General features: G+C 43.2%; 10 protein-coding genes and 1 long non-coding RNA gene across 16 annotated transcripts; 4 read left to right on the forward strand and 7 right to left on the reverse strand.

Moving 5' to 3' along the window:
- The first annotated feature begins 40,006 nt into the window (after positions 1-40,006).
- On the forward strand, positions 40,007-51,254 carry pepd (peptidase D). Its single transcript, XM_029721092.1, has 15 exons — positions 40,007-40,100; positions 42,684-42,867; positions 43,104-43,231; positions 43,384-43,447; positions 43,613-43,660; positions 43,782-43,843; positions 43,954-43,998; positions 45,076-45,151; positions 46,281-46,327; positions 47,896-47,964; positions 48,117-48,194; positions 49,464-49,612; positions 49,868-50,052; positions 50,199-50,390; positions 50,648-51,254. The coding sequence occupies exons 1-15, from the start codon at positions 40,060-40,062 to the stop codon at positions 50,762-50,764; spliced, it is 1,485 nt and encodes a 494-aa protein (XP_029576952.1). The 5' UTR covers positions 40,007-40,059; the 3' UTR covers positions 50,765-51,254.
- A 3,423-nt stretch (positions 51,255-54,677) lies between these two features.
- On the reverse strand, positions 54,678-97,450 carry LOC115167052 (thrombospondin type-1 domain-containing protein 4-like). Of its 2 annotated transcripts, XM_029721093.1 has the most exons (12): positions 70,973-71,213; positions 61,557-61,764; positions 59,059-59,234; positions 58,838-58,928; positions 58,478-58,675; positions 58,177-58,306; positions 57,703-57,907; positions 57,120-57,293; positions 56,537-56,710; positions 55,910-56,089; positions 55,602-55,746; positions 54,678-55,345 (listed from the first exon to the last, which is right to left on the reverse strand). In XM_029721093.1, exons 1-12 carry the CDS (start codon positions 71,051-71,053, stop codon positions 55,203-55,205), a joined length of 1,905 nt encoding a protein of 634 aa, XP_029576953.1. In that variant the 5' UTR covers positions 71,054-71,213; the 3' UTR covers positions 54,678-55,202. The 2 variants fall into 2 exon arrangements, with proteins under 2 accessions (XP_029576953.1, XP_029576954.1); XM_029721094.1 differs by lacking the exons at positions 54,678-55,345; positions 55,602-55,746; positions 55,910-56,089; positions 70,973-71,213 and adding exons at positions 95,824-95,960; positions 96,955-97,057; positions 97,342-97,450 and having other exon boundaries at positions 56,457-56,710.
- Positions 56,607-59,286, forward strand: LOC115167053 (uncharacterized). Its single transcript, XR_003870431.1, has 2 exons — positions 56,607-56,730; positions 59,071-59,286. It is a non-coding gene; the product is annotated as an uncharacterized LOC115167053 (long non-coding RNA).
- Positions 97,038-102,128, reverse strand: LOC115167554 (thrombospondin type-1 domain-containing protein 4-like). The gene is made up of 7 exons (XM_029722114.1): positions 101,835-102,128; positions 100,775-100,831; positions 100,488-100,557; positions 98,793-99,169; positions 97,930-98,218; positions 97,383-97,485; positions 97,038-97,057 (listed from the first exon to the last, which is right to left on the reverse strand). Exons 2-7 carry the CDS (start codon positions 100,801-100,803, stop codon positions 97,038-97,040), a joined length of 888 nt encoding a protein of 295 aa, XP_029577974.1. The 5' UTR covers positions 100,804-100,831; positions 101,835-102,128.
- Positions 102,129-111,925: 9,797 nt separating this feature from the next.
- On the reverse strand, positions 111,926-168,880 carry LOC115167054 (leucine-rich repeat-containing protein 49-like). Its single transcript, XM_029721095.1, is given in 20 exon segments — positions 111,926-113,348; positions 113,793-113,955; positions 120,789-120,898; positions 121,048-121,233; positions 121,435-121,669; positions 128,079-128,174; positions 128,291-128,469; positions 128,676-128,753; positions 131,538-131,621; positions 135,501-135,648; positions 139,385-139,446; positions 159,876-160,019; positions 163,455-163,521; positions 164,733-164,756; positions 164,758-164,934; positions 165,731-165,839; positions 166,011-166,241; positions 166,328-166,403; positions 166,573-166,641; positions 166,924-168,880. Coding segments are annotated over 20 exon segments (2,526 nt in total). The 5' UTR covers positions 166,990-168,880; the 3' UTR covers positions 111,926-113,126.
- Positions 168,881-170,241: 1,361 nt separating this feature from the next.
- On the forward strand, positions 170,242-175,856 carry larp6a (La ribonucleoprotein 6, translational regulator a). The gene is made up of 3 exons (XM_029721096.1): positions 170,242-170,779; positions 172,813-173,011; positions 173,631-175,856. Exons 1-3 carry the CDS (start codon positions 170,532-170,534, stop codon positions 174,747-174,749), a joined length of 1,566 nt encoding a protein of 521 aa, XP_029576956.1. The 5' UTR covers positions 170,242-170,531; the 3' UTR covers positions 174,750-175,856.
- A 1,914-nt stretch (positions 175,857-177,770) lies between these two features.
- Positions 177,771-185,260, reverse strand: LOC115167058 (TM2 domain-containing protein 3). 2 transcript variants are annotated; one of them, XM_029721104.1, is made up of 6 exons: positions 185,112-185,260; positions 184,655-184,750; positions 184,377-184,537; positions 184,062-184,236; positions 182,408-182,483; positions 177,771-178,894 (listed from the first exon to the last, which is right to left on the reverse strand). In XM_029721104.1, the coding sequence occupies exons 1-6, from the start codon at positions 185,215-185,217 to the stop codon at positions 178,870-178,872; spliced, it is 639 nt and encodes a 212-aa protein (XP_029576964.1). In that variant the 5' UTR covers positions 185,218-185,260; the 3' UTR covers positions 177,771-178,869. The 2 variants fall into 2 exon arrangements, with proteins under 2 accessions (XP_029576964.1, XP_029576963.1); XM_029721103.1 differs by lacking the exon at positions 177,771-178,894 and adding an exon at positions 178,921-180,539.
- Positions 185,261-185,421: 161 nt separating this feature from the next.
- Positions 185,422-202,783, reverse strand: LOC115167056 (threonine--tRNA ligase, cytoplasmic). The gene is made up of 19 exons (XM_029721097.1): positions 202,422-202,783; positions 199,163-199,252; positions 198,798-198,985; positions 198,427-198,550; positions 198,205-198,329; positions 197,936-198,053; positions 197,719-197,783; positions 196,338-196,416; positions 196,086-196,232; positions 193,290-193,388; positions 192,898-193,064; positions 192,198-192,360; positions 190,242-190,379; positions 190,039-190,116; positions 189,820-189,920; positions 189,296-189,400; positions 189,039-189,111; positions 186,508-186,622; positions 185,422-186,271 (listed from the first exon to the last, which is right to left on the reverse strand). Exons 1-19 carry the CDS (start codon positions 202,761-202,763, stop codon positions 186,123-186,125), a joined length of 2,466 nt encoding a protein of 821 aa, XP_029576957.1. The 5' UTR covers positions 202,764-202,783; the 3' UTR covers positions 185,422-186,122.
- A 225-nt stretch (positions 202,784-203,008) lies between these two features.
- Positions 203,009-216,451, forward strand: LOC115167057 (serine/threonine-protein kinase ULK3). 4 transcript variants are annotated; one of them, XM_029721100.1, is made up of 18 exons: positions 203,011-203,140; positions 203,300-203,390; positions 203,634-203,790; positions 203,992-204,132; positions 204,312-204,432; positions 204,721-204,816; positions 205,162-205,305; positions 205,486-205,568; positions 205,953-206,108; positions 206,192-206,297; positions 206,491-206,531; positions 206,688-206,790; positions 207,184-207,248; positions 207,501-207,579; positions 208,624-208,664; positions 213,979-214,026; positions 214,119-214,182; positions 215,191-216,451. In XM_029721100.1, the coding sequence occupies exons 3-18, from the start codon at positions 203,692-203,694 to the stop codon at positions 215,205-215,207; spliced, it is 1,404 nt and encodes a 467-aa protein (XP_029576960.1). In that variant the 5' UTR covers positions 203,011-203,140; positions 203,300-203,390; positions 203,634-203,691; the 3' UTR covers positions 215,208-216,451. The 4 variants fall into 4 exon arrangements, with proteins under 4 accessions (XP_029576962.1, XP_029576961.1, XP_029576960.1 ...); XM_029721101.1 differs by having other exon boundaries at positions 203,010-203,370; XM_029721099.1 differs by having other exon boundaries at positions 203,011-203,390.
- A 3,025-nt stretch (positions 216,452-219,476) lies between these two features.
- Positions 219,477-223,738, reverse strand: LOC115167059 (growth arrest-specific protein 1). Its single transcript, XM_029721105.1, has one exon. It carries the CDS (start codon positions 222,566-222,568, stop codon positions 221,819-221,821), a length of 750 nt encoding a protein of 249 aa, XP_029576965.1. The 5' UTR covers positions 222,569-223,738; the 3' UTR covers positions 219,477-221,818.
- A 733-nt stretch (positions 223,739-224,471) lies between these two features.
- Positions 224,472-232,932, reverse strand: LOC115167060 (complexin-3). Its single transcript, XM_029721106.1, has 3 exons — positions 232,339-232,932; positions 226,753-226,840; positions 224,472-226,489 (listed from the first exon to the last, which is right to left on the reverse strand). Exons 1-3 carry the CDS (start codon positions 232,494-232,496, stop codon positions 226,265-226,267), a joined length of 471 nt encoding a protein of 156 aa, XP_029576966.1. The 5' UTR covers positions 232,497-232,932; the 3' UTR covers positions 224,472-226,264.
- Between the last annotated feature and the right edge of the window lie 15,316 nt (positions 232,933-248,248).

Genomic DNA, 248,248 nt, shown 5'->3' on the forward strand with positions numbered 1-248,248 from the left:
CCCGGAGAGAGTGTATTCTCAGTTTCTCAGAGAAATGCAGGGCAGTCAAGGAGCAGAAGTGAAATGTGCCTTTGGAAGCTTTAGAGTAATTGATTCATCCAGATTGATGGTCACATACTGTAATGGAAATACAATAATTGCTAGCAGTGAATTAAAATATGAAAGGGGTTTATTCTAGGAAATGCAATATTAATGCACTTGCTGGCTTTTGGCAAAATAAATTAAGAATGTGATGTTAAATAGATATTGAGTTGGGTTGTCATCTTGGCTCCAAAATAACAAATACAAATTGAGCCTGACGACTCCTCTTGATCAATGGAAAACAATTTGATGTTGAAATCTCTAGTTCCACAGAAGGTGGTTCCTCTCCCTGTTCGGGCGGTGCTCGGCGGTCGGCGTCGCCGGCCTACTAGCCATCACCGATCCTTTTTTCCTTTTCCGTTTGTTTTGTCAGTGGTTCTTTCACACCTGGTTTAATTTGCCTTAATTTCTGTGTGTATAAGTACCCCTGTTGCCTGCCTAGGTTTGTGCGGGATTATTCATGTGATGTTGCTCGTTAAGGTTGTGCCTTATTTGTTTTCACGTATTATACCAAGTGTGTATAAGTTTAGGAGCGTTGTTTTTTTCCCTCCTTCCGTGAGTACTGGTTTCCCTGTTGTCAAGGGCGTTTATTTTGGTATTGTACCTGACCTGTATGTTTGTGGACTTGCCTATTAAATAACGCATCTCGGACATCTCTGCTCTCCTGCGCTTCACTCCTTCACCTACCTCTAAACACAAGCTCGTCACACTCGGTAGTATTTCCCACAATGGATGAAATACTTGAAGAATATTTAATTAATTATCTCAATTCTATCAGAATACAATATCCATAGTATATTCTAAAAATAATAACAAGGGGAAAAGATTCCATATTTAGACAGTTAAAGTTAAATGTTCTTCCGGTCTCCACGTCCTAATACGTGCTGGATATACCCCAAAAGTATTCCCCTGCACTGCAGGAAATGTTTCCACTGCCCCATCACGTATAGGGTTGTCCTTGACAGACAAGGCCAATCGTTGCTCCAGGTTTGCCCGACCTTGAGCAGCCTGAGGCGTTGAATCTGCTTTGTGGTCCCATTTTCTGCAATATAGCCGTTGATGTATATTCACCGACATTGGTCTTCATAAGTGCCAGTATCACGAAGGACTTATAAAGACAAATACCTCTGCTTTTCTGCCGGCCGATGTTCTCTCCTTTATTGCTGCATACCCTCTGAGAGAGGTACAGGACTCTGGAGGCAACAATGAAGTTAAAACAAATGGATCCTGAATGCAGAAATTAATTTAAAAATCCAATAGTGTTATGGTTTCAATAAAGTTTAATTGAACATTAAGTTTCACAGAGAACAAACGCTATTGGGCATTCTGGGTAAACATCTAAATATAACTAACCGGAAGCAGTTAATCAGCTCCCTTGCCCCTATACTGTAATATTAATTATACTGTTATAGTCTTGGAATGCGATGTGAATTATTGTATATTACTCTTCATGAATGTTAAAACAATGTGTAACAGAACAATATGATTATTTTAAAGAAGGAAAGGCACAGGTCTTCTTTTACTATTCACATGAGATTCAGCATTTGGACATTCAGTGTGTCTACCATGCAGGTCATGCAGGTGAAACCAAGATACCACTGTTGAAATTGATTTTAACTGAGCTAATTGAACAGTGTAACAAAATACACTGATGTCCCATCTATTGGCCAACAGGGAGGATGTTTTACTCTGGAGCCCCTATATTCTGTCTCCAGCTGAGGGATGAAGATGTGCGCCTGTCCCAAGGCCTCCCCAGTCTTATCAATCTGACTAGAGGAGGGCTGTGCAGACGTTTGTTCCTTGGTCCTGCTTGATGAGAAGGCGGTGTGCAGAAAGATGTTAAAGGCTCTGGGCTGGGGAATACTGACACTGTATTAACTTGATGTAGTGTATTATAACAGGATCCAGATGTGACGTCGTCCCACTTCCACTTGGAGCTCTTGCACTAAGTCAATATGGATGGAGCTAGGAGCATTCAGTGACATGTTTGGCTGCAGTGTCCTTCACTGTTGTTTTCCCATTCCACTGCTCGCTCTGATGATGTAATTTGTCATCATAGAAGAAGCTACTACAGCTCAATGATAAGAGCACTGCCGCATGTCAACATTTTTTTTTATAATGTTATAGTTTTCTTTGTATGATCTTCCCTGTTTTTTATCCTTTTGGACATCTGAAGGCAGCCAAACTTTTTTGTGTATAACTAAGCAATAAACTTCCTTCCTTCACTGGCATAACTGTTTAATGAGGCAAATTATTTCCTGGATGAAAATGTCAAAGTGTGAGTAGGGTGGAAGAAAACACATTTACATGTACTAGTATGCTGCTCTGCTCTGCCTGCTCTGCTCTGCCTGCTCTGCTCTGCCTGCTCTGCTCTGCCTGCTCTGCTCTGCCTGCTCTGCCAAGGTGACTGGCTTCAGTTGGACTTGACAGGGTCAGCCTTCCTGAGCACTGTCTTCCTCCTGGGACGTCATTAAATTTCTGTTTCCAGCACCTGAGCCTCTTTGACGCCTCTGGTCACGTCCCTCCCTGACTCCCTGCTCTATGATGTGATGTCCTCGTTCCGTGGCCCCGGCTCAAATTGAAATCAAGAGTTTCTCCAGAGGCTGGTCCTTCAGTGTTGTGGAGTCTAGGGGGGGTGCTTGCTGGCTGTGTCAGACGGCCAAATAAAACAGGCCTTTTCCAGATCATTGCAACGCTTGCCCTAGATTATTATAGTACCATATCACAGATAGGTTGTGTTCAGTAGGCACGAAATGGAAGAAAACAGAGTGGATCAGGGAGGTACTATCTGAAAATGTCCTGTAAGAAACATATTGTAATGACCTGGCTAGATCGTAAAGGAACAATTGTCCAAACAGAGGTTTGAGTTTGCGAATTCATGGTTTATTAACCCAACTCCACACAGGCTACTGTTTGGCCGTAACCCATGCCAAATAAATGAAGGATACCCCTATAAAACCGTGACATTCTCTTTTGAAGACCAGATGCAAGAGCGAGAACAATGGCTAAACATGGCATTCCTGTGGTTGGCAGATAGCAGGTTGACTGGCATGTCGGACCCCGCAAACTCTGGTTACTGGTACAAGTACAACACAACCAACAAACAGCATAACACACAGCTGTCTGTGCAGGTCGCTACAATGTGTTTTAGTTTTCCAAAGCATAACCCTGAGTACGTGGACTGCAGATTTGTTATCTTGTTCTGTGCATGTCCATGGCTAGTGTTTCTTTCTGCTACCCGGCTGAAGCATTTAGTGAAACGTCTTTCTATTGAACTGAAACACTAACCTTCTAGCTGTGTTACACTGCAGACTATATCAGAGGGGACAACACAACATTTCCAACTTTCAAATGAAACAAAACAATTGAGCTGATATTGAATTTACTACTAGTCTACTGAGACTACAAATACACATCGGTAATTTGTGTTTGTCTTCGTTGCTCATGATGTCTTGAGGGCTTGAGTTAGAATGGCATACATAGTCTTGACAGTCTCTACGGTGTAGGCCTGTAGCATTTTGTCTAGTCCCTGGCAAATAGAGTATATGGAGTCACATTTATTTCTCCCATTTGGAAGGTAAAACGCCTGAGAACTATCTATACCAGTTGTACAGCAGTACACATTGCACTGTCATGTGTCAGTGTGCAGCGGGTAGGACGGAGTCAGGCGCAGGACACAGGACTGAGTAAAAACGTACTTTACTCGCAAAAATCACAAACTAATTCCAAACAAGGAATAATAATCCAGGTCAACACAAAAGAGCGACCACATAACAAAGAACAAACACGCACAAAACCATGTGGGAACCAGAGGGTTAAATAGGGAATAAATTATAACATAATGGAAACCAGGTGTGTACAATCAAGACAAAACACAGAAAAAGAAACGTAGATTGGTGGTGGCTAGAAAGCTGGTGACGTCGACCGCCGAACGCTGCCCGAACAAGGAGAGGCACCAACTTAGGCGGAAGTCGTGACAGCCACATCATACCAAGTGTTATCTTGACCCACAGTTCCTATTATAACTATTATAAAAAATCAACAGCAGAAAAACATTAGCAGGAAGGAAACGAGTGAGACAGAATGAGAGATGTAGAGGAAAATAAGGTGACTGATTTTGGCTAAGACGCTTAATCCATGAGTTTGAATAAGTGGCTCTTAACTGTTCAAATCGCCTGCAATTGTGAATAATCCCCCTTGTCCCTGAAGCATAATTTTCCTTTCTGTCAGACAGTGAGTTTTTTGGGACTTGAGTAGATGATAACACTTATCTTATCACATGGACTTAATAGCATGTCATTTGCAGGCTATTGCACCTCATTTTCCAATCCAGAATGAAACACTCCCACAACCGCCCTCACCTCCCACAGTGTAGGATGGATGAATTACAACAGTGAATAGAAAATATGCACGATTAGCCTTTAGCCACAACAATTACTTTAAAGAGAACAAGTAGTTCTCTACAATTTTTCACAAACAGACAAAATAAAGTGTTGTCGTTTCTCTTCAGATAATGAAGCATGTGAGACACAGACAGAAAGAATATGAAATGGAGAGGTGAGAATACACGTTGTCTATATATGTACTGTGAAATACAATACTTTAAACACATCTTAGTGTGACAGTACACTGTTAAGAAAATCTATTGTTTGGCCAGAGGGTTAGGCCTTTGCACTGTACTGCACTGTCTGCCCTTAAAGGTGATGGTAAACCAGTATGTTCCTGATCTATCAAGGGGTGTTCATCTGGCTGAATTACATTCACAGCACTGCTGATAAGACATCCTACTTCCCTCCCTACTGCCCATCACAACACCAGTTCACTGAAATCTATTTGGCCCCTAAAAACAAACTGAGATAAGCTGTGGTGCTTTGTGTTCCATCTTGATGGGATTCTTCAGACTCTGGACGCTGTCAACGGAAAAGAGATAGAAATGCCAGGTCTGTGTCCGAAATGGCACCCTATTCCCTATATAGTGCTATGGACCCTTGTCAAAAGTAGTACACTATATAAGGAACAATGTACCATTTTGGACGCAACCCTGGACTGAGTTTGAGCTGCTGCAAAACACAAATGGGAGTTTATAGTACGTAGTTGTATAGGTATCCTGTCTGACTGCACTGCTGACCAGACCACTCAGTCTCATCTCACTGCTGTGAGACTGACCTGCTTTTCTTTCTGACATTATTCTTGGAGATTCCAGTCAGTCTGGGGAAAGGAAAGCTTGGGCTGTGTGTGTGGGTGTGTGTGCTGGAGAATGTAAAAATATGATTGTTCCTGTGACCAAATCCCTTTCCTATCACTATGCCCATCTACCTGTCCACTGTTTGGTCTGGCTGGGGACAGCGACAGCTTCTCCTGAGTACTTTAGCTTGAGGGTCTGTGATGTTTATATGAGACACTGGCTCTGCTGACCGTACTCCTAGCATCCTAGTCCTATCATCAGTCTCACTCTCAGCCTCCATGACATCATCATATTAGCTTTAGATGTGGGATGCTTCTCTAATGTCTGTGCACTAATCAGTACGGAGAGAGGATCTGACAGAACAGGTGCAGGTAGTGGAGAAGGAGGAGGTATTGTGTCTGAACACATCAAGGCAAGGCTGCTTTGGCTGCAGGGCTGGCAGAGAGGTCACGCAAGGCTCTATCACTGAGGAATGCTCAGTGACAGAGGGAAGGGCCAGTAACCCAACACTCACAGTATCCGCACACCATCACCCACTCTCACATACCTCCTCCCCCACCCCACATGGCCTCCACCTACTACACAAAAACCTCTGGAGTTGTTGCAGAGTCCACTGCTGCATTCACAGGCTACTGTGACAGAAGTAGCCTCTAGAATCCTCCACAAGGATAATGATTGCAATATTTCTGCATCATCGACAAACAAAGAGCACTCTCTGCAATTTTGAAAACCTTTTTATAGAGGCCTAGATACTGTAATTAATGAATTAACAAGTTAATAAAGTATTCATTGTAAGTAATGAATTAATATGTTTTAACATAGTTTTTGCATGGTGGGGAGTGGCGGGAGGTGTATTATCCATTGGGATTCAATCTGTCAGGATTAGTGAGCAATTTTATTAATTGAGTTTTGTTGCTGTGAGCCAGAGGCTCTTAACAGCCAACAATGCTGCAAATTATTTTGAAAGTAATTATTTATTTTAGTACTGTTATGAAGGATGGGTTTGAATAATTATTACCCCTAAATTGGATTTTCCCCCCCGTGCAGACAGTGCTGGTGTCCTAGCCTGAAGTTTGAGTTTGATTAGTGACATGTTATCCATCTTCAAATCAAACCCGCCTTGCAGTATCTATGCAGTGGCATTGTAATGGCTGGAATGGAATTGATGGAACGGTATAAAAACATCAAACATATGGAAACCACATGTTTGACTCTGTTCCGTTTATTATATCCATTACAATGAGTTTGTACTCCTATAGCTCCTCCCACCAGCCTCCTCTGGTGTATTTATCTCTCCACAGAACAGTGATTTAGGAAGAGGTGAATGGCGTGTAGGGGACACAGTAATAGAGCACAGCTCCTCTGTGGAAACATGTGGCAGTAGGGTGATGATGCGTGTCAGGGTCTGGCTCAGTGAGGGATGTCGTGAGGTTGGTGATCACGGTCAGGAAGCAGCCCGGGGGCTTAGGAAGAGATGCATGATGGGAGGTGAAGGGCAGAAGAGCTGGAGCTGAAAGACAATGAAGATAGGATTAGAGTTGAGCACTCATTGCAGTACAAACTACGGGGGAAGATTCTGTTGCTTTTTCTCTGCTAGCTAAGCATTTTAGTAATTCTTTTTTTTTACAAAGGATTAGTTAGTGATGTCTGAAACTTTAATTGTAAGGTTGATTAACTTTTAAGATTACTTTATCTACTTTTTACATTTAATTAATTGTATCATTCACTTTTCCTCAGGTACTCACAGTGCTAGCAGATAAGATGCAAATAAGATGACTTGATTTACTCAATGTTGGGACTTAGTGTCCATCAGAATCTTTTCAAACTGGAAAAAGTTTCAGTTATATGTTTTGTATCATAGAACTATACTAACCTAAATACTGGTATACAGACAAATATCTGGGTTTTAAGCTTAGAGTTGAAAAACTAATATTTCAGGATTAAAATAGTTATATTGATTCTCTCTGAGGGGAAACAACCCTGCTATTCTGGTCTTTTATTACTAAAAGCTACACTTAATAGATTTTGGTCTTGCTTTGACTGAGAAGCTAAACTGCGGCATAAGTACCCCTGTGCTTATTCATACCAGTGATAAATACTTCTAGAATGAAAGAAAAAGGGGAGAAAGAGGCAGAGCTTTTTTTTAAAGTAGAATAGGTCTCTTTCTCATACTACTGCTGTTAGACCACTTCTGTCTCAAAGATAGGACAGGTGTCAGATCTCCAGTTAGGGAGGCAGCCATGAGCCTGGAGGTAGAGAGAGAGAGAGGCTAACCCACCATAGAGCTATCCTCTCTCCTTTCTCCATGCCTAAAGGTAGAGAGGCTAACCCACCATAGAACTATCCTCTCTCCTCTTCCCCTCGGCTGGACAGCTCAGGTGGCCTTGGAGGGATTTTTGCTCTTATTAAATAAAGGCCTTGTGAAAGTTGTCCACTGCTGTTTAGATCACCAGGGAGATGGAAGGACAAAGCGTGTGTACGTTAATGAATAACTCACATTGGTCTCTCCTTCCCAGGCAATAGCTTTCGGAAATGCACAATACAAATAAATATCCATTTGACATTGCATGCTAGTTCATTATTAAGGAGGAAAACAAGATGTTTGGACACAAGACTCTGTAAGAGTACTTTTGAAATAGTCACACAACCTTGGAAAGCCATTGAAATGGATTGGAAAGTTATTTTCAGGACATCATCCTCATGTCCTTCACTCTCAATGGATCATTATGCTCTACCATGTCTTTCTACTAAGCACTCGTATGTGACTCATCTCGTCAATCTTTTAAGGTGCTCCAAATTGCATTTTAACAAGGTCAAGAGAAAATATATAAATAACAGGATTTTGATAATCATTTTTAATCCCGCTCTGTTGTAACACAAATAAATATTGTATTTGTTAATTTAGATTTGATCAATCTCATTGGCTGGAGAATAAATTGTTTTGATCCCTAAACTCCCCACAGAAGGATTAACACTCCTTCTGCGTTGTGCAAATATCAGATCAGAACCAAGTTGGAATGAGGCTGTGTGATTGGACAAGGAAGTGTAGGATCTTTACCCCAGTATGCTTTAGGTCAAGTTCAGGGAAGTGTGACCAGAGGATTGGTTCCTCAGGGAGCAATTACTGTAGGCCTCACTAAAGAAAGTTGGGATGGGAGATAGTCTGGAAGGTGTCAAACAATGCCGTAACCCCTTGTCAGCTGTAAGCCTATTGTCCCTACTCCAGATAGGAGAGTAAATCCATTTGAATTCAACCACTTTTTGACAGCACCCCGTTCAATTTGAACAAGTGCTCAGAAAGAGACGTTTTTTTACCTGAATGCCAAAACATTCAAGAGATAAAGGTGCTCAATTTTGACCTATTTTGCATACCACCATACCATGAGACATCCATGTCTTCAATAATGGAAATATATAATTTAAAGCTTACAAACAGGGTTGTCAAACTATTTAATAATTTCTTAAAATGTTTTTTAGTAATACTCAAATGTCAATGATCTAAAAACGCATACTCAGATCTTTTGCATATTCCCTTATGTTATAGCATAGACCCTGTTCTTCTGAGGTTTATGTGTTTTGCCCGCCATCGTTTGAGACACAACATGCTCTTGAACATTACAACAAAATAAAAAACACCTGGTCACATAATCGGGGTGACAGGTAGCGTAGTGGTTAGAACGTTGGGCCAGTAACCGGAAAGGTTGCTAGATCGAATCCCTGAGCTGACAAGGTAAAAATCTGTTGTTCTGCACCTGAACAAGGCAGTTAACCCACTGTTCTTAGACCATCATTGTAAATAAGAATTTATTTGACTTGCCTAGTTAAAAAAATAAAAACAAATCTGTCCATGCGAACTACAAGGTTTAGATAGCTAGTTAAATTACACATGTAGGATCTTAATTTGAGCCAGTTTGCTACAGCAGGAAAATAATCCTGGTGTAGCAGGAAATGTGGATAATAATTCATTTACATTTTTGTAGGCATTGATACATTCAAGTCAGGAAATTTAAACTTCAGAAGCCTTTTTAAACACTACAAGTTTTACATTTCCTGCATCCTGCAACAGGGTGAACAAATTAATATCCTACCTGTACTTACCTTGCTAAAAAACGTTAGCTGACATAGGATAGTTGATCTACAGGAAATGTATGACAGGTTAAACTAACTAAGGTATTTCAGTGACAGAGGAAAACTGCACATGTACTACAAATTTCAAAATGGAAAATTGTGCATTCTACTATTACCTTCCCATCCATAGCCAAGTTGTTTTATTCATCGCGCAGAATAAAAACCTTTCTACTGAAGGTGTAACACCTGCTCCTTCCCTCCAGATTATGACATCGGCAGAATAGTAACCACCGTTCCTGGAGTCATCATTACGCACACCTGGCACTCATCATTACGCGCACCTGTGAATAATTATGATTCACACCTGGACTCCATTACCTTCATAATTTCCACCCCTTTATATGTCACTCTCCCATGTTCACTCACCAGTTTGTATTGTTCTTGTGTATCGGCATACTGCCTTATGTTCGTGTCGTGTTCTTGGTTTTGTTGTTTTATTCAAATGTTTCACCTGCTTCCGACTCACTGCTCCATCATTACAGAATACCAACTCAAAATATGGAAGCAGCAGGACAACTGATGATCTCCCAGATGATCAATGAACAAGGTGACCTTTGTCAACACCATGATCAGCTGGCTCAACTGGGGACGGCCATGGAAGAAATTCTCCGCAGTCTACAACATCTCAACAGCGGAGGATATTCTAGAGCCAGTCTACCCAACGAGTCAGCACACCAGCCCATTCAGCAACCCACTCAGGTCAGCGATGCCCATCTATCCCTCCTGGAGAAATATGACGGGACACCATCCAAATGCCGTGACTTCCTCCTTCAGTGCTCCCTCTATTTCGCACATCAGATGGGAGCTCTCAACACCGAGAGGTCTAAGGTTGCCACGGTTATTTCTCTGTTGACTGGGTGGGCATTGGAATGGGCTACGGCCATCTGGGAGAGAGGTTAGGAGGAGCTCGAGTCTTGTGTGGGGTTCCTGGCTCTGTTAAAATGTATTTTCGATCAAAGGTTTTTGGGGTTTGCCAACTTTTACAGCTGCTTCATCAGGAACTTCAGTGCTTTCGCCGCCGCCCCTCTCACCTCCCTCCTCACGGGTGGGCCTCGTAGGTTGGTTTGGTCTCCAGCAGCCAATGAGGCCTTTTGTCTCCTCAAGGGGCGTTTCATCTCTGCCCCCTTGCTAAAACACAGATTCTATGATACCTTTTGTGGTTGAGGTAGACGCATTGGCGGTGGGTGTGGGGGCAGTTTTGTCACAAAGGCAGGGGGACCCACTAAAATTGTATCCTTGTGCTTTCTTCTCGAATAAACTGTCCCCTGCAGAGAGGAATTAGGACATCGGGGAGCTCTTGGCGGTGAAGTTGGCATTAAAGGATTGGAGACACTGGCTGGAGGGTGCCAAGGAACCATTTGTCATCCTCATCGACCATCAGAACCTTGAGTACATACAGACAGCGAGGAGACTGAATCCGCTCCAAGCCAGGTGGGCTCTTCTTCACCAGGTTCGACTTCACACTGACCTTTCGCCCAGGTTCTAAGAACATGAAGGCCGATGCCCTGTCCCGTATCTATGATTCGGGAAAGGTTCCTATCCAGAGGGCACCCATAATCCCATCCTCCCGAGTTGTGGGTCCAGTGGTTTGGGATGTAGATGCGGACATCCTCCATGCTCTAGAGAGGGAGCCTGCACCCTGGAATTGACCTCCAATGCACATCTACGTTCCCACAGGGATAAGGGATTGGCTGCTGACCTGGGCACACACAGGTGTTGTCACTGGACATCCAGGTATTTCTCACACCATCCATTCCCTCACTGAGAAATACTGGTGACATACCCACCTTGATGCGGAATGTCAACTCCTGTTCTGTGTCTCCTAAAACCAAGTCCCCCCTGAATGCTCCAGCAGGGAAGCTTCTGCCACTTCCCGTGCCTCAGCAACCTTGGTCCCATCTATTCATTGACTTTGTTACTGATCTTCCCCCTTCTGATGGTTTCACCACCATTCTGGTGGTAGTGGATATATTTTCCAAGACATGTCGATTCTTCCCACTGCTCTCCAGGTCACTGAGGCACTCTTCCAGCAGGTCTTCCAGCATTATGGCCTTCCGGAGGGCATTGTCTCAGACCGTGGCCCCCAATTCACATCCCGAGTATGGAGGGCCGCCTTGGAGAAGCTCGGCGTCACGGTTAGCCTCCCATCTGGTTATCGGCCTCAGTCTATGAACAGGTGGAGAGGATGAATCAGGAGCTAGGGAGGTTCCTGAGGAGTCACTGTCAGGACCGGCAGGGTGAGTGGACATGTTTCCTTCCTTGGGCAGAGTACACCCAGAACTCTCTACCTCACTCCTCCACTGGGTTGATCCCTTTCCAGGGAGTTTTGGGTTTCCAGCCGGCCCTGGCCCCGTAGACCCTGGGCCAGACTGCGGATCCTGTGGTAGATGAGTGGTTCCATCAGAAGGAACAGGCAGACCGTCACTGCAGTGAGACCTCTGTGTTCCATCCTGGGGATCGTGTCTGGCTCTACCGGGAACATCCCACTCCATCTGCCCTGCAAGAAACTGAGCCCCCAGTTTGTGGGGCCGTTCAAGGTTCTCCGGAGGGTCAATGAGGTGACATACAGTAGTAACTGGGTAATTGTATCCTGTATCTCACCCTCTTTTCATGTCTCCCTTCTCAGGTTGGTGGTTCCTGGTCCCCTAGCTGATGCTGTCCCCCACCCCCCGGACATCAAGTGAGGCCCAGCGTATGCTGTCAGATCCTTATTGGACTCTCGACGTTGTGGGGGTCAGCTCCAGTATCTGGACTGGGAGGGGTATGGGAGGCGTCTGCTCCTCCCCTCCGGCGTACAACGTCGCCAGAGTACTAACCAGTCATCATTATGCACACCTGGCACTCATCATTACACACACCTGTGAATCATTATGACTCACACCTGGACTCCATTACCTTCATCATTTCCTCCCCTTTATGTCACTCTCCCATGTGCACTTACCAGTTGGTATTGTTCTTGTGTCTTGGCGTACGTGTTCGTGTCGTGTTCTTGGTTTTGTTGTTTTATTAAAATGTTCACCTGCACCTGCTTCCGACTCACCACCCCATCATTACAGAAGGTTTGTACACGTGATTCCATGGAAGCCTCTTGATAAGGATGCTTGTCTTAAACAAATATCACAATATTGTGGAATCTTGCTAAGAGTTTTTCTTGTATTAAGTATAATTATATTTAAAAATGTTTTCTTCCTTCACGTTGTCTCTTTGACAGCACTGAAGAACACTGTAAACATGTAACAAGGTGAGCTTGTTCTCCCAGGAACAAAAGACACATAGTGACAGGAATTCTGTCAGATTAATCAAGGAATACAGCAGTTGTTATGGTTATCAATAGTGGCTGGGAGACAGTGCAGGTGACAGGGGAACTGAGAGTTTCAGGGTGTAAGTCTCAGATCCATCCCAGAATTCACTGCTGTAGCTCAGCAAACTTACTGGGAAACATTCAGTCAGCCGTGGTTCTTACATCAGGCAAGTAAATTCACTCTCTTGCATTAATTAGACAGACTACTGTGTGTATAGTGGCCCACCTAGCAGCAGTCATGAATATTAACTTGAATGGTCTGAAAAGCAATTTCTGTAATCTAACCTTCAAGACTCTCCATGAGCTCTATAGCTATGAGATGCCAATTTTCCTAATGAATGTTGATCATGCACTACAGATTATTTGGTGAATTTTATTGAAATGTAGCATTCTATATCTTCTGTGGTCACTGGTCGGTATGCCCATCTTCCTTCATGGTGTTTGGCATTTGTGTCATGCACATTGTTCTCTACCCAGCCAGGCGCCTCCATCACACTAATTAGAAGCAGCTCGAGGATTTAATGAAGAGGCGCTCGCTTGATGGCAGCAGCGCTTGAGACATTGCCAGTGGCTCCGACTTCAAAGCGCAGGGAGACATGGCTCCAACAGCAAAGGCCGGGAAAAGCTACAAGAAAACAAGTCGTGGCTTTTCTTTTGATTTGTGGCCTGCCACGGCACTTATTGATACAGATGTAGGACCTTAATTTGACCTAGGTGTATATATATATATAATCCTGCAGCAACAGGATTTTAACGTTTAGTCTATAATGTAGCTTAATTGGTGGTTAGGCTATTAGCTAGCCAAAAGTTAGCTACATGAAAAGTGCAATACTGTTATTTTTAACCGTGTGTTAGTAATGGGTATTCAGTGAATTTATTTAAATCACGAAGCAACTAAAGTGATCAAATTAAGATCCTTCATCTGTAGGTCTGCAGGAAAGTAAAATCATGCCAGCCAGCAAGGGCATTTAAAAGGCTGATCAGTGTGGCATTGCGTTGCGCCCTTGGGCGGTGGGTGTCATCAGAAATGGAGCCTCTGTAATGATGAGTGGGTGGTGAGATAAGATGGGCCACATGATTTTCCAGTCAGAAGCCATACTACTCCCCTCACCCCTTCCTCCTCCGTTCTCTCGCTTTGAGTCTGCACCTCAGCCTTCCAGAAACAGGCTTGTTTGTAATCAGTGTGTTTCAGTGTTTTAGAAGTGTTTTAAGTAATGTATTAGATTGCTGTAAACCTGAAAACATGTCTTTACAGGATAAGTTATGCACTCCATATGCACCCATGCATAGAAGTCCCATTTTACTTTTTTGTAGGTTACAATGTTCTTCAGACATGCAGGTATGGACCATCGCTAGAGTTGTTGGTTCTTAGAAGTACTTGTCTTGTGGGGTCACATAGATAGCGAGCTAAAATCAGTGTGCCAGGCTTTGCCCAGAGGTTATAGGATCCTTTGAGATAGCAAGCTATAGTGTGGGGCAGTGGAGGAAGCTTAGCTGTTAGCAGCACACTGATCACGTTACACCTATACACTGAATGCCTGTCATGCGGGGTCACATACAGTAGATAGCGATGTGCTGGGCTTTACTAAGAAGTTATCCTTTGAGAACTTGTTGTACGGGGCCATACACTGTATTAGATAGTGAGCTGAACGCAGTGTGTTGGGCTTTGATGATTAATGGGAAAGTCTGAGGGTTTCTGTTCTGTTCTGTGCTAGGCTGTAGTACTGAAGGGGTCCCGCCCCCACACTCATTCCACATTAACTACATCTATATTCCTCTGGCTTTACCCCTGAGATAAGATTCTCCCTCTCTTCTGTTCACTTTGAGTTGCCCTCAAATTGTATTTAGCTGATTTATAATTAGTTGTATTACATAAGTTGTATAATAAGACCTATCCATGCTTGGGCTTTACTTTTATGTAATACTGCAGAATGGAAATGGTTATGTAGAAATATTGAGCTCATAAAACAGATTTTTTTTAAAAACAAGATTCGGAAGACAATACTTTTTTTTAACTGCATTTTTTAAAAGTATATATATATATGTATATATATATATTTATTTTTCTCTCTCTGTAAATAATCTATGACACTGATTATAAGCCTTGTTTCTTAATCTGTAATTGAAAAGCAGAAAGAAATGACAGAATTTTGTATTCTCCTCTGAAGTATAGATCAAGGAGTCCTGGAGATGCACTTTCACGTTTCAAGTGATTATTTTTCTCATACCCTTATAACTGGTGACTAAAATGACAATTTTGTGTTTTCCACAAACTTTGAAGTATTTAGTTGTGTGAAATAGATTATACATTCTGAAAATCCTAATCGGCCTCGCAATATCTCCTAATAGGATTAGTTGAGGGATGTGTGGGATTCTCTCTCTCTGTGTTCTGTCCTCTTGCCTCATCATACATTTTCCGTCGGTTTTGTTATATCTAAAAGAAGTAGTGTAATTATTGTATTGTTACAATTCTGACCTTTTCTAAGTGAGTCAAATAACAAAACCTTCATCCATCCTGACATTCAGAAGCACCCCACTGATCCTGTATAGAAAAAGTAGATTAAAAAGAATATATATATATATTCACCTTTATTTAACCAGGTAGGCAAGTTGAGAACAAGTTCTCATTTACAATTGCGACCTGGCCAAGATAAAGCAAAGCAGTTCGACAACATACAACAACACAGAGTTACACATGGAGTAAAACAAATATACAGTCAATAATACAGTAGAAAAATAAGTAATGTACAATGTGAGCAAATGAGGTGAGATAAGGGAGGTAAATACAATATAGCAAGTAAAACACTGGAATGGTAGATTTGTAGTAGAAGAAAGTGCAAAGTAGAAATAGAGATAATGGGGTGCGAAGGAGCAAAATAAAATAAATAAATACAGTAGGGGAAGAGGTAGTTGTTTGGGCTAAATTATAGATGGGCTATGTACAGGTGCAGTGATCTGTGAGCTGCTCTGACAGCTGGTGCTTAAAGCTAGTGAGGGAGATAAGTGTTTCCAGTTTCAGAGATTTTTGTAGTTCGTTCCAGTCATTGGCAGCGGAGAACTGGAAGGAGAGACGGCCAAAGGAGGAATTGGCTTTGGGGGTGACCAGAGAGATATACCTGCTGGAGCGTGTGCTACAGGTGGGTGCTGCTATGGTGACCAGTGAGCGGAGATAAGGGGGGACTTTACCTAGCAGGGTCTTGTAGATGACCTGGAGCCAGTGGGTTTGGCGACGATTATGAAGCGAAGGCCAGCCAACGAGAGCGTACAGGTCGCAGTGGTGGGTAGTATATGGGGCTTTGGTGACAAAACGGATGGCACTGTGATAGATGAGATGATGACATGGTACTACCCAGTGGGCAAAGCTGATGTCATAACAACCAGTTTAATACCGTTGTAATCTGATTGTAATTACATAATTTCACCCGTCTTGTCCACTGGGTAGCTACATGTGTTCCATGTGGCTTTTCCTAGTGATGTCACATTGATGTAATTACAATTCTGACTGTAGAAATAAGAGGCCCATAGAAAAGCGACAGTCTCAAACATCAGAGCCTGTGAATGGGTTATGAACGGGTTGTTAGTATCATAGGAGCAGCTATCGATCAGGGAATAAGGCTCACCTGGTAATGATGCCCTCCAAGATGAAATAAAAGGCACAGTTAGTTCTGAGGCTTTAATATAGTACATTCTAAGAAATGCACAGACCTAAGAATGAACTGATCATTATTTTAATGTCATAGTGTTATTGGAGCACATTGTAGTCACATTGTAGATACATTGTAGGTATTTACTTCCACATAGCACAGCAGTAACTCCACAACCTGGTCACACAGCATTTACAGCCAACATCTATTGATGGGCCTTTCTCTGCATTAAAGGCCCTATTAAAACCAAACTTGTTTTTATGGCTGATACGTAGGGTTCTTTATTCACATTAATCTGCCTGTCTAACCTCGTTCTCTACATGTTCACCTTATGGTTATTTATGACCCAGCACCACTCTCTGTGTGACATCACTACACACAGTGTTCCATTCGGTAACTATACCATTATGACAGGACTAGAGGACTGGGAAGCCTGTGTACTGGAGGATTGTTGATTAACACTGAAAGTAATTCATACTGCATCATATTTGCTATGTTCTGCATTGCATTTATCACCATTATTGTATAATACTACAGTTCACCTATCCTCAACCGGTCAGTGGGTATCATTGCTTTATTTGACTTGAATACATATAATACCATTTATTAGTGTCCAAAGAAACTTAAATTAAACTGCAACGAGCAGTCTTCTTTAGTATTTTTCCCATGTTCCCCTTTAAGTTAAATGTTTGGCTATGTACTGTATATATTTTCCTATTGAACTAATTTACCATCCTTGAAGTAAGTTATGTTAACAGCAAATAGCCAATCTATTCTTAGCCTTCTTGAGTAATTGTTCCAATTTCTCTGGCTGTAAACAATACCTCTAATACTGATAGCTCAACTTTTCAACCAATTGCTCTCAATCGTTAGAGTAAAAGGAGAGGGTGACCAGCTCCCTTTCTTTTAATCTTCTATTCTTTACTGGGTTTAATTGTGGTTTGTGTGAACATGAGGATGTCTGGTAAAAGGGCCCTTTAGAGTGAATATTTGTGTGTAATTAGAGTTGGGAGCAGGCCTGTGAAATACAGATGAAGGTGCTGGATGGCCTCCGGTTCACTAATTGGAATGATCTCCCTGTGTATTTGCAATGCTCATAAAAAAAATGTGGGTGGGATAGAGAGGGGAGGGGGGGAGGAATGAGAAAATTATGGAGGGAGAGAGAGGGAGAGAACAGGGAGAGGGAGAGAACAGAGAGAAAGAGAGGCAACTATTCTAGAATCCGCATAAATATGCACATTTTCCCACCAGTGGTGTGTTTCCACCAAACGGACTTGTTGCGGACGTGTTACAGATAAAAATCAGTGCGTGATGATTCAGTGCACATTTTTTGGGGGGATTTAAAACAATCAATACTGAAACTTTCAGACTTTTGTGAGCTAATTAAACATGTTCAATAGCTTTCATTAGCTTATTTTCTCACTTCCATGAGTTGAAGACAAGGGTTTAGCTATCTTGGAATTAAGAACATTTCCAAGAAGAAATCCAAGAACTTTCTTTTCAATAACTATTTTCTTAGGCAGAAACATAGGAAGAAACTTAAAGCTGCAATATGTAACTTTTTGGGCAACCTGACAAAATTCACATAGAAATGTAGTTATAGATCTGTCATTCTCATTGAACGCAAGTCTAAGAAGCCGTATAGCTGTTCTATGTGCGTAAATTCTATGCTTCCAGAATTTAAGTTGAGTTTTTGTGTCTTTTGCTTTCGGTTTTGTACACCAGCTTCAAACAACTGAAAATACAATATTTCTGGTTATGTAAAATATGTTTCACAACGGTTTAGATGAAACAATGATTCTCTACGCTATATTTCCTTGTTTTGTCACATAATTGGAAATTCTGCGAACTATTAGAATTTTAGCAACCAGGACATGGCGGAATGTATTGAAGAATAGCAACTTCTCGTAAGTTTCTTCTTAAGTATAAAGTTAAGTAAAAAAATGGCACCTAAAATGAATTTCTTCTCAAGAAGGTTTTGTGAGTCTGGGCCCTGGAGTCCAGTCTGTCTGTGTGGCTGGCCCCCTTTGGGTTGGTCCATGGGGTAGGCAGTAGACCAGACCAGTCTGCTGGAGATGCACAGAGAAAGCCAAACTAGTCAACTAGAGTAATCTGTTGGATGCTTCTGCTTCCAGACAAAGACAATGTTCCCCCTGCAGCCAAATACCAAGTGATAGAAGATGAGAGGATCCTGAGTTGGTAGTGCTGTAGCTACTTAGACTAATGACGAAATGTGTGATTTCTATAACTGTCACAAAACATAGGAAATAGCAGCAATCCTCTGTAATCGATTTAGATAAAATGTCTCCATGCCAATAGAATTGTGGCTGCCACAGTGGCAATGAAAGGTAATAATGTATTGTCTTTATCTGCCTGAAGTATTAAATCTGAAGGTCGGTTGAAGGTGTGGTTGTTAATAATGATAGATCTGTCTGAACACTCAGAATCCCTCCGTCACAAGCGACCTCTACTGAGAAGCAGTTGCATAATAATTGAAATGATTTAGCAGCTAAACTGAGTGGATTTAGCGCAATCCATTTTTTTAAAAACTGACAAGAAATAAATCCAGATGAAATATGAGTGCTTGTCCCATAAACCAAATCCCCTCCGTAATAAACAGCTGTCCCGGGTTATGGATGTGACTGTTGCTTAACCTGATGTTGCAAAGAGGGCTTTGATCAGGATTTCTGCTCTGCCCAGATTGCACTGACTATCTTGATCTTTTTCCAAACCATCTGCCATATTTGCATCACTTTGGCCGGTTTTTCTTTTTTTAAGTACATGTGTGAGTCCAAACAGGGTATTAGAAAATGGACAAACATTTGGTCCCCTCATGTTTCCTTTAGTTACTTTTCAGAGCATAAATTATGTCCATTCTGGTCACCAGATGAGTGGATTAATTGACTTAGCCTGTATTATATTCCTGGTACTTGTGATGCATACTAATGACTGTATGTAATTCAGAGTGTAATGGATGAAGGTTAAGGTCTTTCTGTAGCAATCCAATGAGTCAAGCTGTCACTAAAGACTTCAGAACAGCTTTGGAATGGATAGTATTTACATTCTAGAATCGGAAGCGTTCTTATACATGCGGAAGAGATGAATCCAACTTGACCAAAACAATGGAAATGCCATGGAAACGCCACACATGTCTCCCCTCATGGGGTATGGATCAAGAATCTCCTCATTGCTGCCCGTCAAATGTAGTTTACATTTGTCAATGTAAATTGTACGGTGGCAGTTTTTATGAATTGTTCAGCAGTCTAATGGCTTGGGGGTAGAAGCTGTTGAGGAGCCTTTTGGTCCTAGACTTGGCGCTCCGGTACTCCTTGCCGTGCGGTAGCAGAGAAAACAGTCTATAACTTGGGTGACTGGAGTCTCTGACAATTCTATGGGCTTTCCTCTGACACCACCTATTATATAGGTCCTGGATGGCAGGAAGCTTGGCCCCAGTGACGTACTGGGCCGTTCGCACTACCCTCTGCAGCACCATACGGTCAGATGTCGAGCAGTTGCCATACCAGGCGGTGATGCAACCGGTCAGGATGCTCTCGATGGTGCAGCTGTAGAACCTTTTGAGGATCTGGGGTCCCATGCCAAATCTTTTCAGTCTCCTGAGGGGGAAAAGATTTTGTCGTGTACTCTTCACGACTGTCTTGGTATGTTTGTACCATGATAGTTCGTTGCTGATGTGGACACCAAGGAACTTAACTCTCGACCCGCTCTACTACAGCCCCGTCGATGTTAAAGGGTGCCTGTTAGGCCCACCTTTTCATGTAGTCCATGATCGGCTCCTTTGTCTTGCTCGCATTGGGCCTTCCCTGTGGCTCAGTTGATAGAGCATGGTGTTTGCAACGCCAGCATGTTGTGTGCAACGCCAGGGTTGTGGATTCGATTCCCACGGGGGGCCAGTACAAAAAAAATGCATGAAATGAAACGTATGCATTCACTACTGTAAGTGGCTCTGGATAAGAGTGTCTGCTAAATGACTAAAATGTAAATTGAGGGAGAGGTTGTTGTCCTGGCACCATACTGCCAGTTCTCTGACCTCCTCCCTATAGGCCATCTCATCGTTGTCAGTGATCAGGCCTACCACTGTTGTGTCGTCAGCAAACTTATTGTTGGTGTTGGAGTCGTGTTTGGCCACGCAGTTGTGGGTGAACAGGGAATAAGTACACACCCCTGAGGAACCCCAGTGTTAAGGATTAGCTTGGCAGATTTATTGTTGCCTGCTCTTACCACCTGGTGGTGGCCCATCAGGAAGTCCAGGATCCAGTTGCAGCGGGAGGTGTTTAGTCCCAGAGTCCTTAGCTTAGTGATGAGCTTCGTGGGCATAATGGTGTTGAACACTGAGCTGTAGTCGATGAACAGCATTCTCACATAGGTGTTCTTTTTGTCCAGGTGAGAATGGTGGTGTGGAGTGCGATTGCGTCATCTGTGGATCTGTTGGGGTGGTATGAGAATTGAACTGGGTCTAGGGTGTCTGGGAGGATGCTGTTGATGTGAGCCATTACCAGCCTTTTAAAGCACTTCATGGCTACTGACGTGAGTGCCACGGGACGGTAATCATTTAGGCAGATAACCTTCGCTTCCTTGGGCACAGGGACTATGGTGGTCTGCTTGAAACATGTAGGTACTACAGACTCGGTCAGGGAGAGGTGGAAAATGTCAGTGAAGACACTTGACAGTTGGTCCGCGCATGCTTTGAGTACATGTCCTGGTAATCCGTCTGATCCAGCGGCTTTGTGAATGTTGACCTGTTTAAAGGTTTTGTTCACATCGGTTACCGAGAGCATTATCACAGTCATCCAGAACAGCTGGTGCTCTCGTGCATGTTTCAGTGTTGCTTTCCTCGAAGCGAGCATAAAAGGCATTTAGCTTGTCTGGTTGGCTCGCATCACTGGGCAGCATGTATCTGGGTTTCCCTTTGTAGTTCGTAATAGTTTTCAAGCCCTGCCACATCCGACGAGCATCAGAGCCGGTGTAGTAGCATTCAATCTTAATCCTGTATTGACGCTTTGCTTGTTTGATGGTTCATCTGAGGGCATAGCGGGATTTCTTATGAGCATCCGGATTAGTCTCCTGCTCCTTAAATCTGGCAGCTCTAGCCTTTAGCTCAATGCGGATGTTGCCTGTAATCCATGGCTTCTGATTGGGATATGTACATACAGTCACTGTGGGGACGACGTCGTCGATGCACTTATTGATGAAGCCAATGATGGAGGTGGTGTATTCCTTAATGCCATTGGATGAATCCCAGAATATATTCCAGTCTGTGCTAGCAAAACAGTATTGTAGTGTAGCATCCGCGTCATCTGACCAGTTCCGTATTGAGCGAGTCACTGGTACTTCTTGCTTTATACTTTTTGCTTGTAAGCAGGAATCAGTAGGATATAATTGTGGTCAGATTTGCCAAATGGAGGGTGGGGGAGAGCTTTGTATGCATCTCTGTGTGTGGAGTAAAGGTGGTCCAGGATTTATTCCCCCTGGTTGCACATGTGACAGGCTGGTAAAAATGTGCCTACACTGGCTCACTGGCCTACACACAATGTCCCATAAAATCAAAGTGTTTAGACATTTTTACAAATTAACAAAATTGAAAAGCTAAAATGTCTTTAGTTAATCAATATTTAACACCTTTGTTATGGGAACGCCTAAAAAGTTCAGGAGTAAAAATGTGCTTAACAAATCACATAATAAGTTGCATGACCTCCTCTCTGTACCCTCCACATACAGTTGAAGTCGGAAGTTTATATACACCTTAGCCAAATACATTTAAACTCAGTTTTTCACAATTCCTGACATTTAACCCTCGTAAAAATTCCCAGTCTTAGGTCAGATAAGATCACCACTATATTTTAAGAATGTGAAATGTCTGAATAATTGTAGAGAGAATAATTGATTTCAGCTTTTATTTCTTTCATCACATTCCCAGTGGGTCAGAAGTTTACATACACTCAATTAGTATGTGGTAGCATTGCCTTTAAATTGTTTAACTTGGGTCAAACATTTCAGGTAGCCTTCCACAAGCTTCCCACAATATGTTGGGTGAATTTTGGCCCATTCCTCCAGACAGAGCTGGTACAACTGAGTCAGGTTTGTAGGCCTCCTTGCTCGCACAAGCTTTTTTAAGTTCTGCCCACAAATTTTGTATAGGATTGAGGTCAGGGCTTTGTGATGGCCACTCCAATGCCTTGACTTTGTTGTCTTTAAGCCATTTTGCCACAACTTTGGAAGTATGCTTGAAGTCATTGTCCTTTTGGAAGACCCATTTGCGACCAAGCTTTAACTTCCTGACTGATGTCTTGAGATGTTGCTTCAATATATCCACATAATTTTCCTCCCTCATGACGCTATCTATTTTGTGAAGTGCACCAGTCCCTCCTGCAGCAAAGCACCTCCACAACATGATGCTGCCACCCCCATGCTTCACGGTTGGGATGGTGTTCTTCGGCTTGCAAGCCTCCCCCTTTTTCCTCCAAACATAACGATGGTCATTATGGCCAAACAGTTCAATTTTTGTTTCAGCAGACCAGAGGACATTTCTCCAAAAAGTACGATCTTTGTCCCCATTTGCAGTTGCAAACCGTATTCTGGCTTTTTTATGGCGGTTTTGGAGTAGTGGCTTCTTCCTTGCTGAGTGGCCTTTCAGGTTATGTTGATATAGAACTCGTTTTACTGTGGATATAGACACTTTGTACCTCCTTCCTCCAGCATCTTCACAAGGTCCTTTGTTGCTGTTCTGGGATTAATTTGCACTTTTCGCACCAATGTACGTTCATCACTAGGAGACAGAATGCGTCTCCTTCCTGAGCGGTATGACGGCTGTGTGGTCCCATGGTGTTTATACTTTCGTACTATTGTTTGTACAGATGAACGTGGTACCTTCAGGCATTTGGAAATTGCTCCCAAGGATGAACCAGACTTGTGGAGGTCTACAATTGTTTTTTCTGAGGTCTTGGCTGATTTTCTTTTGATTTTCCCATGATGTCAAGCAAAGAGGCACTGAGTTTGAAGGTAGGCCTTGAAATACATCCACAGGTACACCTCCAATTGACTCAAATGATGTCAATTAGCCTATCAGAAGCTTCTAAAGCCATGACATCATTTTCTGGAATTTTCCAAGCTGTTTAAAGGCACAGTCAACTTAGTGTATGTAAACTTCTGACCCACTGGAATTGTGACACAGTGAATTATAAGTGAAATAATCTGTCTGTAAACAATTGTTGGAAAAATTACTTGTTTCATGCACAAAGTAGATGTCCTAACCGACTTGCTAAAACTAGAGTTTGTTAACAGGAAATTTGTGGAGTGGTTGAAAAACGAGTTTTAATGACTCCAACCTAAGTGTATGTAAACTTCCGACTTCAACTGTACCATTAACTGTTAGGTCCCTCAGTCAAGCAGTGCATTTCAAACACAGATTCAACCACAAAGACCAGGGAGGTAATTCCAATGCATTGCAATGAAGGGCACCTATTGGTAGATGGGTATAAAAAAAAGAGCGTTGTGAAGTTATTAATTACACATTGGATGGTGTATCAATACACCCAGTCACTACAAAGAAAGGTGTCCTTCCTAACTCAGTTGCTGGAGATGAAGGAAACTACTCAGGGATTTCACCATGAGGCCAATGGTGACTTTAAAACAGTTACAGAGTTTAATGGCTATGATAGGAGAAACTGAGAATGGATCAACAACACTGTCGTTACTCCACAGTAATAAGCTAATAGGCAGAGTGAAAAGAAGGAAGCCTGTACAGAATATAAAATATTCCAAAACATGAATCCTTTTTGCAATAAGGCACTAGTGAAACTGCAAAAAATGTGGCAAAGAAATGATCTTTATGTCCTGAATACAAAGCGATATGTTTGGGCCAAATCCAACACAACACATCACTGAGTACCACTGAATCAACCTTACCCATGTTCTAAAAAGTTACAGACAACTCTACCTCCCCACCAGCTATAATAACCTTATAAGGCCCGTAACTGGAACTCCTTTCTCCCAGCAGGGGGGTTTTGATGCCAGCAGCCCCACATAGGCTACCTGTCATCGCACCATCTGGCTCAAAGGATCTTCCCTCAGAGACAAGGCCATTCCTCAAACTATTTAATAAAATGGCATATAGTATTCCGTTCCTGTGGTCCATTCATTGAATTGAGGATATTAGATACTTAATTTAAATTGCGTCCCATAAGGTTACTGAACCTGCTCTAGCAAGGTCAAATGTTATTATATATATATATATATATATATATATATATAATTATATTTGCGTCAAAGATATAGTTTGTTACATTCAGCAGGAAAGAATAACACATCATGAATAATACTGAAAGCCTCTGACTGAAATATTGAGAGATAAATTTGAATAGGACTATGTTGATATATTAAATCAAATCAAAGTTTATTTGTCACGTGCGCCGAATACAACAGGTGTTCACACCTTACAGTGAAATGCTTACTTACAGGCTCTAACCAATAGTGCAAAAAAAAATCCCTATAAATCCCTGTTGTCTATGTTGACTATACCCATCAATGAAAAGGTGTTATAATACTCTTAGCCATAAAACTGCGTCAGGATCTCCTCCTATAATTTTGTGCAGATTTTCTTAATTTCATGCTCGAAAGAAGCAAGCTGTCCTTTTACATGCCAATGGCTCCTTTATATTCCGCTATTTTGATTTTCCGGGCTTTTGTGTTTTGGAGTGTCGGTATCCCTGGTAATATTGTGCTGTCCCAATGCATATAATATGTTAATTTATGCATAGAGATCCTTTTAAATTAGTATTCCTAATTCTGTGCATTTGTAGGCCAATTTGGAACCTGTAGAATCACTGAATTACACATCGTTCTGTCTGCTTCTATTTCATTATGTGATGTCATGTAAATGCCTCATAATGTATGCATCATAATGCTTTTGGTAAAAACCATAGAAATCCTATTAAATGACAAAATCTTAAGTCTATGCTAAAAACATTGATGACCAAACTGCATGGCACTGGAGGGGAAAGGTCTCCACTCACATATGAACAACTACATACAGTTGAAGTCGAAAGTTTACATACACTCACATGGAACCCAAACCGGCTGTGCACGTGCACCATCGTGAGCCATCGTGCATAAATATATTTTGTCCCCCCACACCAAACGCGATCACGACACGCAGGTTAAAAAACAAACTCTGAACCAATTACATTAATTTGGGGACAGGTCGAAAAGCATTAAACATGTATGGCAATTTAGCTAGCTAGCTTGCACTTGCTAGCTAATTTGTCCTAGTTAGCTAGCTTGCTCTTGCTAGCTAATTTGTCCTGGAATATAAACGTTGAGTTGTTATTTTACCTGAAATGCCCAAGGTCCTCTACTCCGACAATTAATCCACACATAAAACGGTCAACCGAATCGTTTCTAGTCATCGCTCTTCCTTCCAGGCTTTTTCTTCTCTTGACTTTGTACTGCAATTGGCAACTTTCATAAATTAGGTGCATTACCGCCACTGACCTCGTTCATCTTCAGTCACCCACGTGGGTATAACCAATGAGAAGATGGCACGTGGGTACCTGCTTCTACAAACCAATGAGGAGATGGGAGAGGCAGGACTTGCAGCGCGATCTGTGTCAGAAATAGAAACAATTTATATTTTAGCCCTTGGCAACGCAGACTCTTGTTGGCGTGCAAGCGGTGTGGGTGCAATAATTGAATAACATGGATTTCAAAATTTATTTTGCAATGCTCGCACACGCGACGTGAGCTGTGTGGTCAGCCTATTAGGTTGGAGTCATTAAAACTCGTTTTTCAACCACTCCACAAATTTCTTGTTAACAAACTATAGTTTTGGCAAGTCGGTTAGGACATCTACTTTGTGCATAAAACAAGTAATTTTTCCAACAATTGTTTACAGACAGATTATTTCACTTATAATTCACTGTATCACAATTCCAGTGGGTCAGAAGTTTACATAAAGTAAGTTGTGTCACGTCCTGACCAGTAAAGGGGTTATTTGTTATTATAGTTTGGTCAGGACGTGGCAGGGAGTATTTGATTTATGTGGTTCAGGGTGTGTTAGAGTATGTGTTTATGTAGAGGGGTGTTTTATTTATTAGTCTGAGTTTTTTTGGTTAAGTTCTATGTTGTATATTTCTATGTCTGTTCTAGGGTGTTTAGATCTATGTTTAGGTATTGAGATTGGGGCCTTCAATTGGAGGCAGCTGTTTATCGTTGCCTCTGATTGAAGGTCCTATAATTAGGAGTGTGTTTGTAATGGGAATTACATTTACATTTAAGTCATTTAGCAGATGCTCTTATCCAGAGCGACTTACAAATTGGTGCATTCACCTTATGATATCCAGTGGAACAACCACTTTACAACAGTGCATCTAAATCTTTTAGGGGGGGGGTTAGAAGGATTACTTTATCCTATCCTAGGTATTCCTTAAAGAGGTGAGGTTTCAGGTGTAATTGTGGGAGGTTGTTCTTTGCACTGCCGTGTTTAGCCTGCAAGACTTCGTTCGTTCGTTCGTTCGTTTATTGTTTTGTTTATTTAAGTGTTCACAATAAAAGTAAAGATGAGCACTCAACCCGCTGCGCCTTGGTCCAATTACTACGACGACCGTGACAAGTTGACTGTGCAAAGTGGTGATCCTAACTGACCTAAGACAGAGAATTTTTACTATGATTAAATGTCAGGAATTGTGAAACTGAGTTTAAATGTATTTGGCTAAGGTGTATGTAAACTTCCGACTTCAACTGTATCTCATGGCTCGCTGCCCTGTTTTCCCCAACTTTTAAACTAACCCTCAAATCCTTTCAAATAAAGCAAGGTTCATAATGACTCAAATATGCACTAGGTCTAAAACATACACAACAAATGTGAGCTGGTAGATTAGTCAACCCAGACTGGAGAGGATGAAATTTGATTTCAACAATTGAATTTCCAAGAGAATGCAAGTGCAATGATCCCACAGGAAATATGGATTTAGCTGGCTGCTACACACTATAGTGGCCTGGCTCTCTGGGTGGATCCGTAAAAACACCTAGGGGTGTTCAAGTACTATGATCAGTGATTGAACCAGGTAAGATTCCAGGTAATTTTCAAGACATATTTCCCAGAAACCTTCCAGGTAATTTACGAGGAATTTTTCTAATTGCCACAAATTAACTGCCAGATATCATACATTTAGTTCAAATAAACACATTTCTGAAGTGGGAATTGCATTGAATCAAATTATTAATTTACAATGATTTGCTGCCCGTAAGGGCAGGGTGCTGCAAGTAACTATTTGCTGTAGTGGAATTATGAAAAGTCAATCCAAGCATCCTGGCATTCTCCTGCTAATGGCTTGGAGTGAAGATTGTCACTCTGAAATGGTACTGAAATGGCACTGTCAGTAGTCACTTAAAAAAGGAAATCACTGCTGCCAAAACTATTGATCATGTTCAAGCAGCGGTCGTTATAAAGTGTTTATAACATTCTCACATTTATACACCTCATCCATCAGATGTTGAGTAGGGAGATGTTGATGTTTTACAAAAGGAACTGCACTGAATGGTAATTATTGATCCAGAATGAGCACAGGCAACACAGGCAAATGATGACCCAGGTTAAACAAAGTCAGTCGACGATCCTAGGGCTGGTTTCACGGACACAGATTAAGCCTAGTCCTGGACTGAGAATCTACAATGAACATGCCTTTTAGTCAAAGGCTAAATACGTATCGAAGAAACTGGCCCTCAGTGCGCTACATTATGTACTGTAGCCTACAGTAGCATTGCAGCTGTAGAGACCGCCGAGCAGGACAGTACTGGTCTGGGCATTAATCAGCAGCAGTCTGTCTGATGGCAGATAGTTACCAAGGCAGCCACTGTGCCCAAACCCAGACTCTCCTCAGGAAGATGCAAGGTTATTTACGCTAGCTCCGAAGGTCCCCCTGCCTTCCACAAACCATGTTTATCTTGTTCAAGTCTCCAGAGCTAGCCCCCAGAGTGGGCATCCTGGCTCGCCTCGGCCTCTCACAGGGATATTAACAAGATGGAAACAAGCAGAACCGGCACTGGGCGGAAAATCCATCTCCTGGCCTACCATCTGTGGAAGAGGGAGGAATTGGCACATGGTGTTTGTGCCAACAATAGAGTGCCCTGGGGGCACCCCAGAGGACGGATGGATCGACATGGTTTAACTCAACGATGAAAGTGTTGTTTAAAGCAACGACAGCATTAAAGAAGAAGTTCACTTTATTTGAACCATATCTGTATTTTGGATGTAAATGGCATGTTATAGAAGAGTCCAGACACTTTTTTTGTGATTTTACTTGGTTTTGAGAAACTTACCCCAACCACCGACACACTTTCTCATGATCCTTCTCCAGTGCCAGGGCTTAGATAAAACATGAACAAAAGCTATATAAAACACCAAAATACATCCTGTTAGAAATTGCAACGCTCTCAGTATAGTGATGCGGGTCTTTAGATGTTGTTAACATGAAATTGTGTCATTCTGAACTTTATCTGCAATGTTATATTCCATTTTGTGCGACTCGGGCCATACTTTTCCGTTTCTATGTACACATTGAAATATCACAGCTGGATAGGGGAAACCGCTCGAGTCGCACAAAATGGAATATAACATTGTTTTATCTAAGCCCTGGCACTGCAAAAGGAGTATGGGGAAGTGTATTGTTGGTTGAGGTAAGTAAAAAAAAAAAGTGTCTGTACTCTTCTATAACATTTACATCCAAAATACAGATTTGGTTCAAATAAAGTGAACTTCTTCTTTGAGTTAAGTTACTTTTGTGAAGTTCAAGACTTTATTTTCCACCTCAGCCTTTTCCTTTGTGTGCATGTGTGTGTGAACGTGCGTGTCTCTGTGAACATGCATGTACTGTATGTGTACATTTTGTGCCATGTACAATGTGACAGGTGTGCATTATGGTGAATATGACCACAGGATGGCTGACCCATGTATGTTTCAGTGGAACTATTCAAACAGCAGCAATAGGATAGATTCAGAGTGATATTAGCCTCTGCCTTCACCAGAACAGCAATAGCTTTATTCATTACAAGAATGCAGTGGGAGGTCTAATGTAATAATTATTAGCCTCCTCGTCTGCATTAGGCATAACTAATCAGGGAAACATCGCCTCAAATAGATCTCGTGCTGAGTTACTTCAGTCAGAGCTTTCCTTTCAGTGTAAGGAACTCTGAGTTTGCTAGTAAATGTCTTGACAAGTTTGCAAGCAGGTCGGGACTGCATTTTGTTAATATGTTCAAACCAAGAGGAGTGGCTCGGATCAGTGTTTTGGATCAGCCCTTTGATGTAGATGATAGGGTTTGTAGAGAACTTTAGTCTTATGATAAAACATGAACATGGGCAATCACTCAAACAACACTAATGACTGTTGTACCCACCCTATTAGCTATGATTGTGTTTGTTTCTTTCACAAACATACTTGTTGGTTCTCATCAATTATGAATCATCTGTGTGATTCTCTGTTGCCACTGTGAGGGAAGACAACTATGGAGTTTCTCCCCATCGCTTTGAATACCGTTCATTCTGATGTTAATATAGAGCGGATAGAGATGCAGAGCTGTTTGATCTGTCTCCTGGTATGATGATTAGAGGAACGCATGAGGACTTCATAAAACAGCAGGTCTGGAAGAGGACAGAAGTGATTGAACTGCTGTTTGGAAAACCATTTTGAGCTGACCAGCATTTGTCTGATCTCTGATGATTTATTTTTGTTTGAAATGTTCGGACGCCGGCCAACTTTAGTTTGTGGTAAAAGCATTCTTGACACATTTTATTCTGATAAAAACACTGTTGGTTGACGCTAGTGAGGTTTGACGCCAAATAAGAACCAGGCTATCTCACTGAAGGAGGCAGGTGTAGGCCTGATATTACAGTACGGTCAGAATGTTTTAAAGTATAGTAAATATAAAACGATAACATTTGTGTTCCATTTTGGGGTACAAATCATTCTTCTCAAACCACCCACTTATTTCTATCCTTTCTTCCACTGCATCTCCTTGAAAGCTTCTGGTGCTGTGATCATCTGGAGACGCCACCCACTCAGCAGCATCTATTTCCTGTTTCTCTCTCACTGGCAGCTTTTTCTGTTTTAATTAAACCTTCATCTGGGTGGCTGAAGAGTGTAAAAAATCTGAGTTATGATAGCAGCGCCACTCGCCACCCCACTATCTGCCTAATTGACTGCACCGCGTCTCCACGAATGACGCCTCCCCTGGTTTGCTTTGGGAGGAGAGACTGTGCTTTCTGCCTTTCTTATCTCTCTTTTTTTCCCTTTCTCTCGCTTTCTCCTCTCCCTCTCTCCTACTGTAGCTGGAGGCTGCTGAATTTCTGTAGAACTCTCCATGTTACTCTTATATGTCTAACAAACTAACACTGCTCTCTGCTGATATTTTTATCAAGCTGGAGAGCGAGGAAATCCAACAGCTCAGGTTTACAGTAGGATGTACTGTACTGCCTAAATAATGGAAACACTGACAAAAGTGTGCAAATAGGGCGTTGGGCCACCACGAGCCTCTGAATAGCTTGGCATAGATTCTATAAGTGTCTGGAACTCTATTGGAAAGAAATTCCATAATTTGTTTTTTTGTTGATGGTGTTGGAAAACGCTGTCTCAGGCGCCGCTCTATTGGGTTGAGATCTGGTGACTGAGACATCCCCTATGCTCCTTTGAGACCCCTCTTTTCAAAGTCACTGAGATCTAACCATGGTAGCCAAAATACTGGGCATACTTATACATGACCCTAAGTATGATGGGATGTTCATGCTTAATTAAATACAACTCAAGAACCTGCTTTCAATATACTTTATATCCCTAATTTGCTGAAGTGTTTCATTTATTTTGGCAGTTACATTATCTGTAGTTGTTGGCTCAGGTTTAGTTACTGCCGAGACAGCAGATTACCTGCTGTGAAAACGTTTACTCTTCTGTTTACATCAACTTGAATTTCAGCAAGTTGATTGGTGAATAATCACTCTTTCAGTCTCACAAGATAAAAACATAAATATAGATGGAGATTTTCAAGGTGGGAGATTTATGTTTTTATCTCCTTTCTGAGAAAATCTTCTTCTGTTCTGTATGTAAAAGGGTAAAGAGGATAATGTCCTACCAATAGGTTAATTGCTAAATCTGTAGTTTTGTGTGATCCTCACATCAGTGCTTTTCTGTTGCAGCCTGTTCCAGTACTATTGCTACTCCAGTGGGGGAATGCGTCACACCTCCTACACCTGTATCTGTGGAACGTAAGGCACTTCCCCCCTCACTTCACAGAATTGAATTTATGGTGAACATAATCTATAATTCATGAAATTCATCTTCTTTTACCACTTCAATGGGCCATTGGCAATGGTAATAGCTATGACCACGATTCCGTTTTGAAGTCGCCTCAGCTATCTTTACAAAGCGACATCCCAGCTAGTGTGTTTTATGTCTTTCTCCATTTTGTTTACTACAAGTTACAGCATTGCTTTCTTCTAGAACATCCTTCAAGCCACTGTAATGGTCCCAAGCCCTCAGGTTTTCAGTTCAAAGCTCTACAGTTCAACTGTATCATCAGAACATGCAGCTGGCAGTAGAGATAACATTTAGGATTCAGGGGAACTGGCACTGTATGCAGGGACCGGGGTGTCTTGACATTTTGGAGCCCAAGCTTTACTGTACTGTTTGTGCCACTGGCAGATCCAGTTCCTCTCTGCTGGTCCAGGACTGCTACTGCTGGTGGTGAATAACATCAGTATATTTTGGATGAAATGTTTTTAAGTAAATATGATGATTACAGTTTGGCCTGTGAACTATTGTTATAATGAGCTTCTCTTTTTCTTAATTTAAGAAAAAGGTATGAGGGTGATTTTGCAATTTTGCACAAATGTGGTTCTTTTTTTGTATTTGACTCGCATGCCCACTATCTTGATGATGATAAATGTTTTTACATATTCAACAGAGGACACAACTCAGTTCTGTACTATGGTCATCTAGGAGCTCCCAATGACAAGTCTATAGTGGATGATACATGGTGAATCAGCAATCACTGTATATACTGTACCTCAGTTGCTTCCAACCAGGGGTACTAGAACCACTGGGGGTACTTGGCCTTTCCACAGGGGGTACTTGAGAAGACTCATGAGACCATAGGCCTAATGGTAAAATGCACATGAGGGGGTACATCAAGGGTACTCCTGGCAGAGCAAAATGAAGTTGGTGGTACAGTAACAGAAAAAGGTTGAGAACCACTGCTGTACCTTACTGTTACGTTTTGCTCCTATTTTCTCCTTCTTTGTTTTATACCACAAGGCAATCAAAATATTCTGGGGTTTTCATGTAGTTTAGCTACATTTGGTATCAAGAAATACTCTTAGAGATCCATTGTTTCTCAGTTTTAGATGTACAGTACTGTATCCAAAGAGAGTTACACCTCCCCCTGCTGTCCATAGTATAGTGGTGTCTTACTGTAGTTTTTTCCCCCTGTTATTTTAGGAAACATGATGGATGCAGTGCTGTCCCTGATGTGATCTGACCATGGATTCAGTCATCATATAGCCTAGCCCTAGAGTGTGATTGTCACGCCCTGACCTTAGAGAGATGTTTTATTTCCTCTAGTTTGGTTAGGTCAGGGTGTGATGTGGGGTGGGCAATCTAGTTTTTGTATTTCTTTGTGTTTGGCCGAGTATGGTTCCTAATCAGAGGCAGGTGTCTATTGTTGTCTCTGATTGGGAATCATACTTAGGCAGCCCTTTTTCCCTCCTTCAGTTGTGGGATCTTGTTTTTGCACAGCTCAGTGAAAGCCTGCAGAACGTAACGTTCGGTTTCCTTTGTTTGTTATTTTGTTTAGTGTTCTGAGTTAAATAAAAAGTAAACATGAGCACTTACCGCACTGCACCTTGGTCACCTCTCTACGACGTTCGTTACAGTGATTGAAGCTGTAAGATGTTTTATTATATATTTAATATGAGCTATTATTACATAAACAGTACAGGTTTTATGTGGCAAAGTGGCAGCTTTAATACCAGTTGAATGATAGGGCAACATTTCGATTTTTGCCAAAATAGATATACCCAAACATAATTATTTTACATGAGATGGCCGTAAAAAAAAACTGTTTTAGAAAGGTCTGGAACTCACCTTTATGGTAAAATAGTTATAAATGGCTGAGGTGTACTCACTTTTGAGAACATAAGCTCAAGTACAAATATTATGAAAATGTGATTTTATACTGAACAAAAATATAAACGCAACATGTAAAATGTTGGTCCAATGTTTCATGAGCTGAAATAAAAGATCTCAGAAATGTTCAAAATGCACAAAAACCTTATTTCTCTCAAATATTGTGCACAAATGTGTTAACATCCCTGTTAGTGAGCATTTCTCCTTTGCCAAGATATTCCATCCACCTGACAGGTGTGGCGTATGCATTGGGAGAATAAAAGGCCACTCTAAAATGTGTAGTTCTGTCACACAACATACAGGAATGCCTACCAGAGCTGTTGCCAGAGAATTGAATGTTAATTCCTCTATCATAAGCTACCTCCAACGTAGTTTTAGAGAATTTGGCAGTACGTCCAACCTGCCTCACAACCGCAGGCCACGTGTAACCACACCAGCCCAGGACCTCCGCATCTGGCTTCTTCACCTGCGGGATCGTCTGAGACCAATCACCCAGACAGCTGATGAAACTGTGGGTTTGCACATCTGAAGGATTTCTGCACACATTGTCAGAAACCATCTGAGGGAAGCTCATCTGCGTGCTAGCCGTCCTCACCAGGGTCTTGACCTGACTGCAGTTCGGCGTCATAACCTAGTTCAGTGGTTAAATGCTCACCTTCGATGGTCACTGGCACGATGGAGAAGTGTGCTCTTCATGGATGAATCTCCGTTTCAACTACTGGCAGATGGCAGACAGCGTGTATGGCGTTGTGAGGGTGAGCAGTTTGCTGATGTCAACATTGTGAACAGAGTGTCCCATCGTGGTGGTGGGGTTATGGCAGGCATAAGCTACGGACATCAAACACAATTGCATTTTATCATTGGCAATTTGAATGCACAGAAATACCATGAGGAGATCCTGAGGCCCAATGTCACGCCATCACCTCATGTTTCAGCATGATAATGCACAGCCCCATCTGTACACAATTCCTGGAAGCTGAAAATGTCCCAGTTCTTCCATAGCCTGCATACCCACCAGACATGTCACCCATTTAGCATGTTTGGGATGCTCTGGATCAACATGTTCCAGTTCCCGACAATATCCAGCAACTTCGCACAACCACTGAAGAGGAGTGGGACAACATTCCACAGGCCACAATCAACAGCCTGATCAACTCTAAGCGAAGGAGATGTGTCGCGCTGCATGAGGCAAATGGTGGTCACACCAGATACTGACTGGTTTTCTTAACCACGACCCTACCTTTTTTTAAGGTATCTGTAACCAACAGATACATATCTGTATTCCCAGTCATTTCCTTATATGAACAGTAGCTCTGTAAAATCTTTGAAATTGTTGGATGTTGCATTTATTTTTGTCAGTGTATATGGTTATTTTTTTCCTATTCAACAAAAGTGGGGCAATAGGACTTGAAATGACTGAAATGCTTTCTAAATATATAATTTTTCATCTCAACATGAAAAAATACGAAATCATTTAATATAATTTAAAGAAGATTGCTTTCACTTGATCACAGAATTTAATATAATTAAAGAAGATCACTTTGTCTTGGTCACACTTTGTGCTGAAAGCTGAAGTTGTAATGAGTATGCACACATTTGAATGGTGTCTCTGTGCCGCTCAGTGGACATTTAGGAGAAAATTCTCTGTCGACAGTTACAGTGAGGGAAAAAAGTATTTGATCCCCTGCTGTACGTTTGCCCACTGACAAAGAAATGATCAGTCTATAATTTTAATGGTAGCTTTATTTGAACAGTGAGAGACAGAATAACAACAAAGAAATCCAGAAAAACGCATGTCAAAAATGTTATAAATTGATTTGCATTTTAATGAGGGAAATAAGTATTTGACCCCCTCTCAATCAGAAAGATTTCTGGCTCCCAGGTGTCTTTTATAGAGGTAACAAGCTGAGATTAGGAGCACACTCTTAAAGGGAGTGCTCCTAATCTCAGTCCTGTCCACAGAAGCAATCAATCAATCAGATTCCAAACTCTCCACCATGGCCAAGACCAAAGAGCTCTCCAAGGATGTCAGGGACAAGATTGTAGACCTACACAAGGCTGGAATGGGCTACAAGACCATCGCCAAGCAGCTTGGTGAGAAGGTGACAACAGTTGGTGCGATTATTCGCAAATGGAAGAAACACAAAAGAACTGTCAATCTCCCTCGGCCTGGGGCTCCATGCAAGATCTCACCTCGTGAAGTTGCAATGATCATGAGAACGGTGAGGAATTAGCCCAGAACTACACGGGAAGATCTTGTCAATGATCTCAAGGCAGCTGGGACCATAGTCACCAAGAAAACAACTGGTAACACACTACGCCGTGAAGGACTGAAATCCTGCAGCTCCCACAAGGTCCCCTTGCTCAAGAAAGCACATATACATGCCCATCTGAAGTTTGCCAATGAACATCTGAATGATTCAGAGGACAACTGGGTGAAAGTGTTGTGGTCAGATGAGACCAAATGGAGCTCTTTGGCATCAACTCAACTCGCCCTGTTTGGAGGAGGAGGAATGCTGCCTATGACCCCAAGAACACCATACCCACCGTCAAACATGGAGGTGGAAACATTATGCTTTGGGGGTGTTTTTCTGCTAAGGGGACAGGACAACTTCACCGCATCAAAGGGACGATGGACGGGGCCATGTATCGTCAAATCTTGGGTGAGAATGGGTCGTGGATGGGTATTCCAGCATGACAATGACCCAAAACACACGGCCAAGGCAACAAAGGAGTGGCTCAAGAAGGAGCACATTAAGGTCCTGGAGTGGCCTAGCCAGTCTCCAGACCTTAATCCCATAGAAAATCTGTGGAGGGAGCTGAAGGTTCGATTTGCCAAACGTCAGCCTCGAAACCTTAATGACTTGGAGAAGATCTGCAAAGAGGAGTGGGACAAAATCCCTCCTGAGATGTGTGCAAACCTGGTGACCAACTACAAGAAACGTCTGACCTCTGTGATTGCCAACAAGGGTTTTGCCACCAAGTACTAAGTCATGTTTTGCAGAGGGGTCAAATACTTATTTCCCTCATTAAAATGCAAATCAATTTATAACATTTTTGACATGCGTTTTTCTGGATTTCTTTGTTGTTATTCTGTCTCTCACTGTTCAAATAAACCTACCATTAAAATTATAGACTGATCATTTCTTTGTCAGTGGGCAAACGTACAAAATCAGCAGGGGATCAAATACTTTTTCCCCTCACTGTATATGAAATAGTGCCATCATTTCCTATGACCGAAATGACTTACTATAAGATTTCACATTTCTTATAGCTGTAAAATAAATAGGATCATACTTAGTGACAGTACCATATTGGCACTATTTCATATAACTGTTGACAGACAATTTTATCCTAAATTCAAACACCATTCAAATGTGTGCATACTCATGACAATTTCAGCTTTAAGCACAAAGTGATTTCGTCCTTCTGTGACCAAGAGAAAGGGATCTTGTTTAAATTATATTAAAATATTTCATATTTTTTCATGTTGATTGCTCTAAATTGCTGAGAAAGTCACAGAAAGATGAAACCACAATGGCTGGACTCGCAAGACTGTCACCGTTCATTTGTCATCTCTCAAGCTGGGCTCACTCACTCAGAAGAACAGATAATCGATTCTTTGTCTGGATAGGCCAGAAAATGTGACAGGTCACTCCATATGCAAATGTATGTCTGAAACCTGACACTTCAAGTCAGCTCTGCTTGGAGAGTGGAATCGGAGAGCAGACAGATGGGGATTTTTGGCATTATTTGTCAGTCGTAACTGGTCCAGAACCGCTGAAAGACTAAACATCTAAGAGGGTATTAAAAAGATGATGGTGTTTGAAAGGGGAACTCTTGGACAGCCTCTTTAACATACCCACTGGATTCTTCTTGAACGTTTGTCTTAGAGGTTGAAAGTTGAGCAGGTTTTAAATATTGATACACAAAAGATGGATCCTTTAGTCTTGTAGCCCTGAGTGGCTCTCCCATGGGATTATTCATAAACATAGCACAGCTTGACTGTATTTGAACCCGATGCAGGCTGCTGTGTGCATAGGGATACTGATGGAGATTTAAAGTGGCTGTTTGGAGCGCCCATGGTGACACAACATGAGCACCTTTGAAAGGCAAACCGCCTCCGCTCAAAACTTTTATTCATTCTGATGTGCATGCTGGGAACAATTTATTGTCTGTTTGACATGGGTGGAGAAAGCACTCTGAGGCTTTGCTGAAGTCATCATGGACCATCATGGCTCTCATTAAACACATGCATACTTACAAATATGTCTAAATCAAGTGTCAGCTCCCTTCATCCATATATGCTTGTGAGCAAATCAAATGGGCTATGCCTTTAATAGTGAATACTAGATCCAGTCCACAAAACAAGTCTTGTGTTTCAGAGGTCAAGTGGACAGAGATGCACTGTCTGGCTGACCGGGTTCTGCAGGAGCTAGTGAAGATTGGGATCCTGCATGGGAGTGTGGAGGACATGCTGAAGGTCCACATGGGCTCTGTCTTCATGCCCCATGGCCTGGGACACCTACTGGGCATCGACGTGCACGACGTGGGTGGATACCCAGATGTCAGTACTTCCTGAACAATCCAGGGTGAGACACTGGCTGCGGTCCAAACACTTAAAAGACACACCCTCGTCCACTTACCCTTGCCTTATGCCCTTGGGGGAATCCCTGTCGCCATCTTGGAGGGTGGTCCAAATGATTAGCCAAGCAAGGGAAGTTTGCAATGTAAACCCCTCAGCCCTCGTTTTAAGATAGGCTTTTCACTCCGGGGCCTGAAACTCCCCATAATTCAAGTCCGTGAAAACTTAAAACCAATATCAATGGAGAAGTCAATGTACAACTGTAAGTAAAAACGAATGCAAATAAGTTAGAAATTGTGCTACTAATGCACGACGGCACAAACACGTCTCGTAAAAAGTAAATATGTTTTGTTTGGTTATCATTTGGAAATTGTAGAAATAAAACATTTTCCTTCTTCAGAAGATCCAGCCAGGCAGGCTAACGCTAGTTAGCTAATTAATTGGCTAGCTATCATACAGTAGGCGTATATTAAAAATGATATATTTAATATAAGTAGACATGCACTCATAATTGACTGTAGCGCATATGAGGCACCCACAACCTACCGGTGGCTGAAAACACAATCCTCACAGGATGACCGAGTGATGAATTTCCGGCCAAGGGTGGTCCATTTAAAATTCATTCCTTCCTCCCTCGCCCCTTGCCTTGCAAGTGTAAACTCGTCAGACGTCATGATACACCATCAGAAGTGTCCACTCAATTTGAGGGCTGAGAGGATAGGGTGTGTTTTTTAAGTGTTTGGACCGCAAGCACTGATTAATTAGAGTCTCAATTAAAGGCGCAGTCTGTCATTTCTCTGTACTCTGTAACATCCAGGCAGAGTACAAGCACAAGCAACTCATTGATATGTTAATTATATTTCTAAGTTATAGCAGTAGTTCTAATGGTGTATGTCTGTTGTTGTCTAATGGTGTATTTCAGTTGTTGTCTAATGGTGTATGTCTGGTGTTGGTCAGGATGTGGAGCGGGGTCCTTGTCAGGGAAATAACCTATGCATTTACACTGGCTAGGAAGTACATGCTGTATCGAGTACAGTACTGATCTGTATCTTCTGATATTGATTTAGCGGTGGAAAGTACAACTTTACTGCCTGTACTTATCTACCTAGTACACATTAACATGGGTTATTGCATTATAATTACACTGTAATAAGGTCCCAAATGGGTTACATTCATCTGTGCAGTTGAGACACATTCCCCCCACTGCCCTCCTAATCCAAGTGGGGCATATCAGTAATAGTCAATATTGTTAGGGCTGGGATGCATTTTCAATTTATGACAGACAGGTAGCCCAATTCAGATATTTTTGCCACTAATGGGTATTTTGACCAATCAGATCAGATCTTTTGACAAGAGATCAGAATTGGGCTGCCTGTGTAAATGCAGCCTGAGTCACACAGTATCTGCAAATGCTTTCTTGAACCTTGAACTAAGTGTTGAAATAATTGCTGCTTCAGATAAAAGAAAGGCCATAATAAGTTACATAACTTGTGTGGGATGGGCACTAGAACAGACTTCTGTAGAAGTTCTCTGTGAGAAAATATATCAAGAATATTCACTGAAGAGTGACAATGAAATTGAGAATGAAATAACATCTCAAAAGTTGGTTCATAATAAAAACTAAAAGCTGAACAGTATATATATCCAACACAAAAATATATTGTGTGATGTTTACTGATAAAAAAAAAGTGGATTTGAAACTGAAACAACTCCGTGGGGGGTTTCTGAAAGACAGTTATAAAGACCTTGCAAATGGCAATGCAATACAACCCTAACATATATTTAAAGTTAGTGGATCAAATAAATGGCCTTACTGTTTCAAGCATCATTCAGGTTCGCCGATTGATATCACATAATGCCGACATACATTTTGAAACATTTTGTTCAGCACTCACTCCTTCAGCCAAAATCAGCTGATCGGCTTCACAAGCGAAGACACGTGTCACATGACACTTCCAGTCTTGAGCAACATGGCTGCACGACAGCAGTGAGTATATATTCTGTTCTGTATTATTCATATAGTTTATCTTTGTGTTAAGCGTATTTGGCCACTGATTCTGAATTGAAAAAAATATAATGCATAAATTGTTAGCTCGCTAGCTATCTGCATAAACCTGATCAACTAAGCTAACTCTTGTTAACGGGGCTAACTGTCAAACATAAGAAAAGAGCGGCGTACTTTTTGCAGGCTGGCAGTCAGGCATCAATCAGCAACTTTGCCAGGTAACTAACTCACTATGCATGTCTAACTTGAAATGTTTTCGCAGAATAGGGAAAAAAATAGGTGGTTACAGCTCCAGTTTGTGGATAATATTAGCTAGTCTCTCTACAGAGGGGTTGTTTCTGAAATAATTGCCAGGGACCTCACGATACGGTATTATCACGATACTTACAGTAGCTAGGTGCCTATACGATATGTACTGCGATTCTATATGTATCACGATTCTATATTTATCACAGTTCGATGTTAAATAAATATTGCTCACTATATGTCTGCGGCAGAGGGACAGGAGAGAGGCATAATAATAAAACTCATTTTGATTAGTCAAGTGCTGAGAACATGTTGGCTCACCATTTAAAAGTAAGATTGAAGACAAACTAACATTATAGAAAAAATACCGACGTTTTTGCGTAGATACAGCCAACTAGCACTAGCTAACATTAACTACCTTGCAAAAAGAGAGAATCGATACTTGCAGTCATAGAATTGATATATTGTCAAAAATAGTATTGCAATACTCTACTGCAGTTGTCACCAACCTTTTCTGAGTCAAGATCACTTTTGCAGTCAAAAAACAAGCTGAGGTCTACCACTCAGATTGTTTTAAAAACATGTAAGCCTATTCAACATTAATAAAAACAGTTCTGTAGGAATTAAGTTTGTGCAGTAGGCCAAAAATATTATTACAGCATATTGGCTGTATGTGCTTGGCCTGCCAATATTGTTCTTCTAAGACCATATTATATTTAAAAACTCAAGCTTTGATAACAAAATAGATCAGTTGTACCACTTGCGAGGCACAGCTGAGCTTAAATAAGGTAATTCACTTTTTATTTTACTGGACTGATGGTACCTGCATCTGATGGTCAGTCTCAGCGAAGGGAGGGAGAGAGCAGCAGAGGGTCCACCTCTCACTGTCCCTGCTCTCTCCATTCGTCTGGTGAAACTGGCCAGAGAGAGGACACCGTCCTACCACTGATGGTGAAACTCGAGTCACACCACATTACTTTTGCCTCATTCTCAAATTCATGTTCCTATGACTAGAGAAAGTGAAATATTCCTCAAAATTAAAATAGACATTACGAGCTGCTAGTAATAAAAATGCAGGCCTATCGATACACTTGGCTACTAATTAATTGCAGCTGCGGAGCGAGAAGAAGTAGGGAGAAGCGTGTTTTGTAAAAGTGTTGACAGTGCTGAATAAAAAATGAAAAACAAACCCACTCATAAAACAACAGGGTTTTGCTGTATTCTTTGACAGTTTATCTCTGGTCATGGTTTTAAAAGTTATGAAATCTCACGTAGGCTAGTATCAAACTTTGCTGTGGGGTCGTGGAAGCCTTACTAGGCATGGTAATCAAATGTTTAGCTACCTAATTGGCCAGCGCACTTGATTTAACGACAGCTCTTATTGTCCGCCGGGTAGGTGGAGTTTGAATGGTTCAAAACACTTTGCCTACCTGGCATGCAGGGCTTCTGATTCAAGTGCACCTTCCGTCAAAAGCGCAAAGTCAAATAAATAAAGGAATGCAAGCCTTTATCGTTGGCTTTTCTATAGAAATGTTTGGTTATCAACTAGGAATGCCTAGAAGATCGACTGGTTGGTGACCACTGCTCTACTGTATCGATTTCCCCCATCCCTATGATATGTCAATGCTCCAATTGTTATTAATTGATATTGAGGTGATATGATGCATTATACTCTATCCACCTATCATAGCTCGTGTTACTTGTTTAAATGTACTACATCTCTAAAACAGGAAGTGCACATTGAAACCCACTCACATGATCACAGAAGTGTTTAGACATCTTATTGTTGAGTTGACAAAATCTGAGGCAGGTTGGTGATCAACAACTCTACGTTTAGTGACCTTTGATCATGTAAATATGTCTTTGTTGTTACTAAATCACACTAGGAAGGGAGCACTCTCCAGAGATGAAGTGTTACCTTTACCATACACTGCGGATCATTGAAACCAGATCCATTTAGGGAAATACTGTTCTACAGTTCCATCCATCTGAGTTTGTGCAAAATCATCTTTTTTGTTGAGTGTAAAACTCTTGAGTCCTAAAAATGGTCAATGTTTGTCCTCACCACTTCTGCTAGTTTCACTAAAAATGTAACTTTCATAACTGTGTGCAGTATAATGATAAACAACGATTTGTTTTTTACATTTAATATTTACTAAAGGGTTTGTAAGTATTTTTATCGACTATTGTTTTAGAAAGAATCAGCCGAACTAAAAAAAAATCTAAGGCAGGCAATTGGGTTAGCTAACTGAAAATGGAAAACTACTAGACAGTAATGTACAACATATTAACCCATTTCCCAATGCTGTCTTTCTGTAGACCTGTGTATTGGCTGGGTAAAGACACCCTGAGAGTGTCAGCAGCCCTGTTTGCTGAGAACCGGCGGCGGCTGTGCCAAGGCCTGAAGGCCAAGGATGGGGTGGCCCCCAAGTCTGTGGTCGTACTGCAGGGAGGGGAGCAGAAGCAGCGATACTGCACCGATACAGACATGCTCTTCAGACAGGTACATGTTTAATAACAGTCAATTACAGATATGCAATTTAGAAGACTCGTTTATCCTAAAGCGACGTACAGTAGTATGTGCATACATTTTCATATTGATGACCCCAGCGGGAATTGAATCCACAATCCTAGCGTTGCTTTACCAACTGAGCCACATAGGATCACACATTGATGAGATGGATGGAGGTGTGACTGAGCGGACCCTGGCTAACTCTTTTGACTCATGTGGTTCTGTAGGAGTCCTTCTTCCATTGGGCTTTTGGAGTGACTGAAGCCGACTGCTACGGAGCCATTGACGTGGACACTGGAAAATCCATCCTCTTTGTCCCCAAGCTGCCTGAGAGCTATGCAACCTGGATGGGAGAGTGAGTCAGTGACTGTAACTCAAACTATATGTGAATGTGATCAGCCTCAGGAGACAGCCTACCACTTTCAGCATCATGGACTCATAAAGACACTCTAAGAATACTCCTTAGGCCTGCTCATTAAAACCGATTGTGTCATTGTCTGTTGACAGGATCCATCCGCGGGAATACTTCAAGGAGAAATACGCCGTCGATGAGGTGCAATACACCTGTGATGTAAGTTAGTGTGTCACGTTTGCATGCACATACTGTACACCTTACCCATCTTTGTAGTGTTGTAGCTTAGCTTGTGATCTTGTAGCTTCACTCGTTTCCCTCTATTTGAAAGTGTCAGTTCTCTGATCCCTCAACAATTCTGCCTTTCTGTCTGAACTCTTACAGATTGCTGATGTCTTCTCCAAGATGAAGCTTGGAGCTCTTCTCACTTTGGTATGTCCTTAATATATCACGTTGATGCTATGATAGTGGTTTACAGTAGCAATTCATTAGATAAAGTCTAATTTTAAGAGACATGAAAGTGGGCCTGGTAATTGTATTATGTTTCTTCCAGCGTGGACAGAACACAGACAGTGGGAGTATCTGCCGCGAAGCCTCCTTTGAAGGAATCAGTCAGTAAGTTTAATTGGCATCAATTGATATCCATTTGAATCAAACTGGTATTTCTAATTTATTTGGTTAAATGTTTTGCCTTGATAAATATGAACTTGTGTCTTTTATTTCAGATTCCAAGTGAACAACACTCTTCTGCATCCAGTCATTGTGGAATGGTAAGTACTGTATGATACTATATCCAGCTCGTAACCATTGGATACTGCTTCTTTTCTGTTATGTAGAACTATTTTTGTAAAACCTTATTAGTCTGTGTCTGTTTCACACTGAGTCATCTGAGGTGTTGACTGCATCTCTAATGTGTAGAGAATTTTTTTACATTTTTTTTGATTTCACCTTTATTTAACCAGGTAGGCCAGTTGAGAACAAGTTCTCATTTACAACTGCGACCTAGCAGAATCATTAAGACATAAATGGTGGTAGAAACCATGACCAAGAATAGAATCAGAAAAACACCTCACTAACAATATGGTAAGAAGCTGATTTTCCTGAAAGATAAAGAGGAGTGTAAGGCTCCTCCGGCAGTGAGGAATGGATGAGTATAATACAGGTATTATTTCTGCATTCATTATGAGCTACCAAATATAAAGCACATGCATGCATGCATACACACATACACACAGGTCTTCCCTGTGGCTCAGTTGGTAGAGCATGGTGTTTGCAACGCCAGCATGGTGTGTGCAACGCCAGGGTTGTGGGTTCGATTCCCACGGGGGGCCAGTACAAAAAAATGCATGAAATGAAATGTATGCATTCACTACTGTAAGTCGCTCTGGATAAGAGCGTCTGCTAAATGACTAAAATGTAAAATGTACACACAGAGCTTTAGCTTTCATCATTCTTTTGTTTCTGGCTGGGTGCTATTAGCCAGTGTTTGTGCATGATAGAATTAAGCAAAAAGGCCAGAGGGGGTGCGGTATATGACCAATATACCACAACTAAGAGCTGTTCTTATGCACAACGCAATGTGCAGTGCCTGAATACAGCCCTTAGCCGTGGTATATTGAACATATACCACAAACCCTGAGGTGCCTTATTGCTATTATAAGCTGGTTACCAACATTATTGCAGTAAAAAGTAATGTTTTGTCATACCTGTGGTATATGGTCTGATATACCATGGCTTTCAGCCAATCAGCATTCAGGGCTTAAACCACCCAGTTTATAATATAGAAATATACACCTGGCATATTGATCTAAGAGGCCCTTGACTCCTTGTTCCTTCTCTTCTTGCAGCCGGCTGACTAAGACTGACATGGAGCTGGAGGTTCTGCGATACACTAACCGGATTTCCAGTGAAGCCCATAAAGAGGTAAAATCCTGCAGGACAGACAGACAGACATACCTGCCACAGGGGGAGAAGGAGCTCCAGTTTCTGGCTCATCTCATTTGATTTTTGGATTTTAGGGGACCAAAAGTATTGGGACAAATTCACTTATGTGTATTAAAGTAGTCAAGTTGAGTATTTGGTCCCATATTCCTAGCACGCAATGATTACATCAAGCTTGTGACTCTTCAAACGTGTTGGATGCACTTGCTGTTTGTTTTGGTTGAGTTTCAGGTTATTTTGTGCCCATAAGTTCATGGTAAATAATGTATTGTGTCATTTTGGAGTCACTTATTGTAAATAAGAATAGAAATGTTTCTAAACACTTCTACATTAATGTGGATGCTACCATGATTATGAGTAGTCCTGAATGAATCGTAAATAAAGATGAGTGAGAAAGTTGGACGCACAAATATCATACCTCCCAAAAAATGCTAACCTCTGCTGTTATTGTAATGTTTAGAGGTTAGCATGTCTTGGGGGTATGACATGTGTGTATCTAACTTTCTTCCACATCATTATTCACAATTAATTCAGGACTATCCGTAGTCATGGTAGCATCCACATGAATGTAGAAGTGTTTAGAAACATATTCTGTTCTTATTTACAATAAAAGTGACTCCAAAATGACACTACTTTATTTACCATTCCTTTATATTGGGCACCACATAATCTCAAACACAACCAAAACAAACAGCAAATGCATCAACAAGCTTCATGTAATAAATGCATGCTATGAATATGGGATCAAATACTGAACTTTTGACTTCTTTAATACACATGTACAGTTAATAAGTTAATTTGTCCCCTAAAATGGGGGGACTATGTACAAAAAGTGGTGTAATTTCTAAACGGTTCACCTGATATGGATGGAAATGCCCTCAAATTAAACCTGGGAGTCTGCAATTTAACCAAAGTGCTGGAGTACAGAGTCAAAACAACTAAAAATGTGTTAATGTCCCAATACTTTTGGAGCTCACCATGTTGTTATATCATGAGTAATATATGAATATAATCAAAGATAAAGAATACATCTCAGAGGCATCATTGCCCACTTGCAACCTTGTATATCACAGGTACGGCCAACCTGAAGTGCTGTTGTCTTTCTCCTCAGATCATGAAGCATGTGAGACCTGGACAAAAAGAATATGAAATGGAGAGGTGAGGGGTGCTTTTTATCATGAAGGGTATGCCAGCTATATTGAACTGTTTGTACCGTATAAAGGTATATTGTATGACGAAAAGGCTATGTGGTGTACTATGTCCCGTCTGACCATAAAGGTGATGGTAAAACAGTATGTTCCTTATCTATCAAGGTGTGTCACTCTGAATAAGCTACATTCACAGCACGTCTGATCTGATCACTACTGAAGTCATAAGTATTTGGACAAATTCACTTATACTGTTTTCAAGTAGTCAAAAATGTAGTATTTGGTCTCATATTCCTTGCATGCAATGACTACATCAAGCTTGTGACTAAAATCATGTTGGATGCATTTATTATAAGTAAGAATAGAAGATGTTTCTAAACACTTCTATATTCATGTGTTACGCTACCATGATAATCGACCATCATGAATTAATCGTGAAAAATGAAAAGGTTAGAGGCACAAAGATCATACTCCCCCCCCCAAAAATACTATCCTCCCCTGTTATTGGTAAGGGTGAAAGGTTAGCATGTTTTTTTTGTAGCCTCTGAACGGCATCTCACTGATTTATTCATGATTCATTCATGATTTATTTATGATTCATTCATGATTTATTTATGATTCATTCATGATTTATTCATGATTCATTCATGATTTTTCTTAATCATGGCATTATCATGATTTATTTAGAAGTGTTCAGAAATGTCTTATCTACTGACTGTGAATGATGACTAATCATTTTATTTCTGTTACTATTGGGCAAAACATAATCCAAAACAAACTACAAATGCATCCAATGAATTTGTGGAGTCACCAGTTTGATGTAGTCATTGCGTGCAAGGAATATGGGACCAAATACTACACTTCTGACTACTTTGATACACTATAAGCGCATTTGTCCAAATACTAATGACTTCTTCACATGGGGGGACAAGTCATTAAGTGCTTTCATTTCTAAATGGTTAAACGGATACATTTTGCATGAAAATACCCTCAAATAAAAGGTGACGTTCTTTACTGTCACCTCATGTGAAACATTTGATCTCAAACCTAAAATGCTGGAGTATAGAGCCAAATGGAAAAAATGGCTTGACTGTCCAAATGCATATGAGGGGAGTGTATTTTACAATGTAGCAACGGCCACCCACTGAGCTGATTCAATTTCCTGTTTCTAGCTGGCAGCTTTTTGTGTTTTTAATTAAACCTTCATCTGGGTGGCTGAAGAATGTAAATAATCTGAGCTACTATAGCAGCGCCCCTCACCAGCCCACTATCTGACTAATTGACTGCAGAAAGAACGTGCAGCAGAGAATATGTAATCACTGACTCAAGTCTCCAGTGAATAGACCAATAACCAAGTGAAGATGAGTCCAAATGCTTTTATCATACTATCCTCCAGTTAAGTATCAGGCGATGGAGATCTTCAAGGTGGGAGGTTTAGATGACTCCCTTCTTGTATTCTAGGCTAATTAATATCAAAAAGGAGGTTAACCATTGATTAAACTTCCTCCTATATTGTCATTGTTAGAGCTGTGGAGCTTCTTGTGTATGGTTGCTCATGTCAGTGCTTTTCTGTTGCAGCCTGTTCCAGCACTACTGCTACTCTCATGGGGGAATGCGTCACACCTCCTACACCTGTATCTGTGGAACGTAAGGCACTTCCCTTTGCTACACAGAAATGGGTTCATTTAATGGAGAACATATCTGAAATACGTGACGATCATCTCAGTGGTACGTTTTGATATCTGACGTGTGTTCAGTGCCTCTATAATGACCTACTCGTATGCTTAAATCTTCAACAGTGGAAACAACGGCTCAGTCCTGCACTACGGCCATGCAGGAGCTCCCAATGACAAGACCATCGATGACGGAGACATGTGGTAATTCGGCGATCATTTCACATGATGTGAAGTTATTCCACTCCTCAATTGTCCTTTTTGGGTTGTTTGCTTGGTTTTTATTAAATGCTGTGTTCATTTTGTCTTGGATTTGTATATCAAAAACACTTGCAGTGATCTGTTGTTTTGTTTAATGGAATACTGTACATCTCAGAGAGCTACACCTCCCCTGCTGTCATTAGTATAGTAGGGTGATGTTTTGTTTAATGGAATACTGGACATCTCAGAGAGCTACACCTCCCCTGCTGTCATTAGTATAGTAGGGTGATGTTTTGTTTAATGGAATACTGGACATCTCAGAGAGCTACACCTCCCCTGCTGTCATTAGTATAGTAGGGTGATGTTTTGTTTAATGGAATACTGGACATCTCAGAGAGCTACACCTCCCCTGCTGTCATTAGTATAGTAGGGTGTTGTTTTGTTTAATGGAATACTGGACATCTCAGAGAGCTACACCTCCCCTGCTGTCATTAGTATAGTAGGGTGATGTTTTGTTTAATGGAATACTGGACATCTCAGAGAGCTACATCTCCACTGCTGTCATTAGTATAGTAGGGTGATGTTTTGTTTAATGGAATACTGGACATCTCAGAGAGCTACACCTCCCCTGCTGTCATTAGTATAGTAGGGTGATGTTTTGTTTAATGGAATACTGGACATCTCAGAGAGCTACACCTCCCCTGCTGTCATTAGTATAGTAGGGTGATGTTTTGTTTAATGGAATACTGGACATCTCAGAGAGCTACATCTCCACTGCTGTCATTAGTATAGTAGGGTGATGTTTTGTTTAATGGAATACTGGACATCTCAGAGAGCTACACCTCCCCTGCTGTCATTAGTATAGTAGGGTGTTGTTTTGTTTAATGGAATACTGGACATCTCAGAGAGCTACACCTCCCCTGCTGTCATTAGTATAGTAGGGTGTTGTTTTGTTCTCCCTGTCAGCTGGATCCACTGAGTGGCTCTCCCATGGGTTTGCTCATAGCCAGAGCACAGCTTGGACTGGGTTTGAACCTGAGTCAGGCTGCTGTGTATAGGGATACCGATGGAGATTTAAAGTGGCTGTGTGGAGCGCCCATGATGACACAACATGAGCACCTTTGAAAGGCAAAACCTGTATTCATTCTGATGTACATGCTGTGAACAATTTCTCTGATTTATGTTTGGAAATAATGATGCCGGAATGGCTGTAGAGCCCTTTGGGTGAGCAGTAACACTGATCTAACTGTGACGTGTGGTTTTTCCTTGCAGTCTGTTTGACATGGGTGGAGAATACTACTGCTACTCCTCTGACATCACCTGCTCCTTCCCAGCCAATGGAAAGTTCACTCCAGACCAGAAGGCCATCTATGAGGCTGTGCTCAAGTCATCACGGGCTGTCATGGCTGCCATTAAACCAGGTATGATCCTACTGTACACAGGCAGGATTGAGGAAGCATTCACTAAACATACAGTACATACTTAGCTTGGGCACAAGGAAGGATTATATATTCATTTGTTCTATGGTTTGACTAATAGTGAGTTGTTGAAGTCTGAAGACTACCACAGAACATGCCATATCCTCACCACCAGTCATTATCACCTGCATATTAGGCTGCTTTGAAACTTTTAACCTCCGATTTAAAAACCTGACTGAAGGTGGTCTTGTGTTTCAGAGGTCAAGTGGACAGAGATGCACCGTCTGGCTGACCAGGTTCACCTAGAGGAGCTGGTGAAGATTGGGATCCTGCATGGGAGTGTGGAGGACATGCTGAAGGTCCACATGGGCTCTGTCTTCATGCCCCACGGCCTGGGACACCTGCTGGGCATCGACGTGCACGACGTGGGCGGATATCCAGAGGTCAGTACCAGAGAGATGGATACAGTATTCTATTCATCAATGATCAGTGCTACATAAAGTTCTAAATACACTTCCAAAAAGACATGTCTCTTTTCTTCTAGACAAAGCTAACGTCCGTGTCATTCCGCTTGTTCTTGGTTACACAGGGTATTGAGCGGGTCAACGAGCCCGGTCTGAAGAGCTTGAGGATGGGCCGTCTGGTGCAGGAACGCATGGTCCTGACTGTGGAGCCTGGTATCTACTTCATCAACCACCTGCTGGACCAGGCCTTGGCCAACCCAGCCCAGAGCTGCTTCATCAACAATGAAGTGCTGACCCGCTTCCGTGGATTTGGAGGGGTACGTTTACCTATCCACAGACAGTTTATACTCATTAGTTTATGTGCTGGTGTTACTGTCAACGTTAACCACCCAAAGCTTGCACATAGAAACTCCTTTGTCTCAATCTACTCCATGGCAGCAAATAATATACACATTATGCTGTTCTGTTAAGTCTTCTGCTATAACTGCTCCCCTTGACAATTATCTACTGTTTATTATTAACCTTGGCTCTGACCCTCAAATGTGTCTCACTGGATGTTTCCCCCTCTGTCCAGGTGCGTATTGAGGATGACATTGCAGTGACTGCCAGCGGAATGGAGCTGCTCACCTGTGTCCCTCGTACAGTGGAGGAGATTGAGGACTTCATGGCCGACCGTGGAAAATCCTTCTAAATAACGTCGCTCATATCCAAGCTGATCTAACCAAATTGTATTTTCACTCCTAAATCTGGAGAGAATATCTGTTTTCTGATGTAAGGGATGCAGTTTCTCCAATGATATCTTGCCAGTCTACATTATGCCATATATAATCAATAATGGATGCATTAGATGCAGAACTTTTCAATCTTGAAAGGTGTCTGTTTAATCTCAGTGAATGCAGTATCAGTAGCATAACACACTAGTACACAAATGCAGGTTAAACTACCTATACTATTTGAAGCTGTTAGTGATAAAGATGATTATTGTGAAAATTAAGAGAAATGCAGAGAATTAAACTGCTGTGGCCATCTTGACATGTAAAAACAGTGTTGATGGTTGACAATATTTCAGTGCCTGGTTAATTGCTTTATGACTGCGTAATAGATACTTTATTTTCTTGAACGTTTATACAATTCTCATAAAATACAGTGCAATTGAAGTAAATAAACCCCTCCAATTTGCAGTTTTGCGTCCTGTGACATTTGTAGATGCCAGGGAACATAAAGTGTCGTGGAACAGAGGGTTGGTTTACTACAACTTTGTAGTAATACTGCCAGTCTTCACTAGATGGGGTCCTTAAGTCATTCTGAAGTTCATGTAGCTCCGGTAAGAGTTGCCTTGCATCGATGCCCTTATTTGTTACAGGTTTGATTCAGATAAATGGAATGACTACAAATATGCACTAAATAAGTATAAACAGACATTTATTTACCTATTCTCTCCAAAACTGCCAATCAAACCTTGCCCATTTCAATTATGAAGTAGTGTACAGTACATTGCAGATGTTTGCATTTGAATTCCAAATACTAAAGTATAGCATTTGTCATACACCATGTCTGATTTAAAAAAAGAAAGATGGTGTTAATCATCAACTTAAATACTTGGCAGTTGGCAAATTCAGTTAATTCCCTTTAACTCAAAGTTGCATTGAATACACTGTATTATCATGTCTTTACCTATAGAGAGTCCATCCCATATGTAGCATCTCATTACACATACAATACATACAGGATGAGAACACATCAACCATGATAAATACGTCCTCAACCTTTTCTTACAGTGAATGTTAATAGAATGGATGCAATCAAAAAGGAACTCATTGCTCTTGAGGTACAATACAGGATAAAGGACAAAATAGTGTGGCATAATACTTTACTGGCATGGTCAATTTATCACCTTTGTTTAGATGTTTACCAGGCCTACGTGAGTAAAAGTTTCAATTTACTCAAATGTACTTAAAAAATATATATATATATTTGTGAAAATGTTGGTACATTACTGCAGTTATAAAGTGTCATGAATATCCCAGTATCCTTTTAGTGAATTAATGTTTCAATCTCCACATGAACATAAAAATGTACAATGGTGTAATCTTTTTAACTCACGCAAATATAGTAGTTATTTTACCTTCTCTTTAAGAAGTATAGTGTTCTAGAACTTCTAACCATCTGCTTTAACCATCCAGTGGGCTCTGGAATGCCTACATCCCTTTCCTAGGCAGCGATTGGTGGAGAGGTAACAGACGTTTTAACCCTGCAGCCAAAAGGGACCACTGGTGCCGATAAACTAGCGCCCTCCCTGGGGACCCAACAAATAAATAAAGAGGGCTTTCTGCTCTGTTCAGTCACTGGGAGGACCTGCTAAATTGCCTTCAGTTCAGCAACTTCTTCACTCACTCAATCATACATATATATATATATATATATATATTGTACCAGTCAAAAGTTTGAACACACCTACTCATTCTAGGGTTTTTTATCATTTTTTTGTACTATTTTCTACATTTGTAGAATAATAGTGAAGACATAACTATGAAATGACACATAGAATCATGCAGTAAGCAAAAAAGTGTTTAACAAATCATAATATATTTCAGATTCTACAAAGTAGCCACCCTTTGCCTTGACAGATTTGCACACTCTTGGCATCCTCTCAACCAGCTTCATGAGGTAGTCACCTGCACTGCATTTCAATTAACAGGTGTGCCTTGTTAAAAATTAATTTGTGGAATTTCTTTCCTTAATGCATTTGAGCCAATCAGTTGTCTTGTGACAAGGTAGGGGGTATACAGAAGATAGCCCTATTTGGCAAAAGACCAAGTCCATAGTATGGCAAGAACAGCTCAAATAAGCAAAGAGAAATGACAGTCCATCATTACTTTAAGACACAAAGGTCTGTCAATCTGGAAAATGTCAAGAACTTTGAAAGTTTCTTCAACTGCAGTGGCAAAAACCATCAAGCGCTATGATGAAACTGGCTCTCATGAGGACCGCCACAGGAAAGGAAGACCCAGAGTTACCTCTGCTGCAGAGGATAAGTTCATTAGAGTTACCAGCCTCAGAAATTGCAGTCCAAATAAATGCTTCACAGAGTTCAAGTAAAAGACACATTTCAACATCAACTGTTCAGAGGAGACCGTGTGAATCAGGCCTTCGTGGTTGAATTGCTGCAAAGAAACCACACCAATAAGAAGAGACTTGCTTGGGCCAAGAAACACAAGCAATAGACATTAGACCGGTGGAAATCTGTGCTTTGGTCTGATGAGTACTTGTGAAAAGCAGAGTAGGTGATCGGATGATTGCCGCATATGTATTTCCCACCGTGAAGCATGGAGGAGCAGGTGTGATGCTGTGGGGGTGCTTTGCTGGTGACACTGTCTGTGATTTATTTAGAATTCAAGGCACACTTAACCAGCATTGGTTAACACAGCATTCTGCAGCAATACGCCATCCCATCGGGTTTGCGCTTAGTAGAACTATCTTTTTTTTTTTACAACAGGACAATGACCCAACACACCTCCAGGCTGTGTAAGGGCTATTTGACCAAGAAGGAGAGTGATGGGGGGGCTGCATCAGATGACTTAGCCACAATCAACCAAATTGAGATGGTTTGGGATGAGTTGGACCGCAGAGTGAAGGAAAAGCAGCCAACAAGTGCTCAGCATATGTGGGAACTCCTTCAAGACTGTTGGAAAAGCATTCCAGGTGAAGCTAGTTGAGAGAATGCCAAGAGTGTGCAAAGCTGTCATCAAGGCAAAGGGTGGCTACTTTGAAGAATATAAAACATATTTTGATTTGTTTAACCCTTTTTTGGTAACATGATTCCTTGTGTTATTTCTTAGTTTTGATGTCTTCACTATTATTCTATAATGTAGAAAATAGTAAAAATAAAGAAAAACCCTTTAATGAGTAGGTGTGTCCAAACTTTTGACTGGTTCTGTATATACACAGTACATACACACAGCAGTGATGCAAAATATATGATACACTACAACGACACATGAACATTTTAGAGCTTAATTTGTTAGAGGGTAGCTGTGTAAAACTGGTGAGCTGTCACTTGGGGCTCTATTCAATCCGTATCACAGAAGTTCACCGTTACAGCGTGATTGAAATTTAAAGGCAATGTTCCGTATTAGCGGAGACCGTATAACGGTAAACACTGCATATGTTGGCTCAATCAGAAATGACCTTAACATGTATATTGCGCCATCTGTAACGCTTCACCGGTACAGATTAAATAGAGCCATAGATCTGGACTGAGCAATTACTGTTTGCCACTTGAAATTGAAATCTTTGGTCAACTAAACTGCTGTGTAGGAGAGTATTGAATAGAGCCCTCATGATGCGTAATTGGGGATGATTTAAGAGCAAGCTTGGGCAACTTCATACTACAAGTAGTTAATTAGATCATAAATATTGTGGATTTTAAAGCTTATTAAAATGTGTACAGTCTAAACATTATGCAAAACAAACAATCTTGCTTTCCTTTCATACTGTATCTTCCTCTCCTTTAATGTAATCCAAGAGAGCCATGGTAGTCAAGAGTCTCATCACAGATGCGGTAGCAGTCCTTAGTTGTAAGAAAGATAACTCCACACACAATATTACCTCTGCACATTGTTTATTCTGTCAACGTTTCAGCCAAAGACCTTTTTCAAGACCTTAACCCATTCAGGTGAATGGCAGCGGCAAACTGCTTCCCACGAAACACAACAAAAACCCAGACAGGAACTTTTATTGGAGGGGATTCTGGTTACAGACCAAAAATTGGTTCCATATTCTTCGGTTTGGTGTCCTGTCTATCATCTTGCCTCACCAGAGCTCCTCCACTCATAGCCCTGTTAAACGTGTCCTTCACAACCATCCTCCAAGAACCATTCCGTTTCCCGTATTGCCCATTGGCAATCTCTTCACAAGCCAAAAACAAGTTAGGCTTTCACTTCCTTTCTTTGCGGTTTTTCAGTCTGTATTTTCAGCACTCATATTATAGTGTCCAGTCAGTGTCCACCCAGAGTCAGGTTCTAGGCTGTCCTCTCCACTGTGAGTCAGTGTGTTTTGCCCAGGGACTGAGGGCCTGCTCTGGGCACTGTGTCAGGCCCCCTAGAGGTCTGAGGCCTGGGGAGAGGGGGCTAGCTGAGTGCCCTGTGTTGTGACTGTCTGTGGGCCACTCGTGTGCAGGAGGCACAGCAGGTTGTCTTGTAGTAGTCGTACACACAGAGACGTGCCTGGACCACCACATTGCAGTTGAAATACTTGTCTCGACAGTTCTCGTCTGAAAAACAATCATAATCATAATATCAGTGATTTTAAGTTTTAGAAATCTTTAAGTATTTTCACAAGTTTTCTGTATGGAATAAGATTTTTATAAATGTTGAACCATTTTAGATTAAAATCCCCTCTAACCCTCATTAAAACTGTCTGACAGTAGTTAGGACCAGATCAGCCATCATTAACCAATCCAACTGTATGACATTCCAGAGTTGGTGCCTTGGCCACAGATCCATGTTTACTATTCAGTAGTAACTGACCTATGTGTGGGATGCAGGGCTCTGGGTTGCACTCCTCTCTCTCCACTGGTTTCAGCTCCTCCTTACAGCCCTCACTGGAAAGCATGTCATCAGACAGACAGCGCACCTCCCTCACACGGAAGCCCCCCTCACACGTCTTAGAACACTGCAGGGACAGGGACAGAGAATACAGTTCAAACCTCATTCTCCCTTTCTTCAATTACGCTTTCAAGAGTGTATTTCACAACTCCACATAAAAGCGTGTGTGTCTGTGTTTTTTCATGTGTGAGTGTGCGCATGTGTGGGCATGTGTGTGTACAGTTACTCACAGCGCTCCAGTCTGTGTGGTACCACATGGCCCCGCAGGGCTTGAGGTGGCAGCTCTGCTGATTAAGAGGCTTGTCTAGAGAAGAACATTCGTAGGGCGGCATTACATTGAACCCCTCGTCAGACTTCATCAGACACACCACTGCCCTCTGCTGGCTGCCCGAGCCACACTCCGTTGAGCACTGGGGGAAGGAGAAAAGACCATAGGTAATACTACACATGGGCATGACATGAGACATCGGAACTGTTTCAACATGTTGTTGTTTTTTTAAGAAAAAGAAAAAGGCATCACTGGCTCAGTTGATTGGCCGACCTGCGTTATAGAAGGTACACCTTACTTAGAGGGCCAGTTTCCTGGACAGAGATTAAGCCTTGTCCTGAACTAAATATCTATTTCAAATGGAAATAATTGACAATGGATTTGTAACATCTGAGACTTCCTCTTTCTGTCCTGGGGTAAGAAAAGTTTTTTGGGGGTGGGGATAGGTAATACAACACTGACATGAGACATCAGCAAAAATGTAAGTAATGGGCAGGAGACGTGTAAAATCAGCAGCAAATCCTCATCCTAATCTTTCCCCAGATGTGTCCCTACAAGCCCAGTTTGACCCGGCGTTGTCCTGTCTTACCTGACTCCAGGGGGCTGTAAACCACTCGATGCGACTCTCACAGGGGCCGTGATTACAGACCTGAGAGTCAGTGGGGCGCTCATGGCCACACCCCTCCAGAGGCAAGCTGCTGATGTGATTGGTCAGGCACAGAACGCCGCGGATCCGGATGCCCATCCCACACTCAGCAGAACACTGCAGAGAGCAAAGACATGGTAAGTGACAATACAAACAGTTGACCTATGCCGTGATTCAATCCGATCAGAGGTAGATCCGTGTATAGCGCACTTTCAAAGGTCATTTCAAAGATAATTCAAAGGTAATTTCCAATTGAGCTGGCATATGCAGCGTTTACTGTGAATGTGGAACATTGCCTTTAAAAGGTGCAAAGCTAACAAAGCGCTATATGATTGGATCCCGGCCCTAGTATCACCCTCGTTTTTAACAGTAGTATCAAGTCAATTTGTCTTCAATTATAATCTTGCATCTACAATACTGTAGTAGATGCAATCCAATCAAGTACAACAATTACTACAGTATTAGGTTAGAAAAGTGTTAGACAGTGATGGTGAGAGTCCATGTCCTCAGTCCTACACATACATACCTTATTCCCCCACTCAGTGAAGAACCAACTTTTAGCACAGGGCCCCATGTCACAGTTCTCATTGTCACTGGGTCGCAGCTTCATGTTGCACTCCTCGTCCGACACAAAGTCTCCCACGTTGCTGACACAGTGCACGTCCCTGGTCCTCTGGCCCACGCCACAGGGAACAGAGCACTGGGGAAACACAGGAGGGACAGTAAAATACTATAGGGGTAGTTTTCAGTTCATCTCACACTGTAAACATGTGTCAGTTCTCTCTGAATGTAACCTGTTGTCTGTGAAAACAACTGGGAAAATGCTCCATAGAATACTTTCTTGGGTTTCATTTATGATAAGGAATGTTAGAAACTTTAGAGGAATGATAACATTTATCTAATTGGGGTTCATGTACGTTCTGATACATTATTTTAATACAGTATGGAGTATGTTAAATCTTGTCTGAGTACTTTTGATTGAGCCTGCCTCAGATGGGTGGGGTAGGTTTACACTTTTAAGACTATTCTAATAGTTCCATGTGCCGAGCAAGCTAAAGTATTTGAAACAAATACTATTTGAAGCATATTGATTGACAGCTGTCACTCACGGCGCTCCACTCGGTTCGTATCTGCCACTCGCTGCAGATTTTCAGCTGGCAGGTGCTGGTGGTCTCAGGCTGCTCCAGGTGGCGGCAGCGGCTGGTGTGGACGTTGAGGGTCCGGTTGGCATACACCTGCCTGCACAAGACCTGGCGGTGCTGCATACCCAGGCCACATGTCTTACTGCACTCCGACCACTCACCAATGTCCCAGCTGCACAGTAGGACACACAAGGCCCCATGTTCAGAGGGACACAATAGCTATGTGGTCCCAACATAGCTAATAAAACGTGGTCAATTTTATAATTATGAACTAATTATTAAACTATACATTTGACAGGTCACAAACTTTTCATAAAAATGATAGGAAATCTAGGTCCTATGACTTCTGCTAAAGCTCTGTGTATGTATTGAACCAGTGTGTGTAGTGTCTAAGAGCCCTGTATGTAATGTAAGTGTGGTTGAGACAGGGGGGTCTCTCACAAGGCAGGGCAGGACTGAAGGTTGCAGGGCTCCTCCTGTGAACTGGGCCTGGTGCTGCTGTCACACTGGTTCTCTGGTACATGCTCATGGCTCAGTCTGTGGACACAGTGGAAGATGGTGTACCTGCTACCTGAAAACCAATACACAGGAGGGCGTTAGATGTTCATGCCTCAATACTGCATCTTCACTACTCACTGTGGGAATCTGTTAAACCTAGTTGATCAACTAGTATTAATTAGAGCATCAGAGGTTGAGACCTCTTGGGGCTTCAGTTCAGACAAAGATGCATGCCATGTCTTACCTCTGCCACAGGAGGCGCTACACTCTGTTGCCCCAGACAGTTTCCAGTTATATTCTCTCTGACGTTTGGGTGGCTGGACCGCTGGCACCTGGTTGTTGGGTACCTGGGGAGGGTATTTGCCCTCTCCTGCTAGATCGTAGCCCTCCTGGTTGGGGTTGCCCCGGTGGTCATTCCCACTTTGCCCATGCAGAGTATTCCCTGGGAGATCGAACATGGTATTTCAGCCAACAAAACCAGGGGAAAACTCAGACATTGAGATGCAGCGCCATCAGTGGTTTGACCCCCTCCCTTTGTGGACTAATAGTTCATTTAGGCCATACAGTCCCAGTCAGATGCATCAGTAACTATGGGGAGCCTCACCTCCAGGTCTGTGGTCGGGGTGCTGTGGAGGGTTGTCAGAGGGAAGGATGAATTCATAGCTCACTCCTGGGTTGGGCTGCTGGTAGATCACCTGAGGACAGAGCAAAAATTCTTCAGTAAACAAGTTAATTACAACGTAATGTGCCAGTGTAAACTGCCAGAGAAATATGTGCCAATATGAGCTACATTTTACTGTACATACAAGTTGACTGATTACATACATAAACATCCAGGATCTCATTGGTTGGCCCTTCAGCCAGGAAGGACTCCCCGGCGGTGCTGGTGACCTCATTGGGTCGTCGGTAGGTGAACATGGTGCCCACCCCCTCATACTTCCCTGGCCGGTCAATGGCCCAGTTCCCATTGATGATGGAGCGACCTGAGCGGCTTTTCAGAGCTGCAGACAGACCATGAGTTGACTGTTAATAAAACACACATTGAAGGAAAACTATCTTTTGTTATTTGTTTCATTAGTCCATTGTTGACGTAGTCCCAAAATGTTTTGCTTGTCAGCACTCTCAAGTTTTCAAGATATGTAACTTTTCTGTAATGTTTTTCAGATGGCCTGTTGCCCTAACCATGGAATTCTCCAATGTGGCTGTAGAGTTGAGAGATTCAGCTACACAATTAACATAAAGCTTTGCCAGCTCTTTACTAACAGGTTTGCTCATTTACAAAAGACATGGCTTTTTTTTCTGAGGATTTCTGTATTTTGAAAGGAGTGAGCTATTTTCATATTAAATGCTGAACTTCCTGCTTTACAGGAAGTTTGGGGGCACTCAATATGGCCGCCGGTCCCCATCACAGAACAACAACTTGAATGGGAATGTCCATTCTATTAGTTATATTTCTATGAGACAGACAGCAACCCTTCCTGTCACCATCAGCTCTACTGTGCTTAGACAGACAGAAAATAATGCTGACAACCACTCTGCCATAATTGTTGTTTAATCTGAAGTGGTTTTAACATAATGAGCAAAACCGTTAAAAGTGAGCTGTGTAATCATCGCTAACTGAATACATTTTGTCACATGTATCTTCAAAGCCATGTCTTTTGTAAATGAGCAAACCTGTTAGTAAAGAGCTGGCCAAGCTTTATGTTCATTGTGTAGCTGAATCTCTCAACTCTACAGCCACATTGGAGAATTCCATGGTTAGGGCAACAGGCTGTCCGAAAAACATTAGACAAGTAACATTAAGACTATTAAATATAAGAGTGTTTGGACAACTAAAAGCACATATTAGGCATGCAGAAATAAACTACAACAGAAGTCTGTTGAGGAGAGTGGGGCAAACATCAGGGGATAATGGTAACGATAAGTAGGTCCATGGAAGAATCCTCGGTCCTGTTTATCCCCAGGATGTTGCATCACAGCACGCTTTTACCCACTGATATATGAACTCTTCCAACAACAACGCCAAACGACGCAGGAACAGCAGTCACTGAAAGGAGCCATTGTTCACGCATACTCTACATTTCCTTCTTAGGTGCTACTCACTGAGTAAGTATTGTGTAGGGGTTGAGTGGGGACTCGTATTAAAAAAGCAATGCATAACTTGGCACCCCCAGTTAGTAGTTTTGACTTAGAAAGGTAGTTTCAAAGCAAGTTCCATTGCTGGGCTCAGTCAGTAGTGGTGGTTTTCTAGGCAGCAGTGAAATTCCTCACCTTAATTAAAAAGGATGGGAAGGCTGGAGGAAAAGGTCCTCTAATGAAAGCTTGTTTATATGCTTTCCCCTGAGGGGAGCAGCCAGGCCAGGGGAAGTGGGGGCCAGGCACTCCCTCTCTCTCCCTTTCTCTCTCGCTCTCTCTCTCTCTTTCTCACCTTTCTTTCGCTCTCGCTCTCTCTCTCTCTTTCTCCCAGACCCACTGCTATGCTATGGCATGGCTCTCATTAAACCAATGTCTCCAACAATAAAACACTGACATTCCAGAAGTCATTCCTGAAAATAGACCCACTTCTGTGTCACACTGTTATGCTCCTATAAAGACAAGATCTTATTTATTCAATGAATTACAGCGAAGGGCTTTTTAAAAAATACAAGATTGTAACCAGAAGTGCACTGTGTGGTTACTTACTACTGACAACATAGAAATGCTCACATCTAAAATTCCGGAAAAATCCCTCCTGCTCTGTATTTGAGCTGCCTTTTAATTAAATGAATCAAATCAATTTAACAAGCAGCTATTCCCTGATACCAGGCTCACAGCACGGATGTAGCAAGACATGACCTAAATTATATTTTAAAAAATAGCCACTGCTGTCAGATGTTTTATAACCTGAAGTTTATCTTTAAATTGTGACTTTTTATTAGTACCGTTAATGTAATATGAAACATAATCTAACATGCGGTCGAAGGGGAAACCTAAAATTGTTATTGCATGTGTCATAGCTCATGGGCCTGATTCAGGCAGAGATGTATGGAGCCTTAAGGGTCAGTGGATAAAGAGCTGGTAACTCTAGTTAAACAGAGGTGGTTTGGAACCATGCATGTGTGTTTAGTAACCATGCCTCAGACATGAAGACTTGGCTCCCAAGCTACCCACTGGGCACACACTGGTTGAATCAACGTTGTTTCATCATTTCAATTAAATTACATTGAACCAACGTGGAATAGACGTTGAATCTGTGCCCAGTGGGTAATGTCTAGGCTTTAGCTGGAGCGGGCTAACACAGTCTGACCCGGGTTAAAACACTGGTTAGTCACAGTCCTACTCACCCAGGTAATTCCTGCTCTTCACCGTCTCGGTGACGTTGATCTTGGTGGCTCCCTCTGGGATCTCCACTATCTTGTGGTAGCCCACCTTGTTCAGGCTGTGCTGCTGGAAGAGCCCTGACACCAGCTTACAGGCCGTGTTGTCCCCGCCACACACCCCACACTTGTCCATCACCTTGCCTGAGCCCAGGTACTCATCGCAGCCCAGACTCTGTCAGAGAGGGAGGAGGTCAAAGGAGGGGACAGAGGACATGTATAGCACCTCACTAATCAATACCGGTACATTACAAACAGTACAGTACACTTTTTGTTGTAAGCAGAGGAACTGTAGGATTTTTGAGGTGAAGCAATTTTCAACTGTTGAGCTACTGAGGCATCTGTTTTAACAGGCAACTGTTTTACCACTGAAGTGCATGGAAAAGTAAATAACATGAGCAACCTCATTAATCAAGTAAAGAGGGGAGAAGGAGAGATAATAAACCAAAGCCTATCCCAGCATATTCATAAACAAACCCATGTTATTTCACCTCTCTAACTCCCTGACCTGCTGCACATAATTAACTACCATAACACAACAACCAATTAGCCTGAGCCGGCTTCATTCCAACAACAGGCATATTCTTGGCACGATGCTGGAGTAGTAACGGCTCCCAAAGTTTCAGAGCAAATCCTCAGAGGTGTTAGCGTTCTCTGTCACATTAGCATTCTTAAATTACAGGAAGCCTGGATAAGGTTAGTATAGAACACTCAAATCAGAAGTCAATAAATCCAGCCAATTCAGACGTAAAAGTAGCTCGCTGTGTCAACAGGTGCTGCAGGCAGGGGCCTGGTTGGGACGGATCCCAGCAGGCCACCGTACTTCTATAATTCCAGACCCCTGGGCAGTGGAGAGTAGACACTGGTGTGCCAGGATCAGGATATGCCCTCAGTCCGTCACCACTCGAACCTCGAACCAAAGGAACGACCGAGGGAGGAGTCAGCAGGGGACAAAAAAGCTGTTTAGTTTTAATGACACAAAGCTCCTCTGTGATTTGACTGCTGCTAACGTTAGTCTTTAGTCAGTCAGTATCTTTCAGGGAATGTTACGTTCAGCAGTCCAGTCAATAATCCCCCCCGTTCCTAGACAAAACCCAGTCACAAACAATTTCCTCACAATCCCAAACCAGGACTAATGGGGATCTTGTCTTGCTAAACCGGCATATTTTCTCAGACCAACTGTATATATTACGTCCCAACAAAAAATATTACACAACATTTTGTGTGGGGTCCTTAAGCACAGGACATAACTAGGCTTACATAGAATAATCACACAAACAAATGAAGAGCAGACTACAGTGGTAATTAAAAAGGGTTTTGCTGTAAATTCATGCTCTCTCAGCAGACTTAGTTCTTCCTGGAGCTGCAGTAAGACAGGCAGCTGCATCCTGGATGCAGGCTGGGATATGGGGATGGAAGATGGAGATGGTAGCCAGGCCAGGGCTAGGGGTGGACTGAGGGGATTGGGGTAGGCTCAGGAGACAGAAGCCTGGCTCTCGCCCACCCATAGCAGCGAGGTCTGCATCGGGCCAACACTCCACCCAGGCCAAAATAAATACACACCACCTCCTTCTACTGGCTCCCGAGTGGTGCAGTGGTCTAAGACACTGCATCTCAGTGCAAGAGGCATTACTGCAGTACCTGGTTTGAATCCAGGCTGCATCACATCCGGCCGTGATTGGGAGTCCCATAGGGCGACGCACAATTGGCCCAGCGTCGTCTGGGTAGGCCATCGTTGTAAATAAGAATTTGTTCTTAACTGACTTGCCTAATTAAATAAAGGTTAAATAAAAAATTCTACACAGGAAATAAGCGATGAGAGAGGGAATAGCAAACTAATAGCCCTGAGAAATTACCAAAGAGGGCAAATGTTATATTGGCCAATGTGGAATTATGGATAAAAACGGATCTACAGTAGCCTATAGGCACTCAAATGTAAGATTGGTACATGATGAAAACCAGATTGTTCCACATGAGTTTACACATTATTCTATTTTCATACATCACATGTACAGTATGCAAGGCTATCACAAACAATTGGGATACCAAGTGAGTAGTATCTGTCTTCTCAAGTTTCACCATAAAACACGCTAACTTTAAGCAACAACATTATCACAGAAATCATTTCAATGTTTAGCCTTAATCCCAGGAGAAAGAAAACTGTTCCTTCCTTCCCCTCATAAACTACAGCTTGACAAGCTCGGCGAGTAATGGTTATCTGTGGCCGTTTGCCTGGGAAAAGCTCTGAATCACTATGTGTTAACGTGTGAATGGAGAGTCACATCATTTATTACCAGTAATCTGAGTAATCTGTCAATGTATGAAATATCATGTGACTAAGTGGCGTCAGTTGTGTTTTTAGAAAAATTGTGCAATAAGGTTTTCCAAGCCTTTTAATATGGTAAAATGGCTTAGGGCATGGGACCTATACACGAAGCATTGAAGGAATGTGTGTGGGTATTATTTGATATCACTGTGCAGTACATCTTTCAAATCATAAACTGTCAAAACAGACTTTGGAGAACAGATGATAGCCCATACAAAACAGTGAAGCCAGCAGTCATTTGTTTCCCAAACCTGAAAACAGTCATCCAGGCTGTCCTTGATATATGAAATATAAATGGTCCTGCATCACGAATCCATCAAAATGAGGTGTCTCACTGAACCAAGTTCGGAGTGATCCTAGTTTTTGCCTTTCAAGGGGATCCACAGTATTTAAGTGCTCAATTTATTAAGAGACCACATCATTGCTTTTTTCTAATCTGCTCTCTGTGGGTGGTTTATAATTCTGCTTGGCGCTGGACGACATCCCCTTTCAGGAGAACTATAATGGGTCTTTAAATGTCACTAAAATCCACCTCATCTGGAAATGGTTAGACGTGTCAGGATGGTAGTCAACTACCAGTCAAAGTGAGGAACGTCGGATGAAAACATTAGCCTTCCAATAAACCCCAGCAGTACTTTTCCAGATACAATAGATGTAAGGTCTTGTGCTTTTAGGAATTGGCTTGTCATGATAGGGATAATAATCCCTTGTTGAGTTTAATTTAATTTATGAAATTCTACACAACTGAACCAGCAGACTATTGGTCTCTTTCCATCATACCAGTAACCACTTTATAACAAATGTTTGAGTTTGCATTTACAAGGTTATTAGATACCCTTAAACTACAATCTCACTATGATGGTAAAGCTATCCCAATTCCAAGCCTGTCCTCAGCTGTGCACAGAGGCGCCTCTTCTCAGAAATCAAGGTTTGGGAGCTTTAAAATAAGTGCCTAATGCACTTTAATTGCGTGGGTAAAGAAGGAATGAAAAAACAACATTTATTTCATTACAAACATGCACAAACTGTCAATAAACAGTTGCAAAGACACTCCATGTCACTTGATCCTTTTCCCACAGGCTTGGCGCAGGTTACACTTGCCTTGCAATAATGTTTCTTTTAACTGTGTGGGGGACCTTGGTTTGTGGTTTCCCACAAGGAATGAATATGAATATAAAAATGAGTGGTCACAGTGACTTTATGCTGGAGTCAACAGGAATGTTGGAAACATCTTACAGTCCTTAAGTCGACAAGCCCCCATCTTTCTTTGACTGTAAAGACTTCAGGCTAGAATCTATTAGATCTGCGCTAGCCGACACCTGCATAGAGATTGTTTTGGCGGTATTGGAGGTGGAACTACGTTAGAGTTGACAGATCCACAAGCGGCTCCTTGCATTAGCTTATCGTGGCAACGAAATCACCTGATTTTATAATCCGACAAATCCCATGCAGCCGTGTTACAAGTTCAAACACTCAAATGCGTGATGTTCTATTGTCTACACCTCGATTAGACTGATGGACTATAAAACCCCCCCATCCAAATTAATATGAAAACATGCATTAGAAGCCTACACTTTCTATCGCCGTTTTGAACTTCTAACGCAGTGGGGATAATAAGGAAGTGAGTGGTTTGTGACACAAGAGCAGCCACTGACCTATTTGTCAGCTCACGCCACAGTTACACCTCCAACACCGCCAAAACATCTGCTATGCGTATGTCTGCCAATGCTGGTTAACACTAGTTCTGACTGAATCGTGGCCTTCAACCACCCCAAATGAAGTTATAGATGTGGTTGAAAACGTAATCAGTGGACTGACTGCTAGGGTTTCTCACAGGCGTGGGACTAGGACTCTGGGTTTAAATGGAGAGTGTTTGTGAGTGGATGTTTAGACAGAGAAATCCACTAATAACAACGAGATTTAAGCTAACGTGATTGACATTAACATGTGCAGACAGCTGTACTGTATAGGCCTATCAGGGAGCACTATGGTGCACAAATACATCCAGATTCGTGCAGCTGTTTCAGGAGCCCCATCTACACAAATGATCCATTATCAACCACACACTCTGCATATCAGGGACTCCAGACACTTTTAATCAGTCATTGCTGTAACTGATCCGAGACCATAACTCTTCTGATCTCTGCCATGTCCATGGCTTGAGGTCAGAACATACTTGGGTCTTGTCAGAGCTTAGACTAGGGGTACCCATGATATTATACTCTGGGTGCCATGTCAGACCCACCAGCCTGGAAACCACCAGGGATAACTGACTGAAGCTTAACTTCAGAAGGGTCAGGAAGGTAGATTGCTCAATGAGTCCCTGAGAAAGCACTAAGACTGCTCACTGAATACATTAATATATTAACACACTTGGACCCTTAACACTACTACACGGCACATAAACTTTGAGTGCACAAACTTAGATATGTTTCAAGGTTGAAATCTTGCATATTATTTATTTAACATAACATCTAATATTTTAACACCTAACATAAATGAATGCTGCATTAATGGAATACATATTAATAACAATAACAGGCTCTAGAATTAAGTGTCAGCTAAATGGTTTGGCCTCACTTCACCAATGCCATTTGATTCAACTTAAATTCTTATGAGAATATCTTCAGATTAAAGGAATTCTCCCTTTATTTTCAAATGATAACACTCCACTTTAACATAAAAGAAACACACACCCTGTCGACCAAATTTACGACCAAAGAGTAACAGAGGTTGTTTTGTGAACATTATGAGAACATTTTCAACTCTTCACTTGCTGCAGAGAGTTCTGCTGGAGTGTTGCCATTGCTGTTATCAAGACTTGGCTTGCAATGATACATACGCCAGCTCATCTGGAAATGTAATATTTACATTACTGGGCTTCCAAGCTGAGAATTCTGGGGCAATGTCATACCAGATAATAATTCATAGCGGAGGTGACCTTACAGCAAGATGGCCAATGAATGGAAATTACATTATGCTGAAATCTATAGAAAAGTCAATGACTGACCACAACTTCAACATGAAAAAAAGATGAGTGGGGATCATTGAGTTGGGATCATTATTTAAAATGTGACTCATTGCTCTAGAAGAAATTGTAGTCATAAATAGTAAACTGGGTCATATTGTATATTAGAAGTGCTGGCAATTAGAAATATGTGGGTTCTAAACGTTTAAAATCAAACAGAACGCAAGATATTATGTCTACATAATCTTACATCAAATCTTACAACTCCCCAATGCACAAAATAATACTTACATTCAATAAACATAGTTAACTTCTACTGACTGGGTTGGAAGGACGAAGGTATAGATCGATAGAAATGCCAAAATAACATCCCCTCTGAGACTGATTATGGTTTTCTATCTACCTACCCACTCACTGAGGATGCCTTCACTGTCTGCCTGGTTTGAAATCACAGAGCACTTTGGCACTGTGGTCAAGGAAATTGACTGTGATGTCTCCCATATTAGACATGCGATAGTGGTACAGTATCATAAGGGCTTGGTGTAGACTTGGTGTAGAAGTTAGACATGCCATAGTGGTATCATCTGGGGTTGGTGTACGTATGGTACGCCAGCCAGCTACCGCTGAGTCTCCCAGGCAGGCAGCCCTGGGAGTTGGTGTCAGGATGTCAGGAAGCGGTGTGGCTTGGCTTTGGAGCGGGCAGCAAACCTCAGCTATGCGTCAGTCATTCCATTCATTTAATTTAATCTCCGTCCATGTACGCTTTCCTTCCTGTCTGTTTAAACACTACAGCACAATTAGGTGGAGGTGCTCTCTGCCTGCAGGCAGGTAGGCAGGCAGGACGGACGGACGGAATGTAACTGGCCAGTGTTTTGAGCTCATCAGACAGTAATGAACATAGTAGAGGACGGACGGACGGACGGAGGGACACAGAATCCAGTATATTCTCACACAGAATCCAGTATAGGTCGCTAACAACACACACTGCATTCAACACAATATAGGTATAAAGTAAATGTGATTATTTAGGAAATAACAAAATGCTCAATTCCATCAGCTTTTAAATTGTTACCAAGGCTAGGACTAATGCAAACCCTGAATATTGGACCTGCTGAGTTGAAACACTGGCCAGCTTTTAGAAAAGGACCATACTGGCATCCTGTACATCATTAGAAAATACAGAGCAACATGTCCCATATAATAGTGTCTGTTTGTGTTTTACCACTGATTCCTATTTCATTTCTCTCCGAATCCAGTATAACGTCATAGTATGGCATGACAACCCACCCCCTCCGTTCGTTCGGTCGGTCGGTCCATGTGAAGTGCATGTAGCCGACCGTTTGCAGTGGCGTAGGCCACAAGCATCTGTCTACCACATGGTGAGATGTGTTCCTTTCTACCTTCCCTTTAGAGGCTCCTTTATCAGAACAGTGTTTAATGAGGGTGAGGTCGCTAACAACACACGCTGACTTCAACACAGTCAGCCCTGGAAACACATCTGCAGCTGTGGTGGAGGTAGGCTACTGTAGTGCTGGGGACTGCTCAGTGATCACAAGGTGAAAGGTGATTTTCACTTGCATACAGTATAATGAAGTCACTTTGTAAACTACATCCATCAGACATTCAAGGGCAGCTCCCAATGAATAGTGCTAGATCTGTTATGGTACTGTACAACTTCCAATACCAATTGACCTGTTATGGTACTGTACAACTTCCAATACCAATTGGCATTTCCATATCAGATTACAGCATTAAAAGGAGATTAGGAAATATAGCCATTCTGGCTGCTATGACAGAAGAGAGGGAAAATTGGCAGCCTTCAACAAAGAACTAGAAAATCTATTCATGTCCTATAACCTTTCCATGCGTGTGCACTTTTTAAAACATTTTGCTTCACAAAATTAAATAGACAAATGGACCATCACAATCTGTCTGTAAATGGAGGAATGGAAGACATACTTTCAAGAATCACAGACTTTTCCTCTGATTTCATCTCTGGAACTTGTATCATGGATGTGTTGGGAAGTCAACCAAGCCAAGGCAATAATCTGAGTTTGTAACCACTAAAAGAAGCACAAACTCTTGGTTTTCTTGGACCAGACAGTGATAACTCATGGGTTCTTTCCCACTACATGGCGTTTCCCAACATAAATCATGTGTCAAACCCCAAGTGTGTATCCAAAACAACCAGGAATAATGACTGAACTGTGGGGATAACTCTTCCCACTGAGAGGAGTAGGGCTATTGGGCTCCTCCATCCATTTTAAAGACACCCTCTACTATAGCACTTCACGTCAGCACAGGATACAAAACAGGATAAAGTGGTAATAACATGGTAATAGTATGGCAACAAGCTAAAGTAACTCCAATACTTTTTGTTGCCCCGGATAGGAGTGGGGTCCTCAACAATGAAGAGTAGAGTGATATATACTGGTCATGACTGGGGGATGTTTTCTCAACAGTGAAGAGTAGAGTGATATATACTGGTCATGACTGGGGGATGTTTTCTCAACAGTGAAGAGTAGAGTGATATATACTGGTCATGACTGGGGGATGTTTTCTCAACAGTGAAGAGTAGAGTGATATATACTGGTCATGACTGGGGGATGTTTTCTCAACAGTGAAGAGTAGAGTGATATATACTGGTCATGACTGGGGGATGTTTTCTCAACAGTGAAGAGTAGAGTGATATATACTGGTCATGACTGGGGGATGTTTTCTCAACAGTGAAGAGTAGAGTGATATATACTGGTCATGACTGGGGGATGTTTTCTCAACAGTGAAGAGTAGAGTGATATATACTGGTCATGACTGGGGGATGTTTTCTCAACAGTGAAGAGTAGAGTGATATATACTGGTCATGACTGGGGGATGTTTTCTCAACAGTGAAGAGTAGAGTGATATATACTGGTCATGACTGGGGGATGTTTTCTCACGTACCCCACAAACTTGTCAAACCTCTCTCCCAGCCTCAGGCCTCAGGTCAAGGGCACAGCAGCCTCATAAATGCCCACTGCTTGTAAACGTCTCTGAAATAGCACAAACCGTGTTGATTCTACAGTCTTTAAAACACTGAGGGTTTCCTCTGTCATCAGTATCTGTTTGTAGAGGATCTTATGTTTGGAACATAATGAATGGATATTTAAAAAAGTGCCTAAATACAGGGTAAGAGACAACTTAAGGACACACCTACATGTTTACATGTGGAAATGAAAGGTGCCCTATAGTGAGAGTATTATGGAGGGAACAGGTAATCCTATACAATCATTCTCTAAGACACCAATCTCAACTCCTGCCAAATGACCAACTGCAGCTTCGCCTGATGTCACACATTTTTACAGAGATGTTTAGCAGAAGACAAAGCAAACCGGTTGCATGGACTCACAATTACTTCCATCAAGGCATATGACCTTGATGAACAGATCAAACCAGGATACTGTACACACAGCACTAGAAAGAGATATTCTATTTCTATGACTGTACATCACCTGTCTGCAGCAGTATCACAGTGATGTCACAGCCATGTAGTCAATCATCTACACACACATGGAGCTGTGCCAATCTATGCCCTATTACAAGCCAGACATCCCCCTTTAGAGTTTCCACAGTTATACTAAGTGCAACTTTGAAGGAAACTGTCCTAAATAGCTATATAACAGCCTGCTTTATATGTGCTACAGAGTCAACAGCACAGACTGCCAAAGCTGCTTAACAGTGAAAACAGTCCCACAGTAAATACCTAATCTGATCCCTACTTCCTCCTCATGATCTATAGTCTGCAGTCATAGCCAAGACATGAACTAACTTAGAACTTAACCTATCTATTAGAATCCGACTATCAACTTACAGTTCAGCAGCTCGAGAATGACTTAAGAAGAGCACCGGGCTAAACAGGCTAATTCCATTCATAATACAGGTTTATACAGGTCATAGTTTTAGAGGGAGTCCCTCTTATGTCTGTTTGGGACGTGTAAAGGTGCTGGGACTGGGAGCGATGAGTAGCCAGTCCCAGACGGTCAGTCTCAGCCCAACCTGTGGAAAAGCAGAGAGAGGGTCCATAGTAAGACCATGGTATGGTTTAAGTCTTACCTGTGACCACGGGTTCCCCTGCGCAGTCACAAACATGTGGAGGAGGCAGACAAGCAGCAGAAGAGCCAGACCTGATAGCATTCTCTCATGTGGCCAAGAACTATTGACCAGCAGCCCTCAGTCATGCATTAAGACAGATCCAGTAGAAAAAGGTAGCTGCTCCTGGCTGTTTCGCCTTGCCCCTGTAGTGCAGTGAACGCCAAAACCACTACTCTGCTGATCTTTATGCACAGCCTTGTAAACTGAGCTGGAGGAGGCGCAGCTGGGGAGGCTGGGGCATTTAAGAGGAAATGTTAGGGGCGGAAGGGGGGAGGGAGGGAGAGAGAGAGAGAGAGAGAGAGAGAGAGAGAGAGAAAGGTATATCTGGGAAGAAAGAAGATTAGTGGAGAGATGTTTAAATGAAAAAGGAAATATTTGGGAAGGGAAGAGGAAGAGTATTTATTGTTTATGAATGGTGGAACATGAAGCCTCCTACTGTGTAGTCAACAATGGACAGGTGTTGGTGAGACAACTCAACTGGATACCTTTGCTGAGCATTATTTAGTAGGACTTGATGGAATACCATTGCAATGTAATCTAGACCACTGACAATGGAATACAGCAGACAGCCAAAGAAAAGTAACATAACAGCCCAAAACACTTTGTGGTCAAGTGGACATTCTAACACTGAAATAGACAGACTACGGACTGCATTTCATATTCTTAAACATGGAGAAACCACAAACTCTGCAACAATACGATCCCTTTGCACTCTCTCTTATACAAGCATACTCAAGCACTTAATTGCGAGCCACGTCGCAAGGAAGGCTGGAAGTAAAGAAGCCGGAGCCAAAAAGACTGAACTCATCATATGGTTTTCCTATTGCTGCACCATTGTTTCCACAACATTAAACACTAATTCATCAGGACACACTGTAGTTAGGGGTTTAGGAGTGCGCTCTTCATCAGACTATGACAGTTGGTTTTCACATAAGATTATATGACCATAGTGGGTGCATCAGGGCATTGTGGCTGTATTTGATTCGTAGACCAAGAGCATTTTTGCAGCCATGTTCACTTAACCATGAGATAATGCAATATTTTCCGATTTTAAAGCGGTACAGGGAGACCACAACAGGCACATGCAGCAAACGACTGTATCCACTACAATTCTGTATTTCAGCTGGGCTTTGAGGAGAGAGAGAGAGCGAGAGAGAAAGAGATTTCCAGCAGGCTGTTAGTGAACACACCCTCTTCTTTGGGCCACAGGTGCTTACACACCATTAAGAGAAAATATGCTTTTTTTAGCACAGAAAATGGCTTGTCCCTGTTAAGCAAAGCCAGCAGTGAGTCACTGCATAATATGAATGAGAGTACTGAGAACACTGAACAGGATAACAAGTCATATCAGCACTTATTGAATGCATCTAATTCCATTACATCTCCAATTGTATTTAAATCTTTCACAGCGACAAGCAAAGGCATTATGGACAGACAAAAAGACAAAGTTTAGATAGTGGAGTCTCAAAATATGGACTTGGCTTCTGCTGGCACTCTTGTCTTTCCCCACTCGCTCGCACTCTCTCTCTCTCCCAGAGGCAGACTGACTGACAGCCAGTGACTGAGCAGTGAGCAGCCTCTGCATCAACACAACAGCTGCACACATGTTTACAGGGAACGTAGTATATGGGGAAGAGAGCTTTTCAACAGCATATCTATCTATATAATCTCAGACACATCAGCTACTAATGCTCTCCTGATATACTGTATACTAATCTGGACTGATATTGAACAGTACGCTTAACACCCTGAGGCCGGCTGCTGGATCAGACAGACTGAAACGTAAAGCATGTCCTGGTTCTGGATGGAGTCGTGTTTCCTTCAACATATGGGTCAGGTCAGCAGCCTTGGCTCCCAATGTCTGATTCCTGAAGTCTCCTACCCACACACATCCACACACACCAGAGACATGCATTAGCCTACAGCATCAGGTGGTCTTACCATTACTGTAAGTCTTTTGACATTCAGAGCCCGGACTTGAATTCGATCGAACATTTCTGGAGAGACCTGAAAATAGTTGTGCAGCGACGCTCCCCATCCAAGCTGGCAGAGCTTGAGAGGATCTGCAAAGAAGAATGGGAGAAACTTCCCAAATACATGTGTGCCAAGCTTGTAGAATCATACCCAACAAGACTCGAGGCTGTAATCGCTGCCAAAGGTGCTTCAACAAAGTACTGAGTGAAGGGCCTGAATACTTATGTAAATGTGATATTTAATTTTGTATTTTTTATACATTTGCAAAAAGCTGTTTTTGCTTTGTCATTATGGGGTATTGTGTGTAGATTGATGAAAAGAAAAATGATTTAATCCATTTTAGAATACGGCTGTAACGTAACAACGTGGAAAAAGGGAAGGGGTCTGAATACTTTCTGAAGGTACTGTATAAGGAATAGGGTGCCATGTGGGATGTAGCTGAGAGATAGACAGGATATAAGCTCTGTGGGAAAACTGATCCTGTTTGTATGCTGGTGTTTTTTTCCTGCTTGACACACCTGCTAATAGCCTGATGGTAATGAAGTCGTTAGGAGACACAGATAAGGTGATCATTTATGACCAGGTTGACCTCTGGGGGCAGCCCACCTGCAGCACTGATGACACATTCACTTAGACACGACAAGTATGTACCAATGCACTTACCCCCTTTTTCACACACATATGCAGCACACACAAACACGTGCACGCTCACACATGCACTTTCACACTTGTGTGCGCTCACACTCACACAAACACACAATGATTCTCCCTCTGAATTGACCATAATTCCTGCCATTCAGCGAACCTTGACCACTCATTGAATGGCCTTCAGATGAAACAAACAAACTATTGAAGCTTCAAATCCATTCAAATAGCTCCTCAATTGACATTGACAACCACCCAGATAACAGCCAATCCAATCACTGTCAACAGCAGTCAGTCAGTGTGTGCGCCTGCTGACTGAATGTAAAGAATAACACTGTATGACCCTATAGGGTCCCCTCATAAATCTGTTCACCTCTCAGGTACAGCTGCACTATGGCCCATAACCACATACTACCAAAACTATAATATTACTTAGGCTATGGTATAGTGAACAACAATCACCACAGGATACCAAAAACCAATCACTAGAGGAGTTCACCATCCTTGGTCAGTCTCCCAGAAAAATAAAAAAGAGTGTTAGATTTTTTTCTATTGACTCATAAGAAAGACTGATGAGAGAGTAGTAGTATATAACCTGCCCTGTACTGTACTGTTAAAGATACTGTTCCAGTCGAAAGTGACAGTTTAGCACTCGTTTCAACCTGCGAGAGGAAGCAACAGCAGTCAGAGAGTCTTTAACACTACCGTGGCAGTAATCTGTTCTGCTCCACTACCTGTCCCCAGAGTTGTGTACTATAGTTCAGGTCTATCTTGCACTCATGTACGGCTTGTTCAAGCTCAGTGGAGCTGATAGCTCCCATAGTACAAAGGAGACATATATTTCAGCTGAATACCAGGGGCAGGAAATGAGCATGGAGGTCCGGGGGCTGTGAAGGCCGTAGAGACCAGGGGATGTTTCACACAGTGGAGAAGCCTGGACAGGCAGCCTGCGTCTCTTTTAGAAAGTCAAGCCAGACCATCAACAGCTGTCACAGACAGTAAGCAGTCAGCAAATGGATGAGTCCAAATTGTTCGGCCCGTTGTTGGAGATACATGTAAATTACCGTATTATTTATTTCAAAATTGAATTGGGATGGAAATATTAAATGCACATAACTTTGTACAGTGTACTGTATTTAGAGTAAATAGTCTCTCACTTTATCTACCAGACAACGCATCAAACAGGGAAAATATCTCAGACTTCAGAGACACAGAGCAAAAATGTATTTATTGTATTCAGAGGAAATGAGTCTTCCTAAATGTAAAAGCCAGGAGGTGGAGACCGGAACTAACAGAGTGTTGGAAATGCATCAAGTTTGAGTCTTATTGAAAGCAGACACTTTCTGTTCACAGCGTGAAGGATTTAACGTGCCCCTACTCAGAGGGTCAAAGACTCCCCTGTCTCCAGACACATCCTTTATGAGCTCTGTGCTCAACCCCTGAGAATTGGTCAGCAGAAGTCTGACCCACAGATCCAGCCGGCACATTACAGGCCAGTCACCCAGAACGAAACAGGTGGAGCAGGGCTGAACGCGACCAGGGAGGCTGAGAGGACACACTAACTTCTGAGAATCCTAACTTCTGCTTAAATCAAATGTTCACTTAGTCTCCCATTGACATCAATGCATGACTGAAGTGTGATTTAAGTGGAAGTTAGGTTTCGCCCCTTCAACTATCATCTCCTCCTCATCCGGCTGGCCTAAACCATGTACAGTAACATCTCTACTTTAACAAGCATGGCATTCTACAGTGAAAAAACAATCTACATGCTGTATTGCACTGATTCACACATGTTGTCTGTCCTATTGGGAATTATTTACAGCATGTATACTAACTCACCCAATCACTGACTGCTGTTGTTTTGGTAATCAGTGACTGTATTGGAGGGGGGAGTGATTTCACCACTTTTCTGAGTATATAACCAGCTTCTCAGGCTCCCTCTCAATGCACATCATTCTATAACTAGAGGACTCCTGATCTCTCCAGGATAAGTATCATTTTTGTCTTTAACTGCTGTTGTCTAGTACTGTCTTTTTGCTAGCTAGGGCAGAGAGAGAATACAGTAGACGGCACACGTCAAACGTGTGATTTATGACCCTATGTCATGGGTCACGTGTGTATGCCCATATATGGGCATCCTGTCAGGACATCCTGGCGGGAAGTCATCACGTGCTCTAGGGAGTGCCCATATATGGGCATCCTGTCGTTCCTGTTCTCATGCGTTAGAGTGAGTGTTAATTTATGCATATATTTCATCTGTTCCTTTGAAGCTGTCATGATGATTGATGTGTAGGGACCTCATTGAACTGGGGGATGTGTTTGAACATTTCAAAGAGTATGGCCCCCACCCTGTTTTAGTGACCTTAGGGCTGTTGTCTATGAAACAGGAATGTCCGGGGGTATTGGGGGGCAGACACATTATAAATAAGCCCCAGAACACCACAAGAGCCCACGATAAGCCACTAAAGAAATTAAAAATAAACCCAGAACATTAAACGGGAAATTAAACATGTCTCCTAAGGCCAATTCTGGGTGTACTTTGTGCCTCGTGTCAAGAACCCAATGACAAAAGCATGGAGGACATTTTGTGTGAGGCCCCTGAATGTTTTAAAGAAGTTTTGGATATGAGTGATGGACATATGGCTTACATATTCCAACCTGAGGATTCAACTGTGAAGATTTTCACAGACAGCGGCCCCAGCCCCCTTTATCAAGCAAAATCCTGGAGTTTTTCTTCTGCGCTGCGTATGAGAGAATGGCTTAAGATACAGCTAGCGCAATGTCAGATCGAACAAGCCCTGAGTGGTACATCCCTGCCCGTTGGAAGAGGAGGTGTGCGGGCGCGATGATTTGAAAGCCATAAGAATCTTTTCAATGGCATATACCCCCGACTCCAAAGTGACAATTTTAGCCTGTGAACATTATGATAGTTCAAATGCTACAAAATCAATTAGTTCATATGTATTTTCCAAAGCCTGCAAGGATGTGAACTATTTTATGCCGGTCTTTAGCTTTAAGTGGGCCGATTATCATATATTCCTGGCCATGATGAAAAAGCTGGACAATCTTTTCCAAAATCGTGAACAATTACGCCGCTGGGCGCTTCTATCCTTAAGACATACCCGGGGTCTACATGCACGACGTTTGATCTATCCATGGAATGAAAACTTACGGAACGTGGAGTGTGAGGGATATCTAGCGAGCAAGAGAGCCTGTCTTGACGACGGTGAATTGGAAACGGATGGATGTCAGGGCTAACCCTATAGCCGGCCCCTTTATCTGTAAGAAAGGAATAGTAAAATTGTTTGTACTAAATATAGCATGTTTTAAAAGGTCTGTACTAAATATTTAGAATTAAGTAAAGGGTTTTAAAATTGTATCTCACATTTTAACGAAAGGAATCTATCTTTTCTCAGAGAAAATGATTCAGGAAAGACGCGTGTGTGCGTTTCAAAACATTGGGCTTTTCGGAGGGGGTGTGTCTGCAATTGTTTTAAAACAATGTTTTTTATATGAATACAATCTTTCCTATAACCGACAGTTATAAATATAAGCATTTAAAGGGTATTAAAGTGTAGTACTGCGCTGTAATAATATATATATATACCGGATGTATAACACTTTTTTTTGTATGTGTATAAAAACATTCTGGCTTTGTTATATATTGCGCTGTAAAATTGTATGTACTAATTATAGCCTGTTTTAAAAGGTCTGTACTAAATATTTAGAATTAAATAAAGGGTTTTAAAATTGTATCTCACCTTTAACGCCTGGAATATCACGCTCCCTCTCTCCCAGGATGTCTAAGAAAAAAAGGCTTTCAGGAAAGACGGGTGTGTGTGCGTGCGTGTGTGTGTGCGTGTATGTGTGTGTGTTTCAAAAACAAAGGGTTTTTCGAGGGTGTGTGTCTGCATGGGGTGTTTGAAATCAGCTAGGCACTTTCGTGTCATTAGCACACAAGCCTCTCAAAACCGAATTTATTTCCCCCCCAGAGGATGTGGGGGCTCTCTCTCTCTCAAAAGTCAAACCCCACAGTCACAATATAAACGGTCTAGACACCCCCTAAGGTTGAAAAACAATGTTTATTTCTAAACAATACCGTTACTATCGGTTCATTGTTGCATAGAGGATGTCGCCCGAAAAACACTAAACTTACCCATCGCTCTGTAAATTCATTCCATACTTTGTCTCAGTCAGGACACAGTGGCCCAGCTGAAAAACTATTTTCCTGCATTTCTGCAAGCCTACATACATGGAGAATTTCGAAGGTGAGGATATTAATATTTTCGCTTTTGGGTGTGTTAGGTATTTTCAGGGAATTGTTTGATCTTACGAAATTAACCTGTCTGGGCTAGGGGGCAGTATTTTCACAGCCGGATGAAAAACGTACCCAATTTAAACAGGTTACTACTCTGACCCAGAAACTATAATATGCATATTATTAGTAGATTTGGATAGAAAACACCCTGAAGTTTCTAAAACTGTTTGAATGGTGTCTGTGAGTATAACAGAACTCATATGGCAGGCAAAAACCTGAGAAAAATCCAAGCAGGAAGTGAAAAGCCTGAGAATTGTAGTTCTTCTTTTGATTCTCTATCAAAGCTACAGTGTCTGTGGGGGACGTTGCACTTCCCAAGGCTTCCATTGGCTGTCTAAACCCTTCAGAAAGTGGTTTGAGCATTTTCCTGTCACTGGGCAGATAATAGGAGCTCAGTTTCTGAGTGGTCTGCCTGGCAACAAAGGGATTGGATATGCGCGGTCACGCGAGGGCGCCCCTCCTTCTTTTTCTTCTTGAATGAATATGCTATTGTCCGGTTGGAATATTATTGCAATTTTACGTTAAAAATACCATAAAGATTGATTTTAAACAGCGTTTGACATGCTTCTAAGTACGGTAATGAAACATTTTGACTTTTTGTCTCTCGTTCTGTGCTCGCGCGTGATGCCTTTGGATAAGTGATCTGTACGCACAAACAAAACGGAGGTATTTGTACATAAATATGGATTATTTCGAACAAAAACAACATTTCTTGTGGAAGTAGCAGTCCTGGGAGTGCATTCTGACGAAGATCAGCAAAGGTAAGAGAATATTTCTAATACTAATTCTGAGTTTAGGTTGCCCCGAACTTGGCGGGTGTCTGAATAGCTCACCGTGATGGCTGAGCTATGTACTCAGAATATTGAAAAATGTGCTTTCTCCGTAAAGCTATTTTAAAATCTGACACAGGGGTTGCATCCAGGGGTAGTCTATCTATAATTCTTAAAATAATTGTTATATATTTTGTCAACGTTTATGATGAGTAGGAATGGGCCAAAATACCAGCAACAGTGTGTGAAAACCTTGTGAAGACTTACAGAAAACATTTGACCTGTGTCATTGCCAACAAAGGGTATATAACAAAGTATTGAGATAAACTTTTGTTATTGACCAAATACTTATTTTCCACCATCATTTGCAAATAAATTCATTAAAAATCCTACAATGTGATTTTCTGGATTTTTTTTCTCATTTTGTCTGTCATAGTTGAAGTGTACCTATGATGAAAATTACAGGCCTCTCTCATCTTTTTAAGTGGGAGAACTTGCACAATTGGTGGCTGACTAAATACTTCTTTGCCCCACTGTATGTTGATGATGTAAAGAATATTTGCTGGTCTGTGGTGTGTAATGAGGAGCAACAAGATGCTGCACTTGACGCATTTATGTTACTAATAAACACGTACACATTAAGAAAATTACTGTAAAAACTGTTAAATCCCATTGGATTGATGAGGAATTGAAAAATTGTATGGTTGAGAGGAATGAGGCAAAAGGTATGGCAATTAATTCTGGCAGCCCAACTGATTGGCAAATGTACTGCAAATTAAGAAATCATGTGACTAAACTAAATTTAAAAAAAAATAAACTACACTATGAAACAAAGATCAATTGTATAAAGAATGATAATAAAAAGCTTTGGGGCACCTTAAATGACATTTTGGGGAAAAAAAGCCAACTCGGCTCCTTCATTCATTGAATTAGATGGCTCATTCATCACAAAGCCCACTGATATTGCAAACTACTTTAATGATTTTTTCATTGGCAAGATAAGCAAAGTTAGGGATGACATGCCAGCAACAAACGCTGACACTACACATGCAAGTATATCGGACCAAATTATGAAAGACAAGAATTGTACTTTTGAATTCCATAAAGTCAGTGTGGAAAAGGTGAAAAAATTATTGTTGTCTATCAACAATGACAAGCCACCGGGGTCTAACAATCTGGATGGAAAATTACTAAGGATAATAGCAGACAATATCGGCACTCCTATTTGCCACATCTTCAATTTAAGCCTACTAGAGAGCGTGTGCCCTCAGGCCTGGAGGGAAGCTAAAGTCATTCCGCTACCCAAGAATAGTAAAGGCCCCTGTACTGGCTCAAATAGCCGACCAATCAGCCTGTTCCCAACCTTTAGTAAACTTCTGGAAAAAATGGTGTTTGACCAGATACAATGCTATTTCACAGTAAACAAATTGACAACAGAATTTCAGCACTATTATGGGGAAGGACACTCAACAAGCACAGCACTTACACAAATGACTGATGATTGGCTGAGAGAAATTGATGATAAAAATATTGTGGGGGCTGTCTTGTTAGACTTCAGTGCAGCTTTTGACATGATCGATCATAGTCTGCTGCTGGAAAAACGTATGTGTTATGGCTTTACACCCCCTACTATAATGTGGATAAAGAGTTACTTGTCTAACAGAACACAGTGGGTGTTCTTTAATGGAAGCCTCTCAAATATAATCCAGTTAGAATCAGGAATTCCCCAAGGTAGCTGTTTAGGCCCCTTGCTTTTTTCAATTTTTACTAACGACATGCCACTGACTTTGAGTAAAGCCAGAATGTCTATGTATACATGTCAGCTACTACAGTGACTGAAATGACTGCAACACTCAACAAAGAGCTGCAGTTAGTTTCAGAGTGGGTGGCAAGGAATAAGTTAGCCCTAAATATTTCTAAAACTAAAAGCATTGTATTAGGAACAAATCCTAAACCTCAACTAAATCTTGTAATAAATAATGTGGAAATTGAAGTTCAGATGACTAAACTGCTTGGAGTAACCCTAGATTGTAAACTGTCATGGTCAAAACATATTGATGCAGTAGTAGCTAAGATGGGGAGAAGTCTGTCTATAATAAAGCGATGCTTTGCCTTTTTAACAACACTATCAACAAGGCAGGTCCTACAGGCCCTATTTTTGTCACACATTGACTACTGTATGGTCAGGTGCCGCAAAAAAGGACTTTGCAATTGGCTCTGAACAGGGCAGCACGGCTGGCCCTTGGATGTACACAGAGAGCTAATATTAATAATATGCATGTCAATCTCTCCTGGCTGAAAGTGGAGGAGAGATTGACTTCATCACTACTTTTATTTATGAGAGGTATTGACATGTTGAATGCATGTTGAATGCACCGAGCTGTCTGTCTAAACTACTGGCAAACAGCTCGGACACCCATGCATACCCCACAAGACATGCCACAAGAGGTCTCTTCACAGTCCCCCAGAAAATACTATGGGAGGCACACAGTACTACATAGAGCCATGACTACATGGAACTCTATTCCACATCAAGTAACTGATGCAAGCAGTAAAATTAGATTTAAAAAACATATAAAAAACCTTATGGAACAGTGGAGACTGTGAAGCAACACAATCATTGGCTGAGAAACATGCATACACACACACACACACATACACACACGGATTTAGCACTGTAGATATGTGGTAGTTGTGGAGTAGGGGGCTGAGGGCACACAGTGTGTTGTGAAATCTGTGAATGTATTGAAATGTTTTTAAAATGGTATAAACTGCCTTCATTGTGCTGCACCCCAGGAAGAGAATGGGGATCCATAATAAATAAATATGCAATTGGCAATTAGTACTTCAGTCTCCCCTGTTTTCTCAGCGCCAGCTCTAAGCGGCGTGTCAGAGGCGGTCTCGTTGCAAAACTAAGGCCGTCACCGAAACAAAGACGGTTTTGCGGAGTTGTTCTGCCGAGTTATTTGAGAAAGGAAAGAGAGGAAGGCTCCACATCACTAGGCTCAGTTGAGTATCTTACCTAGTTATTTTCAGATGATCTCCTTTTGCTCTTACAACTGTGTGTGTTTTCCATACCTGTTCGCTCCTCTCCCTGTAGGCTTTACAGACGCTCCACACCCCTTCGCTGCAACCCTTCTAATTTAGTGTATCCTGCGCGCACAACACGTGTGGAATTCCTGGTCTCTGGCACTGTTTGGATCTGCCGATCTGTGGTCAAGAACGCCAAGTTCATCTCAGCCTATGCTGCCCTTCAGTCCCTTGACTTTTTGGCCCTGACGGAGACTTGGATCACACAAGAGAACACTGCCACTCCAGCTGCTCTCTCTTCATCGGACTACGTTTTCTCTCATAGAGCATCTGGTCATCGCGGTGGTGGCACAGGGCTACTAATTTCTCCTAAGTGGAGATTTTCTCTCTCACCTGTTCATCTCCTCATTTGAATTCCATGCTGTCACTGTCACTTCTCCACTCAAACTCAACATTGTAGTCATCTATCACCCACCAGATACCCTTGGAGAGGTCCTGAATAAGCTTATTTTCTGAGGATGGTTCACCGCTCTTCGTACCTGGTGACTTCAACCTCCCAATGTCTGCCTTTCAATTAATTTCTTTGCAACTCTCTTTTCCTCTCCTTGCCTCTTTTGACCTTACCTTTTCCCAGTCGCCTCCCACTCACAAGGCAGGCAATACGCTTGACCTCATCTTTACTAGAGGCTGTTCGGCTACTAACCTCACTGCAACCCCCCTCCAGGTCTCTGATCACTACTTTGTTTCCTTTTCTGTCTCCCCTACCCAAAATGGTAATGTGCCCTTGCAATCTTCACTCTCTCTCTCCCACTATTCTTTCCGCTTCTATTCTATCATCTCTCCCTTCAGCTAAATCCTTCTCCCTCCTGTCTCCTGATTCTGCATATTTGACCCTACTCTCCTCCCTTTCCACATCCTATGACTCGCACTGTCCCCTCTCCTCCCAGCCAGCTCGGTCCTACCCTCCTGCTCCGTGACTCATTGCTAGCTTATAGAACAGGGCGGCGGGCAGCTATCATCCTTTCACTCCCTCCTTTCTACCTTCTCTTCCTCTGTATCCACTGCTAAAGCCACTTTCTATTATTCTAAATGTCAAGCTTCTGCCTCTAACCCTAGGAAACTCTTTTCCACCTTCTCCCTCCTTAATCCTCCACCACCTCCAGGTTGATGAAATCAACTCCTCATTCTCTTAGCTTCTTGGGGCTATGTGGGACGTTAGCGTGCCACCCGTGGCGCACCCTATCAAAAGCAGGTGCATTTCAAGAGCGGCAAATTTGAAACCAAATAAATGTCAAAATTCAAATTTCTCAAACATACAACTAACTTACAGCCTTTGAAAGATAAACATCTTCTTAATCTAACCACGTTTACCGATTTCAAAAAGGTTTTACGGGGAAAGCATAAAGTTAGGTTATGTTAGGAGAGTACATTGACAATAGCTGTGTGTAGTGTATTGTCGATTCAAAGACAGGCGTCACCAAAACCATAAAATCAGCTAAAATTATGCACTAACCTTTTACAATCTCCATCAGATGACACTCCTAGGACATTATGTTAGACAATGCATGCATTTTTAGTTCTATCAAGTTCATATTTATATCTAAAAACAGCGTTTTACTATGGCGTTGATGTTCAGGAAATCGTTTCCCTCCAATACCGGCAGTCAAGTCATGACAACAAAATAATTAATTAATATTAGAAAACATTGGTAAAATATTATATTGTCATTCAAAGAATTATAGATTTACATCTCTTGAACGCAATGGACTTGCCAGATTTAAAATTAACCTTACTGGGAAATCACACTTTGCAATAATCTGAGCACTGCGCCAGAAAAATACGCATTGCGATACAGACTAACCGCCATGTTGGAGAGATCTAAAATCGAAAATACTATGTAAATAATCCATTACCTTTGATTCTCTTCATCAGATGTCACTTCCAAAGAATCCCAGGTCCATAACGAATGTAGTTTTGTTAAAAAAAACTCATCATTTATGTCCAAAAACCTCCGTGTTGTAGCACATGATCTAAGCCAGCCGGACTTCACTTCACTTCAAGAACGGAAAAAATATATTTTCGTTCGTTCAAACATGTCAAACGTTGTATCGCATAAATCATTAGGGCCTTTTTTAACCAGAACATGAATAAAATTCAAGGCGGACCATTGGGTTCTCTTTTAAAACGTTTCGGAATGAGAGTACCCACCATCAACTCGCACGCCAGGTGTCTAATGGGCCATCGCCGTTCCAACGCTCTTCTTCAGTCAGATCTCACTGTAGAAGACTCAAAACACTTTGTAAAGGCTGGGGACATCTTGTGGAAGCAATAGGAAGTGCCAAAATATTCCTCCTTCCCTTTGTTTTTCAATGGTATAGGCTTAAAGTCAATTCAACACATCAGGTATCCACTTCCTGTCAGAATCTGTCTCAGGGTTTTGCCTGCCAAATGAGTTCTGTTATACTCACAGACACCATTCAAACAGTTTTTGAAACTTTAGGGTGTTTTCTATCCATATATAATAAGTATATGCATATTGTAGTTACTGGGTAGGATTAGTAACCAGATTAAATCGGGTACATTTTTTTATCCAGCCGTGAAAATACTGCCCCCTATACCCTAACAGGTTCTCTTAGCCTATTGAGTCCACTGGTCCCACACAGAACTACCCTATGCCTTGACCTCTTTCTACTCTCTCTCTCCAGATGAAATCCTGCGACTAGTAAGGTCTGGCCGCCTGACAACCTGCCCGTTGAACCGATCCCCTCCTCCCCTCTCCAGACCATCTCTGGAGGCCTTCTCCCATTCCTCACTTCCATCATCAACTAATCCCTGACAACTGGCTGCATCCCCTCTGACTTCAAAATGGCCAGAGTCGCTCCCATCCTAAAGAAACCAACACTCAACTCCTCTGACGTAAAAAACTACAGACCGGTATCCCTTCTTTCTTTTCTTTCCAAAACACTTGAGCGTGCGATCTCTGACCATCTCTCTCGCTCTCTCAGAACGATCTTCTTGACCCTAACCAGTCAGGCTTCAAGACGGGTCACTCAACCGAGACTGCTCTTCTCTGTGTCACAGAGGCTCTACGCACTGCCAAAGCTGACTCTCTCTCCTCTGTTCTCATTCTCCTAGATCTATCCGCTGCCTTCGACACCGTGAACCATCAGATCCTCCTCTCCACCCTCTCAGGGCTGGGCATCTCAGGCTCTGCACAGTCTTGGATTGCATCCTACCTGGCAGGTCGCTCCTACCAGGTGAGGTGGAGAGAATCTGTGTCTGCACCACGTATTCTCACTTCCTCTTCCAAAATGGGGTAGCAGTCAGACGTCTTTGTCCTTCATCTTGTCGTGTCCCATGTATATATCTTTTTATGTCTTTTTCTTCGCATATCTTTTTTAAATATTTTTCTACACCTCAACTTCAAAATACTCTCCTGCTACCCGCCTCACCCAATGTGGTGTGGATCTGCTTTTTTTCTAAAGTATTTTTCTTTACCACTGAATCGGAATCCCCCAACAGAAGCTAGCCAGCTAACTAGCTACTAGCTAGTAGTCAGCTAACCACTGCTAGCGGTCATCAGCTACCTTTAGCTCGGAGAGCTCTCACTAGTTTGTACAACGCGATTCAAACCAGAACATAACGGACCTATTTTCTCTCCATATCCCCAGATTCCTACTGCAAGCTCTGAACCTTCTCACCTGGATCATTGCACCTAGCTAGCTGCAATCCGAGTGTCTACTCCTGGCTAACGTCTCTTCCCTGTGGCTCAGATGGTAGAGCATGGTGTTTGCAACGCCAGCATGGTGTGTGCCCTGGACACCATATGTGAATTGATTGCCCCCCATCTATCTTCCCTGCTCATGCTGCTAGGTGAACTAAACTGGGACATGCTTAACACCCCGGCCATCCTACAATCTAAGCTTGATGCCCTCAATCGCACACAAATTATCAATGAACCTACCAGGTACAACCCCAAATCCGTAAACACGGGCACCCTCATAGATATCATCCTAACCAACCTGCCCTCCAAATACACCTCTGCTGTTTTCAACCAAGATCTTAGTGATCAATGCCTCATTGCCTGCATCCGTAATGGGTCTGCGGTCAAACGACCACCCCTCATCACTGTCAAACGCTCCCTAAAACACTTCAGCAAGCAGACCTTTCTAATCGACCTGGCCGGGGTATCCTGGAATGATATTGACCTCATCCCGTCAGTAGAGGATTTCTTTCTCACCATCTTAAATAAGCATGCTCCAGTCAAAGAATTTAGAACCAGGAACAGATATAGCCCTTGGTTCACTCCAGACCTGACTGCCCTTGACCAGCACAAAAACATCCTGTGGCGTACTGCATTAGCATCGAATAGCCCCCGTGATATGCAAATTTTCAGGGAAGTCAGGAACCAATATACACAGGCAGTTAGGAAAGCTAAGGCTAGCTTTTTCAAACAGAAATTTGCATCCTGTAGCACATACTCAAAAATGTTCTGGGACACTTTAAATTCAATGGAGAATAAGAGCACCTCCTCCCAACTGCCCACTGCACTGAGGCTAGGAAACACTGTCACCACCAATAAATCCACTATAATTGAGAATTTCAATAAGCATTTTTCTACGGCTGGCCATGCTTTCCACCTGGCTACCCCTACCCCGGTCAACTGCCCGGCACCCCCCACAGCAACTCGCCCAAGCCTCCCCATTTCTCCTTCACCCAAATCCAAATAGCTGATGTTCTGAAAGAGCTGCAAAATCTGGACCCCTACAAATCAGCTGGGCTAGACATTCTGGACCCTCTCTTTCGAAAATGATCTGCTGAAATTGTTGCAACCCCTATTAGTAGCCTGTTCAACCTCTCTTTCGTATCGTCTGAGATTCCCAAAGATTGGAAAGCTGCCGCGATCATCCCCCTCTTCAAAGGGGGAGACACTCTACACCCAAACTGCTGCAGACCTATATCTATCCTACCCTGCCTTTCTAAGGTCTTCGAAAGCCAAGTTAACAAACAGATTACCGACCATTTCGAATCCCACAGTACCTTCTCCGCTATGCAATCTGGTTTCAGAGCTGGTCATGGCTTTCGACTCTGTCAATCCCCGTATTCTTATCGGCAGATTAAACAGCCTTGGTTTCTCTAATGGCTGCCTCGCCTGGTTCACCAACTACTTCTCTGATAGAGTTCAGTGTGTCAAATCGGAGGGCCTCTTGTCTGGACCTCTGGCAGTCTCTATGGGGGTGCCACAGGGTTCAATTCTCTGGCCGACTCTCTTCTCTGTATACAGCAATGATGTCGCTCTTGCTGCTGGTGATTCTCTGATCCACCTCTACGCAGACGGCACCATTCTGTATACTTCTGGCCCTTCTTTGGACACTGTGTTAACTAACCTCCAGACGAGCTTCAATGCCATACAACTTTCCTTCCGTTGCCTCCAACTGCTCTTAAATGCAAGTAAAACTAAATGCATGCTCTTCAACCGATCGCTGCCCTCACCTGCCCGCCTGTTCAGCATCACTACTCTGGACGGTTCTGACTTAGAATATGTGGACAACTACAAATACCTAGGTGTCTGATTAGACTGTAAACTCTCCTTCCAGACTCACATTAAGCATCTCCAATCCAAAATTAAATCTAGAATCGGCTTCCTATTTCGCAACAAAGCATCCTTCACTCATGCTGCCAAACATACCCTTGTAAAACTGACCATCCTACCGATCCTCGATTTCGGTGATGTCATTTACAAAATATCCTCCAACACTCAACTCAACAAATTGGATGCAGTCTATCACAGTGCCATCCGTTTTGACACCAAAGCCCCATATACTACCTACCATTGTGACCTGTACGCTTTCGTTGGCTGGCCCTCGCTTCATACTCGTCGCCAAACCCACTGGCTCCTGGTCATCTACAAGTCTCTGCTAGGTAAAGCCCCGCCTTATCTCAGCTCACTGGTCACCATAGCAGCACCCACCCGTAGCACGCGCTCCAGCAGGTATATCTCACTAGTCACCCCCAAATCTTCTGCACATCAATCACTCCAGTGTTTAATTTGTATATTGTAATTAATTCGCCACCATGGCCTATTTATTGCCTTACCTCCCTTATCTTACCTAATTTGCACACATTGTATATAGATTTTTTCTACTGTATTATTGACTGTATGTTTGTTTATTCCATGTGTAACTCTGTGTTGTTGTATGTGTCGAACTGCTTTGCTTTATTCTTGGCCAGGTCGCAGTTGTAAATGAGAACTTGTTATCAACTAGCCTACCTGGTTAAATAAAGGTGAAATATATATATTTTTTTAAATACTGGTGTCCCCCAGGGCTTGGTTCTAGACCCCTTCCTCTTCTCTCTGTACAACAAGTCACTCGACTCTGTCATATCCTGACATGGTCTCTTCTATCATTGCTATGCGGATGACACTCAACGACTTTTCACCTTCCCCACTTCTGACACCCAGGTGGAGACACGCATCTCTGCGTGCCTGGCAGATATCTTTGCTTGGATGTCAGCCCACCACCTCAAGCTCAACCTCAATAAGGCAGAGCTGCTCTTCCACCCGGGGAAGGCCTGCCCACTCAAAGACCTCTCCATCACGGTTGGCAATGCCACGGTGTCCCCCTCCCAGAGTGCAAAGAACCTTGGCATGACCCTGGACAACACTGTGTCGTTCTCTGCAAACATCAAAGCAGTGACTAGCACCTGCAGGTTCATGCTCTAAAACATCCGTAGAGTACGACCCTACCTCACACAGGAAGCGGTGCAGGTCCTAATCCATGTTAATATGTAGTTACTATGACTGAGCTGTGGTTGTCCCACCTAGCTATCTTAAGATGAATGCACTAACTGGATTAAAGCATCTGCTAAATTACTAAAATGTCAATGTAAATGTAAGACCAGGCTCTTTTGACTAAAGTGCCTCTTCATACCCAGAAAATGGTGGATAACATGCTGGGGCCTGCAGCGGGGCCTGTCGTGAGAGAGACAGGGTTGTGATCTCTCCACCAGTCTGTGCCGGCCGTATTTCAGAACCTCTCATCCCCATTTTAACAAGTCAGTCGCTCCCTGCCCGGGGAATGCCTAAAACAGATGCAGGTGTCTGTTGGTCGGTGGAGGAGTTTTTGCAGGGAGCGAGGGGAGGCTTGGCTGTGTTAGGGTGAGCCTGGCAGAGAGGGATGCAGTGGGATGCAGGCCAGCCACAGCAGCACTGGGGTGGAGAGGAGAGGGAGCCACTGCAACGGCCAGGCAGCCAGGCAGCCAAGCTCCTGACCCAGGACCCAGGACAGGGCGGACTCATAGACTCACACAGGCACAAAACCTGGCATCACACACATAATGAAAATGAGATATGGAACAGAGACAGAGCACTGGCAAAGACACCAGTGGGGGATCTAGATCAGCAGAGATGACTTCGACAGCCAAGACAAGGCTCTGGGGAAGAGACCGCTGTAGTAGGAGTCTATGGTTTTACCCTGTCAGAACAGGGACCTGTGTTAGCCCACACTATTTTCAGCCTTTAAGAGGTCATTTTACCCTTATACTCTCCTTGCTTGAAACCATTTGAAACCATACGGTACTATTGAATACATTCACAAGGAAATGTTTCTTTAACTGGTGTGAAGAAAGTTTAAAGGAAGGAACAGAAGGGCCATCTGTTATGTAAAGGGTATAGGGCCTAGGCTAGCACTCTATCCTCAGTGTTCAATAAAAACACAGTAAATGTAAAATAAAAAGAGAGGTATAACGCATGCGAAAGTATTGACCAGAATGACCATCAGTGGATGTTGAGGATTTTTTTTGGGGGGGGGTGTCATTAAGTTACTGTTACGGTGGACGTGGTAAAAGTTTTATCTCCTAAATATCCACAGAGCACTCAGAACACACCCTCCAGATACTGAGGTGGAATAATACAACTCTCCAGCCCGGATATATTTCACCCTATCTTCAGCCCCACCATCACCCGCCAGCAGAAAAGTTGCCATTTAAAAATACACACACCCTTCTCAAGTGCCTATCCTTGTCATATAAAGAGAAAGAATGGAATTCAATGGAATTCCAGCCATAAAAGCAGCTTTATTTTGGCATCCATCTGAAATGTGTAACCACATTCAATGTTTTCTATGGCTTAAATCTGGGTTTTCCTTCTTTCAGCATAAAACCTGGATCGTGTATGAGGCGCACCGTATTCAGTGACAAGGTCCAAGCCTTTCACATTAAGCTCATGATTCATAGGTAGGGCTCAGTCTTTCCACTGTTAAGAGACAAAGGGGTATCCTAAAGAGACCTCGTTTAGCCTCTATGCATCGGTCAAACACAGTTTACAGTGCACACTACACTAATACTGTTGTACTCACTCTCATGATGAAGGCTCTTTATGAAGACATAAATCTGTTAAAAAGTAGAGATATCCTGACTATAATATATGTAGGAATATGTAACAGTCCTCTACAGAGGACAGGCTTTTCCTCTTTGTGTTATACAGAGGGGAGAAACAGCACCTGAAATAATGCATTTCTTGGTAGGTAGAGTCAGTAGCACATGCGCTGAGGATCATGACAAGTTCAAACAGTTCCGACCAAATTTTTCTGTTTCAAGGAAAATACAGGAAGCCATAGAAGAAGCCACAAAGTTTTTCAAATCAAAAATCAAATCAAATCAAATTTATTTGTCACATACACATGGTTAGCAGGTGTTAATGCAAGTGTAGCGAAATGCTTGTTCTTCTAGTTCCGATCATGCAGTAATATCTAACAAGTAATCTAACAATTTCACAACAACTACCTTATACACGCACAAGTATAAAGGAATGAGTACAAATATGTACATAAAAATATATAAATGAGTGGTGGCCGAACGGCATAGGCAAGATACAGTAGCCATCTTTAGCAGTAATATTGATCAAAAGAGCAGCTTCCAGCTCATTCTCTCTGTTCTTTGTTTACTCTTTGCTTCCTTATGTCAAAGACCCCACATAACACATTTGTCACTTTACAATACCTATAGAGATATCCCTACACCCTATAAGATTTTCCTCTACTGTACTGTATGTACGTAGAAATACCACATCAACTCAACCAGAGTAGACAGTAGCATATGGGTACCGTGTCCAGTAACAAAAAGCCATTAGACATGAAGGGTGGATTTGAGGATTTGTCCCATGGATCTGAGTGAGATGTGTGTGAGCCCCGTGGAATTTAAGGCAACCCATGGAAAGTATCAACTAAAGCACCTATGTAGAGAGAAGAACTTAGCAGTGTTCTCAGTCTGCTAAAGTAATGTACTGTGGGCTCCAAAATTACTGCCACTCCTGACTGGCAATGCACAAACAATACTTTAAAAAATATAAACAATATAATTATAGAGATAAACTCAAAATAACAACATGTGAGAAATACTGTACTTTATTAATGTTTCAATGGAACCAAACAAAATCATACAATTATTTAATACAAAACACATTTCACCAAAATCAAGGTTTCATCATTATTGGCACTCCTCATTTAGTACATAGCGCATCCACCTCTGGCAAGGAAAACAGCATGGAGTCTTTTCCTGTAATGTTTGACAAGGTTAAGAAACACATTTGGAGGGATTTTGAACCATTCCTCTATGCAGATCCTTTCAACATCCTTCACATTCTTGGGTTTGCGCTTATCAACTGCCCTCTTCAACCCATGCCACAGGTTTTCTATTGGATTGAGGTCCGGCGGCTGAGATGGCCATGGCAGAACATTGATTTTGTTGTCACAGAACCATTTCTGTGTGGATCTCGAGGTATGTTTTGGGTCATTGTCTTGTTGGAAAGTCCACCTACGGCCAAGTCCCAGCCTTCTGGCAGAGGCAACCAGATTGTCAGCCAAAATTGCCTGATACTTGGTGGAATTCATTATGCCAAAAAATCTTAACCAGTGTCCCTGGACCTCTGGAATTAAAACAGCCCCAAAACATCACTGACCCACCACCATATTTCACCGTGGGTATGAGGTGCCTTGTATGCATCTCTGTTTCGACGCCAAACATGCCGATGCTGTATCTGACCAAAACGTTCAATTTTGGTCTCATCTGACCACCTTCTTCCATTCATAATTTAAATTACGTTTGGCAAACTCCAAGCGCTTGCATCTGTGTCTTGGGGTCAGAAAGGGCTTTCTTCTGGCAACCCTTCCAAAGAGCCTGTGGTTGTGGAGGTGGCGTTTGAACCTGGTGACTCCAAGACGCCACCAAGGCCTGCAATTCTTTCACAGTGATTGTTGGGGATTTTGTTGCTTCTCTCACCATCCTCCTCCCTATCCTGGGGCCAAAATGCATTTGCGTCCTCAACCCATGAGGTTTTCAACTGTTCTATATCTTTTGAATGTTTTAATAATTATCCTGACAGTGCTCAGTGGTATATTCAATCGTTTGTGGATCTTCTTGTAGCCATTAACAGATTTATGAAGGTCTACGACCATCTGTCTCTTTTGAACTGCCAGTTACATTTTAGTCATTTAGCAGACACTCTTGTTATTTACAATAATCTTTAAGGGTGCCATTAATGGTGAAACCTTAATTTGGAGGACATTGATTTTTAATTAAATAAATAAATGATTTTGGTGGGTTCCATTGAAACATTAATAAAGTAGAGTATTTCTCATGTTGGTATTTTCAGTTTCTCTCTATAATCATATGGTTTATATTTTTTGTGCATTGACAGTCAGAGGTGGCAGTAATTTTGGAGCCCACTGTATGTAATACATCTATACCATTTAGCAAAGCCTTTTATCCAAATTGACTTACAGTCATGCGTACATACAATGTTACGTATGGGTGGCCCCGGGAATCAAACCCACCGTCCTGGCGTTGCAAGCGCCATGCTCTACCAACTGAGCTAAAGGGACTGTAGTAGTAGAATATGGTTTTACTACTCTCTCACTGACAGAGATAGATGTCTCTCTAGCTCTGAGAATACCTTCATGCCGGATGGTTCTAGTGCTGCTATGAAACCTGGCACCATTCCGTTAATTTTCTTACGAGCCGTAAGAGAGCACAGTGGGCCACATGCCAACAGTCATTCAACGTCATTCCTTTCACAGTTTATGTTGAGCTATCTAATCAAGTGTGTAGTGCAATTCCACAGTTATTTTGAGCTTTTTAACCAAGAGTGCATTGCATATAACACAATTCCACAGCCCTGAGGCGACTCATTGGAGCCAAGGCATCACAGCTGTAGGAAGACCAACCTTAATACAAAGCAAGACTCTGCGCACAAAGAGACCACAGAACAGACCAAGTGTTTAGCCAACTAAGCTCTCCTACATTCAGCATGCAGCCTGCCTGCCTCACAGTAAGCACAGGGACTTAATAGGGACCAATACAAGCAGGCTTTACTGACATTTTTAACCTATGACTACTGGATATCTGCCAAATCCTTTTTTCAACTATCTAGGGCCATTTTGAAGAAAGAAGATGTTCAGTTTTTCTGACATTCTCTAATATTCTGATACTCAACTCACTGACTGACTAACAGTATGAGCTCTGAGACATGGACCTAAAGGAAATGTCACCGTGTTTACTGAGCTATAAAGTCTGACTGATATATCATCAAAGTGGGTCAGGAACATGAGCCAGAAGCATGCAGGGTCACCTTAGGTCAGAGGTCAGATTGAGAGCTAGGTTGTTTATCATATTGATCCGGGATGGACCACACAAAACACGTGTTTAGCCCGACTAGTTGGGGATCAATATTTATTTATTCAACCTGTATTTAGCCAGGTAAATCATTGAGAACTAATTATCTACTGCAATAATACAGGGTTTGTCACTGAGCCTAATTTAGGTCAAACCTGTCTGTGTCTACAGTGTGTATTTAGGACTGTAGAGCTATAGGGGAATGAGTGGGCAGGATGCCAAGCTCTCCAGGATCTGCAGTGGGAACATCGACTTATCTATTGGTGTGTGTGGTCCATATAAATAAACACACATACCCCTGCATTATACGCCCCAGCACCACCTCTCATCACACTCGGAAATCCCCCCCACCCACCCACCCGCACACACACACACACACACACTCACACACACCCTGTGCTTATTAAAAACAGCAACACAGAGTTCAGCACACAGTGCTTTCTGTAGAGCAGGACCACAGGAAACAGACAAGGCAGAAACAGACCTGGACTCTACTCTATGCAACATATCTATAGGCTAAATCTGATTGAGCTCAAAGAGAATGCAGCCATAAGCCTCTGCAGACACCTTGCCAAATAACAGAGTCAAAGTTTAACCATACAAAGTAAAGAGATGCCTGCTGCAAACTGACTCCAGCTCCACACAGAGGGCAGAATAAACAGAGCCTTGGGTTACAGCTACAGTAGGAGATGTGGTTTTATTGTATGCAAGCAAAAAGGGCCAAGGCAGGAAAAGCAGATGTTTCTGTGTCTATGTCATCAGTCTACTTTGGTCTCCTCAATATAATTTATGACAGCATCTCACTGCTACTATGGGATGTGCCCTGACCTGCTGAATATATTCCCTAGGTGAGTATACACAGAAATCAGGCCTCAATACGTTCCCTAGTAGTGAGAGAGAGAGAGTACAGAATGGTCCCTGGTTGGTTTAGCTCACAATGTGTTGCAGATGGCGAAGTTACTGTCGGAAATGCCTAGGCTTTCTGGGTAAGTGGTGCTGATGTTGGCGTCGGTTCAAATCCAGGGTCCACCTTGGACAGAGATGGACCGTGTTATACAGAAGTAAACTCACTGGGCAACTCACTGCAGGGTATCAGAGACAGAGAGACAAAAAGGACCCAGACACATAGAGTAGAGTACAGTACATACTGCAGTTCATACCACTCCCACAGACCACAGCAGTATAAGCTACAGTACAGTAGAGTACAGTAGAGTACAGTAGAGCAGTCCAGTCCAGAAAATCCAGTCCAGACTACTGTCCATACCACAACAGTATAAGCTGCAGTACAGTCCAGTCCAGTACAGCGCAGTACAGTATAGTAGAGTACAGTACAGTGCACACTGCAGTCCATACCACACCCGCATACCACAGACCAGCTGCATGAATACTGAGTGAGATCCCACCCCGGCCACATAAAAGCAGACCACTCCCTCCATGGGGTCAGCTAGTCCCCACACTGCCCAGAGATCTATCGGCTGGAGGGCTGGAGGTCTGGTGAGAACACTGGCCCCTGTGATAAATCACAATTTCACTGGTATTAAAAGTGGAAATTAGTCAAAGCTAATATGAGATCAGAGGGACTCTTTATCTTGATTAAATCTTAATATAGTAAAGATCTCCACTGGATTACAGTGCATGGGGGGAAAAATGTGGTTGAGAGCGCAGCAAATTGGGTTGAAGGGAGACTCAGAGGCAAGCACGAGTTCCTAGAGCGCAACTTGGAAAGGGTTCACTCAGAATTATGGCTTAAAATCATATTGGAAAAACATTTCTAAGAGTTAAATCCTGATGAAATAAGAAGTAAAATGTATCCAGCTGCACACTGACTGGACACATAGCCAGTCAATAGAACAGGTTTACACAGGGACTTATGTCTCTCCAATTTCTGGCCACAGGTGTATTTTAGAGATGCATATAAAAAATCAAGTTAAAGGAACAAATATGTCCATCATGATCCTCCATTGAGATCCCAGATCCTGGACTCAGAATTCAGTCAACCCAGTCACCCCAACCTGACCTCTGTTTCACTCCTTATGGACAGATAACAGTGTTATACTCTGCTGCCCTCTACTGGTTATGTATAATTGATTAAATGTCTTTAATAAAAAATACTGTATCTTGTGTTTGGATGCAGTTGATCTTGAGAATTCTATTGGGGCCGTGTTTTTCCATGTTTGAAAGTTTGTGTGGAATGATGTCAACATTTCATCTCAATGAATTAAACTTACCTTTTCTTTCCTCTGATTCAATCTATCCTGTCACTGTTCTGTTCTATTCTGAGTGGTTCGGCAGGAGTCCACAGGCCTGTCCACAGGCCTGTCCACAGGCAGGAGTCCACAGGCAGGAGTCCACAGGCCTGTCCACAGGCCTGGCCAGGCCACTGGTAAATGAGTTAAGTGTCCTACCTGACACCTCCCTGCCACACAGATGGAAGTCTCGTTCTGGCCGCACGGCGTCCCATCGATGACCCTATCCGACTGACGCACGTAGAAGCGGAAACCGGTCGCACGACAGTTGAGTTCACAACGCTGGTCCCCTGAAACTGTGACAGAGAAGACACAGAAACAAATGATTTGATATGATTTATGAGTACATTATCTCTCTCTAGTAGGGTGCCTGGCAGGTCTGTAAATGTACATTGTTCAATGTAGGTGGACAAGCTGGGTAGACTGCTGCATTAGAATTGTGATGTAGTGCAGTAAAGAGTTGTTGTTTTCTTCCATTGAGCCATGCTGCCATCTAGCAACTGATGCGAGGAGAGGTCTAAATCCTGGCACGTCCTCACAATTATCCCGTGATTACAAGTGATGAGTAAATCAATGTTTGCGGTGTGCCTTCTACAGTAATGCTGTGTGGTGAAAGGTAATGCCAAGCAACAACGAGGGATTCAAGGAAAGCTAACCAAATTCCTAATAAATCCAAGGGATCAAGGGAAGTTAACAGGTTATTTTCTCCTCTCTGGTGATCCATTAGTGCTAATTAGAACCACAGATCTCTGGGTGGTGTCTCTTGTGTGGGAGGGTGGCAGATGCCCTCCAGGCCTGGAAACCACTGGGAGTTGGCAGGCAGTGGGGTGAATGTAACGTCAGGTTTGTAATCCACCTGCACTTGGACTTCACTCAGATGTTTTGTGCATTAGCTCATGAGGTTACAAGGACAGCTATTGCTAAAAATGTTGTAATTGCATGTTCATGTGTTTGAGATAAGTATCAAGCATACTTGACTTATCCTCTTCAACTAAACTGAAGATATTTGAGCTTTAATCTAGTTATACGGCTGCAGTAAATGCCATTCACTCCAACAGAGAGAAGACAAAACATAACATGTTAATCAGTATCCTAAAAGTAATTGTCTATCCTTGAGGTGTTTTGACTGTTGCTTGGATACTTAAGACACCTAGATCTCCAAACAGCTCAGGACATTCACCAAAATGGCCGAGACAGGTGACATACTGTGGTGCTTACATCACCTCACACCTTGGATAATATTGTCCAACACCAAGGCAATGTGAAAAACATGACGAGATCCACCCATACCTTCATTGAAAGGCTCCCACTCGTACAGTCGACCCATGAAGGGATAGCTATTGTAGGAAGAACACTGCACCGCTCTGATGTGTCTACTGGCTGGAGGACAGGCCTGGACAGACATATAGACAGATAGAAAGAGAGTGAATATGTGTCCCCCGGCCTACTAAGTCCAGACATGGCCACATTCCCCCCCAAGGTAAATTCCAGTCTTTACAATCGGTGCCTAGCAAAGTCAACCATTGCAACATCTCCACTATATCTGTCTTATCAGACCTCATCTTCCTTAATAACCTCCATGTTTTACCCTTCATGATTGATTTAGCTGTTTAGCTGTGGGTTACAGTGAGGGATTAATTCATAAATGATCATAAGTGATGGCTGAACCGTTCTTACATCAGTGTTGCAAATCTTGTACTGGTTGTGCTCTCCCACACAGGTGGGCAGGGGGTTGTAGGGCCATCCAAAGGGTTGCTGAGCTGCTGAGGCCTGGCTGGATGAGTGCTGCTGCTCCTGCCTAGGTTGGTGCCCCTGGCTGGGCTGGTAGAGTGAGGAGGACCAGGGTGGGTTAGAATTAGGGTTAGACCTGGGCTGGGGGGCTGGGTTAGGGTTAGAGTTAGCCCTGGGCTGGGGGGCTGGGTTAGGGTTAGAGTTAGTGTTAGCCCTGGGCTGGGAGGCTAGGTTAGGGTTAGACCTATGCTGGGGGGCTGGGATAGGGTTGGAGTTAGGGTTAGCCCTGGGCTGGGAGGCTTGGTTAGGGTTAGACCTATGCTGGGGGGCTGGGTTAGGGTTAGCCCTGGGCTGGGATGCTGGGTTAGAGTTAGACCTGGGCTGGGAGGCTGGGTTAGGGTTAGACCTATGCTGGGGGGCTGGGTTAGGGTTAGACCTATGCTGGGGGGCTGGGTTAGGGTTAGAGTTAGGGTTAGACCTGGGCCGGGAGGATGGGTTAGGGTTAGAGTTAGGGTTAGCCCTGGGAGGGGAGGCTGGGTTAGGGTTAGACCTGGGTTGGGGGGCTGGGGGCTGGTGATAGACTGGGCTGTAGCTGTGGAGATGGGGGTTGTTGTAGGGCGGACGGTAGGGGTTTGGCCTGTGGCCTCCGTGCCTGGTGGCTGACGGGCTGGGGTCAGAGAGCGGGGAGTGTCTCTGTCTGTGGGAGCGGCCAGCCCCTGTCTCTGTCCCAGACGTCTGGCCTGTGTCTGTCTGGAGAGACACAACATAAGGCATCCTCCCATAGCCATACTTCCCTGGAATGATGGGACTGTCACTGCCCCTCCTGAAAACACCCCCCCACACACACACACACACACACACACACACACACACACACACACACACACACACACACACACACACACACACACACACACACGGGTAAAGACAATTGTCTGTGTAAAATAGCCTCCATTTACGGCACTTGTTTATGTTCAAAATGTGTTGACTGGACTATCAAAGACTGTCAAACAAAATGTAAAAGACACACATCACAAGTGCAAATTACTTCTGAGAAGCGGATGGATATTAGTGTCAGCAAGCAAGCGCCGAGCGAGAGCGCTTTTGTCTGGAGGCTTGGATTCCTACGTCAACAACCCCCCATTACTCAACTGTCAGCTCTATTTATTTAAAAGCTTTTTAACTCAAGCTCACAGGAAGGAGGCCATAAACCCGCCAAGCACAAGCCGAGCCATTGACTCCATCCATAAAAGAATAGCTTTATACTGGAGGGGAGTCCAATGGACCATGGGGTGAGCTGGAGCTCCACAGAGACACTTTTAGACTGGGCATTAAACACAGGCCAGACTGAAAGACAGAGACAGGCCCCTGTCTGTATGGTGTGATAGATACTGTACCTGCGTCCAGCATGGGCCTCTCTGTCTCTCTGCTGGTCCCTCAGCTCACCTCGGCGGGCCAAGCTGGTGTTGCTGTTGGAGGGTGGGGTTCTCCCAGGGTTGGTGCGGTGCAGCGGGACAGTGGGTCTTAGGGCAGACACTACATGGCCTGGGTTCTGGTTGGGGTGCTGGGGTTGGTGGCCACCTGGCCTGGAGGGGTAGGCAGCTGCACCCATGGAGGGGGTGTAGGAGGGTAGGCAGGGTCGGTTCTGTTCCTGAACCCCTCCCCCACAGGAGCGGGAGCAGGAGGACCAAGGCCCCCAGGAGCCCCAGGAGCCTGGGCCACCACCCTGGACTCCTCCAGCCTCCTGCTGCTGGGGCTCTGCCCTTTGAGGGACCTGCAGGAACATCCTGAGTTAAAGCCCTACACCACCCACAGCATGGATAACATGAAACAGACATGAGAGCAGAGCAGAGTAGAGAAGCAAAGTAGAGTAGAGAAGTAAAAGAATAACGTCATTACATTAGAGCGCTTCCCAGAAATCATTCTCATGAAAGACTTGAAGCCAATGAGACTATGTCATGTCATCAACAACGGTTTTCTCTCTCCCTCGCTCTGTATGAGATGAGCTTCTGTTCATGTCAGATAAAGCCCAGATTTGTCTGATTAGAGGTTGTCTGTTACTCTCCCATCCCCTACTGACTACCTGCATATCCCTCTGTTGACTCTAGCCCTCTGTGTAACGCTGCCAGAGACGTATTAGCGCCTTAGTGGCTATCACTGCACTCTCTGTCTCAGGACCCTGCGTCAGCCAGCTTTGCCCGAGGAGCCGCAAAGAAGGAAATCCAGCTCTTTAAGAGCCACTTTGTCTACATTCATCCTGTCCTCTGTGAGCTTACACATGCACATGGTAAAGGCTCAGCCTCCCATTGGCGTTGAGAAGACTGTAAGAGAATACCCAAACGGTAGGGATAGTAGGCAGATAGCTATCCTTCTGTCAGTCACCGACATGGGGCTATTCAGAGATCACTCAGACCATGGCCCCCTCCTCGCTGCAGCCTTTGTAACTCTACTCCACTGTCATCTCCAGGGTCAGCCATGGGTCAAACAGCTGGACTCCTGGAAACGCAGAGGGCCAACAGAGACAAACTCTCTCCCAGAGAGGAATGCCCTGTCAGGCAGTTGTCTGTGATTGGATAGTTAGCCTGTCCATCAACACTCTCCACAAAGTACAGTTATAAATATATTGGTCCATCATTAATTTGCTCTCTCTCTCTCTCTCTCTCTCTCTCTCTCTCTCTTCCTTTCTCAATGACTGATTGCATGTTAACATGGGCCGGGATAGACTAGTGTTGTATTTAATGGCTTTGTGGTTGAAGAATAGCATCCCGGCAGCAGACACTTTAAACTTCCCCTGTACAGTTGAAAGGAACTGGAGGGTGTTAATTGGCTAGGGTTACGATCGGAAGACAAGATCATGCCTTCTTTGGCAGTTCAGATTCCGTGAGTCTGTGCCAAGCGGCGTGAGATGATGATAAAGGCGAGTGATAAATTGATTCTCAGGCTGCAAACACACGAGGGAGGTCTATCAACCTGGGCTTGGGGATGTCAAACAGACCACACACACGTTAAAACAGATTCTGTGCTCTCCACTCAGCACAACCCCCTCCCTGCTCTCCTTCTCCCCTCTGCTGACCCCCAGCCACTCTACTGACCTTCCTGTGGTCTGTAGTGAGCTGGCAATCCAGGGGATTTGGCCTGAGCAGCAGCAGAAGCATGGAAACTCTGTGTGTGACAGATAGCATACTGAGCTGTAACACTTTTAACAACGTTTTTTTACAGAGAAAAATTATTGTTATCTGAAATGGAGACAATTAAAACAAAACTATCATGCATAGTGCATGATCAGCAGCTGCAGTGTGATACATGTTTATGATGAGTCTGTTCAGTGTACAGTACACCAACATGATTAGACTGTAATAAGTGACAAGTGATATCTCACCTCAGAATCCAGATACAAAGTTCCCTCATATCTCCTAGATTTTGAGGGCTACAGTACCTACAAAAAGGATATGTTGTACTTGCAGACATAATGACATTAATAACACAGCAATAAAGCAGTAATATCCTATTTAACACAAAGCTTTCTCCTCAAGACCACATGCAGTGTCAGGTCTGCTCTTTAGTGTCTCAGATTGTCTGAAGGTTCTGCCCACTTGACCATGTGTGTTGACCCTTGACCCTAACCCTGGTCCTAATGAGTGCCCACCCACAGACACAGAACTCCACTTTGAGATGCCTGGACTGCAGTGACACTTATCACTGTGCTCATAGTAAAAACGAATCTGTGATGCATCTCTCAAAATAAACCACACTTGGTGTGATGAATGTGGGGGTATAAAGATCACTTCAACTTAAACATAGACCTATCTGTTTTGTTTGTCTCACACTGGTGCAATTCCACTCCATGTGAAGTTTGGAAAGTTCCAATGTGCATTTATTTGCACAATAGCCTAGAATTGTAATTTATCCAAAAACATGTAGGCTAGGCCTATTACTTCAAATTTCTTTAAAACGTATTATGAGGCTGGGCTATTACAAATATGATTTAGTTATGGTAAACAACATCACAATTGCAGGCATGTATATATCTGTGCTATCAACAAACAGAAATCTGGCTACACCCTGCGCAAAAAGATCGACATTCTGTCAAACCCGACAGGGACGGGAAAGGAGGCTCTCGTCCAGGCTGAGGGATTTGGATTTAAAGTGTGAGCGCGCAGTAGCGAGCCAAATGAAATTACACTTTCAAAATCTGAAATCCTTAGCGATTTATGAGAGGCATAGCATGTAGGCTACCATTTGAATTTTCTTTGAAAGAAATGAGTCGACAAACAAAACCATTATACGCATAATTATGTGTAAATTACTAACATGTCAATCATTTCATCAATTGCATTATAATGTTTCCTAATGTATTATATGATTGTGATTAGGGTATTATGATTATTATTAGGCCTATATTATTACACTTTCATAAAACGTAAATTGTCTATTCCTACCTTGGATGACTGTGCTTGTGTTTTCTACCTTGTTGCTTTCTCCAGTGCAGTATTGCGTCTTCTCAATGGTAAATTGTGGCGCCAGTTATCCTCATAATCCAAGAGCATGGCCAGAGTTCCATCCAGGTGTAAAAGAGTTACTACCACCGAATCAATGAATCAATTTTAAAACCGCTCCAAATATCCAAACGTTCTGTAGATGTGCTGGTCACTGGTCAACATGACTTTATTCCGTTCACTTTCTCTCTCACGCTCTCTCTATCTCTGGCGTCCTGAAACACAATTCTACTCAGAGAGAGAAGAAACAACTTGTTGCGCCCCCTGCTGCCTCTCTCAGAGAGAGAGAGAGAGAGAGAGAGAGAGAGAGAGAGAGAGAGAGAGAGAGAGAGAGAGAGAGAGAGAGAGAGAGAGAGAGAGAGAGAGAGAGAGAGAGAGAGAGAGAGAGAGAGACATAAACTGAGTGTACAACCCCACAGCCTCAGTTTGTTGGGGCATGGTCTCTACAAGCTGTTGAAAGCGTTCCACAGGGATGTTGGCCCATGTTGCAGTTCTTGACACAAAACGGTGCGCCTGGCACCTACTACCATATCCCATTCAAAGGTATTTAAATATTTTGTCTTGCCCATTCACCATTTGAATGGCACACATACATCATCCATGTCTCAATTGTCTCAAGGCTTAAAAATCCTTCTTTAACCTGTCTCCTCCCCTTCATCTACACTGACTACACTGACCAGGTGAATCCAGGTGACATCACCTGGATTCACCTGGTCAGTTTATGTAATGGAAATAGCAGGTGCCCTAAATGTTTTGTACACTAAGTGTATATATTTTTGTAAATGCTTTATTAACTCAGAAATCTGTCCTAGTTCCTAAGGTTTGTCAGACTTTCATCATCATCTATAAGATATGTTCTCCTCCTGTATAGTCTCTGGGAGTCTTTCTCTACTGGGTGGCCACAACCATCCTCTCACTGCTGAAATATGGACCATGACAATTCTCCATTCCTACAGAGGAAGCATGCTGTAACATGCGCCCAGAGTGTAGAGACCAGACTAGGTAAGGGCTATCGCTGTCATTACTGCAAGTGCCATAGCCTTGACAACCGCAATCAATTCATTGGTACACAGGATAATAATTTGTCACCCTTTAAGCCAACACAAACTGCCCCAACTCAGTCATTTGCAGAAAGACCAAATACAATGAAAAGGGTCAGGGTGAAAAGACCAGGGAAAGTATTTAAAAAAATGTTAGTACTGTAGAGTTCAGGTTCAGAGTAATAATAGCTTGATCCTAACCAAAACCATTGGATTCTACTTGGGGGGCTCACTGTGGAAGTTGTGTGTGTGTGTGTGTGTGTGTGTGTGTATACTGAAAGTCTCACTACGTAAAATGGCCTGTTTCTTGCTCTATCAAGTAAATAAAATATACTGTGAAGGTCCATGGCCTTGTTCTCCTTGGCTTGCAGAGTTGCCTAATTTGAGTGGATGAATTAAGGTCGTGCTTGGTTGAGCATGCATCCTAAGCTCCATCGTTTTCTTACTGGCTTTCATTGTATAATATATACACTATGTGACATATGTGTCTCATCATGGCCTTCGTGTCCAAAGGTGCCGGCATTCATAATGGCTTTATTCAATGGTGGGACCATGTTGATGCTGGCTGTGAATTTGCCTTTAACCCCTATGTTTCCAAACCATGGTCACGGGTGACCGCACCCAATTATAACAACTTAATGAACTACTGTTCTGGTTGACCCATTCAAACTATACAAGGAAACACGTTCGAAAGGAGAGCTGTTCTACCCTGTCATCGGACAAAAATGTGAATCCCCTGCCATCAGACGTACAGCACAGTCAGCACTGTAACTAACAATAAACAATGTGCTAAGCTCATTCCAGGACCAGGGAAAAGTAATACTCTGTCCTATGAAGTGGAACTAAGTGAAATCCATGTGTCCAGATAATACATTATGAGGAGGTGGTGTCTCAATGGGATGGCTTTACGAGCAGAAACAATAGAACACACTTAAAAGCTAACTCCTCATCAGCAGCACCTCAGACTCTCAATCCATCGTTTGCTTGAGAAGTAAAACAGTTTTCTATGGGATACTTCTGGTCCATTCACCCATACACAAACACATTGCTATCTTAACTGGTATCAAATATCTCTATTTGCTGTATGATAACTGTACACGACAGTACAGATACATATTTTGATATACATGAGTGAACTAATAGCAGAGGCTACTATCAGAGCCAATAGAGCTTGTTTGTTTACAGTATACACAGTACTTAATCCTGTGAAATACATCCTGCATGACATGTAAATAATACAACACAGGGTTACTGCCAGTTTCTGTCGTCACTTACTCTATATGGAGAAGTATCAAGGCTTATAAACAAGCTACTACAGTGGAGACAGATAATACACTCTGATTTGAGGATAAATTGGATGAATAAAAAGTTCATCGTCTGTCATGATAGTCTACTGTTTTGATAACACCCCACACACTGTATGAGTTTCACTTTCATTGGTTGTGCATGCCACCATAATGCATTCTGTTAATACATTTCCCTAATGTCTGAATAAGTTCACGAATTATGCATGAAGAGTAACCTTGCCTAAGACCTTGAGACTCATGTTAGCAGTCAGGGCTCATGTTCAGTGGGCTTATGCAGTCTAGATTCCCACAGACAACCTGGGTTCTATATGCATGTGACAATCATTCTCGAGGCGTCCAATATATATTCACTAAAACATTTTTTGTTTCACTCTTACCTGAGGGCTTTTTCCTTTGCTAGTATCAAATATTTGAGTGGATTAAGGTGAAGATTCCTCATTGACAGCAACACCTACATGGCAATATACAGTATTCATTAACATGACAGATCCTATGCAGCTCTTTGATACTACAAACACGCTGGCTGTGTTTTGCTTGTCAACAGCAGAGCTCTACTTGGCCTGCCTCCATTACAGTGTCAAAGGAGGAACCTTGGGCTGGGCATGATATAAGAGTGTGGGGAAAATTCAGCTGGGAATACATTGCTTTGGAAGGAAACTCTACATATGGTTTGATTTGATACCAGCATCTCTCAAAAATGTTCTCAAGAACTGAGTCTGCAGAAGTTCTATTTTATGACCTTGTTTTGCTCACATCAAGGATTGTTGGTTCTCATGCACCAGTCCAACAGATATCAGAAGGACGTTTTCCAATGATGGATTCCAGTACCACATCTTTCTGTCAGTGTAAAAATAAGCTTCTAAATAAAGAGTATAGACCAATAATGGTGGTTATTATTCACCGAGTGGTATATAAATGTCCGGCATGTTGGAGTTGATGTTGAGTTGACCCTTCAGAGCCCTGGGCCTGGGAAGTGCTGCCCAGCCAGCGGTTCTCCTTTGCTTTCCTACAAAGGGTCTTATTACTCTCCCTCTCCTCTGATCTACTGTACCTCCCCACCAAGCACAGCATGCTGTCACTTGTCATCAGGTTCCCTCAGGTTCTCCCTAAAGTATGTTTGTGTGAATCTGACTCAGTTTTGTCTCCATAAACTGACAACTGTTTCAATACAATGTAATTGCATGTTGTGTCAAAGTATAACTTGCTGAAATGTGTAAAAGGTTATTGTATCATTTTGATTACTGTCATTATCACTCCAAATCATATGAAGTATTGTGAAGAAATGAATGCACTGTTTATCTGTCAACAAAAGAAACACAGCACTGATGTTTCGAACTATCATCATTTAAAAATCTAAGTTAGCTCTAAGTGAGGCAGATATCGGCACTCATTCCACAGGTCAATGTTGTAAAGTGTCAGAAAAACACTAATGAGAGATGACTAGATGGTGTCTGACAGCTCTGGATATTAAAATAATTGTATTTCAAAGATTGTAACAGTCTCTATTCCCTAAAGGGCCACTATCATGATGGAATGATTCCAGCAGGATATATATAAGGACATCGATGACGTGGTCCCCACAGTGATTGTACGTACATACCCCAACCAGAAGCCATGGATTACAGGCAACATCCGCACTGAGCTAAATGGTAGAGCTGCTGCTTTCAAGGAACGGGACTCTAACCCGTAAGCTTATAAGAAATCCCGCTTTGCCCTCCGATGAACCATCAAACAGGCAAAGCGTCAATACAGGACTAAGATCGAATCGTACTACACCGGCTCCGACTCTTGTCAGATGTGGCAAGGCTTGCAAACTTTTACAGACTACAAAGGGAAGCACAGCCGAGAGCTACCCAGTGACACAATCCTACCAGATGAGCTAAATGACTTCTATGCTCACTTTGAGGCAAGTAACACTGAAACATGCATAAGAGCATCAGCTGTTCCGGATGACGGTGTGATCACGCTCTCCGCAGCCGATGTGAGTAAGACCTTTAAACAGGTCAACATTCACAAGGCCGCAGGGCCAGACGAATTACCAGGACGTGTACTCTGAGCATGTGCTGACCAACTGGAAGGTCTGTAATACCATCATGTTTCAAGCAGACCACCATAGTCCCAGTGCCCAAAAACACTAAGGTAACCTGCCTAAATGACTACCAACCCATAGCACTCACGTCTGTAGCCATGAAGTGCTTTGAAAGGCTAGTCACGGCTCACATCAACACCATTATCCCAGAAACCCTAGACCCATTGCAATTTGCATACCGCCCCAACACATCCACAGATGATGCAATCTCTATTGCACTCCACACTGCCCTTTTACACCTGGACAAAAGGAACACCTATGTGAGAATTCTATTCATTGACTACAGCTCAGCGTTCAACACCATTGTGCGCTCAAAGCTCATCACTAAGCTAAGGACCCTGAGACTAAACACCTCCCTCTGCAACTGGATTCTGGACTTCCTGATTGCCCCCCCCCCCCCCCGGTGGTAAGGGTAGGTGGTAAGGGTAGGTAACAATACATCCGCCACGCTGATCCTCAACACAAGGGCCTGTACTCCCTGTTCATGACTGCGCGGCCAGCACGACTCCAACACCATCATTAAGTTTGCCAATGACACAACAGTGGTAGGCCTGATCACCGACAACAATGAGACAGCCTATAGGGAGGAGGTCAGAGACCTGACTGTGTGGTGCAAGATCAACAACCTCTCCCTCAACGTGATCAAAACAAAGAAGATGATTGTGGACTACAGGAAAAGGAGGACCGAGCACTGGGGCCAAGCTTCCTGCCATCCAGGACCTCTATACCAGGCGGTGTCAGAAGAAGGGCCTAAAATTGTCTGAGACTTTTTTTATTTATTTTTTAAATATGCATGAAAACAAATGTATGAAATGTATTCACTACTGTAAGTCGCTCTGGATAAGAGCGTCTGCTAAATGACTAAAATGTAAAATGTAAAATGTAGTCATAGACTGTTTTCTCTGCTACCGCACGGCAAGCGGTATCTGAGCGCCAAGTCTAGGTCCAGACTACGTGCGTTACGCTGCTGCTACTCTCCATTATTATCTATGCATAGTCACTTTAATAACTCTACCTACATGTACAGTTGAAGTCGGAAGTTTACATACACCTTAGCCAAATACATTTAAACTCAGTTTTTCGCAATTCCTGACATTTAATCCTAGTAAAGATTCCCTGTTTTATGTCAGTTAGGAAAACCACTTTATTTTAAGAATGTGAAATGTCAGAATAATAGTAGAGAGAATGATTTATTTCAGATTTGATTTCTTTCATCATTCCCAGTGGGTCATAAGTTTACATACACGCAATTAGTATTTGGTAGCATTGACTTTAAATTGTTTAACTTGGTCAAATGTTTCAGGTAGCCTTCCACAAGCTTCCCACAATAAGTTGGGTGAATTTTGGCCCATTCCTCCTGACAGAGCTGGTGTAACTGAGTCAGGTTTGTAGGCCTCCTTGCTCGCATATGCTTTTTCAGTTCTGCCCACATATTTTCTATGGGATTGAGGTCAGGGCTTTGTGATGGCCACTCCAATACCTTGACTTTGTTGTCCTTAAGCCATTTTGCCACAACTTTGGAAGTATGCTTGGGGTCATTGTCCATTTGGAAGACCCATTTGCGACCAAGCTTTAACTTCTTGACTGATGTCTTGAGACCTTCCTTCAATATATCCACATAATTTTCCTGCCTCATGATGGCATCTATTTTGTGAAGTGCACCAGTCCCTCCTGCAGCAAAGCACCCCCACAACATGATGCTGCCACCCCCGTGCTTCATGGTTGGGATGGTGTTCTTCAGCTTGCAAGCGTCCCCCTTTTTCCTCCAAACATAACAATGGTCATTATGGCCAAACAGTTCTATTTTTGTTTCATCAGACCAGAGGACATTTCTCCAAAAAGTACCATCTTTGTCCCCATGTGCAGTTGCAAACTGTAGTCTGGCTTTTTTATGGCTGTTTTGGAACAGTGGCTTCTTCCTTTCTGAGCGGCCTTTCAGGTTATGTTGATATAGGACTCATTTTACTGTGGATTTCCTAACCGACTTGCCAAAACTATAATTTGTTAACAAGAAATTTGTGGAGTGGTTGAAAAACAACTTTTAATGACTCCAACCTAAGTGTATGTAAACTTCCGACTTCAACTGCACATTATAACTCAATTACCTCGACTAACCGGTGCCTCCGCACATTGACTCTGTACCGGTACACCCTGTATATAGCCATATACAATAGTTACACAATAATTACACAGACAATAGAGCTATTCAGATACACTCTACACGTGTGGTATCGTTTTCCCCTAAATGCGCATGAGAAACGTTCTTATTTTTGCAGAACAATGTTTGACTATAATGCATATAAAACCATTACTCTGTCTGAGAGCAGTAGGACCCTACACTGTCTGAGAGCAGTAGGACCCTACACTGTCTGAGAGCAGTAGGACAATACATTGTCTGAGAGCAGTAGGACAATACATTGTCTGAGAGCAGTAGGACAATACACTGTCTGAGAGCAGTAGGACCCTACACTGTCTGAGAGCAGTAGGACCCTACACTGTCTGAGAGCAGTAGGACCCTACACTGTCTGAGAGCAGTAGGACATTACACTGTCTGAGAGCAGTAGGACCCTACACTGTCTGAGAGCAGTAGGACCCTACACTGTCTGAGAGCAGTAGGACAATACATTGTCTGAGAGCAGTAGGACAATACATTGTCTGAGAGCAGTAGGACAATACACTGTCTGAGAGCAGTAGGACCCTACACTGTCTGAGAGCAGTAGGACCCTACACTGTCTGAGAGCAGTAGGACCCTACACTGTCTGAGAGCAGTAGCACATTACACTGTCTGAGAGCAGTAGGACACCACACTGTCTGAGAGCAGTAGGACCCTACACTGTCTGAGAGCAGTAGGACCCTACACTGTCTGAGAGCAGTAGGACAATACACTGTCTGAGAGCAGTAGGACCCTACACTGTCTGAGAGCATTACGACACCACACTGTCTGAGAGCAGTAGGACAATACACTGTCTGAGAGCAGTAGGACCCTACACTGTCTGAGAGCAGTAGGACCCTACACTGTCTGAGAGCAGTAGGACAATACACTGTCTGAGAGCAGTAGGACAATACACTGTCTGAGAGCAGTAGGACAATACACTGTCTGAGAGCAGTAGGACAATACACTGTCTTAGAGCAGTAGGACACCACACTGTCTGAGAGCAGTAGGAAAATACACTGTCTGAGAGCAGTAGGACACCACACTGTCTGAGAGCAGTAGGACAATACACTGTCTGAGAGCAGTAGGATACTACACTGTCTGAGAGCAGTAGGACAATACATTGTCTGAGAGCAGTAGGACAATACACTGAAAGCAGTAGGACCCTACACTGAAAGCAGTAGGACAATACAGTGTCTGAGAGCAGTAGGACAATACATTGTCTGAGAGCAGTAGGACAATACACTGTCTGAGAGCAGTAGGACCCTACACTGTCTGAGAGCAGTAGGACCCTACACTGTCTGAGAGCAGTAGGACCCTACACTGTCTGAGAGCAGTAGGACATTACACTGTCTGAGAGCAGTAGGACCCTACACTGTCTGAGAGCAGTAGGACCCTACACTGTCTGAGAGCAGTAGGACAATACATTGTCTGAGAGCAGTAGGACAATACATTGTCTGAGAGCAGTAGGACAATACACTGTCTGAGAGCAGTAGGACCCTACACTGTCTGAGAGCAGTAGGACCCTACACTGTCTGAGAGCAGTAGGACCCTACACTGTCTGAGAGCAGTAGCACATTACACTGTCTGAGAGCAGTAGGACACCACACTGTCTGAGAGCAGTAGGACCCTACACTGTCTGAGAGCAGTAGGACCCTACACTGTCTGAGAGCAGTAGGACAATACACTGTCTGAGAGCAGTAGGACCCTACACTGTCTGAGAGCATTACGACACCACACTGTCTGAGAGCAGTAGGACAATACACTGTCTGAGAGCAGTAGGACCCTACACTGTCTGAGAGCAGTAGGACCCTACACTGTCTGAGAGCAGTAGGACAATACACTGTCTGAGAGCAGTAGGACAATACACTGTCTGAGAGCAGTAGGACAATACACTGTCTGAGAGCAGTAGGACAATACACTGTCTTAGAGCAGTAGGACACCACACTGTCTGAGAGCAGTAGGAAAATACACTGTCTGAGAGCAGTAGGACACCACACTGTCTGAGAGCAGTAGGACAATACACTGTCTGAGAGCAGTAGGATACTACACTGTCTGAGAGCAGTAGGACAATACATTGTCTGAGAGCAGTAGGACAATACACTGAAAGCAGTAGGACCCTACACTGAAAGCAGTAGGACAATACAGTGTCTGAGAGCAGTAGGACATTAAACTGTCTGAGAGCAGTAGTACATTACACAGAGCAGTAGTACATTACACAGAGCAGTAGGACCCTACACCTTCTGAGAGCAGTAGGACTCTCTACTGTCTGAGAGCAGTAGGACCCTACACTGTCTAAGAGCAGTAGGACAATATACTGTTTGAGAGCAGTAGGACCCTACACTGTCTGAGAGCAGTAGGACATTACACTGTCTGAGAGCAGTAGGACCCTACACTGTCTGAGAGCAGTAGGACCCTACACTGTCTGAGAGCAGTAGGACCCTACACTGTCTGAGCAGTAGGACCCTACACTGTCTGAGAGCAGTAGGACACCACACTGTCTGAGAGCAGTAGGACAATACACTGTCTGAGAGCAGTAGGACCCTACACTGTCTGAGAGCAGTAGGACCCTACACTGTCTGAGAGCAGTAGGACACCACACTGTCTGAGAGCAGTAGGACACCACACTGTCTGAGAGCAGTAGGACATTACACTGTCTGAGAGCAGTAGGACATTACACTGTCTGAGAGCAGTAGTACTTACACTTGAACCACAGTTGCCTCTCCCCAAGATGCTTCTGTTTATTCAGTTGCACAACGAACATTCCATTCAGAAAACCATTCCGGTACCTTCAATTATGAACTCTCCCACTCCGGCAGAGCTCCAGTTTCCCTTTTCACCAATCCTGTTTAGTGCCACAGGTGTCTGGAGTTGACTTTGGAAACCCTTGACTGTAAACCATTGACAGCACAGGCAGCGTGGAGAGCTCAGCCTCTCTACAGAGTAGTTGTAGTGAGTGAGGGGACCAGGAACAGCTGGTAGTAAACCAGTCGGCTCTATCGAAGCCAGCAAGAACCTTCCTTTCTGAGTTTAACAGGAGAGAGAGGAACCTCTCCATTGCCCCTGGATGTCCCAGTGCAGGGTAGAGCATGCACAGGAGGGACACTGAGGTACTGTGGAACAGCATTAGCACATGGCTCAGTCTAATGTATTAGGAGGTGGCTGGATATAGTGCTGTTCTTCAAAACAATTCAGTTAATAGTCAGAGATCAGAGGAGCCAGAGGTGGTATAATATAGTATAACATACTTAGGGTTTAACGGTCAGAAAATATAAATATAACAAAACAAAAAACAACTTTCGATGATATGTTTATGTGCAAAATCGTTTGATTCAGTCAAAATATTAGCTCTGAGTAATTTGATGATTGATGGATGGAGAATACATTCCCTGCAGCATGGTTTCTTGATCAACAGAGACACTACATGAGCAATAAACATGGAACAGTTAAGTGTTAAGGAATATTTTATTACTAAGTACAATACAGAGAATTTGTGGTCCGAAAAGAAAACGTGTATTTTGTGCCCTTGTCATCACACCAGGCAGAAAGAGAGAGTAACATTAAGAAGAGGATTATCATGACACAATCATTCTAGGCTCAATGAGACACACTCATTGTAATCTTCAGCTGGAGATCATGAACAGGGTCTTTATGAAGGCTTTAAAGTGCAAAGAGTGTTCCTCTTTAGGGATGACAATGCACGCTCACAATGACTTTCTCAAGTATATAGCTCTATAGCTCCGTGCATCCTGGAATCAAGTTGAATAGGAAGAACAGAGTACAGAACAAACATCAATATTGTCTTTTCCATGATAATGAGCATTCAAGCTTGAGGCCCGGCTGGTGAGAACCGCCCCAAAATTGCCTTTAAAAGAAAAATCCACATCCATCTTCGATCTGAATACGTTTTTCCAGTTATGAAAAAAATAAAACCCCCAAATTCCCCAAAACTTGACTGACTGACACCACGTGATGATGAAGACGAGTTAACGTGGTGAGACAGAGCAGCATGAGTGTCCAATATGCTGTAGTAGAAGAAGTGGTCCAGTATGCTGTACCTGTTTCCAGTAGGTGTCCAGTATCCTGTTTCCAGTATGTATGTGTCCAGTATGCTCTACTTGTTTCTAGTATGTTTCCAGTATGCTGTACATGTTTCCAGTATGTGTCCAGTATGCTGTACTTGTTTCTAGTATGTGTCCAGTATGCTGTACCTGTTTCCAGTATGTGTCCAGTATGCTGTACCTGTTTCCAGTATGTGTCCAGTATGCTGTACCTGTTTCTAGTATGTGTCCAGTATGCTGTACCTGTTTCCAGTATGTGTCCAGTATGCTGTACCTGTTTCTAGTATGTGTCCATTTTGCTGTACCTGTTTCTAGTATGTGTCCAGTATGCTGTACCTGTTTCTAGTATGTGTCCAGTATGCTGTACCTGTTTCCAGTATGTGTCCAGTATGCTGTACCTGTTTCTAGTATGTGTCCAGTATGCTGTACCTGTTTCCAGTATGTGTCCAGTATGCTCTACCTGTTTCTAGTATGTGTCCAGTATGCTGTACCTGTTTCTAGTATGCTGTACCTGTTTCCAGTATGTGTCCAGTTTGCTGTACTGTAGGTCTTATGGAGTTTTACCAGGTCTCTACCCCTCACCCTCTCACTTTCCCTGTGTGGAGAGCCTGCTGAGGCAGGCCTGACGGAAGGCCGGTCGGTCCCTCATCTCCAGCACACAGTCTCTCACCATCTCCATGAACATGGAGGGCCACAGCTTGTGGAGGGACTCCCTCTTCATGTTGGTGTCAGATGCCCTCTGGACCTGATCCTGTATGTACTGCTCCATCATGGCTCCGCGCTCCAATGACAACTCCATAGCACCCTCCTGAGGAGATCCAGGGAACAGAGGACTGTTAGCTTTGACACTGGGGAGAGGAAGTCTCCATTGATCATCCTATTGGATAGTAATCATGTTACATTGTAAATCAGTGATCCTCAATCCTTCTCCTGGAGAGCCACTGTCTTTAATACTTTTATTGGTTAAATCAGGTGTTTCACTGCTCAAGGAGCAGGATTGAGGATCACAGCTGTAAATGTATGAAACATGCCCTCAATAAAGCTGCTACAGTATGAAGCATCAGGTATACAGTGACAGGTAGTGATGTCTACAGTAGCAGAGTGAGCGCAGCCAGTCTATCCTGGTCCCAGATCTCTTTGTGATGGAAGAGATCTGGGACCACCAGGCTAGACTGGCTGCTTCCACTTTGCTACTGCAGTCATCACCACTGGGACCAGGCTACAGACAGAGTGATAGTCTGAGAGTGCTGACCTCTGGGCTCTCCGCTCCCACACTGCAGCAGTCTCTACTGGGGTAGTTGAACAGGGCTCTGCTCAGGCCCTCTCCCAGCAGCTTGCCGTTGTCACGCAGCTCCTCTGGGCTCAAGCCTGCACGGCGCCCACGTCCATCCAACAGAAACTGCAGCTGACGCTTCCTAGAGAGAGAGAAAGGCAGGGAAGGAGGGAGCAAAAGAGAGAGGAGGGGAGAGGGAGAGAGAGAAACAGAGAGAGAGAAACAGAAACCGAAACAGAGAGAGAGAGAAAGAGAGAGAGAAAGAGAGAGAAACAGAGAGAGAAATAGAGAGAGATATTGAGACAAGGCAGAAATAGTTTGGGGGTGCTGTGTTTTTTTTGTTTCAGAAAAACTAAATGACCCTCACTAAAGACGTCCATACCAGTCCGCTAATACAAGACTAGCAAAGGCCCAGTGCACTACATTTTTTACACTAAATGTATTTGAGTGTTTACCAGCATTTGTAACTTGAGTCTGATGATTATCTGTACAAAACAGTTAATCTGATAATACTTGTGGAATATAAAAATAAGTGCTTGATATGTTTTCCAGTTTCTTGAAATACTTTGCAAATGTATACGTTCATATTTTTTTATACTAGTCCCCCGTGGGAATCAAACCCACAACCCTAGCATTGCAAGCACCATGCTCTACCAACTGAGCCACATCATCTCGTCACAAACCACTTGATTTGTCAATGTACCTAATTACTGTATTGTGCATTGTTTTTCTTCATGGTGATGGAAAGTCTACAGGTACAAACCTAGATGACCAGCGTATGTACTATACAGTAATGTACATTTATATTAAGTGGTTTGTAATGATAGTAAATTAATACTGCACAAAAAGTGGTTGTTTCCCATGTTATTTGATCAAGAAAAATCTTTAATTTGATGTGGATGTTTTGTGTCTTTACATCTTTACCCATAACTTTTCACCATTTAATGTAAATGTTGAGGACAGGGTTTTGTTCTTTCTGGATTCCATTAGAATGACAATCACAGAGGAAGGGACAGGACAACAACTCTTACAATTCCAACTATTGAATCCTGCAAGATACTGTTCTTAATTATACAATTATACTACCTTATTTGCCAAAGCGGAAATGCTGAAAAAATGTTTTTGCCCCAGCTACAGACGTCTATATCGGTCCGCTAATACTAGTATTGTGTACTTTTGTGATAATTTTTTTTCAAATAATAATCTGATTTTTCAGGGGGTGCTGCAGCACCCTCTGCACCCCTTCTTCCAGCGGCTATGCAAGGGGGACAGGTGAGTTAGACATGTCTGGGGCATCAGGGCATCCAATAACCCTGCCAAGGACAGTGCCATCGTCAAAGAAGGGAATAACAAAGTATCACAATACACGTTTCGACAAATATTAATGTCATTCACTCAATGCTCCGCATTAACACATCTGTCAAGACTGGTATCAGATACTATTACAGTAGTGACGACATGAATTCCATGGAAGCCAAGCAATTACTTTACGAACAATGAATTGGGAATGATAAAGTACTTCTACATAAATGTAGTTAATCTGTACAACTTTTTAAATCAGTTCTTTGTCAGTTGTATAGTTTTCAGCAGCAGGATTGGTACAGATGTAACCAGGATGAGAACATTAATAAAGGATGTTAGCTACATCAAACGTCCCTGTCCATCATTATTCATCTCATGAAATTCAGCACTGCACCAACATGTTCCAAACGCTGGTGCCAGAACTCTGGAATAGTCATTGAGACGGAGGCTGCAGGCTAAAATACCTACTGGGATAAGTGTGTGTGCTTGTGTGTGGGAGACAGAGAGCCTGAACACTGTATGCATAGGTGGGCAGAGGATCAACTGGGTGGTGTGTATCTATCAGACAGCCCCCATTCACCATAGCTGAGCATGTACTCTACTGTACAATGAGACTGTACAGTAGAGTGGAGGTTGAAAGCAAACACCCCAGTATAACAGCCCACACCATCAACTTAATTCACTGAGAAGAAGGATGAACCACTCTTACATTGGGTTCAGGACTCTTTTCTGGCCTCCAGTCATTAGTATGTATCACATTGTATGTGATACAATGTATGTCAAAACTATCACATGATGGTTCACACAACAGGACAAGCTGTCCCCCCCCCCATCATCTTCAGGCCTTTTGGCCTTCTCCCATGTTCAACGACTTTTGATTATGACTTGGTCCTCAACCGCAAGAAACCAAAAGCATTATAGCCATCATAGCCTTTGCTCTAGTTACCTTCACAGCAATATCTGCCCTACCCATGACCATATGTGTTCCCTCATGGATTGTCCAAACCTAAATTTGACTGTATAATGCATAGCTCAGGGTTATACATGTCTCTACTGGATCTGAAACCATTTACTGATGACTAGAGTGAACTCTCATCTTAATTATTACAGGACTACACTCTCCATCTCTGAGGAGAGGTTTTCCTGGAAGGACCAAACTACAGGGAGTAGTGTGAGAGCACTGTGCAGAGGCTGAGAGGGGAAAGTTTAGACATTGTTTTATATGGAAGGTTAAACCTTAATCAAATACAGACACATTACAGGACGTAAAAGGTTAGGGCTGTTGCAGAGTAGGGCAGTGGGCTCAGTTGGGGGAAAAGGGATGAATTCCATAAGGCAGCTCAAGGTAAAGTATTGTTTGATACTCAGACATTTCTTCCATGCTCCGCTCTAGAAGGCCCGGGGGTGTTGTGGGTAATCGTACAGAGTGAACCTGACGGGACAGATTAGGGAAGTGAACTAACTGCCATGCTCGTCCATTTCTCACTGCGAACGATAAAAACGGCAGCTGCTAGGGACAGACGAGCCCTGGCCTGTCATCTCAAGGCCTCACACAGACAGAGATATACAGTACATTAACAGTACATTACAAATACCTGTGGCACACACACATGCATAAATAAATACACATTCAAAGACATTCCAAAGCCACAGCCCTTGTAAAACAATATATTAGTCAGATACACATTACACACAAAATGCTCTGGCACTCATTCAACTTTTCAGAACATATTTTGCAGTGTACCAAGTGTATTGTGATTCATAAAGAGGAATTCATACAAGCCAAAAGGGAAGTAGGGAGATGAATGATATGAATAACCTTAGGCTACATGTTTGATCTCCATGGAGTGGCCATCACATCAATTGTGTTTTCATTTGCCCTGTACCTGTCTATAAAAACTTTCTTTATAATATCAAGTTAATGTTCAACTAGTATTTCTGGAGAGGTCAAAGTTCAAGTTATCAACCATACTATACATATTAAATATTTATTTGACAAAACTATGCATTATCACGCAATGTCAGCAGGTTAAAGCGAATACCGTTTCACTGTTGTTTTGAAAAGAATGATCAGCTCCCGGCTATTGGTAGAGCGTGGTCCTTTGTAGTACCCATACGTAAAAATGTATGCACGCATGACTAAGTCATTTTGGATAAAAGCGTTGGCTAAATGGCATATATTATTGTGTTTTCTATATCGGGCGTCAGTGAGTATGAGTTATTAAAGAGGAACTGGAAGCCAGCAGAATGGCAGTTGGCCTTTTGTTTGCCAATGAACTTTTAACAGTATTCTCCAGACAGACAGGGCTCTGCTCGGGGCACTGAGAGAGACACCACTACAGCATGGCATATTTTGCTTTGCTTGGCTGTGTTTCAGTGACCAGGAGTGATATAGTTGAAGAGCTGTTGGCTGGGGAGAGGAATGGGAACGTGAGCAAGGTGCCAGGTACCCACCCTACCCCTGCGCTTCCAACCAACTCCCTATGGCTCCTCGATGCCAGGCTTTGTCTATGCTTCACACACAGACTCATTAACATACGCACACACACAAACACACACATTACACAAACTGATAAACACACTCAGACAGGTTCTCTAGGGTACAGTGAACACTTGCAATTAGAGTGTAGCTAATGTTTTTGTTTGGTAACCTGAGTGAGCGCTGTGTATTAGTCAGTGCCAGGTACCAGGTGTACCAGGTACTAGACTGTGGCCATGTCCGAATACTCATACTTACATACTACATACTTAAACTGCACACTATGTACTTATCGTTGGATACTATTTAGCACATACTGTTTAGTAAAAAGTACGCGGTAGCGGCTCCTGACTGGCTGAGTAGGTGGGGCGGGGCCGAGTACAGGTGGATTTTTCCAAATTCAACAGACATGCATTGCACTAACTGGCCTGGTAATTTCCAATTTTATTAATTTCTCTAAACTCTGAATATAATATGAATGGAGTTATAGGCCTACTCAGGCTGTTTACAGGCAGACTATCACATTTGACCTATGCTGTAGTCCATATAGCCCATCTATCCTATTTAAAAAGGACTGAAGACAGAAACAGATCAGTTAAATTAACATATTTAATAGTGAAACTAAAGTGCTGTAACATATATAAGTTCAATTAAAAAGCCTAGTACAAACACCAAAACTTTTCAAATGTTCAAATCAAAAGACTAATGCACAGAAAACATGGACAGTCGGGTGCATCGCAAATTCCGAACCGCAGGACAGCAACATAATAAACTAAACCACTGATCACTGGGAACAATCCATAAATTAAATAGGTAGCCACGCCTACAAAACTGAAACAATTCAAGTGTCTAAATCAAAAGGCCTGACTAACATGACATCAATACCGCAGCCACATCCTGAGTCCCTGGTGCCGACATATTAACAAATCAAAAGATGGTTTAGTATTTAGTTTAAAAGCTCTGACGAAGGCCAAGAGAACAGTAAACACTTTTCAATGAGAAAACAGAAAGCCCCATAAAAAAATATAATAAATTCTTCTGTTTTCAAAGATGTATCCGACAATGCTATACTAATTTTAAGGAGAACAAAAACGACATCCTACATTTGAACACCACTGCAGGAGCTTTGCTATTCAGCATCTTCCCAATTAAGTAGCCACGTTTTGTTGTTTGGCTACTTGAACAGAACTAGGGCCTATCACCCCCAGCCCACCTCTTCCAATGCATTATGGAAAAGTGTTCATGTAATTCTACTAGATGAAGAACCAGAAGGAATACAGTCGAAGTCGGAAGTTTACATACACCTTAGCCAAATACATTTAACTCAGTTTTTCACAATTCCTGACATTTAATCCTAGTAAAAACTCCCTTCTTAGGTCAGTTAGGATCACCACTTTATTTTAAGAATGTGAAATGTCAGATTAATAGTAGACAAAATGATTTATTTCAGCTTTTATTTCTTTCATCACATTCCCAGTGGGTCAGAAGTTTACATACACGCTATTAGTACTTGGTAGCATTGCCTTTAAATTGTTTAACTTGGGTCAAACGTTTGGGGTAGCCTTCCACAAGCTTCCCACAATAAGTTGGGTGAATTTTGACCCATTCCTCCTGACAGAGCTGGTGTAACTGAGTCAGGTTTGTAGGCCTCCTTGCTCAGTTCTGCCCATAAATGTTCTATGGGATTGAGGTCAGGGCTTTGAGATGGCCACTCCAATACCTTGACTTTGTTGTCCTTAAGCCATTTTGCCACAACTTTGGAAGTATGCTTGGGGTCATTGTCCATTTGGAAGACCCATTTTCAACCAAGCTTTAACTTCCTGACTGTTGTCTTGAGATGTTGATTCAATATATCCACATAATTTTCCTGCCTCATGATGTCATCTATTTTGTGAAGTGCACCAGTCCTTCCTACAGCAAAGCACCTCCACAACATGATGCTGCCACCCCCGTGCTTCACGGTTGGGATGGTGTTCTTGCAAGCCTCCCCCTCTTTCCTCCAAACATAACGATGGTCATTATGGCCAAACAGTTCTATTTTTGTTTCATCAGACCAGAGGACATTTCTCCAAAAAGTACCATCTTTGTCCCCATGTGCAGTTGCAAACCGTAGTCTGGCTTTGTTGTGGCGGTTTTGGAGCAGTGGCTTCTTCCTTGCTGAGCGGCCTTTCAGGTTATGTCGATATAGGACTCGTTTTACTGTGGATATAGATACTTTTGTAACTGTTTCCTCCAGCATCTTCACAAAGTCCTTTGCTGTTGTTCTGGGATTGATTTACACTTTTCGCACCAAAGTACGTTCATCTCTAGGAGACAGAATGTGTCTCCTTCCTGAGCGGTATGACGGCTGCGTGGTCCCATGGTGTTTATACTTGCGTACTATTGTTTGTACAGATGAACGTGGTACCTTCAGGCGTTTGGAAATTGCTCCCAAGGATGAACCAGACTTGTGGAGGTCTACAATTGGTTTGTGAGGTCTTGGCTGATTTCTTTTGATTTTCCCATGATGTCAAGCAAAGAGGCACTGAGTGTGAAGGTAGGCCTTGAAATACATCCACAGGTTCAAATCCAATTGAATCAAATGATGTCAATTAGCCTGTCAGAAGCTTCTAAAGTCATGACATCATTTTCTGGAATTTTTCAACTTAGTGTATGTAAACTTCTGACCCATTGGAATTGTGATACAGTGAGTTATAAGTGAAATAATCTGTCTGTAAACAATTGTTGGAAAAATTACTTGTGTTATGCACAAAGTAGATGTCCTAACCGACTTACCAAAACGATGTTTTTTTTAACAAGAAATTGAGTGGTTGAAAAACAAGTTTTAATGACTCCAACCTAAGTGTATGTAAACTTCCCACTTCAACTGTATAACATCCTGGCATTTAAATCATACTCGATTTTTAAAATATTCACACTCTATTTTCGTATACTGAAACTGCGACATGACGATTGCGTTGTTTCCTGCTATTCGTTGATTTCGGTAGGATTTCCCCATATCTAATTGATTAGCTGTTGTTAAAGCCGCAAAGAGCATGACATCCGGGCATTTAAAGTATACTCGATTTTCAAAATAACGCATGCTTTTTTTATAGGAATGACAGCCTACTATTTAGGATGCAAGTGTGGGTATTCGGATGGCCTGTGTGTGTCAGTCAGTGCCAGTTACCATGTGCTGTGGGTAGGGAGCTCACCTGGACTCCTCCAGCAGTACTAGCAGGCGGCAGCGTGGTGTCTCGGTGGCAGCGATATGACCCAGCGTCCCAAACAGACGCTCTGCAGAGATCATGTCATTCATGGTCACCTGATGCACACACACACACAATATAAATGCATACACATACACACAAGGGAAAAGGGCATCAGATAACACATTGTTCAGAACATTACAGCACAAATATACTGAATGACAAAACATGTTAGATTTTTTCTGGGTGTTTAGGTGGACCTGACCTCCAGGTTGTTGATCTTGTGCAGGTTGAAGTGGTGCAGGCGGTAGATGAGGAAGGATCTCCACAGGGACAGGCTGACTACAGGGTTCCCCTCTGGGTGGATGGTCAGCTGGTCCAGACGTCTCACCTGGGCCAGAGCAGCCAGCTGGGGAAGACGGCTGACGTTGGTCTCCAGGAAAATCAGGTGCTGTATGGAGGAGACCATAATAAGTCAGGAAACCAGTCAATGAGTGGCCATATCAGTATCCTATTGGCCAATGAGAACCCTCAGTTTAGAACTCCAACAGAGAGCATGTGTTACCATGGTGAGAATATGACTCCTATCATAGTAGCCAATGAGAATAATCTTTATTGAACAGTATGTAATCTGTAGCAAATGTGTTCTCACAGATAGGTTGGGAAACTTGACCCTTATGCGTGGCAGTGTTGGCACGATCGCATCAAAGTGGATGTAGCGGAAGGCTATGACAGTGACAGCCCCTGCAGTCTGGACCCCCCAGCCTCTCTCCAGGGCCTCCAGGGCCCCGAGGCCAAACAGGCGCAGGGTTTCCCCATCCAGCTCCGCCAGGTGGCTGTCTGACAGGGAGAGGCTCTGCAGGTTGGCACTCCCTGCCTCCAGGAGCCTGGAACACATAGAGAAATAGACAGTCAGCACACACACCTGAGGATGGGGACCTGATTTGTTAAGGAGGATGCCCAGCCCCCCTTAGTAATTTGAAACATGATGGTGGCTCCCCAGGTACATTAAGTAATACCCACCTGGCCAACCCTCCACCCACCTGGCACAGTCACAAGTTTCCAGGATCATTAAGACAAAGCTATCTTAGTTTACCTGTGTCTGAAGAAGTGGGCCAATCAGTGGATGGGAGAGAAACAGCAGTGAGCAGGGTAATCAGAATTAAGTGAATGTAACATTTGTCTTCAATGCTGCCTAATTTCTCTCCATTCTCTGTGACAACAGTTGAAGTGCCCTTCCCTGATAAGGAGTCGTGAGAGTAGAGAATCAGGATGAGTCTCAGGGAGACATGATCTCTCTGTCCCTGTTGGAGCCTCACTAGCTGCCCTGGGTCTCTCTGCCTTCTCTCCCTGCCTCCCAGTCTGCTGACACTCAGGGGACCTGCTGCATACCAGAGGATCATTTGGCTCCACGGACCAGCAGTCCACACCAGCCATTAGAGTTCACCCACCAACAACCTAATTAGTATATTCATATTTCACACCCGTAGAATGTAACGCCGCTGAACATGGAAAAATAAAACACAAGGGAGGACTAATCCTGACACTATTGGAGCTGTAATCCTATAGGCCAAGTCTTGTTGGGCTGATTGTTACAGAGTCAGGGGAGTGAAACAAGGCTTCTTTAAAAGGCCATCATTGTTGTCACACTCCAAACCTGATCCCCTGAGGGTCACTTCTCTCTCTCTAGAGGACTGAGGACTGACTCCTACCCTCCTCTCATATCTCTGTCTGCTGGCCCCTTTTAGTGCATCTAAGACCTGGCAAGATGCTGTCCATGTAAGCAGAGACAAAGAACAGAGAGGAATCAAGGAGAGTGGTCTGACAACCTATAAGAGAGGCTTTGTACTGTGAGCTAGAACAGGAAGAAGAGATGATACAAAGATGGTCAGACAGGTGTGCTGACCCAGAAAGAGAGGGCTGAAGAGAACAGGGATGGTTCTGGTACAATTGAAGGTGTATTGGAACAGAGGTGAGATTCAAAATCTGATTGACTTGTGATTATCATGTAATAACCATGGCAGGACATTCCAAAGACCACTATCAAGGCTGTGGCTGCAGAGGGGTACAAGGGAGCAGTTTGTTAACAAGCTGCAGGGTTACAGGTCTAGAGTTGACTCCAGCCCTAGGAGAAAGAAAGGTGAATGTGAGCCAGAGAGATTCAGGACACCAGGGTTAAAGGTCACATAGCTACAGTGTTAAGCCGTGTTAAGGCCACCATGACTACAGTCTCTCTATAGGACCTCTTGTGTGTGTGTGTGTATGTATGTATGTGTGTGTGTGTGTGTGTGTGTGTGTGTGTGTGTGTGTCTGTGTGTGTGTGTGTCTGTGTGTGTCTGTGTGTGTGTCTGTGTGTGCACATGTATGCGTGGCTATGCATGCATGCGTGTGTGTGTGTGTGTGTCTGCGTGCGTGCGTGCGTCAGTGAACTGCCCATGGCTGCCTCAGAGTTCGGTCATTAACGCCTGCTGTAATACTCCATTTCCCCTCAGAGTTTTAATAACCTGGGAGAAAACCCAAACTTAACAAAACAACCCAGGAATTACATTAGCTAATAAACACAACCTCTGGATAATCCTAACATTCAGTACGAGCCACTTCCAAGAATCCAGCAGTGACTGACAGAGTAGCGTCCGACTCAATTATGGATAATTTTTTTTCTAGCAGGCCGTGTTGCTACCTACATACGACCCACCACGCAGTGGGTGTAAAACCCAATCTTAATCAAACAGGAAGCGCAGCGTCTGACACCGAGGGGCAGGCGAGGAATGATGACTATTGGCCACATGGAAGGAAGCATCTCATCCAGAGAGCTACTAGCTGGACGGACACACACACACACACACACACACACACACACACACACACACACACACAGGGAGACCCAGGCCCCACGGAGCAGAGCGGAGGTCTGGGCCAGTCAGTGAAAGACGGTGCTAATCTTCAGGACACGCCACACCTCTCAGAGGTGGCTTTGCCAAAGGTACTAAATCAAAAACAGTTGAACAGACAGACAGAGACAGAGAAAGTGAGAGAGACCAAGAGAGAGAGAGAGAGAGAGAGAGAGAGAGAGAGAGAGAGAGAGAGAGAGAGAGAGAGAGAGAGAGAGAGAGAGAGAGAGAGAGAGAGAGAGAGAGAGAGAGAGAGAGAGAGAGAGAGAGAGAAAGGAGACACTGGGTAACATGTAGATAGAGTAAAGAAGAGTGATGGTAACTTTTCATCCCTTTCTGGGGAAGTCTGGAAGCATGCCATCAGCCCACTCTGCACTGTGTCATGTATTGTTCCTGGTAATCACTCTTGATAGACTGCCAGGTGCCTCCAAATCCCCTCCTGAAACTCTCTGTGCCCTCATAGCCTCTTAGAGGAAGAGGAGACACAAAGATGATCAAACTGAGGAAAGTCTAACTGTGGAAAACATTTCCTGATGTGTTCAGCAGCTCTGAACTAAAATTATCTGGATCTAATCCAGCAGGAGCTTCAAAACGATGTCTGTCATTCTGAGCAGCTATAACCCATCAATTTGACATGTATTAGATGAGCCTACATGTGTCTCCAATTGTCTAGCTACAGTATGATAGCACCACATAAGAAACATGATTATTTAGCTTGTCATGATGTGAGAAGAACCTTTCAACATTTTCTAAACTGAAAGAAAAATAAAATTGTTCAAGCAATTTCTCTATTAGCATGGTAGCAGATCTGTACAGTGTCTGCAATAAAGCAATATAGACACAGATCTGGAACCAGGCTATTTCTGTATATCTCCCCTGGCATGATGTAGACACAGATCTGGAACCAGGCTATTTCTGTATATCTCTCCTGGCTTGATATAGACACAGATCTGGAACCAGGCTAATTCAGTGTATCTTTGGCATGATAGGTAGCCTAGTGGTTAGAGCGTTGGACTTGTAACTGAAAGGTTGCAAGATCGAATCATTGAGCTGACAAAGTAAAAATCTGTCGTTCTGCCCCTGAACAAGACAGTTAACCCACTTTCCTAAGCTGTCATTGAAAATAAGAATTTGTTCTTAACTTACTTGCCTAGTTAAATATAGGTCAAATAAAAATGATGTAGACACAGATCTGGAACCAGACTATTTCTGTGTATATTTGGCATGATGTAGACACAGATCTGGAACCAGACTATTTCTGTGTATATTTGGCATGATGTAGACACAGATCTGGAACCAGACTATTTCTGTGTATATTTGGCATGATGTAGACACAGATCTGGAACCAGGCTATTTCTGTGTATATTTGGCATGATGTAGACACAGATCTGGAACCAGGCTATTTCTGTGTATATTTGGCATGATGTAGATGTAACATTTATTGAATGAAGTGTTATGGTTTATTGAAGTGTTTCTGAGTGGTGGTGGCATCAGATTCTCTCGCTCATTCCCACACTTCCTTCTCTCATCATAAGTAGAACTTGAAGATTGATGTGCTTGCCCCTCCACCTGCTTGGAGACTCAGCATGCCTCTGTATTAATGAATATATACATAGCATGTGGGCACTGATGTCTCCCCTCCATCTCTCTGGCCAGCCCCAATATTGGATTTCTGGGTAATAACTCTTCCCTCCTGTCATATCTCAAGGGAACCGAGAACGAATAAATCTTCCTCTAGTCTGCTCACAAAGGAATATAAAACAGAGGCTACTATCCAGCAGTCGGACGGGCACACATACACACGCAAGCTTGTTCCTGCACGTGCACACACACACACACACACACACACACGCAAGCTTGTTCCTGCACGCGCACACACACACAAAATTCGCTAAGCACTCACAGAGACGACCATTCTCCTATTCCATCTCTCATCCTAACACACTAAAAGGGGTTCGCTCCTTCCTCCATTCTAAATACACTATCAACATTTGCTCCTGTCTTAATTCTTCTCCAGCTCGGGTCGGGCTGCTAATGCCAAACAGAGATGACATCACACGTTTCCCTTTACCTGCTGAGGGGCAGGGGCCAATTTCAGTCAACCCATATCATCTACCACTCCAGCTTGATGTGGAAAGGGGAGCTTGAAAAGGCCATTGACTATACTGATAAACACTTACAGCATTAATACACCAATTCTAGCCAACTAGGTATAATTGCACAAGGTTAGCCAAGGTTCATGCCTCTGTGTGACAAGTGTTCTGAAGTTATGAGGTGCATGGCTTTCACTGGGCACATTCCTTTAAGCTAGTTTCTCAAGGGAAGTGAAATCAAACAATTCAGCTAACCTGCAGATTGCTCCATCATATCTATTCATGTTTATGTGGTTGTTAATTATTCAGCAGGACTTTAGCTGGCCCTCTCTCACATGCTCTTTCAAAGACGATGATCCATGTGTCTTCATACGGCAGCAGCAGTAACGTGTGAACTGTCCCACGCTGACTGTTTTGTGATGAATGTGAACATTGCCGGTCACACCCAGGGAACAACAAATAGCATATCCAGAGCTAATGGATCTAATCATGTGAACGCCAGCGGTTATTTTTTCTCAGAAGCGATGTGGGGACAGAGCAGAGGGCAGCCTCCAGGCCCTCCATTTCTCAAAGAGGAAAACCCTCCACACCAGGGGGTCCCCCTGCTCCCTCTGCCCCCCTCCTTGGTCCCAGAGCAGAACCAGATGTGGAGGACAGAGAGAGACAGGCCCAGCTCTGCAGCTCTGCCCAGCGTGTGGGAATGAAGAACCCTGTCTGTCTTTGAGGATTAAGGAGGAATATACCGGACCAGGACAGACTATCAATCCAGAGATAAAGCAAATCATTCATGCATTGATTGTTAACTTCATGGAGCTTTCACAAATTCACACCTCCACAGAGGCTGGTAATCCCTTACCATGAGATGATAGAGGGTCATACCTGTAGAACATCACATCTATAAATCACTGCTCAGTCCATCTATCATCTCCTCTTTTATACTTTCAGGAATAGGAATAATCCCATGGGCATATTTACTGTAAAATATCTACTGTAAGACACCCAAATGAGTGAATGCCAAGCATCACAAACATACATCAACTACATGAAACAGACAGAGAGCTGACAAACTGCACTTAGACAAAGGACAGTACGGTTTTTACAGCGGTTATAGATGTAAAATGCCATAAAATGGTTATTCTCTTTTATCCTATTGGACAATTGTGCACAACAATAAAAACCGGTTAAGGTTACACATAAGTAGACCACATCACACAGTATGGTGAATCACTTGAGCCCTAGCCTTGGCCCCTTTCGCAACACAAACTGCTATAAGTGAGCCTATAAGGGAATTAGGGCCATGAAGGATTGCGCTTCCGGGACATTTTCATATCCTGGAGCAAGAAAGCAACATGTAATAATAGTGGTTGACACAGCCAGTGTCCATCTCAGCCTGACCCCTTATAACTCACAGGCCTGGTATACAGTCCCTCCAGGAGAAGTTAGTGCTGCAGCACGGGGGCTAAGCCTGGTCAGGCCAGGCCAGGCTGGGGGAAGGCCATACGGAGAACAAGGCAATGACACAGAGTGAAGGTCTCACCCTCTAACCCTCACAATAAAGTTAGCTAACTAAGTAATGGGGCCCTGTGCAGTTTTGTGAAAACCATCAGTGTAACGACAAACGAGTGTTAGAGGGTGAAATGTTGAGTGTGTAAAGCAGAGGGAACCATGTCTCTATGGAGAAAACCGTTATAGAAAAGGGATATCCTTTTGTATGCTAGATTATAGTGTAGACAGTCCACAGGAGGCTCGTGAAGGGAGGACGGCTCATAATAATGGCTGGAATGGAGTGAATGGAATGGTATTAAAACATATAGAAACCATGTGTTTGATATTATTCCATTAATTCCGTTCCAGCCATTACAATGAACCGTCCTCCCCAATTAAGGTGCCACCAGCACCTGTGGTAGTAAACACCAGTCATCTGACACATATGGAACCCAAAAGAATGAAACAAAATCCTCAAATGTGCTCCAACCATACAGTTTTATTGGCTAAACTTGAAATAATTATAATGTGTGAACAATTACAAAGGGACCATGTTTTCTTGCATTGGAAGAATGTTTACATTCCAATATCCTATCCCCTGTGAGTATGCGTATCAGTGGAGGCTGCTGAGGGGAGGACGACTCATAATAATGGCTGGAACGGAGCAAATGGAATGGCATCAAACACATGGAAACCATGTGATTGATGTATTTGATACCATTCCACCAATGCCGTTCCAGCCATTACCACTAGCCCGTCCTCCCCAATTATGTTGCCACCAACCTCCTGTGATGTGTATGTATTCCTGGGTGTGGTGTAGTACCAACTTGGGGTCTCGAGGACTGTTGGGGCGACTGGTGGAGCGTATCCGGGTCTCACTGCCCCCTGTTGGCCTGTCCGGAGCCGACACCGGACTCACCCGTCTGGCAGAACAGAAAACATATTATGTATACCTCTATAACAGTCCTGCAACTATAACTATTGTCTTCTAGAGCGCAAAGTGCCACCCCTATGCACGGCCCCTCCCCCCTAACGTTACCTGAGCTGCTCATCCGGAGAAGGTTCCAGTGCAAGGCCATTGGTCTGGGCGGGGCTGTGGGCGGGGCTTGCCTCAGGGCTGATTTCCTCCTTGGCTCCGTTCTGAGCCGGGAGCTCCAGGCAGGCCCTGACCCCCTCCCACTGCAGTGCTGCATTACGGATGGCCAGACGCCGCTTCTCCTGCAAACACACAGAAATGCACGCAGACAGGCACACACACGATCACACGCGCACACATGCATGCACGCACACACGTGCGCACACAGGGAACAGAGCAGGGTTCAGTTGGCATTGGTCCTCAGCAGGGCACACAGAGGACAGGATGATATTATGAAATTGACTCTCTCTCTCCTGCTTCAGCCTACAGACAAAGATATTCCACCTGCCTTGCTTGTCACTGAGGAGTCCTGAGACTTGAGTCCAAGTTGAGTGTAGAACTGCTGAGGCACAACATGAGCAGGACTCTATGAACACAAATACACATGTACTGTTTATCTTCAAAAAAGAAAACTTCAAATGTTATTCTAACTGATAGACTGTCACTTAGCTTACATTACTTACAAACATGCCTATCTTACCAATACCTAGTCTCCCATAGTTACAAAGGCTTTGTCTGTAATAACAAGGTACAATTTGTGTGTGCTGTACTGTATATGCCCCATATCTCTCAACAACCTGTCTCAGCATTACTGCGGCAGCTGAATCCATGTTGACTGTAGCAGAGGCAGCAGCAGTACTTCTGTGCCACCCCCACCCTGCAGCAAGGAAGAATGCAGCTCTCTCTCTCTCTTTCTCTGTCGATTTCATTATATTTTTTGGCTTTATTCAGTTCAGTTTTGATACGCACAGGTATGGAATGGAATGCTCCATTCCCACACACAGGGGACGGCTGGCAAACAGGATTGATAGTTGATAATTCTGAGACTACATGAACCCTCACAGAGCATTCCATTTATAATTCTTTCCTCAACTAGCTCAATTGGATTACACAGAGGCAATTAAACTTCCTTCAGAACCCTTTCTGATCTCTCAGTATGGATCAGTCAATGCAGCAGGAAGGCAGGAACACACACATCAATATACAGTATATAATGAACAAAAATATAAACGCAACATGTAAAGTGTTGGTCCCATGTTTCATGATCTGAAATAAAAGATCCCAGAAATGTTCCATATGCACAAAAAGCTTATTTCTCTCAAACTTGTTTTCATCCCTGTTAGTGAGCATTTCTCCTTTGCCAAGATAATCCATCCACCTGACAGGTGTGGCATATCAAGAAGCTGATTAAACAGCCTGATCATTACACACGTGCACCTTATGCTGGGGACAATAAAAGGTCACTGTAAAATGTGCAGTTTTGTCACACAACACAATGCCACAGATGTCTTAAGTTTTGAGGGAGCATGCAATTGACATGCTGACTGCAGGAATGTCCACCAGAGCTATTGCCAGAGAATTGAATGTTCATTTCTCTACCATAAGCCGTCTCTAACGTCGTTTTAGAGAATATGTCAGTACAGCCAACCGGCCTCACAACTGCAGACCACGTGTAACCACGCCAGCCGAGGACCTCCACATTCGGCTGAGACCAGCCGGCCGGACAGATAATGAAACGGAGGAGTATTTCTGTCTGTAATAAAGCCATTTTGTGGGGAAAAACTCATTCTGATTGGCTGGGCCTGGATCCCCAGTGGGTGTGCCTGGCTCCCAAGTAGGTGGGCCTATGCCCTCACAGGCCCACCCATGGCAGCGCCCCTGCCCAGTCATGTGAAATCAATAGATTAGGGTCTAATGAATTTATTTAAATTGACTGATTTCCTTATATGAATTGTAACTCAGTTAAATCGTAGAAATTGTTACATGTTGCATTTATATTTTTGTTCAGTATAGATACAGTACAGTATGCATTCTCTAACACCTACAGTAAAATACAGATACACAATGATTGAACAAGCATGTTTTGGTGATTTGAACTGAAATCATAACCAGTCTCAAACAAAGGTTGGTGGGATCTGATATTCTACAAGAGTAATTGAGCACTTAGAAACCCTGTAGATAGAACAGTTATTATGAGGAACACTTAGGGAAAAGATAATGGAGGAAAAAGACAAATTACTATTGAAGTGGATTGAAAAACTTTGAGAATTGTAGCTACAGTCACTGTTATTTTAGCCCCCTTGGAAATGTAACTGTCAAAAATCTAAACATTTGAAACTTTTTTTTTCAACACAAGACAGACACCAAGCCAAGCCACATAAATGCAGGGTTACTGGGGTATAGTGGGTTGAGCCTTTATCTGGCCATGGCTTTTCTTCATCTCCCTACTATAATGCTCCCATTGATCAACTCATGGTTGGGCGGTTAATGCAAAGCAGATGACTCCTCTTTACATGACAACCGAACACCACAGTGCATTTCAAGTAGTTAAGAATTAGTGGCCATTGAGGAGCAACCCTCAGAGCGCTTTAGGTGTCATCTGAGATAACTGCTTACCGGTACCTCAGCATCAACAGAAATTGCTTACAGACATATGACAGCATATCATACATGTTGATATACATGATTTTATACATTGTTCAACATCAAAAACTGCCCTCTTGGCCTCTCCTTAAACAATGCACTTATAGTCTAACTCCCACAACATTAGTCATCCTCATCCACTCTCTACAAGGGGTTATGCAGTGTCTGTTACATGTGCAATGAGTTTAAACAAAAGCACACCTAACATCCTATTGTACTCATTATAAACCCTAATGGCTAGCAGACGATAAGCCCGTTCATATTTTGGCTAGTTTTGGCTCTTCATATGAATAAACAGGAAATGTTTTGGAGGTAAAAACATTTTAACAAACAGCATTGAGGGCCAAGGAGTTTGGTTATTGTCCAAATAAGCACTTTCCACAAATTACATCTGTATGGCTTAATTATGTTGTTGACATGCATCCGGCAGAAAAGCTTATATAACACATTAAAAGCCACAAAATATTTGAAATATTTGGTTAATGACTGAAACTCTCACCAGCTAGTCTGCTCAGTCCGTATCACTGACCTGTGACATAATTTGGATTATATTTTATCATTGTGGAATTTTGCCTCTTATGTGACAATCTATCACCTAACATCAGTTTGATGTCAGAGCAGAAGAATATATTGGTCAGTCAACATAGCGAGATAGCTGCAATAGTAACAGTATAGTACAGTATGTTAAACACAAATATGGACAGTCAACACAAGGAAAGTCAGGTACCTTGTGCATGGCCTGCTTGTGACTCTCCCTCTTCTTCTCATCCTCCTTCCGGGCCGTGACGCAGGCCATACGTCTCTCCTCCTCCTGCAGAAAAGAGGGTCAATAACACAATCAGGGTGTCGCTCCATTCATGGACGAGACTGAATTATTCAACATGAGACAGAGGCACAGTCAGAATAATGTATGTTATGTCAGCTGCAGGTTTTCCCTCTGCAGGAAGGACCAGTTGGAGAGGCAGCATCTCCTGCTGCATCACAGGATTATCTGTCTGTCTGATATTCGGCTGCAGCCTCATCTGAACTGAGCCCAGCTGTTTGGGTGTGCCAGGCAGAGCTCCCGGCATGCAATGCACCAGCAGACACAATCTGAGAATGCCAGCTGAGCTCTAGGGGATGTTTAGCGCTGGCTACTCTGTGACGATTCGGCTGAGAAAGGATTCCTCGATATGGTTCACTCAGAATGCTGCCATGGCTCCAGAATCAAAGCACTATCTTTCATACCCTTTGCAAAATGTTTTTGCTATAAAAAAGGAAGGTCTTTATCAAAAATACTTTGTAATAAAAAAGTTAAATCAGTATGTGAAATGTTGTATTTTTGTATTTTATTAGGATCCCCATTAGCTGCAGCTACTCTTCCTGGGGTCCACACAAAACATGAAACATAATACTGAATGACATAATACAGAACATCAATAGACAAGAACAGTACAAGGACAGAGCTACATACATTTTTTTAAAGGCACACGTAGCCTACATATCAATGCATACACACAAACTATCTAGGTCAAATAGGGGAGAGGCGTTGTGCCGCGAGGTGTTGCTTTATCTGGGTTTTTTTAAACCAAGTTTGCTGTTTATTTGAGCAATATGAGATGGAAGGAAGTTCCATGCAATAAGGGCTCAAATCAGTTTGAGTAGAGGACCTTAAGTGCTGTCACAACTAGGCTATTTGTAATAGTATCAATAATGCATTGTCATCCTTTCCCACTAATTAGTAGACTAGAACATCAGGTGAAATAACGCTGAAGATCTTTGGTCAATAACACTGTTAATTTCCCCCTGAACAAACCCAGTCTGTTGTGTTGACACAGATATCCCACAAGGAGCAACGGTAACCGTTTCCTGGCATCTATTGATTCTATTCTGGCTCAAAGCAAGAGGAGTTCAGCTCCTCCACATCTGCAGCAAGCTTTAACCCTTATTTTACTCATACATTATATCTGCCTGCCTTGGCACTGACAGCAAGTATGTTATATCTCAAACTATGTTACTACCAGTCAGCGCTCATCTGTGGAAAGTTGTGCAAATCAGATTGTGATTCTGATCTCAGGAGGACTTGCCCATCCTATTGGCTGCAGGGCCATTCCTCCATATTCTAAGGGCAAGGTGTATGTGTGGTACCTCAGGGTTCATGTAGCCTACAAGCTCAGACCTGGGTGTTGCCTGCCTGCTTAATAGCTTTCAAATGCATGAACCTCTGAACTAGAGGTCGACCGATTAATCGGAATGGCAGATTAATTAGGGCCGATTTCAAGTTTTCATAACAATCGGTAATCGGTATTTTTGGCCACCGATTTGCCGATTTTTTTTTTTTTACACCTTTATTTAACTAGGCAAGTCAGATTAAGAACACATTCTTATTTTCAATGACGGCCTAGGGACGGGGGTTAACTGCCTTGTTCAGGGGGGATTCGGGGATTTGTTTCTGCAACCTTCCGGTTACCAGTCCAGTGCTCTAACCACCTGCCTTGCATTGCACTCCACGAGGAGCCTGCGTGGCAGGCTGACTACCTGATACACGAGGGCAGCAAGAAGCCAAGTTAAGTTGCTAGCTAGCATTAAACTTATCTTATAAAAAACTATCAATCTTAACATAATCACTAGTTAACTACACATGTTTGATGATATTACTAGTTTATCTAACATGTCCTGCGTTGCATATAATCGATGCGGTGCCTGTTAATTTCTCATCGAATCACAGCCTACTTCGACAAACGGGTGGTGATTTAACAAGCACATTTGCGAAAAAAGCACTGTCGTTGCACCAATGTACCTAACCATAAACATCAATGCCTTTCTTTAAAATCAATACATAAGTATATATTTTTAAACCTGTATATTTAGTTAATATTGCCTGCTAACATGAATTTGTGTCACTTCTCTTGCATTCCGTGCAAGCAGTCAGGGTATATATGTCACGTCCTGACCAGTAAAAGGGGTTGTTTGTTGTTATAGTTCGGTCAGGGCGTGGCAGGGGGTGTTTGTTTAGTGTGTTTCAGGTTTTTTGGGGGAAATGTTCTATGTTAGTCTATTTCTATGTCTGTGTCTGTTTGTTCTATTTCTATGCTTGGTTTGTTGGGTTGACCTTCAATTGGAGACAGCTGTTCCTCATTGCCTCTAATTGAAGGTCCTATTTAATGGGGGTGTTTGGTCATTGGGATTTGTGGGTGGTTGTTTCTCTGTATAGTCATTTGTCCTTGCGGGACTGTTTTTCGTCATTGTTTTTGTTCAAGTGTTTTGTTTCGTTTCTTTAATAAATAAGAAAATGAGCAAACACATTCCCGCTGCGTTTTGGTCTACTCCATACGACGAACGTGACAATATACAGCAGTTTGGGCCACCTGGCTCATTGTGAACTGTGTGAAGTCCATTTATTCCTAACAAAGGCCGTAATTAATTTGCCAGAATTGTACATAATTATGAGATAACATTGAAGGTTGTGCAATGTAACAGGAATATTTAGACTTAGGGATGCCACCCGTTAGATAAAATACCGAACGGTTCCGTATTTCACTGAAATAATAAACGTTTCATTTTCAAAATGATGGTCTCTGGATTCGACCACATTAATGACCAAAGGCTCGTATTTCTGTGTGTTATTATGTTATAATTAAGTCTATGATTTGATATTTGATAGAGCAGTCTGACTGAGCGATGGTAGGCAGCAGCAGGCTCATAAGCATTCATTCAAACAGCACCTTCATGCGTTTTGCCAGCAGCTCTTCACAATTCTTCAAGCATTGCGCTGTTTATGACTTCAAGCCTGTCAACCCCCGAGATTAGGCTGGTGTAACCCATGTGAAATGGCTAGCTAGTTAGCGGGTGCGCGCTAATAGCGTTTCAAACGTCTCTCGCTCTGAGACTTGGGAGTGGTTGTTCCCCTTGCTCTACATGGGTAACGCTGCTTCGAGGGTGGCTGTTGTCGATGTGTTCCTGGTTCGAGCCCAGGTAGGAGCGAGGAGAGGGACGGAAGCTATACTGGCAATACTAAAGTGCCTATAAGAACATCCAATAGTCAAAGGTATATGAAATACAAATGGTATAGAGAGAAATAGCCCTAGAATTCCTATAATAACTACAACCTAAAACTTCTTACCTGGGAATATTGAAGACTCATATGCAAAGGAACCACCAGCTTTCATATGTTCTCATGTTCTGAGCAAGGAACTTAAACATTAGCTTTTTTACATGGCACATATTGCACTTTTACTTTCTTCTCCAACACTTTGTTTTTGCATTATTTAAACCAAATTGAACATGTTTCATTATTCATTTGAGGCTAAAGTGATTATATAGATGTATTATATTAAGTTAAAATAAGTGTTCATTCAGTATTGTTGTAATTGTCATTATTACAAATAAATAAATAAATCATGTCAAAAAATAGGACGATTAATCGGTATTGGCTTTTTTGGTCCTCCAATAATCGGTATTGGTGTCGAAAAATCATAATCGGTCGACCTCTACTCTGAACTCAAGTGTCTCGTATGTATTGTGAATACAATGACATCATGTTTGACAGGCAAGGATTCTGTAAAGTGTTGCTTTACAGAATCCTTGCAGTATTTACAAGCCAATGTGTTGTTATGCCTTGCATGACTACTGAAAATACACAACCACAGCCACGCAAACTCAACCACATACAAGAATACAGACACACACACACACCGAGTGTATGTCTTACTGTGACACGTTTCATGTCCAGCTGTCTGAGTTGAAGCACACAGCGCAGGACGGCCTGCTTGTACCATGTCTCCAGGGCTACTGGGTTCCCATCCAGGGTGAGCTCAGAAAGGGAGCACGACTCTCCCAGGCAGGCTAGCTCATCAAAACTACACACAGAGTGAGAAAACACACACCACACAGGTCATTAACAACTATCATTGGGACAAATACAACAGGTGTAGACTTTACCGTAAAATGCTTACTTACAAGCTCTTAACCAACAATGCAGTTTTAAGAAAATAGAGTTAAGAAAATAGAGTTAAGAAATAAACTAAAGTAAAAATGTGCAGGGGTACAGGTTAGTCAAGTTAATTTGTACATGTAGGTAGGGGTAAAGTGTCTATGCATTAATAATAAACAGCGAGTAACAGCAGTGTACAAACAAAAGGGGGGGGGGGGGGGGGGGGGGGGGTGTCAAGCAAATAGTCCGGGTGGCCATTTAATGAATTGTTCAGCAGTCTTATGGCTTGGGGGTAGAAGCTGTTAAGGAGCCTTTTGGACCTAGACTTGGCGCTCCAGTACCGCTTGCTGTGCGGTAGCAGAGAGAACAGTCTATGACTTAGGTGACTGGAGTCTTTGACAATTTTTTGGGCTTTCCTCAGACATTTTTGGGGCTGCTGAGTGGCACAGCAGTCTAAGGCACTGCATCTCAGTGCTTGAGGCGTCACTGCAGACACCCTGGTTCGAATCCAGGCTGTATCACAACCGGCTGTGATTGGGAGTCCCATAGGGCGGCGCACAATTGGCCCAGTGTCGTCCGTGTTTGGCCGGTGTAGGCCGCCATACCAGGCGCTGATGCAACTATATGTTAATATAATGAGTAATTCACTTAGAAAAGCTCCCCCAACCTCAATTTTTGTTGAATTAACCTTATAATCCATAGGTCGACACTACCATCAGGGAACAGGGCCCGTATACACAATGAGTCTCAGATTAGGAATGCTGATCTAGGATCAGGTCCCCCTAGTCCATATAATCTTATTAAGGCTAAATGGATCCAATATTAGCTCTCCTACCCTAAGACCCTTTTTGAATACCCAGGGCCCAGAACTCAACAAAAAGAAAACATGGAAACGTGCTAATTGGGCCTGGGACTGGCAGTGGAAGAGGGCATTGAAAGCAACAGACATGGCCTGGGGCTGGGTGAACAGTTTTAGATGGGAAGAGAATAACTAGGCTAAACAGGGTGGTAGGTAGCCAAGCTAACTAGGGTGGCAGGTGAACTAGCGGTTAGGAGCGTTGGGCCAATGAACGAATGGTCGCTGGTTCAAATCCTCGAGCTGACTAGGTGAAAATAATCAGTCAATGTGCCCTTGAGCAAGACACCTAATCCTAATTGCTCCTATAAATCACTCTGAATAAGAACATCTGCTCAATGACAAAAATGGAAATGTAATGTAAACAGTACAGTTGGTTCACCACAAATGTGAATATAAATAGTGGGGTTCTGGGCACTGTTTGCAGAGAGGACTTCTGAGCGGCCTAATTTGTGATAATGATCGCTTCAACCAAAGGCTTTGCTGAGCCTGGGATGGCTTCTTCCTCAGCTACAGCTATGCAGACGTCAAATAAAGGCACATGTTATCCACCAGGACTTCACTGTGCGATGATAATAGTAGCCTACATTTCTCAGAGGATTTGACAGAGGATCAAATGCAAACCAGATTAGACTAGATGTTGTATTTTGCCATCATTATAGATTTACAGTTGAAGTCGGAAGTTTACATACACCTTAGCCAAATACATTTAACCTCAGTTTTTCAGAATTCCTGACATTTAATCCTAGTAAAAATTCCCTTCTTAGGTCAGTTAGGATCACCACTTTACTTTACGAATGTGAAATTTCAGAATAATAGTAGAGAGAATTATTTATTTCAGCTTTAATTTAATTTCTTTCACATTCCCAGTGGGTCAGAAGTTTACATACACTCAATTAGTATTTGGTAGCATTGCCTTTAAATTGCCTAACTTGGGTCAAATGTTTTGGGTAGCCTTCCACAAGCTTCCCACAATAAGTTGGGTGAATTTTGGCCCATTCCTCCTAATAGAGCTGGTGTAACTGAGTCAGGTTTGTAGGCCTCCTTGCTCGAACACGCTTTTTTCAGTTCTGCCCATAAATGTTCTATATGATTGAGGTCATGGCTTTGTGATGGCCACTACAATACCTTGACTTTGTTGTCCTTAAGCCATTTTGCCACAACTTTGGAAGTATGCTTGGGGTCATTGTCCATTTGGAAGACGCATTTGCAACCAAGCTTTAACTTCCTGACTGATGTCTTGAGATGTTGCTTCAATATATGCACATAATTTCCCTTCCTCATGATGCCATCTATTTTGTGAAGTGCACCAGTCCCACCTGCAGCAAAGCACCCCCACAACATGATGCTGCCACCCCCGTGCTTCACGGTTGGAATGTTGTTCTTCTGCTTGCAAGCCTCCCCCTTTTTCCTCCAAACATAACAATGGTCATTATGGCCAAACAGTTCTATTTTTGTTTCATCAGACCAGAGGACATTTCTCCAAAAAGTACCATCTTTGTCCCCATGTGCAGTTGCAAACCGTAGTCTGGCTTTTTTTATGGTGGTTTTGGAGCAGTGGCTTCTTCCTTGCTGAGCGGCCTTTCAGGTTATGTCGATATAGGACTTGTTTTACTGTGGATATAGATACTTTTGTACCTGCTTCCTCCAGCATCTTCACAAAGTCCTTTGCTGTTGTTCTGGGATTGATTTGCACTTTTCGCACCAAAGTAAGTTAATCTCTAGGAGACAGAACGCGTCTCCTTCCTGAGCGGTATGATGGCTGCATGGTCCCATGGTGTTTATACTTGCGTTCTGTTGTTTGTACAGATGAACGTGGTACCTTCAGGCGTTTGGAAATTGCTCTCAAGGATGAACCAGACTTGTGGAGGTCTACAATATTTTTATGAGGTCTTGGCTGATTTCTTTTGATTTTCCCATGATGTCAAGCAAAGAGGCCACTGGAATTGTGATACAGTGAGTTATAAGTGAAATAATCTGTCTGTAAACAATTGTTGGAAAAATTACTTGTGTCATGCACAAAGTAGATGTCCTAACCGACTTGCCAAAACTATAGTTTGTTAACAAGACATTTGTGGAGTGGTTGAAAAACAAGTTTTAATGACTCCAACCTAAGTGTATGTAAACTTCCGACTTCAACTAAGCTTTATGTTTGGGCATGGCAGGGTTTAAATGATTTATTTACCGCCTAAAACAGAGTGGGCTAGCTAGAGCTGCCATGAGAAATTAATCACATCAGGAGTCAACTGTGGCCCTCTGGACTGGCAACACTGTCTTATTAAATCAGGATTTCACAGGACCGTTTTCACAGGCAGAGACAGTGCTACTTCAGCATTCAGCCTCTGTCCTCCTGACTGAACTCAATGACAACTCCACTGTTTATATAAGGCTAAGGGAGGCAAAAGGCAAAGCCACAAACCACACAAGGAAAAAAGAACAGGGGTTTGAAAACACTCTCTCCACAGTAACAAAACAGACCTTCCATTCATGAGACACGCCGACATACCATCTCTTAGCAACCCAGCAGTACAGTAGTTTGTTAGTCACTGGGGTAGGGAGAGACTGCCCACCCCAGCAGTACAGTAGGTTATTGGCCACTGGGGAAGGGAGAGACTGCCCACCTCAGCAGTCATTCAGTGTGTGCTCAGACAGAGAGAGAGAGAGCAGGCAGTATGGGTCCTCCTCTGCAGCAGAGGCCAGGCCCAGCCCTGAGCTATAGGGAGCTGCCTGGGAGGGGAACCTGCCAGCACTGAGATCTGTGGAGAGGAGGGGGTTAAGCAGTAGCAGCAGTAGAAGCAGATCTTACCTGGTGATGCTGTTGCAGCTGAGAAAGAGGCGCTGGAGGCAGGGCAGCTGGTCCACCTCTGTCTAGACAAAGAAAGGGTGAGAAAGAGGGGGATGAAGAGAGGAGAGGGGGCTCTAGAGGGGTTTGAGTTGAGGTAGCAGTGGGGCACTGCACAGTCACAGCGCGGCTCAGACCTTCCCATCCCTCTCCATTCCCTCAGTCACCTTGCAGCTCCCAGCTCCGGCATACAGCCCCATCCGCCCTGCGCGCGCAGGCACACTGCCGCGGCTGCACAGGGAGGGGAGGGGCAGAGCAAGGAGAAGGGGAGGGAGAGGAGAGGAGAGTGCGCTAATGCAGAGATCCCCTGCTGCAGGAGCTTGCTCACTCACTCCGCTTATAGAGAGAGAGAAAGAGAGAAAGAAAGAGGGGGCTACTGGCACACAGACACACACAGTGACACACACAGAGACACTGCCCAGCAGCAGCAGAAGAACAAAGGGAAGGCGACAGCGATATGGGCAAATTATGAATTCAACAGGAATAGATTAAAGTCTCCAGTGGTGCCGATGTCATGGAATCTGTTTCATCATCAGGCTGTTTCAGGATCAATGGAGGAGAGAGTCTGAGGGAGGATGGGAGGGTGTGAGGAGGACCAGCAGGCTGGCTGGCTGATGAGGACACAGAGGCACAGGCAATGTCACAGCCAGCTACAGGAGAGTAGGACAGGGGGATGGCAGTGGGGATGACGTGTTCAGCCTCGTAGGACAGGGCAACCTCATTAGCTGCAACTTTAGAAGCCTTCTATGAGGATGAATGACATGCGCTGGGATGCGAGTGCGTGTGGACACTGCCATGAGCGACTTAAAGCACTGCGTCAGCCCATACAGACTCCACCAGCACTGCCTGTATCTCTGCCTCTCATCAGACAACAAGAGCTTAACCTAGCAGTCATCCACATAAACTCCCTCTACACTACCACAATACTCATCCACATAAACTCCCTCTACACTGCCACAATACTCATCCGCATAAACTCCCTCTACACTACCACAATACTCATCCACATAAACTCCCTCTACACTACCACAATACTCATCCGCATAAACTCCCTCTACACTACCACAATACTCATCCACATAAACTCCCTCTACACTGCCACAATACTCATCCACATAAACTCCACATAAACTCCCTCTACACTACCACAATACTCATCCACATAAACTCCCTCTACACTGCCACAATACTCATCCACATAAACTCCACATAAACTCCCTCTACACTACCACAATACTCATCCACATAAACTCCCTCTACACTACCACAATACTCATCCACATAAACTCCACATAAACTCCCTCTACACTACCGCAATACTCATTCACATAAACTCCCTCTACACTACCACAATCCTCATCCACACACGCTCACTTGCATGCACACCCCCATCCCCCCATCCCAACTGGTCAGCCACTAGACTAGAGCACAACATTTACTGTGTAATGGCCATGCTGACCTCTAAAGCCATATCCATGCTCTCTGTTACATGAATCAGATCTGTGGGGCTTGGCCATTTAGTTTAGTTTATTAATTCAACCATTTAAAAAACAAGCACACACAAAACTTGAAAAACCCATACATGCACATGAGTAAAATCACGGAGGATAACACACAATGGAGTCTGGGACTTATTTTCATTGTTGTCCTCTTGAGACAAGATGGCTAGGCAAGATCAAACACAGTTAAACACAGTATGGCATTGAGATAATAAAACATAAAAACAAAGAAGAATAACACCTATCTCATCATTGCAGTTACTGTCATGACTTCTGCCGAAGTCGATGCCTCTCCTTGTTCGGGCGGTGCTCGGCGGTCGACGCACCACGGGAAACGCAGGAAAATCAATAAGGAAGAGACTCATTCTCTCCTTGTGACCCTCCTGCGTAACCATGCTTAGTGGCCTCCCTAATCAGCCCTGACCCTAATGGTCAACTATCTAGGGCGTGCACAGGGAAGGGCATATCTACAGGAACAATGGGGATCCCTAAACTATGAGCAAATGAACGGTCAATAAAATTCCCAGCTGCGCCTGAATCTACGAGCGCCTTATGCTGGGAATGCGGAGAAAACTCAGGAAATGTAATAAGCACATACATGTGAGCAACAGGGGGCTCTGGGTTAGCCTGGTGTCGACTCACCTGGGGTGACACGATAGTGCCCTGCCTGCTGCCTCGACTCCCTGAGGAACCTCCCCAGCACCGACCAGCAGTGTGCCCTCTGCGGCCACAGATGGTGCAGGGAATGGCCCCTCCTCCGGTCGCCCTAAGCGCAGCACCTCCCAGCTCCATGGGCGTCGGAGTGGAGGTGCTGGGGGATGGAACTGACAGGCCCCGATCCGGACATCCGCGGGCAGCCAGCAGGTTGTCCAGCCGGATAGACAGATCCACCAGCTGGTCCAACGTGAGGGTGGTGTCTCAGCAGGCCAACTTCTGACGAACGTCCTCGCGCAGACTGCACTGGTAGTGATCGATCAGGGGCCTGTTGTTCCATCCCGCGCTGGCGGCCAGGGTCCGGAAGTCCAAAGCTAAATCCTGCACGCTCCTCGTCCCCTGCCTCAGGTAGAACAGACGTTCACCCGCCGCTCGACCCTCAGGCGGGTGGTCGGAAACTGCCCGAAAGCGGCAGGTGAACTCTGCGTAATGGTCCAACGCCGCGTCTCCTTCGCTCCATATGGCGTTGGCCCACTCTAGGGCTTTGCCTGAGAGGCAGGACATGTGGGCGGACACGCTCTCACGTCCCGAAGGTGCCGGGTGGACGGTCGCCAGGTAGAGCTCCAGCTGAAGTAGGAACCCCTGGCATCCGGCAGCCGTCCCATCATACTCCCTCGGGAGCGTGAGCCGAATCCCGCTGGGACCGGGTGAAGGAGGGGTGGACAGTGGGGTCTGCTGTAGTGAGGCTGGTGGAGGCGCTGGACGACCTCCTCCTCTCTCCCAACGATCCATCGTCTGCAGCACGCGATCCATGGCGGTGCCCAGACGTTGCAACATGGTCATGTGCTGCTGGACACGCTCCTCTACCGCCACAGGGAGGGCGTCTGCTCCTGCCGACTCCATTTGGTGGTGAGTAATTCTGTAAAGCATCTGTGTGTAGCTGGAGAGATGAGTCAGGCGCAGGACAGCAGATATGAGTAATGAAAGCAATTTTACTCAAATATATCACAATACACGTCATATAAATACATGGCCACAAATACAGACCGCAATACAACAAACAATTACTCACAAACAAACATGGCGGAACAGAGGGTTAAATAATGAACAAGTAATTGGGGGATTGAAACCAGGTGTGTAAGACAAAGACAAAACAAATGGAAAATGAAAAGTGGATCGGCGATGGCTAGAAGACGGGTGACGTCGACCGCCGAACACCGCCCGAACAAGGAGAGGGACCGACTTCGGCGGAAGTCGTGATACATACACCCTGTACCATGGAATCGGTACATCAAAAATCTCTTCCCAACTATTTTGCAATCTGTATGGCACAGTTGTCAACATCCTGGTCCTCAAATGAAACTGGTATGCTTTCCTATTTATGTTATTTTTATTCCTCTGCCAGTTTTGATCCTTTATATTGGGCAGACAGACCAGTTCCCAACATCCTCCTGCTGCCACCTGCCTCCTCCATTTTTGGGGTAATGCTGTAATCAATTGGTTGTACTCTTGGATTGAGCAGACCTTCCCGTACAATTCTGATAACTTCATGAAGGACATAACTCTACCATTCCAATTTACGATATCATTTAAGAACAAAATACCCTTTTCAAACATCGTTCCCATAAAAACAGGTATTTTATGAAACAACACATTTGAGTTCAGCTATAATATTTGTTGTAATATTTGTTCTATCTTTTCAGGGGGATGAAATTGAAATTGTAGCCAGCTCTGCAATGCTTGTTTGAAAAAGAGAGATACTTTGAAAAAAGTATAATTTTCAATTAATTGAAAATGAGACATGGCAATCTGCACAAAGGAAAAAAGGCCATTTTTAAACAATGGATGAGCTTTTTTTTAGTAATCTACTTGAGAACCATTTAGGGTTCAAGTAAAACTTTTGAATAAGTGAAGCTTTTAGAGAGAGGTTTAGCACTTTTATATTTAATAATCTCAACCCACCCAATTCATATTCATTATATAGAAAGGAACATTTTATTTTGTCTGGTTTAGCATCCCAGATAAAGTACATTTTTTTTGCTCATATGATTTGAAAAATGAATCATCAGGAGTAGGCAGTGCCATAAGTAAGTGAGAAAACTGAGATATGACTAAGGAGTTAATCAGGGCAAGTTTTCCATAAATAGACAGGTATTTACCTCTCCATGGTTGCAGGATTTTCTATTGAAATTCATTGTGAAGAGCTTATTTATATATTTTGTGATATGAATACCAAGTATGTCTACTTCACCATCAGCTGATTTTATATGTAAACTGCAGAGTAATGTAAAAGTTGTATTTCTAAAGATCCAATACGTAAAATTGTACACTTATCATAATTAGGTTTTAGTCCAGAGAGTACAAAAAAGTTATCTAGATCTTCAATGAGACATTGCAGGGATCTAGCTTGCGGACTTAATATAAAACTTGAGTCATCGGCATACATGGACACCTTTGTTTTTAAGCCTTGGATTTCTAATCCTCTAATGTTGTTATTGGATCTGATTTAAATAGCTAACATTTCGACGGCCGTAGCGAATAGATATGGTGACAGCGGACACCCTTGTTTGAAACCTGTTGGGGATAGGGGGCAGTATTTGCACGGCCGGATAAAAAACGTACCCGATTTAATCTGGTTACTACTCCTTCCCAGTAACTAGAATATGCATATAATTGTTTTATTTGGATAGAAAACACCCTAAAGTTTCTAAAACTGTTTGAATGGTGTCTGTGAGTATAACAGAACTCATTTGGCAGGCCAAAACCTGAGAAGATTCCAAACAGGAAGCACTCTCTCTGACTTTTTCTTGGCCTTCTTGATCATCTCTAACCAAAACAGGGGATCTCTGGCATAACGTGACATTTTCTAACGCTCCCATAGGCTCTCAGAAGGCGCCAGAACGATGAATGGTGGCTTTGCAGGCTCTGGCTGAAAAACAGTAGCGCATTTTGTAAGTGGTCGATCTGAGGACAATGAGACTGGAGGCGCGTGCACGTGCCGACACCATGTTTACTTTCTCTCTCTTTGAACGAAAACAACAACTCCCGGTCGGAATATTATCGCTTTTTTACGAGAAAAATAGCATAAAAATAGATTTTAAACAGCGTTTGTCATGCTTCGAAGTACGGTAATGGAATATTTTGAATTTTTTTGTCACGAAAGGCGTCGGGCGCGTCACCCTTCTTTACCCTTCCGATAGTGTCTTGAACGCACAAACAAAACGCCGCTATTTGGATATAACTATGGATTATTTGGAACCAAACCAACATTTGTTATTGAAGTAGAAGTCCTGGGAGTGCATTCTGACGAAGAACAGCAATCAAACTTTTCTAATAGTAAATCGGAGTTTGGTGAGTACCACACTTGGTGGGTGTCAAAATAGCTAGCCTGTGATGGCCGGGCTATCTGCTCAGAATATTGCAAAATGTGCTTTCACCGAAAAGCTATTTTAAAATCGGACATAGCGAGTGCATAAAGGAGTTCTGTATCTATAATTCTTAAAATAATTGTTATGTTTTTTGTGAACGTTTATCGTGAGTAATTTAGTAAATTCACCGGAAGTGTTCGGTGGGAATGCTAGTCACATGCTAGTCACATGCTAATGTAAAAAGCTGGTTTTTGATATAAATATGAACTTGATTGAACAAAACATGCATGTATTGTATAACATAATGTCCTAGGATTGTCATCTGATGAAGATCATCAAAGGTTAGTGCTGCATTTAGCTGTGGTTTGGGTTTATGTGACATTATATGCTAGCTTGAAAAATGGGTGTCTGATTATTTCTGGCTGGGTACTCTGCTGACATAATCTAATGTTTTGCTTTCGTTGTAAAGCCTTTTTGAAATCGGACAGTGTGGTTAGATTAACGAGAGTCTTGTCTTTAAAATGGTGTAAAATAGTTATATGTTTGAGAAATTGAAGTAATAGCATTTCTAAGGTATTTGAATATCGCGCCACGGGATTACACTGGCCCAGAGAGGTTAACTCCTCTTGACAATTCAAAACTCTCTGAGAAGTGGCCATTATTTACTATTTTACACCTGGGGTTGCTGTACATTATTTTTACCCATTTTATAAGAGAATTACCGAAATTGAAAAAATACAATCCAGCCGGCCTTTTCAAAATCCGCTATAAATACCAGGCCTGGCTTCTTAGAAGTTTCATGATGTTCTATTATTTCTAGTAGTTGTCGTATATTATATCCAATGTATCGTCCATGTAAAAAACCTGTCTTATCAGGATGAACAATACCTGGTAAAACTCTTTTAATTCTGAATGCTATGCATTTCGCTAGTATTTTTGCATCACAACATTGAAATGTAAGGGGCCTCCAGTTTTTTAGATAGACTGGGTCTTTATATTTGCCATCTGGGTCTGGTTTTAATAATAGAGAAATCAGACCTTCCGGCTGAGTAACTGACAGACTACCATTTCTATAGGAGTAGTTAAAACAATCTAACAACAGAGCTTTTAGTATATAAAAACAGGCTTGATATACCTCTACCGGTATGCCGTCAAGCCCTGGGTTTTTTCCAGACTGAAAGGATTTAATAGCTTCAGAAAGTTCTTCCTCTGTAATTTGGCCTTCGCACTGATCTTTCTGTACATTTGTTAATTTCCCATTCAGTGGGAGAGGATGAGACGGAAAAGAGAACATCTGCCTAAAATAATTAGCTTCCTCTTTTAAAATATAATTTGGAGAATCATAGATTACTCCGTCATCAGTAACGAGTTTCTGCAAATTCTTTTTGTTAGCGTTCCTGTATTGGAGATTCAGGAAGAATTTTGGGAATTGTTCTCCATATTCCATCCAGTTTGCTTTATTTTTGTAATAGATTACATTAGATCGTTCTTGAATAAGTTTCTCAAGTTCTTTTTGTTTTTCCTCTAACTTATTTTGCATCTCTGTAGTATACTTTTTATTGTTATCTACCTGTACTATCAATTCATGGATTTCCCTTGTTAGTCTTGTCTCTTTAGCCAGAAACTGCTTTTTTTATTATTGATGAATATTGAATTGAATGACCTCTGAAGGTACATTTAAAGGTATCCCAAACAATAAGGGGATTTGCTGAACCTACAGTTGAAGTCGGAAGTTTACATACACCTTAGCCAAATACATTTAAACTCCGTTTTTCAGAATTCCTGACATTTAATCCTAGTAAAAATTCCCTGTCTTAGGTCAGTTAGGATCACCACTTTACTTTAATTAAGAATGTGAAATGTCAGAATAATAGTAGAGAGAATGATGTGTTTCAGCTTTTATTTCTTTCATCATATTCCCATATTCCCAATTTTGGCCCATTCCTCCTGACAGAGCTGGTGTAACTGAGTCCGGTTTGTAGGCCTCCTTGCTCGCACACGCTTTTTCAGTTCTGCCCACAAATGTTCTATGGGATTGAGGTCAGGGCTTTGTGATGGCCACTCCAATACCTTGACTTTGTTGTCCTTAAGCCATTTTGCCACAACTTCAGAAGTATGCTTGGGGTTATTGTCCATTTGGAAGACGCATTTGCGACCAAGCTTTAACTTCCTGACTGATGTCTTGAGATGTTGCTTCAATATATCCACATCATTTTCCTGCCTCATGATGCCATCTATTTTGTGAAGTGCACCAGTCCCTCCTGCAGCAAAACACCCCCACAACATGATGCTGCCACCCCCGTGCTTTACGGTTGGGATGTTGTTCTTCTTCTTGCAAGCCTCCCCCTTTTTCCTCCAAACATAACGATGGTCATTATGGCCAAATAGTTATATTTTTGTTTCATTGACCAGAGGACATTTCTCCAAAAAGTACCATCTTTGTCCCCATGTGCAGTTGCAAACCGTAGTCTGGCTTTTTTATGGTGGTTTTGGAGCAGTGGCTTCTTCCTTACTGAGCGGTCTTTAAGATTATGTCGATATAGGACTCGTTTTACTGCGGATATAAATACTTTTGTACCTGTTTCCTCCAGCATCTTCACATGGTTCTTTTCTGTTGTTCTGGGATTGATTTGCACTTTTCGCACCAAAGTACGTTCATCTCAAGGAGACAGAACGTGACTCCTTCCTGAGTGGTATGATGGCTGCGTGGTCACATGGTGTTTATACTTGCGTACTGTTGTTTGTACAGATGAACATGGTACCTTCAGGCTTTTGTAAATTGCTCTCAAGGATGAACCAGACTTGTGGAGGTCTACAATTTTTTTATGAGGTCTTGGCTGATTCTTTTTGATTTTTCCATGATGTCAAGCAAAAAAGCACTGAGTGTGAAGGTAGGTCTTAAAATACATCCACATGGACACCTCCAAATGACTCAAATTATGTCAATTAGCCTATCAGAAACTTCTAAAGCCATAACATGATTTTCTGGAATTTTCCAAGCTGTTTAAAGGCACAGTCAACTTAGTGTATGTAAACTTCTGACCCACCAGAATAGTGATACAGTGAATTATAAGTGAAATAATCTGTCTGTAAACAATTGTTGGAAAAATTACTTGTGTCATGCACAAAGTAGATGTCCTAACCGACTTGCCAAAACTATAGCGGTTAACAAGAAATTTTGTAGAGTGGTTGAAAAACGAGTTTTAATGACTCCAACCTAAGTGTATGTAAACTTCCGACTTCCAACTGTATATTAAACTGTAAAAATTCAGTTATAAATGATTTTGTCTTAGTTAAAAATAAGTTGACCCCAGTCCTTTTTCCACGCAAGTTCATCTAAGGATGTAGAGTGAGTTTCCTGTAAACAGTATGTTACATTCCTTTTCTTTTAGCCATGTAAAGACTGATCTTTTTTCTACAATCTGTTAAACCGTTACAATTATAACTGGCTATACTTATTTCACCCCTTACCATAACTAGATACTATTCTCAGTCTAAATCGACCATAATTAGTGCTTGTAAAGTTACTGCCATCAGAGGTATTATGACGGTCAAAACTAGAGCTTTCAAATGTCTGATATTTAGAATTCAAGAAATAGGTTCTCGCAATATTTGTTTTATTCCCTTGCCTGTTTTCCTGTGAGCCAATGCCACAGATGTTAGAAAATTGAGACAAGATATTATGTGTGTAGTAAATCTGAGTAGGTTGACGTGTATGATATTGGATGTGATTTAGTGAGTGTGTACAATGTCTGTATAAGAGTAAGACTATAATGTGTGATATCCAAATAAAAAATAACTCAGCCAATTTGCTTGGTTGAGTGTCTATGTGTGTAACATGAAGTGCATATAGCCTTAATATTTATGATGATAATTGTAATCCATCTCGTATCACCGTCATAGTTGCATCATAATTACCTTTAACATCATTGAAAAACACATCCCAGCATTTTCATAGCAATTGACGTTTCACATGATCATGAAAGAGACCTTGCATTACTCTAGAGATAGCTTCATTACAGTACAAATGTATTCCATACAATATGTTATTATTCCCCAATGCCCATATTCTGATATCTTCCCCTTGCTGTTGTAAACATATATAAACTTGTAGACAAATACATAAAAAAGATAGACAAATAATAAAGACATTCAATTATAAAACAGTTCTCGACAATAGAGAGAGGGAGAGAAAAGAAAAGAGAGAAAGAGAGTGAGAGAAGAGAGCGAGATCAGATGTGTGTGTGTATGTATGTATAAGTCCGTATGTGTAAGCATGTAATTGAGTAAGTGTGTGTGTTCATATCCCCTTCATAATGTTCAGATATTTTTACAGTTCCTATACTTTATTTTTTTCGTAACCTGAAGTCCCTGTAGAATTTAGTACAGCCATGGTGTTATGAAGCTGTCTCGGAATAGCTGTCCATCCATAAAGAGTTTGTCCACAATAAGAAAGGCACACTTACCATTCTCCCTTTGTTGCCTTTGCACCGGATACAGTCTCTTACGATGTTCGTTTATCTCCCTTAGAAATTGGTAATTGAGACTGAATTTGGTCCCTTTAAGCTCCCTTCCCCTGCTTTTGATCAGCTCCTTTTGTTGGTAGTGTTCAAATTTTGCGATGATCAGTTGGGGACACTTGCTCTTGTCACTCCGAGCTCCAAGTCTGTGTACTCGGTGGAAAGCCACCTTGTTTACAGTCTCTATAGGAAGTTTCAAGGCGGATTGCATGAATTCTCTGATCGCGCCCTCTGGATTATTGGATGTGTCCTCAGGAATCCCAGAAAAAAATAGATTTTCACGCATGCTACGACGTTGTATGTCTAGTAGCGACTCCTTAATTTCCCTGAGTAGACAATCCATGCTGGAATCGTGGATTTTTACCTTGGCTGTGAGTGCCTTGTTTTCTCCTTGGAGCATGAGAACTCCAAACTCCCCCTCAGCCCTGCTAGCTCTTCACACAACTTTTCCAGTGTTGCATGGATTCCAGCCAGAGCACTAGCCTCTACTTAAAAATGTTGTGTCTGTAGATTAATCTGTTTTTCTTTTTTTTGTCGGGTTAAAGTTCTTTTGTGAGGTAGTTGGATCTTTCCATGATGGAGTATGTTGTTCCTCCATAGCGTAAAGCTGTTGGTACTAGTCGATTTCCCTTCGGGTCTCCTTAATATCAAGGTTGGCTCTTTACTGTAACCAGTTGTTTTACGAAACGATAACAATGAATCTTTCCCATGATGACGACAGGTGTCTTTAGTACAGCCAGCTAGCACTCGCAGAATCCACACAAAAAAATGGAACACAAACTTGCAGTCCCAGCCGAAAGGCTAACCACATCATGGAATCCTTAGCAACAAAACTTTTGTTCTGATTAAAATCGATTTAATGAAACAATTTTAATATTAACAACACACCGAGTGTAGACAGTACAATGTTCTGTTGCGCGCTCTGATCAAACAGTTTTTAACTTTGTTTTTCAGAGCTGCCCAGAGAGGACATCGTTTCAGACAGGTTAGTTCCTGAATGCAGCTCCTGCATATGTGAGTACGTGGACTGACCTTCAATACTATCCTGATCCGCTTATTCTGGGCTATCTGGAGCTTCTCCCTCATAAGCTTAGATAAGCCCCCAAACCAGGAATTAGTAGCATAGTCAAAACTGTCCTTATCAAGCAGCTTGGACTTTCTAGCCAAAAACTTAGTACTGGCATTAACCTTCCCTAGCACTTTAGTGGCCATGCTCACACCTCCCAAGCTTCCATCCCAGGTAGCTAACAGAGATTTTAGTAGTCAGGACCTCACCCCCTAACTCCACTCTGATTTCAGAGGACCTGCACAATTTAGGTCTGGACCCAAAAATAATTTCCTCAGTTTTACCTAAGTGCAGAGGCAGCTTATTATCTCCAAGCCATTTGCTAATACTAGTAAGCGCTGTGCTAAGTGTCATGACTGTCCTGATCAGGTCAGGTTACAGGAGACCACAACCCTACAGATTATCTCTCACCCCCAACAAAGGAGGAGAGATCTAGGGGTATGAAGATGTGGGGGTTTTATGACCACTCACGCCCATGGTAAATCTTAGGCAACAGACAAAATTCCTTTGTCCTCTCACTATGGAGAACCAGCCTCAGAACATTAAACATGCAATAAAGGGACTTTAGAACAATGGTTTCCGTCAGCCACAATGGTGGTCATGACGATAGATGTAATATGAAAATTAATGTCATTTTTGTCTGGTTATTAAAAGTTAAAGGACGATGTTATTACGGAAACATTGTAACTTTAAGAGTTTTCCTAATATATGCTTGATGTTTATACATTGTACGTTGTGTGGAAAATGTTCAAATCAAAGAGAATGTTTTGGTAAAGATGAAATGTGATGTTAGTTGTCTAAAATAGGATTGGAGTTAAATCTAGACCTTGCCTCAACTTGGTACGCCCAGAAAATTGACCTAAAGGCGGTTACGCCCTCTTCTGACCCGAGGGTATAAGACATGTGAGTTAAGAATTAACATATCAGACTAAGTGACCTGTGCTGCAGCTAAGGTCTAAAAAGTCAACAAACCCAAAACGCAACACAAGGTTGAAGACAAAGAAATATTTTTTCTACCCATGCTACGGATGAGTAGCTGTGTCTAAGCGGGTGAATTCAAGCCTGATCACCAGGTCTCCACTCCCCATCGAATCGTGGTATCTAAACTGTTTCCATTCCTACGCTGTAAGCTCTGAGCTACAGAGCTGTCTGTCCTCAGAAGACCCCTTTCAGGGCAAGGGCGAGGAATCAGAAAACTAAGCCAAAAGGACACTGACATCGTGAGGACAACCAGAGAGTTGCACCAGAGAAGAGCGTCATTGAGAAGCCTAAACGGTCCACACGGAGACCTTCAACACGTAATTACATCATTATATTCTAACCCATAAGAGCGGCAGTTCGGGGCAAGGTTAGGGTTAAAATAAGCATAGCTGACAAATGCACCCAAATGTATGTTTCTCTCGTGTACTTTCTCTTTTTCTCTCTTTTTGAAATCCCCATTTTGGGTAACATGCTTCATATATACTAAGTTCTAATCAATAGCCTAGACTGTGTTTTTGTGTATGTGTATATTTTATTATCATTTTAGCTTTCTAGTAAATATATAATCAACTAAAATTGGTGTGGTACGAACTCATTGGTGGGACCCGGGTTTGTGCAGATTCCCAGATTATGCGACGTTCAGAATGAGACTGTAGAGGAAATTGATTAATTAGCGACTGTTGTAAAATCGATATTCTGATATTCTTTGAGTTAATTTGGGAAATAGAAACTCAATAAAACAAATTTTCCCATGGTGCCCCAGGTTTATGAGGTAATAATTGCCTGATTAATTTAATCACACAATTATAAACCGTTAATCATTCGATGAGCAGCAGTCGTCACATTAACTAATACAACGTCACGACATAAGTATGCTCTCCAACATTGTTTTACTTTGTGAGACAACAGAAGTGTAGAGTCATCTGCATAAAGGAAAAGACAGCAAGAGCAAGCATCTTTTATATCGTTTATATACAGTAAAAACAGTAGAGGACCAAGCACGCTCCCCTGCGGAACGCCACAACTTTTTGATTTTGCCTGAGACAGTGAACCATTAACCTCTACTACTTGCTCCCTACCTGACAAATAGAACTTTACCCAGCCTAGAGGGATACTGCTTAACCCCAGTGCCTCCAGTTTGGAGATTAGGAGACAGTGGTTAACTGTATGTCAAGCAGTACCATTCCACATAGATTTCCCTCATCAATCTCTTTTCAGATGAAGTCAGTCAAGTAAAGTAGACATGAATCAGTCGAGTATGTTCTTCTAAAACCTGACTTAAAATTATGCATTAGACTGTTTGTTGACATATTCATACATTTTCTCATGTGCAACTCTCTCCAGGATATTTGGTGTTACACTAAGGATAGATACAGGCTTATAATTCATAGGGTCAGACTTTATCCCCTTCTTATACAGAGGTATAACTTTAGCTTGTTTCATGTCCCTGCGAAAGATGCCTTGTTCAAGAGAGAGATATGCATAATACAAGGGGCAATTTGCTCAGCAGAATCTCTAAGAAACCTTGCAGGAATATTATCCAGGACTGTGGCTTTGGAGCATTTAAGCTCTGCTAGTATACTGGCTATTTTGTCTGTTGCTACCTTTGCAAAAGAAAAAGAGTTTGGCTGAATCCCTAACTCAGAATAATACTTCTTGACTTGGTCATTTCCATACAAACTGGTGGGCAGCTTGCTAACCAGCTTGCTGGCAACAGAAGTAAAAAAAAGAGTTGAATTAATTTGCATCTTCTGCTTTTTCATATACCATCTCCTCCCTGATGTTCAGTCCAATACTGTTAAGCTTGTTTTTGGTAGTACTACTACAGCCTAGGTCCTTAAATGATTTCCAAAGCTTTTTAGGGTAATTTTTGTTCACAATGATTTTATCAGCAAACTAACCCCTCTTAGCTTCGTCCATCCTGCTCTGTGTGTGCTTCATTTCTGTGACGCTTATATAGGACAGAATCAGGTTGCTCTTGAGAGTTCTTAAATTTCTTAAAGGCCTTATTCCTAGCTTGGATAGATTCTAGAATCTCATGATTAAACCAAGGGCCAGATCTCTGCTTTACTCTGACCCGTCTAATGGGAGACATCACATTCACCAGATCAAGGAATCTACATTTAAAGGCTTCCCAGGCACTGTCTACCCCTACACTATCCAGCACAGGTGACCAGTCAATTTTACCCACTTGCTCCCTAAACATTTCAACACAGTATTTTTAAAGTCCTCTGATTCTAACAGTTTTGTGACACTTAAATATATCTTTAAAAACCATCCTTGTGCAAAATGTAATAAAATGATCACTGATTCCATAGACTATTACTCCACTCTGCAATATTTTGGATTTATCAGACACCAATATTAAGTCAATCGGACTTTGCACTGCTTCACATACCCTGGTGGGATCTTTTATCATTTGGGTCAGAGCAAGTGATCTACAGAAGTTCATAAATACATTGTGGGTTGGTCTATTCTTTTTGCAGACATCAGTATTGAAATCCCCTAACGCAATGATTTCCTTCACCATCACTAGTAGAAGCCCAACAGCTAAATGTCGGACTAGCTGCCTGCAATCAGAACACTGAACCAAATCCAAGGGCACAGTTTAGAAAAAAGAGAACATGAATAGTGCATGTGTCACAGCCTAATCTGTTTCACCTGTCCTCGTTATTGTCTCCACCCCCTCCAGGTGTCGCTTGTTTTCCCCAGTGTATTTATCCCTGTGTTTCCTGTCTCTCTGTGCCAGTTCGTCTTGTATGTTTCCAAGTCAACCAGCAGTTTTCCTGGTCTCCTGCTTTTTCTAGTCCTCACGGTTTTGACCCTTACCGGTTTCTGGACTTTGTGCCTGACTATTCTGCCTGCCTTGACCACGAGCCTGTCTACCACTCTGTACCTCCTGGACTCTGATCTGGTTTTAACCTTTTTGCCTGTCCACGACCATTCTCTTGCCTACCCCTTTGGATTAATAAGCATTGTAAGACTCCAACCATCTGCCTCCTGTGTCTGCATTTGGGCCTCACATTGTGCCTTGATAGCATGTTAGATTCAAATGTGTGCCTGGTTCAATAAACAGACAAAACTAGTACTGACCACACCAATAAAATAGATAGGGATGGATTCTTGATCTGGATTTAATACAAAATGTATAATATACTGTAAATAATATACAGTACTATAATATACAGTACTGAATTAGTCATAGAATAATTTGTCCAGTATGTTAAGGCAGCTGAGTGCTCATACATCAATATTACTTATGAATAGCTCATGCTGTAAGCAGATGACCCAGACAGTAAAGTACATTAGAAACCCATGAGATAGACACTGCGTTAACATCCAAAGAAACATCAAAGTCACACTAATAAAGGACAGACATCAACATGCCTTAAATTCTCATTCCACTCTGCTACCACATATGAAGGGCAAAGCTTTCATGGGGTCCGATTGACTTAAACATTAATATAATTCAAACAAAAGTCTGATGCTCATATTCCTTTTGTTTACGTTATGTTCATACCCCCTGGGCTCTAAGGCTCAAAATCATTATCAAAATGCATATTTTCCCTTGGAAAAAGATTAATGGCAAATGCAGGAGAAGGCTTCTAAAGCTGTAGCAAATGAGGATGAAACAAAACAAACTAAACAGGGCCAGGCACAGAATAGAACAAACCTCCCCCCATCCTTGCTTCCCCTGTCCCTCGTATGGCCTCCTGTTGCTGCACCATCCTGCTCAGCTACGGTGCTGACTTTTTCCACATTTTGTTACGTTACAGCTTTATTCTAAAATTGATTAAATCGTTTTTTTTCCCCCTCATCAATCTACACACAATACCCCATAATGAAAAAAAATCTAAAACCAGGTTTTTAGATTTTTTGTGGGACCTTATATAGACAGGTGTGTGCCTTTCCAAATAATGTCCAATCAATTAACTTTACCACAGGTGGACTCCAATCAAGTTGTAGAAACATCTCAAGGATCAATGGAAACAGGATGCACCTGAGCTGAATTTCGAGTCTCATAGCAAAGGGTCTGAATACCAACGTAAATAAGGTATTTCTGTTATTTCTTTTTACAAAATGTGCAAACATTTCTAAAAACCTGTTTTCGCTTTTTCATTATGGGGTATTGTGTGTAGAATGATGAGGATTTGTATTTATTTAATCCTTTTTAGAATAAGGCTGTAAGGTAACAAAATGAGGAAAAAGTCAAGGGGTCTGAATACTTTCCAAATACACTGTATGTGCATGTCAGTGGCAGTGTGCAATGGGTTACAAAATAAAGCCATAGCCTACTTTAGGCATAAACAAAAGAAGGCTAGTGTATGCATACAGTACGGTCAACCCACCACACCACTCAGTGACTTAGTTAGGGGGACTTTAATGGTGGGCTGCTCTAACAACTAAGGAGATGAGGAGTGCATTCACTTCATGCCGTTCAGGCACCGTTACACAACACTTTTAATGTGCTGTCTTCTACAGTTTATCAGAGTACACCCAATATGTTCTCCCTGTTGATTATGTTTATTATGCATTTTGGTTGAACCAAAATATTACATATAACAACATTTTTATGAAATTGGAAACAATAAAATATATATGTGAAATTAAATGAAACAATAATATATGTTGATGATAATGCTAACAATACCCTAATATATTCAATATGCTGTAAACTACTGTCTTTTAGCAGTTTCTCTCAATTCCATATAATCAACCTAATAACTATGACAGCCCTCACTATTGTCATTTGTTGCACTAATTGCACTGTTTGTCTACATAACCTGGTTCAAGCATTCATGACATTACCCTGAAGAAGGCACAGTGACACCGAAACGTTGGTGTTTTACCCAATAAATTACTAGGACTTTATACATATGGTGTGTGCGACTCTCTTTGTTTTTATAGCTTACTGTCTCTGACACTAACAGTATTACAGGGATGCTGCCTCCGCAGGGGTGCTGTTGCCATAATTAGGATTATGGCTATGTCTGATTGGAGAAGTCGTGAAATAATTCAATCAATCAATGCAAAAATAATAATGAGAGAGACAGGTGCGAGGAAGGCTGTAATCTCTGCCATTTGCAACACTGCTTTTATAGGAACATTTCTCTACTGCTACTTGAGTACACACATTAACAGTACTGTCTGCTGCTGCATCCCCATAGTGACAGGAACGCACTGCTCCTGAAATAAACACATTAGATGACTGTGCACTCCCACAGTGTCACATAGTAGGCTTTGAGGAGAACGCTGCAATGAATCCTTATAACATCCATTTCTGCATACTGAAAAAATGCAATTCATACCACAGTATGAGCACATAGTCTACCACACATACACCTGCTTCCCAGACTGAATATTCACCCCTGCTTCTCCGTTAGTGTAACAGCACTTCCAGCTCTGACTGTGGCTGAGTCTAAATTTAGACACAGAGTCTTAGAGTGATGTCATCACTGGGCTGATGTGGTGCATAAAAAAAGCTCACTGTCTGTCCACCACTATCTATCTCATCTTCTAACAGCAGGGTCCCAGAGACTTGTAGGTGTGTCTGAACCTGGTGTCAGTCTCTCTCCTGCGTGTCCTGGGCTTCACCTCTACAGCTCAGCTCCACCCCAGCTATGCTGACAGCTGACAGCTTGCGTGTGTTTGATTTTCTCACACACTGAGGAGCTCCCCTACAACCATTACTGTGCCAACACAGCCTCTCATAACCGCTGTCTCTGCTGCACGCAACAACACTCTACAAAGAGAAGCGCCAACAAACACGTGTGTGTGTGTGTGTGTGTGTGTGTGTGTGTGTGTGTGTGTGTGTGTGTGCGCATGTGTGTGATCCTTAGTAAGTGCTACTGGTGACCTGGTCATTCAATGGCTGAGGTTGTTTAAGTTACTTGTCTTTTAGAGAGTGCATACAATATACAGACTAAAACCATACAGAACAGTATCTCACCCATTCATCACAAACAGAGTGATACTCTGTTACCATCATCTCCAAACTGTTCCATTTTAGGTGTCATTTAGGATGGTTTTCTAGGTAAACAAACCTTTCAGACATGTACCATATGTAGCACAGTACCCAAAGGGTTATACATACAGAATGTCTAAAATACTGCCCTTCCATGTAACTGAGCCCAATGTTTAAGTGTAGGTTTAAACTTGTTTGGAAAAGTGCACTTCAATGTATTTGTTTTTCCCTTCAAGTCCTTTCCAAAAATCCACTATATTCCTCTCTAGAATGAAAAGGAAAACCTTTTAAGACACCTGAAAGTATCTGTGTTTAGTTTGTGCCTGCAATCCGAATAATGAAAGAGCCTTGTGCTGAAGGGTAGAATTTTTTCTCCACCCTCCCGTAAGGCCAATAAAACATTATATCCGATTATTAAAAGTGGAAGTAATTTCATCAAAACTTCTAAGTGGGTAAACAGGAGCTGTAGTTGATGAGATGCGACATTTCTGGTTTTTTTCTAAAAAATGTCCAGCCTGGTCACGTGATACAAGTCAGGATTAGACATCCATCCATGTCTGAGGACGTTGGGAGTTGACAAAGAAACTGGCCACTAGAGGCAACCGTGAGCGATGTCACCTTCAAGAAGGTTTTGGTTTTGCTAGGGCGTTGTGGACAGGGATGGCAGACGGGAGTACAAAAGGAGGTTGCATGTTCGAATCCAGTGATAGAAACCTCATCCCAAACTTTTTAACTCGCCCCCCCCCTCCCTCCAGCATTGGGGAACATCCCTAATTCTATACATGCAATTCTATACATTTTGCCATGTCTAATCTGTATTTGTGATATTTAACTGACAAAAACATTACAACAATATCCATGGGTCAAAAAACCTAAATAAAAGAATGTTAGCTGACATGGGCTGGTTGATCTGGACATTTCTGACAAGTTATAAATATCTCTCTAAGGTATGCAATGACTGACATGACAAGAGGAACTGATGATGCACTACCCTATTTCGAAATTGCAACTTGTGCATTCTACTATTATAACTTTCAAGAGTAAATTTAAAGCTCCTTAGTTCCTTAAAAAAAATGTATATATATTCTTGATCCCCGGGGGACGAGCCCCACAGTTTGGAGTTAATGCCTAACCTTAAGATTTCGGAGTTAATGCCTAAACTCAACCTTAAACACTTTGAAATTTGACGTTTGGAACAACTTCTAAATTTGACGTTTGAGAAACATGCATGAATGTCTAATTCTGCCGTGAGAGCATGTTGAATTTTCCAGCATACCAAGTGAGGGAAGGGTTTGGAGATGTCAGATTTGCATACAAATGAAGGACCTGTTTAGGCCTGTTTGTGCTCCTCTGTTGATCAGAAATACTATACTATAGAAACGTAGGGGGGAGGGAATTTCTGTTTCAAAAATATCCTATTTCACTTCCACTGGAGTCAGCATGAGGAGGGGTTAATGAGCTAGCTATTTCCCCTTGGTAACCACCGTAGATGACAGGAGGACAAGCATGCTACTTCACTTTGTGTTTTTTCTTGGTGAGACATGAAACAGAAAACCTTCTAAATGTGATACCAAGACAAACATCAAAATAAGGAAAACATGTAAAGGCTTGTGCCAGCAGCGGGGGATGATAAGATGAAAGAAGAATCTGCAGCTAACATCATCATCTAAGAAGAAAATGATAATCTAGTCTACACATGTCAATGCATGAGTAGGTAGGGGGACAAACACTGGCAACACCTTGGGGACGGTCAGAGGTTTGATACACAGCAAGAAGCTAGCTTAAGCCGTCAGCTGTATGCCAATGAGTGTGTATATATCAAACCACGACATTTGGATGTGTGCATCTGTTAAAATTGTCAGCATTAGCAACACAGCAGCATACTGTTCTTGCACAGTATATTGCAGAGTGGGGGGAACCATCCTCAACCATTACTGTGATGATAGAAGGGCCAAGCTGTTTGCGATCTTAGCACAGATCTGAATCACTACAGGCCTGAGCCATTACATCTGCACAGTGCATTAGTGTGAGCCCAAAGGATTCGACACGATCCAGCTGCTTCAGTTCAGAACAGCCAGGGCTCTGCTCTACCATCAGTCAGTCAGTAGCCCCCTCAGTATGTCATGCCTGCAGTCCCTCCACCAACCCCAGCCTGTGGCCCCTCAGATCCCAAAACCCAGCAGCTCTCAGTATGTATGCTCTTTTGTGTGCATGTACTGACATGTATGTGTAACTGATAGATGTGCGCGCGCACACACACACACGTTCATGTTTTTAAATATATGTAAATTGTAAAGTATTTTGTCTGTAATGTATTTTTCCAAGTAAGACTAGCTGTCGCCATTGGCGTCGGCTAATGGGGATCCTTATGAAATAAAATCCGCTCCTCTCCTCTCCCTCACCACAGTGGAGATGCAGTTGCGTCTCAGGTTGATCTCGGTCAGTGAGTCCAGGCCCTGCAGGTTGTCCACCCTGGAGATGCAGTTCCCTGCCAGGTTCAACACGCGCAGCTCAGACAGGTGGGAGAGATTCTCTATCTGAGAGATCTGAAGGCATAGGGAAACACAGACAGAAACATCAGTGTGATAAACTGGTGAAATGTTCTCTTAAGTCATTATGAATGAAAGGCTCACACCATCAGGGGCTTGAGGCTGTGCTGTTTTAAATACATTAGGGAGGTGACAGGGGCCATAAGAGTGATTTTCAGTGTTGAGAATATGCTCTGTGTTGTTTAAATCAAATGATGAGACATGCCAGTTCTGTTTGTTGTGCAAAATAAAACTCTTGAGTACAGCGGAGTAGAGCAGACACCTGTGTACCCTGATTTACTAGCCTAAGGCCATTCCATATTCTCTGCTAAAAACAGCCCAAAATAAATTATACCTTCAAATGAGTTGGAGATAACTTATTTGAATTTTGAACATACAATGTTACCATCCAATTCCACCCTTACAATCACTCCTTTCATTTCTGACCCACATTATCATAATTTTGATGCCAAAACAAAGTCAGTATTCTCTTTGAACCATGAGTCCAAAAGGCATCCAGAATCCAAAAGGGTCAGTAGTAGTGAAATGTGGCCTTGGCCTCATACTGGTTGAGGGGGAACTGTAGGGCCTCTTGTCAAAATGAAACTAACTACTTCAGGACCCAGGGGATTCCCCGGTTGCTGTCTGTCTGTTAGTCTGAGTGTGAGGCTGTGAGGTGTGTGCCACTCAGTCCTGTGTCCTCTCCATTTCAGGAAGAGGTCAAGTTTGCGTCCCAAATGGCACCCTATTCCCTATGTATGGGCTCTGGTCAAAAGTAGTGCACTATATAGGGAATAGGATGCCATTTGGGACACGACCCAGAACTACAGTAACTACCACTGAGGGGCCGGCTTTGGGGGTTCCCTTTCCCTTGATGATGATACACTGCATGTTACTCCAGGGGTCAAAGTTTGAAAGGCTCCTGCAGTGAGCTTGATGCAAGTAGACATGAATCAAGACAGACTGAGTATGGTTGTTAGCTTAGGGCAGAATCTTTAAATGAACAGTGAACATCATTTAAAGGACAGAAGCTGCATAGAGCTTTGGAGCTCTGGCTAAAAGGGCCTCTGCTTTCCCCTTCCATTTAGGGGAGGGAGGGGGATGACAGCCTGCTCTCCACATCTAAAGCCCTTCTATGAGTGATACTGAGGCACACTCTTCTCTCTGACTCTCCTCTTTCATAGCTTGACCAGACAGTGCTGTCATAGCCTAAGCACTCTAAGGCCAGTGTAACAGTGCTATGTCATAGCTATCTATTTGTACAGTAAGTTGTCCAGCTGCCAGTAGTGAGTAGCAGTTATGGAGTTCTGACAATAGGCCCAGGTGTATTAAGTCCTCCAAATGCCTCTCATAATACTGTTGTTGTTGGACAGAGACCAGAGAAACAGGCAAGGGTCGTTGAGATTGAAACAACTTTTGTTATGACTGCTGACAAATACAACAGAGTGAGGTAATGTTCCACTCCAACTGAGGCTTCCCAGTGATGTTCTCTTTGATTCACCGTTCCACCATGGCTCCAATGAAAAGCATTCTCTCTGTCTCAAGTCCACTTTAACACAAGTCAGCACATGGCTAAACCAATCTCAGCCCGGGCTGGGACTGGGACATCATCCTCTGTAAAGCTAAGAAAGCCAGAGGGTCCACTCCATACTGGCTGTATCTTTCACTGAACAGTAATTTTACATCTCTCGTCAGGGCAGATTAGATCATCTCATCTGTAAATATTTAACTGGGTTGTGTTACAGATAACTGTAGAACTGCTTTCTGTTGGGGTGGATCACGCATCCAAAATATGTTACAGTGTTTCCCCGCTCATTTTACAGAGGAGGAACATGAGAGGTCAGGGCACTGTTGAAGTCTTAATGTCCTATAGGGATATTTGCTCTGCAGGCAGGGTCACAACTGTCCTTTATATGTCTTAAAATAAAAAAGGCAAAGTGCATTGTAAGTTTCAAATAATTTCATAATTAAGTTAAATAGTGTCTGTTTGATGAATGATTTAGAATTTCTAATGTAATTCATTGTAGACATCATATACCGGTACTCCTTGCATTCCTGATACAATAAATGTAGTGTCATTCAAAAAAATCTCAAGGGATAAAAAATGTAGCCCTGTCCTCATTGAATAGCAGCCGTTATAGCTAGTGTCAACTAGATACAGAGGATCCTATTGTGAGCACAAGCCATCACTCAACCAATGGAAGGAAAGGTTATTTAACAATATGATGTCAGCCTCTAACTCCAGGACCAGGCCAATGGGGTTGAATGTCCTTCCTTCCCAAAGAGGATATTCCTCTTGAACATTTCCAACAAACTGGAAATACAACAACTTCCTATCCCCAGAGCACATCTCCCTTCTGGGTAAAATGAGAGGCCAGGGAGGGGTGATTTGAAATTAGGGCAGAAATGATCCCTTGTTTGTGGTCATACATAGGTGACTTAAACACTGCTGTGCTTTAGGAAGTACAAATGTGGTAAGGGGAAGACACAGTATGTTCGTGGTCAGAAGTCACTGGAAAACAACGGCTGCTGGTTAGATTAACAGAAACCAATGTTTAATTGGGAATGAGAGTATGAGACACATGAAAAAGAGCAGCCGGAGTCAGAGAGAGGAGTCTCACAGGGACTCTGGGTTGACTTTCACTGGAGCAATGTGGGTGATATACAGGCAGCACATTTCAAACAACCAGCACTGCGGACAGATTACTTTTCAATCCTATCCTCTTTTAACAGACACTGGCAAAATCCTGATTTGACACCAGTATTACTGTGATCCCCTCTTCACAGGCTTTTAAAACGTTGTGACAGCAGCCAGATCATACTGTAGGCCTATCGAAGGAGAAAAGCTCATCAAATCGGCCTTCGCTCAACTTACCATTCACACTAAAATGAGTTGTAGAACAGCTTTATCAGGTTTTCCTTCATTGTAAAAGGTACAGAGATAGCCTTGCCTGTTAGAGAAATTACAGTAATTGAAGAAGAACTGTAAGGTAACTCAGAGCAGGACTGGGATGTGTGGGAGTAAGCTCCTAAATATGTTTTCATTTGGTGGGAAAAATAAAAGAAAGGTAAAGTACTCTAGTAATGATGGCTGAGAGAGCACTGAGTTTCAACGAAAAGTACAAATATAACTCACTGCCTTCACACGACTGAATATAGAATGTACTCAAAAGCCTCACAACAGGAACTAATGCGTTTTCTTTCCTGAAGTCAAGCCTGCTTGAGCTTAACTGTAGGGGCCCAGAGTCAGTGACGTAGTAACCAACCGGCAGTATGGGGGAGGTGGTAGTGCCTCTCTGCTCTTGCTGAACCTCACAGCTAGATATCACAGTCCCCCACTGGTCACAGTATTGCAAACAACATTACAGACAATAAATGCATGTGGGTGTATATTTGGAGAACAAAAAAGAATGTAATTGAAGTTATCATTTTCTAAGGTTTGAAACATGGTACCTGATTGCCATGCAAGTCCAGAACATCTAGTTTAGTCAGGTTATCCAGACTGCATATCCTCTGGATTCTGTAAAACATTAAACAGACAATAATATTAACATCATCCTCTCTGGTATTCTATACAAGATATCTCTCCTATAACACAATGTTACTATGACAAAGAGCTGGTATCCCATCTGCTAACTGAATGGTTACCAGGCACAAGGAAATGGGATTGATTGTCAAAGAGCGGTAGGAATTTATTTTCTACTGATGGGAAGTTGACTGTTTTCCACTGTCCTGTCATCCAGGATTGTCTATACAGACCAAACTGTAACTTAGGGAAGTTAGAATTTCCAAGGGACTGTAACCTATTAGAAACCTAAATCTGTGGTATGCTTTGCTTGAAAGGTACCGCAGACTGTTCTGAAAGTGGGTTCTAAAAAGACAAATGTCAGGTTTTACAGACTCTGGAACAAAACCAGACTTCAGCAATGGGATCCCGGAGGCATTTGCCATGATTTGTGCCTTTAATCTTCCTCCCTCCTGACCTTTAGTTTTAAAGTAAGGTGATGTTAGATGTAAGATTCACAAAGAGAGCAGTGGTATGGTTTTGTACAGAAATTGGGCACCTGCAGGAAAGTACTTTTCAATGGAGTTTGATATATAGGCTAGCTGTGCTGTGGCGGTCATACAGTATCACTTAATCCAAAAAGCAGGATGTGCATATCCCGACGGTAACATCTTTATAAATGTAAAGAAAAATCCCACCAAAAAAAGACAGCATAAAAAGTTTTTCATTTGAGCCGGCCGACACAGGGAGACCCATGGGGGGGCGCACAATTGGCCCAGCATCGTCCGGGTTAGGGGGAGGGTTTGGCCGGCAGGGATGTCCTTGCCGGATTGTGCTCTAGCGACTCCTGTGGTGGGACCGGGCGCATGCACGCTGACACGGTAGCCAGGTGTACGGTGTTTCCTCCGAAACATTGGTGTGGCTGGCTTCCGGGTTAAGAAGGCATTGTGTCAAGAAGCAGCGCGGCTTGGTTGGGTTGTGTTTTGGAGGACGCACGGCTCTCAACCTTCGCCTCTCCCGAGTCTGTATGGGAGTTGCAGCGATGAGACAAGACTGTAACTACCAATTGGACACCACGAAATTGGGGAGAAAGGGGGGTAAAAGTAATTTAAAAAAAAGTTTTTTCATCTGTCCTTGAAACCATGCACTGTAAGTAAAAGCACCAAAATGAGTGGGAGCTCCTATCCTATTGTTCTGTTTGTATGCTTGAGAAACGTAACACAAACCTGTTCTTGCCCAGCATAAGCACTCAGAGAGGCCAGGGCTGAGATGCCAGACATCTGGGAGATGTGGTTGTCATACAGGTCTAGGAAGGCCAGGTGCCGCAGACGAGACAGATTGTGGATGTGCGTGATGAGGTTGTGCTGAAAGTTAAGCAGCCGCAGCCTACCCATGCCCTCCAGCAGGGGACACTCCTCCAGACCACGCCTGACACACAAAACACAAAGGCATTGTCAACAACACCACTCTGTGAAAGGATGACCCTGTATTATCTTGTTATGATGCAGAGGAGAGGGGGCTCACAGGAAAAAAGGTACAAGCCACCTGATACCACACTGTCTGCCTTCCAACACTGGCACGCAGGGTTCAGGAGATCTCATTATTCTAAGTGGATGAGGCCATATATATGGTTTATTGTTGACTAGTCTCTGCCGAGTCCCCAACAAACGAATGATCCGGTTTTCAGGGGAATTGGAAAGAGAGCCTGTGACGGGACTTCCCGCTTTTGGACGTTAACAAAGCCATGTTCTGTTGCCAAACGTTCTCGAACGTTGCAGATAGAAATGCCATGAATAGAGCCGATGTGATTCCTTATTCTACATATCAGAGATGCAAGTTTGATCTACATAGCCTATTTCTATCTGAATATTCCAGAATATTCCAAAACGTTCAATCCTGCTGAAGGTGCCCGGCGACACTCCATCTTAACTCCTCCTCCAAATTTACTGGATTGTTTGAACAGTGCAGAAGAGAACATCCCCAGACAGTTTTTTTCTTCTTCTCATCAAGACCAGTATGTAGAGGATCTAGTTTTAGGTGTTTCTTTTACGCCTGCAAAGTTGACATGCACTGTCAGAGAGCAGGATAATCTTTATAAGGGACTTTGCTGAACCCTACTGGTGAGTGCAAGCAATTACAAACTTGGCATTCCATTGCATGACAGTGTATTGAGAAGCTCAACATAGACCACTGAACAAACAAAGCCATGAGTGTTTTAGCCTACCTGTCCAAATCTAGTCGCTCAGGACTCAAAGCACAGTCATCACGGGAACGAAAGGCAATTGGAAAACTAGAGGGAGAATTCTCACTCAATGATATGGCATCCCCTGGTCCTGTTACAAAGACACATTTGTTCAGAAATGCATCAGGTTTTACATGTCCAGAAGTGTTTACCTTGAGCACAGAGCAGAATGTTCCATTAGACTGACTTTGATCCAAGAAAAAAAAGCAGGGGGATTGGCATAGCTGAAGAGAGGGGTAGGATCCTGAGTGCAGCCACTCACCAGTTGGCAGGGTGAGGGGTGAGGTACTGTGGGAGTAGATGGCCCCTGCACTGTGGGTTGCTCTCCTAGGCTTCACTCTGTGTGGCTGTGGCCCCAGGTCACCAGTCAGCCCACTGGGTAGAGCAGCAGCAGGGGGTAGGAGGGGATGCTCAGGGCCCATAAACTCACTGACAAACGCCAGCACAGGGGTGTGGAGAGGCCTGCCGCCACTGTCTACATTCAGCCTGCTGTCTGGAGAAAAAAGTAAATGGTGAGACAGAGAAGACGGGGACAGGTAAGAGACTGTCACGGTGTCTTGCAACTTAGTCAGGTAGTACCTTGTCTTGGTGGATTAATTTTCATGGTGTCCATGTTTATCCTGTTTGTAAAGTCTTTAGACCATCGGACGTCCAGCTGTCAAATAAACCATTTAATGAATTAGAAATATATAATTATGATAATTAAAGGGTACTCAAGACATAATGTCATGCTTTCCATATTAAGGCATTGTCTCATTAAAATAGTATAATTTGGGGAATGGGGACACTCCTCACTGTGGATCTATCTAGGAAGGCAAACTCACTGGTCTCTGAACATTTCTCTCTGGTATTTGAGAGTTCACTGCTGTAAAGTGCAGTTTATAGCTGTTGACCTGTGGGGAATGACAGAAAAAGATGAGGCAACTTAAGACTGGCAATTGTAACAATAGATGAACAACAACTAAGCTAAGAACACTTGATAATATTCATGCATTTGTGGAGCAACAACATGCAACCCAGCCACTGTAAAATCAGCTAGATAGCAATCTTGCTTATTTATATGACTGTTACAGAGTTGCATTAGCTTTCTGGATAAGCTAGCTAGCATGCTATCTCTTGCCTAATAAAGACAGAGAGTAAGTAAAGATGATTTATTGTGGACACATCGTTCTTACCGTGGGAGAAAGACACCTTCCTGTAATGGCTGTATTGTTGTTGGTCTGTTGTCTTTGTGGTCGCATTTTTGCTAGTGTTACAACGTTGCTAGTCAGCTTGCTATAATGTGGCTAACTAACCCGTTTTGTTGTTTAACGTCAATGTTAATTATTTTAAAATGTATTGTTGAGAACTGATGCTACAATGTAAAAATGGCTCATCATGTCACTGACAGAGCACCAACTGCCCTGGCAACGCCCAACACTTCTACCTTGATTACACCACATCCTGTCTCAATATAAGTAATCCCGCCAACAACCCTAAAAATGAAAGTTTCCGCTTGTAGAATTACCGGTAGAATATGAATAGAATGGAATAGATCATTATTGTTCATTTGGTTCGGACTGAAAATCCAACTTCAGCCTAATCGACTTTTTAGATGTTTTCTACTCTGCATTCCACTATACTGTTATCCCCTGAGCTAAAGCCTAGTTATGAGGTTAACGTTACCTGTTATCAAGTCTCAGGCAAGGTTATCACCTTCTCCGCAATGACCCCAGTTTATAGGAATCACTGACCAAATCTGGGTCACGCCACCAATTTTACAAGAATGTGTTAGCCTGCTGAGCTAAACCCTAGGTCTCCGGTTTCAGGCAAGGTTAGGCTATCACGCACCTAACCGCCTCCATTATTCATTTGTATGAGCAATACAAGTAAGAAAGTAATCCAAAAACAGATTTAAGAGCCATGTCCTCTTACACTATTATTGATGCATTCATAAACACTTTTTTAAAGAAAAAACTCTCCACCGGTGACCCTCTCACTGTTATGAAGCTTTAGTTACACTGTCTCAGCTGGAAACGATAAGAGCTAGGAAAGAACTCTCACTCGGACTCATCAAAGCACATCCCACACACATGCTCATCACAAGGATATATTCATAAAACTGACACATTTGTGGGAGATGATGTTGTAATCTTATGTGACAAGCAGATAATGGAATGCTCTGTATAAATGACAGTTCTTCCACAATTGACCTAGCTACTTCTGTTGTGACACAATGTCACTTTTGTAATAATTGTTTTACCACATACACAAAAAATAATGGTCTGTATACTTCAGAGATAATTGTCCCACATCAAAGCATATAATTATGGTTCTGCAGTCAACCCCTTCTGCAGGCATTTTATAAGGGCATGATGAAGTGGATTGTATGAATGTGATATATATCTCACAATTGCCAATAAAAAACATGCCGCTAAGACACAGGGATCAATGTAAATTGTCTGTCATTATGTATTATGCATGGGGACTTGGCCAGTCAGAGCTCTCTGGGGTACAGCGGTCTATAAATATCTTGTCTGACTCAGAATGAGGGAGTGATGTGGAGCAGAAGTAAAATGTTGCACTCATCTGTAAATCGAAAAACATAAGATCTGGCATCCTTTAGGGAGTAATAGAATCCCGAATAAAACAAAAGAAAGAAACATTGTATTTTTTGTCGACAATAAAACTAAGCAATCCCTTCAATATCAGTAGTGAGTTACTGAGCACAGGCATTTACAGACTGCGAACAATTGAGATTTTCTGTCAAAGAAAGTTGCTGGAGTCTGGCCCCACAGAGTCAGTTTGTTCCACATACAGTAATAGCTGACATACATGTATGCATGGATGAGAAACACACACCTTCTGACAGACTCACAAAGGATTCTCTATTATCACCAGGGCATGTATATTTACAAAGACATACATGAATATTTTCCTTCAACTTTACTCCAAACGTCTTTCATTCAAGGCAGGATTGCCCAATCATGTATCAGATGATTTTGTGAAAGATTGCATCACATTCACAAGCTCAAAAAGCAAAATGTTTCACAATGTTCCTAAGAATCTCATGACTACTAATTGATATACTTCCCTTCAGATTCTTCACAATTGGGACACAGGAAAAACACATATCAAATATAACTAAAGTGTAGATGGTAAATTAAACCTTGTAAAAACAGAATAAAAAAGCAAATGTTCAGCTTTCTCTATCCAGACGTCCAGAATGGAGAAAATCATACAGACAAAAAAATGTGTACATTTAAAATAAATAAACATATGTAAGATGTTTTGTAGTGATGATAAAGATTACAAATTAACACCCTTGTTGTTGAATGTTAAGTGCAGGCGAATAGTGGTCACAATTGCATTCAGTCTAGACAAAGAGGAAATACCAGCTCTCTGACCAAGAGAGGGGAGCTCATTTTAACTCAGCTCATTTGAACTCAGCTCAGTTTACAGCAATCAGCTTACTCCTGCCAAAGGTGTCCCAAATGGCAGCCTATTCCCTATGGGCCCTGGTTAATTGTAGTGCACTTTAAATGGAATATGGTGCCATTTGGGGTGCAACCCGTGTCTCTATTGGGGCTGTTTCCTGCTGCAGACACCTGACAGATAAGCTGTTGAGGGGGGTGTTGGAACATCTTCCTGCAGAGCCATTATCTGATTGATGTCTGCTCCTGGCTTGTGGCACTGGGAGGTACAGCACTGCTGCAGCAGGACATGTGGTTCAGAGTATGAGTCAGTCCACCAGCTGTACAACTCTTGCTAACAGGGTGGAGAAAACATCAAGTCATCTCAGGCTTGGCAACTGTATTAGCAATGGTGTAGCAGTTGTGGTGTGGGTGATGATTTACGAGGCCACGTAGGATATGATACAGTCCTACAATTAAAAACAGTCAGCGAGTGTCATACATGCACTAAAGGTTTGGGCCAATTGGGTGTAGGTTTGGAGATAACAGACCATGAATTGGATTATGGAAATCCTGACATCTTCAAATCTGTGTTGCAAAGGGCTATTTTATTATAGGCATACACATAATCTCATAGTAAAAGCCACTGCTGACAGTAATGCTTCATGACACTATATACTCTGGTGTCGTTTTTTTGTGTCCTTCCCCATAGCAAACCCCTCAATGCGGTCTAATGCTAAAAGCCTATTATCCAATTTGCAGGTTCTGAGAAATGGGTCGGCCTTCATGATTGGTGCATTGCAATTTCCCCAATTGCAGAACAGCACGTGGCATTTACACTTCAACTTCCCCTTATTTAGGACACGTGTGAAATAGCAGCCATTGTTTACTAGAAATAGTGACGAAGGGAAAAATACACAAAAATGCAAACATTGGTAAACGCATTTATCCGTTGTCTCTATTTTCTCCTCCCTCCCTCTTGGCTTCATCTTGGGGTTTGCTGGTGGGTTGGGGATGAGTGCGGAAAGACGACATGGCCCAATCCCAGAGCTCGTTTCAAAAGCAGAACGCTTCTTACATATCAGGAAGTAACAACACAAGACTGCTCCATCCCCTCGGTCTCCCCAGCTCCTAGCTGCGTCTCGCTAGCTGCTAGCTCCACGCCACCCCAGGGTTCTCCGTGGGGTAGAATTTGGGGACTCTGGCAAGCTGTGGAGCGCATCTTCGGGGCTTCCGTGGCCATTCAAAAGCGTCGAGGTGTGTGTGCCCCGTATTCTTGCGACTTCAATTGTTGTATTACAGGGAATAAAGGCTTTCATGAAAGCACTACCACTGGTGTAGCCGAGGAGGAAGTGAACGAACCGGGAGAAAACGCATTTATTTCGGGTAAAATGACGAGTGCCACCATGGAGTTTCAGAAATATATCGAATCTGCATCAGCTTCGTCAGCGGGACGGGAAACCGATGAGGTGATAATTGTGGATCAACACCTGCATGAGATGGGGACTCAAGTGATGATAACAGTGGCTATTCAGGCGGCAGACGACGAGGAACCAGAGGAGGAGGTGTCCTCAAACAATCTCGATTTCCTCGGAGGCAGCTGTAGTGAAGACGAATTTGGAAGACATGATAAATCCAGGTAAATGCTTTGTCTTGTAATGGCCTGTCTGTCTGTATGCTCCTTTTTAACGTTCTGATTTGATTGTTTATTGAAATTAACCGTATGTATGCTAAAATACTGCAATACTTTCCTTTTGTCGTTTCGTGTTATTTTAATGTGAACTTCAATTCCACAGTGAAGAGTTATGGTAATTGCCAGACAGCTTCTAACCACCTGTAGACGGGCATTGTAATCCCATTGATGTAAAAGACAGAGGCCGATTTGGATGGGACCTTTATTCTCATTGCTCTAATTCCCCTGCGTCATCCCCTGCTTTTTCAACCTGGACTCGCTGCAACCTGGACTCAGACGTAACATAGTGAAACGACCCTGGGTACATAAGCGCGGATGTCGACTCTGCCGCTCCAGCATGCTTTCGGGGCACAGTCGTAGCACGCTGGACTTCGGGCTAGAAGGCAGAGGCATGCTCCCTGCCTGTTTCATTACAATAGTAAATGTAAATCCAGGACACTCTAAATAGGATGAGGTGTTTCGTATGGTGCCGTATATATTCATTTGTGGATGTCCATCCATTTTGTATGATATGTTAGGAATTGCAATTTGCAAAATGTGTGCCATGTTACAAATTCCACATTTTATATATATATATATATATATTTTTTTTTTACACATTGTTGTGGCTAACGTTAGCTAGGTTAGAGAACACATTTGTGTTGTAGACCCTGACCACCCTCCCCCCCAAAAAATTTGAGGGCCTGATTAAATGACAAGTAGAATCACGTCGGCTTGTCCTGAGGTTACAATGCAAATGTGTACTGTTGGGGTACTCGAGGACTGGCGTTGAGAAACACTGGGTTAAAGGTGAAAGGTTAGCAAAGTAGTTGCTAAAGTTGTCTGTGATAATTCTAACACGCAACCAGACTAACCACCCTACTTTCGTTTTTTGCCTTAACTAACCTGTTTTAACCATACGAAACGAATCATACTAAATTGAGTGTTTGGATTTACATTTACTATGTTATGTCTCGTCTGAGACCAGGCTGGCTATTTTTGCCCTTGTAAATCCCTGTGACCAAGTGCTAATGTATAGGCTATGTGGTTGGTATATTTAATTTAGGTAGTCTGAAATAAATGAATATTCTTAGCCAAGTCAGCCAATACATTATAGTCAGTCTTGTGGTGTTCCTCACTTGCAACAATGTTGCACTTGTTTAGGGGCATGGAATATTTTAGTTTTCACATGGTACTTTTGTAACAAGTGAACTACTCATTGATGCTCTTTGACTAGCTTATTATTGTGGCAGGAGAGAATCGCAGAGGATGACTAAGTCTACAATAATTGGTCCCTTTACAGTGGTGTTGTGTGCGGGGGAGGTGTTGTGCCCACATATTTTGTTGTCGAAGGGCTTCCCCGGACTTTAACACAGTGGGTTGGCTGCTGCAATCATTACGTTGTTGTCTGGGGTATTCAACTAGTGCCTTGCCTGCGGGATGGGATCGCTGGGTGAGGAGGATGACCCATCCACACAGTAATGTCATTCAGACCTTCACTCTTATTGCAGCCAGCAATGCTGGCCTGGCATACCTGTGCAAATTTTAAAGCCCTCTGTCAATAGAGCTTTGATTAAACCTTTGTTTTGGTGTGGCAGGCAGTAAATGACTGCATTGTTTGATTTTGAAGTCTGGCTGATATGGCAAATAGCCCTGTCCCTGTGTGGGAGGCATGTAGTGTGTGGCGATGACTCTGCACTCTTCAGATGGAGGTCTTAGCAATTTCTGTTCATGTTGGCGGGACACCCTGTGGTGTTGCGGTTCTGGCAGAGAGCAGTGTGACGGTCACACTGTGGTTAGGCAGCCTGTCACTACTGTCACAGGAAGAACCTGAAAATGAAATCTGAGGAAAGAGTCAAGATGGCAGATCTCTAGCAGCTCTTTTCAGCATGTTGCCATGGGTAATGGCTGAGGCTGTTTTGATCAGTTCTCCTGCCAAATCGGTTAAGCTCCTGCCTTGTGTCTCTGTGAACTGGCATGTTATCCATTTTCTTTCTCAGTGGCGCTGGCACGAGTGGCGGTGAGCTGGAGGAGGAGAGCTGGCAGCCCCCAGACCCAGAGCTGACCCAGAAGCTGGTGACCCAGATCGAGTACTACCTGTCGGATGAGAACCTGGAGCACGATGCCTTCCTGCTCAAACACGTCCGACGCAACAAGCTGGGCTTCGTCAGTGTCAAACTGCTCACCTCCTTCAAGAAGGTAACGTTTGATCTCCAGCTGACAGTTTGGTTTCTTGATATTGAAATATCAATTGAATTCCCTGGGGGCTCATATAACTGAATGCAACAGCAGTTCCTAGTGTCAATATGGCAAGCCGTTGGGGCTAGGAAGTGCATTCTCACATGAGTTGGAGGCGGGCGCATCTGGTGTGAATGAGGCTTATACATGCTCATTGATTTTGGCTGTTTCCATTTTTAGTTCCCACTTCCAAGAATAAGATCTGTGTTTTTCTCCTCTACTGGTTTAATTTCTAATGTTCACAGCTGCATGAATACTGTAAATGTTTATTTAGTTTCTAAGAGGAACTAACAGCAATATTTGTTGCTGCATTTACCAACAAATGTTTGAATTTTAGGAACTGTTGAACACTACTTCTTTAGTAGCCAGTAACTTGATTTGCCTTTTGATAGCTGTTGCTTACATAGAAATAATCTCATTCTAGATCTGTGGCTGCTTATGCTATCATACTACCATCAGGACAATGGATTTTTAGTTTTAAGGATGTATGATAAAACAAAGGATGTTCTCATACAGGATGCTGCCTGTAAAAGTAAAGACTTTCACTTCCGATTATCTCTAACAGTTATTTTCCTCCCAGGTGAAGCACTTGACGCGAGACTGGAGAACAACTGCATATGCTCTGCGCCACTCGACAATACTTGAGCTAAATGATGAGGGGCGCAAAGTGCGTCGCAGATCAACAGTGCCCGTGTTTGCCAGCGAGTCACTGCCAAGCCGCATGCTGCTACTCAGCGAGCTGCAGAGCTGGCCAGAGCTGGGTGTGGTGATGGAGGGTGGGGCTGGCGATGGGAGTGAGGGCAGCGCTACCCAACAGGAACAACTGATGAAGCTGCTGCTGAAAGCGTTTGGAACATATGGAGCCATTGCCTCTGTGAGGGTGCTGAAGCCTGGCAAGGACCTGCCAGCCGACCTGAAGAAGCTGAGTGGCCGCTACACACAGCTGGGCACTGAGGAGTGTGCCATCGTGGAGTATGAGGAAGTGGAAGCTGCAGTCAAAGCCAACGAGGCTGTGGGCAGCGAGGAGGGGACAGGGTCTCTGGGGTTGAAGGTGGTCCTGATCGGCACCAAGCCTCCCAAGAAGAAGGTCCCCAAAGATCAGCGTCAGCGCGAGGAGGGAGTAGGAGGAATGAGGAAGAGCCACTCACTCAACAGCCGGGTACGGGAGCTTCAGTATCACGAAGACTCTGCCTGTAGCTCCTCAGAGACTGAGAGCAACCCCACCTCCCCCAGACTGGCCCGCAAATCCCGCTCTGTCAATAAGCTAAGTCCCACTGGAGGGGGTGCCACCTTCCAGAACAATCACCTGAGCCCAGCTGTGTCCCCACGCTCCAGCCCCTGGTCGAGCCCCCGGGCCAGCCCATGCTCCCAACGCAAGTCTCCCCACTCCCATAAGTCTCCTTTGGCCAGTGAGGGCAGACTGAGCCCTGAGGCTGGGAGACGTTGGGCGGACTACTCCTCAGACAGCAGCCTGACGCCATCCGGTAGCCCCTGGGTCCAGAGGCGCAGGCAGGTGGCCTCCCAGGAGAGCAGCCCAGTAGGGAGCCCCATGCTGGGTCGAAAGATCCAGGGCGCAGACGGGCTTCCGCCAGGCGTAATGCGGCTACCGCGTGGGCCTGATGGAACACGTGGTTTTCACTGTGGTGTGTCCATTGGTGTTGCTGAGAGGGGAGAGAAGACCGCTTCTACCCAAACCTGACACTCAGACCCCATGCCCCCAGTGTTAAAGCAGTACACTGAGTACAGCGACAAGATTTGACCCAGTCCTTTGGCCACTACATTGACGTTCTTCATCTCCCGCCCCACATTTGAATGGTCGTAGATTTGTTCTGTTTAATAGTTGTTTGGAGTTTTGCCAGTCTTTGTTATACTTTTATACAATATTTTGTTTAAAAACATGGTGACGCCTAATTTATGAATATTTAAGACACATTTTGAGTTTATTAAATTCAAAGTTGAGTACTGTATTTCAGACACCAGAGTAATGGTATTTGTCACCTCCAATTGCTATCTAAGGTGTTAAGCATGGGGCGGGGCAGAGATTTACTTCAGTAACCCTATTTTACTTTTTTATTGGAAAGTTTCCAGTGTCAGTCTTAAAGTGTATAAAATCTCATTTTGTATGGATGGTGTGAACAGTGGTATGGGCACATGGCGTGGATATCGCCATATGCCTTTTGCTATATTTGTCTATTGTGAGTATCAATGTTATTTGCTCCGTAAACTGTGGCCATACTTTCCCTGCCAGAAGGCTGAACAGTTATCACATGGACTACTTTATTTTTCCTTCATTTTTAATATTTTTTCCTGGATGCCTAACTTAAGCTTCCAAAGTAGGGGTTACACTCCTAACTCTGCAAAAAAATGAAAAATACTGGATGGGGGGAGCCCTTCCTTGGCTGGAATCTGTTTCTATCAGTGTATAGCCTCTGCCGAGTCCCCAACAATCTGGTTTTCAGGGGAAATGCAAAGAGCCTGACCAGACTTCTGCTTTTGGACGTTATCAAGACAACTCCATCTTAAGTCCTCCACATTTACTGGATTGGTTGAACAGTGTGGAAGAGAACCTACCCTGACACTTATTTTTCTCGTCAAGACCAGTATGTAGGGGATCTGGTTTCAGGTGTTACTTTTATGCCTGCTATGTTGGGTTAATCAGTGTGTAGCATGCTGGTAGTGGGGTATATGAGGGATGCAATGTTCAGGTTTGAGTGTGCAAAATGCAGATGCTCTTGAACTCTTGACATCTGAGCTGGGGTAATGTGCATTTTCTTTATTGTACAAAATAAATCACAAATTGCATTTGGCTTGTGGCAACATTTCCATTCGATTAGGAACTTAGGAATGGGCATCAAGCCAATTCGGCCTAACGCAAGTTCAAATGTTTTAGTTAACACGATTGATTGTCAAAGATTTAAATGAATACCCTAATCACATGCACAAGACATGGCTTATTGGCTGCATTCCACAACGAGCTACCATTATCACATGATTGACTGCACAGATGAAGAGCATGAGCTGGAAGAAAGAGTGGACGTTAGTATCAATACCAGCCTTCTCTGCAAAACTGGGTAACAAATTTACAGATTGCAGTAAGATTTGATAAGCTATTATTCAGGTCTATTACATAGCTGGATCTAATTGGTATTATTGTGAAATTGCTTTCAAATGTTCCTTAGCAACTACAAAGGTCTGATGCAAATCCAGTATCTCATGCTGAGATGCTATGAAATCAGAAGATGTGATCCAGCTTTATCAGGATACAGATACTACATGTATCAACTTATTAATTACTGTATGACTATTGGAAGTTGGAACTACTGAGTTACAGTTCATATAAGAATCAGTCCACTGAAATCAATTCATTAGGCCCTAATGAATGGATTTCTGGTGACTGGTAATACAGATATGCATCTGGTCACAATATAAATATTTTTTTTAAAGTAGGGGCGTGGATCAGAACCAATCAGTATCTGATGTGACCATTTTCCTCATGCATAGAGTTGATTGTGGAATATTATCCCAATCCTCTTCAAGGCTGTGTGCAATTGCTGTACATTGGCGGGAATTTCAACACGCTGTTGTACACGTCGATCCAGAGCATCCCAAACAGCTCAATGGGTGACATGTCTGAGTATGCATGCCATGGAAGAAATGGGACATTTTCAGCTTCCAGGAATTGTGTACCTCCCACACAGTTTACCTAAACCCTTTAATGGATCTTTCCAGGTTAATTCTGAAATCCATCCATATAACGCAAGACACTGCAATAACCTTCACCCTCCCCACTGCCACACCTCACATAGAGAATGAACTATCAGATACGGAGGTACCATACTCTGAAATTCTTATCTTCACATTGCCAAAACCTCATCCGGTCAGTCTGATGAACCAAACTACCCAATAATCCCTCCATGTAGCCTAACTCACATGTTTTTTCTTGTTTACTGAGTATATTATGTGCAATTATAATTCATATGCTTAACTGATTGAACTATTTTTTTGTACTTATTTGTGGTGTGGTTTTCATATAAGCCCTTTCGGGCTTCTAACCTCACCTGCACACCATTTTTACATCAGTACTGTTTTGTCTTTCACTTTTCTTTGGTGCAAATAAAATAAAAACTAAAAGCTACAGATCCTTGCGACATGGAGCCGTGGGTTATCATGCTGAAACATGAGGTGATGGCGGCAGATGAATGGTGCGACAATGGGCCTCAGGTATCTGTGCGTTCAAATTGCCATCGATCAAATGCAATTGTGTTGTCCGGCCATACCATAACCCCACCACCACCATGAGGCACTCTGTTCACAACGTTGACATCAGTAAACCTCTGGCCCACACGACACTATACACGTGGTCTGCGGTTGAGGCCTATTGGACGTACTTCCAAATTCTCTAAAATGACATTGGAGATGGCTTATGGTAGGGAAATTATCTGGCAACAGCTCTCGTGGATATTCCTGCAGTCAGCATGTCAATTGCACGCTCCTTCAAAAGTTGAGACATCTGTTGCATTGTGTTGTGTGACAAAACTTCACATTTTAGAGTGTCCTTTTATTGTCCCCTGCACAAGGCGCACCTGTGTAATGATCATGCTGTTTAAGTAGCTTCTTGATATGCCACACCTGTCAGGTGGATTAATTATCTTAGTAAAGGAGAAATGCTCACTAACAAGGATGTAAACAAATTTGTGCACAAAATTAGAGAGAAATCAGCTTTTTGTGCTTATGGAAAATTTCTGGGATCTTTTATTTCAGCTCATGAAACATGGGACCAACACTTTACATGTTGCATTTATATTTTTGTTCAGTATACTGTATAACATCCTAGGAACCAGTAGCCTACTGCTGTTACTAGTAGATCCAGTGAAATGATGCCAAACGAACTGTTTCTTGCATAAGACAGGAATGAATGAATGGTCTTTTGTCTTCATCACTCACGATTAACAATTCTAAACTAATCATAGGGGATTTCACCACAATGGAAGTTGTGTTCTGATTCACTTAGGATTGTTGACTCTCAATGGATTTGAACATGCAAATGACTGTCCTATTAAGAGAACTCACATGTGCTCATAGGAGTAATGATATTCACAATATGTTTCCATAAATGTCAATTAACCCAGTAAGACTGCTTTCATTTAATTAAAGAATTACCCTGTTCTGTTCAGCACTGATTGTCTAGTATAGCATCCATGATTCGTATCATCGATTGGACAGTCTATTTTTGTTGATATGTTTTTATCGGAAATGACTAGGTGATATGGTGGTTCTATTGCGGTTCTATTGCCGTTGTATTTTAAGATGCTACTCGTTGAGATACACGTCAGCCTCAACTGAGAAGCGTTTGGTTAAAAATACATAACCCAAAATTAAACAATTTCTTACAGGTTGTATTCATGCTCAGTGAGATATGTGGCATGAGGATGACTGGCATTTATTATTCTAACTGGGTAGCCTTGCCAGCCAAAATGTAGAGGTGGCGGTCAGTCGATTTGGCTCAAACATTAATGGGCCAAACACATTCTGTTGGAGGTGGTACATAACAGTAAGTGATGTGGGAGTGAGGAACTGGGGATGGGGAGCGTATACAGACATTTACTGCAGATCAGCCAATGAGAAGTGCTAACACATGCTAGCAATGCTAGGACCAATGCAGAAGATACTGTAATATGGTGTATGTATTCACATAACCATTAGTCAGTGAGATGTTGAATTACAGTAGTGAGCTTCTCTTTCTGTAGGCCTGTATTTCTGTATCCAATGGCACTGCCTCAAAGATGTGGCACAGTATCGTTACAATGAGGCAGGGCATTTTACTGTGTGAAAAAGCACAGGCATCTGTGAAAGAATGTAGAGGTGAAGTCTAGGTCAATCATCATGGAAATAACAGACCAGATGATTTTGTTTATTCAAGTATGCTTATAATACTAGACAATACTAACAGCAGGCTGAAGACAATAAAGCAAAGTTCAATAACATTTCACAAGTTTAATATTTACAATTTTCTTAAACATCTGTCATTACAGTGTTCCAAAAAAACTAAAATCCTACCTCCAGAACATGAACACATTTTCACCAGAAATATAGGTTACCAGTTTGTGCAGCACACATACTTACGCTCTGGGAGGCTACATATCGTAACCATTCGGGCTGGGCGATTAGCGATGAACAATATCATGAAAGCTACGTATATGAAGAAAAAAACCTGTTGTACAAGTTCTTTGAAAACTAGTACTAAACCATTCTGAACCAGTTAGTGACCTAGTTTAAGCCTGCACAGCTTTACGAGAACAGATTGTGTGTTTTGGGCATGCAGAGCTGTAGTTCAATGCCATGTAATGGTGAAATCTGACATATGCACATCACAGAAGGTTGATGGCGCCTTAATTGGGGAGGACGGGCTCATGGTAATGGGTGGAGTGGAATAGTATCAAATACATGGTTTCCATGTGTTTAATGCCATTACATTCACTCTGTTCCAGCCATCATTATGAGCCGTCCTCCACTCAACAGCCTCCTGTGGTGCATATCCACAATGTAAATACACAATATATGCCCCAGCCATAATAACCACCATGTCATTTCCCCAAATCTGTATCCCAACCACATTTTCAACCAAGCAATCTGACATTCATGTTTCAATGTTACACTCCAAAGAAAATAACCGTTCAAGTATTCTCTTGCTGGTTGGTTTGCAGAGACCACTGAAAGGTTGATCTGCTATCCACCGATGCACATAACCGTCCATCACACTTAGCAGGTGTCACATGCTTTTACAAAATCTGCAGGGAAGAAACTGCTTTTCTTCCAATCACTTTGTTTCTGTTATCGGTATTATAATAATAACTCAATTTTGTGTTCCGTAGCCATGGTTACTGGTCTCCTATGCATGACCATGCAGTGAGTATGGAGCCCCATAGGTGGCCATTGTTACAATATAATTCCAAGCACTGCTTAACTGTGCCTACCTCCCATTCTCCAGTCAGTCCATATCAGCCGGGCCAACTCTAATCACCATTAACCAAACAACTCCAAAACGATGCTCAGTGCAGCTTGTATTACAGTATATCAGTGAAGGATGCTTGGCTTGATGATCTAGAGGCGGACCTGACAAGGCTGACCGTGAAGCTGCACTGGTGGCAGATGGGACAAGAAGTCAGTCTTTCCAGACAGTGGGAATTTGAACAAGCAGATGGTGTGATAATGGGATGGCATCTCCATGGAGTGGATCTTTACAGTCAGACAGTCTGAACTGAAATGGAGAGGGTATCAACCCAACAACCATCATGCCTGTGGAGTGGGCATCAATCACAGGTCTCAGATGTAGAGGGAGCCATCGGCTGGCCCCACATAGCCCGCCCCAATCAGCAGCACATCAATCAGGGTCCAGATGCCCAGGCCACCGAAGCTGAACAGCTTGCCCAGACCCTCTCTCCACTGGCCTAGATAGAACCGGTCAGCCCCAAATCCACCTAGTGTAATGCTGTAGATAGAAACACAACTGGGATTCTACTGCTAACAGTGAAGAGCATAGAAGACATGGATATCTAAGCGGCAAGGCACACCATATTGAAAGTCGGCCGTAGACCACCTTCTTGGTGTTGACAACGGGTGGCAAGTCAATGTGTACAATCGTCGGGAAATTAAAAGAAAATGACGGCTGATGTTCTGTTGTCAGAGGCGGTAGGACGGACACTCTCTGTTTTTAACCTTTATCATCACGGCTTGTTTTGTCCTTAAGAGATGAGTGACTGTTGTGCTACCAAGTCACTCATTCATTTTACAAATTAAAGGATTTTCATGAATATTTTTCTCAAGGATAAAGAAGTTTTATAAAAAGACTCAAAAGAAACCCAAAGAAACTATTAGAAAGTTATAACACACTTAAGCTAGGTGGGGTGATCTTAAAGGGGGGCTGAACTCATCGATTTCCCCTGGGTTTGTGCTACTCGTTAAAAAAATATATATTTTTGTCTTGGAGGTGTGGTTCGATGTGGGTGTGTTATGTTAGCTATATCGTAACCTGGCCTCTATTGTTGTTTGTCCCGCTACAGTCACCGTAGCTAAAATATCCCAAACAGCCACTGTACTTTCAATAAGGGATTGCGTGACGAATGGCGTAACAAAAGCGTAACGCAGCATTACAACAATAACGTGATTGGTCAAAAATCCCATGCTCCGTGCATTATGCATTTCCTCCTTTCTAGACTATCTTTGATGACAGTTGTGTTTGTGATGCTAACGTTAGCTCACAAACGTTTGAGTTGGAAAAAACCCATCCGTTTATAATGAAGCCATTCTTTCAACCCAAGACTGTCAATTATTGGTAGTTCTGCTGCCTGTAAAGAAATGGGCAGGGCTGTAGGTTGATTCTGCTGCTACGATTGGATAGCATGCACTGCAGCACACGTGCACCTGTGCTCTGGATGATTTGAGTATTGCAAGCTGTGCCAGACAGCAGTTCTGTGTGGGCAGAATTGAAATCTAAACCCAACCCAAGGAAAACACTGTTGTTCTTGATTTCGTAAATCAGTTTTGTAAGATACTGACTTAAAATGTTGTCCTAATTACACTTTGTAGTCAGTTTTGGCACCAAAATAAATGTTTCTGACTAATATCGATGCCACATAGGCCGTTTTCAACCAGATAAGCCATTTTTGGTTTCAGCCTTCCTTTAAAACCTCTACGGGATCGGTGTCCCCCCCACGTGACGGTTGAGCTAACGTAGGCTTATGCGATTAGCATGTTGTAAGTAACAAAAAAATTCCCAGGACATAGACATATCTGATATGGGCAGAATGCTTACATTCTTGTTAATCTAACTGCACTGTCCAGTTTACAGTAGCTATTACAGTGAAATAATACCATGCTATTGTTTGAGGAGAGTGCACAATTATGAACTTGAAAATGGATTAATAAACCAATTAGGCACATTTGGGCAGTCTTGATACAATATCTTGAACAGATATGCAATGGTTCATTGGATCAGTCTAAAACTTTGCATATACACTGCTGCCATCTAGTGGCAAAATCTGTACCTGGGCTGGAATAATACATTACGGCCTTTCCCTTGCATTTCAAAGCTAGTAAAAAAAAAAAAATTTGAAAGCATATATTTTTCTTTGTATTATCTTTAACCAGATCTAATGTGTTATATTCTCCTACATTAATTTCACATTTCCACAAACTTCAAAGTGTTTAGTTTCAAATGGTATCAAGAATATACATCTCCTTGCTTCAGGTCCTGAGCTACAGGCAGTTAGATTTGGGTATGTCATTTTAGGCAGAAATAGAAAAAAGGGGTCAGATCCTTAAGAGGTTTTGAAAAGTGTGCTTGTGCAGGAGTCTTACCTGAGTGCCAGTGCTGTAGACCACTTGTACCCTCCTGTCCAGTTGCAGTACAAACGTTTCTGAAATACTCTTTTACCTGAGAACAAAAGACAGTTGTAATGAATGCACTGCACAGTATACACTCCCCCCCATACGCACTTGGCCAGTATACACTCCCCCCCATACGCATTTGGGCAGTATACACTCCCCCCCCCCCATACGCATTTGGGCAGTATACACTCCCCCCCCCCCATACGCATTTGGGCAGTATACACTCCCCCCCCCCATACGCATTTGGGCAGTATACACTCCCCCCCCATACGCATTTGGGCAGTATACACTCCCCCCCCCGTACGCATTTGGGCAGTATATACACTCCCCCCCCCCATACGCATTTGGGCAGTATACACTCCCCCCCATACGCATTTGGGCAGTATATACACTCCCCCCCCATACGCATTTGGGCAGTATATACACTCCCCCCCCCCATACGCATTTGGGCAGTATATACACTCCCCCCCCCATACGCATTTGGGCAGTATACACTCCCCCCCCATACGCATTTGGGCAGTATATACACTCCCCCCCATACGCATTTGGGCAGTATACACTCCCCCAATACGCATTTGGGCAGTATACACTCCCCCCCATACGCATTTGGACAATGAAGCATTTGGCTCTATACTCCAGCATTTTAGATTTGGGATAGAATGTTTTATTTGAGGGTATTTTCATACATATCGGTCTTAAAGCACTTCCTGTAACTAGTCCCCCCATTTGAAGAAGTCATAAGTATTTGGACAAACTAACTTATAGTGAAGTCAAAAGTTTTGAATTTGGTTCCATATTCCTTGCACGCCAAAACTACATCAAGCATGTGACTCTATAAACTTGTTGGATGCGTTTGCAGTTTGTTTTGCCCAATAGGAACTGAATGGTGAATAATGTGTTGTGCCATTTGAGTCACTTTTATTGTAAGTAAGAATAGAAGATGTTTCTGAACACTTCTACATTCATGTGGATGCTAACATGATTATAGATAATCATGAATCAATTATGAATAATGATGAGTGAGACGGTTAGAGGCACAAAGATCATACCCCCCCAAAAATACTATTCTCCCGGGATATCGGTAATGGTGTGAGTTTAGCATGTTTTGTTGTAGCCTCAATGCCATCTCACTCATTATTCATGATTCATTCATGGTTTTTCTTAATAATGGCATTATCAGGATTAATTGTGTTCAGAAGTATCTTATCTACTCAGAAAGAAAATTATCATCATTCACCATTCAGTTACCTTGACAAAATATAACCCAGAACACAACCAAAACAAACTGCAAATGCATCCAAGGGGTTGGTAGAGTCACAAGCTTGATGTAGTCATCGCGTGCAAGGAATATTGGACCAAATACTAAACATTTGACAAAATACTTATGACTTCTTCACATGGGTGGGACTACATACATAATGGTCTTTCATTTCTAAATGGTAAAATATATGTATGAAAAGACCCTCAAATAACAGGTGACATAATTCTGGACTGTTGCCTCATGAAACACTTGATCTCAAATCCAAAATGCTGGAGTATATATATATATATATATATATATATGGAGGGGCATGTATGTATTTTAATAGTAATGAACCAGACACACTGTACAGTAAGTGTATACCTAAGCAGTGTACGTGGTCCAGTACTTGGCAGGTGGCGTTGTAGCGTTTGCGGGGGCAGGCAACGGTCATACAGCTGGTTGAGTTGGAGCATCTGTACTGAGACAGGTCCAGCTGCCAGCAGAACTGGCACGTGATGGCCAGGGAGAAGTTGGTCTGCTGCTTCCCCGACTCCACCTGCAAGCAGAGAAAAATAAACAGCATACTGAAGCATCAACAGCACAATGACAAAGTGCTACAGTTACGTACTTTCTTTGTAAATGGAGCTCCTTGTTCTTTGTCAAGAACAATGTGTCCAACTGGCGAAATGAACTCACTGTGCAGTGGACTCCTCTCTTGGCCTTGCAAGAGAAAGACGCTAGTTTACCATAGCTACAGTTGTGGTGATAGCTGCAGTTGATGCAGTCAGCAGGCAGTCTGTTGCATTGACCCCCACTGGGGCATTTGGCAGCATAGCCATCTGAATCAGTTGGAGATGCTGCAAAACCATTCACAAGATTATATGTTGTCCCATGGACCTCATTCAGTAACAGCACACCAAAGAGGCACTGTCAGTGTCAACATGATAAAAACATCCCATGGATGGAGATTTTACCAGATGATGGAGAAGGAACCACCGGGCTGGTGATGACTGGCTGAGCATCTCGGCTGAAAGGGGGCTCCTGGCCCACGTGTGGGGAGCTCAGGTACCCTGGAAGACAGGAGTTGGCATATAAGGGGGAGGGTGCATCATGTAGTTAGCTGTTATAGCTAGCAAGCTAATAAACACAGCTTGCTGGATCAATTGTACATGTTAGCTAGCTTGCCAGATAAAATACAGTAGGAACAGAATACAGTAAATTGTCTGTAGACCTGCAGACTACCATTGTGTGGATACTAGCCATAAGCTCTTGTAAATGTAAATGTAAACTAGCTAGCTAATGTAATGCGTTATGCCAGCTAACCACTTTGCTAGCTAACTAGCATGGGGGGGGGGGGGGGAAATCACAGATGAAGCTTAGCCCTGGTATATACAAATCCGTTTTAGCATATGTGATGTTACATAGTCTTACCATTCACACATTGCAAACATAGATCCAAAAATAACAGTGTTATGATTCCATGGGCTTTTAGGCAGCGTCTTCTCTCAAATGGCCAAATCTGACTGACGGTAGCCATTGTGCTAACGTAAATCAACTTCAATCCCTTTCTTAGCCTTGTGACCCGCCCATTTAAAGGGGACGCATGCATTTACTTCTTGACGTCAAGATTATGTAAGAGCAGAGACCTCAAGAGGGTCAAAGTAGTTTTTTTGTCAGATGAAAAATGATAAAAGTTACTTTCATCTCCAATGAAAAATAAGACAAAAGGGGAGGCAAAACGTTGAGGCAATATTTTATTCCAAGATACAATCCAACAAGAGGACAGAGCTACTTCATGATTTTATTTAATATTTCCCAAAAGTGTTTTATTTGGCTTAACCTCAACCCAATAAATAATATTCTCATGACATATTCTCTTCCTTCATATTCTCTTCCTTCATCCACATTCTATCCTTCAGATTAGTGTAAAAAACTGTTCTTGCATGGACTTTCATACACTACTGCAGGGTTTCCCAAACTCGGTGCTGGGGCCCCCCATGGGTGCACGTTGTTTTTTTCCTTAGCACTACACAGCTGATTCAAATAACCAACTTATCAAAAAGCTTTGATTATTTGAATCAGCTGTGGTGCTAGGGGGAGGGCTAGGACCTAGTTTGAAGAAACCCTGCACTACTGTACCAAATACATCACCACCAATATTGTTTCTCACTTCCTGACACAATTCTTTCAAATTGATTAGATAAATCAAAGAAACATACATATTCAACTACTCCAAATACAGAAAGGGTCTGTCAGTTGATTAGAAAATTATATTTTTTTCAAACGTCAATACATTTAATCTACCCCTTTCCATGTCTATCCTTTCCACACAGACCTCTTGCGTTCACATAAAATGTCCCTTTTGTTCTTTTATTGTGACAGAGAAAACTATCTGGCATAAAACATTGTCTTCTGGGAACCATATGGTCACCCTATCTCTCCTCAGAACTCCTCCTCAGCATTCCGGCAGCGTGACTCTTTCAACAGGGTCAGGCGAGCCAGCACCTCAGAGACAGACAGTTCTCCATGAACCTTGTTGTCCCTCGTACGTACGTTCACGCTGTTAGTCAGCTTCTCTTTCTCACCGACCACTGCCAAGACACAAAGCACAAAGCAGCTCACAGTCCCCACACTGCCAAATCACAACACACACACACACAGCTGCCCTAACACATTCACATTTTCAACAACAATATTTCCGTAGTGATGAGTACAATCATGTTTTTGGCAGCTGAGAGAATTCGATACTAGCAAACATTGAGGTGGTAAAGTCATGAATATATGAATGGCTAAAAAATAAAACATCTACTATAGTAATCCGTCTTACCCAGGATGAAGTTGTACTGGGCTAACTGGGCGTTGCGGATCTTCTTGTTTAGGAGGCAACTGGAGTCGAGATCAGCATCTGCCATGAATCCGGCCTCCACAAACTGTTTACACATCTGAAGGACAGAATAACCACTCAGTAAATACAAATTCATAAAAAATGACTAGAAGATGAACTGATAAAATGGAACTGCCAACAGACATATGTTAATATCATTATGAACGGAATGATGAATGTGCAGCAGGCCCATGGGGAACCCAAGAGGAGGCAAATATATAGATTTTTTTTTTTACAAAAAACAAAAATACAATACATATTATACATGTAGTATATCAATAAAGAAATGTTATGCCACAATAGGACTCATCAGCCCGCTCTCAATGAGTGTTGACAGCCTGCTGCTGCTGCCGCTCTGCTAATCATCAGATGGGGGAGGAGAGTTGGTAAGGGGCCCATGTGGGTAACTGGGGGACCCTGCCTTTATTGGGTAACTGCATAAATAAATAAATGTGACTGGTCAATTGTGTGAGTCAGGGGCTGGACCCAAGCCCGTAAGAGACAAAAAAAGAAATAATATTACTCTGAACAAAAATATAAACACAACATATAAAGTGTTGGTCCCATGTTTCATGAGCTGAAATAAAAGATCAAAGAAATTTTCCATACACACAAAAAGCATATATCTCTCAAATTTTGTGCACAAATTTGTTACGTCCCTGTTAGTGAGCATTTCTCCTTTGCCAAGATAATTGATCCACCTGACAGAAGCTGATTAAACAGCATGATCATTACGCAGGTGCACCTTGTGCTGGGACAATAAAAGGCCTTCCATGGCCTGCATACTCACCCATTGAGCATGTTTGGGATGCTCTGGACCGACATGTACAACAGTGTGTTCCAGTTCCTGCCAATATCCAGCAACTTCACACATCCATTGGAGAGGATTGGGACAACATTCCACAGGCCACAATCAACAGCCTGATTATGCGGAGATGTGTCGCACTGGATGAGGCAAATTGTGGTTCTGATCTACACCCCTATTTTAATTTTTTTTAAAGCCATCTGTGACCCACAGATGTATATATGTATTCCCAGTCATGTGAAATCCATAGATTATGGCCTAATGAATTCATTTGAATTTACTGATTTCCTTACTTCATATGATCTGTTATTCAGTAAAATATTTTAAATAGTTGAGTTTATATTTTTGTTCAGTGTATGTAATTTTTGTATCCACCACAGGAGAAGCTCTCAATGTTTAAAAATACACCACAGAGCATAATTTAGCCATAGAGGATCAATAGTTAATAAAAAAAATAACTGGATTTATTTTTATCACATGTACATACAGGTGTCTGCCAAAATCAAGGAAACACCAACATAAAGTGACTTAAAAGTGTGTTGGGCCACCACAAGCTGACAGAACAGCTACAATGCGCCTTGGCATAGATTTAACAAGTGGACCTAAACCATGCCAAGAAACTGCACCCCACACCATAACATATACTATGTATCTCTCATTTACTCAAGTGTTTCCTTTATTTTGGCATTTACCGGTGTGCCTACAGTCAGGAAGGCTGCAGTTTGGGCAGCATGCACACCAAATTTACAGCTTTTCGCATTGTAGCCATAGACATATAATCCATAGAAGGGGTTTGTAACCTCTTACCCTGGCAATTTGACTGTTAAACTCATGGGTACGCTAGCAATGGCTGCCAGTCCTGACTAATGGGAACTGCCATCTATGGATTATATTCTATGGTTGGTTGCAGTTGTCGGTTTGCCTTTTGCAAATTTCAAAATACAATTGCAGGAAAAACGTACAGTTTGCCTACTGCTGAAAATTGAAAACTAATCTGTCTGTAGAACCAATAGAAAGAAATTGTTCTCAACAACTCCTAATTTTTAGCGAACAGCACCAATATTTTTAAAAGTAGCTTATCTTGAGATAGCCGATGTGCTCGTCGTGGCAATAGCCTATCACCGTGAGTAGTTTATGGTTTAATCTTCATTAGTTGAGTCCTTGTGCCAGTAGTCGACTGTAGCCTATTATATATACTGTATGTATGTATATATATTTCCTCCTAATATTGTACAATCTGTGTGTCGCTTCATTGGCCTGGGTTATTGTTTGTTTGAATTCAAGACCAGATTGATCTCAGTTTGTCAATCAGAGTAGCCACTCATTTTGGTCATTTGTGTGGTATTTAAAAAGATTCAGCTTATGTCTTCTGTCATGTAAAAGGCAGATTTTTTTTCGGACCCTGATAAAAACAAATTCACTGTGTGTGGAAATCCTAAAAATGCCTCTGCTCAACTGTAGCCTATGCCACATGACAAATGTTATTATGGCTTTTTCATCAACAGTAAATTTACCACCCATTGAATTTGCATCTTGGTACACAGATTTGTTTACGGAAAGTGGTGTGCCGGGAAGGGGGGAGGGCCTATGATTTCTTAATCCGGCCCTGATCATAAACTGTAGAAATATGAATGGAAGACAAGTTTGGGAAATAGAAGGCTCGGGTTACCCTCTTGGCATATTCTTCACAGGTAGGGTTGACAGGCACAAACATCACCTGACGTGGGGACAGCCACAGGGGCCTGGAGAAGAAACACAATATGGCTGGATAAGTAGCAAATCAAAACACTATATATCCACACACACACACAGACATAATTAAGACATTTAAGAGCAGAAAAAACATCTTTATACATGACTGATTTTCCAGTCTATGATTGCATCTTATGTAACACAACAAATTAATTGGTCCTCTTTGCTACTCACCATTTCCCAGCGTAGTTCTCAGTGAGGATGGCTATCATCCTCTCCACAGAGCCCAGAATGGCCCGGTGGATGATGACCGGCCTCGCTTTGTCATCCCCGTCCTTCCTGCATGTCACAGGGTTCAACATCAATATCAGTCACAGCACCACGTTATGCTCGATGACAACTACGTATTTAACCATTATTTATTCTACCTTTAGCTCTATAAACAACTGTATAAATTATGTTCAAAAAGGTAAAAAAAAAAAAAATGTATCTCGATGAGACTAACCTCATCGAGATAAAACAATTTTTTTAACCTTTTTGAACATAATTTATACAGTTGTTTATAGAGCTTCATAATGTTTTCTACCTCATTAAAAAACCAACTTTAAATCCAATTATTTAAAGGACTTTTAAGTCCACTTTCTAGTACACAGTGTTCAGGTGAGAACTCATACTGAAGGATGACTAATCTTGCTTCCTATAACAGGATACAGACTCAGCATTGTATCACGACTAGTTTGATTAGGTGACTCACTCACCCCACAAAGGTCAGGTTAAAGCGGATGGGAAGCTGGAAGTCCAGCTGAATGGTTGCACATTGATGATACCGACCAATAGCATCTTTGATCTTAATGTCAATCTGAAATGGCACAACAAAAGTATTACATGGTTTTCCTTCCTGAGAGTTTTAGACCTTATTTAATTGAAGGGGTGAATAAAATATACAGCAAGGAAATATCAGCTGCTTTAATACAAACCTTGGGTCCATAGAAAGCACCGTCTCCGGGGTTTAGTTTCCATGGTTCCCCAAACTCATTCAGGCTGTTCTCCAGTTGCTTTTAAACAGAGGGAATCAATTAACATACATTTCAAAATACATCCTGGGTCATTCTTTCTTTAAATTATGTTTCTTTATGCAACATTTCAGGAATATTTCATGGACACGCATGTTTAATTCCACCTTCTCAGCCTGGTTCCAGATAGCGATATCTCCTAGGTACTTCTCTGGACGGGTTGAAAGGTGCAGCTGGAAAGAGAAGCCAAAGACGTCATAGACACAGCGGAGGAAGTCCAGACAGCCCTTCATCTCAGACTCAATCTGCAAATGAGAGAAAGGGAATACAGAGGGTCATCTGAATGGCGAGGAGGTTAAGTACCCAGCAGGGTTGGGGTCAATTCCATTTCATGAAGAAATTAGGAAAATTGGAACAGAAATGTCCATTTACTTCCTGATTTGAAGTTGACCCCAACCCTGGTACCTAGCTACTTTAATAATATGTTCCTCTTCAATAGCCATAGCTGGTCTGGTCACCTACAGTTGAAGTCGGAAGTTTATATACACTTAGGTTGGAGTTATTAAAACTCATTTTTCAACCACTCCACAAATTTCTTGTTGACTAACTATAGTTTTAGCAAGTCGGTTAGGACATCTACTTTGTGCATGAAACAAGTAATTTTTCCAACTACTGTTTACAGACAGATTATTCACTGTATCACAATTCCAGTAGGTCAGAAGTTTACATACACTAAGTTGACTTTGCCTTTAAACAGCTTGGAAAATTACAGAAAATGATGTCATGGCTTTAGAAGCTTCTGATAGGCTAATTGACATAATTTGAGTCAATTGGAGGTGTCCATGTGGATGTATTTCAAGGCCTACCTTCAAACTCAGCGCCTCTTTGCTTGACATCATGGGAAAATCAAAAGAAATCAGCCAAGACCTCAGAAAAACAATTGTAGACCTCCACAAGTCTGGTTCATCCTTGGAATCAATTTCCAAATGCCTGAAGGTACCACATTCATCTGTACAAACAATAGTACGCAAGTATAAACACCATGGGACCACGCAGCCGCCATACCGCTCAGGAAGGGCGCGTTCTGTCTCCTAGAGATTAACGTACTTTGGTGAGAAAAGTGCAAATCAATCCCAGAACAACAGCAAAGGACCTTGTGAAGATGCTGGAGGAAACAGGTACAAAAGTATCTATATCCACAGTAAAACAAGTCCTATATCGACATAACCTGAAAGGCCGCTCAGCAAGGAAGAAGCCACTGCTCCAAAACCTCCATAAAAAAGCCAGACTACGGTTTGCAACTGCACATGGGGACAAAGATGGTACTTTTTGGGGAAATGTCCTCTGGTCTGATGAAACAAAAATAGAACTGTTTGGCCATAATGACCATCGAAAAAGGGGAAGGCTTGCAAGCCGAAGAACACCATCCCAACCGTGAAGCACAGGGATGGCAGCATCATGTTGTGGGGGTGCTTTGCTGCAGGAGGGACTGGTGCACTTCACAAAATAGATGGCATCATGAGGAAGGACAATTATGTATATATATTGAAGCAACCTCTCAAGACATCAGTCAGGAAGTTAAAGCTTGATCACAAATAGGTCTTCCAAATGGACAATGACCCCATGCATACTTCCAAAGTTGTGGCAAAATGGCTTAAGGACAACAAAGTCAAGATATTGGGAGTGGCCATCACAAAGCCCTGACCTCAATCCTATAGAAAAGTTGTGGGCAGAACTGAAAAAACGTGTACGAGCAAGGAGGCCTACAAACCTGACTCAGTTACACCAGCTCTGGCAGGAGGAATGGGCCAAAATCCTCCCAATTTATTGTGGAAGGCTACCCGAAACATTTGACCCAAGTTAAACTATTTAAAGGCAATGCTACCAAATACTAATTGAGTGTATGTAAACTTCTGACCCACTGGGAATGTGATGAAAGAAATAAAAGCTGAAATAAATAATTCTCTACTATTATTCTGACATTTCACACTCTTAAAATAAAGTGGTGATCCTAACTGACCTAAGACAGGGAATTTTTACTAGGATTAAATGTCAGGAATTGTGAAAACTGAGTTTAAATGTATTTGGCTAAGGTGTATGTAAACCTCCGACTTCAACTGTACCTGTTCCATGGTGCAGAAGATGTGAGCGTCATCCTGTTGGAAGCGGCGCACCCTCGTAAGGCCGGTCAGTGTCCCTGACAGCTCATTCCTATGGAGCACCCCGAAATCAGCCAGTCTCAGAGGCAGCTCCCTCCACGACCGAGGTCTGTGGCTGAACATCAGACTGAGGAAGAGAATGGGAGGATCCAGGAGAAGGTGGACGGAAAAAGAGGGTGATGGATGAGAAGATATGCATTTGAAGCAATGGGAGTAGTTAAGGTTACATAAATGCTTTGAAAGTACCTTCCTTATAAGCCATCATACCTTCATATTAACCAATAACATATAGGGAAGGCCAGTTTCCCAGACAAAGGTTAAGCCTGGTCTTGGAGTAAAGTTATTTCAGTGGCTATTCTCCATTGAGCATGGTTTTTAGTCTAGTAAGTAATCAAGTAGCCTTGCATCTGCTGTTTCTGCAGCGTGAGGCAGCTTGATATAGAAGTACACCCCCTGTAGAGGACGCTAGTCTATTGCAGGGCCTTACCCCGAATCTATCTCCTAATGCTGAGTTCCAAGCACATTGGGTCCCAGTTTTACCACTTTTGGTATAACTCAGCCGGGGATTAAACTCCCAACCTCAGAGCGATGGACACTAACTACAAGGCCACGGAGTTGGTTTTTAGTCCGGGAAATCGGCCCAATAACAAACCAATGTACCTACCAGTGTCCAGGACAGTTCATGGGCTTCAGTGCAAAGACGTCCTGCTCCACTGGGAAGGAGAACATGTTGTCGCTGTAGTGCTGCCAGTGGCCAGAAGTCTCCCACAGCTTACTGTTATAGATGTTAGGAGAGGCCACCTCCTGGAAACCTCTTCTACAGTATTCCTCCTGCAAAGTACATTCACCAGATCACAGCAGGACTGAGTGGTACTTAACTTCAGCATCCTTTCAGTTACTATGGTAATAAAGCACCAAAGTAGTCCATGAACATGCTGTAATTGGGAATTCTACAGGTGGGTATTGTTGTATCTTGGCAGAAGATGGACAGATTGCTTCTCTGCCTTTTGGATGCGATCAGGTGTAGGTGGTTGAGGCTGGTTGGTCTCGTCTTACCCTGATGAAGTCAGTGAGTGTGTTGTACAGGTAGGCTCCACGCGGGAGGAAGAAGCAGCTGCCAGGGCTCAGGTCATGGAAAAAAAACAGTTCCTGTTCCTGTTGTACAGTAGAAACAAACAGAGAGGAAGCTTAAAGACTTCACAGATTGACAGTTACAGAGAGTGAGGCAGCTCCTCCTCTCTGTGGGGAACAAGTTAAATCAAACGACAGCAAATCTGTCCATGAATGACACCCACAGACATGTCCTCTACTTCTAAACCTTCAACTTCTAAATGAAAAAGATCACACCATCATAGGAGTAACATGTTTAAAAATTACTTTAGACTTTGTCCCCCTGGATAACAAAAATGAAAATAAAAGCAGCAGCGAGTCCATGGTTTAATATAAAGATCAGTGTTGTGTTGTAATCAGTTGTGGCTGGGCCGTGGGGCTGCTGCCATCTGTGTCTCCCGCAGGGAGGATAGATCAAGCCTGTCTGAGGACCAGCTGGAGCTCACATAGTATGACTCACTGATACATCATGCAGTTAGACACACAGGAACAACCAAGCAACAACAGTAAGCATGCAGTGCTTAAAGCGTCCGCATTCTTCGTAGTCGAAAGTTCATGCATATATTATGAAGACATTATCATGTTTTCTTCGTTTTGGACTTCGGTAAGGGTTTTTTCCGGCTGTTTGGGCACATTTTTTTTTGGAGGCCAGCCGAACTTCGGAAGCCGAAGTATATGCCCCTTCGTCCATGAGTGGTCAACTTTAGGGATTCTTCAATAAATTCTTTGTCATTCAACTAGAGACGACTCATTTTCATGCACATTTTTTCATTGGAACTACTGCACCAAGCATCTAAGTTAGATGTAAAATTGCACGACTAAGATCTCCTCAGCAAAAAACGTAAAAATGAATAAGAGATTTCTTGAGTTTTCTATTTTGAGGAAGTGTATACTGGCCACGGAGTCTCAAAATGGCCAAACCGTACTAAACTCAACAAAAAAAGAAACGTCTCTTTTTCAGGACCCTGTCTTTCAAAGATAATTCGTAAAAATTCAAATAACTTCATTGTAAAGGGTTTAAACACTGTTTCCTATGCTTGTTCAATGAACCATAAACAATTAATGAACATGAACCTGTGGAACGGTCGTTAAGACACTAACAGCTTACAGACAGTAGGCAATTAAGGTCACAGTTATGAAAACTTAAGACACTAAAGTTTTCATAACTAATGCCCAGGGTCCCTGCTTATCTGCGTGAACATGCCTTAGGCATGCTGGAAGGAGGCATGAGGACTGCAGATGTGGCCAGGGAAATAAATTGCAATGTCCGTACTGTGAGACGCCTAACAACGTCGCCTATGGGCACAAACCCACCGCCGCTGGACCCGACAGGACTGGCAAAAAGTGCTCTCCACTGACGAGTCGCGGTTTTGTCTCACCAGGGGTGATGGTCGGATTCGCCTTAATCGTCGAAGGAATGAGCGTTACACCAAGGCCTGTACTCTGGAGCGGGATCGATTTGGAGGTGGAGGGTCCGTCATGGTCTGGGGCGGTGTGTCACAGCATCATCGGACTGATCTTGTTGTCATTGCAGGCAATCTCAACGCTGTGCGTTACAGGGAAGACATCATGTGGTACCCTTCCTGCAGGCTCATCCTGGCATGACCCTCCAGCATGACAATGCCACCAGCCATACTGCTCGTTCTGTGCGTGATTTCCTGCAAGACAGGAATGTCAGTGTTCTGCCATGGCCAGTGAAGAGCCCGGATCTCAATCCCATTGAGCACGTCTGGGACCTGTTGGATCAGAAGGTGAGGGCTAGGGCCATTCCCCCCAGAAATGTCCGGGAACTTGCAGGTGCCTTGGTGGAAGAGTGGGGTAACATCTCACAGCAAGAACTGGCAAATCTGGTGCAGTCCATGAGGAGAAGATGCACTGCAGTACTTAATGCAGCTGGTGGCCACACCAGATACTGACTGACTTTTGATTTTGACCCCCCCCCTTTGTTCAGGGACATATTATTCCATTTCGGTTAATATTCCATTTCTGTTAGTCACATGTCTGTGGAACTTGTTCAGTTTATGTCTCAGTTGTTGAATCTTATGTTCATACAAATATTTACACATGTTAAGTTTGCTGAAAATATACGCAGTTGACAGTGAGAGGACGTTTCTTTTTTTGCTGAGTTTATTTCTACTTTTTTCTCGTTTTCCAAGCGAAGGTCTAGCTACCAGGCGAACTGAAGCTTGCTGGCGCCTTCAGGTCTGTTTGTAAAATACAGAGTAAATTAGAGTGATTTGTCACTTTCAATGCTGGCAGTTCTGTAACTCACTTTGGATAAAAGTGACTGCTAAATTACACGGAACAAAAATATAAAACGCAACATGTGAAGCGCTGGTCCCATGTTTCATGAGTTGAAATAAAAGATCCCCAAAAAGTATGTCTGTAATGAAGCCCTTTTGTGGGGGAAAAAAAAGGTTCACGCACTGGGCCTGGCTCCCCAGTGCGTGGACCTCTGCCCTCCCAGGCCCACCCATGGCTGCGCCCCTGCCCAGTCGTGAAATTAATAGATTAGGGCATAATTCATTTATTTCAATTGACCGATTTCCTTATATGAAATGTAATTCAACAAAAACTTTGAAATTGTTACATGTTGCATTTATATTTGTGTTCAGTATATATGAACATATATCATTATATTAATTGAGGGTCTCTTTCAATGGCTGTGTTAAGAAACCAAAACCAACTAAATAGTCTTCCTCGGTCAACTCCCAAAGTGACCACCCCACAGTGAGGACTGACCTTTCCAATCTTCCGATGGTCTCTGTTCCTAGCCTCTTCCTGAAAGCATTCCCACTCCTTCAGCATCTTGGAGTCTGGGAAGGAGATGCCGTAGATACGCTGCAGGGTCTCCATGTCCGAACGGCCCTCCCAGTACGTAGAAGAGTTCTGTCAATATTACAGGAAAGGAGCGGAGAGGAGATACTGTGACACTGTTTTTCAGCTTAAGAAATGATTGGATATTGCAGTCTGTGTGTGCGTCACGTCACATACCTTGTAGATCTTCAAGGCTTTAATCTTTCCTGTGTGTCTTACATGGGGCCCACGACACAGGTCAATCAGAGGCCCACATCTAAAACAGTAGATAACTCATTTTAGCAGGGCATGGACCAGTGAGGGTCTTCAAATTCATTAAAAAATTGTTTACCATAATATATGAAAGCCTAATCCTTCGCAATCTTTCGATTTAGAATTTGATGTACATTCCAAAGATTTATGTGAATGATTCAAAACAAGAGGGGTATAAAGAAGAATTATTGGACAGTTCCCTTAAGAGAGTAAGACAAGCTGAGTGGAATGCATTATTGCAACCACGTCAAAGGAATCTCTCTCCTCCCTCTTAGCTTTTGTGTTCACCTTCAGTCCCATTTCAAGGTCGATTAAGGAAGTGGTTAATAGACATTGGCACATATTACACAGTGACACCAGCTTTGGCAAAGCGTTTGAATTCCTCCCGAGTTCTTGCTGTAAGAGACACTCAAATTTAAATGGATTGTTTAGTACGGTCAGATTTGCCTAATAAAAAAAGCATTGCATTTCATCATTCCCGATGGCAGTTTCCTTGTCACAACTGTCCACTGTTATGCCATGATCAGAGGGAACTCTCTTATCCATCCCCATTCGAGAGGGAGGATAAAGGTTTGAGGTAGAATAACATGTAACACAAAATATGTTGTATATCTACTTAAGTGTGTTCCTGTAACTTTAATGTTGTGGGGAAGACCAAACATGAACTTAAGACAAGGATATGTGAGCATAAGAGCTCCATTCGAAACCATGATGGAAAAATAATTACTTGTTGCCAGAAATTTCAACAGCCATAATCATGACCTAAGTGCCTTACGTTATATGGGCATTGAATTGGTGAAAGCACCACATAGGGGAGGAGATAGGGATCAATTACCTCCCCAATGAGACACATATTGGATAGACCGCTAGGCCACTCTTGCCCCAGCAGGCCTTAATGAGGCTTTTTCTTGTTTTTTTTGTAGTAGGTTATAAATATGCCAAATATTTAGGTAATGACATCATGTATTTGTATTGTGTGTCTATAGATCTATATTTGATCGTCACGGTTCCCCCAAAGCTCCCTCTGCTGAGATCTCTTGATTGGGCCAATAATGGCTGAATTTATAATTATGCCCACCTGTGTAGTCTTGTTGGTGTGACAATGATTGCTATTGCCTTGCACGCTGAAGGGCTCATACCCGAAATGTTTGTGCAGCGATAAAAATGTCAATTTAAGTTCATTTACTGGAGTGCAGTCCTATTTCTGTTCTTCAAATTCACCAACATGTTAAACCAGTCTTCTGAATAGTTGCTGTACACCAAATAATATTCTGTGATTTACAACTAAACATCAAGAGCTGCTTACCTGTAGACTGTTGTAGTGGGTGTGGTGACTTTCTCATTCAGAATGCGACACTTGAATTTGTTGTACTGAAAATATGTAGGCAAACAGATTGGGGAAAAAATAAATACCAATTGCTGCTGATCTACTCACAACCCAAATGAACAAGAAACATCTATAAAACATTATAGAATCGAGCTACAATCTTTCACCAGAGGGTGGAGAGATCCTCTCCTCTCACCTTGAACATCTTCAGTAGGGTCTCCTTGCTGACCTCCAGCCTCTCGAAGGGCTGTTTCTCCTTCACCACAGACTTGCACAGCGCCTCCAGGTTGTCAAACTCTGTACTCGACACACCCCTGGCCAGGACAGGACACAGGTCAAACAGAACCCTCAGTAACAACACACCTGTCATAGGCTACTCACCACACCAGCTCTGTATCATTTCTGCTCATTACTTTATAAAGGAGACTGGAAGCCTGTTTTTTCTTAACAATGATAGATGCTTACTGGGGTCCATCGAGGAACATGTCATAGTAGAAGCCATTCTCAATGGGTGGTCCATAACACAGACAGCCTCCATAGAAACGCTCCATGGCCTCACCAAGGATGTGAGCACTGGAGTGCCAGTACACCTGAAACAAGGAGCGGAAACATCTCTGTTACTACCTCCAAGAACAAAGACTATAGAGATTAGAGAGTATGATAGCCCAGAGGGCACATTATACTCACAGCCTGGGCATCATCATTGTCAAAGCGCAGGATCTCCAGTGAGCAGCTCTTCTCCAGAGGTCTATCCAGGTCCCACAGGTCCCCGTTCACCCGGGAAATCACTGCATTGTCAGCCAAGCCCTGACTGAGAGAAATACGATATACCACCATCACCACAAAGTGCTCATGTGTTGATACAAACAATGGCAAAGACAGAGGGGTGCAACTGATGTCTCCCAGTAACATCATGATCCTCCTTGTCCCAGATTTGTCTATGCTGCCAACTTCGATTAATGTTTTTGCCATGACAATGGCCATAGGAGTTGACTGCACAGCACAAAAAGATATGGGACAGGGATATTATGTTCCAAGATAAGCTCCAGACCCCTCACCTGATGCCACAGGCCAGCTGGTAGGGGGTAGTGACCCAGGCCTGACCCTCCATCCTGCGTCCATCTGGCAGCTCCACAGTGATGGGCTGGCTGTCTGCAGCTCTCCTGGCCAGCAGGGCATCACTCTCCTTTTTCAGCTCCTCATACAGCTGCATGCGCTCCGAGATGTAGCCAGGCCACGGTTTCAGCTGGAAAGAGTAACATGGTGATTTATAGGAACTTAGGGAAAGAAACTGGGGGGAATTATTTGGGTATTGGTAAGGATATTGCACAACTTTGAAGGAGCGCTTGATTGCATGCATGGGACTTCTAGAATAGATGTATGGGATATTAGACCTTTGGGAGGTAATATTCCTAATCATTACCTCTCTGCCACCACCCCCTCCCTGTGCCTTCTTCTTCTTGTTCTCTGGCTTCTCCTTATCAACAACAGGTTTGGTCTCATGAGTTGCTGCCTGCACAGAGGTGTAAATTCAAAGGTTTGGTTTATAGGTGAACAAAAACATGCAAATATTGTTATTGACATTCCACTTAGTGTAAACCACAATAAATAACAGTCTTATATATATATATATGATGTTCCATAAGCATGTTCAGTGGACTACACACCGAGCTATCAACCTATTTCGAGACCAGGGGCAGGGGAGGGTTAGGCAAAAGGTTGGCTGCGTGGTTAGGTCTAAAATCAAATGTTTTATTTCACCTTAATTTAACCAGGTAGGCCAGTTGAGAACAAGTTCTCATTTACAACTGCGACTTGGCCAAGATAAAGCAAAGCAGTGAGACAAAAAAACAGAGTTACACATGGGATAAACAAAAGTACAGTCAATAACACAACAGAAAAAAATCTATATACAGTGTGTGCAAATGGAGTAAGGAGGTAAGGCAATAAATAGGCCACAGTAGCGAAGCAATTACAATTTAGCAAATGAACACTGGAGTGATAGATGTGCAGATGATGATGTGCAAGTAGAAATACTGGTGTGCAAAAGAGCAAAAAAAGTACATAAAAACAATATGGGGATGAGGTAGGTAGTTGGATGGGCTATTTACAGATGGGCTGTGTACAGCTGCAGCGATCAGTAAGCTGCTCTGACAGCAGATGCTTAAAGTTAGTGAGGGAGATATGTCTCCAACTTCAGAGATTTTTTCAATTCGTTCCAGTCATTGGCAGCAGAGAACTGGAAGGAAAGGCGGCCAAAGGAGGTGTTGGCTTTGGGGATGATCAGTGAGATGTACCTGCTGGAGCGCGTGCTATGGGTAGGTGTTGTTATGGTGACCAGTGAGCTGAGATAAGGCAGAGCTTAACCTAGCAAAGACTTATAGGTGACCTGGAGCCAGTGGGTCTGGCGATGAATATGTAGCGAGGGCCAGCCGACGAGAGCATACAGGTCGCAGTGGTGGGTGGTATATGGGGCTTTGGTGACAAAACGGATGACACTGTGATACTGCATCCAGTTTGCTGAGTAGAGTGTTTGCCAAAGTCTAGGATCGGTAGGATAGTCAGTTTTACGAGGGTATGCTTGGCAGCGTGAGTGAAGGAGGCTTTGTTGCGAAATAGGAAGCCGATTCTAGATTTCATTTTGGATTGGAGATGCTTAATGTGAGTCTGGAAGGAGAGTTTGCAGTCTAACCAGACATCTAGGTATTTGTAGTTGTCCACGTATTCAAAGTCAGAACCGTCCAGAGTAGTGATGCTAGTCGGGCGGGCGGGTGCGGGCAGCGACCGGTTGAAGAGCATGCATTTAGTTTTACTAGCATTTAAGAGCAGTTGGAGGCCACAGAAGTAGTGTTGTATGGCATAGAAGCTCGTTTGGAGGTTTGTTAACACAGTGTCCAAAGAAGAGCCAGATGTATACAGAATGGTGTCGTCTGCGTAGAGGTGGATCAAGGAATCACCCGCAGCAAGAGCGACATCGTTGATATATAGAGAAAAGAGTCGGCCCGAGAATTGAACCCTGTGGTTCCCCCATAGAGACTGCCAGAGGTCCGGACAACAGGCCCTCCGATTTGACACACTGAACTCTATCTGAGAAGTAGTTGGTAAACCAGGCGAGGCAGTCATTTGAGAAACCAAGGCTGTTGAGTCTGCCGATAAGAATACGGTGATTGACAGAGTCAAAAGCCTTTGCCAGGTCGATGAAGACGGCTGCACAGTACTGTCTTTTATCGATGGCGGTTATGATATCGTTTAGTACCTTGAGCGTGGCTGAGGTGCACCCGTGACCAGCTCTGAAACCGGATTGCACAGCGGAGAAGGTACGGTGGGATTCTAAATGGTCAGTGATCTGTTCATTAACTTGGCTTTCGAAGACTTTAGAAAGGCAGGACAGGATGGATATAGGTCTATAACAGTTTGGGTCTAGAGTGTCACCCCCTTTGAAGAGGGAGATGGCAGCTTTCCAATCTTTAGGGATCTCGGACGATACGAAAGAGAGGTTAAACAGACTGGTAATAGGGGTTGCAACAATGGCGGTGGATAATTTTAGAAAGAGAAGGTCCAGATTATCTAGCCCAGCTGATTTGTACGGGTCCAGGTTTTGCAGCTCTTTCAGAACATCTGCTATCTGGATTTGGGTGAAGGAGAAGCTGGGGTGGCTTGGGCAAGTAGCCGCGGGGGGTACGGAGCTGTTGGCCGGGGTTGGGTAGCCAGGAGGAAAGCATGGCCAGCCGTAGAGAAATGCTTATTGAAATTCTCGATTATCGTGGATTTATCGGTGGTGACAGTGTTTCCTAGCCTCAGTGCAGTGGGCAGCTGGGAGGAGGTGCTCTTATTCTCCATGTACTTTACAGTGTCCCAAAACTTTTTGGAGTTAGAGCTACAGGATGCAAATTTCTGTTTGAAAAAGCTAGCCTTTGCTTTCCTAACTGTGTATGTTGGTTCCTGACTTCCCTGAAATGTTGCATATCGCGGGGACTATTCGATGCTAGTGCAGTCTGCCACAGGATGTTTTTGTGCTGGTCGAGGGCAATCAGGTCTGGAGTGAACCAAGGGCTATATCTGTTCTTCGTTCTACATTTTAGTCATTTAGCAGACACTCTTATCCAGAGCGACTTACTGTAGTGAATGCATACATTTCATACATTTTTTAAATGTTATTTTTCCGTACTGATCCCCATGGGAATCGAACCCACAACCCTGGCGTTGCAAACACCATGCTCTCTACCAACGGAGCCACATTTTAGTTCTACATTTTTTGAAAGGCGCATGCTTATTTAAGATGGCGAGGAAGTTACTTTTAAAGAACGACCAGGCATCCTCTACTGACGGGATTAGGTCAATATCCTTCCAGGATACCCGGGCCAGGTCGATTAGAAAGGCCTGCTCGCATTAGTGGTTTAGGGAGCGTTTGACAGTGATGAGGGGGTGGTCGTTTTTAATTAGATACATTGTATAAATGGTCGGGGTTTAGACATAATCATGACTTTGTGGCCATGGCAGCTAGTGACGACCGTATTATTATTATCTGGCAGATGCTGGATAATGTCTCCGCCTACTCCCGATCTGCACTATCTAGTAACCACTATAGGCTCCCTAGGCAACTACTGGTTGGACTAGGACAGCAAGCTACAGGCCACATGCAACCACAAAATTGACATGCACTAAGGTGGTTAGCTAGCTACCTTATTATTATCATAATTGCGGTTCTTTGGTTGTTGCTGTTGTTGTTTTTTCCCTGTCTTCTCCTGGCCTTTGTTTGTGCCTCTCTTGCCCTGTCCCTCCAGGGCGAGCTCTTCCTGGAGACCCCGGCGGAGGTGCACGAGACGAAATTTGAGCTTCTCATTCTCGCTCCGTAAACTCTCCAGCTCCGGAGAACTGGCGAGAATGCTGGCGACCTCTGATCCACCATTTAGCCCGTCTCGTAGGAGGCTAAATTCCCGAGTGAGGAGCTCTATTTGCTCCTCTTGCGCGGTCAAACGTGCTGCCATGCGCTCCGCCATCTTTAAATTACTATTCTCTTTCATCAGCAACTGGGAATAGAGTCTTCCGGTCATCAACAGTGAATGGGAATGGAGTCATAACGCCCTCTTGCGCTTTAGTTTTGTGTTGTAACTTTCACATTTAGAACAGTCAGTTAATGTCGTCTTGATGCTGCTATTGTAAAAGCCACATACATAGTAAGAGTTTTACTGTAGCAATGACTGATTACTGTTTCAATAAATGTGAGGTTGTCTTCTCTGGATTGCCTTTACAGATAAGGCCTTCTCGATAAGGCCGAGTATTAAATATCAAACCGGTAGAGGGCAGTAGAAAAAAGTGCCATGGTTTGGAGCGTCGACGAGTTGACGTGTTTTGACCAGCTGACAACGACAGCATTTTCACAGTGGAGCTAGCTAGCAATGTAAACAATCATTCTGCAACTCACAGGCACCGGAGTCTGTGTATTGATGTGATTTGAATGTAACTGAAGGAGTGGGACGGTTGTTTGATTTTTGTTGTTGTTTTATGTCGCCCCCCCTTCCTGAAATTGAAATATTTTTGATTTCAATGCCCTGTACAGTAGGTGGCGGCAATACACCAATAGGTGTAGTCGGTCAATACAACTTTGAAGAAGAAGAATCAAATTCAGCAGTATGTATACTTGAATGACGGTAAATATTTGTCTAAATATACACATTTCTGAGAAGTATAGAAGATGGGCTGAGTTTAAAAAAAAAAGCTTGCTAGATAGCAGCAAGTCAGCTCAACATATCTCCGATGTAGTACTGTACTAGCTAGCTGCAACAGCCATTATTGTAGACGTCCCTGTTTCACTTCAGTCTGGTCAGATATAGGCATTGCTTTTGTAGCTAAATTTGAATGATATAGACCGTCTTCCTCTATATATGTTCTAGTTCACTTTGCAGCAGTGAAGGGGTCCACAGCAACTTTGATGCAACTGTGAACATCATCATGGCTTCGAGCTTCGCCCTACCGAAACTGGCTGATTTCATTCTCACTGAGAGGCTGGGCAGTGGCACCTATGCGACAGTTTACAAAGCCTACAGAAAGGTACTCCATTCGTTGCAGACCGAGTTAGCTAGCTACTAGCTAGCCTATAAGCACAACTACTTGCATAAACAACACAAGTAAACAGTAGCAACTTCCCTAATAGAAATGAGAGTTTTGAGACTGGCTCTGTAGCCTGACATCCAAACTGATGTCATGTCCCAGACTAGAGCATTGTTCAGACTACTGGATCTGTGTGTACAGGGGGACACCAGGGAGGTGGTGGCAGTGAAGGTGGTTGGGAAGAAGAGTCTGAACAAGGTGTCTATGGAGAACCTGCTGACTGAGATAGAGATCCTGAAAACTGTTCGCCACCCTCACATTGTTCAGCTGAAGGACTTCCAGGTTTACAATCAGTTTAATATTTAATCAGCCCATCCCCACTCATATAAGTACATTTCATACAGGCTATCCTGACTCCCACATTGCTTGCCAGACAAGAGAGCACAACTGATCTGGGACTCGGCAGGCTACATTTCATATCCTTGTCTGAGTGAATTGAGTCTAATCCTGTTCTCTGTCAGTGGGACAGTGAGAACATCTATCTGATCCTGGAGTGGTGTTCTGGTGGGGACCTGTCCCGTTTCATCCACAGTAGGCGCCTGCTACCTGAGAGGGTGGCTCGGCTCTTCCTGCAGCAGATAGGTGAGTCACACCAGAGTCAGTGGTGCTTTAGGTATAAGTAACCTACATTATTTAGAGCACTATTTAATGATGTTGAGCAGTTCTCTCTCTCCCCACTTTCTCTATCTCTCTCTCTCCCACTATCTCTCTTTCTCTCTCTCCCACTGAAATCAATTAAATTCAGAATACTTTATTGACGTGGCAAGTTATATTACTTACATTGTCAAAGTATACATATAACAAAAAATGGTGGGACCAACAGCAATAAGGCACTCTCTCTCTCTTCTCTTGCTACATGTCTGAAAACAGCCTGCGCTCTTCAGTTTCTCCATAATCATAACATCTCCCATCTGGACCTGAAACCCCAGAACATTCTGCTCAATGGTTCTGTCCTTAAACTAGCAGGTACAGCACACTGGCAAGTGCCACAATCACACTTACATACAGTATTCCTTATGGTCACATTTCTATCTTTATGAATCTCTTGCATTTCAGCACCATGGGACTGTGATATGAATCATAGCTGCGAAATCATAGCAGTGCCAATATGCCAGAGGTTATTGGTGGCACTGTCTCTGCGCTATTCAGTTGTGACATTTAAAATGATGGAATGCAACAGTTGCACCACAAAATTATGCATTAGAGGATTTTGTAATGCTGCTCCAAGTATTACGAGGTGTATCACAGTCTTGACTGAGACTAGTCTAGTGCACTTTGCACTAAAACATTTTTGCCCTATGCTGTTGTCAGATTTTGGCTTTGCGAGTTACATGTCTCCGTGGGATGAGCAGAGTGCTCTGAGGGGCTCTCCTCTCTACATGGCCCCTGAGATGGTGTGTCGACGGCAGTATGACTCCAGGGTCGACCTCTGGTCTGTGGGAGTCATCCTATATGGTAAGATTAAATAGAACACTGTCCCCTCAAGAACACTCTATGCTCTCTTAAGCACAAACCAGACATTTCAGTGACATCAAACTACAACGTTACCGCTTTGAATGCCAAAGATGGTTTAAGTTTATATTGCTTTCTCACTTATTCTTATCATGTATTTGTTGTTCTTACTTCTGTATGTAGAGACACTATTTGGCCTGGCACCATTTGCCTCCAGATCCTATGCTGAACTGGAGGAGAAGATCCGCAGTGACAAGCCCATCGAGGTAAGCTCTGTTACATCTATCTTAGGAAATGTGTGGTAGCAATGATTGTTCATTCTGTGACTGCTGTTAGAGGAATCATTATTTCCCCTGTGAGTATATTTGCCACCACAGGGTGGCACACTTGCCCAATGAACCTTATCTCGCAGTGCTTTCTTATTGGAAGGGACACTCCTGTGCTGGAGTGGGTTCTACATTCTCCTCCTCAATCCAGTGGTCAGGACAGAGTGTAATTAGTTGGAAGATAGATATAATTTATTTGACAATTTTAAAAATATAATTCCAGCCACAAGTGGATACTGTATTTAAAATCATCAAGGATAACACAACGTACGTGTTACAACTTATAAAAACATTGTGGTTCTCTGGTTGTGTTGTGTGTCTCAGCTGCCTGCAGGGGCCAGAGTGTCCAGGAACTGCAGGGACTTACTGCTGCGGCTGCTGGACAGGGACCCTGACACCCGCCTCACCTTCACTCAGTTCTTCTCCCACCCCTGGGTGGACCTCGAGCACATGCCCAATGCAGAGAGCCTGGGGAAAGCGGTGTGTGTGTGTGTGTTCGGGTGCATGCGGGTGTGTGAGAGACAGCTAGATGTGTTGGTGTGACTCGCTGTCTCCTCTTGCAGAAGGATCTGGTCCTGAAAGCTGTTCAGAAGGACCAGGAGGGGGATAGATCAGCTGCTCTGTCTCTGTACTGCAGCGCACTGGAGCACTTTGTCCCTGCCATTCACTGTAAGAGCAGCATGCACAGCCCCTTCCTGCCACAATCACAACTTCTCTCAGGTCTCTCATCTATATAATGTCTAATTCCGTACCACAGTCCAACATCAACTGAAACGTGATACAAGCTCACAGAACTGGAGATGACATAATCAGAACACTATTGGTAACTGTCTAAGAAATGTATCTTCTCTCCCCTTTCCAGATGAGACAGACAGACTGCGTAAAGATGCCCTCAGGCAAAAGGTACAGAGTACATAAGTATATTTGGTCTATTGTATTTTCATACCCCAAAGGCTAGACCGAAATTATTTGAATAACATATGGCATGGATGAAAAACACATGCTATGGATGACATCATAGAATGAAGTGAATGACAGCGATATAAACCCCTCCTGCAGGTTAGTCAGTACGTGTCCAGGGCAGAGGAGCTGAAAGCTCTGGTGTCTGCAGACAACAGCCTCTGCTTTGAGCAGTTCAAGTCCACCAGAGACATCCTGAGAGGTAATACAGCTAACTTTACCCGCTGTACATCATAAATACCATATTTCATGACCCTTATATAGAGGACCTAATTTAAACCCTACTTTATTTGAAGGGAACCTTCTTAAGGACTTGATAACACAGTCATAAGACTCAGAAGGAGCACATTATCAAGTGTAACTGGGTATTGAAAAGTACCTAAAGGCGGTGTTCTGAGAAGGCCTCAAGTCCAACCCTTACTCTCTCTCTCTTTCTTTCTTTCTCTCTCTCTTTCTCTCTCTTTCTCTCTCTCTCTCTCTCTCTCTCTCTCTCTCTCTCTCTCTCTCTCTCTCTCTCTCTCTCTCTCTCTCTCTCTCTCTCTCTCTCTCTCTCTCTCTCTCTCTCTCTCTCTCTCTCTCTCTGTCCCCTTCTCAGAGATGTCCCGGGACCAGCCACGGGTGCTGGCTGCTCTGGAGCTGGCATCTACAGCCATCGCCATGGTAAACTGAGGGGACTGGGTACCATGAGCAGGGCAGGGCATGATGATGGAGCTCTGGGGAGACTACCAGAGAGGAGTGAGAGAGCTGGGAGGGTGGTAGTGGCTTGTAGATGCTGTCTACAGCAGGATGGATTGAAGGCTAGCGCTACAGTGAAGGCTGTAGTTATGGGATCTGGGGGCTTTCTTGAGAGTGGACTACTATACCATAGTGGGACGTCTTTCCTTTTCATAACACACTTGTATTCCATTCCAGGAGGAGAATGGGATAGAAGACCATGATACACTGGCTCTGTACCAGCAGAGTCTGGGAGAACTACTGCTAGCCCTGGCAGGTAAGGTCTGCTCACTGAAAATCCCACATAGACTATATTAGTCCTTTAGATGGGGAAAACAATGAGTCAGTCATCTATGCCACATACAGCGTCTGCTGCATGGACTCTAATAAACACAGGTGTGATTTTACAACAATGCGGGGAGTCCGGGAGTAACACAGTAATTCAATCTCCAGAATTAAGAGGCTATTACATCAGAGACCGCAGCAGAGCCTGCCCTGAGTGTCTGCTGTGTCTCCAGCCCTCAGTTTTGGCTGGCTGTTATTGTTATTAAAGAGAGACGGTGGCAGTGGTGGCCCATAATGGTCTCCTCTCCTCGGCGCTCTGGCTGTCTCTGCTCTGGCTCAGTGTCTGTATGTGGACTAGACTCCTCTAGGCTGTGGCCTGGTCTCTATTAGCCCTGACTCCACATGACCTCATCTGGGAGATGGTTCTAATGGCGGAGGGAGGCGAGGCAGGCAGGCGGGATGGGGATGATGATGCTGGTGGAGCTGGAGCCAGATGTGGCTTTGAGCTGTGGATGAGACCTGGTGCCAGCGCCCTGTGTGTGGTATAGAGCCGCTCGCTGCCATCTGGTTCCCATTGAGAGCCCAACAGTTAATTTCTCAATGTTATTACACACTGGAAACAAATAAAAACTATTATCTGTCTTAATAGAGAAGAGACGGCTTGAGTCGTTAAATCATCATGATGGATCAGAGGGAACGGGACCGTGGCACGTCAGCGAGACCAGGGGGATTGTGGGAGAAAACATTGTCCCTTTTGTCTCGCTATAGCCTTTGGTTGATTACGTTCCCTTCCCAGAATGCCTTGCTGCTGGAGAACTGGTCCCCTCCTCCTCAGGCAGGCTAATTGAAGAAAGGCTGCTTCAGTTTCAAGGGTTCCCCCTGAGCCTCAGTGGGCTATCACAACCAAACTGGCTCGGTAAATTACCCTCTCTTGTGCAAACATGGTGATTGGGAGAGCAGTGATCCATCTCTTTCTATTCTCTCCACCCTCCCTCCTTCCTTCTCTTTCTCCTCCCCCTCTATGTCTGTCTTCCAGCTGAAGCCCAGGGGCGCCGGAGAGAGTTGCTCCACGGTGAGGTGAGTTACTGGCGGTGAGGTGGGTGAGAGGGTTGAGGTGAGAATTTGAGGTGAGTTACTGGGGGTGAGGTGGATGAGAGGGTTTAGGTGAGAATGTGGGGTGAGGAGGCACCTGGTTCAGTGCTCACCGTAACAGCACATAGAGCACCTGAAGACATACACTCACACACAGGTCTCTGAGACCAAACAAGCACAGCTATATCTGGGACACAACACCAAGGAGCATTCTCTGGTAGTCACGTGAGTGTTTCCCTGAATAAAAGCTACGAACGTAATAGATGAGTGACACTGCAGTTTGGTGTACATATATCACCCATATACCAGCTAATTCTAGGGCTACGATACCTCCTTTGCCAATTGGCCTGGACCCTTTATTGTCAACACGGAGCCCCGCCGATCTATCACGACTGGACTGTCGACGCGATCGCCCGATGTGGTCTCAACTGGCTATTCTGTTACATGTCGCCACTAGCCCCAGCCCGCTAGCTTTTCTGAACGCTACGCTGTGTCCCCTACTCGCCTAGTATAGTAGTGACTACCGAACTGCACCCTGACTCACCTATTGCTGCTCTTTTGACCCTATGATCACTCGGCTACACAGCTGATGCCCCCTGGACTGTTTCAATAACACGGTACCTCATTTTGTTTACCTCTCGGCCCCAGCCTCGAACTCAGGTCCTGTATGTACCTAACTGACCCGCTCTTCCCATTCATCGCCATTTACCCGTTGTTGTCTTAGCTCTCTTGATCAACACCTGTGATTGCTTTATGCCTCTCTCTAATGTCAATATGCCTTGTCTACTGCTGTCTTGGCTAGTTCTTACTGTTTTTATTTCACTGTAGAGCCCTCAATCCCGCTCAAAATGCCTTAGATAACTCCTTTGTCCCACCCCCATACATGCAGAGACCTCACCTGGCTTAACTGGTGCCTCCAGAGACGAAACCTCTCTTATCGTCACTCAACACCTAGGTTTACCTCCACTGTACTCACATCCTACCATATCCTTGTCTGTACATTATACCTTGAATCTATTCTACAACGCCCAGAAATCTGATCCTTTTATTCTCTGTCCCCAACGCACTAGACGACCAGTTCTTATAGCCTTTAGCTGTACCCTTATCCTACTCCTCATCTGTTCCTCTGGTGATGTAGAGGTTAACCCAGGCCCTGTAGCCCCCAGTTCCACCCCTATTCCCCAGGCGCTATCATTTGTTGACTTGTGTAACCGTAAAAGCCTTGGTTTCATGCATGTTTTCATCAGAAGCCTACTCCCTAAGTTTGTTTTTTGCACTGCTTTAGCACACTCCGCCAACCCTGATGTCCTAGCCGTGTCTGAATCCTGGTTTAGGAAGGCCACCAAAATTATGACATTTCCATCCCCAACTATAACATTTTCCGCCAAGATAAAACTGCCAAAGGGGGTGGAGTTAGCCTGCAGAGTTATGTCATGCTATCCAGGTCTGTGGCCAATCAGTTCGAGCTTCTACTTTTAAAAATCCACCTTTCCAGAATTAAGTCTCTCACTTTTACCGCTTGTACAGACCCCCCTCATCCCCCAGCTGTGCCCTGGACACCATATGTGAATGAATTGCCCCCCATTTATCTTCAGAGTTTGTACTGTTAGGTGACCTAAACTGGGATATGCTTAACACCCCAGCCATCCTACAATCTATGCTAGATGCCCTCAATCTCACACAAATTATTATGGAACCTACCAGGTACAACCCTAAATCCGTAAACACGGGCACCCTCATAGATATCATCCTGACCAACCTGCCCTCTAAATACACCTCTGCTGTCTTCAACCAGGTTCTCAGTGATCATTGCCGGCGTCCATAATGGGTCTGCGGTCAAACGACAACCCCTCATCATTGTCAAACGCTCCCTAAAACACTTCAGCGAGCAGGCCTTTCTAATTCGCCTGGCCTGGGTATCCTGGAAGGATATTGACCTCATCCCGTCAGTAGAGGATGCCTGGTTATTCTTTAGTGCTTATTCTTTAGTGCTTTCCTCAACATCTTAAATAAGCATGCCCCATTCAATAAATGTAGAACTAAGAATAGATATAGCCCTTGGTTCACTCCAGACCTGACTGCCCTCGACCAGCACAAAACATCCTGTGGCGTACTCCATTAGCATTGAATAGCCCCCGCGATTGCAACTTTTCAGGGAAGTTAGGAACCAATATACACAGGCAGTTAGGAAAGCAAAGGCTAGCTTTTTCAAACAGAAATTTGCATCCTGTAGCACAAACTCCAAAAAGTTCTGCGACACTGTAAAGTCAATGGAGAATAAGAGCACCTCCTCCCAGCTGCCCACTGCACTGAGGCTAGGAAACACTATCACCACCGATAAATCTGCAATAATCAAGAATTTCAATAAGCATTTTTCTTCGGCTGGCCATGCCTTCCACCTGGCCACCCCTACCCTGGTCAACAGCTCTGCATCCCCCCACAGCAACTTGCCCAAGCCTCCCCCATTTCCCTTTCACCCAAATCCAGATAGCTGATGTTCTGAAAGAGCTGCAAAATCTGGACCCCTACAAATCAGCTGGGCTAGACAATCTGGACCCTCTCTTTCTAAAATTATCCGCCGCAGTTGTTGCAAACCCTATTACTAGCCTGTTCAACCTCTCTTTCATATTGTCTGAGATCCCCAAAGATTGGAAAGCTGCCGCGGTCATCCCCCTCTTTTAAGGGGGAGACACTCTAGACCCAAACTGTTACAGACCTATAAGGGGCGGCAGGTAGCCTAGTGGTTAGAGCGTTGGACTAGCAACCGAAAGGTTGCAAGAACGAATCCCGAGCTGACAAGGTAAAAATCTGTTGTTCTGCCCCTGAACAAGGCAGTTAACCCACTGTTCCTAGGCCGTCATTGAAAATAAGAATTTGTTCTTAACTGACTTGCCTAGTTAAATAAAGGTAAAATAAAAATAATCTATCCTACCCTGCCTTTCTAAAGTCTTCGAAAGCCAAGTTAACAAACAGATCACTGAACATTTCGAATCCCACCATACCTTGTCCACTATGCAATCTGGTTTCCGAGCTGGTCAAGGGTGCACCTCAGCCACGTTCAAGGTCCTAAACGATATCATAACCGCCATCGGTTACTGTGCAGCCGCCTTCATCAACCTAGCCAAGGCTTTCGACTCTGTCAATCACCATATTCTTATCGGCAGACTCAACCGCCTTGGTTTCTCAAATGACTGCCTCGCCAGGTTCACCAACTTCTTCTCAGATAGAGCAGTGTGTCAAATCGGAGGGCCTGTTGTCCGGACCTCTGGCAGTCTCCATGAGGGTGCCACAGGGTTCAATTCTCGGCTGACTCTTTTCTCTGTATACATCAGTGATGTCGCTCTTGCTGCGGGTGATTCTCTGATCCACCTCTATGCAGATGACACCATTCTGTATACTTCTTGCCCTTCTTTGGACACTGTGTTAACAAACATCCAGACGAGCTTCAATGCCATACAACACTCCTTCCGTGGCCTCCAACTGCTCTTAAATGCAAGTAAAACTAAATGCATGCTCATCTAGCATCACTACTCTGGACGGTTCTGACTGAGAATATGTGGACAACTACAAATACTTAGGTGTCTATTTAGACTATAAACTCTCCTTCTAGACTCACATTAAGCATCTCAATCCAAAATTAAATCTAGAATCAGCTTCCTATTTCGCAACAAAGTATCCTTTACTCATGCTGCCAAACATAACCTCGTAAAACTGACTATCCTACCGATCCTTGACTTCGGCGATGTCATTTACAAAATAGCCTCCAACACTCTACTCAGCAAATTGGATGCAGTCTATCACAGTGCCACCCGTTTTGTCACCAGTGCCCCATATACTACCCACCACTGCGACCTGTATGCTCTCGTTGGCTGGCCCTCGCTTCATATTCGTCGCCAAACCCACTGGCTCCAGGTCATCTATAAGTCTTTGCTAGGTAAAGCCCCGCCGTATCTCAGCTCACTGGTCACCATAGCAGCACCCATCCATAGCACGCGCTCCAGCAGGTATATTTCACTGGTCATCCCCTAAGCCAACTCCTCCTTTGGCCACCTTTCCTTCCAGTTCTCTGCTGCCAATGACTGGAGCAAATTGCAAAAATCTCTGAAGCTGGAGACCTATATCTCCCTCATTAAGCATCAGCTGTCAGAGCAGCTTACAGATCATTGCACCTGTACATAGCCAATCTGTAAATAGCCCACCCAACTACCTCATCCCCATATTGTTATTTTTTTTCTCCTTTGCACCCCAGTATCTCTACTTGCACATTCATCTTCTGCACATCTATCACTCCAGTGTTTTAATTTCTAAATTGTAATTATTTCGGCACTATGGCCTATTTATTGCCTTACCTCCCTAATCTTACTATATTTGCGCACACTGTAAATTAACTTTTCTATTGTGTTATTGACTGTACGTTTGTTTATTCCATGTGTTACTCTGTGTTGTTTGTGTCGCACTGCTTTGCTTTATCTTGGCCAAGTCGCAGTTGTAAATGAGAACTTGTTCTCAACTGGCCTACCTGGTTAAATAAAGGTGAAATAAAAAAATCTATAAAAATATCAGTCATATGACACTATAATGGTATCCACTGCACTAGCAATGGTCAGGTGAAATAGCTAAGCCTCGACCTTGACATTTAGTTGGAGAGGTATACTCTTACAACAGTCAATTAGTTTGACTGTATTAATATTCAGTGGTAAAGGAAAGTTATTATTTTGTGTTTTGAGCATTTGTTTTGCAAGCAACCAGGTCAACAACACACAACAATGTTTCAACAACAAACCCCAGAGGGAGAGAGATTTAAAGCTGGGCTCATAGACCTCCCTATTTGAAGTTTTATGGGCGCTTGGCTTAAGTAAATTCAGATGCGGCTGTAATAATCGAATGCTGGGGCGGACTGCAGATCGAAAGCATGTGTGTGAGAACACAAAGAGCCCCGACTGCAGCTAGGAATGGTCTCCATGTGTGTTGGTTCATCTCTTGAACACAGTTCAGCCTTTCTTAACTCAGGGCTGTAATTCCCAGTTCAATATGCCTGGGCTTATCATATAAGAACACCAGCCTTGATCTAGTTGGAAGGTTAATACATTTATATTACAGCTGTAATCTTACTTTGGGTGTGATTTGATAGTATTACAGCCTTGGTGCTGGTTATTCTACCACAAGATCTGTCTTTTAAAGGGTCATTATAGGAAGCCATCCACCTTGGTCTACCCTCATCATCACCAGACATTATAGATAAGAGAATGTGGATGACTTTGGATGCATTACATACTAAACACCACCTCTCACTTTGCAGATCAAGAGCCTAATGACCAGAGCTGAATACCTCAAAGAACAGATCAAGGTAGGAATAGCGATGACTTGACTTTAGATATTAGTAGATGCAAACATTTTGGCCCATGATTTTGAGTCGTATCATCTTTTTGTGTCTTTCAGATGCTAGAGACCCAAAAAGACGTGTCAATAGATAGAGAGCCTCTATCAGAATCTGTGAGAAGTTGTGAGTATTCCTGTGAGGGTAGCATGGTATTCACATTTCCCATTAGATATTGTGTACGTGCTGGTGTAGGGGTATGTGTCACAGAATGTCCCAGCAGAGGGGCTTGCAGCTAAGCAGACTGGTCATTTACTTAACCAGGGGTTAAGTGAGAAGCTGTAATGAAATTTCCCTTCAGTTGAGGTTTTTCCACTAGTAAAATACAAGCTGTTGTCTTACCATGCTGGCCTCCCCGTAGGAGCATCTGGATCTTTGATTTCAGCTCAGTCCTGCACAGCGCTGGGCTGCTCTGCCCTCTGACCTATCAAACCCACCTTGTGAAAGTGAGACTTGGTTATAACCAAGGAGAATACCCCCCCCAGTCACAACACACACACACGCACAACACACACACACACGCACAACACACACACTAGCTGCGAGGGAGGGAGTTAGTTGATATATAGTAGAGCCAGACAATATCCTGTTTCGGGTTAGAAATTCCAGAGGAATTATGTGCGAAGGGGGTTCAATGAATTTGGAACAGATTCAGGTTTCATAAACATGGCTTGTTACGTTGCTGTTATTTTAACACATTGCGGCCACAGTCAGCCATGTCATGTTGGCAGCTCTCCAGCTGGAGGGGTCACAGCAACGCCCAAGACTGTCTGGCTGGTGACCTTAAACTACTACTACGCTAACTACAAACAAAGCAGTAAAGTCTAGGCCTAATGCTCTCAATCTGTATCCTAAATGCCACCCTATTCCATACATAGTTCAGCCCGGTCAAAAGTAGTGAGCTATGTGGGAGTAGGGTGCCATTTGGTACACAGCCTCAGTCTCTGAGCTTGTCCCATAATACAGGACAGTAATACAGCCATTATACCTTTTTATTGCCATGTGTATTGAATATATTGGAAATCTTAATTACTCAACAGAAATCTACTCACAGATCAGTACTGAGGTAAGCCATGTCTATATGATGATAATGCAGTCTCTAACACATCTGTCTGTCGATGCTCACCTCCTTAGCATGCTGTGTGCAGTGAGCCAGCCTGGCAGTAGGAACCAGAGAGAGGGTCCATCGTGCCTGCGGAGCCCCAGACCCCCTGCACCTCTACGGGTCAGGCTAAGGAATTCCTCAGGCCTCTGAGACCATGGCCTCGGTAGTCTTGCGTCACCATACTCGTAAGTCTCAATCATCGCACGGCTGTTGTTTCCCAACAAAAGTGAGAAAGCCTGGAAATGGAGGCTATGGCGTCAGAGACAATCTACCCTGTTATTACTCTGCCTGGACTTCAACTAGCAGCTTGTCAGCCTTGCATCCCCCTCACCAACACAACACAGAAGACTGTCACAGTCTCCAGTCACTGCTCAGCCTCAAAGCCCTCCTGCCTAACCATTCATATGGAAAGGCTGCTAATACTGTACTGTCATGATGAACTAGTGCTGTATCATGTTGTTGTGTTATGTTGCAGGATGAATAAGGGTAATGATGAGCCTCAAATGCTTGTAGTTGCAAAAGAGATGGCGACCCAGAATGACTACCCAGCATAGCAAGTTTGTCGTCTGTAACTGAAGGGAGTTATCGAAATGAATGAATATTTGGGAAAGCCCTTCTGTCGCCACACACACACACACACACACACACACACACACACACACACACAAAATCCCTTTTCTGTGGCCTGACCACAGCCTCACCACGCTCCCTCTGCTGATGGAGCAGCCTCTACCACTATGAGAGGAAAACTGGAGAGGTGCGGCTGCTGCCTTATTTACTCTGTAGACTTTCATTTACTTTTGGGTTGGCACCGGTCAGGATGAAGGCATACAGTAGCAACTGTGAAGTCAAGGTGTGCGTCACAACTCAGCCTGCTTTAGTAGCCTGCCAAAAGGTTGGACATTTGGTGACAGGTTAACCGTTATTGTTGTTGTGGGTCTTTTCTGTTTGTTTTCAGTGAGCCAGGTTGTGTGCATGAATCTACTTTCAAGGGAACTTTAGTATTTGTGAATATGCTGTATCATAGCCTCCTGTCTGCTGTTTAATCAGGAAATGGAATGGTGTAACTGAAAAGGAAGAAATGTGTGTCGAATTGAGAACTGACAATTGTGTATTGTTTTTGTTGAAACATTTTGTATGGGTATGATTTTATAAATTATTTATTACCGTAAAAGGCTGATTCAATTGAATTAAAATGGCTATGTAATGTGTTGTCATGGCCTGTATTCATTGTGTTTTGAGATAAAGCCCAAGATTGAGTAAATTAAAATAGAGTGCCTTTGGAAAGTATTCAGACCCCTTGACTTTTTCCACATTTTGTTACCTTACAGCCTTATTCTAAAATTGATTAAATAAATTAACATCCTCAGCAATCTACACACAATACCCCATAATGACAAAGCGAAAACAGGTTTTTAGGAATTTTTGCACTCATTAACAAAAAAAACAGATACCTTATTACATATGTATTCAGACCCTTTGCTATGAGACTCAATTGAGCTCAGGTGCATCCTGTTTCCATTGATCATTTTTGAGGTGTTTCTACAACTTGATTGGAGTCCACCTGTGGTAAATTCAATTGATTGGACATTATTTGGAAAGGCATACGCCTGTTTATGTAAGGTCCCACAGTTGACGTTGCATGTCAGAGCAAAAACCAAGGCATGAGGTCGAAGGACTTCATAGAGCTCCGAGACAAGGTGTGTCGAGGCACAGATCTGAGGAACGGTACCAAAACAAATCTGCAGCATTGAAGATCCCCAAGAACACAATGGCAGAAGTTTGGAACCACCAAGACTTCCTAGAGCTGGCCCCCCGGACAAACTGAGCAATTGGGGGAGAAGGGCCTTGGTCAGGGAGGTGACCAAGAACCCGATGGTCACAATGACAGAGCACTAGAGTTCCTCTGTGGAGATGAGAGAACCTTTCAGAAGGACAACCATCTCTACAGCACTTCACCAATCAGGCCTTTATGGTAGAGTGACCAGACGGAACCCACTCCTCAGTAAAAGGCACATGACAGCCCACTTGGAGTTTGCCAAAAGGCACCTAAAGACTCTCAGACCATGAGAAACAAGATTCTCTGGTCTGATTAAACCAAGATTGAACTCTTTGGCCTGAATGCCAAGTGTCATGTCTGGAGGAAACCTGGCACCATTCCTACGGTGAAGCATGGTGGTGACAGCATCTTGCTGTGGGGATGTTTTTCAGCGGCAGGGACTGGGATTCTAGTCAGGATCGAGACAAAGATGAACAGAGCAAAGTACAGAGAGATCCTTGATGAAAACCTGCTCCAGAGTGCTCAGGACCTCAGACTGGGGCGATGGTTCACCTTCCAACAGGACAACGTCCCTAAGCACACAGCCAAAACAACGCAGGAGTGGCTTCGGGACAAGTGTCTGAATGTCCTTGAGTGGTCCAGCCAGAGCCCGGACTTGAACCTGATCGAGCATCTCCGGAGAGACCTGAAAATAGCTGTGCAGCAACGCTCCCCATCCAACCTGACAGAGCTTGAGAGGATCTGCAGAGAAGAATGGGAGAAACTCCACAAACACAGATATGCCAAGTGTCACCCAAGAAGACTCAAGGCTGTAATCGCTGCCAAATGTGCTTCAACAAAGTACTGAGTAAATGATCTGAATACTTATGTAAATGAGATATTTGTTTTTTTATTTTTAATAAATTAGCAACAATTTCAAAAAACAGCTTTTGCTTTGTCATTATGGGTTATTGTGTGTAGGTTGATGAGGGGGGGAAAACGATTAATTAAATTTAGAATAAGGCTGTAACAAAATGTGGAAAAAGTCAAGTGGTCTGAATACTTTTTTCCGAAGGCACTATACTTGTAGTTCGGGTTGAAATGTAAAGCTTGGTAAAATCACATTGTGGTCTGAGTGTAAGGTTTCATGGATGTCTTGGTGAGTCTGTCACTGCCTGTTGGAGGCCTACTGCTGTCTCCTGGCCATGCAGTCACCATTTGGTTCCCTCTCCTGAGGACACAACTGGCTATTTCCATAACGTAAGGAGAGGAAGCCCTAATGTAGTCCAGAGTAGCTGGGCGTGTAGAGGACTGGCAGGAACACCAGTAGAGATGGAGGTATACGCTATAAGGGGATGCCAAAAAGTGGAATAGTCAACCACTATGCCTTTTACCCCTTTGACCCCCTTGCCAACCAACCACAGCCCTGTGGCATTGTGGGTTTAATTGGCCTCCATTTCAGTTCAGCTCCATCATGAGCACTTGTACCCTTTCCCCCTCTCCTGGCTCTCTATCAGCCTCTGTTGGTACTCCTAATGGGACGACGGTGGAGCTGTATTGACATCAGCTAAAGTTATAGGGGGGGGTTAATCCGTAAGGAACTAAGGACTCCTCAACTTCCCTACCCCCAAACACACACACATCAACCATTCACCATGGGTAGACTGCTATCATGAATAGAACATTGTACAGATGAGAGACAAATCTCTCCCCTAAATCCCTGTTTCACCCCCTCTTGTAGGCCTGGGGGCAGGCAGGGATTTGTTTCAGAGAAACGTTGAATAAAGATAATTTTGAAAATGGGCTCCAGCACACTGCAGCCTCTGTAAATCCTCCCTCTGCCGTCCCCCAATCACCCCAAGGCTCCCCTGCTTCTGTTTGTTTTGATTTTGTTCCCAGAAGCTGAGTGGGGGATTTGAAGGAGGGGTGAGGGTGAGTTAGAGTTGGACAACTTTGAGATGCATGGCGATGGTTAGACAGATTGGCTGAGCTGAGTTAGGAGGGTCTTACCTCAACTATACAGAATCCCTTTCCCTCCCTTCCGCTTCTAAATGCTCCAGTGAAACACACTTTTGAACAATCTAAGGACTGTCTGTTGAGCGTTACATTTTCTAAACAAAATACTTGCTCATAAGTAAGCATTTCGCTGTAAAGTCTACACCTGTTGTATTCGGCGCATGTGGATTTAGGTGAAGATGGGAAGGGGACAACTTGGTCAGTCTATTGTCAAAGGAACTATGAATTGAACACAGATTTCCTGTCATGACTTCAAATCCCACTTATCTTGACTCATTCAAACTTAATAGATTACATAACACTTCCATACGGTTTGTTAAGGACCTAGATAATTATTACTTCCATACGGTTTGTTAAGGACCTGTAAATAAATAATTATTACTTCCATATGGTTTGTTAAGGACCTGTAAATAAAGAATTATTACTATGAGCTATTTGTGCCAAGGATTTATATTTACCTACTAACCTGCCTAAAAGGTTATTAGCAGGATTTAGGAGATTAGTAGACACAAAAACACCCATTGCATTCTCACTGTGTTATAAAAATGATACATTTATTAATGTGCTATATTTCCATTGTTATTTCTCTGAAAAGGTCATTGAAGACCAAGAGAACTGAGAAGCACTGTAAGGCAAAACGATCAAATGCACAATCCTACATTCTCAAGAGTCGTGACTGACCTTTTAACACTGGCACAGAAAGTGCCATTTACAAGTAATTAGGCACAATTTACCAGGAAGCAGTAACTTAAACCTGAAATGTCTCAAAGAGCACAGAGAGTCCTGGCCTTCTCTTCCAAATAAGATGTATTGTGCAGCCAGACACTTAACATTCCTGCTTGGGTTTCAGTTACACTGGGCCTGATCCCTAAAGTATTACACAATGCTGGTATTATGAAGGGTACACAGCAGTCACACAGTTACTTGTGGTTTCAGCAGCCACAGGAGGCATTCATTTAGATGCAATCACCCTGTTCTAGGACTTGATTTAATATTGTGTCAACAAAATATGTGTCTCAATATTTTTTTTACAAATTCCAGGGAAGATGGATGATATGAGAAGACGATAGTAGTGAGAGGTCCTGTTTTGTCTTTTCATGTAAAAGTTGCTATTGCCAGGACTACCAGAAATGCAAGTGTATCATTTCAAAGATCAACGCAGTAGACATTCAAAACGATTCAATGTCTGCTGGTCCTTTAGCTTTGCTTGGCAATGGCACAAGTTCACATTCAAAGGCGACACGTGACTTTGGAACCTGATCCAAAATGACATTTTTCCCTTATTGAACATTCCAGTCTTCTCTAGTTCCAGCACAGTTACATTTGCCTATACTTTAGGTCTGATAGTTTTGGTGTGATGTTTCATTTAGTTGGAGGTTGGGAAACATTCCTACTTTTGAATAACTTACAGGATGTCAAATAAACAGTTTGACTTTTTGACTCACACTTAATCATTTTATTACATAAATTATTTTCCATATATAACAAGTATCCATTATTTCTTTCCACACTGGTTGAGATGACAAATCTACCTGCAGAATTGTTTCAAAAACATTGTTTTTGTACATGTAAACTACTGCCATATTATTCATGGGGTGGTGTATTGACTGCAAAGTCACAATGGACAAAATTGGACACTAATTTACAGCATTAATATATGACATATACATGTAAAACATAGATTCCTTCATTATTTTCTTTTTTATGTATATAATTTAACATCAACATGACAGTTACATTTCCCTATGGACCAGCATCTACCCAACAAGGTGAAATAAAAAAGAAATGACATTGACGATCATGACAAAAACAAAGATTAGTTTAGAAAAACTTCAAGTGGCATCTTGTAAAGATAATGACAAGACACGGGAAGGATTAGCTTCATTAAAAGATAATGAAATAACTTCTTAGCTTTTTCCCTTCTTGCTAAATATCTAGGCTAACTGTCAAGCATGTTTCTGTCCTGGAAAGGAACCCATTACACTTTATATGAAATGAATAATAAATGAAACTAGGCCTATTAACAAGTATCTTATGTACTGCTGTTCATAGTAATAAACTGGTATTTGTTATTTTTTCTGAGAAAAAACACTAGTGCCTCTTCTTTTGTCCATATAAGTCTATCATAAGCCCACATTCATCTTGTAGAGGCCAGTCTATAAGGAGAAGGGTGACTTCTTGCTTTCAATAAAGAAAGGGGGAGAGTGGGGGGACATTTTAAATAAAACTATCAAGAGTGGGGGATGTGTCATGGGGGGTAGGGGGGCTGCTGGAGAGGCACTTCAGTTAATTTAACTAGGCCTACTTGATTCCAAACCCTTGTCTGTTCACTGGCAGTTCCCCACAAATATTTGAAGTGTGATGGCTGCAACAATGCAGAGGCCCCTAAAATAGAGAGGAAAGCAAACAGAAACTGGACTGGTCCAATGTTTATCTTAAGTCTTAATAATGCCACACTCCAAGGACCATTGAGACGAAACTAAACAAATAGGCATAAGAGCTTAAAAGGTAGCCCAGAAGTAATGGATGCAATGCCCAATGAGGAGTATTGTTACAATGAAGTCAAGTTTGGTTCACTTCTCCTTAAACAATCACTTTATGGATCTTTACACTCCAGAAGAGTTTCGACCTAGGATATTTCATGAGTAGCCTAGGCCTGGTTTGCAAATTGAATTGGTGGTCTGAATGTCCTGTCCATTCTTGTGTCCCAGATTAAGGCATCACATCAAAATGTGAAAAATCAATTAGGCCCATAGGAGATTACTAGGAGCAAATAGTATTCAGCTACATCAAACCCACGTGCTCATTAGATTGGACCCGTCCCGAGCAGACTGTCCTGTCTGTCCAACTGAGAGGTCACAACAAGAGGCCAAATTCATTTCTCAAAAGAATATCCGTGTAAGAGTGATGCATAATAAGGCCATATAGCTCGACAGCTGCGGGGAACTAGAATTTGAGTCAGGAGGATATATCTCCTCTGTTTTCGAATCATAGTCTTCATCCTCATACATATCGTCCATATCTGCCTGGTCTGAAATAACACTGTGGTCTCCAATCTGGCACAGTTTGCTCATGTTCTCCTTGACTACCTCACAGAACGGCCTTTCCACCCCGTCGCACACACACTGGTTTAGTAGCATGCCATTTGGGATGAATAGCATCTGTTGTATTGTGGCCTTGCACCTGGACGAGCATTTCCTGCCGTTGAAGAGTTGCCCACAGTAAGACAAGTAGGCAGTTAGGGAGGAGTGGCAGCCGGTGTCCTCCTCGCAGCGTTGACGGGCCTCTGTGCATCCTATCCCCCCCGCGTCTCCAGGATACCTCCGGGGGAGGCATGGCTCAATCGCCCGCTTTGCATCCCTACACTCCATGTCCTGACCACAGTCACACCTCTCGAGGTAAGGGCCATTGCGGGTGTGATTCAGTCTTATCAACGCGTTGATACAGTGGCTGGGGCATTGCCTCCTGGTGCCTCTGATGTTTCCTTCACAGGCGGCTAGATACTGGCTATATGCAAGCTCACAGTCTGCCTCCTCATGGCATCGGAGCAGGGCTTGCCAACATATTAACTGGGCATCTAGCGCCAACAGCACCGATGAGAAGAGCGCCAGAGCGCTGCACCAACTTTTCATGCTGGAGAGAGCTAGTTCGACGATGCGCACATTTCCTCCAGTTAGTGCGGGACAGCCAAGTCTATGATGAATTTAAAACGTAATGTAACTAATAACCCCATTTAGTATGAGGCGTTTATGGTCCAAACATAAATGTGTTTAGTAGGCCTAGCTACAAAGCTAAAGATGTCCCTCTGTCTCTCCAACACACCATTGACAGTTGTGGAATAATAGTCCGTTTTATGCGGTAGAATGAATCCAGTCTGGGACGGATGAGTAAAAATGTTGTAGTCCTTTGCATAGAGTCAGCTACGCAACAAAGCAACACTATCCTCCGCAAAACTGTCACAGTCGTGTCAGTAAAAAAAGGAACAAAAAGTGACCACATGCGCAGTCCAAAGTTCGGACACCTACTATCCACATTTAGTGCCCTCGTTTGAAAGCATAACTCTTTACTCTTGTTTTCAAAATACGTCCAACTTCCTTGGCTTTAAAAAACGTTCATATTTTCCATGTTCTGTATTCCATACTATTTTGATTGAATTCATTAGGACTGCCTCTTCTCACTGTTGCATTTTCTCTCGCTATGTGTCTTTGTCCCCCTCTTGCAGTTACGCTTCACGCTTCGTTAATCTTTTCCCCACAACACCCCTCCTTTTCCAGAAAAAGAAAGGAAAGTTTTCCTTGCCCCCTCTCCCATTTACAATCCTGGTCAACGATTGGTCGTCATTGAGGAGTTCGTGGGACTCATTTCTATAGCAACGTAGTTTTTGGCAATCTGCTCGTCATACAGGATAAATAAAATGTTTATAAATTTAATGAAACTCACGACCTGTGTGGTCCCCCTTACAAAACACGTCAACGTTTGGGGAGGTAGTGAGTGTGGGGCGCACACAAGCCCCCTAGCAGTCGACAGAAAGCATTCCATTGCTAGAAGCTCACATCTGCACCCACTGCTCCAATTTTAAGTGCAGAAAAAACAAATCTGTTCCTTTTTAGCGATAACTCGAGGAGGGAAACCTCTATGAAAACCGTCGCACAGTGAGGGTTTCACTTAAAGTTCTACTAATTGTCGCCCTGTTCACTCTCCCTCACGCTGTTCTTTCTAGTGAGTTTTTAAGCCCTGATTGATAGAACAGAATGGAAGAGAATAGTATTTTCTGGCCCGTTTCACCCCAATTGTGTCAGATTGGCCATGCAGTGGCACAGTGTCTTTCTAGGCTGAAGATTGTTCACGCCCTGCGCCTATCAATAGAGGCAGGTTTCAGCATCAATATATTTTACAGCTCTCCTCTTTCACACCGCACTTGAAAACTACCAATAGCTCAGGCTTCTCTGCTATTGAAATGCTAACTAACGTGTTTTGAAAAAAGCGATCGTAAAAACCCGTAGCGACACCCGGGTTGTCTAGATATGTCACAAAGCAGTTTCTGGCTGGCTTCTATCTGAAAAACACTGTACACTTTTGCAAAGAGCCATTGATTCCGCCAGATGGCTGATCTTATTATCAGACTTCACTGGAAGGTAAAGTTTCCACTAATAATGGTTATAATCAAAAATAAATAATAATACCATCATTATAAAGGTTAACTTAAGAACGTGGTTATAACAATGGTTATAACAACTGTAACATAATCATTTGGCCTTTCAGTATTGTAATGCTAATAATTTTATGATAATAATTAGGGGCTAATATGGATTTTGGATTAAATTCCGTTTGTCATTAATTCAACAGTCACTAATCAACAAACATTCCGATGACGTTGTATTTTTGTCTCCACCTAGTGTTCAGAACATTAGGTTTTGGTTTTATAGCCTCAAACGATGGCTACTGTAAATTATATGTTAGAAATCTTCCGTTCTGGAGTTTCTGACCAGATGGTCAGACTGGCTGGATAACAAATGGAGAAACATGACGCATACATCATAAAAATCTGTTTATTATGGTTTCAACAGTCAGTCAAAAATCAATACGTTTCATACAGCATTGAACAACAAAGATGATGTAAAAGAAGCAAAGAGTGGACAGGAAACAGAAACATAATGAAGAACATGTCTCTTCCTGAAATATCATCATGAGATCAACCTGAATCCCCCCCATAGGGTGACTGGAAATGAAAGAAAGTCTTGCTGTTGGCTTTAAAGTATCATTGCAGGTCACACACTTTAATACAGATAGATATGTATAGGTGATCAGACTGTAAGACTTGAGTAAGAATTCATTATATTCACACTTGTTTGTTTTGCTTCATGGAACTGACAAGAAAGCACAAAGTAGCTATCACATAAAACAAGCTACTAAGGCATGTTCACCATCCTTTCTTCAAATGCAATTACTGTAATGTCACGAAAGGACTGTTCAACTATTACAAGACACGAACCACTGTATTTAAGAAATATATACTGTATATTACTGTAATACAAATAAGGTTGACAAACCCCTTTCCCGCTCTCACCTGCATCTTTATTTAGTGATACAACAACAAATCAGACAAATACCAAGTACTATATGTTCATATATATGTTCATATATGTTCATAGTATTGTGTACTTATTAAACACTATGACCAGCACTCAGCCAGAGGATGACATTTTCAAAGACAGCATTTGACATATCATAGCAGTTAAATGACACCAAACCACCAGCACAAAACAACACTGAGATGGAGAGGTCAGGGGTCAATATGAGGACAGGTTAAAGGCTAGAGTTGAAAGGTTAGATGGGTTGGCATCACAGAGGACGAGCTGTCTCTTAGCAAGGCCCCAACGAGTTAATGACCATAGACTAGATGGACAACAGAACAGGCTAACCGCAAATACATTTACACCTGCGACAGACACTTGGTTTGTAATGTACTGAATGTGGTCCCAAGACAAGAAAGTTGGATTTAGTCTCACACTTAATATGACTAGTTGATATACTTTGTGCCATTGTCTAAATGATTTTCTGCGAAGGGTCTTTGGCATAAGACTAATACTCTGATTCGCCCACAGCTTAGACAGTGTTTACTCTGATTCCCCCACAGTTTAGACAGTGTTTACTCTGATTCCCTCACAGCTTAGACAGTGTTTACTCTGATTCCCCCACAGCTTAGACAGTGTTTACTCTGATTCCCCCACAGCTTAGACAGTGTTTACTCTGATTCCCCCACAGCTTAGACAGTGTTTACTCTGATTCCCCCACAGTTTAGACAGTGTTTACTCTGATTCCCTCACAGCTTAGACAGTGTTTACTCTGATTCCCCCACAGCTTAGACAGTGTTTACTCTGATTCCCCCACAGTTTAGACAGTGTTTACTCTGATTCCCCCACAGCTTAGACAGTGTTTACTCTGATTCCCCCACAGCTTAGACAGTGTTTACTCTGATTCCCCCACAGCTTAGACAGTGTTTACTCTGATTCCCCCACAGTTTAGACAGTGTTTACTCTGATTCCCCCACAGCTTAGACAGTGTTTACTCTGGTTCCCCCACAGTTTAGACAGTGTTTACTCTGATTCCCCCCACAGCTTAGACAGTGATTCCTTGGCCAGAAGCTGCTGCAGTATGTTTGTGTGTGTGAGGCAGTGTTGACTGTATGTGTGTGTATTCAAAGCAACATGACTATCAACGTTTGTACATGGTCATAGATCATATCTTACACAGATCCTTTGTTGTACAGATAAAGAGAGTAAGGGAGGGAGAGAGAGAGAGAGCAGGAATTCAGTCAGCCAGCCAGATCACATGAGATTGCACTTCTCAGCAGACTGTTTGAGGTCTTCCAGCGTGGCCTGGGCCTTGTCCTTCAGCTGGTCCATGTCCACATTCTGGATGTTGGTCAGCTGGCCCAGGACAGATGTTTTGGATGCCTCCTCCTTGTTGTCGTCAGCGATCATCTTGGCTAGCTCTGTGGGCAGCTCAACGTCATCCCCCGCCTGCTGGATCTGAGTGTCATCCAGCTCATTCTGGGTCGCACACACAGCGGAGACAGACACACAAACACACACACACAGGCCAGTGGGAGAGGGTGTAGGGAGCGCGGGCAAAGGAAAGGGAGAGGAATGAGATGATTGAGACAAAGGGAGAAAGGAAAGAGAGTACAAACAGAACACATTTGGATGGTGTTTTTGCTTCAAGGACACAACCTAGATCTGACCCTGTAATAACTGTAATAACATGTAGTAAGAAAATGCTTGAATCAAACATGCAGAATCAGTAATGGATGTACCTTTGGCAGTCTGTATTTGTCCCGGAAGTGACTTCTAACTGTTGCCCGCTCAGCTTTCTTCTGGGCAAAACTAGCATCTCGTTCCTGCCTGGGGACAACCAGAGAGAAAATGGTTAACAGCGGATGAAATAGTGTCGCTGCATGTAAACACACACACACACATAACGTCTGCAAAGGTGGGATAATCTCAAGGCTTTACTCAAGTTGATGCTTCATAACGAACGCCTCTTTCAGTCCACCTCCATAATTAGACTGAAGGATTAAGGATTTAACAGCATTAGTGGCAATGTGAGGACAGATGCTATAATGATCATTTAATTCATCCATAAGGCTTTTTGTAATGTAAACATGTCATGGTCTTTAGTATGGAACGTTGTTAGATTTGTTTGTAATGCGATGTATCACAAATGCACAAATTCATTGGTTACTATTAACCACATAGCTCAGCCGTCGTGGTTAGAGTGTTGGGCCAGTAATGAAAAGGTCGCTGCTTCGAATACCTGAGCCGATAAGGTGAAAAATCTTTCGATGTGCCCTTGAGCCAAGCACTTAACCCAAATTTGCTCCAGGGCGCCGTACTACTATGGCAGACCCTGTAAACAACACGTTTCACTGCACCTATCTGGTGTATGTGAAAATATTAGATTTTTATGCCAATGTGGATCTCATAGTGAGGGCTGAAAGAAAAGAACACAGGGAGCCCTCTGCCGAGCTGCACTCTGACTCAAGAGTGCAGGCCAACAGAAGGTGGACAAGCAGCAGTATCACCTGGGGGTAGAGGAAGAGGGAGGGAGGGAGAGAGAGGGAGAACAACAGAGAGAGGCTTTGCTCTTGCAGTGAGATCCAGATGCAGTCTACTGCCGGTCCACTGCTCTACTGGGGAATTATATTCAGACTTCTGGGATGTAGAGCAGCATTGACTGAATGACCAACTGAATGACCGACTGACTGACTCACTGACTGACTAGCACTCACCTATTTCTACAGCTGCCAACTTAGTGAACCCACAGAAACCCTAGGATCACACCACTCTACAGAACTCTACACCCTCCCAACCCAGAGCCTAGGACAACACCACTCTCCAGAACTCTACACCCTTCCAACCCTGAGCCTAGGACAACACCACTCTACAGAACTCTACACCCTTCCAACCCAGAGCCTAGGACAACACCACTCTACAGAACTCTACACCCTCCCAACCCAGAGCCTTGGACAACACCACTCTACAGAACTCTACACCCTCCCAACCCAGAACCTAGGACAACACCACTCTACAGAACTCTACACCCTTCCAACCCAGAGCCTTGGACAACACCCCTCTACAGAACTCTACACCGTCTGAACTCAGAATCTAGGACAACACCACTCTACAGAACTCTACACCCTCTGAATTCAGAACCTGGGACCACACCACTTTACAGAACTCTACAGCCTCTGAACTCAGAATCTAGGACAACACCACTCTACAGAACTCTACACCCTCTGAACTCAGAACCTGGGACCACACCACTCTACAGAACTCTACACCCTCTGAACCCAGAATCTAGGACAACACCACTCTACAGAACTCTACACCCTCTGAACTCAGAATCTAGGACCACACCACCTTTTAGAACTCTACACCCTCTGAACCCAGAACCTAGGACCACACCACTCTACAGAACTCTACACCCTCTGAACCCAGAACCTAGGACCACACCACTCTATAGAACTCTACACCCTCTGAACCTAGGACCACACCACTCTATATAACTCTACACCCTCTGAACCCAGAACCTAGGACCACACCACTCTTTAGAACTTTACACCCTCTGAACTCAGAACCTAGGACAACACCACTCTACAGAACTCTACACCCTCTGAACTCAGAACCTAGGACCACACCACTCTATATAACTCTACACCCTCTGAACTCAGAATCTAGGACCACACCACTCTACAGAACTCTACACCCTCTGAACCCAGAACCTAGGACCACACCACTCTACAGAACTCTACACCCTTTGAACTCAGAACCTAGGACAACAACACTCTACAGAACTCTACACCCTCTGAACTCAGAACCTAGGACCACACCACTCTATATAACTCTACACCCTTTGAACTCAGAATCTAGGACCACACCACTCTACAGAACTCTACACCCTCTGAACCCAGAACCTAGGACCACACCACTCTACAGAACTCTACACCCTCTGAACTCAGAATCTAGGACAACACCACTCTACAGAACTCAACACCCTCTGAACTCAGAATCTAGGACAACACCACTCTACAGAACTCTACACCCTTCCAACCCAGAGCGTAGGACAACACCACTCTACAGAACTCTACACCCTTCCAACCCAGAACTTAGGACGACACCACTCTACAGAACTCTACACCCTCCCAACCCAGAACCTGAGACAACACCACTCTACAGAACTCTACACCCTTCCAACCCAGAGCCTAGGACAACACCACTCTACAGAACTCTACACCCTCTGAACTCAGAATCTAGGACAACACCACTCTACAGAACTCTACACCCTCTGAACTCAGAATCTAGGACAACACCACTCTACAGAACTCTACACCCTCTGAACTCAGAACCTGGGACCACACCACTCTACAGAACTCTACAGTCTCTGAACTCAGAATCTAGGACAACACCACTCTACAGAACTCTACACCCTCTGAACCCAGAATCTAGGACAACACCACTCTACAGAACTCTACACCCTCTGAACCCAGAACCTAGGACCACACCACTCTATAGAACTCTACACCCTCTGAACTCAGAACATAGGACATCACCACTCTATATAACGCCACACCCTCTGAACTCAGAACCTAGGACAACACCATTCTACAGAACTCTACACCCTCTGAACTCAGAACCTAGGACCACACCACTCTACAGAACTCTACACCCTCTGAACTCAGAACCTAGGACCACACCACTCTACAGAACTCTACACCCTCAGAACTCAGAACCTAGGACCACACCACTCTACACCCTCTGAACTCAGAACCTAGGACCACACCACTCTATAGAACTCTACACCCTCTGAACTAAGAATCTAGGACCACACCACTCTACAGAACTCTACACCCTCTGAACTCAGAACCTAGGACCACACCACTCTATAGAACTCTACACCCTCTGAACTAAGAATCTAGGATTACTCCACTCCAGAACACTGACTGACTAGCACACCTCCTTTTACAGCTGCCAAACCAGTGAATCTACCCAACCTTGGATCACCTCACTCTACAGCACACCCAGACACCACAACACCCCATCACCATGTCCTCTACCCTACACCACCATACAAATTTCATCATACTGCAAGCCTTATGTTGAGGTAAATCAGATATTTATACTTCACCACCACGTACAGCAATACTGTAATACTACCCATCTGGTAACTCCAGCAGAGGGCAGACAAGAGACAGTTTGTGTTTTCCGTGGCAGCCCTCTTAGTATTACTCAAATAATCTTTGTCCCTAATTTCCCAATAATCAGATTGAAACCATCACTGAAAATGTGATTTAAACACCTGAATAGGATTTAACTCTTTCAAAAGACAAGACTAGACCTACACCTAAAATGTTTTGCCCGTGAGGTTGGGGCCCTCCCAACCAAATCTCGCCTTGGTCCCCCAAAAGGCTAGGGCTGGCCCTGAGGGGATTTATGCTGAGTGTACAAAACATCAAGAACACCTTCCTAATATTGAGTTGCACCCCCTTTTACCCTCAGAACAGCCTGAATGCGTCGGGGCATGAACTCTACAAGGTATCGAAAGCGTTCCACAGGGATGCTTCCCACAGTTGGCTGGATGTCCTTTGGGTGGTGGACTATTGTTGATACACATGGAAAAGTGTTGACTGTGAAAACCCAGCAGCGTTGCAGTTCTTGACACAAACTGATGCACCTGGCACCTACTACCATACCCCGTTCAAAGGCACTTAAATATTTTGTTATTCCCTTTCACCCTCTGAATGGCAGAAATACACAATCCATGTCTCAATTGTCTCAAGGCTTAAAAATCATTCTTTAACCTGTCTCCTGCCCTTCATCTACACTGATTGAAGTGGATTTAACAAGTCACATCAATAAGGGATCATAGCTTTCACCTGGTCAGTCTATGTCATGGAAAGAACAGGTGTTCTTAATGTTTTGTTCACTCAGTGTATAGTGGCATTACTGTTATCTTGCCCACTGTGAATGAACATGAGCATGTAAACCACCACACAGCAGCACATAAGCCAGCTCTCTGTGACAGCCAATGGCACTGAGATGACGAGTCCTGTGTCTTCTCCTCTCAAGGGCATCATATAACCAGGGGATGTCATTGTGACTACTGTGCTTGATAACATGATTATATATGACATGCCACTGCAAACAACCCCATTCCAACAACCCTATTCTCCTTGGATTATACACAGCACTGACACCAGACTTTGTGTTATGATCTATTGTATGGCAGAAGCCACATTATAATAGCTCACCTCCCCTGAAGCTCAGTGTAATGTATGATGGTATGGGATTGAGGTCAAAGTGGGCTGTGGACAGTTGAGGCTAGTCTCTGAGGGGAGTCAGTGGATGCTCCACCATGTCTGACATGTCAACAGTAAACAGGCTGTTTGTCCTGGAGCCTGGAGCCATGTGACCTTAAGCCAGGGTAGTGCCCTGTAGTACTACCCATTTCTTTTTAATGAAGTATACTTTTCATATAGATACAGGTGTGTGTGGAGGCACTGCGCATGATAAGACACATTTCAAGGGTATTTTTTTAACAGGACAAGATATATGTTCAGATTTATGAGCTTTTGTAGAGTCATCTGTTTCAAACCTTGAGGACATCTTCTCCTCTCACATAGGGGAATTTGGAATAAAGTCAATTCAATTATCAGAGGTTTTATGATATGGACAGAGGACAGTCTATGGCTATGGCAATGGGTTTCTTTGTTATACTCAGATAAAAATACATTTCAAGATCAGAGATACTCACATCAGACTAATTTATTCTGTTGAGGTGTCTACTCTTTGTGAAGAAAATGAAGATGGAGGCCTACATCACAGGTACATGCATGAAAGGGGGGGGGGGACTATTTGGAGAGCTCATTGAGGATGATATTCAAAATGTTACATCAATACATTTTCAGATAAATTGGACATAAAAGTAACTGAATTCATGTTCTAGAATGAATCTGAGGACAATTATCAACCTGATGCATTAGTATATGCCTATTGGAAAACGAGTCCGTTTTACAATATAATTGGGAATTAAACTCACTGTGATTACTTACACATTTTTGTTTCTAGGCTATTGCAAGAATTCCAATGGAAAACCGTCCTGTATAGCCTAATTCTTGAAACCTGAAAGAAAACTCATTTATCGAGTGTAGCAGCTCGGGAGCACGCCGTGGATCCCACTGATGCGTAAAATAGTGCATGGCGCACTGGGGCTAGTAAAGGCACGCGCTCAGCAGCGTCTTTACATTGGACATTACACATAATAAACGCCGCTTTATAGTACGCAACCCTTTCAAAATCTATAGGCTATTCAAATTGATCGATAAACTTGGGTTTGTTCTTACTTTTCCTCCTCTAACTGTTGTTGATATTGTTCAAATTCCTCCTGGGTCATTCCTGCCGCTGCGGCTTCGGATTTCTCTCCTTCGGGCTTTTCCTCAGTCAAACCCCCAGTCAGGTTCTTCACATGCCCTCCCACCATTTGTTTCACCATAAAAGCCATATTTCTGCCTCTTAAGAGTCCGTTAACTGACCGGGTCAGAACGTGGACGTTTGATGCGCTCTTGATGAAAGCTGAGTAAATCAATGGATATCCACCAAAGCTTCTCAAAAATATATAAAGTCAACACAATCATCCAAATGTTTTACTCTCGACACTCTGTCTCGCACCGCTGTGAGGGATTGAGAACCTACGCGTTTCAGCACCAGTGCCAATGGACAGCTCCGCGTTGAGGATGGAGGTTAGCAAGAGAGGACGTTTCTGCACAAATATCTGAGACAATAAGTTTGACTCTCAACTCTACCAATCGTGTTTTTTTTCCAAAACCAACCTCCACTCCCTCTGCCCAATCCCACGGATCGCTGGATTAAGCGTGCGCTTTCACGATGCGCCCTAGCACCACACGTGGATTCCCGTGATTCGCCGTCTGATTTTACTCACTATTGAGTCAGACAGGCGCTCCTCACATTCACAACGGACTCCGGCAGGGACAGACACACGTGACGAGTCAACTACCGTGTCTGCTAGCTGTTTTGTATGGTTTTGATGCCCGTGCGTCTTTGGAGTCATTTTGTGCGCTTTTTTGTTGTTGTGAAAATCAAAGGGTTTCCAAACGCACTTATGTCATATGAAATAAGCCGATCCCATTTGAAGAAATACATCACTTATGATTATTTTAGCATCATTTGTCCTGTGTAGTATAGTCTAATACTATTTTTATTCAAATGTTAATGTGGAATATCATCTGTTTTCCACTGAGCGCACATAAACATGTGTCTCATATGGAGTGGGGGTGGGCAGTTGTCTGCTGCTCAGGGAAAGAGAGAGAGAGAAAGAGAGCAAGAGAGAGAGAGAGCAGCTCCTGCAGGCAAACTGGTGTGCAATTGCATTTGAAAGGAATGTTGCACAAACCTCAATAAACAGTTGTCCATGCCCCTGATAAAGGCTATTTTGCTTTATGGTTTACACACAGACCACACACTCACATCACTCAGATCAGTTTGATCCTTCACCGCCAGGTCATTAACAGTGTGTCTCACCTAACCTATCTCCATACACAACAGTACAGGAAAAGGGTATCGTGTTACAAATTAATGAGACCAATTAGAGATCAGAATGGGTCCTTTTTCTAGGCCTAAGTGTGTCTGTAGGCCTATACTGTAGGGGTCGTCATTAAGACAATATTATTTAAATATTTGGATACAGATCCTATCTTTCTCTTTCTCTCTCTTCTTTCCCTCCCTCTTGCTCTCTCTGCCCCCCTCTCTCTCCCTCCTCGCTCTCTTTCTCCACCCTCTCTTTTTCTTAAATCCCAAAAATGTGAAATGTATACTCTCCACAGATACAGTATGAGGTGCATCTTCAATCAACAACTTTTGCATCATGATGTGCGCAGCACGCCTGACACCAAGAAGCATGCCCTACTTTCCATTGGATTAGGAGAGACAGATCATGTCTCAATGCACTCTGTCACTGGCTTAACAGACCCACTTGGGTAGTTTCAAATCCCCTGGCTGCCAAACTTCAAAGCCTCCTCTACATAAAGTAAATTGAATTATAACTTTCCAAATAAGTATGATCGAATTGTAATCTGTGTAAAATGTAAGAAGAATTGACACCCTGAGGAGATGTTTCTTATTTAAGCACAAGTGTTCTCCTGGGACCTGCTCTCTGTTCACAGCTCAGGTCTCGTCTTGTCTCACACACTGCTCGTCATGAGTCACCATTCAGCCCTGGATAAGGAGGTTGCATACAGACTGATATTAATATATCTTATGTCAACTATACAGCCGCACAGTATATAGACTGCAGATACCAGTGGGACCAGGGTGTTTGAGGGTCTCCAGGGGCATCCATTCTACTGCAGGCCATGTCACATGAGAGTGGTGGTGGTGAGGAGGATACTGATATTGATACAGCATGGTGCTTCAGCTTTTCTACATTCTATATACTCACATAGGCCTATACAGTTACTCTGTAACTGATGACTCTGACAGAGGATATATATATATCTCAATCTCCCTGTGCATCTCTCTCTTCCTGTCTCTCTCTCTGCCCAAGGACTGAATCACCACCAATATTCTCAGACAAACAAGCTTGTTGAATCTTTGAATGCTAAGTATGTAAAATTCTAAATGTGAAAAACACAACAACATGTATCTGCATTGGAGCAACTATTCAGAAAATCCTTAGTTTCATTAATAGGTTGCCATTTTCTGTTCATTTTAGTCTAGATGATGAAAAAAACAGATATTCATTGCTCTGCACAACATATTCTTACATACTGGAAAGTGCTAAAATAAAGGAAACACCAACATAAGGCGTGTTATTAATAGGGCGTTGGGCCACCACGAGCCAGAACAGCTTCAATGCGCATTGGCATAGATTCTACATGTGTCTGGAACTCTATTGGAGGGATGTGACACCATACTTCCACAACAAATTCCATCATTGGGTGTTTTGTTGATGGTGGTGGAAAACTCTGTCTCAGGCGCCGCTCCAGAATCTCCAATATGTGTTCAATTTGGTTGAGATCTGGTGACTGAGACTGCCATGGCGTATGGTTTGAATCGTTTTCATGCTCATCAAACCATTCAGTGACCACTCGTGCCCTGTGGATGGGGGCGTTGTCATCCTATGGGGGCATAGCCATGGTAGCCAAAATAATGGCCTGCCCAGCATTTGTATACATGACTGTAAACATGATGGGATGTTAATTACTTAATTAACCCAGGAACCACACCTGCTTTCAATATACTTTGTGTCCCTCATTTACTCAAGTGTTTCCATTAGATCAAATGTTCTGTGAAAATGACCAATGGAGCTATATGCAAAGCATAGATGTGACGCATGAGTGCGTTAATGAAAATGTCTCACACAAACCCTTATATAATGAGCACGCATGGACAAGCACTTTACACACAAACCCCAACAGAACTGTGCAGGCCTGTCTGGGTGAGGGCACAGCTGGCCCTGCCTCAGCCTGCCTGGATCAGCCTATTTCTGTGTTTGTGTGTCACAGTGTAGCGTATGGAGCTGTAGCTGAGGGGCTTGGTTGCTGTGACCTCTGAGACATAACCCCAGTTCAGTGTGAAGGGGGTAGATGTAGTACCCAAGGAACCATCTCCCCTCTGACTTCCCATATTCTGATTAACTGGTACTGTTTAGTCCAGTGAAAATACACACACAAAGTATCTTTATCCTCCAGGTTCAGGAAATCACCATCAGAATTCACAAACGTGCTGCTCCCTAAATGTGACTTGAGCATTTCCAGTGATTAGTGTGTGTGAACATGACAGAGAGCACCATGCTATCCATCTCTCCGGGTTAGTCAGGTGGTGGTGGTGTTTAGGATTACCAAACGGTGGGATAGAGACTGTATGTCAGCCATCCCTTCTGATCCTCAACAGATGTCACACCTTTGTTTCCTCAGATGAGGGCTAAAAATCCTCATGTAACTACTGACTGCAGCAGCACACAATAGAATGGTTCAGGGAGCTTTGCTTGCTTGGAGCTCTACAGCGATGCATATATGCAGTTATCAGCTGGTGCAGAGCTGTCACTTACTTTGCCTAAGGGACCATTTCTACAAAGGCAATTATCCAGAGGGTCACTCACTTTTCACCTGTGGTGCTTGAACAAAACAATCTGATGCTAGGAATGACCTAATTCCATTGTGTGGGGTGTTGTTTCTCCAACATCAAATCTTCTGAAATAATCCAAGAGGCAAGTGTTGCTTGGTGTTAGCGTTACATCATGGCAGGCTGCACACAGCCCATGGGACAGCATGTTTGACACCCCTTAGGTTCGTTTTTTAGGTGCTAAACTACATTCTGGGTCACAATGCTAACACTGGGCCTTCCACTTACATCACTGTCTACCATATAAGTAACACATTATGTTGGGGCTTAGCATGAGTATGAGGACATTTTAAGTGGTAGAGGAGGTCAGGAGGCTTTAACATGAACATAAAACCATGGGCATCATAATGTAGATTGGATATGAATCTTTATTTGATTTATTTAACCTTTATTTTATCAAGGAGTCATACTGAGACCAAGGTCTCATTTACAGATGAGCCCTGAATGACATAAACTACAGAAAATACACACATCAATATAAATACATAATGCAAGCAGAAAGAAAAGCTAGGTCATACATTTCTTTCTTAGAATGCGCCCTATATCCTGAATATGAGCATAAGGTAAGTTACATCATGCAACACAAGACTGGTCCATACCAGCTTCCCATTCACTTAAATGTATTACGTTTCACCCTCAACCTCTCTGTCCCCTTCTCTCCCATTACCTCCCATTCCCACCCTTCCCATCTCTTCAATTCTCTCTCTACCCCTCCATATCTCTCCCTCCCTCCATCCTCTATTTTCCTGATGTAGTCCAGTTGCCTGAGAGGGATAGCAGAGTACAATAGGGTAATGCTGGCTGTGGTGAAATGGGATGCAATAGCCGGAAGATTCTCTTTCATCTGAATTGCTGCAAACAATTGGCAATGAGAGGGTGAAAAGAGAGAGGAATGGTGAGAGAGGGAGAAGGGAGGAGTGGTGAAATGAGGATGGGGAGGAGAGGAAGTGGGGGAAATAGGGTTAGAGGATAAGGGAAAGGTCAGAGGTGACTGGGGGGCAGGAGCAAGAGTGATGAATGGTGATGGTAATGTATGTCAAATGAAATCAAAATAAAACTTTATTTGTCACGTGTCGAATACAACAAGTGTAGACTTTACCGTGAAATGCTTACTTAAAAGCCCTTGACCAACAGTGCAGTTCAAGAAGAAGAAAATATTTACCAAGTAGACTAAAATAAAAAGTAATAATAAAAAGTAACACAATAAGAATAACAATAACGAGGCAATATACAGTGGGCACCGGTACCGAGTCAGTGTGCAGGGATACAGGCTAGTTGAGGTAATCTGTACATGTAGGTGGGGGCGAAGTGACTATGCATAGGTAACAAACAAACAGCGAGTGCAGCAGTGTACAAAAGGGAGGAGGGGGGGGGTCAATATAAATTGTCTGGTGGCAATTTTTATGAATTGTTCAGCAGGCTTGGGGGTAGAAGCTGTTGAGGAGCCTTTTGGTCCTAGACTTGGCACTCCGGTACCGCTTGCCGTGTGGTAACAGAGAAAACAGTATACAACTTGGGTGTCTGGAGTCTCTGACAATTTTATGGGCTTTCCTCTGACACCGCCTATTATATAGGTCCTGGATGGCAGGAAGCTTGCCCCCAGTGATGTACTGGGCCGTTCGCACTACCCTCTGTAGCGCCTTATGGTCAGATGCCGAGCAGTTGCCATACCAGGCGGTGATGCAAACGGTCAGGATGTTCTCGATGGTGCAGCTGTAGAACCTTTTCAGGATCTGGGGACCCATGCCAAATCTTTTCAGTCTTCTGAGGGGGAAAAGGTTTTGTCGTGCCCTCGTCATAACTGTCTTGGTATGTTTGGACCATGATAGTTCGTTGGTGATGTGGACACCAAGGAACTTGAAACTCTCGACCCGCTCCACGACAGCCCCGTCTATGTTAATTGGGGCCTGTTCGGCCTGCCTTTTCTTGTAGTCCACGATCAGCTCCTTTGTCTTGCTCACATTGAGGGAGAGGTTGTTGTCCTGGCACCATACTGCCAGTTCTCTCACCTCCTCATTGTTGTCGGTGATGAGACCTACCACTGTTGTGTCATCAGCAAACTTAATGATGGTGTTGGAGTTGTGTTTGGGCACGCAGTTGTGGGTGAACAGGGAATACAGGAGGGGTCTATGTACACACCCCTGAGGGGCCCAAGGGTTAAGGATCAGCGTGGCAGACGTGTTGTTGCCTATTCATACCACTTGGAGGCGGCACGTCAGGAAGTCCAGGATCCAGCTGCAGAGGGAGGTGTTTAGTCCCAGAGTCCTTAGCTTAGTGATGAGCTTTGTGGGCACTGTGGTGTTGAACGCTGAGCTGTAGTCAATGAACAGCATTCTCACATAGGTGTTCCTTTTGTCCAGGTGAGAAAGAGCGGTGTGGAGTGCGATTGAGATTGCATCATCTGTGAATCTGTTGGGGCGGTATGCGAATCGGAGTGGGTCTAGGGTGTCTGGGAGGATGCTGTTGATGTGAGCCATGACCAGCCTTTCAAAGAACTTCATGGCTACCGACGTGAGTGCCATGGGGCGGTAATCATTTAGGCAGATAACCTTCGCTTCCTTGGGCACAAGGACTATGGTGGTCTGCTTGAAACACGTAGGTATTACAGACTCGGTCAAGGAGAGGTTGAAAATGTTAGTGAAGACACTTGCCAGTTGATCCGCGCATGCTTTGAGTACACGTCCTGGTAATCCGTCTGGCCCAGCGGTTTTGTGAATGTTGACCTGTTTAAAGGTTTTGTTCATATCGGCTACCGAGAGAGTTATCACACAGTCATCCAGAACAGCTGGTGCTCTCGTGCATGCTTCAGTGTTGCTTTCCTTAAAGCGAGCATAAAATGCATTTAGCTCATCTGGTAGGCTCGTGTCACTGGGCAGCTCGCGTCTGGGTTTCCCTTTGTAGTCCATAATAGTTTTCAAGCCCTGCCCCATCCGACGAGCGTCAGAGCCGGTGTAGTAGGATTCAATTTTAATCCTGTATTGACACTTCTTTTTTGATGGTTCGTCTGAGGGCATAGCGGGATTTCTTATAAGCATCCCGCTCCTTGAAAGCGGCAGCTCTAGCCTTTAGCTCGATGCGGATGTTGTATGGAGTAAAGTGGTGGTTATGCATATAGGCTATGCATGGTTGTGAAATACACATAACCCTCAAAAGAGGTCTGTTCAGTTCTGTATGGGATATTCATTATGCTGCAATTCTAACTAGAAACATAGTGACATCCTTTGGACACTTAGGATATGTAAAAATTACATTAAAGAAGGACCCATTTAGTGAGTTACAGTTGTTCAATATGCTGAACCAAAAAAAGAAAAAAGCCGCAATCTCCTCCAATTCCATCCTGTCATCTGGATGTGGCTCAAAGGCCGTCCCCAGGCTAGACACTCCTCCTGTTTCCTGTGTGGAGTTGCAAAGTTAGACCCCCACTCCTCACCCACCCCTTCCCTCATCATCCCTTCCCTCCCCTCCTCATCCCTCCCCTCCCCTCCCCTCCTCACCCCTTCCCTCCCCTCCTCATCCCTCCTCACCTACCCATGCCAACATCCCCTTCTGTCTTACGTATCGCGGTAGCCAACATATAGCCCTATCCTCATCCTCATTCTAGCCCCCCCCCCTCTCCTACGCACACAGGCAGGCCAGATTAAGACTGTCATGAAGACCATGACAAAGATTCCTGTATGAAATGACGTATGCTTGAGTCATGGCAGAGCCGCGTGCACTTCTAACCACATTCAAATAAACAGTGTCCTTGCATGTTTATATGATGTGAACTGACTTCCTCCCAGCTAAAGTGTCCTCACATGCCCGTGTTAGGGCCCCTCCACTACACTACACTGACTGGCCCACTCTGAGTGCAAGAGGAATTTCTAGGATTAAAAGAAAACAAAGCGAGGGATCCGAAGGAGGGAGAAAGAGAGTCTTTGCCTTGGAGAGCGTTCAGTTCCCAGGCTTGGGAGAACTAGGATGATGTAAGAGGTCGGGCGTGGTCCGTCTGGGGGCGTAGTCCGACTCCGTCTCCATTCTGTTCTCATCATGAGGCTCCACTCTGCTCTGCCACACAGACCCAAGCAGCTTGCCCCAAGCCCTGGCTCCAGCCTAATATTACATGGGATGTGTGGTTGTGTTTTATTAATGTGTGTGTGTGTTTGTCTGCACAATGGTCCTCTGAAGGATTCTCTCCCATTCACTGTTTTAGTCACTCATTGAGAGAGAGAGAGAGAGAGAGAGAGAGAGAGAGAGAGAGAGAGAGAGAGAGAGAGAGAGAGAGAGAGAGAGAGAGAGAGAGAGAGAGAGAGAGAGAGAGAGAGAGAGAGAGAGAGAGAGATTGCTCTGAGTGGGCCCTCATGCTTACCCACTACTAGTGGACACATTGAAACGGAGTGCAGTGAAATAGAACAAGTGTAAATATGGGGCCCTGTGGAGTCTGCCATATAACGAAATAAGGAGTGAGACAGTAATATGGACAGCGCAGAAGTAGTCATGCCCACAGACATTCACCAGAAGAGTGTTTGAAACACTGTCAGGGAACATTACCAAACGCGCACAGTTCAACATCCTCCTAAACACACAAATGAATGTGCTTATGCACACACACACACACACACACACACACACACACACACACACACACACACACACACACACACACACACACAATGACAAGATGGCACCAAGACATGGACGCCCTGTTCCTGGCTCCTAAGCAACTTTGCGGTATTTCACAAGCATTTCCCCACACCCGCAATAACATCTGCTAAATATGTATGTGACCAACTAAATGTGATTTGACTTCTGTACAGCTGACTCAAAGTACAGCTGTGGCTATGAGGATAGCCATGGAACAGCAGCCTTCCATCCTTGATGAACTGATCTGACTTCCCGCTCTTTCACCTCACTGCATATACATCATAGTTGTCCTCATATACCTCACAGAATAAAGTTGTCCTCAGATACCTTATCACAGTGCATTCGGAAAGTATTCAGACCCCATCCCCTTTTCCACATTTTGTTACGTTACAGCCTTATTTTAAAATGTATCAAATAAAATAAAAATCCTCATCAATTTACACACAATACCCCATAATGACAAAGCGAAAAAAGTTTAGAATTTTTGAAAATGTATAAAAAAAATTAAAAATGAAATACCTTATTTACATAAGTATTCAGACCCTTTGCTATGAGACTTGAAATAAAGCTCAGGTGCATCCTGTTTCCATTGATCATCAATCCAATGTTTCTACAACTTCATTTCTACAGCTCCGAGACAGGATTGTGTCGAGTCACAGATCTGGAGAAGGGTGCCAAAAACTTTCTGCAGCATTGAAGGTCCACAAGAACACAGTGGCCTCCATTATTCTTAAATGGAAGACATTTGGAACCACCAAGACTCTTCCGAGAGCTGGCCGCCTGGTCAAACTGAGCAATCGGGGGAGAAGGGCCTTGGTCAGGGAGGTGACCAAGAACCCGATGGTCACTCTGACAGAGCAGAGTTTCTCTGTGGAGATGGGAGAACCTTCCAGAATCTCTGCAGCACTCCACCAATCAGGCCTTTATGGTAGAGTGGCCAGACGGAAGTCACTCCTCAGTAACAGGCACATGACCACTTGGAGTTTGCCAAAAGGCACCAAAAGGAGTCTCAGACCATGAGAAACAAGATTCTCTGGTCTGATGAAACCAATATTGAACTTTTTGGCCTGAATACCAAGCGTCACGTCTGGAGGAAACCTGGTACCATCTGTACGGTGAAGCATGGGGGTGGAAGCATCATGCTGTGGGGATGTTGTTTAGCGGCAGGGACTGGGAGACTAGTCAGGATCAAGGGAAAGATGAACGGAGCAAAGTACAAAAAGATCCTTGATAAAACTGAGAGGTTCCTGTCCTGAGCTCTGTGTTGTATTGACTTCTTGTGACAGGACGAAGGATGAGCAACTGTGTTGATTTTAGCCTCGAAGCCTCTCGTCCCCATCCCGTCACATCCAGCCTTTCTCTGCCTCCTCAGGTTCCTGGCCCATTGCCCAAAGCCCAATGTCTAGACACACTTCTAGATGTGTGTAAGCTATCCTACAACAGTCAGACCTCACAACAACACACCAGAGAAGGCTGGTGGGAGGAGCTATAGGAGGACAGGCTCATTGTAATGGCTGGAATGGAATCAATGGAACGGTATCAAACATATGGAAACCACGTTTGACTCCGTTCCATTCCAGACATTACAATAAGCCTGTCCTCCTATAGCTCCTCCCACCAGCCTCCACTGCAACACACAGACTAATGCACACACACACACACACACACACACACACACACACACACACATCTGCACAGCTGACTAACTAACTGCCCAGCAATGAGCCTTCAAACACTTCTAAATGTTCATGTACGCCTACAACATTCAGACCACACAACAACAGAACAACACACACAGACTACTGTCTGGCTGCTGTCCTGACGACACAAACCCTCCCTCCCTGTCTCAGTCAGTCTGTTGAGGCCAGTGAACATGAGATGAGTTCAGTAGAGGACGACAGAAGGTGACTCAGATGCTTATTGCCAACTAGACTTGAAAAATCAGGCCTATCCCCTGGGCACACTCGTCAATCTCTCCACTACTGGAGGGATTGTCTACCCTCTCCTCTCTTTTCTCACCCTCTCCCCTCCTCTCCTCTCCCTCATATCCTCTCCCTTCTCCTCTTCTTCTTTCCTCTGTTCTCTCCCATTCTTTTCCCCCCTCTACCCTCCTCTCCCCCATATTCTCCTCAATCACCAAACGTATTACTACTGGCCCAATGGAAGAGGCTGTGTTGTGCGTCATGGCCAGGCTGAGGTTAAGGATACGTGAGGCCCAAACTAGGCTGCTGAAGGCTGAGGAGGTCGACTGCAGCCAGGAGCCATCAAACTCCCAGGACTGCTGGACAGGGACCTCAGATATTTGTGACAGGCTGCCTGGAGACGTTAGCATCGCTGGGCCTCCGGTCCCAAACGGAGTGATGGGCCTTCTTACACAGGACCAAAGACCGTCACATGCACACACACACAAGCAAGCACACAAACACATATGCATGTATGCAGGCGCGCAAGCACACACACATACACACAGTCACATATACACAAAACGTCACATTACCCAGTCCGCCATCACACAGCTAGGGTCGAGAGGGACCCTGTCACCAGGCGTCCGGTGTAGCACGTCCCCCCAGAATATACAACCTGTCACACACCCAACAGCCAACGGCTCGCTGGGCGGACAAGTCATACGCACATCATTGGAGAAAATAGAGCAGTTACACAAGCCTTCGCAAAGAACATCAGCCTTGGCTTATCCTGACCTGAAACACCACCACTGTATGGGTTGTTATCAGTCAAGTCCAACTTAAAAGGGTTTTAGGACATGAAACCTCCAAGTCAAATAAGAGAATATACACTCCTAGAGCCAGTAGGATTTTGTGTGAGGAAGTCAACAGAAGAGGGTCTTTTCAAAGGGCCATGGCCTCCTTTTTTACTTATTGTATCCAAGAATTCTCCCGGAATTTTCTGCATCCCCGCATTTCCTGCAGTTCCCGCTCCAACATATAAACAGAGACACACACACACACACACACACACACACACACACACACACACACACACACACACACACACACACACACACACACACACACACACACACACACACACACACACACACACACACACACACAGGGCCATGGAGCTGTCAGGGCGGAATTGCTTGATGGCCTTCAGAACCAATCTCATCACAGGTCGGTGAAGATGACACCACCTCTCTCTGCTGTAGTTTCTTACGAATGCCACAGGTCCCAGCTTTCAGTCTCCCCATGGTAGGAAACCAATGCTCCATTCAGTCACAACGCCCAGCCCACCCACACACACAATGTGCATCAAGGGATGGATCCATCAGTGGGTTTCTTCCATCAACAACCCTGGGGCAAGGCTTACTTTATCAACCAATGTCCTTCACCAGGACATTTCTATGTAAATAAACATCAGCGCTTGGCTGCTTGCTTGTATGCTCTCCTGTCTGAGTATAGGCTTGAGTATTAAGGGTTAAAGCAAATATTATCTGGGGAGCGAGAGAGAGAGTGAGCCACGTGAGTCAAGCATGTCAGCAGCGCCCGTGTCTGCCTTGGGTCCAGTAAGCGCCCGTGTCTGCCTTGGGTCCAGTAAGGTGGTGAGTAATCTGGCCCAGGGTCCAGTAAGGTGGTGAGTAATCTGGCCCAGGGTCCCTGCCTCGTCTTGCAGTGAGGTCATTACTGCCAGCTGACCCAGTGAGGTCAGACAAACAGGCAGAGCAAGCCCTGGTAAACAGGCAGAGCAAGCCCTGGTAAACAGGCAGAGCAAGCCCTGGTAAAAACACAACACTTCCACATCCCTCATCATACACAGCATCTCCAATCACAAACACACTTGTTATTGTGAGCGTTACATGTGGAGAAACACAGTGATGATCATTCACATGATCTCACTTCCATTTGCTGTAATAATGTAATTATGGTTAAAAGGGGAAACCATCTCTCCATAGACCCAACATGACAGAAAAAGACAGATAATGGCACCAAACCATTTCACAAAGACCCTGTCCATTACAAGCCATTGAGTTCCTCACCTCAAATAGATCCAGTGAAGGAGAAGAAGAGGGTGAGGAGGATCCCTGGCAAACCCTCCATAGGGTCTGCCACAGATGCTAGATCTTAAGTTAACCAGATCCTCACAACAGGAAAATAATCCTGCAGCAACAGGAAATGTTCATTATTATGTGGATAATAATTAATGGACATGTCATACTGCCACATAACGCACCGCGACTGGAACTCCTCTCCTGTTTTTAAGTCCTCATGGTGTTCATGCAGAACATGTCTGCTCTGTTCCCCAACAGCTTGATGTTCTAAGGCTATGTGATTACATGTCTCTTCGCATGTGAGTTGCCACAACACATTATCTACATCAATGTGAATGTACTGGAGGAGCCATGAGTCATTCCTGCCCATGGACGGTAAAGAGGTTGTTACTTATATACGGCCCAGCCTGAGATACACACAGGAGCTGTGTGTATGCATTGTGTGTGTATGTATGTGTAGACCCCTCTCTAGACTGGAGAAATGCAGACTGGACCATGCAGTGCACAGCCACACACAGCCACTCACTCCTGGGTGCATTCCATCAGTCACAATGTGTCCGAGAGGGTCTGATCCCAGTCTGCCTGGCTTTCACTCCTCATCTCTGTCAGCAGGGTTCAGGGTCATGGCTGCTCTATCCTCCTCTCTCCCCCTGCCCTCGCCCTGCCTGCCCTGCCACCCAGGACACAGACAACTCAGACTTGTGTGGTCCTCCAGGACAGTACAGGGACAGTAGGGGATGGAGGAACCAGGTTGAGGGAGGGGACCATCACGCAGAGTCTGTGTGTGTGGAACCAGAGGGACATTCAGGTCCTTTGGGTGGTGGATCATTCATGATACACACAGGAAACTGTTGAGCGTGAAAAACCCAGCAGCGTTGCAGTCCTTGACACACTCAAACCGGTGCACCTGGCACCTACTACCATACCTCGTTCAAAGGCACTTAAATATTTTGTCTTGCCCATTCACTCTCTGAATGACACACGTAGACAATCCATGTCTCAATTGTCTCAAGGCTTAAAAATCTTTCTTTAACCTGTCTCCTCCCCTTCATCTACACTGATTGAAGTGGATTTAATAAGTGACATCAATACGGGATCATGGCTTTCACCTGGATTCACCTGTTATTAATGTTTTGTACACATGTTTATACAGTACACCGTTTTTGGATGGTTGTTTACTGGTTGTTGTTACTTTAAAGGATTTACAAGCATAACATGAACCACTGACATTATTCATGGCACCGGTAGTGTTTATATTTATGTGCAGGAGCTCCACTAAACTTGTGAGCTAATATTCTATAAGAGGAACAGGAGCTCAAGCAGTAGAACATTTTGAGCTCCTGCCCAAGTCAAGCGCTATGTGTGTACCCTGTGTGTGTGTACCCTGTGTGTGTGTGTACCCTGTGTGTGTGTCCGGTATGGAGTTGATGTGGTCTGTAGATGTGTGGCAGCACAACATGGAAAGTGCCTTACAGAAGCTGTTTGTTCAGGGAGACTGTCAGCAGGCTGATAACATGGACCAACTAGTCAATGACAGCGGGCTGCATGGGCAACATAATTTAGTCCTCAGTGTTGAGTCAACCACTGACCCATCTCGATTCACTAAAGCAGCAGTTAATCTGCACAGCCTCAGACACAGCTACGCCTTGTATTCATGTATTAAATCTAGCTCTTCTCTTCTTTATGGTTGTCATGCCATCTAATGTACTGATGTTTCAAGTGGCTAACTAGGGGAGGATGGAGGATAAAGTGATCCAGGAGAGGGGTTGGGTAGAGGAGGAGGGGGTCTATGGTGGTTCCAGGGGCCCCTCACCCTGCTCTGAGAGAGATGTGTGTTGGCACCGCACGCCCCTCCGGCAGGCAGTGGGCGCGGGGCTTGGGGCAGAAGGGTGAAATGTCACAGACGGAAAGCAAATCCAGCCTGACAACTGGTGCAGAAAACATGTTCTCTCTGACTCTTGGAACCTTGCTATTTCACAGAGCCAAATGAACATATCAGCCATGCAGTGCCCCGGGCTCCAATTGGGTTATTTTTAAAAGAGTCCCAAAAAAAACAGCCCAGCTAGCGTTACATCATCACAGCCCTTTGTTGCTGCTGTTATCCGTCTTCTCCAGCTCAGAGCTCCACCTCCCTCCCTCTCTACACACCTGTCTCCCAGGAGGAGCTCTACACACGTGGGTTAGGGTTAGATGTAAGTCGGCCATCTGGAGTCTCGTTGTGGTAGAGATGATAAAACAACTACACACTGACTGTTAGTCATCTCCAATACTGTATGATCAGATCAGATCCAGCATATTGAGCATCATAACATGCTGGTTGGTTCAACCTCGCCATGATCATTTCCTATCCATGATCTGCAATGCCACGCGTCAGTGAGTCCATAAGCTATTTTGTTCAGACGTCCATGTGACCCATGATTTGTGGTTCCACGTACGAACGAACGGTGAGCCTTGCTCTGCCATGTGTATTTGATTCATAGCTCACGGGTTTATCTCTCAGTACATGATGTCCACTGACGACGACCCGGCCAGGGCCAGCCCAGTTCAGTGACGTCACACAGTCACAGGGGCCGGGACATGGTCCTCAGTCCTCCATGTCATGTACTGCATGAGGAGTCAGGGATACTGAGAAAAGGCTCTGCCTACCTGCCAGGTCTAGTGGGTCGATGACTAGCTGTGACTGTAAGGTCATGCCTTCTACAGTCAGACCTGAAAAATTGTTGTCGGCACAACTGGTCCAAGCACACCAAGACTCGTGAAGAGGGCACGACAAAATCTATTCCCCCTCAGGAGACAGAAAAAATTTGGCATGAGTTCTCAGATCCTCAAATGGTTCTACAGCTGCACCATCGAGAGCATCCTAACTGGTTGCATCACTGCCTGGTATGGCAACTGCTCGGCCTCCGACCGCAAAGCACCACAGAGGGTAGTGCGCGCGGCCCAGTACATCACTGGGGCCAAGCTTCCTGCCATCCAGGACCTCTATACCAGGCGGTGTCAGAGGAAGGCCCTAGAAAATGTTAAAGACTCCAGCCACCCTAGTCATAGACTGTTCTCTCTGCTACCTCACGGCAAGCAGTACCGGAGCGCCAAGTCTAGGTCCAAGAGGCTTCCAAACAGCTTCTACCCCCAAGCCATAAGACTACTGAACAGCTAATCAAATGGCCACAGACTATTTGCATTGCCCCCCCCCCCCCGACCCTGTACCGGTGCCCCATGTATAAAGCCTCGTTATTGTTATTTTACTGCTGCACTTTAATTATTTGTTACTTTAATTTCTTATTTTTCTTTAGGTATGTTTCTTAAAACTGCATTGTTGGTTAAGGGCTTGTAAGTAAGCATTTCACTGTAAGGTCTACACCTGTTGTATTCGGCGCATGTAACAAATAAAATATGATTTGAACTAAGAATCTTCATACTGAAGAGCACAATTAGAACAATAACAAACCACTGAATAGCATTACAGAATATTATTCAGCCCATTA

This window comes from Salmo trutta, chromosome 29 (assembly GCF_901001165.1).
Source record: "Salmo trutta chromosome 29, fSalTru1.1, whole genome shotgun sequence".
NCBI lineage: Eukaryota > Metazoa > Chordata > Actinopteri > Salmoniformes > Salmonidae > Salmo > Salmo trutta.

Coding starts and splice junctions, on each gene's coding strand:
- pepd (XM_029721092.1), top strand. CDS start 40,060: ATGACACTTCCAGTCTTGAGCAACATGGCTGCACGACAGCA. Junction 49,613..49,867: donor CATGGCTGCCATTAAACCAG/GTATGATCCTAC, acceptor CTTGTGTTTCAG/AGGTCAAGTGGACAGAGATG. Junction 50,391..50,647: donor GCTTCCGTGGATTTGGAGGG/GTACGTTTACCT, acceptor CCCTCTGTCCAG/GTGCGTATTGAGGATGACAT.
- LOC115167052 (XM_029721093.1), bottom strand. CDS start 71,053: ATGCTATCAGGTCTGGCTCTTCTGCTGCTTGTCTGCCTCCTCCACATG. Junction 57,908..58,176: donor CTTCAGTCCTGCCCTGCCTT/GTGAGAGACCCC, acceptor CCTACTGTGCAG/CTGGGACATTGGTGAGTGGT. Junction 56,711..57,119: donor TCACTGAGTGGGGGAATAAG/GTATGTATGTGT, acceptor TGCTCTCTGCAG/TGTTCTGCTGAGTGTGGGAT.
- LOC115167554 (XM_029722114.1), bottom strand. CDS start 100,803: ATGAGGGAACTTTGTATCTGGATTCTGAG. Junction 98,219..98,792: donor GAGGCCCATGCTGGACGCAG/GTACAGTATCTA, acceptor GGGTGTTTTCAG/GAGGGGCAGTGACAGTCCCA. Junction 97,486..97,929: donor CCAGGTCTAACCCTAACCCA/GCCTCCCCTCCC, acceptor TCACTCTACCAG/CCCAGCCAGGGGCACCAACC.
- larp6a (XM_029721096.1), top strand. CDS start 170,532: ATGACGAGTGCCACCATGGAGTTTCAGAAATATATCGAATCTGCATCA. Junction 170,780..172,812: donor GGAAGACATGATAAATCCAG/GTAAATGCTTTG, acceptor TTTCTTTCTCAG/TGGCGCTGGCACGAGTGGCG. Junction 173,012..173,630: donor TGCTCACCTCCTTCAAGAAG/GTAACGTTTGAT, acceptor TTTTCCTCCCAG/GTGAAGCACTTGACGCGAGA.
- LOC115167058 (XM_029721103.1), bottom strand. CDS start 185,217: ATGGCTACCGTCAGTCAGATTTGGCCATTTGAGAGAAGACGCTGCCTA. Junction 182,484..184,061: donor GGACCACGTACACTGCTTAG/GTATACACTTAC, acceptor TTTTGTTCTCAG/GTAAAAGAGTATTTCAGAAA. Junction 180,540..182,407: donor TCTACAGCACTGGCACTCAG/GTAAGACTCCTG, acceptor TTCTATCTACAG/CATTACACTAGGTGGATTTG.
- LOC115167056 (XM_029721097.1), bottom strand. CDS start 202,763: ATGAAAGAGAATAGTAATTTAAAGATGGCGGAGCGCATGGCAGCACGT. Junction 198,986..199,162: donor GAGGGGGTGGTGGCAGAGAG/GTAATGATTAGG, acceptor TACTCTTTCCAG/CTGAAACCGTGGCCTGGCTA. Junction 198,551..198,797: donor CAGCTGGCCTGTGGCATCAG/GTGAGGGGTCTG, acceptor TATTTCTCTCAG/TCAGGGCTTGGCTGACAATG.
- LOC115167057 (XM_029721101.1), top strand. CDS start 203,692: ATGGCTTCGAGCTTCGCCCTACCGAAACTGGCTGATTTCATTCTCACT. Junction 203,791..203,991: donor TTTACAAAGCCTACAGAAAG/GTACTCCATTCG, acceptor CTGTGTGTACAG/GGGGACACCAGGGAGGTGGT. Junction 206,791..207,183: donor CACCAGAGACATCCTGAGAG/GTAATACAGCTA, acceptor TCCCCTTCTCAG/AGATGTCCCGGGACCAGCCA.
- LOC115167059 (XM_029721105.1), bottom strand. CDS start 222,568: ATGAAAAGTTGGTGCAGCGCTCTGGCGCTCTTCTCATCGGTGCTGTTG.
- LOC115167060 (XM_029721106.1), bottom strand. CDS start 232,496: ATGGCTTTTATGGTGAAACAAATGGTGGGAGGGCATGTGAAGAACCTG. Junction 226,841..232,338: donor CAACAGTTAGAGGAGGAAAA/GTAAGAACAAAC, acceptor GGTTGTCCCCAG/GCAGGAACGAGATGCTAGTT. Junction 226,490..226,752: donor ACAAATACAGACTGCCAAAG/GTACATCCATTA, acceptor TGTGCGACCCAG/AATGAGCTGGATGACACTCA.